General features: G+C 43.5%; 7 protein-coding genes and 1 long non-coding RNA gene across 20 annotated transcripts; 3 read left to right on the top strand and 5 right to left on the bottom strand.

Moving 5' to 3' along the window:
• Positions 1–1,285: 1,285 nt before the first annotated feature.
• On the bottom strand, positions 1,286–6,777 carry LOC139998767 (lysosomal dipeptide transporter MFSD1-like). The gene is given in 8 exon segments (XM_072024000.1): positions 1,286–1,402; positions 2,360–2,472; positions 2,638–2,715; positions 2,718–2,750; positions 3,314–3,470; positions 4,078–4,205; positions 6,122–6,227; positions 6,721–6,777. Coding segments are annotated over 8 exon segments (789 nt in total).
• A 3,436-nt stretch (positions 6,778–10,213) lies between these two features.
• On the top strand, positions 10,214–43,779 carry CARHSP1 (calcium regulated heat stable protein 1). 5 transcript variants are annotated; one of them, XM_027469499.3, is made up of 4 exons: positions 10,214–10,358; positions 26,946–27,138; positions 29,841–29,963; positions 42,911–43,779. In XM_027469499.3, the coding sequence occupies exons 1-4, from the start codon at positions 10,229–10,231 to the stop codon at positions 43,071–43,073; spliced, it is 609 nt and encodes a 202-aa protein (XP_027325300.1). In that variant the 5' UTR covers positions 10,214–10,228; the 3' UTR covers positions 43,074–43,779. The 5 variants fall into 5 exon arrangements, with proteins under 5 accessions (XP_027325300.1, XP_005009195.1, XP_012948078.1 ...); XM_005009138.6 differs by lacking the exon at positions 10,214–10,358 and adding an exon at positions 14,309–14,456; XM_013092624.5 differs by lacking the exon at positions 10,214–10,358 and adding an exon at positions 15,114–15,138.
• A 1,984-nt stretch (positions 43,780–45,763) lies between these two features.
• On the bottom strand, positions 45,764–54,668 carry PMM2 (phosphomannomutase 2). Of its 2 annotated transcripts, XM_027469497.3 has the most exons (8): positions 54,533–54,668; positions 54,137–54,248; positions 53,127–53,203; positions 52,154–52,245; positions 51,290–51,389; positions 50,175–50,250; positions 48,971–49,086; positions 45,764–47,318 (listed from the first exon to the last, which is right to left on the bottom strand). In XM_027469497.3, exons 1-8 carry the CDS (start codon positions 54,599–54,601, stop codon positions 47,214–47,216), a joined length of 747 nt encoding a protein of 248 aa, XP_027325298.1. In that variant the 5' UTR covers positions 54,602–54,668; the 3' UTR covers positions 45,764–47,213. The 2 variants fall into 2 exon arrangements, with proteins under 2 accessions (XP_027325298.1, XP_071879736.1); XM_072023635.1 differs by lacking the exons at positions 45,764–47,318; positions 48,971–49,086; positions 50,175–50,250 and adding an exon at positions 50,266–50,794.
• On the top strand, positions 54,627–55,903 carry TMEM186 (transmembrane protein 186). Its single transcript, XM_027469498.3, has 2 exons — positions 54,627–54,746; positions 54,984–55,903. The coding sequence occupies exons 1-2, from the start codon at positions 54,738–54,740 to the stop codon at positions 55,713–55,715; spliced, it is 741 nt and encodes a 246-aa protein (XP_027325299.3). The 5' UTR covers positions 54,627–54,737; the 3' UTR covers positions 55,716–55,903.
• A 2,391-nt stretch (positions 55,904–58,294) lies between these two features.
• Positions 58,295–116,693, bottom strand: ABAT (4-aminobutyrate aminotransferase). 3 transcript variants are annotated; one of them, XM_027469495.3, is made up of 16 exons: positions 116,589–116,693; positions 95,643–95,758; positions 83,495–83,592; positions 82,456–82,485; positions 81,536–81,653; positions 74,388–74,437; positions 69,430–69,510; positions 68,827–68,919; positions 68,123–68,185; positions 66,470–66,533; positions 65,840–65,988; positions 64,148–64,285; positions 62,568–62,735; positions 61,684–61,830; positions 61,291–61,402; positions 58,295–60,460 (listed from the first exon to the last, which is right to left on the bottom strand). In XM_027469495.3, the coding sequence occupies exons 2-16, from the start codon at positions 95,710–95,712 to the stop codon at positions 60,339–60,341; spliced, it is 1,503 nt and encodes a 500-aa protein (XP_027325296.1). In that variant the 5' UTR covers positions 95,713–95,758; positions 116,589–116,693; the 3' UTR covers positions 58,295–60,338. The 3 variants fall into 3 exon arrangements, with proteins under 3 accessions (XP_027325296.1, XP_027325297.1, XP_005009196.1); XM_027469496.3 differs by having other exon boundaries at positions 116,584–116,671; XM_005009139.6 differs by lacking the exon at positions 116,589–116,693 and adding an exon at positions 103,165–103,607.
• A 5,118-nt stretch (positions 116,694–121,811) lies between these two features.
• On the bottom strand, positions 121,812–134,798 carry METTL22 (methyltransferase 22, Kin17 lysine). Of its 5 annotated transcripts, none has more exons than XM_027469045.3 (11): positions 134,679–134,798; positions 133,764–134,109; positions 131,548–131,898; positions 131,118–131,158; positions 130,889–131,033; positions 130,344–130,415; positions 129,723–129,776; positions 128,490–128,570; positions 127,378–127,480; positions 126,425–126,593; positions 121,812–124,908 (listed from the first exon to the last, which is right to left on the bottom strand). In XM_027469045.3, the coding sequence occupies exons 2-11, from the start codon at positions 133,891–133,893 to the stop codon at positions 124,873–124,875; spliced, it is 1,182 nt and encodes a 393-aa protein (XP_027324846.3). In that variant the 5' UTR covers positions 133,894–134,109; positions 134,679–134,798; the 3' UTR covers positions 121,812–124,872. The 5 variants fall into 5 exon arrangements, with proteins under 5 accessions (XP_027324846.3, XP_071879766.1, XP_071879767.1 ...); XM_072023665.1 differs by having other exon boundaries at positions 134,327–134,738; XM_072023666.1 differs by having other exon boundaries at positions 134,353–134,738.
• Positions 134,799–145,875: 11,077 nt separating this feature from the next.
• On the top strand, positions 145,876–163,347 carry TMEM114 (transmembrane protein 114). 2 transcript variants are annotated; one of them, XM_027469337.3, is made up of 5 exons: positions 145,876–146,090; positions 146,715–146,795; positions 156,723–156,860; positions 160,173–160,412; positions 163,110–163,347. In XM_027469337.3, the coding sequence occupies exons 1-4, from the start codon at positions 145,907–145,909 to the stop codon at positions 160,403–160,405; spliced, it is 636 nt and encodes a 211-aa protein (XP_027325138.1). In that variant the 5' UTR covers positions 145,876–145,906; the 3' UTR covers positions 160,406–160,412; positions 163,110–163,347. The 2 variants fall into 2 exon arrangements, with proteins under 2 accessions (XP_027325138.1, XP_071879980.1); XM_072023879.1 differs by lacking the exon at positions 146,715–146,795.
• Positions 160,301–205,668, bottom strand: LOC119718454 (uncharacterized). The gene is made up of 3 exons (XR_005269589.2): positions 205,536–205,668; positions 181,360–181,408; positions 160,301–160,433 (listed from the first exon to the last, which is right to left on the bottom strand). It is a non-coding gene; the product is annotated as an uncharacterized lncRNA (long non-coding RNA).
• Between the last annotated feature and the right edge of the window lie 2,775 nt (positions 205,669–208,443).

Below are 208,443 nucleotides of genomic sequence, written 5' to 3'. Positions count from 1 at the left end.
CCCCCAGGCCTGTAGCGCTGCATGGGGTTGTTGTGGCCAAAGTGCAGGACCTGGCACTTAGCCATGTTTAGCCTCATCCTGTTGGTCTCTGCCAAACGACCCATCCTGTCCAGGTCCCTCTGTGGGGCCTTCCTACCCCCCTGCAGATGGACACTTCCCCCCAACTTGGTGTCATCTGCTAATTTACTGAGGGTTCACTCAATCATCAATAGTATATTGGTATAATATACATAAATACCTGCTGGGAGGCAGTGGAGAAGGAGGTGCCAGAGTCTTCTCAGGCCATGAGGCAGTTTGCAAAAAAAAAAATTCCATCTGAACACAAGGAAACTTTTTTTTTTTAAACTGTGAGGGTGCTCAAACATAGGAACACGTTGCTCAGCAGTAGTGGAGTCTGTCTGTGGGAATACCGTTTAAGAAAATTTTGCTTTAATGTGTGGATTTATCTGGTGACCACCACTTAAGACCGGATGTTGTCAGTGGCTAAAGTGCCTTCAGTCTACCAGTGTTTATATTAAATGCAACTTAGAGAAGTTCTTTTTCTCTTAAGAATTTGTAATTTATTTAAGGCATTCATTTCAACATTTCTTATATTTGGCTATGCGAAAGTTTACTTCATTCTTGAGGCATCCTTTGTGCTTTTGTAAACACTTTGCAAGTGTTAGTTTTGCCTGGTGAAAAGGGTAATTGGCTGAGTATGCCCTTAGCATTCATAAGAGCACCCTGGTTTAAAGGACAGGATTTTGGATCAAAACCTTTTATGTTGTTGTGGGCAAATGAATAGGCACTGCTTGTGGAAGCATGGCTGTAAGGTAAAATGCAATTAAAGCTATGCTTGTGTACAAAACCTAATCCCTTTGATTTACCTGGTCTTTTACCTCCTGCCTAAAGAATAATGATGGTGTTACCTGGGATATCTAATTTGTAAATGATGCATGCTAATGCAGAGCAGTAAATAAAACAGGCCTTTCAAGGTACCTGGTTTAGCAAGTTCTGATGTACAGAACCGAATGGCTCATGACCAAGCTCCAGCTGTTATTTACTCACTGCAGTGCAGCTCTTAAGGTGCCCGGTGGAGGTCTCTGTTCGCTGGCTGTGTGTCGGTGCCTCGGAACCACGTGGCAGCCGTTTCGTTTGTGTGCCGGGTACGAGAAAGTGGAAACGTTCTGTTTCTGTAGTTTCCTCCACGATTCCCTTTAAAGACAGGCAGACTAAAAGTCTACTTTAAAACTGAAGTGATCAGTGATGTGCCTGGCAGCTGTTATTGTCCTCGGACTGCTCAGGTTCAGTTGGCAGAGCCTTTGTTTCTCCTTCCATCATCAAGGAGCGCTGTGCTGTCTGCAGGGTCTCTGTCGTCCTGCTCCACAGGTGCTCCCTTTCTTGTTCTGTTCAGTGTCCCACCCTAGAAATTCAGAGAGGGAATTAGTGATGAAAAGTCTGTTGTTCTTCCTGTACACGCGTTGTGGTTTAACCTGGCAGGCAGGTAAGCAGCACACAGCTGTTTGCTTCACATGCACCCAGTCTCCCCCACTGCAGTGGGGTGAGGGAGAGAATTGGCGGGGGAGGGGAGTATAAAATCTCACGGGTTGAGATAAAGACAGTTTAATAGGACAGAAAAGGAAGGGGAATAATAATAGTAATGATAATAATAACACTGTACAAAGCAAGTGATGCACAATGCATCACCACCTGCTGACCCATGTCCTTCCCCTCCCCGAGTGATCATCACTTGCTGTGCACACTTGTACACCAAACGTACAAATTGTGCAAATAGTAATAATGATAATAACAATGTACAGAGAAAGTGATGCCCCTCCTCACCCTGGCCAGCCCCTTATGTAATAGTTCAGCACGATGCCAGCTGGTACGGAATGCCCCTTTGGCCAGTTGGGGGCAGCTGTCCTGGGTCTGTCCCCTCCCAGCTCCTGCTGCACCCCCAGCCTGCCCGCTGGCAGGGCGATGTGAGAACCTGAGAAGTGCTTGGCTTAGCGTAAGCACTGCTCTGCACCAACTGAAACATCGGTGTGTTATCAGTGCTCTTCTCATCTAAATCCCAAACACAGCACCACAGCAGGTACTAGGAGGAAAATTTATCCCAGCCACACCAGGCCAAGAAGTATCACAGCTAGGGTTAGGCCCTTACCCTTGCCTTCCAAAGAATCACAAAGAATCACAGCCACAACTAGCTTGATACTAGGTCAGGCTAATGTGCACTGCATCAATATCTTAGTAGATAATCCTTTTTATGCAGTCCCATTCTTGTGCAGGGGGAATTATTTATACACAAACATAACAGCTATGGCACCAATAAAAGCAAGCTGGCGATGCAAAGCTATTCGTTGCCTTTTATCATGCTTACTTGTTTCTTCTCCACAACTTTGAGGCTGATAGAAACAACAATACATGCAATAGTGTTTGCTAACATAAAGATCATCATCTGTTGCCAGTGCCACAGGGGGATCTTTAATTCACCAAAAAAGGCCAAACCAAGATGGAACAACGAGTCACTTGAAGACATTTAAGGCACCTCTACAGTTTCTTGCAACATCAGGTTGCAAAGACACGGGTTTATGTTTGTAGTACTCCACTAACATGCTGTTGATGCCCTTGCTTGCAGTTGGGGGAAGCATTCTCACCTGGACATTGTTCCCAGAATATGTCCAACAATAAGACTTGAAAAAACAATTCCAGTCATCTGAACAGAAGTTGCAAGCCTGTCCCTAAAGTTGCTTGAGGGACCACCAGAGGTACTAACCTGGTAGGAATAATGAAAGGAAGAATTAACTAAGTGTTACTGAAAGGTGTTAAATGGTCATCAGTTTTAAGAGGACTTATTCCTACTAAATAAACATCTATGCTTTATCTTAAAAAAAAATAAATAAATCTGGTATATATCCCTCCTAGCCAATGGCAGGTTCTAGGCTGCTATCCCTCCTTTTCAACCAGAGCTTGAGGCAGCATGGACAACGCATGGAGTTTGAAACTGGAATAATGCAACTGGATTTCTGAAGGGGAGTTAGACCTGATGACTTAGCTTGTAAGACTCTAAAAAGATTCAGGTGGTACATTCAGTTGAAAAACTACTAGGAAAAGTAAAAACAGTTTAATGCGTCATGCTACATCAAATGGTCCCTTACTGTGCTTCGAGTTTTGTTCCACACTGATTCACTGCTGGACATTTGTTACTAACTAAGGTCTCGGGAGCCAATGACTTCAAACTGTAGCTGTTAAACCTGCTCCTCAGCACACACAAGCCATGATATACGCCAGCTGGGATGTGGAAGGATCACAGCACGAAAGACTCAACTAAAGCAGTGGTGTTGTGAACTTACAGCAGCAAAGGAGTAAGTTATCCCCAACCAGGTGGTAGATACCAGTGGAGGAACAGATGTAAATGCTACAACAGCGAAGACTGGCAGGGTCAGTGCTGCACAGCTAACAGCAAAGATGCCTCTCAGACCAATGTAGTCCTGGTAAAGGAAACAAAGAGAAAGCCTCTTACAAGGGATCCTTACTTCCCACTGATCCTCGTGCTCTCCTTGGAACGAGCAGCTGAGCAAAGCGGGCTGGCATGAGCGGCAGTAGTGTGACTTCCTAGCTATTGAAAATAGCCCTAGCTATTTCCTAGCTCATGTGCTGGGACAAACCCTTACCAGAGAATCAGTGTTCAGTATTCACGTGAAATGGTAGGTTTTAATAAAGGGGCGAAGAAAAATACACCGTTCTACGGTTAGAGAAATAAGGAAGAGTTTGACAAAAGGTGGGCTGGCTATGTGCAGGTTGTCCTTCCCCATTGCAAATCTTATCCCGATCCTTGCTTTTCCAGTCTCACTTCTCAAAACGTGCAGCTATTTCCCAGTGTTTGGTGATACCACAGCGGAATTAAGGATCAGAGGGTTACATATACACCGGTTAACGTTATTTCTCACAATTTAATTCAGGCAGAAGCACATCTTGCAGGCTGCAAGGAATTAAAGGACTGCTTGTCTAGCAACAACAGGCTAAATTCTGGATGGGGGGATTATAATAGACATTTGAAAAAATTAGGAAAATGTACTTCTGTTTCTGGGTATTCGCAATTAATATGCCAACTGCTGCAGAGAGAACAAGGGAGCTGTCGTACGCTGCCCCAGCAATGTAACCAGCATCCTGCTGATTGCAACCAGAATATTTATCTTGGATAAACTTGCTAAAAAATAAAATGACTGGAAGAAAAAAGTTAAATAACTAGGATTCTTGATCTGGTTATTTTGATGGAAACTAAGTCTGAACACAAATACATGGACAGAAAGGGTTTTAATTAGGGGACTTGTAAGCAACTTTGATACAATCTGGGTAGTAGTTCCAAGCGTGAATTTGTTTCTATTGCCTTTTTAATTGGTGCACAGCACAGGGAAGTTGGTAGCTTAAAGCACTACTTTCAAGACTTTTCTGCAAGCAAAGAGTAAAACTGCAGGTGAAGGTTTTGCTTATGTTCAATTATGTCAACACAGCTCACAGGAAAACAGGACAAAATTTTGCAGTCACCTGTCCAAAACATGGCTTTTTTTTTTTTTTTAGCATTTCTCTTTGAAGAGACAGTAACGATTCTCAATCCACAAGTGAAAATGCTGAGGGGCAGGAAAATATTTTAAAATAATCTGTCAGCAAAGACCAGCATTTAAATTGAACATTTATGTTTTTGAAGAACCAAGACTTCCCCCATGGCCTCTTAGCATCTTTAAGATGATCTCTAGTTAAAGCAGAAATTATATAAACCAGGTTTTGTTTCATTTTTAGGAAGTCAGCCTTTCTCCTTCTCTAGGGACACATTAAGATGGCATAAAATCTTACTCAAATTCTTTACAGAATTTACAGTCACAACAGCTTTGAGAGCCTAGTTTATGTAGAGATCCTGTACCTCCTTAAACCTAGTCTGGCTTTGCGTTGTTACTTACTGTTAGTAATAATTAGCCTTTATAGCTTGTGCTGTCATCAAAGTATGAAACAACGCCATCCCCTGAAGTTTTACTGCAACAGAATTCACCAAGGAGTGGCCTTGAAACCATTATTTTCCAACAGAGAAGCAGCAGAGCGTATTTTGCCAGAAGAGGTGCTTGAAACATGACAGTGCCTTGACTTTTGCTGCACAACAGAATGCAAGGAGGCAGAATTGCAAAAATGGGGATTGTGTTTTCAGATGTAACTGTTTTCAGTTAAAATGAGAAGGCAACTCACAGAAAGTCCATCTCATCAAGGCCTTGATTATTCTTGCCCTCTTGAATTTCTTTGTTTTACTATTAATAACTTGATTTTACATTTGCTACAACAGCTGATAACATTTCTTCATTCCTCACCCATTCAGGGTGGCTTACGATACCTCACTAATGAAATACTACCAAAATAATTTTCATGTTTTTTACTACAGGCCTTTGTTAGTATAAAAGTTCACAATTATTATGTGATAGAAGCCGCATCATCCACATTTCAGAAGTAGGAATAAAGTTGCAAAATGACAGTCTGAAGCAGAACCCCAGGACAGAAATAGGAGGCCTCATTTAGTTGAATGGTTCGCTGTTTGTCTTAAGCAACTGAAGGTATGAAAAAGGAAGTCTGCAAGACTTGCATTCGGATGCAAAGGTTTCCTCGCTTCCAGACCTGGGCTGCTGAAAACTTCGCTTTGTTCCAAGCACTGCAGACAACGCGCTGGAAGTGCAGGACAGAACTGCCCGAGGCCTGTGAAGCCAAAGCCTCACCCATCTCTAAACGCAGTTTGCTACACTAGCACAAAGGTGAGATGTCTCTGAAGTGTTTTTTAATTAAAGTGTTTCTTCCCCTTCTCCCGAATCCTTCTGTTCCTCCTTTAGCAGTGTTCCAAGCTTTATATATTGAATGAATCATTTCCCTTTAAGTTATTTATACCTTGCTTCAGAAACCTCCCTCATCTCAGATTGTCTTTGAAGGGGAAAAAAGGTCAAAGAACCCTCATATTCTTTAACTAAGTGTTAAAAATATGTTAATCTGCATTTCAGGAGTGGAAGGAAAAACCATATTATCCCCATATTTCCCAGTCAACTAAAAATCAAGGGTCTGCAGGGCTCAGATAGGCTTGTGTCAGTCAGTGGGGATGTGGCCATAGAACAATTCCTGGCATCTGCCACAAAGGGGAAGATTCCTTTGTAGCAGAATGTGATGGTGAGAACCAGGAGCCAGTAGCGAAGGGGAAGTTGCCTGATGTCCTGAATCCTCTGCGAAGAAAAGATGTGCCCTCACTCAGCAGGAAATAGTCTTCTACTTCACACTAACGCCACTTTCTGTAAGCCATCTAAGGCATTCTGCTGCTCGTAACATAATCTTTCTTTAGAAGGAGAACCTGAAGACATGCTGGGCAACAGAAAAAATTTCCCAAAGTCAGAGAGTCGATGGATATGTCTGCCTACCAAGCTGCTCACTAATGACTTCTGCACTGGTACAGAGTCCCTCCCTTCCCAGTAAAGATGACTGAATTTCACCTACATGCAAATCATGGGCAGAGGAGCCTGGGAATGTTTTAGTTTAAGAAAAGGAAGAATGACCATAAGAAGATAAGTCTGTTAGAGGCCAGCTCATGCCATCTCTCGCTATTTACCACGTAAAGAGGTAAGTGATAGCTCTTTGGTAGGGTTTTGGCACACCTTCCCAGAGTATAAAATGGGAGAGGTGGTTACGACCCGGGGCCAACTTACTGGAAAGCCGACTTACTCCTTGTCCGTGGTATAGTGTCCCAAGTTTGGCTGTGAGGGTCGGTTTGGGACTCATCTCGCATCATGCTATTAAAAATGCTCAGGATACGATAACTAAATCTGGGGGCTAAATCCTCCACGTGAGGGAAAGGTGGAAAGATGTTAGGCTAAGTTCTTGTTGAGAAGGTTACGTTAGTGCTATTCTTGCTCTGCTGTGTTATTGATGATCAAATGACAATTTGGGCCTTTGTTTTCATCATTTCAAATATGTAAAGCGTTTGCAAGTTTATTTTTATCTGTAATTAGCATTACCTGCATTCTAAATCCTATCCATGGAAGGAGATTTATGTATCTTTAAGAACATTTTGTTTCCCTGATCCTGCTGCTATGATTTATCTGAGAATAGGAAAGATGTCCTCAATTCCTACGCTCTGCAAACTGAATAGAAGCAATCTAAAGCATGATTCAAAGTTACAGATGATTAAGATAGTGAGAGCATATAATAACTTGTCAGATACTGGCTATGAAAAAATGGATCTTATAAAATAGAATGACTCTATCCAGTTGTAGAGTAAACAGCTTTAAGTGAAAGCTGGATTGCATACTTTGAGTTTGGCACATTGCTGTTGCAATGCTCAATTTCCAGTTGGCATTGTGACTGGACATGAGACCATAAAGTGGAACAGAGCACTCTGAACACATCTGAATACTCATATCTCAAAGGAGTTAAGAGTATTTATCCTCCTATTATTCTCTGCTACAATCTAATCTAATCATTGAAAGCCTGCTTCTTATTTCCAGGCAGAATTCATTCATGTCCAGCCTACACTATTTGTGCTTGTGCCAACCATATCTTGTAGATGAAGTAGTGCCAAAAATTGGTCCAGAAGCAGGAACTGGGAATCAGGATTGCCTTTGTGGTGTGTGAGCTGTTCCAGACTAACTTATGCTGTTCTAATAGTGGTGGACAGCATGTTGAGCACCAGCACGCACCTAACCACTGAAGACCTGTTCAAGCCACCTCATCCTTGCTGCTGCGCAGGGACGTATTTCACCCACCGTTACTAATGAATCACATTAGCTGATACATTCCCCCCTACACACTCATTTCCTTGTCTCAAATTGTGTAAGTAATTGCATTAAATGAATGAAAAGTGGTATAATGATGCTATGCTATCAAGAAATCCTGTTTTTTTCCCTGTCAGGATTGCTGAGGGGAGTGCTCAGTCCCTGCAGGAGCCCAGAGCCATGTCTCAGTAAGCAGGGGACCAGGCAGCAGGGAAGGAGAGATGCAGGAGAACCCCGTGGCTCTGGACCACCACCTGCCCTCCTTCTAGCTGTGAGCTGTGCCTTGCTGGGCCACGCTGACAACAGTGGCCTTGGGCAGGGTTCCCAGTCCTGCCCGTGTCCTGGGAAAGGAGCCAACGCTGCCCTGCTGCCCACCCCACGCCAGCAACGGAGAGAACAAGGTAGGCATGTGAGCTGAAGATGATTAACTGGTCATGATTTAATTGTTCTGGGGGAAAGGAAAGGGAGAGGGAGGCAGGTCAGAGTTCAGGGGGATGCTGGAACCTCTCTGTTCGCAGCAGCTGGTGGAAAAAGCAGCAGGCAAAATTGCATTTCCTAACCGTGACGCATGTACACACACTCACGTGGAGTCCCCCAAACCCAGAATCCAATATAAAAAAACAGCCTCATGACTGTGGACGTACATTGTTGCATTATCTCCCACATATTGTGCACATATGCTTGGGAAGAGTAGAGAGGGAGGGGAAAGGAAGAGGGACAACTCAGAACTTTTGAGGAAAGCATGGGTTTAATCCCAGCCCATGTGCCTGGAGGAATTGCTCTGAACAGTGCTCACTTACGTAATGCTTTCCCTTCAACCTCCTCCACCTATAAAAAAAAGTCAGTCTGGCTACACAAAGCAAAACAGAAAAGATTTCCAGGAATACAATTAATATTTGAAGCAAGAGAAGTCATCAGTCCTATCCCTGTTTATCTTCCAGAGGGGTAAGAACACAGAGAGGTAAGATACTTTGAAAGAAGACCTTGTGGTTGACATAGAAAGCTGATTACTTCATGTTGCGCAGTTTCCCCTAGACCCCTAAGATAAAGCACTGACTACTCTGTTAGGGGACTTTTGCTTATTTCTCCCCCCGCCCAAAAAAAAAAAGGAAGCCCCGTGTCACTATTTGTTTATGGCAGTTTGCCACAAGTTGCACAGTGCTGTTTCTTATTTGATTATGGTTGGCTAAAAGTCTGTATACTTCTGCCTTCTGTAAACCTTACCTTTGTAATGATACAAGTACATGCTTTGTCTGGTATCTATAAATGGAAAACAACAACAACAATAATTCAGTGTCTAAGTGATCTTCTGGAAACCATGCTCTAAAGTATTGTGGCTTATTATCAGCTAGGAAAATTGTGCGCAAATAAAAGCACGGCTAAAACTTGTTCCAGGATTCTATCCCTTATGCCGGCCAGCCAAGAAAACAGATTGGATGGTGCTTTTGGCTTGGTTCAGATGGTGAGGTGACTGGTGAGAAATCATGTGTATAATAGCTCTGCATAATTTGCAGGTTCCATAAGGATCTATGTCAATTTGGGGCATAAGTGGATGCACCTTGCTTTGAAATGATCTTCTGAGGGTCATGAGTAGTACCTGTAGCCCAGCTTCTTGCACTCTGAAACTGGTGCTGGTCTCTGGTGACGACACTGGATGAAGACAGCCGCTTCTCTGATGCAGCATCATTCAGTCACCCTTGCTTTCCTAGGAGCGTCTGTGACGATTAACTGAGCATCTGTCCTTGTAACTATCCTGTGTTGTCTCATCAGTTGTCTTGCTGCAGCTCCACTTCAGGCCCTGCTGTGGCAGATTACACAGCTCTGGTTCATGCAGACCTCAAATGTATCCAAACGATTGCACTAAGTGCACGTGCAGGTGCTTTCTCATCAGCTGGCACCACAGCCAAGTTGCTCATCCTTCTTACTGCAAAATCGAGGAAGATTTACCAGGGTTATTCTGGAAAGTCATTGGGTTTGACCAACCTCTCTGCCCATATCAGCCTTTCTTTAGCACACTTTTCATAACGCCAGGGGATGGTTTGGGTTGGAAGGGGCCTTAAAGACCATCAGTTCGCAGCCCTGCCATGGGCAGGGACACCTCCCACCAGCTGAGGGTGCCCCAACCCCGTCCAGCCGTGGGCGCTGCCAGGGATGGGGCACCCGCAGCTCTGGGCAGCCTGGGCCAGGGCCTCGCCGCCCTCGGGGCCAAACATTTCTGCCTCGGGCAGTGCTACCGAGCCCCTCTCCAACTTCCTCACAGCCCCCTTTACACAACGAAGGGCTACAGTAAGGTTTCCCTGAGCGCTCTCCTCCAGCCGGGGCAGCTCTCAGCCTTTCTCCTCTCCACTGTTGCCTTTTCATTTTCCCCATCGTGCTTCTTTTCCCCAGCCGCAACCTCCGCCGGCGCGGTGCGGTGCGCGCCCTCCGGGCGGACAAAACCCGGTCCAAAACCCCACGAAATGGGCAAAAGCGAGGCCGCCCCGGAGCTCCCCGTCAGGAGCGGGGCGGGGCGGGGCGCGGGCCCTGCCCACCCGCCTCATAGCGCGGGGCCCGCCGCGGCCGTGCCGAGCCCGTCCTGCCCGAGGGGAGGTGAGGGGCGAACGGGGCCGCGGCCGCCTGAGGGAGGGAAGGGGGGAGAGGGGCCGGGGGCTCGGCGCCCCCCTGCTGCCCCTCGGAGAGGTGGTGCCCGGGTGGCTGCGGGGCGGGTGCTGAGGGGTCGGGTGCTGAGGGGACCCCGCGGAACTTCGGAGCCGGGTTTGGGGCGGGGAGAGCCCGGCCGCGTTTGGGTCGCTCCTGGTGCGGGTCCTGTCCCTGTCCCTGTCCCTGTCCCTGTCCCTGTCCCTCCCTGCTCTCGGGGAGAAGCCTCCCAGCTTCGTCGTTGGAGCCGTGCCTCCGAGCCCGGCGGTCAGGGCGGGGATGCGAAGTTCTGCGGGACGCTGTTTGTGCTGGAACTGCTGAGCCGCTGCTGAGAGGAGTTTGCAAAGCCCTCAGCGGTGCCAGCTGTGATTTCCCTGAGAGCCTGAGAACGTTTTAGAGCTGCTCTGACGTGCTGCTGATGATAATTTTTCGAGAGATTGAAAGGTTCCTTTTTTTTTTTGACTGGTGTTTTTAAGCCTCACCTTCTGTTTTCTTGTGCCTCATGACAAACGCCCCTTGTTCCTTCAGCTGGGTGCTCTGAGGCCGGCCGGTTCCATGTGCTGCCACTGGCGTGGCTGTGGCTTAGCACCGAGCGAACTTGAAGAGGCCGTGCTAAGATGTGGCAAGGATAACTGTCAAACAAACAAAAAAACCCACAGGTATTCACATTTGAAGACTTGACGCATTTACAAAAATTGAGTGTGCCAAAGGAAATGTTGGAAAGACGTCCCGGTCCTGTGGCGATGGGGGCATTTTCACGTGCTGCGTGAGGAGCAGGAGACAAAACGCGGCTCCCGCAGGAGCAGTGCCAGGGCTGGGGCTGGTCCTGCTGCCCCCGTGTGCGTTAGGGCACCCGTGTGTGACACGAGCACCCACACTGCTGTGTCACCTCTGTCCCTGCACGTCCTGTGCACCTGCTTCTGGCCGCAGCCACCCCCTCACCACCCCGGGCGTCACTCGCTGTAGCTTTGCCCCCGGGTGTATTTATTTCCAGCAGCAACATCCTCTCCTTTACTTGGGTGCACATACATGCAGAAATACGTGCATGCAAATAATTTGAAAGCAGCCTGATAAAGTGAGGTAATGCTGACTTTTGGCTGCTCGTCTCTGTGCTCAGCACGGGCCCCAGGCACACATCGCCGGTGGGTGAGTGCGGAGGGGTGAGGGGAACCTGGAGGGTAGAGGTGCGAGATGTTGGAAGAGCCGGTGGATGTAATTTCTAAGAGGGAATTAGAAAGGCTAAACCACAGCGGTCAAGTTACCGCTACAGTGTGATAACGTGTGTGTGAAGGTGGGGGTATGGCAGTAGTCTTGTTCAGGAATGTGAGAAAAGAGAAACCGGCCAGCAGGCTGGTCGTGGCTGGAGTGGCTTCAGGGCGAAAGTTGTTGCTGATTTCACTTTTCATCTGTATTTGACCTATATTTCTGCTAGGAAACATTTTTGGATTACTGCCCGTGGGATAGACTCAGCAGGGAGGGATGGCAGCTGCTTAAAACGTGAAGGAGGGAAGACTGCTGAGGACCCAACGTTAGCAAAATATGATGAGGCTGAACCAGTTCAAAGCTACATTGACAGATACTCTGGGTACTGGTGGCAAGAGTTGGTGACTGGTCTGCCCCGCATCTGGGGGGTTTCTGAGAGAGTCTGGGGACAGGTATTTAGTGTGGAAAAGTGCAAAATCTGTCACCTTCCTCCTGATGTAAGCGAGTCCTGTGTGTGGTGGTCACAGCCCTGCCCTGGGGCCAGGAGCTGCCTTCACCTGGGGCTGCTGGGCAGTGGGGCTGGGAGCAGGGCTCCGTGCTGCCGAGGGCTGGCAAGCTCTGGCGAGCAGAAAAGCAATGAAATGTTCTGCCTTTTTTTTTTTAATTTTATTTTTTTTTCTCCTCCCTGTGCAATTTAAAAACCAGAAAACAAAAACCCCAAAATAACAAACACACAACTCTTGATTCCAGCAACAGGTTGTAGTGGAGAACAAAATGGCTTGAAACATGGGAGAGAAATGAGAGATACAAAGTGGCGATAGGGGCTTGCATGATGTGTTACTCCACAGCATAGCTCAGATAAAATGGAAAATAGGAAGCATTCATCTGCCTGCTTTCTCTTTCTCTCGGAGCAGGGTAGACATAGTTGTTTTGCTTCCGTCTGTCTCAGTCTAGTATTGTCTTTCCACCGTGTACAAGGCAGCCCCCTCGACAGCTCAGTAATCTTAATTTCCTCTGCCTCCTGACCAGCTTGTTTCCGTTCTTGCTGTTTGGCCGGGCTGTCTCTGGGGGCTGCAGAGGGGAATTCGGAGCTGCGTGAAGCAGCTACGCCTCGCGCTGCTTTCTGCTCTTTCAGTTGTGTAATTCTGTTCCTCTGAGCCGCCCTCTGCTAGCGAGGAGGTGGGTTCAGGATTCTTCCCTTCTCATCGTTCCCAAGGGGCGTGCGGATGTACCTTGTGTCGTGTAGCCCAGGTTGGGAGGAAGAGCGCTGAGGGAGGCGCTGAGCAGTGCCTGTGCAGTAACAAAGACGGTGCTGCGCACAGCAGCGTTCAGCGCTCCCTGCTGCAGCGTGGCTCCTTGCACAGCCTCCCCTTCCTGAGAACAAACAGCTGCCTCTTACGTGGAGCAAGGTTTTCTGTAAACAAGCGTGAGCGAGCTCACTTGGAGGCAGACTTTGCTTTTTCCCCACTCAGCTGGATACTAAGAAAAAAAATGTGAAGGGCCAGGAGCTGGAGGCGCTCCGTCACGTGGTGGCACCTTGGAGCACCGGCCCAGCTTTGGTGTCAGCTGCGAGGTGCAGCTGGGAGAGGACCCGAGCCGATGCGTTCCCTCTCTGCGTGGTGCAGGAAGGCACTTACTTGGCTTTCATTTCTGGTATTTGTAGGCCATGTGGAATGCATTAAAATGATGCTTCTGTTTGCTCTGCCCCGGGGAAGCTGTAAAACACCATGCAAGTCAAGTCACATCGTCTCTGGTTTGGCCATAGGGCTTACGGGGAAATGGGGTGTGGGTTCTGCCTTGGGAGCCTGACCTCACGCTAATGGACAGGGTTTAAACAGCCTGAAATACCCCATCCCACTTCTGCTTTTATTTCAGTGGTTCTCCCGACGCTATAATCCGACTGATTTCAGAGGTTTGCTCGTTCTTTATTTGCGCTGGCCTGAGGCTGTTGCACTGCTGCTTTTCTCATTGGGTCAATTTAAGATAGAGATAAATAATAAAATAACCCAAGACATCCTTTCTGACAACTGATTGAGTTTCTGGGGAGTAATGACACTGGTGTTAAGAGGTTGCTGCATTATGGATGCAATTTGGAAACTGAGCAGCAGCCTCAGTAGGGAAATGGACATAAAATTTGTGACCCACAGCGTGTTAGGCTCCGTAGTCTCATCTAACGCTCGCCGTGAATTCTGCCTTTCTCCAGGGAGGAGCTGGAGAGAGGGTGAAGGTCTCGAGTGCTGTTTAAATACCAGGGTGATTCAAGGGCAGTAAATGTGAGTGTGGCCTTTGGGTTCCCGTGGGGTGGTTACGGGGATCGTTCTGCCTGCTGCCCTGTGGGCAGGCATTTCACGGAGCAGCTGGGGCTGAGGAGGTAAGCTTGGGACTGAGCTGCAGCCTGCCTTCGAAAGGTGACCAGATATTGGAGGTGAAAAGGCGCTGAGGAAACGAAATAACCTGCCGTTGTTTTGTGTACACCCCTGGGTGGCTTTCCACTGAGAGCGCTGCGGTGGAGGAGGGCTCCGTTACAGCGCTCTGGAAAAAGCAGGGACGGTGGCGTGCGCCGCGTTGCGTGACCCTGCTCCTTCCCACGATGGCTGTGTGCCCGATCTGATCACAGAACGCTCTGTGCAGGGCAGAGGAAAGCAGAGAGCCTTGACCCAGAGCTTTCCCTTGAATATTAAACCGCCCTGATCCTTTGCCACGCCTCATGGGCAGCAGCCGGCTGGAGGCGGCGAGGCGTTAAGAGCTAAGGCTGAGCCCAAGAAAAAAAGCCAAGTCCATGCTGCTGCTGCTTAGGGTGGGACCTCGTGGGCTGCCCACCCCATTGACTGCTGGCGTAAGGAGCAGGTAGGCTGCAGCACGGGGGGGCTGCCAGCATTGCTTTCCCCAGGCTTTCCAATTCTTTGCCCGTGCGGTTTCAAAGGCTGTCCGGGAAATAGCCATTAAATCTTGCCTTTCAGGCTGCGGGGAGGAGTCTTGTTTTGATGTTCGTGCACATGTAACGTCTGCTTTGCATTGCACAGCCAGTCAAGTTGACCAAGGCACTCTAGCAATAAGGACTAGATTGCTTTATGAGCTCCTGCCCTCCTGGTGGTTGTCTGGTGGCTTTCTCTGCGTGATACAATTTGAGAAAGCTGGTCAGGGGCATTTGTTTCTTTTTGGTTACATCAGCTGCTCGATTAGAATAAACCACAGTCGTGACTGCAACTTCTTGACAATTACTTGAAAGAGGAAATGTAACTGCTTAAAAAAAAAAAAAAAAGCCACAATGCAAGAGAATGTCCTGTTTACAGAGCTTATACCTGTTGCTGCAGAGTGAACAAATGATCTGGGCTCTTTTCCCCCGGCCCACAAGGCAGGGACGTGCCCAGCCCACCGGCTTGCTGCGGGTGGCAGCCGGGAGAGGCAAACTCTGCTGGGCTGTGTAGATCGTGACTTTGTTCCCTTCAGTAATTGAAGGAAATCTAACAACCAGGATTGTGAAATGTGGCGATTGCCTTTTCAAGGAGCCTCTTCCTGATGGAGACTGGTAGGAGTAGTTCTTAAAGTTTTTCATGTGTTGGGTTTTTCTTTTCACCAGTAGAGGAAAGAGTGAATAGAGCGAATATTTGTATTTGCTTTCTGCCCTGCGGTGTTATGGAAAGTATGTCTGCAAAGTGATCTTAGGTCTGAAAAGTTTCTGATAAATATGTATGTTTTTTCCATGCAGAGGGGCTGCCTCTGCAAGGTCCTTCCCTGTTCCAAGGACCTTGGCAGGGTCCTAAAAATTACTGTCCCGGACACATAGAACAAAGGTTCTAGATGATAAATATTAACTTCTTGTTAATGTTCCATGCAACTCTGTTGTCTTCTGCTTATTTTTTTTTCTCCCCCTTCTTTTATTTTCCCAGTGCAAAATTTAGGCCAGAAAGGTCCCTCCTGGGGACATGAGATGTGATGTGATGTCTTTTACCCACAGCAGCAGGACTTTGGGAGAGGCAGCTTGCTGCTGGAGCCAACCGGGGCTGCACCTGGCAGCATCCCGGTGTTACGGTGTTGTTGTACTGCTGCCTGCGTTTTCACATGCTGACCTCTCCCTCCCTTCTGTCCCTTTGTCTTTTCTGCAGCCAAACCTGTTCATGGGTAGTGCAGAGCTGACTTGGTGTTTACCGCAGCCCCGCTGGGAGAGAAGTTTTTTGCCGAACACTCATGAGCCTGATCCAACAGGGATCTGGGATCTAGTTAGATTTGTTCTTAAGCTTCTGGTGTGGCGGGGCTGCAGTGCTGCCTCCCTCACTGGCACAGATCCTGAGCATCAACTTTCTCCCTGCTGATGTGGACCCGTGCAGCCTGGGATCCCTTGGCCACCAAGACGAGGGTGAGGCCACCAGACGTGCGTGCTCACAGTTTCCCAGTGCCGTGATGTGACTTGTTCTGGGCTTGTGGCTTGCTCTCAAGGCAGGCAGATGTGCGAGCTTACCTGAGGTTTCCTATATTTGTAACATCAAGCTTCATGCAAAACGTTGGTCTGGACAAAATAACGCACTGCTTTGCACTTCCCCGCCTTTGTTTCCTCACTGCTCTCAAACATCTCTTGGATGCTGCTGGGTTCCAGGCCTGCTGCAGGCCTTCACGCACGGTGCCAAACACTCGTGGGCAGGAGGAGCTGCAGCCAGCACTGTGTGCACGGGGCTGCTGTAGAAAAGAGCACCCCAGCAGCCCTTTTCTGCTGGCTGCAAGTGTGGCTCCTGCCTGCTTGCCAAAGCGAAGCTGTGTGCGGGTCCCTGCCCTCAGGGCAGGGTGCGCTGGGCTGCAGGTCATGGGCGTCCAAAAAGATTTTCCCTGAGAGCCCTGTTGGCATGTCCCGTGCTGTGTATGCTGTAGGTGGCTTACTGCTGGGCTGCTCGCCCTGCACTCTGGGTGTGTGTGGAAGGCAGGAGCAAGGCTTGTTTCGGGGCTCAGCTGTCCCTGTGGGCAGCCAGCCTTCCGTCTGAGCCCCCTGCTGCTGCCCGCGCTACCCAAAGGACAAGGACAGGAGATCTTCCCATTGCAACCTGGTCTCAAGTGACCCCAAAGCAAGGAGTCAGCTCTCCTGCAGTAATCCGTGGGCTGTTCCCTGCTCAGTGCGTGTGGTTTTCTAGGTTTGGCTGCTTTATTGGCTTCTCCCACCCTGGCACCACGTTAGCAGGTCTGGTTCCTCCGCTGTCAGTGGCGTGTGGGGCTGCACGCGTGGGGAGATCGCTATCTGCTCCCAGTGAGCACATTGGGAACAACTGGCTTCTGAAGGGCACGTAACTGCTGGCATGTGGCCGGATGGGTGAGCTCAATCAAGAGAGTTTCATAAAGGCACTCCCAGCAATTGTCCTGTGCAGTGTTCACTCTGCTTGTCTGCCTGTTCCCTCTGTGCTTGCACTGAAGTCCGCTCGGCTCTTTGGGATAAGAACTGCTTCAATACGGGGGTTAGCACGATTTTCTATTAAATTTGTTCTTTTGTATGGATTTTTATTTTCCTACCTGAAGGACATACATGTCAGGATTTGTCTGCTTTTTCTCTGACTGTATCAGTTGATGGTTTTTAATCTTCTTTACTTTTTTTTTTTTACCTTCCCTGAAAAGCATGTGCTGCCTGTTCCCCAGCTTTGTCTCGTTAGCTTTTGAGCATTAGCTCAGTAGGCATAAATGACACTTCCAGCATCTGTGATTCTGGACAGCTCTGTCCTGTTCCGTACGTTTCCAGCACATCACTGGAGCCGTGGCTCTCAAAATCAGAGCGTGGTAAATAGTTTTGTTGATGCGTAAGTAGACATGAAATCCACATGCCTGTGCTGGCTCTGCGATTTTGCAGGCTGTAGAGCACAAAACCATTCCCTTTGTCATTGAACTGGCTCTGAATGCAGAGAGTGGATGTGCTGAGCAAGAAAAACTCGTTTTTGCACGCATGGTAATCCGAGTGAAAGCAATGAAACTTCTGCAGGTCCATTTTGTCATCAGTCAGATAACAGCGGCACACTACCTACAGGAGACCTACTGGACTCCGGGCTGCTAGTACTGCCAGGCAGTTCTGAGACTGAAGAGATTTCTTTTTTTTTTTCTCCCCCCTAGAAATCTACAGGGTGCTATCAGCTGTGTTTCCCAAACTGTTGGCCAAAGGGATGTGGCAGAGGATTTGTATAACACCTAGGTCCTGAAGGGCTCAAGGTGTTTATTGAAGTAGCTGCTGTTCCTGAAGCAGCCTGGGAGGCTGTGCGCAGTGGGTGTGTGCCGTGGCTATGTGACTACTCATGCAATCACAGATTTGATTACCCCACATAGGCACTACCTGTTTGGCAGCGCTGTGGACCACAAAGATCCATCGACAGCAGCAGCTCGCTGTGAGCCTGGTGGTGCTGCCCAGACAGAGCTGAGGAGAGGTCTAGCTAGACATAAGGTAAAATGAAAATGGTTTCTATTTTGCAAGTGGTTTGTTACGTATTTTTAAAGAAAAATAAGACCTGTGGAATGTGTGTATCTCTGTAGTGCTTGTCTTGTAAATTTTAAATGAGCTGAGACAATTTCAGCCTGAGAACCAAGAAGGAAGCATGAAGTGCTTCATCAGTGTTACCAAGTTACCTCCTGGTGGAGCATGAGCAGTATTCCCTGACCCAGAGCAGGAGGATCTGTGGCCTTGATCTACTTCTCAGCAAAGAGCGTGGGACTCCTGGCAGGGAGTTTTGTGGTCTTGCAGCAGGCACCTTGGCACCTTGCTGCACCTCGCTGTTGCTGCCCGGAGAGACAGTGGCCTGAGGACTGGAGGTCCTGGGAAGGGCTCAGGCTGCAGTGAGACCAGCTCCGGGCTCGAACTGGGTGCCACAGTTGGATGTCATCAGCTGGACGGAGCTCTTGGGCTCGTGCAGGTTTTTGTGTCCCAAGGTCTGTGGGGACGTGGCCAGTCCTAGCGCTGCTGCTGCAAAGCGCTGCTACAGGAGCTGAGGCAGCGAGGACACCGAGGTGTGCCTCAGGGTCACATCGCAAAGCTCTCTTGGACCCGGGGCAGGTTCACACCAGCCATTCCCCACTCCTGCTCCGAGCTGGATGCACCAGATCATCCCTTGCTCTTGCACGCTGAACTTTTTAAGCCTTTCCTGGTGTTTTCTGACCTTCTAATTTTCTTTTTACTTGTGCTCTGATTGTTCCATGTTCGCAGAGCTGTTAGCTGAGTGGGAACAAGCCACCATGAAGCGTGAGTGTTCTGGGGGGAGCAGGGTTCCTGTTCTGTTACCAGCCTGCTCCTCTTACCTGCTGTGTTTGCAATGAAGCGTAGGGTTGTGAGGCGCTGAGACTGGAGGGTGATAACAAAAAACAGAGCCAGGCCTGGCAAAAAGGAGTCTGGGGTCTGTGGGTGCCTTGAGGACTGACTCATTTGTGAGTGGTTTCTTACTCTGTGCCCTACAACGTGCCACTTGCTGTAATGCTGGCAGATGGAATATCCTCAGAGGGGTATTTTTTCCTTTGGCAATACTCGTGTGCCTCATAAACTTCCATGGTTATAGAGCTCTCTAATGTGATCTGTTTTTTTCCTGTTGAAAATGTTGATTAGGGAGAAAACAGTGAACTAATTGTTCTGAGAAACACTTGAGCTACATAAATATTTCAGGGGATTTCAGTAGCCTTAAAAGGCTCAAAGTTGCACATGAACAAACTTAGCCGTAATCGTGGTTGAAGTTTTGTGATGTGAGAAGGCTGAAAGGAGAACTTCTCAGAAGTATGGAAGGATTTACATATGTATAACCAGGCTACGACAGCGCGACACTGCGTAAGGCCATTTGCCTTGTAGATGAATGCTAAGTTGCTCAGACACTTTAAGGGAGATTACTCATGTTTTGGTATAAATATTTTCTGCTGAAATGAAATAAATCTTGGAATAAACTCGCATGGGACGTGCTGGATGGAAGTAATGGCAGGAACACAGCTTCAGGCTTGCAGAAGCCCTTCAGGAAGAGCTGAGCTGCAGAGCTCAAGAGCAAGCACTGGAAGGGACAGCTTGCTCCCCGTTCAGCCATGTGTTGTACTTCATCTGGGAAGGGCAGAAGCTCAGCACTCTTGATGCCGGTTTAGCTAGAATAGGATGAGATACATTAAATATTGCCTCTGCTATCCAAGAACAAAGTTCTCAGCCTTGGTTAACTGAGGTGTGATGGAGGGGGCAAGAGGCTAGTGTGTGAGCAGCACGGTGGCACTTTGCTGGAGACCCTGAAACACTGAATAGATAATATCTGGGTTTGGTCCACGCAAAACCAGCTAAATCATTGACGAGCAGATTCTTTGGAAGCATTTAATACCAGTAGGGTTTATTGCCTAAGGAAAAGTAATGGCAACCATTCAAGTGTCAAATCGGGGGTGATCTAGAAATCCTAAGGTGTTTTAAAAAGTCATAAGGTTTTTCTTTGGTAGTTGGAAATTTAAAAGCTGGGGAAAAGAACAGAAAGAAGCTTGTAGCCCCTTTTTCTGTCTGTCACCATTTGTGACACTTCTGGTTGAAAATTTAAGGCTTGATTTATGAATAAGCCTTCACCCTTCCCTGTGTGCTGCTCTGAGCTAATGCCTCTATTGTCTGTTGTGTATTATGCCTTTCCCTTCCCTTGCCTTTCCTTACCTTATTTGCTAATCTGTCTTCTGAGCTCTGTTCTTTCGTAACGTCTTTGTAAGAGGAGCTTTCCTTCACTGTCCTCTAAGCAGATGTTTATTTCATGTGATAGTTGAGCTGTGGAGCTCTTTGCCACAGGATACTGTGGGTGCTAAAAGACTGTGTGAGCTCTGGAGGGATCTGAAAAAATTGATAGGATGTTGTTAAATACCCCCGTGTCACCTTCAGTTTAGCATTTGTTTAAGCTGTACACCATGGGATGCTGGAAACATGTTGAGGGTAAATACCCGGTGTGCTCACCTTACGCTTTGACTTAGGCAGCCACAAGTGTCAGACTGAAAATCTTGCTGTTCCCTCTGTGACTGCAGTCTCTTTGTGATCTCTCTTCATGTTTGCCTTCCCTTTATTACAGCCTGCGTGAGACACCCGAAGACTAACTTCTGCCTGGATAAACCAGCTCATACTGTTGGTATACTCCTGTCGTGTCCTTGGCTCCAGGAGAAGAGTGGCTGGAGCAGAGCTTTGGGCGTTGATGCATGTGCTGCTGCTCTTGGCCTGGCAGTGATTTAGCAAGTATCTGGGCAGCTCTGTGACACGGCATCACTGCGCTGCTGCAGAAACCATTGGTTTGTAGGCTGGAAGTTCACACAAAACAGCTGGCAGGCTGAAGGGGAGGGAAGGTGCTGGATGTCACACCCTGGGCTTTTGCTGGCTCAGCGTCACGGTTTGGTAGTCCAGGAATGGTGATTTATGACCTGCCAGCAGTTGTGCCTTGGACTGGCTGAGGTCTGCTCCTTTGGCTTGCCCAGCAGCATGCAGGAGGGCATTATTGTTCCCTCTGTGGTGGCTCCCACCTGGTGCTACCGTGTTTGGCTGGTGAGAGGCTGCGGTGTCCTTCCCAGGTGCAGGCAGCCTGCAGGCAATGCAGGGCCAGTGCACACGTCTGCCCCCCAGACGTATTTCAGGCACAGCGCTCTGTAACCTGGGGATTTGCATGAATGGATTTGCATGAGCAAGGGAGTGAAGCTGCAGGCACAGCCTTCAGACTTACCATGGGTTTGGATGCCACCTCAGAAAAGGTTGCATCGCCACTGCATGATGCAGCTGAGCAATGGAGGTGCCTGTGTTCACCCCTCAGGAGTGGCTGTGTGCAGGACAGGCTCACACCATGCAGACAGCAGCTCAGCCCCTTCCAGCCTTAGCTTGGCAATGCCAGGGGCCTGCTCTTTGCAGCGCTGCAGCATTTTCCCCAGCTGATGAGGCAGGGACTCTCAGAGCTGCTGGGGCACTACCTGCTGCATTTGTGCTTTCCTTGTACTGTTCTCATGGCCTTGTACCTGCAGCTGTGACAGCACAGGTAAGATGAGTGTTTGTGAGATTCACCCTTCTTCCTGCTGTCCCTGCCTTGTCTTGGACAATTTGGTTGTACTACAGCACAGCAAAGTTATTAGCGTTGCAGGTAACAGTTATTTAAATACTTACCAGTAGCCAATGTGTGTGTGCAGGCACTGAAGTCAGTGGGCAGTGCTTGCTTCTGATCAGCATGCACCAATTAGCATGAATAGTAACAACCAGAAGGGAGTTGGAGCAGATTCCAACAAGAAGTGTATGTTACTGGGGGAAAAGCACGGCATAAAATGTCATCTTTGTCTTTGTCCTTGCCACTAGCTGTGCTGGGGAGAGTGCCCAGAGCAGGATGTTCATCCAGGACCAGTCGTTGCTCTTCCGAGCTGGCCATGAGCCAGGGAAAGTTTTCCATCCCCCCACTTCAATGTTAATTTGTGTGCTCTTCCTTCAGGCAAATCTTAGTGAGTGCTGTCACCTGTGGGAGCTGGCACACTCAGCTGGGTACAGCTCCCTGCGTGTGCTTGCAGGTGAAGAACCCTGGCTGTCGGTGTGCTGGGTGGTCGGGAGCAAGAAGCTTAAGCAGTACCAATCCCAGCAAGTACTGGCTTTCCAGCAAGAGAGGGTTTTGATTCCCCCGTATGTTCGACAGAATGACACACGGGGTATCACTGTATGGCCTTCTTTATAACCATAAACCAGTTGAAACGTGTACTTAATCCAACTGTCCACTCTGATCCTTAACCAAAATGCATTTTTTAAAAAGTAGATCTGGCTGCTTACACGAACAGTGCGAAGTGGTGACCTGTTGTGCTGCAGCTGACGTGGTTCCCCTGCCACCCCTTTCTGTGGCCTGGGCCGTGTGGGGCTGCTTTGTGCTGCCCCACCAGCGCTGCTCCAGGACTCGGCGAGTCCTGAGGAGCACGAGGGCAGCTGCGGCGTTTGGGGAAAGGGTGCCGGCTGTTGGGGCTGACTGTGAATAGCTTTTGCTGCTTAAACTCACCCCTGTTCTAATCCAAACTAATCTGCATGTGTAGATGAGCACTAGGAATTTTCCTAGTTGTATTTTGGTTACCTCATAATTAGGCTTTTATTGGACGTGGGGACAGTTGGGCAATGTCCTGGCTTCTCTGAACTGCCTGATCATCACTGTGCACGCTGTCCTGCAGCCTGCTGAAACCATAATGTTTATACCATACTCCTCTGTGTTGACACATCACACGTGTGTCGCAACTGCTCTGCGTTTGTGTTAATTGAAATGCCAGTATTAATTGTGGAAAGTTGGTCATAGGCAAGCTAAGCTGGAAAGGGAAGCTTTCTGACCCAGCTGTTTCATAATTGCGTGTTTTGGAAGTGCTGAACTCTGTGACGCAGGAGGATCGTGGTGATGCTCTGCGGCGGGGTGATCCTCCTGGGCTCTGGGGTCTGAGTTAGCCTCAGCTGCTTTGGCAAGGAACTGGTCTGGTGCTGCGGGGGGGTCGGGGTCAGGTGCCTGGGAGAGGTGCCAGAAGAACCGGGGGCACCACTGGGAGCTCAGCGCCCTCACATTCATCAGGTAAAGGGAGGAGCAGTGTCCGTGTGCCTCTGCTTTCAGTGCATGGAGGTGAGGGATGCGCTGCTTGGGAAGCGTGCTCTGGAGCAGGATGGGTCTCCAAAGTATTGCTTGTGTTGTGATGCCTGTTGCATGAAAAGGAAACTTTGTAGACAGGTTGCCCAGAGCCTGTCACCCTGTCCTATCCATTCTGGCTTTTTCTGAGGCGATTCCTTTAATCGAAAGTCAGTCTGGATTTTCTTGGTGGTGTTGGGGTGCCGTTCAGAACAGTTAACTTCCCCCATACAGCTATATTTGGGGTACTTTTAGTGGTATGGGGTAGATTTAAAGTAAAATTGAAGAACAATGTATAGATAAATAGAGAAATGACAGTGGCACTTACGTGCCACCAACCTTATTATTTTCATATCATTTTCATAGAAATATTTTATATTTTCATAGAAAATTTTCATATTATTTTCCTGCATGTACTGCAACTTGTGCTTTGTAGGTCACCAGTTACAGATGATATTCTGAGTTCTTTGTGTAAACATTGGCCACTTCTTCTGAAAAAAGTGTGGTTTAGAAAAAAAAAGCTTTGAAATGCTAAATTAGCCCATTACTTCCATGGTGCTTCCAGGGTGTATTTAATTTATATTTTAGAGTGGCGCATTCCTACAGCTTTTAAATAACAACAACAACAAATCTGTGTTGCTCAAAGATAAGCACCGCATGTTGAAATACGGGCAGACGTAAGGCTAGGGCGGCGTGTGGTCAGAGCTTCCTGAAGTAGGGAGCCTGAAAATATCACCGCCTTGCGTCACGTTGCTTTCATTCTGCAAGTACTGGAAGGTAAATATTTTGCTGGCTCGAGGAGAAGGCAGATACTGTCTTGAGTGTCCCTCATCTCTGCTGTAGCCTCAGCCTTGGGCAGCAATGAGGTGCTGCTGTAGAGCTCCGGCTGCTCGGGGGAGGCCAGCTGGGGTGCTCTGTTGGCTCTGCGTGGGGTTCGTGCCACACCCTCATCACCAGGGTGAGGTGGAGGGTCGTGGCTGGACCGGAGGGATGGAGGAAAGCCAAACGGGGTGGGAGATGCTGGGCAGGTGAACGATGTGTGGAAAATAGGTGTGCTCAGCTAGTGACGAAGAGGGGAAGCTGTGCTGCTGAGGCAGGGCTTGTAGCGAGCTTTCTGAGGGCGGTTCTTGCATTGCAGGGCTCAGTTCAGAGCCTAAGACAACATCAGAAAATCCTCTGTGAAAGCTCTTGGTAGCTGCATTTGAAAGGTGAGGCTTGCAGGAGAGGGGAAGGCCGGGAGGCCTGGGGATGCGGGTTTGGGTTTGGGCATTTGCTGGTGGCTTCCCGTGTCAATGCGGCCCAGGCCCGGCGTCTCCTCAGCAGCGCTCCTGCTCCTTCAGGAATGCCGTCAGGTGAATCCGTGCACGTACAACGTCATGGTAACAGATAAGCTAAAATAGCAGACCTTGGTTAAGCCACAGGCTTCCTACAGCCGCTCGCCAGCACCTGCCCTGTCCCTGAGCTGTGCCCCTCGCTGCGGTGTGCGGGCGGCCTCCAGCTGCGGCCTCCACGTGTCCGCCCCCACAGGGCTCCTGTCATGGTCAGGGGCTCATGGGGCCGAAGTTACGAGGCTGTTCATCTGCCAGGGCTGTGGGCAGAGAACAAAAGGCTATTTGTACAGCGAAACAGTGCTTCGTGTTCCACACCACGTTTTAGTTTGTGTCTACAGAGCAGAGGACGCACAAACTATCATAAATGGGAACAGTCGCCTAAGTTAGCGCTCTTCTAAATCCTTTTAGCCTGCTTTGTTTGTAAATATTTGTGGCTCATCTGTGTTGTAAAGAAAGGAGGGAAAATTCTGCCTCTCTGCCCTTATTTTAGGATGGGGACCGACAGCACTTTGTGGTTGGCTTGACTACCCTGCTGCAGACGGGGGAAGAGATCTGCACTTTGCTCATCACCTGACGAGCTGCTTTATATTTAGATGAGAGAAAGCGTGTGGTTCTGCGAAAGCTGCGTTCTCACTCATGCAAAAGCTCAGATCAGGTGCTGAGTTGTCAGAATGAGGTTTTAATTGTTCATTTTTTTTCCTGCAACTTCTTATAGTCCTGCAAATTCATAGCATGCTTTCATTGACAGCAAGATGCCCAGAGCAGAGGCCTTCTAAACTCTGATGAGACTTCCACGTACAGCCAGTGCAGCAAGCCTTTTTCCAGGAGGTTTGGAAAATCCCATCCCCTTGGTGTTATCCTCTTGGTCGCAGCTGAATGTTGGCCGTGATGCTGGGCAGGGCATTATTGAGTGGATTGCAAATGCCATCCGTATTTAAACAATTTAAAGCCGTGCTTTTGTTTCCAGCTGAGCTGTTGTGCTTGAGAGCAGGGTGGAAAGCTCAAGCTGGTACACGAGGGAACATGACTATCCACTTCCACCTTCTCAGCACCCTGAACAATTAAACATAAAAGCCTTTGTTCCCTGGTGACTTCATTCTTAAGAGGCCTTTTTAATTTTAGTTATTAGTTTCGGGAAGAAGTAATGGGAATTTGTCATTGACAAGAAGGCTTCATGTCAAATGTTGTGTGAGGGATCCACTCCATAATTCATGGGCTGGGGAGTGTGGGTGTGGAAAGGAGGGTGCAAAATGGTGATGAGAGATGGCAGTTCATTGAGACTATTGGCCCTAAAGACAGCTTTTCATGCCTTCATGCTATTTTCTTGACCCAGATCACTACATATTTTGCTAACTCATCCAGTTATTTTTAGATTTTCTTAAATAAGAATGTGGTGGGTTATAGGTTAATTTTGAGTTGCTTATTCCCCTTCCACATTGGAAGGGGCCTTGCCCAGTAATAGCAGAGCAGTGCTGATTTACTTCTCTTCTATCTGTCCCTGCTTACACCTGTAAGCGTATGCAGAAGTGCTGCTGTTTCTCATGGATTCTGGGTTTTGCTTGCTGTGCGATGAGCCACGTGTCGCTGTCGCTGTGCTGAGAAAGGGACCTTCCTCTCCTGCTGTAGGACGTGAATAAGAGGAAGTCTGGCTTGGGTAGTGGGGAGTCCAAATGCACTCGCAGAGTAGTTGTAGGAAGACCATAGCAGACGCAGGCCCCCAAAGCACCCTGTGGTGTCTGCCAGGTCTGCAGGCCGGCGTGTTCACCTCCGTGCAGTCAGCCACTGCCTTCCAGCTCTGCTGGCTTCACACGTTCCCCATCCTTGGCAGAGTAAACTAACTGTCTGACCCCAGCTGAAGTGAATTAAAGAGCACTTGTGTCATTTTCATCTTCCAGTCGAGCTGAAGGTGTTACAAGCTGTGCTGGAGGTGTGCTAATAGCTGGGCAGCAGCCACAGCGAATGAAGTTAGCACTGGTGATTGCACAGTGAAGATAACCTCCAGCAGTGGAGATGTAGCCTGTATTCCTGCATTTCTTCCTGTGCTGGTTCTTTCTTGTAGCACCTGTTTGTGTCCACTTACAGGAGGCTTTGCAGTGCTGTCAAACCTGGCCTGCCCGGGGCACGCTGATGCCTGATGTTGGGGCTGAGCTCTGCTTTGGGAGCCATTGCCTGCAAGGGAGGCAGGAGGAAACAAAACACAGTACCTCGGGTTAGCTGCAAAGTGATCTGTTTTCAGTGGAGCTGCCTTCTACAGTTTACAAAAGCCGTGAGCTCTCTAAAAAAATAAACAAATTGAACTTACTGACATAGAGCAGGAGATTTTGCTGCAACTATGTCTGCATGTATGTCTGCAGGAAATGAGTCATATTCTTACAAAATCCTAAGCTGAAGAATTTGTGACTCTATATGAAAAATTCCATTTTGGGCTAAGTCAGATCTCTTCCTCTCTCTAGGTTTTTCTCAGGCGTCAGGAATGTCTTCTGACACCACTTCACCCTCCTTGGAGCAGTCCTCCTCCTCTGTGCACTCGCCCAGTTCCCTTCATTTGCCTGAAAATCGCAGGACAAGAGATCGCTCTCCGTCTCCCATGAGAGGGTACCTCATTCCCAGTCCGCTGCCCACCCGGCGGACCAGGACATTTTCAGCGTGAGTATTGGGGAAACTGCATTTAGTCGGCACAGCCAAATGTTTGCTTTTGGGCAGATTGCTTTCACCAGCGTGAAGGGAGGGGGAGTTCGTTGTGTCTGGAAGATGCTTTGGCATTTTACTGCTATTTTTTCCCCCCCCAGTATTATAATCCTACTACGTTTGTTAGTCTAAATTGCCTGTAGTTCTTCTACACTCTGTTTGGGTAAAGAATATTGAAAGTATTTTCCCCTCTTTAAGACTAGAGATTTAGAGGGTGAGGAAAATATACTGAGGCTCTTCAAAACAGATTCCTCTTGTCTGAAGTTTTGCTCCACTTTGTGCATTGAGCTGAGGCTCTTGGTGGACCAGTTCCCATCATTCATCAGTGTTTCTTTATCAGCCCAACCTCCTCCTTTGACCTAATCTCTTCACCACCCCTGAAGGATTAGTTCTTTCACCCCTGACACCTGTGCTGCCATCAGTCAGGTCACGTTCGAGGGCTGGTTCATGACCATGGAACTTATCAGAGGGCTCATTTCTTTTTAATGCAGCTTTAACATCTGGGGTTTGTTCAAATAGACATGTAAAAGAATGTACTGGTTTTCAAAATATGAAGGCTGATCTCTTTGATTCTGTAAAATTACGTAGTTTCTCATAAAACGAGGTGCGTTGCTATTTGCAGTCATTAGAGATGGTGATCCTACAGCAGAGGTAAGCTTTCCCCAAGCTTTCCTGGCTGCAGGTACAGCGTGAAGCTCTGGTCAATCCTTTGTGTCTTTGGCACAGTCCTACAGTTACCTCTGTGTACGGGTGGTCTGGCAGTGCTCAGTGAAACATTAGAAACAAGATCTCAACCCAGCAACTAGCCTGTTCTGTGCTACATAACTTAGTTGGCATGTTTATTTGTTTTTCCCTCTTTTTTCTCCTTGCAGTTTTACCCAGCTTTTTTCTTCAAAAGCAGTATTTAAAAATGTGTGGATAAATCTCAGTGATGCTTTGTATTAGCAATGATGCTTTGTGTCAACTCTCTATTCAAAATGAGGTGAAAACACAGCAGCAGCAGAAGAGAATTTTACTTTGTTCTGAAAGGCTTCAGATGCCATAAACTTTGTAATGAAATTATATTGCTGGAAAGAACATAATGGACTTGATAATTGGGATTGACCTTAAAAACCAGTTCCAGACTAGCCTGTCTGAGTGGTGTTACTAATGAACTCTTTGTTATTCTTCTGAGTTGTTAATCTTAGTCTAGTTCCTACAAAATTAAAGAATTTGGTTATTTTGCTCCCATAGTTCTTTAATCATTAATTAGTGTAGGAATCTTGCTGTATTTGCTAGCCCTGAAAATCAAAATGCTTTTTTTTTTTTTTAATTTTTAGTCTAGTCTTGAAACAAGAGGCTTAAGTGAGCCCTAGCCTTACAGTTGTATGGAAAAGGCAAATGTGCCAGGCGGCGGTTTATTATTCAGTGGGATTATTTAATTTTGGTTCATTAGCAAGTGTGGGGTCTTATCCTTCACAGTGCTTTGTCTCCTTGAAAGATGAGATTGAGCTTTAATGGCTTATTTAGGGCAGTGAGTGCTTTTCTGTGTAATGAGCACTTGGGGGGGTCAGGTGTGTTGACAGCTTTATAGAACTGGAAATTAAATGATTTAATGGAAATTTAACCCTTTAATTTCTTGAATGTTAATATAACTTCTGCAGCAGAGCTGTTTTTTTTGTGGTTGTTTTTTAATTATTTAAGACTTCAGGAAACTTGAAACCTTATGGAAGTAATCTCAAAATGGTCTCAATGCATATAACCAATAACACCACAATCTCTTACTGAGGGTTTGGTTCAAAGAGTCCCACAGAAATCATCTTCTAACATGGAAGTAACTTACTGGATAATCGTGTCGCGAGAAGGTCCTGATTTAGTAACTCCTCCATGTAAGCTATGTAAGATGTCTAAGACAGTTGGCTTTGTTAATTATTGAATTTGGATCTCTGAAGATTCAGTGTATTTAATGGGGCGGGTGGGAAGGGATTTAATCACACAGTTGTCAGGATGGGTTCACGTAAGTTGTTTTTCTTGATGGTGGTAAGTCATCCAAAGGGTTTGTCTAAAATCAGTGTCATCTTAAACACAAACCTCATGACAGTGGATTAAGCTGAATATGGGTGTTGTCCATACCAGTCAGCCTGCTGGAGTCAGTAGGAGGTGAAATACTGACTTCACTGATCCCAGTTTGGCAGGATAGCAGTAGACATTGCCTGCAGAAGGGTGTGCGTGTACTTATGTACATCCATACAGAGACACTTACGTGTGCCTTCATGCACTGCATTCTCTCCATAGCACATGCACACGCTTATTTGTAAGTTTCTGAAGTGCACACAGCACCCAGATGCACACTGGACTGCCAGAACTCCTATCATGTATAAAATGCTTCCATTCAGATGCAGTGTCTGAGAAAAGGCAGGACGAGGCAGTAGATGGACTCAGGATGGCAACTGATGGATTATAATTTTAGCCAACATCTTCATCGCTTTTATCCCACTTTCAAAAGGCCACAGGCAGAACGTGTGCAGCCTGACACTAGTGAACAGTTGCTGCAGAGGAACATACTCACTGGGGAGCAAGCGGGGACTTGGATGGCTGTGCTGCCTTGCTAGACATGCTGCAGCTGAAGCTGTCACGTCCCCGCTCAGCAACAAACCGCTCTGTCTGCTATGTTTTTGCAGAACTGTGAGAGCATCGGAGGGCCCCATCTACAAAGGTGTCTGCAAATGCTTCTGTCGCTCCAAAGGCCATGGCTTCATTTCCCCTGCAGATGGAGGACCCGACATCTTCGTACACATTTCTGAGTAAGTTGTCCGGGTCACTGAGGAAGCTGGAGCTCCAGTTTGCCTCGATTATGGAAAGCTTGTGACACATCACGTGCCAAGAATGGTTTGTAATCTGTCACCCTTATCTTAGCACAGAGCAGTTCTGCGGATGTTACGGAAAAAGAACAGCATAATCTCTGACTGCCAGTACTATTATAAATCTGTTCAGCTGAGAACTTGTAGATGATCCTGTTAGATCTCTTAGAATAAGCTGTGTGATTTCACCCAAACAAAGAAGCTTGCATTTATGTGAAGCAAATCATCTAGGCCGTACCCTGCTTTAATTAAAAGTTTTCTGACATTGAAAATTCACTTTTTACTTTGCACTGCTTGTATCATTACTAAAGTAAAGGTTAATTACCTTCACTGTTAAGAAAAGTAATTTGCCTAGCTTCAGTCTCAAGCAGCTTATGGCTAAACTTTCTCTGTTAACAGGTTCATTAGTACCCCTGCTTTTTTTCCTTGAACACTGAGATTTATCACTTCTGAATATACCTTCTGAAAAATTGAACTTTTCAAGTTCCTAATTTTTTTTCTCCAGTCTAAAACAATCTTTTCTAACTGTGCTGCAGGATTTAAATATCACTTAAAAATAATGAATATAAATGTATGGATAGTTTCAGTATACAGAGATAAAAATCTCTTCCACGCTCCTGCTCTGTTTCTCTTTCTGTATGTCCCATAATAGCATTAGTCCTTCTAATCCCTAGTCTTCTGCTGAATTGCTTATCTGCTCTGACCTCTGCATCCTCTGCAGTGTGAGAGTTTGGTGCAGTCCCAGATGCAGTCTGTCATCCCCTGGCAGCAGGGTCTGCATTCCTGGCTCCCGGATACATGACTTCATATTTGGTTGCACTGCAGCACGTCTGACTGGAATAGGCCCTGCTTGCCAAGGCATCCAGATCGCTCTGTGACCACGCTGTCGTCTTTATTTGTTTGGCTCATCTGCAGCATTTAGTAGACAATTTTATATTTGTTCCCAGATTGAGATGTTGACCAGCATGGAGGCTGAAACTGTTTTCTGTGGGCCTGTATTAAGATCACCGAATGTTTATTTTCCAGTAACCTCTTTTAGATCTGTCACCATGTTTAATCTGCCTATTGCTTACTCTGTTGAAGCTGTATAATCCTCATTTTTTGTTTGGAGTGGTTGTCCGGTGGTAAGTCAATAGAAGCCTTACCAAATTATTCAGGTGGCCCCAGTTATCTTTCCTGCTCATGTGGTTAGCATGTGTCCTTTGAGCACGTTGGCCTTCTTCCAATTTTTCTGAAATGTTTACTGCATGATGGACCATTCTGGGTACACGTGCTGCTCCTGCTCTCAATCTCACTCCATTTCACTGTTTCTGTTTAAGACCCCAGCATGTCTCCTATGCTGAGGACCTATATGACTTTTATAAAGGTTATTTTTTGACTGCAGTGCTTTCAGTGGCCTGTGTGAGAGGCCCCATCTCACAGGTGGCCCCTCTTGTGGGCTCTGCTACTAACCGTATCAATCCTGGATGCTTTCAAAACGCTTTGACTCTGAGCCATCTCTATACTATATTTAAATGAATATGGCCTGGATGTGGCGTGCCATCTTTCCCCTTTCTTCCACCCAATCGATCTATCCTAAAAACAGTATCGAACAAGTCATTGTGGTTGTAAAAGTTCATGAGCAATCGCACTTCTTGATGTATTTTCAGCATGTTTATTTTGCTGACGTGTGTCATGTGCTCTGTTTACCCTCACTCGGCCATGCCCTCAGCCTACCCCTGCAACGAAAAGCTGGAGTAGATAAAGGATGAGGGGGGAGAGCTGATGCATGGGCAGGGCATGGCAAGCTCCAGCTTCAGCCTAAGCTCTGGCTTCCCAGGTCTCAATTTGGTGTCCTAGCCCTCAGGCCATGCTGCTTCTCTTCAGGTTTAATTGCTTCATTTCAGTGTAATTCTTGTGCTGGTGGAGAACAGCCCATCTCTGTGTCACGCTGTGCAGAGCAGTGCATGCTGCAGTTTTTCTGTAGCACAGCAGATCCCTTAAAACAGAGCAGGTGTCTTCTGTTTACCATAGATGAGAAGATTGGAGGGGACCTCCTCTGCCCTGCCTGCTGCTGGAGGGTGCGTGTGCCTTTCTGGCAGATGCATTTCCCAGCCTCCTCTTAACAATTCCAGTGATGGGGTCCACTGCCTCCCTGGTTGATCTCTTCCTATAATGAACAGACCTGGTTCTTAATTGTTTCTGATGTTCAACCTCCCTCTCCCTTGCTTTATGACCCTTCGCTCCTTCCATCTCCATAGCAGGTGAATGATGTCTTTCCTCTTTAAGCATATAATTAATGCATTCAAAGACTATTTTCCGTGCTCTTTCAGAGATGTTTTAGCAAGGTAAGTTCATATTAATTTTGTAAGATTGAAGGATGCACTTTATGCAAGTCTTCTAGGCTAAATTCTCCTCCTTTGAAGTCAACAGGATTTATTTATTTATTTGTTTGTTTGTTTATTTATAATGAACCAGGACTGGGCTATAATTTTTAGGGTTTTCTATATAGGAATAATTGCAGAGCTTAGACTCAAACATAGCTGATGTTTCTGCCTGAATATGTTATTACAAAGTGCTATCATCAAAGTACTGAAGTTTTCAGCACATTATTATTCTTTAATTACTCTGAGTGTGTCTGAATTAGTTGGAAACAGCTTTTAGTGCTAGAGGGTGATGGTATCACTGTCTTAGTTCTGGTGCAAGGTAGCACTGGAAAGATGAATTAATAATGTCTTTCATTTCAGTGGAGTTCACTGTGAGTTAGAAACGTTGCTCTTTACTAATGAGAATTGCTTTTTACAACAACATTCTGTAACCATCACCATGGTTTTTCTAGGTGTTTTCCTAGGTTAAACCTGGATGTGGGATAGACATCAACCTGTTCACTGTCTCAGTGTGTTATAGACATCTACTTGTGAAAAGACAGAGGATTGTTTCTGCTGAATCAGTTCTTCCTGAAAGATAGGATTTCAGGAACATGATTACAATGGTCTAAATTACAGTTCAGATCCAGTAAGATTGTGAAGAACACAGCAGAGCAGTCTATGTTGTGGTGATCAGTGAATGCTCTGAGCATCAGGAGCAGCTGCCAATCTTGCAGATTAATAAGATTTTAAACATAAAAATTTAATTTGAAAGAATAATTTTTTCCCCCTGAGCTTTGGAAAGCGAGGTTACACTTCAATGGAAATGCCTTCTGTGAAATGGAATCTCTCTTTCCCATATCTTACAAAAAAAAAAAAGGGAGGGGGGAAGCTAATTATACTTAACATGATGTTTACATTTCCATAAATGAATGAGTGTTGGCCTAAAAATAAGTACAAGCATGTGTGGCATTCGAACTCTCGCTCCTTCATTTGGCGTTGCAAAATTTTCAGTTTCAGTATCTGCTGGAGTTCGAGGTGAATGCTGTGCTTCTGTCATGCGGGTGTGGTTTATGAATGGAGTCTGCAGCAAAGCTGTGTTACTGGGGAGCTGGATTTATCGGGTATGGGGAAATACAGCCTAAAAAAGTCAGTTTGGAAAGCAATTATTGAAGGAGTTTTGTCAGTGTGGCTTTGTCTGTTTTAACAGATAGCTCTGAGGAGTGGAGAGAAGAATTGTGTTACTAAAACCCAACCCAAACGCTGTGTTGGGCTGGTTCTTCTTTGAACTGAGGAGGTGCAGCTACACAGAAGTGCACGGTGAGCCAGGGCAGCCTGCAGTTCTCTCGAAATGCCGGTGTCTGCTGGGGGCAGGTGGTGGCATTTCCTTCCAAGCCTTCCTCCTGTGGCAGATAGCGAGGGGTGGTGGCAGCTCTGGTGACAGTCACTGCAGGTGGTGGCACTTCCCTGACAGCACTCGTGGCACCTCTGCAGGCTGGTCTGGGGGTCAAGCATCTGTGGCTGGAAGTGCACCACAACGGCAGCACTGACAGTGCTCCGATGGGCCGATTGCAGCCAGCTCTCACGTACTGACCTGCATAGCTGCTCCTCTGCACGTCCTGGGGCTGGTGCCGTGCTGGCAGCGTCCTGCCCCTGCCAGCCAGCTGAAGGAGCAAGCCCCGGGCTCGTTGGTGCTCCCTGTGCTATGTGCATAGCGAGTCCTGCTTCCTTGCACTTGCTGGAAGAACTTCTCAAGTTGGTACAAAGGGTTGTTCTAGGGAAATGTGGGCTTTTTTTGGTTTTATTGTGCTCAGTTTAGTACTATGCCCATCTCCAGAACAGAAAACAAAGTGTGCCTGCTAGTAGTGAATGTAAAACCCCAGCTGGCAGCATGGGGATGCAGCAGTCACTGAGATTGTCGTTCGAGATAATGGCTCTGGAAGGCTGGAAGCAAAGGAAAATGAGTTCACCTGGAGTAAATATTTTTTGTAAACCCTTTAGTAAATTTGTAAATAATGACATGTACTGTTAATCTGAAGGGTCTTCTCCAGCCTCTCTGATTCTGTGCCCCACTGTCACCGAATGGTGGTATTGTAGTGCCAGTGCTGAGAACTGTACCGTCCTCAACACCTCGCCTCCTCTGCTGCTGTTTCATGGCTGCAGTAACTCAGCTCTCACAACTACTTCATGTTTTGACCATTACTGGAATGTAACCGCCCCTGTGGCTTCAGTTTCGCTCTTCATACACTTCCTGCAGAGGTGGCATGTTTCTGGAGAGCGGGCTGGGGAATCCCCTGGGTGGTGGCTCTCAAGGTTCCCCGCAGCTTGTGCACCTTGGGGTTGGGCTGCAGGTGGAGAGGGGCGAGCTGGAGGTGCCTGTCACAGTAGGTCAGATGATGTTCTTCTGGGCAGCACACAGGAACCCCACACATCTGCTTCCCCAGTGTGTTTGGGGGTGAGCACGTGCAGGAGTCTCGTTTACCCTCGGGGCCTTTGCATTAGGCTGGGATTTGGCCTGGAGCCTGCGTACCTGCAAAGGCAAGGCAAGGAGACAGCAGCAGAGAGCAGCGAGGAATTAATGACCACGCTTTTTAAAAAAGGAGTTTCATTTGAAAAAGTGGCTGACTTCTTGGAACAGGAGAAAAAAAAACACGTGCAGTGCTTGTGGGTTTTCTGCAGTTTGCTGGAGCTTGGCTCTGAAGGGGAAAATGCTGCATTGCAGAGAGGCCTTCAGGGTGCCCTTCAGGCCACTTTCCTGACCCCGTGTCTAATGATGGCTTTGTAGAATTGGCGCTGTACCTCCCCCAGGGCTTCGCTGCACAGCACCTCTGGGTCCCTGGGGAGAGGCAGAGTTTGCTGTGCTTTGCTCACACGTTGTGCAGTGACCTCGGGAGAATATGCTCCTAGGGCCCGCAACTCGGGAGTACTGGGGGAAAAAACAAGCACAGAAATGGTCTCCCAGCGGGATCCCAGATGGAGATACGGTCCTGTTCTGCTGCGTTTGGTTTCTGGCTGTGCTGGAGCCATGCTATCAGCAGCGTCTTCCTGTAGGGAGGAACCCAGCTGTGTCCTGGCCGCTGTCCCACCGCATCACAGAGCCTGGCTCTCGGAGCTGCCCACACCCATGGAGGCGTCTTATCACACTGCTTGCTTTCCTCTGACTTGCTGCCAGCTCGCTGTGTTTAATGCACAACATCAATGCTGACATCTTCATGCTGCTGCTCTCCTGGTGGGGTGTAACAATACAGATTGGAAATTAACCGGTAATTAGAAACAAACCCAGAATTGAATGTGAGCCGAGGGAGCGGACCTGTCCAGCCCCTGTTTCTTTCCTCCTGTAACGTCCCCCTGTACTCGGCTCTGGTGAGGCTGCACCTCGAGTACTGTGTTCAGTTTTGGGCCCCTCGCTACAAGAAGGACATCGAGGTGCTTGAGCGGGTCCAGAGAAGGGCGACGAAGCTGGTGAGGGGCCTGGAGAGCAAGTCCTACGAGGAGCGGCTGAGGGAGCTGGGCTTGTTCAGCCTGGAGAAGAGGAGGCTCAGGGGTGACCTTATTGCTCTCTACAGATACCTTAAAGGAGGCTGTAGTGAGGTGGGGGTTGGCCTGTTCTCCCACGTGCCTGGTGACAGGACGAGGGGGAATGGGCTTAAGTTGCGCCAGGGGAGTTTTAGGTTGGATGTTAGGAAGAACTTCTTTACTGAAAGGGTTGTTAGACACTGGAACAGGCTGCCCAGGGAAGTGGTGGAGTCACCATCCCTGGAGGTCTTCAAAAGACGTTTAGATGTAGAGCTTAGGGATATGGTTTAGTGGGGACTGTTAGCTGTGAGGTTGGACTCGATGATCTTGAGGTCTCTTCCAACCTAGAAATTCTGTGATTCTTTCCTGGGAACCAGCAGCGGCTTCTGCTGGCTGCAGGCAGCTGTTCTGGGGCTGCTGGGAAGCCGAACCTGAGCTTTCAGGTTTCCTTCCAAGTACTCAAGGCACTCGATGACTTGCCTGCTTTGAGCACGCTTCCTTCCTGATGCGCTCCCCTCCTGGTGCCGTGCTGCCACTGCTGAAGTGCCTGAAAGCAGTAACTTGTTTGCGGGGGGAGGAGAGGCTGCAGCACAGCAGCTCTTGCTTGGGAGGGGTTTGGATGTTAACAAAACACGGGCAACCTTTTCCTTAGGGTTCCTGTCCACCGCCAGGCTGGCTCAGGAAACTTGCATGCTGCAAGGAATGCCAGCTTGCTGCGGCCACAGTCGTAGCACAGCCTTTCCAGAACCTCCACCCGAGTGATGAAAGCCCTGGCAGGGAAAGCTGAGACTTACACTGCCTGCAGGCTGGGCAGTGCAGGAGGCCGTAGGTGCCCGAGGATGGAGCCTCTGGTTAGTGAGCACAGAAGACGACTGCATCCAGAAGCCAAAGCCCTGGTTAAACGGGAGGTATTGCTGTGACAGGATCCAAGCTGGATGCTTGTAGGAATGGGTGTTTTCTGTACATCTAACTGAGTCATGGTGGGCCTCTTTGGAAAGCTCTGCCTCTTGCGATCACCACTTACTTCTTAGTGCCTGGTGGGCTGCTTGGTGTTGAACTGGCTGCTGAGTGGGTACGGAGATGTAACTGTCCCCAAGCATGGATTCGAAAACCATGACTGGAGATCTCAGCAGGGAGATGTGGGAAGATCTGGGAAGACCTGGGAAGATCTCTGCAACGGGCCAGATCCCCCAGAGACCAGGGCAATCCTATAGGTGAGACCTTGGTTGTTTACAGCTGGGATTCCTTGGTGCTTGGACCTCTTTCACACTTGTCTGTCCCAGCTATGAGTGTGACTGGTGGGTGAGAGGCAGCCGTGCTCCTGGTTTGCCTGCCTGCTGCCTCCTTAAAGTCATTGCTGGCATCTTTGATACCTGCCGAGGCTGCACAGGAGGGCTTTCAGGATCAGTAACTCAGGATGGTTCACTTCTGTTTGGGTCTGCCGTTTAGTAAAAACACAAGAGGTCTGGGAGGCATGCTGAGGAGCAAAATGAGCTTTGAGAAGCCGCTGAAATAATGCAGCCTGTCGGTCCGTAGGAGCTGGCTGCGTGGTGTGAGCTGTGGCAGCCTTGTTGACCAACACAGCTCTGAATTCCCTGAAAACTTGTGCTCGAAAATGTTTCCATTTGACTTCGTCTTTGTCCCAGAGGGTTTAACTAGTGGCTTGGAATATGAATAACAGCTGTGAGGAGGAAGAGCTAGAACATTTCTTATTTAGGTAATTTCCTAATAACCTCCCAGCTCCCTAAAAATAGCGCAAGATAAAAATGCTCCACCGCACCAGACTGGCACTGAGCTGGGAAATGGGAGTTGCTGGATAATCTAAAGCTTGCTTTATTGTGTCTCTCTCTGACACAAACATCGGGAAAACATTTCACATTTTGAGCTTAATTTATCAAAGTGTCTTAAAGTTCCTGGATACATCAGTAGGCATTAGTTCGAATAGGAATATGCGTACAAGTCTCCTAATGCATTTGTCTTTAGATCAACATTAAATAGAGTAAAAATAATTACATGGATATAAAATATGTATTTGTAGAAAAGATATAAAATATTTCATCAACATATAACATCAAGAAGTCCATGTTTAATTTCTTCTAACTTGTCTGGGTAACTTACATTGTGGATAGAGCAGCTGCTGCAGGCAGAATCTGTTCCAAGATCTCTGTGTACGTTCTCCAATCTCCCCCAGTTCGTTTACCTCCCAGCACTTAAGGCAATTGCTTCCTGATGGAGGATCTTCCTGCAGCTCTGCCATCCAGTGTGGAGCTCTGCCATCTCATCAGCTTTCAAGTGCCATTACAGTGTTCTTTCTTGACACCACCAAAAACACTGCGTGATCTGGATGCTGTTTGTTCCTGCTCCTAAGCATCACTTAGCGATACTGCTGCTGGAGCCAGCCTGCATGTACCCAGTACCACTGTTCCAGAAGCAGCATTTGGTGGGCACTGTGCTCTTACACTGTTCACAAACAGGTGTAATCAGGCTGCAAATCGAGACTTTTGTCCTCTCGCTTTTCACATGCACTGGGGACAATGAGTTAATCGTGCATTTGGTAGGCACCAAGAGTAACAAGTAGCCAGAAGGCTGCAGGAATAAAAATGAATATCTGTTCTATGGGAGACAAGCTTAAAGGCTAAAAACAGTACGAAATTCAAGCTGCTTGTGTGGCCACAGCCTTCTCACATAGCTGTGCAAAGGACAGTCCTGGTCTTGATCAGGTCAAGCAAAAAAAGAGACAAACTAGGGGATGAGAAAAAGGAGTGTTGGGATGGAATGAGGGTTTTATCACAAGCTTCAGTCTCTTGTAGTGTCAGTTTGAATAAGGTAAAAAAACAAGAAAGGATCTGATGCTGTCAGAATAATGCTTGATCCTGTAAGAAGTGCTTTCTAGTGGAGAAAAGTGTATTTTTCAGGGGAATCCTTAGGGCTGTGCATTTTTCAGGGCTAATGTGACCTCACAGGTGAAAGGAACAGGAGTAATTAACCTCTTGATTCAAGCTTAAGAATCTTGGGTCAGAAACTTGCCTTTTTTTTTTTTTTTTTTTTAATGAGTTAATGCGCTTTTTATTTTCTGTGCAGACGAGGGACAGTAGATGATACTCCAGCCAGTGGTCTGTGGTCTAACAACTGCCACGGGATGCGGTGGCTCTCAGTGACAGCTGAGAGCACGTCCTGTAGTCTGGCTTGGTCCCGTTGCTTCTCCTCTCCCTGACTGCAGCCTGTTGTACGTCAGGCGTACCACTGCTGTGTGCCTACCAATTTGCTTCTTATTTTCATGGAAAAAACAGCACCACTTTGGTTACCAGTGCACCTGCAACCCCTTTCTTACCAGAGCCCATCCTGGTATATATTCATATTTCAATTTTAAGCCAAACACATCCCAACGAAAGCCACATCACTTTTAGCTCTTGAGCTGTACTCCTTCCTCACTTAGATATCACTTGAATAAGTGATATCTAATTGCTTTTTGTTTATTTTTTTTCAGGAGCTTAAAACACTGTCCTTATGTATGGGTATGTCTCTGGCACTTCAACAGACAGTGTGACTCCACTTTCCTTCTCGCTTAGCCCCACCTACTAATACCTTTTGCAGTTTTCAAATGTTTATATTGCTAACTGCATCTCATCCTGTTTTACAGGAGCTTTTAGAGAACATGTAAGGTTCCTGTTTGTGAAAAAGACTTTTCAGCCAAACTTCAGATCTTTTCCTGGGCAGGGCATCCGTTTTGTTTGGTTCCTGCAAAGCAGTGACTTCCGAGCTCGCTGCTTGCTCTGCGTGTTCATCTTCTGTGCAGGAATCAAAAGTGAGGCTTGGGGTTGTGGGGCGGGCAGCCATAAGGTCAGGACGAGACGCTGCTTTAGCTCCAGCTTCAAGTAACAGCTCTGCCTCTGCTCCCTGAAATCCTGTCTGCAGATGGTCCCGCTGCTCGAGGCCAGATGAAGAAACACGTTTCGTTACAATTTGTTCCAGTGGCTCAGCTGCACTTGAGTCAATGCAGACTTTCTGCACCGGCTCGTATTGTCTACACTCATTACATCTGAGCTGGGAGATGGTTCTGTTCACTGTTCTTTGCTAGTCCGGTGTTTTTTTGCGTAGATAATGCTTTTGTGTGGTAGTGTCTTCCACCAAAAAATGTTACCTTGCTCAGCTGGGACTGCTGCCCTGCATGGGGTTGTGTTGTGTGTTAGTGCTCGTGGCAGTGTGTTTTTAGCTCAGATAACAGCAGTCCTTTGGTTTGGGGGACTGAGGGTTCATTCATCTGTATGCATGAGCACTGCAGCAGCATGATGCACATGTAGCTGATGCTCATGAGTTACTGCACTCAGAACAATCAAGTGTTCAGTTGCACTTTATTTTTCTCTAGTGTTTGTGGTGGTGGTGTCCTGGTCCCTGCCTTTGATGCCAAATTTGTCTGTCACAGGGGTGCAGGATGGCTGGGCAGTTCTGCCTGCACTGGGTTGGCTCCTTGTCCCCAGGGTATTCCCATGCTACTTGCAGGGCTTCAGGCTGCTGCCATCAATGCTAGGCTCTCAGGTACCAATTAATACAACCTGTCAGGAACGTGCTCTCCCTCACCGAACTCTTAGTTTGTGTTTTAGCTGTGCTAACGCGGAGCAGCAGCAGGACGCTCAGCCTCTGACACAGGACAGTCCTTGACTTCATTTGTGGCAGAAACTCTCTCAAAGGTCCTGCCAGGACTTCAAGGCCAGCTGAGACACTGGGGCACGTTTCTGTCTTGCTCTGGAGTGCAGCCCATGGCTTTATTGCTTTTTTGCTGCTTTGCAGTGATCAGTACTTGAGAAAGCATAAAAGAACAGCATGGCAATGGGGCATTGCCTTACCAGGATCGAACCTACTGGTTCATTCAAGAGATCCAGGTGGGAGATATTGTCATTTCTCTACATGGAATTCCAGTTTTAGTCAGGGCTTGACCCTCTCCTGCATCTCTTCTTGAGGTTTCATGTCTACTTCTCCAGCTGTTAGACAGTACAAGTAACCTCTTCCCATCCTTGCATGAAATTCTTTCATTCAAAGTCAGGGCTAAGCATGGTGGCCAGAATCCTTTGGCAGTAAGAAAGGTTAATGAATCTCTGCTCCTAAAAGAGTAGTCAGTACTGGGTGTGCGAGTCCTTCACAGCTAAAAGAAATATCAGACCTGTTAGAAATGGGGTGAGGGTTATAGATAAAGGCAATAACTGATGGAGTCGGACACAGCAAGAATCTAGAGGTGGGAGCTCGACCATGGTGTGTGCAGTGTGACGCAGGGCTGGCCTGAAGGCTGGCCAGGGGACTTTGGAAGTAAATAAAGGTCAGCCAGATCAGCCTTTGTGGTAAGGAAAGGGCTGTCGGGACTGATGAAGGAGGATTTATCTTGGCTTTTGGGTAAATATTTTTTCTGCCTGCAATTTACTGCCATTTTCCCAGGCACCACTCTGAAGAGTTCAGCTTAGGACGTGCCCTCCTGGGTCTGATTCCTGCAATCTGGAGGTTAGTCCAGGGAGATAGGACCTGAGGAACATGTGTCAAAGCACAGGCCTTGGGAATGCCTTTACATGTAACTTCTGCCCCTGCAGTGACAGAAGCATTTGCAGGGTAAAATTCCTGGGTGCTGTGAACATGCCCCCAGTGAAGGCAAATAACAAACACAACTGTCCAGTCCTGACCTAGAAGACCTCTTTTTTCTTCTCCCTTTCTCTGGACTACCCCCCACCCCGCTCAAAAAAGTACACAAGCAAGTCATGTGCACGAGGCATCCAGATTTTATATTTAGCATGTGATCTATTCACCTGGCCTGTTCTAGCTGCAGATGGTGTGCGGTGCTGCTGTGAGATGCTGAAAAGCCTCTAAACAAAAAGAAATCAAGAGCCTGTGTTGTCAGAGAAGGGAATCCTGAGCACAGGCTTGTGTAGGTATATTTAAAGAAGGGTGAGGTAGCATCCTGTCAAAGAATTGTGAAAATGTGGTTTTGGAAGGCATCTCTCCATGTCTGCAGTGGCACATGCTGGGATTTTTATTAAAAAGCTCTGATCTTGAACAGGGAAGTGAGGAGGCTGTTACCCTTTGCGGTGCTATCTCCTCAGTACGTGACTCTAGGTAGAAGGTGCCAGCCTTTCTGTCACTTCCCACTGTTTCCAGATAAGATTCAAACACAGTGACAAATGTGGAGTGCGAGGTGTCCAGTACCCCACCTCTTCCAGTACCCCAGCTCCTCCAGTACCCCAGCTCCTCACACTGGGAGAGGATTGGTAGAAATGGGTGACTGGCTGCTGGAGGAGAGCTTTTTTGGTGGAACACATCAGGGCCACAGAACTAATTTAATTATTCATTTATTTCCCAGCAAGTGATTTTAAATCATTTGACGCTGTTGTACTTGGGCTTGCTTTATTTTTTTTTTTTAAACGCCCCAGGCAAACTGCATGTGATGGGGGAGTAACCTGAAGATAAAATCAGTGACTACAATTGAACAATCTTTCTTTAAAAAGGAGGAGGGGGGAAAAAACAAAACAAAGCGTCATAACCTTAAGAAAGGGTGGGGAACCAACTTCCTATAGGTTTAAAAAAAAAAAACAAAAAACAAACAAAAAAAACCAACAAAACACACACACACAAAAACAAACCACACAAAAAAAAAAAAAAAAAAAAAAAACACAGATCCCAAAACAAAACACTGAACAGTGTCAGCCCTGCCCCCTAGTGCTGCCAATGAGTAAGAGGTTATAGGAACGTGTGAAGGTCTGAGGTTCACAGTAGTATTGTCCAAAGTTGGGTCCAGTGGATTTTTTTTTTTTTAAGTCATATTAGAGGTTGTATGTAAAGTTGTTTATTATTTTCTAATCTGGTGTTGTTTGCAGAAATTTCATAGGATTTTACTGTGAGACAACCAAAATCAACCTCAGCTTTGATGACTGGTGGGTTCTATTAAAACAAACAGAAAAGCTGAAGTATCTTAAGCACATACAGCATTTGTGGTGATAAAACTTTAAGTAAGTGTGTGAGTTATGATTAACTGAAGCTTTCTTCCCACAGCATTGAAGGCGAGTATGTTCCCGTGGCAGGCGACGAGGTCACCTACAAGGTGTGCACCATTCCTCCGAAGAACGAGAAGCTTCAGGCCGTGGAGGTCGTGATTACCCACCTCGCCCCAGGAACCAAGCACGAGACCTGGTCGGGGCACGTCATCAGCTCCTGAAGGCGTCCCAGAGGCAGCGCCGCTGCTGCGGACACTGCCTGTGTGGGTCACTGCTCGACAACTGGCTGCAGGGAACCTGACCTAAGAATAGTCTAGGTACTGTGCGGGAGGAAATACTGCATTGTCAACAGCAGCAGAAGTAGGCCAAAATTACCATATTTACAGCAGGCCTGATTTTAAAATGAAAAAAAAAAAAAGGCAATCCAGATGGTAATGAAATGAAAAATATATATATTAATGTGTTCACAAAAATGTATTTTAAAGAGATTTAGTTTATGTGCTTTGAGGGGGGTGGATTTATTTTTTCCTTTATCTTGTGAACCAATTCTAGTGAATCCCCAGGGGAGTCAGGGAGAGGGTTGAAGGAGAGCTCTTGCAGCACACAGCCACAGCAGAGGTGCAGGTCCAAGGCCCCACGGGTGCATGAGCACCGTGATCCCTTGAGCTGCTCTTCTGCAAGTGTTAGAGCATGCTTACTGCTGCAGCAGAGCTCGAATGCCTTGGCTTTAGAGTGAGCAAGTTGTTCCTTGCTGTCAGTTGTTTTCCTGATGGAGGGAAGCTCACAAACAGAGCAGCTGCTGCATGGTGGAGAATCTCCATCTGGTGGTTATGTGCTCTTGGCCATGGCTGGGTGCCCTTCAGGTGCAGTGTTTGCAAATGACCTGTCTTCATAGGTGTGGAATTTTGTGTTTTGTTTTTTTTTTTTTTGAAAAGCCTGGATTGTTTGTGAATTTACTTTGGTGCCTTGATGGTTGATTAACCTGATTTTATAGGCCAGTATTAAAAAAAAATAAAAAAAAAAAAAAAAAATTGCTTTAAGGTAAGTGGTAGAAAGCTGTAGCGTAGCTTTGTAGCCTCTGGGTGTATCTGAATTTATACAAATCTGAAGCTTACCTTCTTGATTGCATATAGATGATGAATGTCTGCTAGGGTTTGTCACTCGACAGACAAAATAATTGTACTTCTGCAAAGCAAGTTATATGATTTTATGATACGCTGTTTAGCTCAGTGTATACTGTGCAAGTTACTTAACAGGCTCAGCTGCCTGGGCAACGTAGATTCTGCAGCCATGTTTCCTTGGAAGACTTGCTTGGTATGATGTGATAATGGTCACCCTTGCCCTGATGCTCTGCTCTGCCTGCAAGATTTCCTGTAGTTGATGTGCAACTATACTGCTCCCATTTGCCTTCCGTACCTTTTTCCAAATGAAGCATCTTTCCCTTTTGTTTCCTACCAGTGGATTTTTATTGACTTTGCAAATAATAATAAAAAAAAAAGAATAAAAATCGAAAAAGATGGCATGCTACTCTTCTGTCAGTTACATGACAGTGTCACTTCAGTTGCCTCTTTGCAGTTTTAACAATAGGCACTTGCTGTCATGAAATGTCTCAAGACTCTTTCCCAGCAGATGAGCTGTTCCAAGGGCTGACCTCGGAGCGCTCAGCTCCATGAGGGTTAGCAGCTGCTGTGATGGCTTGGGTTACTTTAAGCTGTGCCTTTATTACACTATAGTGTATATTAAGGCTGAGCCTGCAGTGCTGTTTTGTTTTTTTGTTGTTGTTTTGTTTTCTGACAACATGACTAACTAATGGTGGGTTTAACACTAACTTGTGGAATATCACACGTTGCTTTCTTTACAATAAATGCGACCATTATAATGCTTTAATTTATGTCTTCAGTCTGCTCTCTGCATAATCTGTATTGAGGACAATTAGCATTAAAGACAGAGGAGGTGCCAGCACATGCAGACTGGTATGATCAGGTGTTACCAGAAGCGTTAGGGAGGAAGTTAGCAAGTTTTCTGGCTGTGTAATCTGTTATCCTATAATATACACTACTATTTCTGCAAATACATCTTTATATAGTATTTAATATTAGCTATTATTTGTATTAGCATACATTAGAGGATAGCCTGGCTGCATTGACTGAACCCTGGGGGATCAATGCTAGAACACTGCAGAAGGTGCTCCCAAAACAAAGCAGTCAGCAGCCAAAAATGCTGCAGCAAAGCTTTAGACAGGTTTCTGGGGCTGGAACCCAAGGAGCTGCTGCCAAAAGTGGGAATAATTGTGCATTTCCTAGCGCTATAAGCTCACACTAGAGAAAGCACACTAGAAGCAAGGGACTATGGATTTTTTTTTTCTTTTTTCCTCCTCCTGAGTGATAGATTGGGTGCTTCTCAGCTGGCAGTACAAGAGGCTGACGGTAACCTTACCTACTGGCAATGGCTGCACAGGACTAGCAAGGTAACTGCTATGAAGGCATGTGCACAGACGATCATCATTGAGGTAGAAAACAAAGATGGTGTTGGTCTTGCACAGGTTTTTGCTACAATAAGGAACAACGGTGCAGTGACTCAATAATTAGTTGCACCACATTTGTGTACATACAAAGCAGCAAATAGACTCTGGTCCTCTTTAAAGTCTCTTCTTGCACTACAATTGGGTCTGGTCCAGGATCTGCTTCCATTAAAATGGTTGAGGCTGAATTACCCTAGGGAAGTGTGCATGTGAAAAGTGTGTTAGAAGGCTAGATGTTTTCTGAGAAGGGCATCACACATTCCCTTCCTCATCCCTGTGGGGATTTTATTTTGTACACTTTTTTTTTTAACTGTTCAGTATCATGCAAACCTGACATGCAAAGGATCCGATTTAGTCATTTAATTGTACAGACAAGCAATATACAACAGATCTGCTTAAAATATTTTATTTGCCAAAATGACAAATGGTTAATTTTTTTTCCATGATAAAAAGATTTTTATTCTCCTTTTCTAAATCAAACTGTTCACACAAGAGATTACTTTCCTAATTCCAGATGAGAAAAGTAGTATTAACAGTTACACTGATTGTCATACTTCAAATTGAATTTTAATTGAAACATCTTATGTCATTTATTTTATCGTAGCACTAAAAATCTTAACTACTCATAAAGTCTCCCAGGAAAATCAGAAATGTAATTAGTGAGAAAACTGTATTTTGCTACTGTGCTCAAGTTGCTTTAGTGACAATTGTTTTTTTTTTTTTCTCTACTGCAGAGTTAAAAACATCTGCAAAAAGTATAGGTACCGTTAACCATGCTGTGCCTTGGTACAGCAAGCTGCTGTCCTGAGGAGGTAACTAGCCCCGGCTAGTCCCATGGGAGTAGACTCAGCACGCCGTCTGACCAGAACATGTATGAGGTCAGGGACTTCTGGCTCAGTTCTGCCTTTCCAGCCCCAGAAAAAACCCCAAACCTATCTTTTACTCATCTTCCAGTTTTAAACAAGAAAATCCTAAGTGTCTTATAATTCATGTTTTCATAGCACAAGGAAATATTTAAAAATAAATCAAAATGTTTGTTTTCTTAAATAGCAGCTTCAAAGACAAAACTAGGTATAATGCCTTATGGGCCAATTTTAAGGCTATTAATCGACAGCAGACAGATTACTTTGGGAGAGAGGACGGAGTGAAAGTAATTAATTAGCTAAGGATTTTTAGTTTTTTCCCTTTTTTTTTTTTTTTTTAAACCCAAGTGATGAAAAATAGAACGCCACGGTTCTTCCTTTCCCCCTGCACAGATGTATAAAGTATTTTATACTACCAAGAGTATGTCAGACAATGCATTAACATAAAGGTTTATCACCTTTTCATGTCTTAGACTCCTGTAACATTAAGCACAAAAGCAGCAAAGAGTCAATTTCTGCTATTCCTAAGCATAGTGTCCTCGCTTGCAGTCCAAGCTAGTAGTTGGTCCATGCCTGTGGAGACTGTGCTGATGCTAGTGTAGGTGCAGGTTACTCTGACCAGAAACACCGAGTTGTTTAAGTGAAATTAGTTACTGTTCCCGAAGTAACACTTCACAGGAAAACACATGAGACACAATAAACCCTTTTGGCCTGACTGGAACAAAATCAAATAAGAAGAATAAAGTCACAACTAACCAAAAAGTATTTTTGCCAATGGAAACCATGAAAGGATGGTCCTAAATGAGCTGTACTGTACTGGTTGGAAAGGTTCGCTTCAGTTAAAACACTTCCCTTTGGACCTGCAAAGCACTTGTTATTTATGACCAGTTGTGAAAAATATATTATAAAATGAAGATGTTTTGAGTTATTAAGCTGTCTTAACTGTTTTGTAAACATGAAGTCTAAAAGAAAGTCTTTTACTTAAAAAATAGCTCTTCACAGATTCTTCTTGTATCCTGTGGGGATGTGACACTGTGGCCTTGGGTTCTGGAGTCTGTGAAAATTTCATAGTCATTCCCTCCCTGAAAAGAGAAAAGGAAAGAAGCAGAAGAGTTTTTAACATTATTTACTTAACATATACACAGCCTTAGGGTGGAACAGGAGCACATAAAGACAATGCTGAAAAGACTGAATCACACGCCGACTTAACAGCTTGCTAATGAATGACAACGAGGACAACTTTAAAATAGCTACCTTAAACAAACTGAAATGTTAAACTGAAATGTAGGTCTGATTTAACTAGTGCCTGGTACTAAAGCAGTCAGGTTACTGCTGCAGTGCTCTGATCCTGCTAGCTCTGCAGGGGCCGCTACATTTGGAACCGGTTACTGGGGAGAGGATGCTGAGGAAAGAATCAGTCTTTCCTCACTTAGCAAGCACTCAGCAGTAGCCCAATTTCTTTTTGGAAACATAAGAGCAAGTAGCATAACTAAACAATTTGCAGGAAAATTTTATTTGAGGTTTCAAACAACAACAAAGAAGATCCCTTCAGGTCAATTTCCAAAAGAGATGGCCATTCTTGTAAACTGAGGGCCAGAAGTCTTGCCTGAGATATCATCTACCAGAAAGCTTTAAAAACAAACTGCAAACCACTATTTTGTGTTTTTTTTTTGTTTGTTTTTTTTTTGCATAACATGTTTATACCACTCCTGTGCTGAAACTTCTGCAGAACATCTCAAACACCTGCATGAGAACTTCCTTACCCACACATTAGAGTTGGCAAGGAAAGAGTAGAACTCGCAGTCTAAGTTTAGCCAGGGTTTTAGTTTTGTATAGCAAACCAGTATCAACTTTTTAAAATTGTTTTAAAATTGTTTACTTATCCAGGTGTAAAGCTTGTTCCAGAACAGATATTTATAACTTACTTGCGTTATCCTCTTCCTTCCAGCTTGCTTTCCTTCCTTTTTAGCTACATGACTGTTAACATTGTTGATCCTTTGCTACTGCAGCACATTGGCCTTGCTAACTACTGCTCTGATGTGGCATTTGTAACTGGCTTCTAGTCACAGGAGAGTGACAAAAAGCTCTTTCACAGCTGGCTGAGGTGCTGCCAAAGGCGCTACCACCTGCGTGAGCAGAGATCCCCGAGAGCAGCAGCTTCATGCTACCAGAAGCGGTATCTAATTTTTGTACATTGCTTGCCACGCTGCTGCATAGTGAGAAAACAGCAACTCCTGCTACTTCACACCTGAAAATGCTGCACTGGCAACTATAGAGCTTAGGGACAGCTGATTTTAAACCCTACACCAGAGGGAAAGCTGATTACTTTTGCAGCTGGTGTCAAGTGGGGTGGGACGACTTAATACAAAGCCTGTATTTTTCTTATCAAAGCTTGGCTTTTCTAACTTTATAAAACTACAACATTCTTTGTAACTTATAAAATTGTAAGTTCGTACAGAACTAATCCTTTTCTTGTGCAATATTTTCTTGTGCATTCCAGTACTAACTCTGTTAAGCACACTCTGCTCACTTCAGAAAACAGGAAAAACCTATGCTCGTAGCTATCTCCCAGCATTATGCTGACCGGTACTGCGCAGCCAGTTAAGCACAGGCCCACGTTGACGTACAGATTCTGAATTCAGTTCTTGTCAGGTGTAAGGCAAGTGATTAGAACCTACAGTCCTTGCAGTTTAAAATAGCTTCTCGAAATGCATATACAAAACAATATACTCACTGGCATAGTCTTATCTCCAAAGAAATAAATTGTCTCGTATCCGTCTTTGGCGATGATTCCTAAGCAGTACCTCTTATCCCAGCCATCTGGGAACACATCGAAGCTTATCTGGCCTCCTAGGATAGACGTGAACCAAGCAATCTTTATTATAAGAACAGAGTTGTTAGGAGACAGTGAGGAAGAACAAAACTGAATAACATTTTTAGTAGAAGAAACTTTACAGAAATGCTACGAGACCCTGGAATTTTCACAAAGTATTTTATAGAAGTCTTGGCAACTTCTCAAACACCATTGACTTCTCTAGAACAAATTGAGTTTTTTTTATTTATTTATTTATTTTAAAGTTACATTTAATCTTTTGACTTTTGACTTACAGTGTCCGAATCAGAGAGATTGCTTCATACTGAGATTTTTCTGTCTCTACGCAAAAGCTTTTTAAGGCTTTCTAAATAGGAAAAGGAAGAACTCAACCTAACAGGTCACTGACTATCAGGGCAACATTTTTTACTTTACTACTACCAATGCTGCACTGAGATTAGATCTTAGATTTTTCTTTTTGCAATGTCAAGGACTAGGACAAAATGTCCCAGTTCCAAATCTATGGACTTTATCAATATATAAGTGTATTTCCCCATTGAAGTGAGTGTCAAAAAGGTATTTACAGCATGCTTTAGGAGAGCAGTTCACTTCTGCATTAGTGATTTAACACTATATCAATAACATAACCCATATGTCTTTTATTGATTTGAAAAAATGATTTAAAAAAGTGAAAGGCAAAATTTTTGTAATATAGTATGGGGGAAGGGAAAAAAGAAGAAATATAGGAAAATTAAGTCCACCTTATTATCACTTTTTTTTTTGTTTGCACTTGCTTTTGGATTTTTTTCCTCTCCTTCCTCCCACTCAACACAGCTATAGAACTAAAGAACCACGGACTACTGAAATAGTACTGATGTATTTCTGATCAAAATTGATGAGCAACACATTTTAAAATGAGGAGAATCTGCTCAACTAACACAACTAACATTGAAAGATAACAAATTGATGACAGGCAATGACATTCTTTGTTGATTTCACTTAAAATGCACCAAATGAAAACCTAAAAGTAAAAAAAAGCTGTACTGCATGCAGTGAGGGGATGTTATTTGTTTTACATGAAATTTAAATGAAATGGTTTTCAATGAAATTATTTCAAATGTGATACCTATAGAAAATGTGAGGCCTTTTCCTGCAAATTCTCTTCGTAAATCAGCTACAAATTTCTCTCTTATATGTTCCTTCTGTTTAAAAAAAAAGGGGGAGGGGAAAAAAACCATCAGCTATGTGTCGTGTTAACTCAGGAATAAAAAGACAATCAAAAAAAACCAAACCCACCCTCAAAATACCCAAAGCTCCGGGTATCAGGACTAGTGTGACAGAGCTGCATTCTGGTATTACTGAAAGCGTGCTGAGAGCATTTCCATTTTAATCTGTTACCAGCTTGTATAAAATAAGAGCAAAACTTGACATACATGCTGTGATATTTGCATTTTTATCTGAAAATCTTAGGATGCTAAGGAGGTATGCCTCATCTCCCAGCAGAATTCAGTTTTGCAGATGGGGTGACTGAGGCACAGGGAGAATGGTGCTAATCTTCTGACACCGTGTATTTCAAAAGGGTATTTTCAGAATGCCTCGGGCTCTGTTAACCCAGTCACAGGCAATCACTGCTTTTAAGGAGGTAGATTTCAGTTTTTGTATCATATCAGAAGCAGTTGTTACGGTGTAGCAGGGAACAGAACTCTGATACCATGGCTCAGATTCATTTTGACCTCCCACGTTTAGCTGTGTACAAAGGAAAATAAATGAGAGCAAATAGTTTGATCTTGATTTTTAAGTTCTGCTTTAAAAGGCTTGGAGAGTTGAGAAGAAAAGGAGAAAAGGAATAGTTTTATTGACTTGAGTGGATGGAGGCTGCATATACTACAGAGTGCTGCAGTTAAGTACAGTTTTGTCTATGACAGGGTTTTTCAGGAACACGTATGTGGAGGTAGGATATTCAGTACCCTGGACATAGGGTTAAAAGAAACATGAGCCAAGCCCACCTCTTCTGCAAGTCATCTCAGTTAACCATTGCAACATAAAACTAACTACTGTATATATTTTCTGAAGTCTGGAGAAGGAAATTAGTTAAAAACACACTGAAAAAATTAAAATGAAATACTGGACAAAGTATAGAAGGTTCTTTTTTTTTTTTTTTTTTTTTTTTTTTTAAATCATAACCTGGCTATAACTGCCTCTTCCAGAAGAGCTGGATATTTTTCAAGAGTTGTACCTCACCTTATCAAGTTCATAGAACTCAATTCGTTCTTCCTGGCTGCAGCTTCTTCCAATGGGGGACACGTTCAACATCCCGTTACGGAATTCAATAAAAGTGCCCCTGGAAAAAGAAGTGATTAACAAGATAGAAAATAGATGAAAAATTGTTCAAAACACTGAGTATCATGATGAGGTTTCATTTATTTCTAAGAACAGTGGGGCTCAGTGAGAGCCTGTCTCCTTCAGGCTCTCATTGTATGCATAAAATGAATATAGGACCCAGCATTACTGGCATGAGGGAATCTTTTGGACTTTTATTTGAATCTAGCAACCTCAACGTCATCACTACTAACTTTTAAAGGCATGATTTGTTTTAAAAATGTGACTGGAGCATCCTGCCAACCAGGCGCTCAGCCACTAGCACACCAGCCTGGCATCTTTTAGGTGAAACAGCAAAAAAGAATATTGGCAGAGTTTCTAGCTGGCCTCACATGTGGGAGACATTACTGACTCGAGCAGCTGCACCCTCACAAACACACAGAATTGATCTTAATTCATACTTCTCATCTCTGGAAAGCGTTATGCTGCTGAAGTCCAGACTTATCAAGGAATACTCCTACTCAAAAATTGAACTTCCTTCCCTCTCAAATGAGTGATCAATCGGTATTTCAAATTTTGTAGATTTTTTTCAGCCTTTTCAATCATTTTCACCTGCTCCACTTGGGAGCTTGTCTCTGTATGCATGAATTTATCTCTGTTTTGTATCTACAGTGTTCCTAAACCACAAATTACTCATTTTTTTTTTGAGAAGTCTGCTTTACATCCCGATGCTCAACACTATAACATGGAGAACATGGTGATCCCGCGATGCGTGTATGCACATACCTTTTCTTTGGCAGTTTTATCTTTGCAATATAACTCAGGCAGTAGTTGATTAGATCTTGAAGTATGTCCTCACCCAGGTGACCCTGAATGTTCTAACAAAATAAATACTATTTAACCGAAGGTCCAGAATATGAGATTCCAAAAATAAATCACACAGAAAACACAGATATTAGATAATCAGATATGGATAATACCATGAAGAAATATTCCTTCAATAAGTAAGTCTCAAGTGAGGCACTCATGGTACTAACTTAAGGATCCCATTTTTCTTTTTGCTTACTTTGTTTTGCTTTGTTTTTTAACCATAAAAACAAACACTCATTTAATATGCTCCCTACTAGTACCTGCTTTACAAGGAAACATTGCCAAAGAGAGCAAACCTAGAAAGCCAACTGCAGTTAATGGCTGCTGTAGCCATGCATGAAGAATGGAGATCGAGACTGCAATAAACTGGAAACCACCTCTCCAAGTCAGCAATTTCAGCTGGATCTCTTAAATGTTTCATCACTATTACTTGTTGAAACAAGGTATGTGACTAAAGGATCTAGGAACAGTTGTTTATTCCTTTAGAATGCCTTCTAGCATATACAGTGTATCAGAATGTATGCTCTGAATACTAAAAGGTATCTACATTAGAGTTAAAAGAAACTTTCTAAACCCTAAGGCCTAACAGCCTAGGCTAGGAAGTGCCAGCTTCCACAGGAACTCCAGGGGCAGAGGCCTGGCCATGTGTCCTATGGCTGAGCTGAGGGAAATGCTGTTCCAGGATTTTCACTGTTCTTATCCGATCGGATGTTCCAGGCTCCAGATGTGCTTTTGAGAATACCAGAGAGCGAACAGATCTGCTACAGAAGTAGCATACAGAAATAGCAGAAATTTTGGCTTAATGAGGGTGATTATAGAAGACTGCACTGTAGCAAGAAAGCAAAATCCTGTTTAGAAAATTTCCCCTTACTGGAAATTTCGCACTTACCTGCTTGCTGAAGAATTTCCCATCTTTGTATGCTACAAGACCATTTTCTGGAAACACGTAGTCAAATTTTTCAACCACTACAACCAAACAAAAGCATAGTAACTTATAATTTCCCCTATGTTCTTCACGTAGAATTGTCTTACATATTACGCAGGTTAAAATGCAGCAAACATTAGATTATAAAGAGTAAAGGACTCAGCAGCATAACATCAAGCACAAGATTAAAACCACTGATTTCTCTCCAAGATTAGCACGCGCCTCAAATCACATTTAAGTCTTTCAGTCAAGTTATTTCTATTTTTGCTTAAAGTCTCTTCTTCTCCTGCAAGTACGTTCATTTGCATTAAATGCAAGGGGCTGAATATGTCAAATACTGCAAAACCTTGGCACGCAGCCGGGACAGACAACAAATAAAATAGTACTGTTTTAGGTCTGTTTTCTCAGTGGTACCAACCTACAGGAGATGACAGAGTTGTGAGAATCCAGCTGCAATGCAAAAGGAGATGGCTTGCTGGGGACCACTCCTACACCAAACAAATTCTGACTTACACAGGCATCACAGGCATCAGTGGCATCAGTTAGGTAAAGACCATTCAGGAGTCTCTCAAAGACCAACGCAAGCATTGATCTCTGTGCAGTAACCCCACTGCTAACGACATCAGGTCCTCCAGGGACGAGCTAGGACGGAGGAGCCCACACACATGTGTGCAATGCGGAGTTACATCTCAAGGCACCAGCGAGGTGGGTGACTTCCAGGCACTGTCACGGGGTTGGGGTTTCACCGTTCCTAGCGATCCCTTAGGAAGATACGGGAATGCCTGCAGGACACAGACACTGCCTGCAGGCTGTAAATGCCTGTCAACAGCTGCTCATAAACCGCGTGCAGCGTGTGTTAAAGGCAAGGTTTACAGCCAGGAAGGAGGAAGACGAGCAGGGCTAACATTTAACCTTCAGGACTTCCTCCTGAGCAACCCCGGGCACCAGATTGCGTCAGCCCCATCCCTCCTCACCGTCCTCGCCGAGCTGCTCCTTGATCTTCTCGAAATCCGAGCCTCCCACGACCCCGACTTTCACCTTCTGGCGCAGCCTCTGCAGGAACTCGGCCATCTCAGCCGTGATTTTCTAGATGCCAAAACAAAGCGGTTCGGTCTGTCAGCGCCCTGCAGCGCCCGCTAAACCCCAGCACAGCGGCGCAGGGCTTTCAGCAGAAGCGAGGGCGCCTTTCGGGTGTTGCCTTTGGCTCTGGCACTGAACGCGGCCGGCAAGGAGCCGAGGCAGCCCGGCACAGCCCGGCACAGCCCGGCACAGCCCGGCACAGCCCGGCCCAGCCCGCCCTGCCCCAGGGGCCGCCGCCGGTACCGGGGCGGGTGCGGCCCCGCCAGCCCAGCCCGGCCCCGGGCACTCGCCTGCCGCGGCGCCGTGAGGGTCCCGTCCACATCGAAGAGGCAGAGCGCGGAGCGCTGCGACGGCGCCATAGCGGCACGGGAGGGACGGCAGGAAGCGAATCCGCCACGGGGCCGCCGGGAGCTCTCCGCCCGCCCCCCTCCGCCCCTTCCCTTCTCTTCCTTCCCCTTCCCCTCCCCGCCTCCTCTCCCGGCGGGCGGCGGTGCCATGGCGCTGGTGAGCGGGGAGGGGGCAGCGCTCGGCTCAGGGGGGAGCGGGGCGGCGGGGCCGAGCCGGGGGGGGGCCGCGTGGCCCCGGCCGTGTCACGGCAGCGTTTGTCCCCCCTCAGCCGCGGGAGGCGCGGGTGCGAGCCCCCCTCCTGCCCGCCCCGCGGGGGGCTGAGCTGCGCGGCCGGGGCGGGTGCGGGGCAGCCCGGGGGGGCTCTCGGTGACCCGCGGGGCCGTTTCCTTCCAGGCCGGGCTCTGCCGGGTTCGGAGCAGCGGCCGCGCAGCGCTGCCCCTGCGGAGCTGCCTCCAGGATGGGCTCCGGGCGAGCACGGGGGAAGCAGCGGCCGCTCGCCCTCCCCGCGTCGTTGGCTCCCGGCTGTGTGTGCGGAGCTGGCGGCTCGGGGGCGTCGCTGCCCGCCCGGAGCCGCGGCGAGTGGCAGCGGCCGGGCTGTGCGGGGCGGCTCCGGCCGCTGCGGTCCCACAAGCGGCGGTAGCGGAGGCAGCGGAAGAGTTCGCAGTGGTCTACAGGTTCCCGGGGATCAAATACTGCCGGGCGCTGTCGAGGCTGAAGCTGCTGCAGACCGCGACCACCCTGGCTGTGGTGCCCCCCGTCTGCTACCTCTACCTGCAGGGCCAGGCTTCCCAGACTGTGCTCCTGTATACAACCGGCGTGGCTTTCTTCGCTGGTGTGATGTTGTACGGTATGAGCTATTTTTTCAGACGAATTATTGGCTTCATCTACCTGAGTGAATCCGGCAGAACAGTCAAAGTGGCCCACTTGACATTTTGGGGAAAGCGGAATGACATTTACTGCCCCATAGAGACAGTGATGACTTCGGATGAAGCTGGAGATGTCCAAGGGGAGCTGCTGCTCCAGTTCAAACGATATAACAGCAAAGATACCTTGTACTTCACGACTAAATACGGCCAGGTTGTAGACAGACAGAAGTTCAGGGAAATATTTGGAGAACTTCAGTGATACAATAACAAATTCCTGATAATTCTGCTTGTTGCGTTGTTCCTTGTGCTTATTCTTCTGTGAAGTCTTTGATAACCTGACATCCTTGTGTCATTTTCCTGTGTGACGTCTGCTGGTGAGTGTGCTCAGCATGGGAAGTAGAAATGGTAGTGAACAATCCAATGGATTAAACGTCTTTGTAGCTCGTTTATGGTGTGAGCAGATCACTTCTGTTTCACAGTGTGCGTGGTATTGCTGTCACACTGCTGTTCTAGGAGTTATAAGCTCACGCGTTAACAAGCAGTAAATAATATGTATAATACTGCAAAAATTCTGTCGAATTTTGATGTCATTGTTAAAGAAATGATGCATTGACCAGCTTAGGAGTACACAGGGACAATGGCTGTGAGTCCATCCTCGGGGAAGTGAACAAAACTCGGCAGCACAGGGGTGCATTGTGCTAGACGAGCTGATGGTTCAGTCCTGATGTAAAATTAAAGACTGGGACAGCACTTCAGGAGCCTCTAACACACACTTATTTCCCAGTGAAATACAGGAAGAACGTCCCTAAGCTATGATGCTCTGAATTACAGGGACAGCGTATGATCAATCCCTTGTTTATTTATTTATTTTTTGATTTAGATCCTAATAACTGCAACCTTTATAATCTGGAAATCTGGAGCTACTTGTCCTTCTTTGCGTGTATTCATGTTTATGCTTGTTTTAGGTTGTATGTATAACATTTAATCACTACTGTCACCACTGCTGTTCATGTTAACGGAGTCAAGTCCAGTTGGAGGCCGGTCACTAGTGGTGTCCCCCAGGGCTCGGTACTGGGGCCGGTCCTCTTTAATATCGTTATCGATGATCTGGATGAGGGGATCGAGTGCACCCTCAGTAAGTTTGCAGATGACACCAAGCTAGGTGCGTGTGTCGATCTGCTCGAGGGTAGGAAAGCTCTGCAGGAGGATCTGGATAGGCTGCACCGATGGGCTGAGGTCAACTGCATGAAGTTCAACAAGGCCAAGTGCCGGGTCCTGCACCTGGGGCGCAATAACCCCAAGCAGAGCTACAGGCTGGGAGAGGAATGATTGGAGAGCTGCCAGGCAGAGAAGGACCTGGGAGTGATGGTGGACAGTCGGCTGAATATGAGCCAGCAGAGTGCTCAGGTGGCCGAGAAGGCCAACGGCATCCTGGCTTGCATAAGAAACAGTGTGACCAGCAGGGCTAGGGAAGTGATTGTTCCCCTGTACTCGGCTCTGGTGAGGCCGCACCTCGAGTACTGTGTTCAGTTTTGGGCCCCTCGCTACAAGAAGGACATCGAGGTGCTTGAGCGGGTCCAGAGAAGGGCGACGAAGCTGGTGAGGGGCCTGGAGAACAAGTCCTTCGAGGAGCGGCTGAGGGAGCTGGGCTTGTTCAGCCTGGAGAAGAGGAGGCTCAGGGGTGACCTTATTGCTCTCTACAGATACCTTAAAGGAGGCTGTAGTGAGGTGGGGGTTGGCCTGTTCTCCCATGTGCCTGGTGACAGGATGAGGGGGAATGGGCTTAAGTTGCACCAGGGGAGTTTTAGGTTGGATGTTAGGAAGAACTTCTTTACTGAAAGGGTTGTTAGACACTGGAACAGGCTGCCCAGTGAGGTGGTGGAGTCACCATCCCTGGAAGTCTTCAAAAGACGTTTAGATGTAGAGCTTAGGGATATGGTTTAGTGAAGGACTGGTTAGTGTTAGGTCAGAGGTTGGACTAGATTATCTTGGAGGTCTCTTCCAACCTAGATGATGGTGCGATTCTGTAACTCTTAAGTTCCAAAAACTGCAGTAAATGTTGCCAAAAATTATCTTAGACTACATGAATTCAACAACCTTCTGTTTACTACACCACTGATAACAGTTTAGCCTGGGAACTCAGTCCTCTAGAGCACCACTTGATTTGTTTGCTCACTTGGGAATGCTTTAACATGGACAGTGCCCTTGCCAAATACCCTTCCACTTACTGGATTTGCAGACCTCCTTCCCACCCCCAGGCTGATTTTACCTGACATGAAAACAGGTAAGACAACTAAAAGCTATGTTGAATTAAAGCTGAAGATGAAACATGTAGTTTGTGTTCTCTGTAACTTACAACTCTGTAACTGTTACAAGCAAGGTAACGCCTTACACCACTCTTCTAGCAATTACTTCATTCGGAATTATGGCAAATAAGCTAAACTTCACAAGAGCAAAGTCTGGAGAATTCTTTTCACTGTTTCTTCCTCAGGCCTATTGAAACCTCTCTCTTGGTGGATCAGCAGATGCAGGTAAGTAAAATTGGCATTATAACATACAGGCTAATCATCATTTACTATTTACTCAGGTTAAACTTCTCCTAATGGGGCCCTTATTATTTTAAATTTTGGCTAATACCAAGTGGTGCAGCAATATCAAAAGGAAAGTAATTTTTCCTTGGCTTAAACACTATGGCAGCAAAGTACAGGTTGACTCAAGTGGATTGCATGCATATAGCAAGTTTTCTGGAGGTTTGTCTATCTTTGTAATAATATATTTAATAAGCACTAGTGATTCAGTTTAGGCATATGCTAGGTTTAAAACAGAGTCTTGAAGAACTTCAATTATAAATATTTTATTTAAGAATATTGATTACACATGAGATGTCTTTTTTTTATGAATCTGTGTGCAGTTACTAGTTACACCATGAAGTGTAGTTAAGTATTTGTTTAAACATTTATTTGGCACTGTCCACAGTATGCTGTAAACAATATTAACGTTATATGCTTCAGCTGCAGTGCTCTCTATGTATTCTCTAACATGATTTCATCAATATGTTGTACACAATTATACAGTTACTGAGTGTCAGTAAAAATTATAAAAACACCTAGAGTATTCATAATAAAAGTGAAGATGTGGTAAGACTTCAAATTACTGGACCTTTGCTTCTGTAGAAGTACAAGACTTGCTAGAGACATTTACTAAAACTACTGCACTGATATGTTGAACGAACTAATTCCCAGAATGTGGTCAAACACAGTTCTTGTTTTGACTTTCCTCTTGATGATAATACTCTTATGAGGACAGTGATGACAGTGAGGTTTTGTTGAACACCAATCCACCAGTCCTTTCTCCAGATTTCAACAACCTCTGTTCAAAAACCTGCCTGGGTTCTGACCAGCTGGTACCAGAATTCTGGGTTCTGCAGAGAGGTTTATAGAAATCCCATTGTTTCTAAGCTAGCAGAAGTCAGCTTTCTTGAGTTGTCCAATACCAGTACTCAAAAATAGGAAAATGGGAAAACCATGATTAAAACTTACCGGAGCAGGTAAGAAACCTTTCACAGTTTGGCAGCTTTATTAAACATATATAAATCCTTCAACTGCTCTGTCTCTTATGTACTTAAAAATTGCTGATAGGGCAACTGTAAAGTCTAAAAGTGGTCCCTCTTTTTTGGTGCATAAATACAAAAGTTAAACTTGCTAAGGAAAAGTCAGATGCCTGCTAGCCAAAGAAAGAGAAGGGAAAAAAAAAAGCACCAGAACTTGTTCAAGTCAGCCTTAAGCAAATAGTAAAGAGATGTCCAGAACAATTCTCTGAAGAGGATAAAAGTAACAAAGTGTTGCAACTTTTTCATCTTGTGGCTTTCTAGAAGACCTCTGAAGCATCAATAACTTAAGAGTAACCTATTAGAACAACACAACTACTTTGCATTATAATGTGCAGTTAGGACTAGGCCTTCACTGTAGTGGCACTGATGTCAGGTAATGGCTAAGATCAAGCAATTCTGCTGTAGTTCTACAACAGCCTTATTAATGTAGAACTTGTAATAGCTAAATTAATGGCTCTTATGGCATATTATGGGCAAATGGTAAAATAAGCCCAAATAATTTGAGATTGCTGACAGAGATAGAAATAATGTGCTTCACACAATTCTTTAAGCTTTGTCAAATTACACACATCTCAGTATAGCTTTCTCTTCTCTAATTCTAAGAGAAGTCAAGAGTTTTAAAATCAGGACAAGGAGGGAAGGACGTCACTTCCACTCATGGCACCGCACATGTGGCTGCATGCATCAGTGCCTCTCAAGCAGTACGTTTAGGCTAACGGCTAGGTAGAGCAGTGTCATGATCCAGGTGGTATGGCAGACTTCAGGGGAGTAAAGCTTGAAATTATTCTGTAAAATATTGTACTTGGCAGTGGTGGAAAGCAAAGCTTTCCCTGAAACACCTCTTTTGTTCTATCTACCATTAGAGAATAGCACTTTCTGCATGGCAGGCATGTGGCTTTTAGTACTTGTTGCTGCTTCCGGACACAAGTAAAGCTACTGGGATTATCTGTGAAAACAGACTGTACCAGGTCGTATTTAGACAACTTAGTCAGGGCCATGGATGCATGGAGGACTCTGCAATTAATAGGACCCAAGGATGGAGGGCCACCGCTTCTGTGCACAGTGAAGGACAGCTGCGGGTACCTGCTGGTGACCAGTACCAATACTCTGCCTGGGTCGAGTTTGCATGGAGCAGCTTGCCTTGGGCAGCATTACAGACAGAACACAACCCTTAGTTTATGACTTTACACTTATCTTGTAAGTGGAGAAGACATGAATTAATGCAAACTAATCTCATAATCAGTTAGTTGTTCAGTGTAAGAGAACGGCTTTTTACTTGAAGTTTGCTAAGATGTCACTGAAAATGTTCAGAAAGAGGTGCGCGTGGTGATCCTTGAAGATCAGCGTTGGACGAAAACGAATTGATCTGTCACCACAGCCTCCCAGTACAACACCTAAGACAAGAAGAGTTTCTTTAGTCATTTCCACCATTGTGAGAACTGCATTTTCTGAATATTTGGCAATGTTTACATCACTGGGGAGGGGCAACAGAAGCTTCCCAAATCACTCCTAACCATACAATCACACAGAGCATCATCAGTTGGTGTACTGTGAAGCAAATGGCTCTAACTTTTCTCTCTGCTGGCTTAGTTCTCAAGAACAAAATGTTACTGATGTCTTAGACTAAAATCTCACTGCACAGTAGTTAGATGCATCACACCTGCTTCTTTCACGAGATGAAAGTAGCAAAAAACTGACAGCTGCAAACCCAGGACCCACAGTTAAATTCAAAGAGGATACTAGGCTTCAGAGCATGAGGTTCCCCTCCTGAAACACAGGCTTGTCTACAGCCTGTGTAGTAAAAGGGGCGGGCAGTTGTAGAGCCCCATTTTAGGCAACTCAATGTATTTTGTTATTAGGTATTACATAAAATTCCACATCTTCCCTGTTGTTTTCCTGTGTGACAGTTAACTTCATTTTTCTAGACATAAGCCATGCCTAGGTTCACTGCAGAGGAATATTAAAGTGACACCAGAAATATATGCCCTGCATAGGCCTCTTTAGTAATATCAGACCAAAAGATAAAGGTGCATGTACATGCAACTGACTGGTTTACATGTCCATGAAAATACATCTATTTCCAGAAAAGCCTAAACACAGTTTGTTTATAATTCACTTTTGTCCTTGGATAGTGTAGTACACACAGCATACAAAAACAGGACAATTTAAAGCATTACATATCCTGTTTGTCCTTTGAAGCTAAACTACACACAAATTGCCTTACCTTTGTTTCTGGCTATTGTAATTAACTTGTTTCTAGTTGCATCATTTGGAGTGTCAAATGAACAGAATGTTCCTCTTCCTCTAACTCTGCTGATAAGATGGGGGTAGCGAGCCTGCAAAGAGAGGTGAGGATGTATGCATGGCAGCTGCTGCAGTAGAGGGCACCAGGTGGCAAGCTCTGCCAGGCATTCTGCCACGTGAAGAACCTGCTGCCTCCTCCGTTTTGGGGGAGCGGAGCTATTGCGCACTGTCTGGACACCTGACACAACCTTGTGTTGTTTGCCCCTTTCTGACAACAGTTTGCGCAGCCACAGTGTTTAAAACTGCATGAGGTCGGATCCTAACTGATCAGCAAATTTCCCCTTATCTACAATAAGCCTTCCAAAATGTTTACCTGTAAATCCAGCAGCCCGGTCAGTAGTGCTTTCCCTGCATGGGCTGCATTGTTTAGGAGGTCTTCTCTTTTAATAACCTTAATGACTTCAGCAAGCATAAGGTTCTTGGATGGATCTCCAAGCCAGGTGTTAAAAATCCGATAAGGCTTGAAAAAGGATGGAAAGAGAGTTGCGGAACATGTTAACAGGAAAATCACTATAATAAAAAAAAGCAAGCCATCACACTGGTCATGCAACATCTGGTACAGCAAAAGCATGCACTAACCTCACCAAGTCCCCTTTTTTGTTCTAAGAGCAAAATACAGCTGCCCTGCTCAGCAGAAACAAAGGGCAAACAACTGCTTTATGCTATGAATTTAGTGCCTTCTATTTTGCTAATCTGACATCTCATTGAAACATGGCTGTAGATGGTGTTGAAACCAGTATCATCTATACTGGTTTTGCATTCAAGCTTTATCTTTTCCCATTTAGTTTCTTCATTTATTATATATAAAATGACATTACGATGAAGAGTAAGCCTTGATAACAATTCAAAATGCTTACATATAAGCTCTGAAGATACCAACTTATCATATGGAAAAGGTACGGTTTTAATCAAATTGTGGCTGGTTTCCTATTGAGGATTACTTCAGCAGGCTAAACCCAGCTCTCCACTCTCTCCCACCAGCTTTATGACCTTTGTGACTGAGAGCAATCAGAATAAACGTGAGGAAGTAAAGATGACTCTCATGTAAGCACAAAGCAAGTATCTAAGAAATAGCAGCTCCATCTAGCTGAACCTGCATTACTGAAAGCAAGCTTGCCTGTTCCATGGACATTACAGGTACCCAATGAAGGGGGCACCAACTAGCAGAAAGTTCAGATTTTCATTGAAAACTCTTACAGCATTTGGCCTGAACTCTTCTTTGTGGAAAAATCCTCCTGTCATCATCTTCTTACTAAATGTTACCACATCAGCTGGATCATCCAGGCCCCAATGTTCATGGGCCCAGAATTTTCCGGTGCAGCCACCTCCTGTCTGCACCTCATCCACCAAGAATGCACAGCCATGCTGTGGAGACAGATGGAAAAAGCAGGGGACATGAGTATACACTTCAAAAACAAAAATACCTCCCCTAGTGAAATAATGAATACAAGTCAATTACATGTAACATCCCTCCTTCCTCCACCTTCACTGCTCCAAATCTCCCCTCCTCAACCACAGACCAATGCTGCCATATTTATTGTGCATTAGATTGCACAATTAGGAACTCAGCTATTTTTTCAGAAAGGCAACAGAAACATATTTTTGACCTAAACTCAGAAGCAAAATACATGTTTTTTTGTATGTATGAATATGTGTGTGTGTGTATATATATATATATTTTATTTTTTTAACACAGAGATACCTAAAAACATCTAAGAGGAGTCTAAGTGGCATTGTCAAAGCCTCTGAGGGGAAGTAGAACCTCATTTCCAGGAGTTTTGTTTGTTTTAGATGAGAAGTCTGAGCTTCCAATCTAAGTCAGACATTTGTGGCGCAAAAGTACTACCAGCAGCATGATATGTTCAGCGTAGGGACCTAAAATGATACCGAGAGAACAGCATTTTCAGGTGAATCTGCTGAAGGAGCTACTCATTTTAACTGGCTTTTTTTTTTTTTTTTTTTTTTTTTAACGTGAAGGACAATTTTGTTGAAGCTGCGGGACAAGAAGATCAAACTACATCATGACACTGTCATTAAAAACAGTTGCCAAGTACTTTTTGCAGATTCACATTTTAGATAAGACAAACCTTTTCACTTCACCTTACTTATGATATCACCCTTGTATGAGCAGCTGTTAACAATGGGAAAAGTTGCACTTTTCCAAAGAGAGTTTTCAAAATATTACTTATTCTTTTCTCTGTAAACACACATTAAAGCTTTTGATACAGATGTTTGAGGGGAAAAAAGCAGTCTGTCTTACTGAAGGCCACTGCTTCTAAATAGGTAAGTTCACATTCTGAGTATCAAGGCATCTGCCCTTTTCATTGTTTTATTGACACATTGAAACTTACAGACAGACTCAATTTGTTTGTAATTGCAAAAAGATCTGAAAAACAAGTATGTCAACCAAAAATTACCCTTACCCAAACCTTCCTCTTCTAAAATTGTTTTAACCCACCTCTACAAATTGGCATTATCATTTAAAGAACACTACTATGAAATCCAGTGTAAATGAGTCAGAGCAATTTCTCTGTCATTTAGACAGTAAAAGAAAATTTAGTGGACTCAGGAAACCACTAACTGTGCACCGAATGTAAGAGAAACCACTGTGCTGACTCTAGGAGTGGCTAGTATCTCAGTACATGCACGTAACTATCCCAACTGCTAATGAGGAGGCTTGTGAAGCTCCAGAGTGGTGGTAGAGGAAGTATCTGGAGACAGGAACAAATAATTTCACGTTTAGCTACCAGTGAGTGAACAGTGAAATATTTGATTACCTTTCTGGCAATATCTCGTAACTTTCTGAAGAAGTCATCTGAGGCATGATTGTCCCCACCCTCTGACTGTATTGGTTCTATAATGATTCCAGCCACAATCTTCTTCTTTTTCCTGTACTTTACAATCAGATCTTCCACCTGTAAATCAAACATTTATGCTACATTCTCCTTTCTGACATTTCTTTTCCAGAATTATTAAACCTCAGCACCAGCACGTCAACTCTTCAAATTTATTTCTTGCTATAAAGGTGTCAGGAACCACAAGGAATCCAAAAATACTTCATCCAGGATTTAACATTACCCTCTTGTTCCTAAATAATGAAATTTAAACCATATCCTGAACCATATTGTAACTAGTTGCATAATTGTCTACGATGGTGTGAAAGGCCCAGCAAACTTCAGCTGAAAATACCATTGAAACCACTGCAGTTTGCTGTGCCACTGCTGTCATTCTACCTAACCTATATTAAAAAAAAAAAAAAAAAAAAAGTAGATTTTGTGTCAAAACAAAACTCATCTAATGTATTAATGAATGCTATGTGGGAAATTTGCCTTTTCTAATCACTCACTTAAGATACTTTAAAATTAATCAGATGAAGAGGTGAAGAAATCCTGTTGCTAATAAGGGGCTTTCAGAGAAGTTCTAATTAACCTTGTAGTGCCAGTTGCTGTGATTAGTAGTGTCATTTGTATTTGAAATACCACTTACAGCTTTCAAGGCCCACAACCTGTGTAGGCTGTGTAAAGTAATGATTTCCAAAGGGAGTCAGGAAGCAAATTTACAGACTTTCAAGAGAGTGTTCAGTTTTTTTTTTTTTTTTTTTTTTTTTTTTTAATAATGGCTTAGCATTTGTGGATTGGTTTTTACATCCCACTTTCCTTCCAGCCCAATAAGCTATTGTGGTGCGAACACAGGAAAGCAATTTGCTGTCCTTTCAGTTTTCCCTGAAGTTATGATGCAGGTTTGAATGAGAAGTCTCTCCAATCCAGCTTTGTGCAGGCATCCACGCAGTGCTGCTGAGCTCCATTCAGCACATCACAGCCCACTCCTCGGAGGTCAGAATATTCTAGATGGCACACTGTTTCTGTTCCAGCCACAGGGCACATCATACCTTGCTCCCCAAAGCCCTCTCTCGAGAACAACCCCTTGCAAATGACAGATCCTAGATCCCTGGAAGCCCAACAGGGAATCCCATGGTTCTGGTACTTGCAGAGAGTTTGCCTCCCTTGAACTCGGTTCTGCCCACCTTTCTCCTGTGCTAGGGAAGGCTCTGAATCTCTGCCCACTCACTCCCTGCAGCTGTAGGCAGGATCAGAGCTCTACACAAGAAAGCTAACACAGGAAACCTGAAAAAAATGAAATATTGGTACAGGTTCTCTTTGCAGAGTATTATATGCACTGAGCTCTTAGTCCATGTCCCTCTGCAAAATCTGGCAGGCTAATTCACTGTGATATAACAAGCAGGTGAAATTTCACTTTAGTATAATTCATGTAGACCTTAATTCACAGTAAACTGGCTGTTCTTCTGAAAAGCAAGGACAAACTTCTAACTGTAAACAACAGTGAATGCTGTTTTAATCACATGGTGTTCCAATCCCTGAAAACATTCTTTTAGTGAAAAGCAGCTAATCCTACTAACACTATTCATCATTTCAAAACAAAATAACAGAAAGCTGCCAGTGAATTTTTACCTCCTCTAAACAACGGGCTTCTTCCTGTTGATTCTCTTTCACAAAGTCTTCCAGAGGATACTTTAGTCTTGGAAATGGAGCAATAGGCCAGTCCAGCGATGGAATGTCCAGTTTGTGAATTGCTTTAGAGTGAGTTGTAGCTAAGCAACCTAAACCCAGAAACACAAGAATTAGAAAAACACCTGACTAGGAACAATACAGGAAAAAAGCTACCAAGAGGTGAAAAATTGCCTGACACCAGGACTTTCTTAACTGCTTTTCCTTTTAGAAAAAAAAAAAAAAAGTCTGTCTTAATTGTTCCAGGTTTTTCTTTTCTGAAATATTGACAAATAAGATTTAGTCGAACTTAAGTGGAGTGCTGTAACTTTTCAGCATCACTTTCCATATGTACTATTCCACAAGGACAAGGGAACCTTTATCAATCTGAACAGCAGTGCTTAGTCTAGAGGGTTTCACCTGTTTAAAGAAAACCAGGTGCACAGCTCTCAATTACACATGTTGGGTAACATGTTTGTAACAGGGACTGATCCAATACAAAATGGTACAAACGGGTGACATCACATTTTTATATTGTGGTAATTTTACCCCAGGAGTGAGGAGGGAAGGTGCTGCCGGCAGTGCTTTTCTTACCCATGGTCCTGCCGTGGAAGCCGCCCATGAAGGATAGCATAGCGTAGTCAGGGCAGCCAGGGGGCTGAAAGCAAAGCACAGTGAGTGGTCAGGACGCGGGGCCGCAGGTGAGCAGTAGGGCCGCTGCTGTACGCGGCCCCCTCAAACATGCTGCCCTGACAGGGCCGTGGCCCTGAACGGGGCATGGGGTCGGAGCCAAGCTGCTGCCCCTCACAGCCTGCCCACAGGTTGCCTCCTCAACGTCACCATCAAAAACTGTTACGCTGACACATTTAAACAACACATTTGTCATCCCTTAAGATCTTCCTGACCTCCTAAAGCATATCATTGGTATTAATGAATATTTGGCAATTTATATTGATTTGTAGTTTTATTTTGCACATGAACTGACACGTCAGCAGAACACGGAGTACAATGCACTTTTTGTACAGACTATGAGCACACATGTACTGCATGCCCGGGGCTTGGTGCTGGCGGTGGGGCCTGTGCGAGGGGAGGCCGGGGCTGCCCCATGCTGGACACAGCTGGGCCCAGCTGGCTCCAGGCCCCGTAGGGCACAGCGGAGCCCCTCGGTGCTGCCACAGGGCACAGGTTTCAGCCTAAGCAGAGCTCTCCTGACAGGGAGAGGAAAAAAGTGCCCCACAGAAACCATGCCTGAGACTCACACTGCAGCCTGCAGGGGACCCCAGCCAGCTACACACTGAAGGGTCCAAAATTTGCAATTGGGTTCTGGGGAATTGCTCCAAGAAAGGGGGATGAGAGGCCCTCTGAAAATTGCTCTTGCCCCTGCAATTATAAAGAAAACTCAGAGAATTAGCTCAAGTGGGAATGCTAATGTTTAGATAGCTAAACTTGGACAAAAAGTGATCATCAGTTTCACAAATCTTTAGTCATCTCACAAAATTCCTATTCCTTCGGGTCAAGATGTGCCATCCAGGCACAGCAACCTGTCTGACATGGCTGAGTAACAACTTTAAAAAGTAATTCTGAAGACAAGTAAAACCAAACCCTCTTCCTCCACATTTTTAAAGCCGAATGAGTTCCCTAACTCCATGCAAATGAATGGAATATGTTTCCCTACACAAGTGAAAGAGTCAAGCTAAGACCAGCAGGTTATCCGTTTCTAAGATATGTATCTCAAAAAGAAATTAAATTCACCATTTTCTGCTATTGCTGCATGTAAGATTTGTGACTGGCAGAAGCAAGACCACCTCAGTTGAAAGTTTATAGGATTTCAGATTTCTCAGCTGCATCTCAATTTCCTCATCCCACCCGTTGTTAACAGTTAGTCAAATTTTAACTGTCCCCCTGATGAATTTTAAGCCATAAAATTACAGCTTCTGGAAAAATAAAAAGGACTGTTAATACTTGTAAAAAGTTGCATGTAGTAATAATCTCTATGGACCCATCCATCACTTTATTCCCTTTCTAGTGTCATTTCATGAAATAAGGGAGATCTTCCCAAAATTCACAATTGGGAAGGATGCAGAAGAACACTAGCAGCTGGTCTTGAATATTTTGGAAACGGTCTGTCTTTCACCGTTTTCTGAATTTACAAACCTTCAGGATCAGAAAGCCAATTTTCTTCCCAATATTCTTTTATAAAACCACAACAATGTTACATGCATAGGTGTGGTAAAAAAACAATGTTACCTGGTTAATCATGCAAGATTCTAGTTCCTCTTTTGTGACGTTATTATGGCCCCTCTCCTTGCTCTGCAAAAAAAGCAAAAAAAAAAAACAAAAACAGTTATCCTTTAGTTGTAACCAATGAATCTTTAGCTGAGTGACAAACTAATAATTCTGGTATTCCAAACTAGAGCCAATGAAGACAATGAGAGTGGTTCCTATGACTGCAATATGCATTTCATAATACAAACTATTTCAGATAAATGACAGTTTAAGATGTCGCCTCGACTATAGGAGAAAGAAGACCATTTCAGGGAGGTAAGTCCCAAGGAATACATGAGAATTTATTTTAGTTTTTAAGTTAAACCATTGCTGGAAGAAGAGGAAACAGATCACACTGCACAGGTGATCACATGGTTAACCAAAGAAAGGATAAACAGTAATGCTACATACATTTTCTTTATTTTGTTTATTTTTTCATTTCTAAAGTTGTGTCAATAAGAATTGAAAGCTTAGATAAAAACTTTTAAATAGTTTCTATACTATATTGAATAAAAAACACATCACAACCTGGAGAGCCTCCAAGCCTTACTCTGTTTTATAATAGCAGTCATGATAAATTCTAATTTCTACATACATCCCCCCCAAAAACAAACAAACAAACACAACAAAACAAACAAAAACCCAAACCAACCAACCAAACAAACCACTTTTAATATTTTACTCACTCTGTACCACATAAATATTGCTTTAAATGCATTTTCATTTGAGCAGGATCCACAAGACATGGTGATCACCTGTGACAGACCCTTAGGAGCCACCTGTCAACAAAGAGAGCATATTACTCCAAAATACTAAGCACAGCTATAGTGTAAATTGAACATATCGTCAGTTTCAATATAATGGGAAACCAGTCATGCCTGGGATGAAGAAAACAGATTCTAACTACACCTGAGGAAGCTCATCTCAGTTTCAGCCCCCAAAGATCTTCCAGTTTACAACAGGAAAAACACACTCAACATATTCTGCTATCTCTTATGAAAGCACAGTGAACAGAAGTTAGTGAAAATGCAGTGTGTTATCAGTTCTTGAATCCACCCTGAAAGAGGCAGTATCTGTACAAAGCAGACACATCACCCTCTTACATCTGTCAAGTCAGAGAAAAAAGGTTCGATTTCATCACTTGCTGGTTCCAGTCTCTTGGAAGAGCGAAAGCAGGTGGGAAAATAGATAATCTGTAATGTTCCTTGTTAAAATCCATAACATCCTTTGATATACCCGTGTCCCTAAACACAAAATGTGGCACCTCATCACTGCTATCTCAAACTTACTGATAACAAAGATTCCTTCAGCCTTTCTGCAAAGTTCTCTGGAGGTAAAATCCCTAGGGCAGGTCTGTTGACAAAAGTGCTCTACAAAGACAAATGAAAAGATGTTATTTTTCAGTATTACATGAAAAATACTGTGTTGATATCAAGGCAGTTACACTGAATTGTAATTACAAATACCAACCAGAAATTTGTAGTCATGGCACAAAGGGTTTTAAAACCAGGTGATACTATAATGTCTTAGATCAAGTTTTTCCATCTAATCATTTCATATTTTATTCTTACAGGACACCTTATAAAAGGTGTATACTAACTGGTAATTACATTTCCTCTTCAATATTGCCGTTTTAGTCACCCAATCTCAATTTTCCTTATACACAGAAAATATACCTTAAAATCTTATTTAATTGCCTTCAGTTGGAGTAGTTAGATCTAAATTCAATTAAGGTAACAGCACTTTCTTCATTTTTAGGCTTCTAATAAGACTATTTCATAACACTGTGGTTATAAACATTCTCCAGATACTATTACAATGGTATTTGAGGGAACAAGACCAACATAGACGTAAAGGATAGGGACTACATCTGAGAGATAACACACATGCAACGATCAGCAACGCCAACAGTACAAGAAAATAGATTCCTGACAAAAAACTTGTATACAGCCATGCTGTCTCCCTTCTGGACTCCTCTGGTATGTGCAGTAGGGGGCAGGGTAGCAAGATCAGCAAGAAGCTACCTTGCATGCTGTTCTCTCACTAATCTGCAATGGGTGCTTAATCAAGCTCAAGAACATTGACCGTGATATATCCAGAAAAGTTGGTGAAGATTCTTTTCAACCATGTACTGCTTTCGTGAAGCTTGCTGATTTGCACTGGAAATTTTTCCAGTTAAATGTTTTCTGTTCTAGTGCCTTCAATTTGCACAGTCACCTTTCTTAGTGCCTCAGCCTGAATTTTAGGTACATTCATTATTATGGTGCGTTACAATAAAAGATTGCCAGCTTGTCGTTCAACAGCATTCATAAAATCAGAGAGTTGCAAAACACCTCTAAGATCACGAAGACCAACCATTAACCTAGCACTGCCAAGTCTACCACTAAAGCATGTCCCTAAGCACCACATCTACATGTCTTTTGAATACCTCCAGGGATGGTGACTCAACCACTTCCCTGGGCAGCCTGTTCCAATGCTCCACAACCCTTTCAGTGAATAATTTTTTTCCTAATAACCAACCTAAGCCTCCCCTAGTGCAACATGAGGCCATTTCCTCTCATCCTGTTGCTTGTTGCTTGGGAGAGGAGACTGATCCCCACCCCGCTACAACCTCTTTGAGGTAGCTGTAGAGAGTGGTAAGGTCTCCCCTGAGCCTCCTTTACTCTAGAATGAATAACCCCAGTTCCCTTGGCCACTCCCCATAAGACTTGATGTCCAGACCCTTCACCAGCTTCACTGCCCTTCACACACTCAAGCACCTCCATGTCCTTCTTGTAGTGAGGGGCCCAAAACTGAACACAGTACTCGAGGTGCGGCCTCACCAGAGCTGAGTACAGCAGGTCAATCACTTCTCTAGTCCTGCTGGCCATACTATTTCTGATACAAGCCAGGATCCTGTTGGCCTTGGCCACCTGAGCACACTGCTGGCTTCTTCAGTGGCTTATATGCTCACCTCTTCTTTTTTCCTTTCCATTTCCTGATTGAGGCCTGACCTAGTTCAGGTGCCACCACTACTGAAATAACCTCCATGGCTGCAATGTGACCCCTCCTAAAAGTGCATTCCCACAGCCTACCCAGCTGAACTCATGCCTGCTTCCCGGAATTCTTTTCTCCAAACTAATCAGTCAGCAAAACCGAATCTGTGCCACTGCGAGGGCCTTGGTAATCACAGAAGTGACTACAGGAACACAGACTTCCAATACCTATTTGAAGGTTATGGAGAAGATGTAGCCTGGCTAGAAGCCCTTCATGGGGAAGATGAGAGGCAATGGGCATAAGTCAAACCATGAGAGGTACTGATTGGGTGTAATGAAAAACTTTGTCAGGAAGAAGACAGTGCAGGTTGCCCAAAGAGACTGTGCTGTCTCCCTTGGAAGTTTTCAGGCCCCTGGGGTAAAGCCCTGAGCAACCCGGTCCATCTCCCAGCTGACACTCTCTGAGCAGAAGGTTGGGCCAGAGACCTCCTAAGTCCCTTCCGACTTGAACTGTCCCACTGATTATATGAACTGGTCACGTCAGGATTCACACCTTAGAGAAAGATAATTTTGGTGTTAGTGAACAGCAGTTGGTGGAAGGCTGAGCCTGCTGCCCACAAAAGTGGTTTTCAGGAAGCTCTGGAAAAGTTCCCCTTGGTCTCTCCTCGGTCCACTAATGGAAATGAATTTGCTGTGCATATGCATTTAATTTAAATGAGGTGTCATGGATTAAAATTGCTTTATCATTGCTTTGTAGGTAATCTAATTTGCTTCACAATCTGCTACTTTTTATTTGAAACTACATTTGCTCACAAAAGGACAAGCTCAATAAGTTTGACTATTGCAAAGCATTATTTGCCCTCTATTTTTTATTTTTAGCAAGTCAACATTGAAATTACAGGCTGAGCTTTGATGACTTAAGTCTTTATGGGTCTCCAGAGGGGACAGACCTCAACCCAAACTTTTACATATTTCATCATCCTTCCATCTTTTTCCTTACTAGAGGTACTCACTCAGAGCGCAGTAAGATCTGTCAGAGGTCATACTATACATGTATGTACACGTCATCAGAACTCTTAGACATAACCAAAAATCACACAAGCTACAATAAAGAGTGAGCTAGGACTTGGTAACTCATACAAGTGTGTTACTTCCAAAACAGTATTTGTTTCAACAGACTCAAGCTTAAAAAAAACACATGACGTTACTGGCAGATATCCACTCAGTTTTTAATACATATGAGAATTCTTACTTTTTACTTCAGTTTAGAAGGAAATTTTCATATAAAGTTAGAGATATGAGAACATAAATCTGTCATGAATTTGATTAAGGGTTGTCATGGTCAATTGACAACATTTGCCGTTAAGCAGAAGAGTGTATTTTTCCTTTGTTGTTTATGAGATGCTCAGTACTGAGAAAAACAGAACATTGACATCAAGCTGCTATGGTCTCAAATGAATAGATAAATATTCTGTTCTTTATAGCTGGCTATAAAGAGGGTACATGAAGCATTACAAATAAACACCCCCTCCCCCCAAATCTCTTCAAGAAAACACCAATCCCATTGCTAACAATAAACAAGAGCCCTACATCAGTGTGTATTGCTGGAGAAAAAAAAACAAAACAAAACAAGTTATTTTCACAGCAAAGCTGGTGCTTTGTCTGGACTAAAGGCTGCCGGAAATCATAAGCGTGCAATCAGGCACAGACAGTTTTAGCGCCACCTTCTCTGCATTAATGCAGGTTTCAGAAATTGGAATGGGGGGTACCAATGTTTTTGATCATTTTATGCAGGTGAGATGGGTTTTGGTTACACTGTGCATTTTGGACTTTGGAGGTAGCTGTTTTAAGGTAGGCTTCTAGCTACCAGCCTATTAATTTCCCTTTTCCAGCAGACAAATTAACAACTTTTTTTTTTTGTTAATTGTGTTTTAAATCTGACTTTGCCTACTGTTGCATTATAATGAAGGCATTGTTATCTCCTCAGTAATCATTTTTATGAGTTAATATTAAGCATTTAGAAATATTAGTGCTTCCGTGATATCCAGATCTGCCTTTGATAACTCTGGGATTTCCTGCCTCAGTGGTGGATTTTTTTATCTTTTATTCTTTAAAAGAAGTATTTTGGTTCTGGGAAAGGCAGAGTTTTTTCTCATCCTGAAGACCTGAGAACTCTCTGTTAAGCAAATCAGCTCAGGGAACTCAAGTGTCTGCACTTCTGTCATGTGTTGGCTCAAGCTTTGCACCCTTCTGGGGTGAGCCAGCAGACTCTTTAGGAAGGGAAATGAGAGGGAAGTGACCGATGAACAATGTGACTTGAGCAATGACTTGCAGGTAGCATGGACACCCATTCCTGGTTTGCAGGACCCGTGGATAACTCACTGAAAGACAGCACAACTACCAAGGATGTATTGAATTTTAGCCAAAAGCCAGTGCAGCTCAGTTTTGCATGGCTACATTCCAGGTTTTCAGTTAAATCTCATCTCTGTGCACAAATATCTAGGTACCTTATATATAAGTTATTGTGTAAAAAAGTTACAATAAAAAAAAAGCACAAGGTGACTATGGAACTTCTGTCCAAGAAGTGAAAAAATAAGGCCTGAATTAGAACGTAACTTTATTTCAACTACTTCTGTAATTCAATCTAGATTATTTCCAAACACTGTCAGTATAGCTTTCGTAAAACATGAAGATACTTTATTTTAGAAGCACTTCCTCAGCTCTGAAATCATCCTGTTGCTGTAGTCCAACTATTTTAACTTGTCAAGGACATGTCAGTGGTTTAGTCAATTTAGTACTGAGATGTGAACTAGCCACCAACTCCCCTGCTCCTCCCCAAATGAAAACAAAACAATACCAAAAGAAAACAGCAACAAAAAGAAATGAAGCATTCCAGATTTAAAGTGCCATTTTCATATTCAGAATACTGTATTCTCTCTCAAGGACTTGTGCTTGCTTTCAGCATCAAAAACCGTCAGTCAAGAGCATTGTTAATTAATTGGAAACACTACGCTCAAAGTATGACTTAAAGCTGTCTGCAAACGTATCAAGTGCTTGCATCACCCAAATGTTTACTTCTTATAAAGCTTCACATACTTTTTGACATCTTAAACACTACCAATCTCTTTTTGTCTAGTGACAAATAACAAAAACAGTTCCTACCAGTCTTTAAATTGAGTCATTAAGTGTTGATTATCAACTTAAGAAAAATTGAAGACTGCCACAAGGAGGGAGGGGACGCCTTCAGGTACTTAATGTCTTGATTCACTTACCAAGTTCTGTGGCTGCTGTAGAAGCTTTATCAGAGAGGGATGGCTGTAACCTAATTAAACAGAAAAAAGAGAAAACAGTTGTATCTGGTTTGTATAAACTAATGTAGAGAGTAACCTAGAGAATAACCTCATTCAGTTCTTAACTAAATTTCTGTTTGACTTGTGTGTGCTTTAGCTATCAATAATACAACTTCTTTTGAAGTAGGACAAACCTCGTATTTATCAAAATGTATTATCTACAACTTCAGAACAAATTTGGTGTCAGGCAATAACACAATGAAATTTTGTATTTACATTTAAAAACTGAACAAAAAAGAAATGAACATGATTTAGATTGTTGGACAACTGAAACATCAGTTTACACCAAATATTGCAGGTCTGGCATTACTAAGTTAGCTTGCTCTTGGACTCCTGTGTACATTTGGTTTCTCTACAGCACAACACCAAACCTCTCCTCTTCCTCAGCTGAGGAGAAGCCACTTCTGGCCAGTACAGCCTCTACAAGCTGTAGTTTCCGCTGGCTGTGGTACAGAGCCTTGCCTGTGCTCCCGCCTGAAGCAGGCTGCTTACCATGCCTGCTCACATCCCCCTGATCTCCTTCGCTGAGCTCTGCCCACCCAGCACGCATTTCAGAAACAGCTTCTGACAGCCGCCACAAGAGGGGAGCTCCCTATGCAGCTGTGTCTGTTTACAGTAGCCAGTACTAACTACATTTCCAGTCTCAAACCATTTTTTTCCCTTCTTGAATATCAGACTGATCAACCCTAGGTACAACAGCAGCTTTTTTTCCTTCCCCTCCACTGTGGGTTTTTTTTTTTTACTGATTGGATTTTTCTTCATTGTAAAACTTTTTTTTCCCTCTTTTAAATATTAACTAATTTCCCAAAGAAAGTTCATTTAATAATTCTAATTTCAATGCATTATAACATATCCAGACACAAAGTTAGTACCAAAATATCCGCCAGGGCTCTTTGTCCCTCAGCAGAGCTAGGTGGCCGCGCAGCAGTGCTGTGCTCAGGGATGGATTTCATCGCCGATGCGTGCAGTGAGCACATGTCAGGCAGAGCCAGCAGGGACAAGCACCGGACTCAAGCAGAATTTTGCCTATGGCCTGACAGCACTCCGGGACATTCATCGTTGCCATCCTCTGTAATGCTATCTGAATGGCCCCTCTATGCAAGATGCTGTCAGACTTGTTCTGAGACGTGCCCGTACTGGTCTTTAAGTTATCTGGGCTTACATACACACACATATATACACACTCACATCCATTTGCACCCATAGAGATGCATATTCCTCTCCTGCACACTGCAGATGTCTATGCACGACCATGAACAATCTGACCACAGCGAGATGTGGACAGCCACACACAGGCAACCCAGAAACTCGTATTTTAGTCACGGCTTTCATTACAGTTTATGTTGAAGTATCTTTTCAGCTGTAAACACCTAAAGTTCTACATCATTTCCCATAATGTGAGTTCCTCATGAGAACGTATTAAAATGTTAGGATCCAACTCTTATGACCTCAGTGAGAATGAGTTTAGGGTGCTCGTGCAGGCTCTGTTGGTCACCGAACGCCGAGCTGAGTGTAGGCCAGGCCCGGTGGCAAGCAGTGCTAACGCTGCAGTTCAGACCGTGGGTAACTCTCCCAGCTGACAGAGAAAACGTCTGCATTTTCCTTCCAGAGGAAAGAAAGGACCCTCCATTTAATAGCACTTGTCTTCTCTACACAAAGTCTTTAGTTTTCAGCACATCAAGACCTTGGAGGGATCAATTCTCATCTCTCAGCTTCTGCCAATGGCCAGGTGAGACACCGAGTTCAAAACTGCTGCAACTTCCTAACTGCATCTCTGCCAATGTGAAACCCCCTTGAACTGTCATTTGATACTTCCTTGTTGCCCTTTTCCTTTGGCTTCTCCTTTTTTTAAAAAAAAAATCTTTCTCCCTGTCTTATGTGACACAAATTCTCTAGTTCCTAATACATGAGTACCTCACCATCAACAATCAATACTTGCTCTATTTTCTTCAGCATGTGGCCAAATGTAAAGCAAGTCCACCGAAGGGATGGATTACAGCAGACTGAGACCAGTGTAAGCGAGGATCAGACCCTTTGTGGTGCTTGCAATTTTGAAATAACAAACATCAACCATCAACATATATTTTTTTTTCTTTTAACTTCTGATTACTTTCACTCATTTGTCTTTATTCATCCTGCACTGGCTGTTGTCAGTACATATTTCCAAAGAAAATATATCTGTCAATGTATTTATATGGAGGAAGAAACAAAAATCCACAACTTTATAATTTCTTTTTATATTTGCAGTACTTTACCCTGCATTTCAAAACGTTGAAATTATCACTATGTATTTTGAAATAAAAATAAATAAAATTAGCGACAGTAAAAGAGCACAAATGAATGAAAACCACCTACTGCACCTAGGTAGAACCAACAGCTTTTTTAATTGATTGAAAATAAAAATGCACTGTTTTTTATGGTAGCAGTTAGAGCTGTCTTCTAAAATATTAAGTGAGTTATTACATGAAAAATCTTAAATATGTTGCGAGGAGTTTTTATCTGTTAGCACTTCAGATTTAACAAGACAGAAGTGCTTAATTTATGCTCTGTGGGAAAACTTGCTTACTTAAAGGTAAACCAATGTACCTGATGCAAAAACAAACAAACAAAAAACAGCAATGGAACCCAGAAAAATTTATTATAGGCCTGATTTATGAAATGCCAAGGCCACTGACTAGCATCATCTTTTACTTTCCCTTGTAGGAACAGTTTGAAACCTCATCTTCCCTACTGCTCAAGAAGTCAGCTCTAATTTTATTACAAAAGCATATCACATTCCTGAATTCCTCACTCTAGTTGAATGACAACAGCCCTTACCATCCTGTCTGAGCAGCAGAGTATTTGGCTACTATGTTAACAAATAAATTTTACATTCCCTTCACATGTTTTAGTTCAAAATAAAGAAATATCCAGTATGTTTTTAATTGCATGTCATACTAAAAACAACAACAACAAAACAACCGTTAAAATTAGTAGGAAGATAATATAAGTGGTTATTTGGACACAGACAACTAAATCCACATTGCACCTGCTGTCACAGGAAGAATTATGCTTAAGCTAGAGGGAGTGATCCAGCTGAGAGCTGTGTCATTGAGAGCTGTCGCTGTGGCTACAGCTGAGAGCACCTTTGAGAGTGTGTATTAATGTTTCAGAAATCTCCAAATTAAACTTCAGTTTGTTATAAATAACTACCATTGCCTAGATAGCTTAACCATTAATTCTAAAACTGCTTGTAAAAATGTGAGATTCTGCTGGTGGTGGTGCGTTTGAATGAAGAACACAAGATTTTGGAGGAGATACCTTGGTATTCACAGAATCACAAAATCACAGGAGATACCTTGGTATTTCCTCTTATGCAACACAAATTCGAGGCTGCTACTACCCATAACTGTTTATTTCCATCCACACAAGATGCTTTTGCTTCCTTTCTCTTATCTCATGCCAAGTGGCTCAGTCTTCCTCCTCCTAACATTCCCTGTTCCACTGGAGCATCATTGTATAGGCCATGGTAAAATAAGAGAGAATCCTTGAACCTTGAGTATCTGAAAGAGTAGGTCAGTGTGTAGGAGGATGCTGAATTGGTATGTGGGCTTATATTCATAAAACTAACACCAGAAAGAACTAATTGGTTAAGTAACTATTCCGTTAACTATTGTGTAACTATTGTACACAAAGTCAAAAAGCTCTTGGGCTAAGACAGCAGTGGCTTGTAGCTTTATGACTCCAGTCCTAACTACTTTCCTATAAGAAGTGACAGAGCTGGCTCTGAGGGAAGGGCACCCACTTCATCAGTGTTGCTGTGTCTCTCAATCAATGTGGCAGGAAAGAACATATCCTCAGGCTCATGAGTGTCCCTGCCTGCAACAGGAAAAAAAAATGCAGCCTGCTAAATTAATGAGATGGAGGAAGCCCTAAGAATCCATTTGAACTGAACACCAGGCCGCTGCCAACAATACCAAACCACACCTCTCTGAATCTCCCCGAACAACAGACCTTGCCAACAATAAAAAAAAATAAAAATATTTCATTTGCTCTTCCAGGCAGTTTGCTAGTAAACATGCCTTGCATTTGGCTCCATGGGTTTTCTAACTCATACACAGATGAGATACAGATTGAAAGGACTATGTTGTATTACGATTTCCCAAAAAAACAAGTGGTAGAAAAAACAACAACAAAAAACAACTTTTGTTTGCTTTTCCAGCATGAAACAGTCCAGAACACCTTTGCCTAGAGTTTTTTTTTTTTATTTTATACTTTTTATCTCTCTGCACAGTCATGTATTACCTCTCACCCTCTACTGATAAGTATATTCTAGTGTACCAAATCATTATTAAATCTTGTGGAGTTCTGACAGATTCATAAAAGATTTTATTGGATTTACTTGTAGAGATAAGCACAGGCAACAAGCAAGCACCTTGATCTGAGAACGTCAGCTCACCCAGAATTCCCAACATGATTTTCTTTTGGTGTCCTAGTCTAGAACCTCTGTCACCAAGAGGGACATTATTAGTGGCCTCTGCAGCTTCACATAGCTTCTCATTCCATTCAACTTAAAAAAAAAATAAATTGTGTGTTCAGTCAGATTTAGGTCAGCCTGTGAGTATTACGCTTCCATTTACTTGTTGCTGCACATCACAGACCCACTACCTGAGAAGCTATATAAAGCATTGTATTATAGCTCTTAGGTGACTGAGGAACATGTCACCTGAAAAAAAAAAAAGCTCGTCTTCAAGGAGGAGGAACTAGATGGCTTCGTTGAAGATCAGCTATATGTACTGGAGTCTGTCATGTCCATGTCATAAATTTCAACCAACCAGAGAAAACTGCAGAAGCCTCAGCTGTCACAACACAGGACAAGTATACCTATCTCAAGAGAGTTAAGAGATCGCAGTTCAGTTCTGGTCACAGATTATATTAAGAGCAAATCTAATAATGCTACAGATGTTAAAAGTAATTTATTTAAAGATAATCTTAACCAAATCAGGCATTACTGCAGATTATTAATATTACATATTACAATGATGACTGTGGTCATAAAACAGATCCTATTAACAAACAATTGTTGCTAACTATAGTTTAGACAAGAGGAGAAAAAATAAAAAATAAAAAATAAAAAAATAAAATAAAGAAACAGAAATCATTAGCCATCGGCTGCTTTAACTTACCATTATGCTAAAACTGTCAGAAAAAGCTACATGGCATTTAGGATGCTTAAACACTGAGCTGTTCAGCTATTAATAAATAGCTGAATAACAAATAGCTGAACGTATTTTTAACAAGTTTTGCCCATTAGGAAAATATTTCTTTCCTCTTGTGGATGCAAGAAGATGAGCACTGCTGACCCAATTTCTAACCTCTTAAGAAGATATTTGTCCATGTGTAAGGACTACAGATCTCAACTATTTTTCATTATAAAAGTAAGGAGACCGAGAGCTTTTATGTGTACCCAGCACATTTTTATTTTTTAAATTTGTCTTCTCTCTTAGCTAATACCAGTGCTCCCAATACTCTGTGAGCTTTACTAAATAAGTAAAAATTGGACAACTGAAAGACCTGGGCTGGAGGGAGAAAGGGGTTCTAAAGCTACTGGCTCTAGACACTGTTTATCACAAGTTAGCTCCTTTTGGGGAACAGCCCACTGGACACCCTGATTGTCGCAAACCAACAGATACCATCACACATTAGTAATGAAGTTCACTTAAAATAATACTAGTGGTTAAATATTTTATACACAAAAACTGTATTAAAAGAGGCATGCTTGCACCATCATGAACTAATACATCAGAAAACCTCAGTGCGTTGTCTATACAACCTTCATTTCATTCTTTTGGTGTACGCACTGATTTGCCTTTGACTAGCTGATTACAGATGAGTTTTTCCAAAACAACTTTTCTTGTTTGAAGAATGGGAGGTCTTCAAAACTAAACACACTTCCTTTTCTGGATCCCTAAAATCCAATGCCAGTTAGATGAGGACTAGCATACAAGCATCATGCTTCTTGGTCTCATTCCTGTTTCTACGTTAGCACTGACAAAATTTTCTCAGTGTATTCTCTAAAGGGGAAAAATATCTAGAAACGGTGTTGATGAAAATTAGCTACAAACATTAAAGAGTTCTGAAATTATTGCATATTTCTTAGGGTGCTACAAGAGAGCAAACATATTAACTGTCTGCAGAGAAGATTGGGATAGTTGAAAACCTATTGCAATCTCAAGGTCTTAGATACCAAAAATGACCTAAACATCACTGAATTCTCTTTCCCAAAAGGGAAGTCCGCAGGGATGCTTTTGAATCATCATTGTTTCTATATATAGCATAACATCTACTTTTTAAACTAAAACCGTTCTGCTCTTTTTGCTTCTGCAGAAATACATTGTTAAGCAACTGAGAGGAACCATGGAACAGCAACAAACTAAACACCTACCAACACCTGTATTCCTTGCAGCTGGGACCTACATCTCTGCCCATGTTTTTTTTTATTCTTGAAATGCTCCACAAACATCAAGCAACTTTCCCAAATACTTGATAAGTCTCTTGTTTGGTCCTTGAGCCCAATTAGCCTGCCACCCCACCTTTGCTTGAACTCTGCAGCACAGGTTCAGTGTTTGGCCTTGTTTCACCTTATTGGATTTCACATAGCCAGCTTCTTTTTTCAGTTCTTTTGAGACAAGTATGTTAACTAAAGTGCAAAACATGTTTTCATGTTAAAATCATTAAGTTATGTTTGTTATATTAATGTTTAAAAAAAGTAACAAACTATTATAGAATCACAAGGTATACAAATGCAAGCACAGACAGCCTACACTGTGAAATTGCATATATAAATTAAAATTAGTATTAGAGCTTCTTCCAGATACCACTCTGTGCTCCAAGTGAATTTTAACCTCATCTCCCCAGCTACTAAAAAGCACCACTGCATATTACATAGCAGTGTTGTACTGATTACAACAAGACATAAATTATGTCAGCTTTGTGTTTTGTTGTTCATCAACCAAGTTCTTTGGTAGTGGCTGAGAGAAGAAAACAATAGCTTGAGGACAAAGCAAAGCATTGATATAGCTGTTTCCTACCTATCGGGATGGATGAAATCTGAGAGTAGAGATCCAGCATGCGATTGCCATCTACATCTACTAGGTAGTTCCCTCGGCTCTCTTCATAATTGCAAAAAAAGTGTACAGCTTCTGCATTCTTAAAGAAAAAACAAACAATGAAAGCTTTAAGTAGCAGCAGTGTGGAGGAAGCAACAGCAAAATCTGATAAAAATATCTAGCGATAAAATGTAAAGACACATTATATCCATTCCATGGAATTAACTGTACAGCTATTTTTATAGAGACTGTTAAGAATCATCTGTTCTAATGAAAAAAAGGAGGCAGAAAAATGCACATTTCTAACATCTATCAGCTAAATAATATATAATGACTGAACAACTCGGAGTGAACAAAATAATTCTGCCAATCCTCAATAACTAGGTAGTTTCAGATCTGAGAATATAACTTAGTCTTTATCCAGTGAACCTCCACATGATGTTTGCAGTTATATAAAAATACAGGCTGACAGCCTTTTTTTGTTATGAAATCTTATTTTCAGTAGTTTGTGAAGGAAGTTAAGGGCAAGCACGCACTTTGAGGAACTGCTTGTCTTGGGAAGGCAATATGCACTTAGGTTGGCATACTTTTAAGACCAAATATACTTGTGTTCTCACTAGCTACTACATAACGACTCAAAATGCACATAAACTGTTTAAGAAATTACAGAGAAATCACTGATTCTAGCAAAACCATTCTGCTGTATTCAAAATGGACTAGATTTTATTCAAATGCACACATATAACATGTCCCCAATATACCATGTCTAAGCATTCAAACCCAATCTCAGTCCTCCACCTTATTTTTTTGAATTGAATTAAACGTACAAAACAGGATTTTAAAGCAAGTTCTGAAATCACCGGATGGATACCTGCCCAAACTCAGAAAATTTGACAAATTACCTGAATTCCATTCAGCTGTTTCATTAATTCCTGCAGATAAAAAATAAAAATAAAAAATCAGCCCTGGGTATGTAATTACCAAACACTGAAGAAAAACATGTTTCTTTTACATGACCACAAAAATTGTGTGCAAAACTTGCCATCTTAGATGCTTCCCAGGCAACTGCACTTGCCACGTGAACTTTCATAGCATATCTTGCACTTATGACAGTTAAATTGTTACAGTGGCATGTTGAGCTGCATGAGCTGCACACACTGTTCAATTATAAATCTTCAGAAAGGAAAAGCTGCCTGTCCTATACTGATCAACCAAACTGAGAAGAAAAGAGACAAATGGCATATGTACAAAACATACGCAGATGTGATGCTGGCACACTGGTTCTAGAAATACAGCTTTAAAAAATTATAAAATCAGTTTCTTAACATCAAGACTAGCTATGCCAATTGTATTTGTGTTCCATCCAAATTCCTGTGTTTTGCAGAGAGCTTGCAAAGGAGGCAATATGGAAATTACTGAAGAGCGATTATTTTGACACTGAAAGCATTTTAAGTGCTTTAGCTCTAAAGCTTATTAGCTTTCCTGTGCTAACTGAACAGCTTCCGTATAAATACTGACTCTGTCAGAGTAAAATTGTCCAGCAAACTGAAACTTTTGATTCATTTCAAAACCAAAGCATTATTTTACATCATAAAGTCAACCACGTTGCTCTTTCTCAGCAGGAGGACAAGTAGCCACATCTCTGCACCAGGCAGATGAGAAGTTTCAGCAACTTGATGTTCTTTTGTTCTCAGTAACTTCGAATAGGAAGTTGGCAGTTGAAATTCAGGAGAAATTTAGATGTCTCTTTGAGAGAGGGGCAAGACAGGCTTCCCCCCTTCCTAGCTTTTCACTCTCAGCATCTTGATAAAAGCGGGCATAGACTGTTGTAAAATGACATTTATTCATATTGGATTTAAAGTTTGGAATTAAAATTGTTCTCTAGGAAGTTAAACACAGCTAAAGAAAAAATATACAAGCCATTATACTTTGAGAACTTACTCTAGATCGTGGTCCAGGAACTTCTGTCTTCATTAGAGGTCCATCATAATCAAAATCCACATCAATTTTAGCTGCAGCTTGACTGATGTATCTGTGTCCTGTAGGAAATAATGAAAACCTGAGTACAGACCATATTTTTTGTGTTCTCTTTCAGAATAAATATCCATACCTTATCTGACTGAGAACACTTGACAGATGAGACCAATTACATTGTGCTGTCTGAAGTGAACCAAATACCTCATCTTTGACAAGTGTGAAATAAAACTAATACTAGTGAGGTAGCTTTAAAAAAAAAGAAGTGAAACGACAATGCAAGCCTAGAAAAACAGGCAAACCCTACTGTAAAAGACACAAGGACTAAGAGCACGTCTGTTTCCATCTCCACTGGTAAGTCTGCTGATACACCTTTTTTTGCTGGGAATGCCCCGTTGCTACGCAGTGAAGGCTCACCACCAGTAACAACCAAAAAGCTTCATGGAGTCCACTGGTAAACAGCACTGCAATGTTCTGCAATAGCTCAAAGAACACTGCCTGGAAAATATTAGTGCCTCAGAAAGGAAAATAGATATGTTTAAAATAAACTGAAAATCTCACGTGAATCCAGTATCTTGCACTGCAGCTCTGAAACCCGGGTCAAAAATAGCAACACAACTTTTGCTCTGTCCTATGCCTGGGTTGCTGTTCTTTATCCATGTATGTAATGGGGATATTGCAATAAACTTTATATCTGTAACAAAGCTAAAAGGCAAAACCTCCTGAACTTCATCAGTAACATGCTCGGTTCCCATTTCTGAAGCAACTGTACCACAATGCAGTGTTTAGGCATAGCTCGTAAGAGAGAAAGCAGCTTTACAAATTATCTTTACCAACACTTCAGGATACAGCCTTTTGAATAACGCAGAAATGTTACACGATATCGGTGGGGTTCAGCCAGCAGAGCTGGAAAAGCAGAGCTGGAAAAGCAGCTCTCTCAACCTTGGTCATCTGAAATCTACATGTACAAAGCTCTAACCTCTGACCCCGTCAAGTGTCAGTGCCCAGCCACAAAGTCATGGCAGCACCTTTCAGTTCTCCAGGCTTGTTCTCTCCACCCAGATTGGGGTGTGTGAGAAGGCCAGAAAGGAGCACTCTACATCGATTAGAAACAGATAGGGCACAAATAGCCCCTTAGCTCAGAGGAGTGCTGGATGTACAAAACAGAGACAGGCCTATATCCCAGTACCTGGTTAGCTGTGCTAGCATGTGCACACAGCAGTCCCCACAAACCAGCACCAACCCAGTGCTGGAGGCCGGAGTGACAGAGAGACCCTGCTGAGTGCATCTGGTCTCTCCCAGCCCTGGGCTCCCTACACGCCTGAGTGGCAGAAAAAAGGGAAGTGAAGGACGTGCTTTGGACAAGCGGAGCAGAACAGAACAGAACAGAACATGCTTTGCTTACCGCCATGCAAAAGGGAAGCTGGGGACACGGCCCACCCACACCACCACGCTGATGTGATTGGGAAGTGTCAGGAAGCACCATTTCAGTAATGCTAAGCATCCATTTGGAATATGTGTATGTTCCATTCAGGGGTTTAGGGGATAATTGTACGTTTGCAACAGAGGAAGTACAGACTTGATGGCTTTACTGAGGCGCCCAGCAAGAGACCATGAGCTAGCTCTGCAGACTGTGACTATGTGCTGGACTGAACTAACTGCCTGACAGTCCTGGGACTTTTATCATCAAGCACCTGCAAGGCCTCGCACAGCACGGTATCAATGACAAAATGGTCTTAATAAACTCAACTTAGGGGCATTGCTCCTGCAGCAGCTTAACACCTGAAAGATAAGTGCATCACCTGTTCTGGGCTGCAACGGGCATTTTAAGATGGTGCAATTTGCAAAACCTCAAGTGAAGATCCTCAGCTCCCTTTCTCTCAGAGGAAGGCCGAGTTGCAGGTCAGAGGGGTGGCGGGTGGCTGAAGTAAGGTGACAGAAGCACCTCTGGCAGTGCAGTGCTGGTACAGCACACCCCGTGTCACCATCACCCCTGAAAGGCAGGCACCCAGTGAGGCAGGCAGCGCCCAAGCGCACAAAGGGCAGTGGGACATCCACAACCGCCCCTCACAGCCACAACTTCATTTAAGAAAATCACCAGAAGCATTTTTGTTTTCAAATGACGGTTGTCAAATAAGTATTTATCAAGGAAAGAGAGGCTATGCTTTGAGAGTGCTCAGCACTGCTTTGAACATCGCTGTTTGGCCGAGGTTTGTAACTGTGATTAGAGGCGTTGTCTTTGGATTTGGTAAGCCCAGGCTGAGATGGGCACAAGAGGCAGTGGGCACAAACCAGAGCACAGGAGGCACTTCTGTGCTCTCTGGGTGCTGGAGCCCTGGCCCAGGTTGCCCTCAGAAGCTGTGGAGTCTCCTCCTTGGAGGTCTCCCAAAGCTGCCTGGACACGGGCCTGGGCCCCCTGCTCGGGGTGGCCCTGCTGGGGCAGGGGGAGCAGATGGGCCCGGGGGGCTACGACAGAGATGTGTCAAGCAAGGCTGGTTTTGAGAAAGTTTATCTGCAAAATCACAGCCCGTTGGAAGTATCTCTAGCTGAGCACTTAAACTCACTGCTCATTTTGGGAAAACTTGGTCTGCAAAGAGAAATCTTCTCCCCAGCTTTAATTCCAAGTGTTATATCTGAGATGCGTCACTGCCTCTCCGCGAAGCTATTAATAGGTTTTGTTACAGCAACACCACTTCATTTTTGTGTCATTCTGTTTAGCATTCATGTAAATTGCAGACTGCATGGCAACTGTTCCGCCAGAAAAAAAAAAAAAAAAGCTACTGCAGATAAAAGATCAGCAGAAGCTACATAATACAGAGCTGATAAAGCTGCGGATCCAGTAGGCAGCTTGCGAAGTCTACAAGGGGAAAAAAGAGACCCCACCAACCCCTCCATGCCCCCAGCTCCTTCCCCGATGGGAGATCACAGCAAGCCAGCAGGAACATTTCAATTTCTTCTGCATCACCCAAGCCCCCGTGCTCTTCATCTCCATCCCTCCCCTCAACAAGCCCTGCTCTCTCCCTCCTGTGGAAGAATTTACTGTCCCCCTGCATGTCACAGGGCACTACAATATCCCCCTCCTTTCCTTTTAACCTTCTTTTCTGCAGAGCTGGGCTGGGCCCACAACTATTCTGGGCATCCCTGTATTGTATGGTACAGAAGGAGGGCAGGAGATTCACTTCCCTGCCCTGTCCTCTCCTCTCCCTTACCAGGCTCCATGTGCTGCTGTGTGGTACAGGGGAGAGCACCAAGAGAGGCACAGAAAACCCAGGGCGTTTTGGAAGTCAGCAGTAGCATAAAAGATATGGAAAAAAAAATGGATCTGATGCATTTAGAAATATAAGCATGAAAAAAAAAAATGACTATTTCAGGTCTTTAATCTACCATGAAATAATTAAATCTAATCTGCTTCACTGAATAACAGAAAAACAGCATTTAGTTTGTAAACCTCATAAAGTAATAAATAAATAAAAATCTAATGAGCTTTCAAGAAGTACCACCAATAACCCTTCTGTTGGTGTTCTGTGCAGGTATTTTCTGCTCCAAGTACTCTGAAATACCTGCGCAAAGATTTACTAAGGTTTATAATGTTGCCCAGTAACATGACAAATAGAACAGGGGTGAGAGGGAAATACCTTTACAGTAAGCCACAAATGTTTTATTGTACTCTGGTATTACTTTGCTGGTATTTTTTGTTAAAGGTGTGGAAGCACGTTCACTTATCTCGCACTTGATGGTTTTGAACTATGGTTGCAGGGTGTGTACAAAGCAAAAGGAACACAAGCCTGGAACCCTCTTTCTAGTCATAGCCCAAGCTGCCATTTACCGTAACAGATGCAGGGAACTTTTACATTTTGTCAGGTTTAAAGCTTTACCACTATTTTTGAAAGTTTGACTTAAACATACTTGTAAAATGAGTTTTCCTCCAGATGTAAAGGAAAAAGTGAACTTCTTTTAGTTGTTTTAATAAGCTGAAGTCTTTATTGTTATTTCATTATTACGAATTCTGTGGCCCCAAACTGTTTTCTGAGTCATTTAAAAGAAAAGACTTGCTTATATTATAGTCATGCTCCACTGCAGGTCACTTCATTCCTCTGCTGAAAAGGAGCTAATAGGAACATGTAATTCAGGGCGTTTCTGCTGGAGAGCTCTAGACCCTGTTCTCTGCAGTGACAGCCTCAGCAGGGAGTTTTGAAAAGCCAAAACACGCAGCACGTATGAGCCTTACTGGGAGGAACCTTTTTGACTTGTTCTGCAAACAGCAAATGTTGCCTTCTTCTCCAGAACTTTCTCCAACAAGAACTTTTCTCCAACTTCCTCTCTCCTGAAAACATATGGCAAGTACACTTTTGACAAGTTTGACAAAGCTGCACATCCAAGACAGGTGAACTAGGACCCACTTGCACTTTCCTCCTCTTCCACCATCGCCAACGTTCCTCCCATGTGGAGCAGCAGCTGCCCATCTCTGGAAATCAGGCCACATTCCCTGGGCACTAACACCTATCTCAGCGTAACAAAGCGAGTGGGCATCAGGAAACCCTTCCAAGACTCACAGCCTGTAAACAAGTCTATCAGTAACGTGCACGTGCAATCTTCCTGTTAGGGGAAACATTTAGCACGCTGTATTTCCGTGATTTTTAAAGAAAGACTACTTTGGGGAGGAGGCAACCAGCCTCCCAGAAATGCTCAGTAGAGCAGCAAAGACCACAGAAGCTAGCAGCATCATCTTTTTGCTGCTATTTATGCAACAGCCTCTTCTGCACTGATATTTGAACTAGATATGTGCTAAAGGCACACATGAGCGATTAAAAATGAGCAGAGCTTTGCTGTGTGGTGCTGCATCAATTCACACTGGCACAGCTTGTACCTGTCAACAGACGGGTTTTATACACAGCAAAGGTTGCTCAAGTGAAACTAAAGCATGCCAGTCTTCCCAAAGAAGAGCTGCTTTAAAGATCATTTTTATTATATTAGTGATGTTGGTCAATTTATGAGACAGATTACTTTGTTTTAAACAGCTTTCAGGAGCAGCTTAGCCAAACCTCAGTTACTTTCAAGATGTCAGTGAACCAGAGTCACCTAAAAAAGGAGCAACACAAGTGACAGGTTTCCCTTCATTTGCTTGTTAGCTCCTAAAGCATGCTAGACGTCATCATGCTCTACGAGCAAGTGATCTTTCGGCTGATTCACTGATACAAATTTGATTTATACATTTGCTTTCAAGAGCCCACGGTGCGTCTCATTTTATCAACACCAGTATAAGGACAGCTTTACCAATTTACTGGTCCTTGTGCTTGCCAAAGGGTCATTCCACCTCCTAGCTCAGGCAAATGCTATGGTTTGAATCTGAAGGAACAGCCTGCCACGAAGAAAATTAAAATGGCTTGTGTTACCTCATCCTGCCAACACATTGGGAAGGAAGGGATTGCTATGGACAGGCTCTCTAGGCCTACCTGCACCCAGAAGTACTGCTGACAGCACATTAACTGGTGGGCCTGGGCCCAATCCTACACCTGAAATAGGATTTTTCATTTGAAGGAAAAAAAAAGTTGTGATCACACGTATGGCAGATGGCCCAGTCCGTCACGATAAGCAGCAATTGTGTGCATAACCAACACACCAGCATGTTTCATGGGCACAGAGAGACACACATCATATCTGAGTGCATGACCAGCACCATGGTGCACAAGCACATCCATCGTTATAACAACAGCAGAACTAGGTAGGTAGCGTTCCTGGGAAATCAGGTGTCCTGATGTAACACAACTCAGCTTAGCAGGTAGAGAAGACTAAAGTGCGCAAGTAATTGCAGAATAGACTCCAAAAACTGCACAAGTCCGTAATGCCCTGTCCAACAAATGGAGCCCAAGTACTCTGCGAGCCCTGCAAGTAAATCAGTAGACCAAGTAAATCAGACCACTCACTGCAATGCATCCCTAGTTAACTGTACCACGTCTGCTCAGCCAGAATTTCTCTCTCTCAAAGGTACTGAATGTATATTACAGCTTGGATCGAATTACTCCTGTTTGACTTTTTAATGTCAAGTTACTCTGCAACAGAAACTCTGCAAATGAAGCTACTCCATTTTGGGACTGATGAATTCAGGTCTTGGTTTTGAATGCTCCACTTCGCATCTCCAGAATATAGAAGTGACAGATTCTTACCAGGTCCAAGCAAATATATTTTTTTTTTTTTTTTTTCCTAGATGTATCAATATTTATGCTCTTGAGCCAATGGACCAACTCAACCTACTGACTTTCTGTTGAGGTCTGTGATCAAACAGCAATGAAAAAGGAGTTTCTCATGGTATATTAACTTAGCATAAGAGCAGAACCAAATACTATGACTCTTCCTAAAAAAGCATTATGAAGGCTTTTAAATTACATGTAGCTAATAAGACTGAACAGAGTATCTCTTAACATCAAATCAAAAGTCAGAAAACAAATGATGCGTGATTAATGAACCTAATTATCAGAGACCACATCAGCTAAATGACTTGCAGAGAACTTTTGACCCCTCTCATTTGAAGATGGTGGGTACAACAAATTAAATTCCACTTTCCTTGCTTCTGGCAGACTCTTCAAAGCTCTATACAACATACAGCATCCTTCTAAACACTTGAGTGTTTAACATCAGCAAATTATCATTCTTCCTTTTCATGTAACAGGATGTCATCATTTGCCAGCAGACAGAAAAGCTCGTATTTCAACTCCTGTTTTCTAAGCTATCCTCATCACTCACCAGGTGTCTCACTCAGCAATTTTTAATAAAGAACCACATTGCTATAGCAACATAATTAATGTAATTACACCCTTCTAACATTTGGTGATGTTAGCAGTCACAAAGAGCTCTACTGTTAGCAGGTCTCTGGTGTAAGCAGTGATCTCTGACAGGTAGGTTTACCAGAGGCCTAGGAAGTACTTAGACCTCTGATACGCTTGACCAAAACCACTCTCTATAAATACAGTTCCTGAATGTACAACAACTGGATATTACCTGAGAGAAACTCCATAGGAGGCATTGTAATTATATCAGTGTAATTAAGAGGAGGAACTATCCTCAGGCAAAAAAGAAAAGATAGAAAAAATAAATTCTGGCACATTTCTCAAATTCAAGTGTTTTGCTGTGAAAGCGTGTAGAGTGAAAGATCCCCAGTCCCAAAGGAGGCACGTTACACGTGCCATGCACTGCTGCCCTGTACAAGTGCAGAAAGGCAATTTCCCATGTGTGTCTGTAACTTCTACTCCATGGTGTCTCCCAAACCTCCTTCCAGATTGAATTTTTGGAGCATGGAGGCCCTGACAGCCTAATGTAGGAGGACTGTGATTTCCCCCAAATACTATTTTAGGTGTTGCAAGTATAATCTGTTACTAACAGCTCTTGAAATGCAATGGCAGAAGCCCAGGCTAACTAGAGGTGTTTGGAAAGCGAACATTGCTGTTGCATAATATTATGAAAACTGAGACTGCTATTTACAGAGTGCTTATGCTGCAAGATCAGAAGCTGCTCCACATGAGACTGACTGGGTTTCAGGACTCCCATATACACACTGGAGATTTTATGGGAAAAGGATTCTCCAAAGACCAAGACAAAACCTGAAAACAAAGAGGGTGAAGAGGAGTGGAGGCTCCCAAAAGAAAGCGCAAGAACAGCTCCCTCCCCCCAAACGCACCATAATCCCAAATCAACTCTTCAGCACTAATGGGAGCACCGAGCTGCTGGTTTTCCTGCAGAACTTGTGATGTGAATCAGCCATAACATTGTGCCTCATTTGCAGCCCAGCAGACCACAGTAAGTGAAAGTTCATCAGGACCCCTCTAGAGATTAACAACCACAAGGGAAAACAGCCATCATTACCATGGCTGCCCCGTGTGGGACAGAAGGAACGGGAAATTAGATGGGGATGTCATGGGCCTTACTTGTCCTCCTTCGCCTTAAGGAGCTAAGAACTGCTGCCCAAACTTGGCCTTGCAGCACAGCCTCCTGGCCAGTAGTTGTCCAGCCACCATTTTTTATCCGAGCATTGCCATGTGTCTCGGCTTTCGGCAGAACGTCTGATCAGGCTGGGAAGGAAAGGTTCCTCAGGCTAGCAGGAGAGGTTGCACTCCAGGTCATCAGCGGCTGGTTCTCAGGGCAGCAGCTGAAGGTGACCTCAAGTTTGTGCCCTCTATCACCCAGAGAAGGGATATGATCTTTGCTTCTCCCACATATCCCTCAAACATATCCAGTTTATTCTCTCTACTGAAAGAGAGAAATATTATCTGGATGTTAATATGGTTTGCGTTAGGCAGAGCAAGACCTCAGACCACTTCACTTCTTGTCCTGATTTTCTAGGGAAACTTCTAATGTATAAACAGAATAAAAAAAATGCAATAGGTCATAGCAAGGATTAATACTGGAGACAAAAGAAGGATTAGGGTAAAGCGTTCTCATGGTTTTCCACCCTCTTCCAGATAACTGTGATGGGGACAAATCAAGAATGAACACGAACGTCTCTCAGTCTTCACTGCAGCACGCCGGTGGGATAAAGTGGTATTATTCTCTGAAGAGAGCAAGGAAACAGGCTGAGATATGTGAGGTATGGCCTCAGCCAGAGTTAGTTCACGTAGGGCACTGCAATAAAAGTGCTGAGAAACTGGAGGAGAACAACTGGATCTATGAAGAAAGATTGAAATATTATTTAAATCATTTGAGACAGAAGTACAAGGTTTTGGGAGAGGTAATAGGTTTCAAATATGTAGAAGGCTGCTGCTAAGAAGAAATAAACATTCCAGCTTCCAGGTCCACTGAGGATAGGACAAATAGTAAGGATTTGACTTTTCCTGTTTTTGAAACTTTGGTTAAACATTAGGAAAAAAGCTCTAAAGATAAGGGCAATTCAGCAACAGAGCAGATTGCCCGGGGAGGCTGCAGAAGCCGCACCGCTGGGGGCTTTTAAGAGCAGGTCAGCATCCTGGAGGAGCATGTGCAAGCACTAATGGGAACTGATGCCTCCTTAAGGCAGAAGACTGGCCTTTTGGCATGCTTTCCAGTTCAAGAATCAAAGAAGAATTCAACCCCTCAGGGTAATCAGCAGGAAACTGAACCGAGATCTCTAGAGTCCTCATAACTGTGCTGCTGCTCTACCATCTAACAACAAACTATGATTTGGCCCACCTCTGAAGCACAGAAATGGAATAGTTTTCCCATCAGACACAGATGATCAAACCAGAGGTAGCACGAAGTGGGGCTAGTGCGTGATTCTGACTGTCAGCCCTAATTAACCTGCAGCACGGAGACTGCTGATGGCAACGCAGCTGTGACTGCAGCGCTCAGCTGACGATGTACACTGAGAAATGCCAGTATTTCTTCAGCATCAGCTGCCTCTCCTGGGCTTGTCTTGATGTTGCTGTACTGAGAGCACTATGCAGGACTATTTGTTAAAAATATATATATATACACTACAATTATGCTAGCTACTCTGTCTACCGATGTTCTTCTGCCACCTCTCAAATTCTATTAAACTGTACCTTAGATAGCAAACTATCAAGTACAAGAAATATATACAGACAACAAATTGATACCTGATTACAGCTTATTATTATTTTTCAGGAAAGCATAAGGACTCCAAGTTACTACAGGCTTTACATGTACGGGGAAGATTTAACTTGTATGTTACATCGATACATTTCACTTAGCTTTTACATTTTAATCAGCTTAATTTTCAGTTTTCATTTTGTAGTTATCTGGCCATGGACTAGCACTGTGTTAGGAATTAGAACACCACAAGCAATGGTCAAGTAAAGAAGATTCTCCTCCCAGATGCTTAACTCTTGTTCCACATTCGTTAAAAGATTTGAGGACTTGAAATCTATCTCGATTAGAATTAAACACCATCTCCCACATACAACCAGAGAAAAAATTCCTAGAAATATTTTGATTAATATTGAGTTTAGTTTCCTTTGCTCCCATGTGTTTTACAACAGTGAATGTGGGTACAATTCTCTGCCACAGTGAATGCAAACTTGCCAACATCCTTCCTTTTCACATGCCCCTTTTTTTTGTCAGAAACCAGCATAGTTCATGCTCAGGGCCAGCACAACGCTACCACCCACATTTGCTTTAAAAATCAGAAATAATCAAGGAGGAAGACTCTCTTTCTCTAAATAAATTTATAATAGATTCAAGCTGTGTGAATTATTGCACTCAATGCAGACAGGCAACTGAAACATCACAGCCCACAGACAGAGAGACTTCTACCAAGAGGCAAGCTATTCTACTCTCCACCTCCCCTTTGCAAACCCTGCCATTTCAGTATCTCACTGAAAAAAACAGCAGACCAAATGGCACTGCAGGAATTTTGTGGGAGTAACGTATGAGGAGTCTTTCTCAGTCTGTACAGCTCGGAGTTTGCATGCTCAAAAACATGTCGGAGGAGAGCACCCTGAGGCAGAAATTGGACATCACCCTCTGCATCTCCCTAAAAACAAGCAGAGACCAGCAGTGTGACCAGCAGTGCTGCAGCCTTGGCGGGTACTCAGCAGGAAAATGACCCGAAGCTCACATTTTTTCTACAGCTGTCAGTCTCCTGCCTATTGTGTCAGCCAGGAACGTAGCAGGCTAAAAAATTACCAGGAGACAGTTCCTTCTGGTAGGGACTTCTGCTTTTGCTCCATGTTTTATCTCTGGAGACATGCACCCAAAGCAGCATGCCTGCTACACAACCTGCCAACAAGGCCCTCCACCCTTTGCTATAAGCCTGCTTTTAGCAGCCTTTCCACTTACAAGTTTCCAAAAAGGATGGCCTGATGGGGCCCAGAGTTGCATTTCTTTTGTACTGCCGCCCTTCATTGCAATGGTGAGAACAGAAGAGCTAGCCCAGCTGCACTTCAGGGACCTCAGGTGCACTGCACAGCTGTAGTGATTTGTCTTCCTGGGCAGGGAGCATCAGGAAGTGTGCAAGATGCTGGGAGAGACAGGGAGTGTTAAGTAATAGCGAGACAACAGATGAGCTCAGAGGACTGGCAGCTGCTGAGGGCCTACTTGCTGCAAGCACTTTCCATTGGCCACTATTGACCAAACGATCACTGCTCTTGCACAGCTCGGGTAATCAGTGCATCACTCCCATAAATAAAGGGCATCCAGTCCTGAAACACTGACCTAATACTTTTCCAATAGCTACAAGACCAAACGTTCTGTTCTTTAGCCAAAGGTCAGTTGCTCCCCACAGTTTATTGTTTAAAAGGAAATCAGATTTATTTATTTATTTTAATTTCTAAGCAAATGGAGGGGTTCTGTGTTTGCATGGCAGTGGCACAAGGAGCACATTGGCTCAGCAGAAGGCCTAGAAGAAAAGAAACATTAATATTTACTTGGTCACAGAAAAAGCCATTGAGCCATACTGTATTCAGTGTAACAGCACATAAAGTGAACGCTAGATCTTAAGTTCAACACTTTGTCCAAAAAGACCAAAAGAAATTTGCACTTTTAAAGCACGAGACTGAAGTTTGTGCATGTATTTCATGAGACTGGAGGCTCAATGTACATGTGCTAACCTAGGAGCAGGGGTCTAGCAAGAACTTGTCATCATACACTTAGGAGAAAACAGCCTGAAGCTGTGGGTTAGGCCTTTATTTTACATTAGAGCTAAGTGCAGGCAGAAAAATACCCCCAGCAAAGGCCACCTCTTGGTGTCAGCCACACAAAACCTCCCCACAAAGAAAGACAGGCAGGGGCATCCTATGATGGCAAAAGGTGATTTTGATGGATGACTTTTTCACCTCTGCACGACGTAGCATGAGAAAGTAGCCCTGTTAGAGCAGAGTTCCAAGGGCTGATGAGCTTTGTTTCGTTTAATAATTTGCACTGTAAACATGCTGAGTCCTTCAATTTGCCAAATTAAAAAACAAACAACCAACAAAACAAAAAAAATCACATAAAAAAAAACCCACAGCATCCCTGTATGCCACTTCTGTACTACAACTGCATCACTATCCGAGATGCAGAATGCAGTATCGTTCAAGTTTTGAAAGATGCAGCACTAGATAAACCCCAGCAACTTTTAAACTGGAATTTTCTTCACTAGCATAACATGAATGCTACCAAATACAAACCAAATAGTACAAAAACCACTTACCAAATACAAGCAGCCTGGAGTTCTGCTGCAGACAACAGCTCAGCTGTCGACTAAGCAACATTGACGCCATTTTATGTTTTCTTTACTCAAAAAGACTCTATCTTGAGGCTGATGATCTGGAAGAGAAAAAAAAAAAGAAAAACATTTATTCATGTCCCTGTGGACGTAGCTACTGTGCCATTCATTTCAATTTCTCCTTTCGGTATCAGGACTGAGACCTGAGTCTGACACTAGGTCCTGTTAAGGCAAATGACTACCAGAGTAAATTTGTAACTCCCAACTTCAGTGGGGCCAAGACATAAAAGATCATCATTTAGCTTCCCTTCTTTGCTTGCTCATCGACTTTCTGTATGCATGTTAGACTAAGTTAATCATTTAATATTTTTTTTTCTTGTCAGTCTCTCAAGACAATGTGTTACTTAAGACCGAACCTATGTTCATGATAAAAACTTCATCTAAACCAAAAAGACAGCATGAGAAACACTAGAAAATAAAAGAAAAACAATTATTTGAAAACACAGTTTCTACCAAGCAATCTCATCTCTCCAAAGACAGCTTGTGAGAGCCGGGGTTGTTCAGCCTGGTGAAGGCAAGGCATGTACCTGATGGAGGGCGCAAAGAGAGTCAGGCTCCTCCCAGTGCTGTCCAGTGAGAGGACAAGGCAATGGGTGAAAAATGAAATACAGTAAGTTCCACCTAAACCATAGAAGAGGTTGTGGAGTCTCCCTGCTTGGTAGTATTCAAAACTCAGCTGGACACTGCCTTCGGCCATCTGCTTTGGGTGGCCCTGCGTGTGCAGGCCTCGGAGCAGCAGGCCTCCAGAGCTCCCTTCCAGCCTCAGCCAGCTGAATCGGAATGACTTTGTCTAGTCCAGTATCATGGATGCTAATATGACTCCTTTTTCATTCTGGATTACCTGCACAGAAAGCCTGTCTGGAAGGCACAAGTAGATAGAAGAGGTTATTAAATTATTATCTACGATACAGGTTAAATTCAAACCTTACGCTTCAAAATCTGGCGTGTTCTACCTAGGACTTCACAGGCCCTGCTTGTCTGTGCAGAGACCGTGCTGACATTTTCCTCCTCACTGGGTGCCCCTGTGCCCCCAGTAGGGACAGGCCATCTGCTGGCAACGAATCCAGGCTTGCAGTCCAAAGGGGACTGCGGCCACCACCCGTACACCTCCCGGGAAGAGCTCCACGGAAAGGCGCTGCTCCTCCCACAGAGTGAGACCACAGCTCCCTGCCGGCATCCTTCTTGTGCCCTTGGTACAGCACGCAAACACTCCTTGGGCACTGGATGAAGGGAACACACCGAGCTGCCATGACAGGAAGCATCTCTTATCCCACAGTAATATAACAGAAGTTTTATTTCTGTATCATCTTTAGTCAACACACCGTTTGCTTTCCTTCACACTTCAGATTTTTCAGAATTGGCAAAATAAAGCAAAAAAAAACCATCCTCACCTGCAGAGATCTATTAATTCACAGACAACATTAATACTTTGGTACAAGGAAAATTCCCTATGCCTTCCCAGACCACTGACGCAGCACTTGGTTTCTTGCAGTTTGCTCTGAGTTCAATTTAAAAACTGATGTATTTTGTAATCTGCCAAGGTGAGCAAACACTTGCACAACGTTTGTGCGCAGTCTACAAAAAGCTTGCTCAGCTTTGTGAGGTTTGGAATGGAACTAGAAGGAACTAGACTTATGAAAATCCCAATACCATGCATTTCTTATCTCAGTCATTCTCCGGCAAAAAAACAAAGGTGAGTCTGAGTCAGTGAAATCACCACAGTGGAAAAAAAAGCTGCTAAAGGGCCAATCAGCCCAGCATCTCTCACAATGATTAACTACTTTGACGTCCTCTGCTCAGAGCTACTCAACTCCTCTGTACTCCTGCAACCTTCAATTTCCTCCTTAACTTTGCTCTGCAAGATTTAGAAGTCTCCAGGAGCCTGTTAAAAGCTAACTTGAGCACAGCTTTGCAGGAGCCAACAACTGGAGCAGTGCAAACGTTCCTATGAGAAAGCTAAAACGTAACCCACCGTGACTCACTTTGGTGTTCCGCTTCCCTTTAGAGTCATTTCCTGTGGGTGTTTTGCTACAAATTGACTAGTCTACCTTGTCCTTAATGAGATGTCTCTTCACATCCAAATCAAACCTACCTTCCAGTCACACCACACCATCCTATCTGTCAGTGACCAGGTCTCCTTCAGCGACACCCCCTTTCCCTTTCCTAGGCGAGTCATCTCCTACGTGTTTGCTCCTAGGATGCTACTTTACCTTTCACTTCTATTTACAGTTTATCTAAAGTCCTTTAACGTTTGAAATACAATATTCATAAAAGGCTCAAAATTACATTTTGAAAAGGTATTGGCTTTCTGAAGAAGTCATAGAAAATATTATTGCAAGAGGTTTAAAAATAAAGCAGCTTACCCCTAATTTTCCTTGGCAGCTGTTATATAAAAAGTTTTACCATTTTCCAGTCCAGAGTCAGAATAAATCATGTAATATCACATATGAGCATAACTAAATTCAGCTTCTTTTCCATCTCCGTTAAGCACACAAATTCTCACTGTAGATTAGCTGATATGACTGGGACATTTGTCTAAGCACGTGTTATTTGGTTGCCATAATAACCAATTGAATTTTGCCTTCGTAATCCATCTCTTGATCAATTCCCACTGGCCTTGCTTGTTCTAGTGCTGCAAGCAGCAGGGGCAGAATTTGGAAGCCAGCAGAAATCAGTGCTCGTGCACGTGCCAAAGCTGCAGCAAAGCGATGCTCCGCAGCAGCTGCTTACAGCTTCAGATGTGTTAAAATCTAGGCAAAATACGCCTGCCAATTTCAGATATCAGATTGTACATGGGATGTGACGAACAATTTTTTTGATTAGCTTTACAATTAAATGCTAGCTACCTTAGATTTCAAAGAAGTGAGACTTTTCCAGAAAAAAGATTCACAACAGTCATCTTTAAATATTTTTCCTCTAATGGCAACTGACTGAGCTGGAGGTTAGAGCTCACTATACACAGCAGCTATTCTGAAGTGAATGGTAAATATATCAATTTTGCAGATATTCTGGGTGTTACGTATAAACTGTGTTTGCCAATGCATGTGTAAGTCACAAAGTCGCATTCTTTTAGTAAGAAAATATATTTTCGAAGAAGCAGCTCCATTAAGTCTACAGAGCACATGAAACAGGGATACATGAATTTTTTTATGCATACAATGTAAAATTGGATGTATTGTTTTTAAAACAGCATCTGCTAAAATTATGTACTAAGTGATTATTTCTGACAGGCAAAATTAGTTACCAGGAATGACAAACAGTCATTCAGCAATAGTAACAGCAGCTAATTCAAGCATATAAAAGACAAATTGTTTCTGTGAACTCAAGATGTGGGGAGAACCCCTGGAAAAAATAAAACAAGTTAGGGAGGGACCCCAACATTTAAGGCGCTTGATCCAGACGCTTTTTACAAGAGCCAAAAACCACAAACGAGGACTTTGTATGACCCGTTCTCTCTTGCTAGCAGAGAAGCTAATGCAGCATGACATCTGCGTTTCAGACTGCAGCTTGCAAAACCTGCCCCGAAAGCATCCTCGGGATAGATTCAAAGGTAAGAGGGTAAGCAGAAACATTGTAAGATGTGTATTAGAAGTCAGCACTGCAGATTTTTATCTCCTTCTTCCAGTTCATGTCAAAGACATGGAAACCCGTTTTAAATTCATGGGAGCATCTATCTCTCAGCTGTTCCAAACCCATTTACCAGGAACAATTAGGTGCTTTAGAAACAGCAGCAAAAGCTGCACACTGCAATTACTCCACAAAGTCTTCCCAGTATGTATTTGGCGGAGGTAAAGGCAAATTAATTACATCTTTGCTGTTTTCCTTCACTTGGCTTTTCTATAAGTTTGACGTGAAAACCAAGCAAAGTTTGCTTTCTTTTGAATTAAAAGTGTATTTCCTTGGCTTTGCAGGACAGCAAGTCCAACTAATGATACAAAGACCCACCACATGCTAAAGCATTCATGGTCCAGTCTTTTGTAGTGTTTTATCTCCTGTGAGCTCTTACTTCTTTTCTAACCTCCACAATGTTTCCTCAACTGCACATGGGGGCTCTTCAGACTGCTTTTCTGGAAGAAAATCAGACTTGAATGATTAGAAGCAAGTTGGAAAGAGTTTAGATAATGGGGCCAGAACAAGGAGGCTACTAAGGAGGCATCACAGACCCCACCATGCAAGCAGGGACTGTCGTATGGTCAGAGATGGGATAAGTGGTTCTGAAACAACAGGAGGAAGGTTGGAAGGCTGAGAAAAAGGAGCTGGATGGGATTGCAGCTTCTGACATGAACAGCTAAAAAAAAATAAAAAATAATCCAAGGCCATTTGTTAAACAGTGACAATTCTCCAGGCATTTAGTGCTCATGAGCAAGCATCTTTCATGGCTTAAGTGATGCTGCTCAAGCATTTTGCTCATATAAACAGCTCAAGGACATCCCAGAGTCTGGAATATCCTTGAAATTTCATGAAGATGTAAGTATGGGTGAGGTGGAAGAGAATAACATTATCGAGTCCTTCCTTAGCCTGCATTTGAGAAAGAATAGGCCAACTTGATGGCATCATTGTATCCACAAAAAAAGAATAATCAACATACACAGCATTTGCTGTTTGAAAACTGCACTGCAGTTATGTCCCACCCCACACTCCTCTGGGGAGAACAGGAACGTCCCCTTCCATAGATTACAGCAGGAAAAAGCTGATGGACTTCTTAACCACTTACCAGTGTTACTGACAGAATGCCAGGTAATGTCAGAAATCCTGACTGAACTGCTTGAGCCACTTAAACCGAATAACCAACAAAGCAATAAATAAATAAATAAAATAAAAAGCCTGCCAGCATGTCAATGTATTGAACTGCATTTCACTTGGTCCCAGAAGCAGAGTTAAGAGTTCAATAAAGCCTGGGTAGTTAGGAAAGCCTGACTGCACACAGTGAAATACAACAGGTCCTCCTACTTCAACAGGTGTTTTTTCAGGACATGTTTCATTGAAAAAAAAATAATTAGCTTACAACAGCATTTGCAAGAAAAGTTTGTTAGAGCATCACCAAGAATTTCTAATGATAGCTAGAGCTAAGGCTATCTGAAACCTTCATGGGAACAGGAAAGGCTCGTTAAGAGGTATTTTCATGAAAATGCACATTTAGTTTCACACAAGGCCAGCACCGCATTTTCTATCCAGTGCTTATCTAAGAAGCCCAGCACAGAAACGGGCTGAACCCCTCAGCTTCAGGGGTGGCTCACCCAGCTGGCTCCTCACCCGCTGTGCTCAGCCGGGGGCCACCAAAGCAGGGTGGTCACAAAGCACCCTGGCCCCAAATGCCTCACGCGGGCCTGCTGCAGCCGCTGGGCCCCGCTCCGCAGCAGAGGCCAGCGGGACAGCCCCCACCTCACAGCAGAGCCCCCCAGCTGCTCAGGAGCTCATCCCTACAGTTTCACAGACAGCAGTCCAGAAAGTGGGCACCTGTACTGGCAAGTCTGTCCCTGGGGGGCACGCTCGCCAAGGCGTGTACCACCGAGCAGCACTGACAGCGAAACAAGCGGCGGGTGTCTGCAAGGGGGAGCGCGCGTCTGCCACCGAGCTGGATTTTGGCAGGCAACAGTTCACGAGCTGACAGTTGCTTTTGACATTTCTTCCTCTAATAACCTTAGAGGCTTTGTGTAGAACAGGATGTAATTGGAAACTCCATGATTGTACTTAAGTCACCAAGGACACAGTTGTCATAGTTACAAGTAAAGCTCAAGTGTCTGTTATTCATGGTTGCTTATTTATTTATTGACACCCACAGGATCAAACGCTCCCACCACCGTTCAGAAGAACAGAAATGGGGAGTCTGGTTTTGACTTTCACGTCTTGACAAAACAGTAAATATTGCACACGGCAGCGTAAGCCTTCCCTAATAAACTAGGTTTTTGCACAGCTACCTTCTCTCCCTCTACATTCAGCTGGCATTTCAGTCAGTCTGTTTTGAAAACAGCAGCAAAAGCACGAAGCAAGATGCAACACGCAAGACAAAACCTCGTGCTTATAGCTTGAAAGTACCATGCACAATCCATCGTGACATAGCAACACTGACCTGCCGAATCACACCAACAATCAGGTCACGGCTGAGGCATTAAAGAAGCTAGGACAGGAGCCTTCAGATCTGCCGTCACACTCACCCACAGGCAGAATTGTTATTATTCTGTCCCTATTCCCATGTGCCCAGGTTCTCCTCTTCAGATGTCTTCTAAGCACACTTGGTGGTTGGATACAGATATGCCTTACTTATTTACTTGTTTAATCTTTCTGCCCTTGTCTCTCCTTGTTTTCCCTCTCTTCCATAAATATTGGCCTGACAAATGATCCCTGGTCCAAAATCCAACGTGTAAAACCAGGTGGAAATGTTGCAATTATGACACACCAGAATTCAGGTGACCCACCAAACCTTTCAGCAGCTCATCTTTGATTCAAGAACTATTGGAGCAGCTAAACTATGATATGTGCGTGAATGAAATGCATTGTCTCAGGAAAGGAAAAATGGGGGGCCTAGAAAGCATCTGGTAGGAATTAAGCAAATTCTAGAGCCACAGGTAAAAATACCTATAAAACTGGCATAGATTGTATATTAGAAGTTGCGTATAAATATATGTTGGTAAAAGTAAGCATGGCAATTAATATTAGCTGAAATGTTACTTCTAGTGTTAGTTTTTCATTCTTTAATAGTTCCCACAGCAAGAACTGCACTTGGATATTTCACGGTACCATCTTTATTAGTGAGCTACCCATCAGAACCTTTCTTCTAGCTCACATATTTTGAATGCGTTATTTTCAATGAAGATAACAAGATACCCAAACCTTGCGTGTTATCTCCTGACATTTCCCCACCAAAACAGGCAGGCCAGTTCTCAAAGGGTTACACAGCTGAAATTATGACACAGCCATGCTTTTCAGATCAGCTGCTCCAGAAACATTCTGCAGTTGTGAGAAATTATAGTATTCCAAAATAACCTCAAGCAAAGCTTCCTTCTAAGATTTTATTCTTCATTATCCCATCACAGTCTCCTCAAGGTCACGAAAACAGCATGCAGTAAACCATACTTTCAAAGCACTATTTATTTCCTGAGGTCATAAAATCGCTCGCTTGGAGATAGCCTGCACCAAAGCAAGGGAAACGTCTCAAATGGGAGCAAGCGCTCCGGCTTCTCAAGGTGACCCCTGCTTTAGCCAAAGACACAGAAAAGCAGATGCACGCGGGGGATTTCTTTCACAAGGGGTCCAGCGAGCCAGCTGCATAACAGCCAAGCATGCATATTCATGGGGGCACATTTTCACATCACACATGCCTGCTTGCAGAGACAAACCCTCCCCTGGGGAACCAGGGCCCCTGCGTGTGGTGGTACCAAAGCCCGAACGCGGGCTCAGCACAGTCTGCACTAAGCCCTACCGCGCGGCACACGCCAAAGGCACTTACATGGCTTGGATGAAAATGTGCAGCAGCCAGCTTGCCAGCTTCAAAACCCGCTCTCCCCTTCACCTTAAAGCGGGCCACATCCAGGAGCAGTGCAGGAGCAGCACCGCTGCCGTCACTCCCTTCAGCACCAGCCTGCGACTGCTGGCAGCAGGACTGGGCATCCGTCGCCCGGAGGAACCCCCAGCCTGAGCTGAGCTGAGCCGGGGGGACACCGCTAGTTAACGAAACCGAACTGAGATCATCTGACTGCCAGCCACCACTCCACTGCCTCTGACGTGTAGGTGTAGCCCATCAGCTCCTACCGGCCGAGTTCATCTGCACGCCTTCTCTGTGGGTTTCTGAAAACAGACAGCTGAGACGCAGGGCCAGGCTATTACAGCTCGAAATGCCCCCCGCTCGTTTTCAAGAACTGTGTGAACTTAAGAACAAGGTTTTGTCTTTAAAACCCCTCACTTGACTCAAGTTTGCAAATATCCCCAGGGTACCACCCAGGGAGTACCACAAAACCACCTCGGCTTGTTTCCTTCAGGTCCTGCGCAGACGCAGAGAGCACAAGAGCCAGTGGGCACTGTAACGCCACCTCCCGCGGAGTGCTGCTCGGGCAGAAAACAAAACCCCTGCTGCTGCTCTCAGGGACTGAAAGCAGCCCTGGTGCCACTGCACCCCTGCAGGCTGGGGGCCCAATGGGTTGCCATGACACTGGGGGGGCACAAGGGAAGATGCGGGGCCTGATGGGTTGCCATGGTGCCACGGGGGCCGGGAAGATGTGCCCGAGCCGCCTCAGTTTTAAATCCGCATGACAGCGTTTCAGCTGAGCTGCTGCACTGTTGCCATGGCAACCAATGGGTGAAAATCACGGCGGAAATCTGTAATTATTACAAGCGAGGCAGTGACTTACCCACACTCAGGGCATCAGAACGACTCAGGCCACGGTCTGAGCTGCGGCACCCATGTCACACTGCGTGCCCTGCGGGTGCAGATGGGCGACACCACATCTCTGCGTGGTGCCTTCTGAGGCAGAGGCCCGGGACAGAGGCCCAGGCCTGTGGCCGTGCCCACCGAGGGAGCAGCCCAATGCCCCCACAGCTGCACTCAGGTTGCGGTGCCGCGAAGGGGCTGAGGCACAGAGGGGGTACCAGCAGCAGGCCACAGAGGATGCAATGTGTATGGGAAGCAGCTGAGATCCCTGGTGATTCACAGACCCTACAACTGACGCTAGTTCATGCTGCAGATACAGCAACATACCTTGTTCTGTCACCTTCTCTCAGCAGTGCTTGTTTGGCTGGGATGGATGCTGTGGTAGTTAGCGTGCTCAAACACAAGTACAACAAGGGACAAAGTCATTCAGGCAGAGCAGACACACCTTGCAGTCTCCCTCCACTGACATATCATCCGGATACAGGCAGTTTACACACTGACAGAAGTGATGCCAGCGTCCACACACCCCATTTGCACCCACTGCAGGAGAAGGTGGCTTGGAGTCACTGCGGGGTTCTCCGGAGCTCTGCTGCGCTCAGAAGGCCATTGGCCACCACGCCAGCACACCACTACCGAAGCCACCGAGAGCCCACTGACACAGTGCTATTCCTAAGTAACAGGCTGGGGATTCATAACCTGAAATCTGGTATCATTTACCTACGCAGACTGTTTTTTCAAACCTGGTGGTTATCACAGAATCACAGAATTTCTAGGTTGGAAGAGACCTCAAGATCATCGAGTCCAACCTCTGACCTAACACTAACAGTCCCCACTAAACCATATCCCTAAGCTCTACATCTAAACGTCTTTTAAAGACTTCCAGGGATGGTGACTCCACCACTTCCCTGGGCAGCCTGTTCCAGTGCCTAACAACCCTTTCGGTAAAGAAGTTCTTCCTAACATCCAGCCTAAAACTCCGCTGGTACAACTTTAGCCCATTCCCCCTCGTCCTGTCACCAGGCACATGGGAGAACAGGCCAACCCCCACCTCACTACAGCCTCCTTTAAGGTATCTGTAGAGAGCAATAAGGTCGCCCCTGAGCCTCCTTTTCTCCAGGCTGAACAAGCCCAGCTCCCTCAGCTGCTCCTCGTAGGACTTGTTCTCCAGGCCCCTCACCAGCTTCGTCGCCCTTCTCTGGACTCGCTCAAGCACCTCGATGTCCTTCTTGTAGCGAGGGGCCCAAAACTGAACACAGTACTCGAGGTGCGGCCTCACCAGAGCCGAGTACAGGGGGACGATCACCTCCCTAGCCCTGCTGGTCACCCTGTTTCTTATGCAAGCCAGGATGCTGTTGGCCTTCTTGGCCATGCTCCAGAACCGTGCCTCAAAACAACCCCCTGAAACTGGCCTGCACTGGCTGCCAGGCAGTAAAAAAATCCAGCTTTGAAGTCAACTTGCCAACGCTCACCTGCCGCAGAAAGTTCAGCAACCTCATGCAGGCGGGGACGTATCACAAGGCACGGGGTAAGGACTGAGAGAACTTGTAGGTGTTCACAGTCACACATACAGAAAGTTGGATGTGAAGGAAATGCACATTAGCAATTTCTTACTACCTCTAAGGTGAATAATCAGGATTGCAGCTCCTGAACGTGCACTCTGGAGAGAGAAGGAAATTGCTGTGCCTCTGCTAGGGGCTACCATGCAGGATGAGGCTATATGCATTAAACAAAGCTGTCCGGGATGAAACAGTCCTTGTGGTGAAGCACTACAGTGGTGCTAACCATTTACGTGACATGACTTAGGGCCTCCAGCCCGCGCAGTGCCCATCAGGCTAAGACACGTCATGTCCAGTTGCTTGGAAACTCACCTCCAGAGAAGGCATTATTCAGCAGTGAACTTTTATTTCTAGTGGCTTTTTGTGTTTTAATCCTTGGGTTAAATGCTGCTACAGGTGGCTGCTTTCAGCCCATTTATTACCTACAACCACCCTGAAAGGCTGGCTGCACGAGGGGGTGACAATGACTTGTGCCAGCCAGCTACAGGGTGAAGACCACCGAGTCCCAGCCACTGCTAGATCAGTGATTTGAAGTGACTGTAACTGCTCAACACTTCACTGTTGAAAGTGTGCAGCTCACTAAATTGTGAATTTCAACAAGAAAGCCACACACCTCCATGTGGTTTAAGAGAACATTAGTTACAAGATTTATTCAAATCAGTTGTCATTGGAAGGGACATTGCTGACAGCCCACAATAACTCTACAATCTGCATTGATAAGCACTTTTCCAAGGACGACACGTTATACAGCCCTCTATTGTTAGAAAATAATCTCCTGCTTTAGCAGAATTCTTGCTCAAAAATATGTATTTCCACTGTTATACATATTTTCATGCATAAAGGCTACGCACATCCTGCTGAAAAGCATTACAATGATGCAAAGCCAAGTGGGGATCAGATTCTGGCCAGATTGGTCCACAAGACAAAGTAAAAGCACAAGGTTAGTATAAAGGATATTTGGATTTTATTCAAAATATCGGAAGGTTTAACTTTGTTATCAACTGCTAACTTTCACTGCAAATGATGGCAAATTCCCCCAGAGGCAACTGCACAACCTCCCTTAATCACTGCCTCATGCTCTAGAAAGCCTCTATGTTCTAGCGAGAACAAAGCTTTTCAGCTAACACACAGCTACAGTGCTCGAGAAAAAATCAGTACCCAGAAACAACAGCTCAAGGGTAGAAACGGTGTCAAAATCCTACATGTCACATATGCCTGCATGAAACAGGAACCAAGCACACCAGCCTTACAATGCAGAGGGCAAGGCAAATCAGAAGAGACAGCATCAGGTCCCAGTCCTCCTGCAAAAGCCAAGGTCATCACAAGGTCTGTGACCCCCCAAACTTGCATGGGGAAGGAAAGTAACAGCCATCTCAAGGGCCTGGTGCTCTCAGAGAAGGACTAACGCATCCATTGCAGAGCTAGCTCCGCTTTTAGGGTGCTGTGAGTGGCAGCCTGGCTTCAGCTAAACAAAGACACGCTGAATCCAGAGGTCTTGTAGGAAGAGGCACCCACAAAAGCACAAAGCAGTAGGTAAACACTCGCGTCCATCAGCACGGGTGTCATAAATTACTTTAGAAAAGCCAATTGGTTTAGCATTGGAAAAGCAAAATTGTGCTGTTCTAAAGCATTTCTGACTTTGTCACCTTCACGTTAGTCACCTATGGTAACTACAACTGATGGAACCACTAGCTTCAATTTCAAATATTTTTAAAAATCTTTCAATACATTTGGAAGAAACCCCACATTGAGACTATAGAAATGTCAACCACAAGCTAGTTATAAAAATCTGAGCAGGTGATTTACAGAGACAAGAATAAAAACCTTATTTGGACGAAGGGGGTGACCACGAAAGGCATAACTGCTAATAAAGGGAAGGACCAGGATAGCTCAGATCAGTGGGAAACCCAACACCCTACAGCTTTCCCAGCCTGTGGCTGGTCCTAGGACTGCTTCCTACCCCAGCACCTCCAATAAAATCACATTAAGCTTGCGGAGGCAGGTTTTCCCCTTTAAAAGAAACAAAAACCAGCAGTGAACAGCGTGGAATTTGCCACGAGCAATACCACTGAACTCCAGGCATCTCTTTTGGTGGGCACATCTTAAAAATAAAATCACCTGAGCTGGGATGTGTGCAAGGACACGGCTGAGCTGCAGCACCCGCACTACTGACAAGTCAGTAACAGCAATACCTCGTACTGACACAGGGAGAGGGGAGCCACCCTCTCTTCAGATGCCTTCTACTTTAATTTGCATTAAACGGAAGAACGCCACAGCTGGGAGGAGAGGAAAGAAAAGGGAAACAGGAATTAAGCACAATTCTGATGAATTTCTGCTGCTGAAAAGTCCTGTCATTGCCTGATGCTCAGGATTCAGTTAAACAACATCACTTGGGCAGTTTCCAAAGCAGTTTAGGGAAGAGAAAGACACACACAGCATCAGTTTCAATAGACTGCATGGCTCAGTTCCCTAGTATATTTTGACAATTATTTTTGGGCTCCAGATGGAGAAAAAAAAAAAAAAAAAAGAGTGCCAACCTGATTCAGCAAGATACGGACTTGTCAAGTGAAGTCCTTTGGTTTCACTGGGCCCATTCATAAACCTGAAGCTGTGAATGAGCCAAAGGGCCTTGCTGAACCGAAAATATGGTAGGAAAAATCATTAATGAAGTCCTATTTGATGTTTGCCAAAATCCGAAAGTTACCCACTAGAGAAAAAAAACACAGGGCTACTGCTCTAACTGGGCTTACTTGATCCTTATATACTTGACCAAAATAATAAAGCTGCTGCATTACAACACCTGACCCAAGCAGCAAATGCCTGGACACCAATTTGAGGAGGGAAATTGAGCTGCGCTGAGTCTGCTGATGTGTGCATGGCCAAACTTGGGGGTTAAGTCTCATGGAGGCACAGCTGTGCTGCAGCCTCTCCTCCAGTGGCAGCACTGACACCCGCATAGGAGACCAACTTAGCTAAGTATTTGGGAAATAACCTTTTCTGGAATATCTACTCACTGCAAGGAAATATTCTGCTAATATAGGCTGCAACTATGAATGCTAAGCAACAAATCAATCAGCTGGCAACAGCACTAAGTTTGGGTGATAGGACAGGTAGGAGACAGTGCTGTCTGTCAAAAAAAAACACATAAAAATGCTGTGGCAAGGCCTGAGAAAGGCATGGCAAAGTAGAACTTCCAGCGGCACGGGGCAGCAGCTACCCTTCCTTTCTGTACGTCTCAGCCTGCCTCTGTGACTGCAGTGCTGCCAGAGGCACTAATGAACGCCAGGAAGGGCGGTCCTACCAAAACGATATCAAGGTGAGTCCCCTGCATGGGTAATTTGAAGCAGCTGCCCCAGGTTACACCAGGAATAGTTAGGTCAAACAGCTTATTTAATAAAAAGGGAGCTGTTGACCTTTCCGAGGGCAGTTCACACAAGCAAGCAGCCCCACACAACGTGGGCAGAGCACGCCAGAGCGTGGCCCCCAGCCTGCACAGCCACCAACAGGGCCCTGCCATAGCAGCTCCAAAATGAAAGAAAAAAGGCAAAAATTATCTTCTGCACAAAATCAGGGCTTCACGAAATGGATGCAGCCACAGGATTTAGCAGTAATCAGACAGATCTTTGTAGAAGTTCCCAACTCACGTGCTTTGTTAGCTTCAGAAGCACTGTCCCTTCCCTCTTTGCTGATAACTACTGACAGTAGCTGAAAGAGATAACAGAGGTTGGAGTTTCGCAACAGAGGAAGAATGCAGCTGCGAGCCTCCACAGCTTGCTTACCAGCCAGAACAGAGCTCAGTTATGCAAGGCTGCCTATGGATTTTGACCAGGTGTAACAAACTGTTCCCTTTTTTTTCAGAAAAGTAAAATCGGACCCGTGAGCCATTTCTCACCATTTATCAGATCATTCTGGAACACAATTTCCCCTGCATATTTTCTGCACATTACTTCGTGCTGCAAGATCAGAAGTAAAAGTTAGGGGTGAAAGCACGACTACTGCAATGCAAATACACTTTATGTAAGTGCTGCCTCTAGAAATTACGTGCGGTGTCACCCAACCAACCCTGGGTTTGCTTAAAAAAAATCTCTTCCTTTTAACATCAGCTGGATTAATTTCTCAGCATACAGCAAGGACAAGTGTTAAGAAAAGAAATCTAAAAAGGAAATCTCTAGGGACCTCTAAGCTAACAGAAGTTCATTGGGTCGTTATACTTTTTACACAATTACCCCAGGAATTTCAGAAATACACAACTACCCAAATGGAAGGAGAACAGTTAAGGACAGGCCTTTTTTCTGATGATTTAATGCGTGCAGGACCTGGAAGACATTCATTTTCCCATCTTTCCTCCTTCCTCGTTATTTGTTTTTCAGCCTTCTGTGTTTCCAGTTCTTTTCCTAGTAGGGTTTTCCTTTCTTCTACTCTCCTCTGCCTCCACAGGATCCACCCTGGCTTCCAAGGACTTACAGAGTTGCACAGGCGATTATTTCTTTTTCTTTTGGTCTATCTGACTGCGGGATACCACTGCAGTGAAAAGGTAATTAAGGCAGCATTCAGGAAAATGATTTTTTTTTTCTCCCCCCTCTTTCTTCACCATTGTTCTGCTATGCTGAAGCTGCTGTCCTGGTGAAGATCTGCCTCCCTGCTACAGGATCAGTCACTCTGCAGCTGCTCGGTGTGTCAGGAAACCTGCCCTGCCCTATGCTTTGCAAGGATAGCTGCATCTCCTTAGCTTCTGTTCTACGGGAAGCTCCACTTTCACCTCGCTCTTCTGTCACCTGCACAGTTGCAGTCTCCCATCCCCACCAAAGAACGTCCCAGTTTGGAGAGGAGTCACCACCAAACCCTCAGCAGCATCCAGCTGTTCCTCCCAGGAGACGAGGAGGCACCTGAGAGACAGGAGCAGCCGAGCAGCGCGGGCACCACGACGTCCGAGCAGGAGAGCCACCACCCTACACGCCAGGTTGGAATACCAGCTAGCCATGAAACCACGCTTGTACTGTTTTAACAGAGTCACACTATGCCAAAGTCTAGAGAAAAGCAAAGAACAAACTCTAAGCTCATCCACAGGCACACAATGGTCAGATGAGCAAACGGACATACTGCAGGCCACGTCAGCAGGGGCAGCTTCCAACCACAGCCTTGGCCAAGTGGAAACAAACTTTAGGCAGGATTTAAGCAGGTGGTCACTGCTATTGCTAAAAGGCTCTTCTAAAAGACCTGGTGTTTTAGACTCTACAATTGGAAGGAAGAAGCACAATGAGATTTGTCAGCTATAGCTCCTGCAACGCCCGGGTGGCTGCCGGCATCTTCCCAGCTGCAGGTCCTACAGCATCACGATCCAAGCCCCCAGCACCGCTCGTTGTCATCTCCATGTGCCACCACTGCCTCCCCCAGCGGCAGAAGCTGGCCCTTCTCAGGGTTTTCTTCAGCTGCCGAGGTACAAGCCCCACGTTAGGGCAGCTACGCCAGCCCCTTCCACGAGGTGCAGCCCAAGCCCTGGAACCAATCGCTGTCTGGTCACCCAAGAGCAGCCTGGGTTTCTAAATGGCTTTTTAACCTGTAGTACTCTCTAATCCCCACCGAGGTTTAGCATCAGATTTATATAGTGAGATGGTCAAAATGTGTCAGTACAAACTTCCTCCGTTATTATTATTAAGTGCACATCACAACAGTAGCCTCAGCCAAGCACCTGGCAAAAAAAAACACGTATCATCCATGCATGAGGCAGAGAGAGATGACAGGCAGGACGGCTGGTTGTTCAGCACCTAACATGAGGAAAGCTGGACAGACGGATATGGAGGAAACACGACACAAAAAAAATCACTGTTAATAAACAACACCAAATTGCAGATACTTAACGTTGGTTATTCACATTCACATTTCTCTGAATTCTGAATTTGGATTTCAGTTGTGTTTGCTGTCAAGAGATGCTGCCAAGAGTCTCCGCATGCTCTACCCTTTGCTAAAAGAGGAACCCAAAACTGGCACGCTGCTGTGATGTTCAAAGTCATTAATCAAGACTGAGCTTGATGACATACAAATACAAACGAGTGATATTATTCTTTCCTTTCCCCACAAACTACTGTGTTTTTTTTTTCCTGCTCTCTCCAGGGCTTCTGCAAGCCTCTATGATTGCATTATTTCATTTACAAAGCAAAGAACTAGAAGGGCAAAAGGTGACAGCCTTTGCAAAAATATCTGCAGGGCTGTTCATGTGCTGGGTAGGGAAGAGGAAGGGATGATTTAATACCAGGATTGCAGGCAAAAACGTTAGCATGGAAGCCTCCAGCACCAGGGCACAGACTTTCTCTGCCACTGTTCTTTGCCTGTTAGGAGGCTTACAGGTGGAAGCTGGATACTTGAGAACTGAGCCAAGCATCAAAAACAGATGATGAAAACATCGGCACTAATTGAGGTCTTCTTCCAACACCCACTGCTTTGCTCTGTGAGGAACCAGAGATGAAACCAAGGTTACGAGGGGAGGAAAAGAATAGAAACCCTTAAAGAAAGAAGAAAAAAAAGGTGACAACCAGAAAGAAAACCGTGTGGTAGAAATCTGCCCCCCGTTAACACTCTTCCATGCCTGTGCATACAGCAGCTGTGTGCTGTGGGCTGACGCCAGCCAGCAGCACGGGCAGGACAGTGCCTCTCCTCGGCGCTTCTCACACAGCCACCCGTCCTGCTGCCTTTCCACAGGAGCAGCTCCACCTCCTGCAGTGCTCTTCTAGTCAAAGGCACCTAGTTACAGAACTGACAGGTAGGGCTGAGAGTTCTTAGAACAGATCTAAGACACAGAAAATTAAAAACCAGTGACTGCTACCATACTGTTGATGCTAGTGTAGTAACCAGTACTACTGAACCAGTTGCTTTTAAGACAAGAAGTCTTAAAAGAAAGATGCTGCTGGGGACAGCAGCACCCACGGTCACAAACAGCAGACAGAGCTACAAAACCTGCACTGGCAGTGCAGAAGGGAGAGCAGGTCTGAAACCAGGAAGCCGAATCCAAACCTCTCTGGGGACTCCGAGAAGCAGCTCACGAGGGAAGCAGCACCAACCAGGGATGCTCTGTAAGCCAGGGGAAGCCCGTGCGGGTTCTCTCCTGCAACAGCAGCATCAGCAGCCCCCTGGGGCTAGGGAACCACCACGTCCCAGTGATGCTCGGCCAGGGCTTGGTTGGCCTCTGCCAGAGTCCCTCAGCAGGTGCCAGACAAGAATTGCTTAAAGAATGATCGCTCAGTCTCCTCACTATCCTCGCCAGTCTCCTGCCCCAGATCTAGCTAGGGATGTATTCCAAAAAAAGGGTACTTGAGACGTGCCAGGTTTCAAAGTTGAGGCATTTTGAGGACATTCTTAAACCACGCCAACATAAAACAAAACTACATACAGGTACGACATTGCGAAGCAATGTATTTTCACTTGTAAAAATTACACTGAATTTTGCTTGGGTCTGATGAGGAATGCTCCATCAGAAAGAAGGCTTAAAAATAATCCTCCAAGATAAAGGAAACTGGAGACAGGTTTAGAAGTGGTTTTACTCTCAGAGTTACAGCTGGACAGCCAGCAGAACAGCTTGGCATTTCATCCTGCCACCCAAAGAGTACTTGAGACAGGCTGACTTCTTACAAGAAATCCCTAGCAAGCTGCATTACCCTAACGCACCCCCAGAACCAAGAGAAGAATTAAAATTTAATTTTTAAATGGCAACGCTTCCCAAGAGTCATAAGATGAACACATCTGAAAGAGCTCTGCTCCCTGCCAATGCTGAATTGTTTCAGTGATATCACAAAATCTGGATGAGAAACTCCGCAAGCTGTAGCTTTGTCTGTGAAGTGCCTTGTGCCTTGCCGCACTGCCTTTTAGCCAGAGACTCAAATGAAATGTTGAGGTAGTACAATAAGCACTCATCTATACAAATGCTTTTTTCTTGCACGAAAACTGAGAGCGTCTCTCAAGGAATTGCAGCAGGCATCATAAAGCAGAATCACCTGAGTCTGAATAAGGGAGCTCACACTCCCAGCCCTTTTTTTTGAGGCTGGAAGCATCTGCTCACTGAAGGCTGCACTTCAGCTGAGTGTTTTAGTGCTTTCCCACGTTGACTAGCACAGTGCAGCTCTACTATTTTTTAAAAAGCAAGTTCATCACTAGGGCAGGACTGTGTCCCTAACACCACAGGTGTGCAGCTTTCAGAACCAACTCCACCATGCCATCACAAAGGCACCTAAGTGAGATCAGCTGTCAAATAGGGAAATGACTGCTCAGCCTGAGCTAGAACATGCATTCTTCTCCTCATCAGGGTTTACAACTGAGAAGCTGCCAAGCACAAAATAGAAAAATACTCCAAATCCACAAACTAAGACAGAAGGACATAAACTCCATGCTGCAAGAGGTGTGATTTTTTCAACCGAGGTACGAAAGGCTGACAACACACAACCGAGGTTCCTCCCTCGTTCTTCTACTGAATTTCTAGCAGAAAATTTCTAAGAGACAGGGAAGGAACGGTAAAATATTTGCAAAAGGAAAGATAAGCAAAGTAATTTGAGGACACAGCACAGAACTCCACTCCCACCGATCAGACAGGAGTCTGACAGCCACAGAAGCCGCTTAGGACAATATTCCCCATTTTGCACGCTTTGCATGCTCTGGAAAACCCCCAGAATACTGTTATTTTTGCACAAACACCATCTGGCTAAGAAAACATCACTTTCCCTGTTTTCCTGGCCCACAGCCGTCATTTCAGAAAACAGGCCTGGGATTTGACAAAACAGATCACAAAATACAGAAACAAAGAGGGGACGGGGACGTAACGCATGGCTTTCAAGCCACGCAGCAGCTGCTGGCAGAATTATCTCTTTTAAGCTGGTTGCAGCTCCCGCCTAAGGCAACCTCTTCTTCATTGATAAAAGGAACTCAAACGGAGATCAGCTGGGAACAGGAACCAGGTGTTTGCAGCCTCTTGGAAGACAAATCCATTACACCAGCTTTAAAGAATATTCATCCTTCCATACTTGGTGCCAGTGGGTCACTCTTTGTGCCTTGCGCTAGCGGCCTTTAAGCTGCTGTGCTCCTGATGTGGCTTTTGGCCCTGCTTACCAGTAGTTTCACACCTTTCTGCATGCCAGTGCCAGCTGCCCTGCTTCTGATGGAAGACACAAGCCAGCTCTTTTCTATTATTTACTCTTTCCAAGCGGATAAGGTACTTCGGTTCTGGATTCAGACTCAGCATTGCACCTGGAAAACTCCTCAGCACTTGCAGAGAACTTCAAGGAAGAGCAGGCACTACTGCAAAGCTTGCTCGAGCAAAAATGATGCACAGACTGGAAGTTTGCAACACACATGAACAAATCAAATGGTATCTGAAAACAATAAAGAGCAGAAATGTCTTACATGAAATCTGAGAATTACGGCAGAATTACCCCATCGAGACATACTCCTTTCTTCCCCATGTTCCCCCCTGCACACAAAGGCAAAGACAAGAACAAGAGAGATTCATTCAAGTTCAAAGAACCATCACTTCAAAAAAAATTTTCTGATATACAGCCAGTACATTAAGACTTTAAGATACAACCGTTTTTGCTGTTGTTGTTGTAAATAAACAATGAATGCCGAACGTGCAGTATGGCCATAATCACTATCAAACAGCACTTCTGTTCCTGAGATATCCACAAGCTGGTACCATTTTGTTAAGAAAAGAAGGGAATTTTAGTTTGTACTTGAAAACAGCTAATCATTTTTTCAGCGTTGCTGAAATAGACCGTCAGTCCTAGAAGACACAGAGCAGAGTTGAGAGGCCAAGAGCCAGCCCAATTTGTCTTACGCCAGCTGCGAGCTCTTCCTAACCCTACAAACCCTCACGCTACAGCCTCCCAAGGCACAGGGCAAAGGCCGTAGAGCCGCGTGCCGTGATGCCACCTGAGCTGCTTTCATCCCAGCCCAAGCAGCTGGGGCACAAACCAGGAGCTGCTGGAGCACTGCACAAAGTCAGCAGGAGTCAGCCCAACCGGCACTGCTGTTGGCACATCTGCTGCCTACGTGCACAGGTCGCTATTGCTGAGCATGCTGACACAGGGCAGCCCCACGTGCCAACTGCTCCGACACCTCATTGCCGAGCACCGCGCCAACCACGGGGCCGTCGGGTCCAGCCAGAGCCAGCGTGGATGCACCAACACGTGGATGCCCTCTGAGCATCCCCATTCCCCTCCGCTTCCGACACAGGCCCTGCCTGGACACCTTCCTCTCCTGAGGGCAGCACAGCTGCCAGCAGGGCACCCACGGAAGCTCACCGCCCCCTGTGTGCCCACCTCCACCCTCTGGTCCAGTTCCGTGCCCCCGGACATGCAGACCCCGGCTGTACAGCGCGTCCCCAACGTGCCTCATCCCCACAACCTGCACAAGCCGTCAGCCCGTGCATTGACCCGGCACAGCTCCAGCTGGGGTTTCTGGTGCCTCCAGCACAGTGTTGCGCACCCCCCGTTTTCCAGGGGTGCAGACTATCGCGCTGTTAGCGGCATTCCAGAGCTGCCCCGCTCCGTGCGGCGCTGGGAACCCTTCTGGAACCTTCTCCCGCACCGCCGGGCTTCGTCCGTGCTCCCGAGCACGCTGCCGGCGGCTGCTGCTGCCCGCGCCCCGCAGCCCCGCCTTTGGACCGCGGGGCACAGTCCGCTCCCCGCCGGGCTCGGCGACCACGGCAGCGCCCGGAGACCGGGAGCACGGCCGGGGGGAGCCGCCTCGCCCCCCGCCTCGCCCCCGGGGCCGCAGGGAGCCGCCGGCCCCGCCGCTGCCGCAGGCTCCGGGTTCCCAGCGCGGCCACCCGGGGCAGCGCCCCCAGCCCTGAGCCCCGCAGCCCGGCGCGGCTCCCCCCGGCCCCGCAGCCCTCACCCCCCCCCCGCCCGGCCGCCGAGCAGGGGCCGCCCCGCTCCGCTCCCGCCGCGCCCCCCCTGGGTCTCACCGCACCCGCGGGGCTCCGCAGCTCCCGCCCGCACCGGGCCCCGCGCTCGCTCCCCGCCGCCGCGTCCCGCCCCTCCCCGCCTCCGCGCGCCGCAGCCAATCGCTGCCGCCGCCGCCGCCCCCCTCGGCCAATGGGGGCGCGCGGCCCGGGCTCGCCCCCGGCGGCGCGCAGGGGCCGTGAGGGAGGAGCGGGAGCGCGCCCCCCGCAGCCCCCTGAGCCGCCCCGGCCCCTTCGCCTCCTGCAGCTGCCGGGCCCTGCGGGCACAGCTCTCACCGCCCTCACAGCCCGGCACGGCGAGGACCTGCCGGCAGCACAAGGCTGCGAGGAAGCCGGCGGCTGGGCCGCTGCTGCTCCTCACAGCACCCCTCACGCTGCCTCTGCCCAGCTCACCCTTCGCCTGCTTGCCAACCTCGCGTTACTGCCCTCAGCTTGGAGGCAGGAGTTAATGTCAATAATTATCAACTGCCATCCCGCTAGTCCCCATCCGACCCACTGCAATTCCCCCCCAAACGGGAAAACGAACGGCGTTTCTCGAGGAGCAGAGGAGAGCTGATCCGCCTGAACCAAAGCTCCCAAGGGAGCACCTGGCACAGGCTCTTGTGCCAGCAACACACTGCACTTGGAGACTGGGAAGGCATCTTTGGGCCATACGCTGCTAAACTGTCTTCTTTTTCCAAAGAACACGCTTTCTTTATGGCTGGTGCTGTTATTATTTGCACTGCCTGATCCGCTCAAGCCCTTGGAACAAATTCATAAAACAAGACTCACGCTCTTTCAGAATTATTACTAATAATAAGAAACCAGTGAAAAAGACCATCCATCAAACGAAAATAACTTTTACACAGTACAACTTACTGCCATTACCTGTACCTCAGAAAACCCCTCCTACAAAGGAAGCAGGAGCTGACAGAGCACGCTCAGCTTGCTGAAGGTCCCTTTACATCTCCTCCTCCAGACACTTCTCAGACCGGCCTAGGCAAGCAATCCGTAATCACACACACATGTAGATGTTGTGACTTACTTGGGTGATGGTATTGTTAAAGGGAACTCCATGTGCCATCTGCTGGAAGAAGCCACCTCTGAGGCAACACACTGTACCCACACACCTGACTGACCTCTGTTGGCCACAGAGTTCTGGCCCCCTCTTGGCAGGACCTTCAGGATGAACCTTCACCCAGCCAGTGCACCAGCTTTCAGTGTGGTATAAGCTAGGGACTTTTCTTTATTTTCTTTTAGCTATGCACATCACAATGTGCTCACCTGGTCAGGCTTTAGGTAACAGCACATTAAATCAACAAATTATATTTTGTCCCATGAAAACCACTAAATAATCTTCTCTCTAGAAGGTAAGAAAAAGTGAGGAAGGAACAGGACTTGAACTAGACATGGAAGAAGCAGAAAAGAAGCAGCTTCTTTGCAGCAGCTTTCACAAATCCCATTCAAGACTTGAGCCTGATTGTTTTTGCTAAACCATAATTAGCTTCTCACTGACCGTGTCATCAAATGAACAAAATCACGTTTCAAAATGCAGGGAGAAATGGACAAGTATTACTTCCTACCTTCATTCCTTCCCAATTTTCTATGTCACATCACATGGGTATTAACACATTTTCAGTCCCTTCCCTTTGGGATTAATATACAGAAAAGCTTTTTTTTTTTTTTTTTTTGGCCAGCTGTGTTTTCCAGGTTACCAACACCACCACCACACTCACAAGTTGGACTGCATCTTAAAGACATAAGCACAAAGAGAATAATTCTCAATTTACTTTTATATTCAAAGAAATCTCTTGAAGTTTATGACAGGCGACTGTTCTTAACATTTCACAACAAGCAGATACAGAGGAATTCAATATCCATCTTTCAGAAGCAATCTTTAGTTTTCTAGACCCAACACTCAGCACCAAAAACTGCCTCTAAAAGCAACAGCAGCATCTGGCATCAGCACTTCTAGCAATCTGACTACAAGTAATACAGCTCCTAAAATGCCACGTGCTGGTGCATTCATCCACACCTGTTAGGAGAATGGTTTCGTGGAACTCCAAAGCCAACCCAGCGATCCATTGTCTTCAAAACAGGTGGTCTGCTTGCTCCTTGTAACCTCAGCAACAAAGTTCTACTGATGACCTTGTACAGGAACACAGGAGTCAGCTGGATTAGTTCATTGAGCTAATAGAGAAATACACCTGCAATTAGATGCCCTTGGATTCGAAAACTGACTCAGATTGCAAAACTGCTATAACCAAAATTATGGAAGTGGAAAATACACAAGTAAAATAATAATTTAAAAAAAAAAAAAAAGCCCAAGGGGGTTGAAAGCAGGTCTGCTTCTACTGCAGCTGCCTATTCTTATATCAAAATAAAGCATGATTTAAGACTATACCTGTGACCTGTAGCTAACAAAGCAAAACACGATGCATACCCTACAGTGATCACAGTTCAGACAGGCACAGGCTGTGTGTGGCTCAGCTACAGCCCCATAGCCCATCAGCTGAACTAGGGATCTTCAAAGGCAAGCAAGCCACAGCTCAGCACATGTGGAAATCGGCTTCCAAAAGTGCCTTGCTCACTGCACGGAATGAGGCAACTGCACAGATGGAATAAAACCAAGGACTTGCTTCCTCATGTTGTCCCCAGCAACCTACCCTCTTTTCTCTCAAAAAAGACATTTACTTACATCTTCATCTTTTAGCAGGCTGCTACCTCTACATAAAAGGACGTTAAAGAAAAAAAAAATCATACATTGTTTACTTGTATGCATAATCTAGAAATTTGGTCTTCTAAATTTCCCCTACTGTTTTCAGAAGTTCCCCATCCCATTCCTTCCTAGGAGTTTCCTGTGCTGCTTCCTGACAAACCCCACTTTGCTGTGTAGGACTGCACCCCCCACCCTGATCCCCCAACTCCTGGCTTTCCACGGAAAGCCCAATGCTACTTTCTAAGATTTCCCTCAGTTCTGTAGGATTGCTCCTACCCCTCCAAGTCCCACTGGCTTTCCAAGAATTAATTGCCTGTGCTGGTTTCTAGGATTTTCTTTGATTCTTTCTGTGAATCTCCCCCTCATTTCAGGGAATCTCATTTTCTCACCAGGACTCCTCTCATTTCTATTTGTATAATTAACTTGATTTATTTGTAAAGCACCATGAAAAATACAATAATTACTATTGTATTATATTGTATTATTAAATATTATTATGTTATATACGTATTATATTATTGTATATATATTGTATTATCCACTTTGCTATTTCCCCTCTCTTTATTCTATTTAAGATCTCTAGCAAGAGGTAGGTCTGTGCTTCAGAAGCAGCAAGATGGATGTTTATAACGTCATTTAATACTGCAAGGTCGCTGCTAACGTACACTTAAGGTTTTCCAAAACCAACTCCAGTCATTTTTATTGTTGCGAAACAATCGATTTCACAATTTACTCCGAGCACATTGTGCTACCCCACTGGAGACAGTCCAGCATTACGTTGGCTCTCTAAGGAAAGATGCTGGAGTCCGCTGGCTTATTGATCTTTACATGAAACAGAGTACAAATCTCCAGCTCACAAAATTTTGTTCAGTTTTCATGAAGATGTCCACCACAATGGAAAAAAAAAAACACTGCAAAACAGAAATGCAACCATAAGAATGGAGGAAAAAAAATTAAAATAACAGGCAGCCGTGAGGGATAGACCCTCAAGTCTCTGGTGAAAACACAAACCAAGTGGAACCAGTGGTGCACGTGAAAGTTCACCAGAACAGTCAAGTTAAAACAACAAAGAGCTGATCTCATGAAATTTAGCTGCTATAACTTGGAGCTCCACTTTAAGCTCTGATTTTCTAACCAATGACAAGTTCCTAGCACAGACAAGACCTTATGTCCGCTACTTCCTAAAATGTTGCCTGAGAATCCCAAACTGCTGGAGGCAGCATCCTAAAAGTACTGTTAAAAAGTTAGTAATTACACACTGCCTTTCTTGTGATTATTTCCACAGTCATTTCATCTCTAACACACATACATCTGCAAGTCAGCAGAAGTGCAGAACTGTTACACAAACCCACAATACTGTTAAAACAGAAAAGAACAGAGTGTTTAACAACAAGGGTGTTTAACAAGCTGCAAAATGTTTTGACTCAAAGTGTTGCACAGCAGATGGAGCTGCAAGTATGATGTATGAATAGCCACCTACACGTGAGAACTGAGTTAATAAACATCTACATGTATAATGCCTCTAATAAAGTGATTATCTCACATAACTTTTCTTTCTAATACAAAAAGACACACTGAAGTTTACTTTTCCAAACAGAAGTTCACAACAGAGCTGCTGAGTTTCATGTTGACAAAGAATGAAAAGAAACACTACCAACTTGCAGGGCTCATTCAAACGTCACATCAAAGTTCTTCTTTTGACCAGTATCTAGAATTGTCATCTGCATTCCTCCTAAGAGAGAAGGACAGGGATGCTAGGCATCTTCATTCAAGGATGGGGACCAAGGACAGGCGTATTATTTCAAAACAGATGAGGGACAGAAGAAAAATCAGTTTGTTTCCAACCAAAATCCTACCAGAAGATCGTATCTACCACTACGCTGCTTCCCAACAGAAGCAGGACACTGCTCCCTCACCAGAAGCACTGCCCTGCAGGGGTTGTGCAGGCTGCCCTCCACCCTCACCATGTGTTTGGCTGACCAGCCAGAAGCGGAGGTGTCCCAGGAGCAGACCACCTTTACTTAGCTGAGGAGTAAGGCGGTTTTCTGTGTGAAACCTTTCCAATCTCAACTCCACAGAAGAGTAGAAACATTTGGTGCTGAAATGGGTGACACAGACTAGGAACATTTACTGGTTTGCAAATAAAAAAAGAAACCTTTCTATTTTCCTACTCATTACAAGGTGTTTAAAAAGAAATGTATGAGTAAGCCAGCAGAGCTTTTAAGTGTTTGACAATAAAATGTGCAAACTCTTTCCTTGTAGCTCTCAAGTCCAAGACAATCCAAACTGATGCTGAATACTTTTGACTTTTCTGTAGGACCTGAAAGCCACATGCAATTTATACTGGAGTGCTGTCCACACACCAGTACACTCTCCTGCCCCCAGCGTATTTTCTCTTTTATGATTTTAGAATCATGGCAAACTGCGTCTAACACACAGCAAAAAATCACTTATAAGACAGGACTGGCAAAAATCAAAGAACATTACCTGTTGGAATTTTTCAGAATTCAGATGCACCAACCCACAAGCACACCATTTTTAAGAAAATCATGCTTTATTAGGAGAAAAACACAACACCATCTTGATCATATACATACAGGTAACATGCCAGAAGTATTATCATTTTAGGCACTAACTTGATTTCCAGTCATGATCTGTATGCTTAACACCAAGCAATTTTCCACTTTTAATCATCCTAACAATCAAGGTGTAAATTCATGTGATGAATTCAAAAAAAATATGACCATGTCTGACCTATTTAAAGAGCAATTAAGAACAAAATTGAAAAGGTCCTCACTAAGTATCCTTAAGTAGCAGCAGCCAGTTCCCTGGCAGGTCAGCCTATACTTCTCTCTCATTTATATTGCAAAGCCAAGGCATTCTAACACTCTTTGCAATTCTTGTGTTCTTAGAATTACTGCCTGTTTTTGACTATTCCTTATCATTAGTGATGTGTCACATCCAAATTTGCAAGCTGACCGGAGACCTCAGTCACTGATCCCCCAAAGAAGTTGTTTCCCTTCAACAGAAAGATTAGTTTTATGTCTTTAGGAGGAAATTCTATTCCAGCTTGCTTCCCAAGCAGCAGTGATGTTCGTATTTACTCAAACAAAGACACAGGTGTATGTGTGTGTGTCTGTGTGTATATATATATATATATGTATTTATTTATTTATTTTCAGATGCTAATTTAAGCCAGTTGTGGTAAAGTGACTGAATTCTATGTTGAACAGATTTCGAGTACCCCCCTACCTGGATGAATTTCCGTTGATAATTCCAAAGGAGTTCAGAATTCCCATGCAAGTAAAACTCTTCTTTAACTACATACAACATTTCACATCAGTTCACACTCATCTCTTGCTATAACCTTCAGAAAATCACTAGTTAAATGAGCAGCTACATTAAAAACAGTTTTCTTCAGTTAATTTGTCACAGTTAATATCACTGCAAAACAAACTTCGGTTTAACCCCAGTAGGCAGCTCAGCACCACACAGCTGCTCTCTCCCTCCCCCACGTGGATGGGTGACGGAACTGGAAACGTTAACATGAAAAAATCCATGGTTCGACACAAATACTGTTTAATAGGTAAAGCAAAAGCTGCGTGCACAAGCAAAGCAAAACAAGGACTCCTTCACTGCTTCCCCCTGGTGTTCAGCCATTTCCAGGACAGCTGGGATTCACCACGTGTAACGGCAACTCGGGAAGACAAACACGGTACCTCCAAACATCCCTCCCACCTCCTTCTTTCCCCTAGCTTTTATTCCTGTGCACACCACCATGCGGTATGGAGCATGGCTTTGGTTAGCTGCACTCAGCAGTCCCGGCTGCGTCCCCTTCCCTTCCTACTCACCAGCAGGGCAGCATGAGAAACAGAGATGACCTTGATGCTGTGTAATCACTGCACAGCCACGTCTAGAACATCAGTGTGCTATCAATACTGTTTTCATCACAAATCCAAAACATAGCACAAGCTACTATGAAGAAAATTACCTCTACCCCAGACAAAACAGGTAAAATATCCACCCCTCATTCCACACCATTTACATTATGCTCAGGTCCCACCTTATCCAGTATGTGCTCACTGATCACTATCCTTCAACTCATACCCACGTATCGTTCCCTTAGTCTATGAACCACCCCTGTGAAATGTCCATAAACTGCCCACAGAGTTCATTTAGTCTATGGCTTAGGTTCTAACTGTTCAGATGCTCATTTAGGACAGTGGAGGTGGCATGCTGCCAAAACCACTATGCACCAAAACCCAGAACTCTGGTTTCGGAATCTTTGGATTAAAATAGAGGGTTTTGTTTGTTTGTTTTATCATTCAGCTTTAAATGAGGGTTCTGAGAGAGTTCTACAATAATCTAGGCAGGTATACGCCAACATAACGTATTTTTTACTTTGGCTATACTCAAAGGAAAGGGCCATCTTCATCTAATGACCTTTCACCTCGTTAAACAATATGAAAAATAGAACAGGTATGTCTTCATGTAGATGAGCATTAAGGTTATGAAATAATTGACCTAAACCAACCAAACTAAACCAAATGTAGAACAGACTTCCAAGAAGACAACCAGATGCTTCTAATGTAATGTATGCACACTCCCACGAGTCATGGGCTGCGACAGCTTTATCATAACATTTAGCATTCTTGTAATGCTAAAGAATCCAGTAGGCACAAGAATTTGAGTGACAGTGTACATATGGCAAGTGATATAAACACGATAGGACACGTAACATTTACAGTAAGTACAAATACTGTGAACTTTGGTTTCATTAGTAACTCAGGAGAGATCCAGTAAGTATGTTGTACTTCAATCCAAAAGCTAAGGCACTGATAGCCCCTCATGGGCAAGACATTGTGGGTCACCTCCTTCTCCCCTGCCTCACGTGTATACATTCTGAATTCTGGCTTTTAAAGAGGGGGAGGTCACATCACATGGCACCTTCCTATCCTCAACCTGGCGAGCACGGAATAGCTTAAAATGCCAGCAGGACAATATGGCTCCGAGACCCATGTGGAACATTTTTAGAGGCTCAGACTAAATGCATCTTGTCTCTTTTCAGTTGAGACAGTTGCCCTAACTAGCATGATTTATGCAAACCAAAACCAAAGAACTACGTTTCATAAACAGACTGTTTAAAGAAAAGTTCATGACAGAGGACTGTTTCACAAGTGTCCATAAATACATATAATAACGTGCAACTCAGGATAAGACTGAGAACAGTGTCCAAGTTCAGAAAACCCAAGGGGAATATGCATGACATCTGCAAATCAGCCACACAAAACAAGGTTAAATACCTCTTTGTCAGAATCTAAAACCTAAGCCATCAGTCCCGGAGAGCTGACAGTACCGTGTCACAGCCAGCTTCTCATCCAGCACGTACTCGGAAGATCAACATTAACCAGCTTCATAACGGAAGCAAAGAAACCATGTCCTAAGTGCCAAAACAAAAACTTATTGAGGTAACGCAAATCTGCGTGGAATTACTTTCTGAGAACTCAGTTCCAGCAGGATTTTTTCTTTAATAAACATTGAAAAAAAAAGGTCATTGTCCTTAGATAAATATCTTCTATTTTCTTATGTCCCTGTCACGTTAGCTGGTCAGCAGTAATCTTCCACAATTCCTATAGGAGAAAAAATATTTATAGTTAATTTCTCAGGCCAGCAGACTGTTATATGATAATGTTAAACATGCACACTTTAACACAACTTTTAAGACACACTCTACAGTCAATCCAACTCTCTAGTCTCTTAGAATGACCACCAAATTGTCCTTGAGACAGCAACAGAACTGAGTCCTTTATTCCTGCAGCATGGATTTTATTATTATTATTATTTTATAATAATAAATAGTATAATTCATGTAGTTTCTTAAAATTTTTTCATTGGTCTACATAATTTTCTGCAGCATTTTGACTGAGAATCTTGCTCTTTTTCTTAGCCTGCGTTTACAAATGCTTCCAATAATGCCAATAAAGATACAACTGAAAAAGTACTTGATGTACTGAGGAATCAAGGTCCCACAAGTGCATGTTTTATCCACACACACACATTTCTCAATCCACTGTACAACAAAGATGAAAAACAGAGCACTTCATTTTTGTAGAACAAATCAGTATAAGCTTTGCCTGTCATATAAAGATTAGTAATCAGACTATCATATACTCATCACCATGACATCTTGAATTGTGGCAGTGTACTTCACAATATAAAAACATGCATGTGTTTTAAAAAATGCATTTATTTCAAAGACCAGTAGCAACCTTCCATAGAAAGTGTGCAGGGAACGAGTTTACACATTTAGATATAACCTGTATTATATTTTTACACTTGTAAAAGTTGTTATAAATCATATGTGCAAAACTTGGTACCTGAAGGTGTCAGCACCAACTAGAAAAATAAATCAATCTCACAAAACAACTCTGGTCCCCAGAATCTTACTATGCACACATACTGTAGTAGACAAAGCAATAGCAGGTTGACTACATGGTAATAGATTTGCAATCCACTATAAGACTTGCAAATTCTCCCAAAAGGTCAGTTAATTTGTATCACTATAGAAGCTAGCAAGCTACTAGCTAGCCTGCACAATATTCATAAGAGAAGACAACTGAGGAAAAAAAAATAGAGAGAGAGAACCATGAATGCTTGGAATGTAATTAGAAAACCAGAAATAACGTATCTGATACATTTCTGAATACCAGAAGTTTACTACTAATCAACTTCTTCATAGGTATTAGAATATTATTACCTTAACCCTGAGCTGAGAAAGGAATTATGAAAACTATAAAATGAAAGCTCTTTTACAAGCAAATAAATGAAAGGAGATATTGGTCCATTTTCTAGTCAATCGCAACACATGTATTTTACAAAGTAATGGAAATTGCACTCATTTCCTCAGAAGTTAAGACACAATCTAAGCCATTGTATTGCTCCATAATAGCAAAGGGCACGTTATGTCAATTTAGTATAGATTATGTAAGCACGGACAAGAATTATTTTAAAATAATAAACAGATAAATGGAAATAAGAAGGTAATATTTATTCTCCTGTTCTTACTTCATATTAAGTAAACAGCTAAAATCTAATTTGAGATTATTAGCCCAACACATTACATTTATTTTAATGAATGCCACTTACCAACTGCTCGATCCGTTCATAACTGAGAAACTGGCAGAAATCAGGCTTAATGGGCTCCACAATATATTTCATTTTTCCATCCTGAAGATTCTCCAGATCATTTAGAGTATTTCTAAAGTGGCTGTAGGCTTCGCATGTAATATCCATATGTCTTAAAGTGAAGTTCAGTCTGGCAAAAAAATATTTAATTTAAAACCTTTCTCCTATACTGGTTTCTTAAAGAGTTATGTGACTTTCCTCAGCTAATGGCAAATGTGGGTCTTCTCAGTGTAATTAACTCTCACAGTCAAAGAAGTAACCCCTGCTGCCCCCAAAAAGCTGATGAGACATGCTATCAATAAGCCAGGAAGTTTTGGATGAAGCTCTCCATTGATTTTAGTGCATTTTGCCTCAAAATCACTAATTTAGCTTCTGGGAGAAACGCTTTGCAACACATCATATGAATAGCTACTGCTTACACATCTTTACACATGGACTATGTATACATTACTTCATGAACAGACTACAACATGTGAGTACTCAAAAACATACAAAGATTCCTTCAAAGAAAACACAAGAGAAATTGTTATGGAGGGACGGAGGCTGGGAGATTATGTCCTCATTCTAAGCTCCTTCACTCTACTCGACACTTCAGTCCATGACCTCCTAAATACACAGCACACTTTACACACAGTACACACCAAGTACTGCAGATCACACTAGCCAACTATTTACCTGTATTTGCACAGAGGTTATCTATCTGATGCAAGACACAAGTAAGATCACAAAAGCCAAACTGTTCTGGAAGTAAAATTCTGAACTGATAAAAATTAAGTAAGTATAAAACCAAATGCATTTACTGCAGCCTTTGATCAACCAATTCAATAATCATAAAACAACCTTCAAGTAAATCAGGGGTTTCTTCCAAATAAAGGTAAGCATGTAAAATTTTAGTGCTTCTTGGTAATACTTGCCTCTTTTCTATTGCTAGGAAAACTGTGCAAGATTTTTTCAAGTTGTGTGTGATTCTATACAGCGTTCTGAACAAGGCATCTGTCAGGTCATCATCATAGAACACTACAGGAAAAAGAGCACAGAGTATGTACATTTAAGAGTAGTACTTACTTGAATCTCAGGCATGAAACAACAACAAACCTTAATTAGATCATTCTAATCAAATAAGTGATTATTTGAGCTTTTTATAAGTCATTATTTTAGCTAAATCCTAAAGTATTATATTTTTAATGGCAACAACTGACCCTATATCGATATCCACTGCTGCTCTTTATGTCAGACCTTAAAGATTTCTCTTCTGTCTATGGCAATCCCTTCCGTCAGACAACTTACAAAACTTTAACAAAAACTCCCTCATCCTGGAAATATCTTACTGCAAAGCTAAAAAAGGCATGATATCACAGTGTATAGGGCCACCTTTAGTTAATAATAAGAATAAAAAAAAGCAGTAAATTATACCACTATGAGCGTATCTTTTTGGAAGGCAGTTTTCCAATATCTTTCAATATCATAACTACAAATAATCCTCCTTTACTTAAATATTAAAAGAAGTTTTTCTATACAGATAAGCTAGCTCATCTTTTTTCTTTCCATTAAGCAAGAATGGAAAATAAGTGAAAAATGTCAGAAGGGACACACTCTCAGGGTAAGTACAATGCTTGAGACTTCTTTTCCACATTACAGTATACGTGATTTTGGCCATCAATCTTTATTTGTATAGAGGTTATCTGAAGAAAGACAAAGGTAGGACAACAACACTTTACTCTTTTTTTTCTGAAAGTCAATTTCATCACTTATGTGTGATTATGTTCTCTGAGTAATTTATTTAGTTACAGAAAATTACCACATAAAACGAAAGAAAAGGTTAGTGGATGTTTTCAGTGTCTCTTCTCCTATTGATAATTCAGATTGTAAATATAATTGTTTAAAAAAAAATAAAGAAAAGAACATGTGGCAGAGGTTTGACAAATTATGTAGGGATCTGATCTGTTAGATTTCAAAAGCAAAATAGGCATGGTTATGTTATTTACTCGTGTTTGATGTAAAAAGCTTACTGTTCACATTTCCATACCATCAGCTGCCATTATCACAGTGCAGTGGTCATGCAAATCAGCAATCTCTTCTTCAGACCAGCTAAAAAGAGCTTCCGGATCTGTAACAACAAAGATGACTTTGGTGTACAGGGTTAACTGGCTCAAGTGTTTGATAGACTTAAAAAACAAACAATCAAACATTTTAACTCCTCTGCTCATCTGCTACTCAGCAAGCAGAGCATCCCACTACAGGGAAATCACAGCCTCCGTTTGTTCCCTAAGTTCCCTGCAGTCCTTTGCTTTCTGTGCCATATGTCCAGTCCTCTCAGGATCGATTGGCACGAGTAAGTTTTCCTTGACATAAGAATTTACAACCAATTACTACCCTGTAGGAAGATCACAGATTTAACTAGAAAACAAATGCATTTTCATGCAAAATTTGATTAGGATTCCTGCTTAGTTATGCTTTCTAGAATTTAGACCTGGTTAAAATTTAGATGTTCTCTCTGATGGTCTGAAGATCACACAGCCTTTTCAACTAGCGGTATTAAATGCTGTCATTTCATGAAAATTTCTAAGGTCCTAGAGAGGCTTTTGAAAGTGTAAAGGATGATTTTTACTTCCCTACTTAGTTGTTCTATTTTTCTAATCATTACATCGAACTACTACAGTTAAGTGATACCAAAACCTAAAAAGCAAGGCAGGATTCATACACCTAAGTGCTATAATTTTGTGTTGACCTTAAATCTCTTTTACAAAAGGTCGATATTTGTTACTACTAGACAGCTTTACTGATCTGCTTTACTACTGTTAATTGCACTTTTAAAAATACTCACATTAACTGCCTTTTTTATTAAAAGTAGCAAACTGTATTCTCTTTCCAAATATGTAAAATATAACACATTCATCCCTACATTTGGAGAAAAGATTTACACACCTTCAAGAGATCTTCTGTCCTCCCCCCCACCTTTCATTGTTTTGTATGCAAGCCATCATAAGCAACACAATACCATCACATCACAATCTGGATTATACAAATCCACGTCATTGTACTTGGATTTTGTTATCACCACATAATGACACACTGTATTTGCACTTCTGAATTTTGATCTCACTAAGCAAAGGACAACCACTATTCACCTATCCTCGACCTATCAGTAATCCTTTTCTTACTCATTAGCTAGCTGACTACATAAACAGTGCAGTGAACTTTTCTTGATGGATTTGAGAGGAAAAAAAATCATCACAAAGGACCCGTTACAACTACCTACCAGTGCAGAATTCGTCTTTCAGCCAGTCAAGTTCCTTTACTTTAATTTCTCCTCCTGTGGGTGAAGAAAGACCACAACAGTCACAAACAGCCCTTCAGCCAGTGCTGCAACAAGTGATAAAGACATATTATGAGGACACATGAAACAAATAAGGTTGAACATCAAATCATTTACTTTACAAAACCAGTTACCCCTGACAAAAGGAATGTAAGAAGAACTTAAAGATCAGAAACACCCCACTTTCTCTTCTACATATCTCAGCTGCAAAATATTTCTCAGAGTTCCACCTCTGTCATTTACACTCTGTTTACATGACCCTTGGCACCTAGACATCTGTGATCCTCCAAGTACCTCAGTGAAACTAACACAATGACTACAACCACAGCTTGTCTTAACTGCTGACCAAAGAAAGATCAAGTATTTTGCTCTTTTCCAAAGGAAGCTGTCCCATTATGGACCACATATAGATTTCTTCCATCTTTCTAAATGAGTGACTTTTAACTAAGACAGAAGTTTAATTTTACATGTAAACACGCCACATTGCCAATGACTTAAATTGTTTAATCCCAAAGGAATTCCACAGATAGGCAATAGTACAAGTATTGACTGCACAGCACTTACCTCCTGGCTCCATCAAATGTTTGTTTAATGCAACATTTTGTTCACACATGGCCAGGAGATCGTCACCAACATCTGGAAAGAAGCAATGACAATATTCAAAATAAGATTATTTTACATGTGCTGTGTGTGTCCCTAACCTCTCAGACTAACTCTCTAAATTTCTGTCAAGCTGATGAGATTACGGAAAATTCAGAGCAACTCTCTCCCTTGCTAACTGCTTCCCTAGCATTCTTCTTGCTTGTGTCTTTCAGTACTAAGCTCTGAGTCATCCTTGAATAATGACATTAGGTTGCTGTACTTTAACAGGCAAACTATCCTGAACTCACAGCAACATACTGTTTTTTTAAATGCTTGCACCTAGAAATATTACTGCTTTTTCATCCTGTTGTGAAAGTTATTGCTACTTTTCAATGAACACAATTTTATACACATTGATAACAAATTATTAATTAAAAAAAAAGAATAGATGAGGATGAAAATCCCAGGATGAAAATACTGCTTTGTGGAGTTTCATGAAAATATTTCATTAAAAGCAAGTGCCTTACCTGTGCAATAAACTCTGCTGGCAACTGTTCCCATGATAATGCTTGTAACTCCAGTGCCAGCTCCAAGCTCTAGTACTGTGCAACACCTGAACATGTCCCGTTTAAACAGAACGTAGTCAGCAAGAAGAAAAGCTGCACGCCAGACCTTCAGATAAGAGATGCAGTTACACTGGGCACATTCTGAAGCACAATCCATGAACAGCAAGATAATACAAGGTACAATACCTACTTGTTTTCCAACATCTTCTAAGGGGGTTGCCATAGTATGCTCTGAGAAAATGGAGAAGGAGCAGAAATAATTGTTTTAAAACATTGTTCAAATCAAGCTCCATATGAAGTAGCAAATTTGAAAAGTCAGTTCATGCTTCCCTTTTAAATCTAGAACTAACCACTGTTCATTTTAAATAGTAATGCTAGATAATGCAGAAGACCCCACTCTAGTGAAGTAGGACCATTCCCCTATGGTATGCTACTGCCCAAATCACTTCTGGAGAAAAGCAGTTTGTTTTTAAAATACTTACAATATCACAGTATTATGTTTGGTTTATTATCTCCTTTCACTTAACTACTTTTGTTTAATTTATAAGAGCTATTTTTCTTTTGTTTTACCCAAACAGATACTTATCCCATTTCTCCTTGAACATAAGCTTGCTATTTACCTATTTTAACAACATCAGTGCAAGTGCATTCTTGTTCTTCGTCTTCAAAATCATCTTCTTTCCCTTTCATCAGAATTACAGGATATACCCTATCCCTTGAAAGATCCTCTGCCTCTAAATCAGAAGTGCTTCGAGGTCTTCTGACCACTTCCAAGTCTCCATCATCATCCAGCAGAGCTTCTAGTCCTTCAGTATTCGATTCCCTTTCATTTTTTAGATTATTCCTGTCCTTGTCACACAGTTCATCTCCACTGCTGTACTGGTGTTCTCTTTCAGCTGTAGATTCTCTTCCAGATTTCTCAGATGCCGAATTGTCTGTGTTCCAAAGGAGTTTGAAATGCGACAGGAATACTGCAAGAACACAGAGCAGGAGGAAGAAGAATATGAAGATTAGCACTAGGTAAGAACAGAATCTGTAGGCCAATTTCCAGATGCATGACATTTTGATATGCATTTCATGTATTATAAAAATATAGAAGATTGCAAATCATACAGGTATATTGAAATATAGTTCTATTTGCTAGGAAGAAGTATTTCTGCTACTAAGTTCTGTCACGGTAGGAATAAATGAAGCACTTCCACAGTCTACTGGTTGACTCAACATCTACTCTGTCAAGTTTATGTTTTCACCTGATATAATAACACCTCTTTTAGCAACTGGGAAAAGGAATGTTTTTTTTACATTCTTCAAGAGAACTTCTGCTGAGACAAGCTTAAACCAAGTTGAAAGAAGAATTAATATCATAAATTACGATTTGTATCTTTATGTTGATTTAATTCCTGTTTTAAAAGAAACTAACATGTTCTAGTAAAAAGTAAACAGAATTACTTTTACTATTTAAAAAGTCTTTTGAGATTCACCTAACTTTTTACCTTGAAATCAGCTTAAAGCAGAATGAGACAACACAAATAGGCAATCTATCTCGTATCAGCTTAGGCTGAACATACTGACATGCTACCACTTTTTTTTTTTTTTTTTTAAGCAAGAACATGACCAGTGAAAAAGGTCAATACCAGCAGGATTCTAAGAATTTCTTACAATTGTTTTTATTCTTATCAAAGGGAAACCAATTGCCACTATTGCTTTCAACAGCTCCACAGTGTATGAAGTTCTATTGTCACATTTGTTAAGTTAAAGCTGTCACACTACAATCCAGTTCTGACCTGGAAAATTCCTTTATTTCAGAGTACACAGCACTGACTCTCATTTTGTTGTGTTGAAAGGATCTTCACATCACAGCAAATGAATGCTAGTCATTGTGACAACACATCACAGCATTAACTACCTGATTTTGAGCTGATCAAGGTCATAATTAGTTTCTACTTCCTTGGAAAGCCTTTTGACCCTCTTGTCTCTTATATATATATTTTTTTTACATTAGCATGCACTAGAATAACTGCAAGATTTTTTTATTTGTAAAGTCTCAACTAGGTTTGAAAAACAATTAACACTTTTGTCACAGCACAAGAGATACTTTTCTGCAGAACATTTTAGTAACAGCTTCAAAGTCATTTTCCCTGACAACCTTACAGAAGCCCACAAACTGGCAGAGGCATTCATTTGTCGATTCATTTCCACTATGGCCTTGACTCTTCAAATTATACAAGCCATTGCTAATGTGAGTCCATTGCTATACTGAGTTTTGTCATTGCTTTTTTTTTTTAAACAAACATATAAACAAACAAACAAATAAATAAATAAGCTGTTAGGTTGCTCTGGAACAAATGGTAAATCATCACTTAAAAATTTTATAGAAATCATGAATAATTATCTTTTTATTTTAAGCGATAATATTTAAAACCAATAGCTTCTCAGCTTTAGTCTACATGCAAGAAACATCCTAACTTTTTAACATGATTCCCAAGGTGCTGTCCTGAGATTACAGATAAATAAAATTAAGCCATCATGAAGGTTAATGGGGTTACTTCTCAGAAAGTAACTTGTGTTTTTTTTTTTTGTTTGTTTTTTTTTTGTTTTTTTTTTTTTAACATGGGTTGTCTACAAATTCCACATTAATAGTTTTAATTTATGTATTTAATTTCACAAGGACAATCCAGTTAGCCCTCTTCCTAAAGACTGAGCAGGAAGCAATTCTGCTTCTAGCCGGAGCAAAATATGTACTGATTACTATCAACCATTCAAAAGAGGATTCAGCCGTTACAAAGATATTCAAATATACTTAAAATACAGTTCCATCAGTCTAAATACACATTACCTGGTTGTCCAACTGCATTCAACCGTACCATGAGATGTCTCTTGTTTGGACAGTGTATGTGAACGTCAGAAAGCACAGTGTCACTTTTGAACGTGAGGTTATCCATCTCCTTCTCTGTCACATCTCCCATGATACGCTGGTGAGAGGCACATTTACAGTAACCAGTTTCCTGTGCAGTGCTGTCACGAAGAGACCCAATAGTTTCTGTCAGTGGGCATCAGGCAGCAGCTCTGCTCGGCGAGACAACCTCACGGCGCAGGTGCTGAGAAGAGCTCATGCAAGCTGCAGTCGTGCAAGCTCCCCCATGCTCCAATACGACAGCAAGTTGTGAATCTGGATATTCAACCTAAAACCAAATACAGACAGCTTTTAGTTATATAGCGTTGTTCCAGCAGCATTTTAGAAGATTAAAATACGGTTTCACTGGACTATAAAGTTGCAACGCTTCAATGCTCTCATTAGCAATGCTCCGCTCTACCAACTGTCACCTGCAGCTTGCCGGCAGACACCACGTACTTTAGGTAGTAGAGCTGCTAATTAGCTAGTCTTAAAAACTAACACACCCATGAAAAAGCAAGTGTTAATGTACAGTTTGACAAAGCCAAGTCTTCACTGAAATGACTTTGAGCACACAGCTTGCCGATCAGGGCAGGTAAGGCACCGTGCCTGCCATCCCGGCGCTCTGTATTTCCCCTCGTTCCCTCACACCCACAGCTCCGCTGGGGCACGAGCGGGTGCCTGACCCCCCGGGCACACGGGGCGAGAGGCGCCGTTTCTTTCCCCACACGCCCCAAACCGGGCGTTTGGCGGGGGGCTCGCGAAGCGCCGCCGAGCCGCAGACGCCACCCCAGAACCGCGTCTCACGCCCTGAGGCTGCAGGCTCGGCCCTCACGGCCCCCTCCCGCCCCCCGCTACCTCCCGCAGCGCGGGCCCCGCCGCCATGGCGGAGCCGCCGGCCCCTTCCGGCGCGCAGCTGACGCGAGGCCGCGGCGGCGCTGAGGAAATGCCGGGGCCGTTCGTGCCCGCTCCCGAGCCCTGCCCGGCTCCTCACAGCAAACGCTGAGGTGGCTTCGCGCTGCGGTGTAGGCGCTGGCCCCTCGCAGGCACGCAGAGGTTCCGTAATTAGCGCTAAGCCCGAGGTGGGGTGCGGCACGCTGGCAAAAGGAGACGCCAGCAAAGTTCTGTCAGTCCCTAAAGCAGCCGCAGTGCTTAGGCAGTGAACCCACGCTCCCCACTGCCGTTAGTTACTTGGCTCAGAGCTACGCTGCCTCGCTTCATACCCAGCTCCATGCAAAACTTCACAGAACAAAACCAAAGGGGCAAGCGGGCAGAGCGCTTTGTAGCCGGAGGGTGTCAGAGCTGCTGCTGCAGTGGGGTTAGATGGAGCAACAGCCGCAGCCGTGCACTGACTGGAGGCAGGAGCTTTGCTTAACCCCAAAGTTTTCACCAGGTGTAATAAGCCGGGTAAAATAAAGAAGCCCGAGTCAGGTGTTGAGCAGGAACACTGTGCCAGAGCACTTGGGGAAACTAGTAAGAGATTTAGGCAACTTGCAGTGTTAGGCACCTGCTGACTAGCAGCTTCTATTACCCACACCTCGGGTCTAAGGGTCTGGGGCAGGCACAGCAGGGCCCAGGACAGGCTGCTCTCACCTGGCAGCCTGTGGGTGCCACATGCTGTGGTGGCCGGGCTGCCCACACCTCTGGTTCCCAGTCTCTGTGCAGCATCAGGCATAGCTATGCTCTAACTCCTATCTGGATTCTAGCTCAGTTCCTCTTCAAGGGCTTGTCAAGCTGTTCCTATCTTAACTGCTGGAGGACCTGGCTCAAAAGCAGGCATTTACATATTAATTACTTGCTATATGATACTATATACTATGATAGAGTTGCTACGCATGATCCTTGTATTTTTCTTGAGTGGGTGCTCGTAACAAAGAAAGATTTTAAAAAATCAATACTCTTAGAAAAAACTTGGAATGTAATGCAAAGTCTGTATTTTTAGACGTCTTTCTGTTTCTTGTTATTTGCATCTATTTATAAAGACTAAGAATTATTAGGAGAGTGTAGCAATCTTTCCCTGTATTTACAGTCTAAGTGGTAATGAAATGGAAAACACTGTGAGCCATTCAGACCTCTCCTTGGAGTGTCTGTGGGTGAATATCTGACAAAATGCTTCAGAGATTTGTTTTCCTTTTGTCTGGCTCCTGTGAAAGACCAGAATATTATTTGCTTCCTGTGGTGATACTCTGCCAGTTAAGTTATTACTGCAGTCTCTCTCTGCTGGCATATTCTCCACTGCTATAAAGCACTAACAACATGCAGACAAGGCAGATATTTGTCACAAAATCTTACCAGTTTGTAGTAAGAGATACTTTACTGGTGTGCAGACAAAGTTTGTAGTTTGCAGTTAAACAGTTAGGCGATTTGCTCCATTACAGAGGTGTTTTAAACACAAGAGCATATTGTATGACAAATGGAGCTGTTATAATTTATTTTCTAAAAAATGCAATTACCTTGTTTCACATAGATAATATCATTAGGCAAAGCAGGAATAGCTCATGGCTGCAGAAGGTCTTAAAGGAGCCAGTGTGGTTGCAGACATTCTAATGCAGTTGACAGCTAGCTGACAATCCAGCTGTGCAGATGCAGTTTCTGGACTACACACAAGAGGGCTTTAGCAACAAGGCAGTCCATGGATGAGTAGGAGCTGTGGGCTGGTAACAGCTGCAGGGATACACCTAAAAAAGAGGAAAGCTTCAGACCAAGAAATGCCTGTGAAGCTCTGAAGGGATGCCCCACAGCAGAAGGCAGATGGGTTCAACACTCATCCTCCCTCTCCAATGCAGCATAAAGGTTATGAGGACACGCCCCGAAGTGAGATTTTGGCTGTGTGCACTTCTGTAAGCAAAGCAGATGTGTAGTAATAACTTAGCAACCTCAACAACTCCTTGAAGTTGGTAAAGGTATTTAGTTTATAAAAACTTTACCTTTTCTGAGAGGTGTGGGAGGGAAAGCAAAGTCTGGGCTGGCCACATCTGGTGACAGAAAAATTAAAGTCATGTTTCTTCTTACATTTTCCCTGCTCTGGCTCATAATTTCTACTCCCAGCAGGACAGCTACAGTCGCTGAACTCACTACAGTTATCACTCAGAATGGCCCAACCAAAATGACCTCATCTGCATCCACTCGAAACTTCTGGCTCCCACTTCCTCCCAGTGCTGTACTTTGCCCCCGACCAGGCTACCCCTGCCAGAAGCAAAATGAAAACTAGCTGCCTTTAATTTCAATTGCCATTCTCTGCTCTTAGTCATGAACTGCTGGTGTGGAACAGCAGCATGAGTGACAATGAAACGCTCGTGAAGACAGTGCATGAAGTTCACAGGCCAAAGATGCACTGTTCCTTTCATAGGGATTATACTTGTTTTTCCCGTGTCTTAAAAATAAAAACCTTCTCTCTTTAGTAACATTGTTTGCATCTTCCCTCACCATTTTCATGGCAGTGTCTAACAATGAATCTCTTCAATTTTCAGTTGCTACAAGGCACATGAATTTGATTCTAGCTTCATTATTTGATCCTTGTAGGCAAGGATCGTCATGTTCAGTACAGCTTACAGTCTTGCTAATGTAGCTCTACTTGGTTTCTAACATAGTTACACATATTAAAAGCTCTATTTTTCCACTGCAAGTCTTGGAAATGTTTATTGCTACTCCTGCTCACAACACATATTGTGATTAGAAGAACACCAGGAATTGCCACAAGAATTTCACTCTCAAAATTCAAGCTGCCAAATTGGTTTGTTTTACAGTCACGAGGATCTCAAGAACCTGAACTGTATTTCAAATTCCTGAGATCTACTTATTTTGTAAAAGACTAAGATGCACTTCAATTTTATGTCTTCCTCGCAGCCCCATGAACTAGGAGTTTGCTTACAGAAGGCAACCCCAGAGCATCCCATTTTTGCCCAAACCTTTCATGGCCCATAGGACTGATAGGACAATGTCCTTGCAGGATGCCTTCTGAAACACCAGCACTGCTGCACGAGGTACAGAGAAGAGGAAAACCAGAGACAGCCCTGAAAAATATGTATCACGGGACAAATCTAATTGCTTAGCAATGTGTAAGAGAACAGAGCTGATTCTAAGACAGAAATAACCAGACGAATTATCACTACAAATAAATCTATCTGATCTTGTACTGTTCAGTAGTTTATCCCTGATGGCTGATGATATCTTTCCAGTACTTACTGTACTGTCTCTTTGCTTGTCTTCTTTTCTTTCATTACATGCTTAGCAGACAGAAACACATTCAGTGCTTTCATCGGGTCAGTAAAAACAAAAAATAAAACCAAAACCAAACTGAAGGCTGTCAGGAAGAAGAAATACATCGGCCCCCATCCTTTCAATCCTACTATACCAGTGCTGTTGAAAGGAGATATGTGGAATTAGTTTTCACTACTTGTTTACATCAAACGCAGCCAACTTAAACGTGCACCATAGAATGCACAGCAAAGAGAGGATAAATTATTCAGCATGTAAGAGCTATACACAAAAAAAGCACTCAAAGTAGCTGTATCTTATCTGTGCCTAAGCTTTTACTAGATCCCTAACAAATATCTGCTTAGACAAACATGGCTTGAAAAATCATCAGTCCAGTGGAAAGAGAAAAGAAGTAACAAATGGATCAGAGAATACTGTGATGCTCATCATGTGTAGTCTTTATTGTCTCTGCCTCCTACCCACTACGCATCCAACTGAGATGCAAACCTTCCCTGACCAAAGGCTTAGTGTTTGGTTTCCATAATCTTGTATGTATTAATCAGTTTAATTCAGATGTCTCCAGGCCTAGCCCCGAAGCAGGTAACGCTACGTGTCACAGCACATACCACCTGCTTTCTATCTGCCCCATTGTTCCTGCTGCAGTGCAGCCAAGACTCTCAGTTTAGCCTATATGAATTTTTTCATCATAAGATAATGTCACCTTGATACCCATTTCATTCTACCAGATTTATCAATTCTGAACTTTCTCTTTATGAACATTGCATGTCCATCTCTCTCTAGCAGCTGTTAGCTTATCTGTTTGAACTAGTAGTATAAACAAGTGCAAAGGCATATTTCATTTCAAATACAAATTACAGTGCAAATGAATGGAAAATGCATTTGTATTTTTTACTGGGGAAGCTGAAGGAATAACAAAGCCAAAGCAATAAATAAGTGAAGCTGTCCATAAACTTAACAATATGCCTATGATAAAGCATTTGCACAAAACAAAACTATCCCAACACCAAAAATAAAATCAGAACAAAGAAGAATCAAATTAATTCTGTCTAGTTTGGCCTGATGCGGAGCTCAAGGACAACTATGAACCTGCTAATGGCCTGTCTAATGGACTTGATTCTAAGCCTAAAGACATCATAAAAGGAAACAGAGGCATTTATGCTTTCAGAAATAAAAAGTCATCTTCCAGCTGCTTTCTCAATTTAAGTTAATCATGTATGAAAAATATTTAAAAACAAATTCAACTGAAACACATCAATTTACAAAGCAAAACAGTACTTCTTCATTAGAAATGTAAAAGCAAGATTCTTACTTTGATATTCCTGGTTGAAAAGATTCTTGAAATACCATCACACAAAAAGAAAGGATTTTGCTAGCACGCCTGTCAGATGAAGAATAGCTGAAGTGACACACTGTGATTTTGCAGTACTGCGACTATGGCTGGTAGAAAAGCCTGCAATGGGAGGAATAATAGAAAATTCCAAGTTCTGCGGATTCAGGGAAAGTGAAACTTCAGCTAATACACTGTTTGTGAACGCTGTTGTTATGGAGCTGAAGCAGAACCAGCAGATAGAGAAGCGATCCTTCCCTCAGCTCAGTGAGTGCTGCACCCAGTGCTGGGACCCCAGTATGAGAGAGACCTGGGCACACTGGACAGAGTCCAGGGAAGGGCCACACAGACGATGGAGGGACGGGAACCTCTCCTGTGAGGAGAGGCTGACTGAGCTGGGCCTGCTCGGCCTGCAGAAGTGGAGGCTCGGGGATCTCTCACAGGGTGCACAGAGCCAGGCTCTGCTCAGCAGTGCCCAGGGCCAGGCCCAGAGGCAGCGGGCACAGACCGGAGCACAGGAGGCTCCCTCTGAGCACCAGCACCACTTCTGTACCAGGCAGATGATAGAGCCCTGGCACAGGCTGCCCACAGAGACTGCAATTGAAACTCCTTCTGTTGGGACAGATGGGCTCTTTCTGTTTAGCATGCCATGCTTTTGTGTTGTGCCCTGATACCCAGTCTTCCAGAACTTACTTGTCCATGCCAGGCCTGTCCCTGTTCAGTGTTTCGGGTTATCAGCACCTGTTGTACTATCTCAATACACTTAAAAGCTACACAACTTCTGCTTCGCATGCTAAATAAATCCTTGATTGATTAAGTAACACAAACTTCCTTTTTTACTTTGTGTTTTCTACAATTTCCAGTAGATCAAATTGTGTTTCTCAGGGTTTTATGCAGCACTTTGTGTGTGGTCACATCAGCGTTCAACTCAGTGCTCCATAAATTCATCTCCAGAGCACACAATTTGCAAGAGGAGAGAAATGAGGAAGGCTGTTGGTTTTATTATCAATACTCGTATCTTTTTTGTCTGGCATCTTTCATGAGTAACTGAGTGATTTGAGGCTCAAGACTACTTTTTTTTTTTTTTAATATGTTTAAATACAGCATTTAAGCTGGGATGCACCATGGGGGAACAGTGCTGCTATCTCTGGGGACTGAGGTGAATTGGAGGCCTTACTACAAACTGGGAGAAGTGACATATAAAAACAGCATTGAGGTTTGGGTCCTTTACAGTGCTGGAGATCAAAAATGAAAGAAGAAAATGTTGGAAAAATTTATATTCAATACAACAACAAGGAGATCATTTTCAGATATTGTTATGGTTAGGTAGGATTAGAAGTAGAGTGCCTAAACCAGGAGCTTTTCTTTCACATACTTGAGCTAACGCTTTGTACGTTCAGAGCAATGGATTAACTGTCCTGCATGCTTACAGTTACCATCTGTCTATTCAAAGAAAGGCTAGATAAAAAAGGTATTTTTGGGGGGCTTTAAGGACTTTAAAAAGGATGAGATGTGACTAATCTCTTTATTGAGCATTTTGTACTGCCTGAAAACAGAGAAGTATTTGGAAAATCTTAACTACAAAGCTTACCTAAACCAGCCTCTTGAGATTCTTTAGTTCAGTCTTTTTCATGGCATCACCAAGTGTAAGCATGGATAGCCAAAGCCTTCCCACGTTCCATTCTCACACAGTGAAAGCAGGAAGGCTTGAGACTCAAGTTCACCCCAGTCCAAAGGAAGATGCCTAAGCATGATGTGACTAAATTCCAAAACATACAGGTTTCTCCTTTGGGAAACCACTGTGATGTAAACTAACATGGCACACTTCTTCAAGGTCCTGGCAGACCTATCGTCTTAGGGCATTGCGCAAATAAAAGCATATATCCTGTTGGGATCAAAGTGCTGCTCCCTGCAATGGGAAGCCTTGAACAGCATAACTTGACTTCTACCTTCACAGTGTACTTCCAGCAAATAATTCCACAGTCACGCTTCTGGAAGACTTTAGTCTCATTTGGGTTTTGATCATGGAATTACTATCAGTGTACACATATTTGAAGTTATATGCTTTTTTTTGGAATGTTTTATTGACCCAGAGCCTATGGGATATGTTAATCAGTAACTAGAAAGATGATGTTCCCCCACACCCCCCTCCCCCCCAAAAAAAAAGTTTAGAAACCTATATTCTTGCTTGGTAAGAGATCTCTGTAGAGATACTATTAATCTACCTCCATTTAGACATGGATGATGCTGTCTCTGCATAGACAGAAGATTCTTCCCTAGCAGACAGTAAGCAAAATGATAGGTGATGCTACAGAATTTTTTGTTGCTGCAATTTTCAGAATAAAATTGCTAGAATCTGTTGCAGATGAGATCACGGGATACAATCTGTGCAGCACTACAGAATTTTCAAGCAGATGAGGATGCCACGGTCAGCTGGCTCAGAACGAGTTACCTACCCTTCCTACTGTAACCTCAGTAACTAGTTTTTCAACAGAACAATTTGCAGCAAGACTTGAAAAAAGATTAATTGGTTGCAATAATCTGTGCTGGGTACTTCAGCCATGTCCCTCATATAATTACCCTTTTAATTCAATACCACATAACTACACTATGGGTTCTTTGGCAGACCAGGTAATACTGAGTAGGCGTGAGGACGTTGCGACGTACGCCCTGTATTCTCTTGTTAAAGATACAATTCTGACTGGCCTGCCCTCTAAATTCACTGCAGCCTGAGGCTGTTCAAACAAATGAATGTGTACAACTGCATGAAAAAGATTAAATCTGAGAAGTAATGGTCAAACCTCAGATCAATCAGACAAAAGCTAGTAATTTCAAAGGACACTAACTCTAAAAATTGTAATACCATACATTGCCTTTAGCTTTTCTCTTTTTAATCACAGAGGAAGTAATTGCTGAAACCTTTTAATAGCTTAAAACAAGAATAAATTTCAGAATTCAATTAGCTTTACTGGAATGCTGAATAATAAACTCTTTTTCTATTAAATTCCTCAGCCAAGAAAAAAAATAGATAGCAGACAAAATAGGACATTTCCTGGTGATGGCAGCAGTTATGAAGACAACCCAACCATGAGAAAATAGTGACTTAAAACAGCTGCTGAACACCGACAGGAGATACATCTGCCAGGCTGGGAACCAGGCCTAGGAATTCAGCCTTCGGCTTGGGAAGCTGGGACATCCTGAGAACTGGAGACATCCTACAGATACCATCGATAAGGGCAAAGCAAGAAACTGAGCAACAGCTTATTGTCTGAGAAAGGATGGATCAGTTTGGGAAAATATAATTTTTACTTAAGAAAATGAAAGAAAATAAGAAATATCATCATTTACTAGCTGTCTCAGGAGGAAGATGGAAAGTAACAAGATCTGTTAGTCATCAGAAGTGGTGGTATGCTGCATCCTCTCAAGTCTCAATGAAATGACTATGTCCTTAGGAACCACAGATCAGGTTCCTGGTTTGAATACAGGGAGGAGAAGCAATGGAGATGGACCAATGTTTTCTCCCAAGAACAGGCATAGGGTTTTTCAAAGAAGCCATATAACACCTGTGCAACTGGTTCTTGCTCATAACGTCAATACTGTGAAGTCTCTTTCCATTTTTTGCTCTAATATATTATGGAGTTAAACATGTAGTGAGTGAAATGAAAAACATGATTTAAGTTTTAACTTTGTCTTCTAGTTTGTAAATGCTTCAAAATCTTTCTGAGCTTGGGTCCTGTTGTGTGGTTCTGAAATAAAAAGAGCCTGAGACTGACTCCCAGCTCTCTGATGCTCTACACAACGTGGCATGGTTCAGCTTCGAAGTGAGACTGTGAACGCTACTGTGGTCCCATGTCTGGGCCCATTTCTGGGGGTGGTCAGTCTCCTCTGAGACTGTTTTTTAAATCACACCCTTTGAGGTCAGTATGACCTTGCCCCCGCTTCTGGGGTCAGTCTGCTGCATTTGGTTCTGGTGAATATGTAGATGGATACGTATATACACGTACATAGCCTGTCATAAGTACAGTACTGAGAAGCATGACCTACTGCATGTGTAGTCTTGGTAACTATAACCCACCACAAGCATATTCGCTGCTACAGCATTGGTAAGTTCATAATCTTTAAGTCTATTCACTGCCATAGTGTTACTGATGTTTGTTGAACCTGAATATCAATCCCGATTTGCTGCTATACACTACTTGTTTTTACAACCTCTGATTGCCTTTCTGCTCCCTCTCATGTGAGCACACAGCTGTGATCTCCGTATACCTGCAGGGCAGGGAACCCTGCAGCTCATGACTTGGGGCAATGATTCTGAATGATGCCGGATGAGTTGGCATTACTCGTTTTGGTGGAATTACTTAAATTCATTGGTGCACATTTATGGTGTCTGGCTTTTACCTTTTTTGCAGTCATATGGGTAAACATTGTGAGAAACAGATTTTCATATAATTTACTGTAAGTATATCAAACATCTCTTTCACAAATACAGAGTAGAGGAAATACAATAAACATTAGGGAAAACTGAGAAATTTATTGTCTAAGAGCCTTTTTTAAAAAATAAAGGTTTTTATAAATGTCCTAAAAAGCCATTATTGAACTTACATGGATAGTTTATACGGTTTGAAAAGATAAACACTGACCCTATGAGAGGAATAGCTCTTTTAAGACCAGATAGAATTTAAGTCCAGACACAAGGTGGATGTTTCGCCGACAGCAAACATGTTTATAATGGAATTAATAACATGCTGCTTCCTACTCAAAATGCTCATACTCAGTAAACCATTTAGAAGTTCCAGAATGACTGGCCACAGGGTGCCAAATCAATGTCTCTGCCTTTCTTTCATCACTCGTTTCCAGCAGTAACACAGTGAGTTAGCACAGCACTTCCTCAGCAGCTTTACCTCAAATAACTTTTTGGATTTAGCTGTTAATCTATGAAAATAACTGGGTTGGGGCCTCTGCTGCACCAGTACAATATAGAATCAGAGCATCTGAGAAGGAACTGCAATCTAGATGCATTTTGCCCAATAAGGGCCCTGGGAAGCCATGCTGAGGGTTTCAGAGCAGAACACACCCTGAATCCTTCAGCAGTGTCATCTTGCAAGCAGAAAGGGTGAGGTAGAAGTTACTTAGAGAAGCTCTGGTATATTCAGGCCAGAGGACTGCTAATTTTGGTACATTGCACTCCATGGCCTATTAATTGACTGCAAATTTGGCAGCATTTTCTGAATGATCTCTGGTATTTTGCATAGCAGGTTGATGTCAGCAGATCTAATCAATAGCTAGTCTGTGTAAACAAAGCGTGTCCCTCCTTTTCCACAAAGGTAAGTCTATATTAAAATCTGAGCTCTTACCCTATATTGAAAATCCTAGCATAACTTCAGGAATTTGTGTTATTTTTAGAGATCTCGGTAAATTGGAAATTGTATCTCTGGTGAAGCCAAACTGTACTACTGTCTTTTTCCTTTCATTATGAACCTTTCCTGGCAAATACAAGAAGATTATTTTGATGAACTGTACTTTTTTACTTTTCTGACTTTCTTCATTTTTCCTCAGCACAAGGATGACTGCCTAATCTGATTATGCTGACGTGGAAATTAAATCTCTGCATAGAGTTGACTTATTCTGGACATAAGCTTTTCTATTATCACAGTCTGGGCACAAAAGGATCAGGAGTTAGCAGGCTTTGGCTTTTGTTTACTGTAAAGTGAATCTAGACAGATTTGACAAGGGCTTCCGCATATTTTGATGACTAAAACAACTTGTTTCTACAAATAAGCATACAGCTAGAACTTTGTGGCACCAAAATTAGGAAAAGAACTGCCCAGGACACAGACGATCACTTTATAAAATCCTCAATTTGCAGCTTGGACCTAAGTGGACTGCACGTTCCTGCCGCTTTGCTCTGTAACACCCTTTGCCTCCCCCTGATTTTAACATGAGGGTGGCAATGGCTGATCATCACAACGGCGTGACGGTTCAGATACGAACGGCTCTGATGCAGGTTTATGAGAAGAGCGCTGATAAAACACCCGCTCAGCACATGATGCTTGCAGGGCCAAGTAAATCTTTCAAGTAAACTGCAAATAGGGTTAGAGGAAACAGATGAGCTTGAGGTCCCAACTAAGACATCCCAAAGCTCGTTTGTTTCTCCTTACTGGATCAGTTGGTCTAACAAAACTTATTTTACCCTCCTCCGCAAACTCTGTACCGCTTCTGTCCCCCACCCTTCTCAATGCTACTTGGTGGCAACAGCTGCTCAGTTTGCAGCTCTCGGCGGGCTCTTACCCATAATACGAATACGTCCCGGGGATGCAGGAGACAGTGAAGGCGCAGAATGAAGCTGTGCCTGCTTGCAGCGCCCCGCTCCCGGCGCCGACGGCCGCTGCCCCGCGCCACCACGTGCGCGGCGCCGCGCGGGAACGGCCGGCACGGCGGGGGCGTGGCCTCGGCGGGGGGCGTGGCCTGGCGGAGGGGGCGTGTCCCGGGCGGGGCGGGGGGCGGGGCGGGGCGTGCCGGGCTGGCCGCGCGCCGCGGCGCGATGCGGGGCGGGCTGGGCGCGCTGCCGCTGGTGCTGGCGCTGGCGGGGGCCTCGAGCTTCGTGCTGCTGGCAGTGGCCATGGCCACCGACTTCTGGTACATCATCGACGCCTCGCGCCTGGAGGCGGCCGCCAACGGCACCGCAGCGCTCAGCTCCCACTCGGGGCTCTGGCGGACCTGCCGGCGTGAGTGGGGCGGGGCCGGAGGGAGGGGGCGGGGCCTGAACAAAGGGGGCGGGGCTTGGACAAAGGGGGCGGGGTTTGAAGGGGGCGGGGCACCCACAGGCCCCGCCCCTCTCCCCCCAGCATCGCCAGGGGGTGCCGGGTGCAGGGGCTCCGGGCGCTGCCCTGGGTGTCCCGGGTACCGCAGTGCTTGGTGCGTGCTGCAGTAACCCCAACCCCAGCCCCAACCCCAGCCCCAACCCCATCGCTGCAGCCCCGTCCAGCAGAAGGGCAGGTGGCTGCCCGGGACGGGACCCCGATGGTCGGCACTGTAACGAGGGACCCCCCAGCCACGCGTGGGTGTTGCAGGGTTTTGCCCATTTAGCTTCACTGCATGCGGGGCGTGTTGCTGTGGCACTGGAGTTAATCTGGGGTTTGACTCCAGCGTTAGGAGCGTGGAGTAACCGATGGGCATCGTAGACGAGAAGGACGCTGAAAATCCCCTCCTCTGCTTCCCTGCTAGGAACAACTGTTTTCAAAGGAGATGATAGCGTGTTTATTGCATGCACACACACACACAAGGAAGAGAATATATTGCTATATTTCATTTTCGTCCTTTGCTTTTTTCTTTTTCCCCTTCTTTATCAGTTAGGAACAAATGCTACCCTTTGATCAACCCCTTCTGGCATGGGAATGCAAACATCACCGCCTCGCACAGGCAGCTCTTATGTGAGTAACGCCGCGTTATTTCTGTGCTTCCATCCACCCTTCCCTCCCTTCTGAGCCACTTACACGGTCCTGGTTCTGATTCGGAGGGGAACTCTTCAGGCAGGTGCTTTGGCTGCTTCAGTGCTGGAGCTGTCACTGCATGGCGTCCTTAAGTGTGACTTCTGTTGATGGAACCATTTATTTCAGGTCAAGTTCAGCTAGTTTCTTCCAGGGAAGCAAGATGTTTCTGCCTGGCATGGCTCAGGAAGGTACCTGATTGCTTAAGCTAAACAGCGAGAGTGTTCAAAATACCCCTCCCAAATAGTTTAATCCCTTAAGCAGACAGTTAAATTGCTGTTTAAGACAGATACTTGTCTACCCTGTCATTGGGATCCTTTGCACTGAAAAAATAATGAGTATGCAGGAACTTAAGAAAACAAACCGGTAACTAAAAGTGTTCAAACTCAGTGAAGAACATCGTGTTCAAAATTTCTAATTACACACGCTGGTATTCCTCGCCTTTAGATTCACTTGTCAGTATCAGCATGTTTTCCGACAGTCCATACTAAACACTTCCCAATGCTTTTGGGCTTCTCATAAAAGACGAATTAGCTTATTTGCATCATCTTTAGCATGATACTGTCCATACAAGAGCTTGTATGTGGGCCCTTTTATTTTATTTACCTCTCCTCTCTGACCCTGTTTTCCCCATACAAGCAGAATATATGCTTTTGTCCTGTGCCTTAAAGCTGTATTCTCTCCCCCAAATCCATCCATCTCCCTGAGCAGCCCTTCCGAGAGGCTCAGAGTGTCTTTAGTCTCTCGGAGCAGCATCTCCAGACAGAGCTAAACATGGCAAAGAAAGGCTACGGTGCTAACGCAGCTGTGCTGCAGCAGTGGCTGCGAAGTTAAAGCAGCAGCACGACCCCCGTGGGCTGCTGGAACTGTGGGACTGGCGGATCAACAGGCTCAAGCCTACCAGCACAGGTTGTTCTCTGTGCTTCCCAGTGTAAAAGTCCCATTGCTGTCATCTTCCTTGCATAGGAAGACACAGGACCTCCGCTGCTTGATGTTGGTGAAAACTGTGCAGGTAACTGAGAACGACTGTCTGCTGGATCATGTAATCCTCTCGGGCTAATTTACCCCAACGTAATATAATTTTTACTATTATTTAATAGTTCACTGAACCTAACCACACTGATCACATTTTAAGTGTGGGTACCTCAACTAGCAAGTTGGAGGTTGTCTAAAATTTTAGGACAAAATTATTGGCACTTCAAAAATCGTGTTCATATTTGCAAATGCTACATCTGTAATTCTTCTCAGACAAGGAAATTTTAGATTACAGCTCTTTGATGCAAGCTGAATTCTGCCAAAACAGAATCAAAGACTATTATGGAGCTCTTTTTGTTACAAAAATGATGTTGACTTGGAAACAAAGGACATCTTTGGTAGTCATGAAGTGTAAAAAAATAATGAATGGGAAAAGAATGGATTCATAACTGTGTTTACAGACTCTTCAAAGCCTCAGAGAAATTTTGTCTCTCACATTAAATACTATTCTTAGGTTCTTGGGCAAAGACCGCAGGCTGCGAAGACACTCGTGTATTTTCTTATAAGCAGGTGTAATATGCCTAAAAATCAGGAGGTAAGGAATTAAGGACACTTTAGTTAGAAGAACCTGTGAGGTTTGATTAGAATGTGTTACAGAATGAAGTTTTTGATATTTTAGATGGGCAGTTTCAATGCAGTTAGGCTACAGACCACAGCAATAGCAGCTGTACTTCTAGGAACAAGGTATTTCTAAGGGTCATCTAGACTTGTTAAGTACCGAGCTTTGTATTTCTTCCTTAGGTATTTTCTGCTGGTGGTCACTGAATCATATTTCGGCAGATCAGTGCTAACCTTCACCTAGAGTAAATTTTAACTAGAATTTCAGAGGACAATTCCCACGTTCTTGATTCCAGTGTAGTTAAGGTAATTTCTTCATGTGTTGCTACAAGGGGCAAACAGGCTAACTACGCAGCTTTAAATGCATTTTTTTCCTTTGTGTGCCTGTGCCGGTGTCAGCATGAGTCACATTCACACAGAATTAGTCTCATCCTGTCTTGCTGTACACCCGTATCTCTCCCTGTTTGACTGGCAGACTGCCTTTCAGCAGCTCTGGTAACATCAGGCAATTTCTTGCCTTTTATTACTTAAAAATCTGTAAAGGGCTGTCTCTTAGTGCGGGCACTTAAGTCACATCAGGAATCCCATTCTGCTTTCTTCGGTGTTCCCGTGCTCTTCCTGGCACATCTTAACTAGACACAAGAGCCAAAAAGACGAGGGAAGGTCTGTGCCCGTGCGCAAAGAGCTGAGTCTAAGTGGCAGCCGAGGTGCTGGTCACTGCCCAAAGATGAACCCTTTGTTAGGGAATGAAAAGCCTGCACATTGCCTCCCTCCACATTTCCAATCCCTCCCCTATTCATTCCCAGCAGTTTCCTTTGAGGCTTACTGCATGCTTCAGAGGGAGCTCCTGACAAATTAGAACAATTGGGCGTACAAATTAAAGTTCTGTGCTACCAGCAGCATCGCTCAGGCAGTCAGCCTCAGTCTTGTTAACCCCGAGAGTATGATGGATTTTCACATCACTAGAGCACCCCCGGGCAATTTCTCTAACAGATTAGCCACAAGCATGCCTTCCCCTGGACATTACCCTTCTGCTGCTTTTCCTACCACTCCCTCCAGCTGAACATATGACGTACACCCCCCCCTCCCCAAACCTACAATGTATTAAATGTTTTCCCACTACAGATTACATTATGGGATGAGTCTGTATTTGTTTAAAACATCAGCCACCATCCAAAGAAAGATATGACTTGACTACCTGCCAGGAGCTTTTCTGAATTTTCTGCATTTATAAAATGCATTTTTGCCAGAGGTGTTTATTTTCCTCTGCTCCATATGGGACTTTATGAAATACCACGAAGAGGTATCTTTCTGAGGGAAATTCCTCTATGCTTTCATAACAAAAAATTATCATTATTTCTTTCTTCTGGATCTGCTCTGCTAATTTGGTGTAATGGAAGCCCATCAATTTTGTACAGAAACTGAAAAACCTCTTTATTGCATTTCCGGGCACTTTCTAACACGGATTTTCACAACAGCAGCTCAGGCTGCAGCAGGTTCTGCATGTCTGAAAGACCTGAACCATGCCTGTGTTTCGCAGAACTGCTCGAATCTTCCTAGTGCTTTCCCTCTCCAAATGATGCTGAGCCAGGATGACTGTTACCCCATCCCAGATGTCAGAGGTAATCCCTTCAGCAAAACCTGACAGAAGCCAAAGCTTCCACTGTTACCAGCAGGTAACATTCAAAATCACATCTAAGATGTTGAGGATCACATACAGAGAGAGGGAAGGAGTGGCAGGATTTAATCAACTGAAAAGTTTTCCCCAAGAGTTGCTGTAAAATTATTTTATAAAAAAAAAAAAAAAGGAAAAAAAAAGCTTTCAGTGGGAAAAAGTTACTCTTGGGAGTTTTTGTAATACAAATATTTTTAACTTACCAAACTCGGTATTGTCATTTAAGTAGTAATTGCCAGTATAAATTTAAATAAAGGTGCACCAGTGTAATCTGAGCAAAATGGACAATTTTGTAAATATATATATATTTTTAAATCAGAATTAACCAGTACTCCAGGCTGGGTTTGAGTACTTCTTGTAGGACAGATAAGCTGTCAAAAGAAAAACAGTAATGTGTCAGCTAGGTACTGAGGTGTCTTGGCAAGACCCTTCTGTGAACTTGACTTTTTGGAAGCTCAGGAAACCTGTTCCTATGTGTCTCAGTTGTGGTTGGAGAGTGACCCCTGCCTGGTAGCATACCAATTACTTCCAGCTACATTCTGAACCACATGCAATATGATTTGCTGACCCCAGAAAGCTGTCGCAAATGTTATTCCAGAGCATGGTGGAATTTGTTAAATCGTGGTGATTTATGTGTGTTGACTCCCCCTGCCTTGTTGAAAACCAAAGTGTCACAGAACCTTTCTTTCTTTCTTTCCTTCCTTTTTTTTTTTTTCCTTTTTTTCTTTTTTTCTTTTTTTCTTTTTTTCTTTTGGCACATCAAAGCAATATCCATAATGTGTTACTTGGCCAAAACTTAAAAGAGGCCATTTTGGTCCAAAGATGGAAGCAGATGCAAAATTACCAAATGCTTAATTCCTCTTAAGATCTCTTAACTTTGTACCAATAGCTGGTGTTGGGGCCCATTTACACTGCAGAGCTGGGGCCAATGGTACAAAAATAACGTGACAGGAACTGTTGGCTACCTGGTTTGCCCCTTTATTTAGTACTATTTTCTTCCTGAGCCATCCTGGGATGGTCAGGTAGTATCTGTGGCTTCCACTTATACGCAACTGAAAGAAAATGCTTGTACAACCAAGATGGGAGTGTGCAGCTGCCCATCCACAACTGCTGAAATTATTCTCCCCAGTGTATTATTATTATTTTTTAAAGTCATTAATTTACTTGGACCCATGAGGCTGCAGACAAGTTAGTGCTTCCTGCAGGGAACTGGCGCTTCCTGGAGAGAAACAAGCTCCGCAGTAGAGTCAGTTCCTAAAGACCTCCGTTGTAATGTAACAGTTGCCTCAGTTTCTTCCTCAACAGAATTACTTTAATAAGACTGGATTTCCTCCCAGCATGCAGACCCTGTAACAGTCACTAACCAACTGCTTTCACTCTTCTCCCCCCTCTTAATAGTCCTGCTTCATTTGTACTGAGTTAAATGATTGTACTCGTGGTGCTATCCTGGAATGACCATTTGTTTGGCTGCCGTTGCATATTACCTGGGGAATTTACAGTTCTCTGCAATTTTTCTTTTTGGTTTCAACTTATCAAAAAGAACAGCTATGGTTGGACTACCCATCAAGAGCCAGTGCAGGGGCCATGTGAAATAAGCCCCAAGTGCAGTACCCAGAATTTCTGTCTTCACTGATATGATAGATGTATACCCAAACAGATCGTTGTTTCTGAGCACCAGTGCAGTGGTTCTTCAGAGGGGCTCCAGTCCTCACAGTCCTCATATTTATTATAGTAAATATGTACAGAAATCTGAAATAACAGAGAGTGACAATTTCAGATGAATGTTCTCATTTTCATATATCATTGCTATCACAGCAATAGAATTTGAACCGTGTTGCACTGCTTATGCTTACAATTCCATCCAGTCCTGGCACTGAAGCTTCCCATCAGGTCAGTATCATTATATTTCTACTGTCTTCACTTTGTCTTCCAGTTCAGCTCAAAGATTTATTAGCAGAGAAGAGCACAGAGCAGACACCGCCAACCCAAAGTCCAGAGCCTAGCCAATTATCCTGGGTCACCCTAAGCCTGTCAGCTCTCCTCCACCACCACCTTTTCTCTGCTGAACAGGAGGGAATCCAGGCCCTTGAGTCCCTGGGGTTCTAGCCCAGAAGCCTTACATCCAGCCACAGACAGCAGTTCTTTTCTATTGCTTGTTTCTTCAGGTCATTTCCTTCCTTCCTTTTGAGCAGGTCAAGCTTTCTGAGTGCACCACTTCATCCCCCCTGCCACACCTTTCCAAGGCAGCCCTGCTGGCTCTTGCTCCTGCCAGCGTTCTGCTGGAGCTGCAGGCTTCTGTGCAGCTCCTTCTGAGGGGCTGGTTAGTTACTGCTGGGGAAGGCAAACAGGTCCCTAATTAGGCTCTTCTGAGCTGCTGCCATTTGGATTATTTCTGATGAGATGACTGTTGCAGATTTCTAGAGGCTCCTTGCTATATTATAAGCTGTGCAAACAAATCCAAAGTTAGTTTGCAGCAACAAAGCTCCATCAGGTTAACAGGAGACGATTAACAAAGCTGCTAGACCTGCTGTTGGTTAGCTCCGATACCGTTCAATTCCTGTACCTCATCCCAGAGATATCTGTTACAAACTGCTCATCACCAGCCGTGTCAGATGGTAATTTAGAAATGTCTGCCAAGCACAGATCTAGATGCATGCTGCATGTGGACAGCACTCTTAGAGGCATTTGGTCACAGCTCGAGTAAAGCAGCTTTGGCTAGCTGATGTAAAACCCCATGAAGACACAGCAAGCAAAGTACTTTTTATACGTTAGTTTGTTTCAGGATTGGATCTCCTGGGCTAGACTGACAGGGAACTCGGGCATTATTGAGAAATCAATGTGGAAAACAGATCTACTTTATGGGAAGTACACGTACCTGTTGTGCAAAATAATTGTTTTTTCAATACCGATCTTACCAAAATAAAGAGTTATATGCATAATACATAACAGAAATGTGTATTTCAACACAACCTAAACAGAAAAGTTTGCAAAGTTTGTGTTTGAACTTCTCTCCCAGGAAATTATTGAAGGCAGAAATACAGTAAAGATATTTTAAGTCATGTCCCTCTATAAACTAATTCTGTCCCTCTAATCAAGGCATATAATGGCATAATATCATATGCCAGATGGCATGAATTCAAATTCCTGAGTGGTTTCCATGGCAGCATCTTAGAATAAGTTTTCCAGGCAGTTGCAGATTGCACAGAAGAAGCACAAATGGGTATTAGGTATTGAACTAGAACACTCAAGGTGATAGAAGTCCTGTTTAGCCAAATGCAGCCCATTAAATATTTGATTTTAAAACAGCCACAGGTGATTCATGAGAAACAATGATCCCAGCTGTATGTAGGAAAAGGCTGTTAAGTGTGATGTGTGGGGTTTCACCTGATATATCCCTAAAACATACATACCTTCACTGCAGAGGGCCTACAAGTCATTATTCTGATGTTGCACGCAGTTGTCACAGATCAGTAATGCAGTTAATGACACTCCCCAGGATAACAGTCTGGGGTATGGGTTTGTTCTCCCTTTGGTTCAAAAGAAGACACTCGGGGCCTGATCACCTGCACTTGTCCTAGCTAAGGTTACAGTCCCAGCTGCAGAAGCTGCAATCACACCATGGAAAGGAAAGTCAAAGAACGAGCAGTTGTCAGTACTTCTGTCCTGAGGAGTGGTTTGGTAGCGGTGAGGGACTGGTGAGGGACTGGTGAGGGACATGACAAAGCACAGGCCCTGTGGTGAGCGTGTTGTCATGGCTACCCTCCCACCAAAGCCAGGCCTAGGGACAGTTGCACTGTTCATACTTTTTAATGTTAATTGCATCAGCTTTCATTCCTCCAACCCCTTCTCACCTCTTACCCACAAGACTAGTATTACTACAGCCAAGAGGACACATAGATATCAGGAAGGTGAAAGATCAAAATCAGGCCTAATACCCTCAGGAAGCACACCCAGGGCAGAAGACGAGCCTGTTCCTGCTGCCTCGGTAGCAAATGAGAACTCAATTGTGTACCAAACCTCTGTTCTGTCATGTCACATTGCATCGTGTGCCTGACAACTACTCTGACTATGTAAAACTTCTGGGCCAAGTTCTGTGCCTATTCCTCCTTTTGCCAACAGCTTTGACATTCTGATTTATACGCAGTGAGCTGAATGCTGATTTGAAACTTAGCACCTGAGAACTCCTGCAGGTTTGTGTTTCCACGTCATCAACATCAGCCATGGGCCAGTTTTGCTGAAGGAAAGCCCAGGCAGTATCCCCAGAGTTAGAAGCAAAGAGAGAAAGAGCTCCCTTCTGCACAGAATGCTGAATTCCTGCTTCCTGGACATCAACTGATACCAATGTAGGGCTGCGTCGGGCTCATTTAATACCAGAAACTAATTCCAGCATAAATGAAAGGAAATGGAGGAACAAAAGGGTGACCTCCCAAAACTGTCATGTGCAACATTTTTCCTTGGGAGCATGTCACGTACGACACAAAATGACTAGTTATGTCTTGAGACCACATTCCACTCAAGTGAAGAAATGAGGTGTCTGCCCTGTTCCCATGCTGGCTCTTCCGAGCCTTCCAAGGTCTCCCTGAGCATAACTTGGGGTCTCCAGAACACCAGAGTAACCAGAACTCACATCATGCTTTCCAAAGAGAATCTAAGCTTTCTAGTAGGTCACAATATTTCATTGCCAGTTCATTGTAAAACTGAATGCTATCTTTCTTGCTTTTGTTACAGTTTTATTTCTGGCTTCCCTTGAGCCATCTTTTCATTTATCTCTAGTGCTTGGTGCATCTTCTAGCTGAGGCAGATTGCTCTTTTTTCATCACATTTGCTTGAGATTTTTCCTTTTCTCCACTCATCAGGACAAAGAAAGTCCAAGCTACAACAAATAATGACCAAAACTACCAGGACTTTCTTACACAAAACAACAACAACCACCAACCAACCAACAACAAAAAAAAAACACCTTGCTATGTTTGATCAGAGTAATCTAGTACTTTGCCTCAATATGTTTCGTTAACTCACTGGGAATATTTGAGAGGATGCTTCAACCATTAAGAGATAAACAGCTAAGTCCTTGACACATTACAAGGCACCATCAAGATGACTGAAAGAGCAGCTTTGTTCTAGAACTGAACCAAGTTACATTTTTTAATTAGTCTTAGAGCAGATTCAGTTTTGTTTACACAGACATTCTCCAACTCGCTTCAGTGACTTTACAGTAGTACAAATGAGGAATAAGATGAATAAGTTACTCCCATTCAAATTTGCAATTTGCAGATTTTTCTTCTTTATACAGAAGGTAAGGAGGAACAAATACCTATATTAATGAGGTAATAACAAATCCTTACCTAATTATCAAAGTCAAGTGGGTGTTGCAGTTCTGAGCATCACTCACGAGTCACAGCTCCAAAGACACAGACTGAACTAACTAATTGAAAGAACAAACACAGAAGCAACACAAGTTGATCCCTGACTGTGTGCAATCATTACAATTATACTGAAGAGGATAAGCTGGCTTCTTACCCAGTGACAAGTGGTGTACCTCCACTTAAGCAGGAATTACAGACACTTAAAAAAAATGATCTGATTACACACAACCTCTGATCTTCTGACTCATTTTCCTTGGGAACTAGCTAATGTTGTATTGTTATTTATCTGTGAAATTAAGTAAGTCACTGAAGCCCAGAACCCCTCAGAAAATGGAATGTAGGTTTCCTTTCTCAGTAAATCTTCTCTATTCAGGTATAAAGTAAGTGGATGCTGGAAACTGCATTTACTTGATTTTTTGTTATTATTCTAGGAAAGGTAGGGTTGAACACTGTGAATAGATTGCATGAGAGAGAATGAGACAAAGATGGTTTATAATGGAAAAACAGCATGATATGAAAAATACATAGCAACCCTCTGTTTACACAGCTATTCAAACGTTATAGGGATCAATAAGGACTAATGTAAAACATTTAGCATAGGAGGAAATAAACCAGCAGAGGCTAATGTCCTTAGTGAAGCTGCTGAAGAAAACAACGACAGACAGAATGAGAGCTGGGTAGGGAAATTTGCCTCTACTTCTTGTTCTGCTGCAACAGAGGAAAAGGTCAACAGTTTGGTAGATCAGCAGATGGTGTGACAGAAAAGAAAGCATTTAAGCAAAGCATCTGCTAGACTTCACCAGCCAAACAGAACAATGCCACTCACTATGATAGGTATGATTTAGATAACCTGACTGCTTTTTATTAAGGTTGCTAGTGACTACCAGATGCAATGCATCACCTGCTAGCCAGCTAGGTTTAATACCTGGGAACAGATTTATTGCTTAAACATGTCCACGTAGACGTATCCTTTAACGTCACAGTCTCTGAAGCACAGTCTGTAAAGGGCTCCCTCTGAGTGATGCCTTTTTCTCCATATCGTGTATGTGTCCTGCCTACTTAAACCGAGAACCCCAGAGATAGGTCAGCTCCTTGTTCGTGCTGCACAGAAAAAGGCTTTGATCCTGATTAGGGGCCCTGCTCTCAATAATGATTGATTACAAGTTATTAATTATTAATTATCCAGTGACACCACAGTAAAACATTATGATACTAACATTCTCCATTTTTCTTCAGACATGCATGGGACATTTGTCATCCTGATGCCCCTCAGCCTGATATTGATGATTTTTGGAGGAATGACTGGATTCATCAGTATTCTTGCCAGGGCCTACCTACTGCTTCTAATGACGGGTCTGCTTTTTCTTTTTGGAGGTACTATATCAAACTCCTGGCTTAATGTTTTTAGATAATAAGAGATTATATCTGGGAAACATCACTTTACCTTCCAGAGGAAAAGGTGAAACAAGACTTCGCTTTCAGAATAATGCTGCTGCTGCTCATTCACTTGGTGTCTGTGCAGCTCCTGACAGGGCTCTGGAGTAGAAAAGCTGCCCCACAGAGCCAGGAGTGGCTGTGAGCACACACAACCATACATCCACATGGAGCAAGTCACACCCTGAACATATGACTGCTCTGTTCATTAACACAAAAGATTAAATACCTTCACAGCACAGTGCTCGGACTCTTCACAGGTGAGGTCTGAAATCTGAAGTTATGGAGATGTGATTTTGGTATTAGTAGAGCACAGGGTTTGATAGGCTGGCACACACCTTATACCTACAAATTAGATGATGTATTTTCAAAGGAGTTTGAGTAGAGTTCCTGAAGAGGGTTTTGCTTGGTATTCCTGGGTTGGCTTTACTGCTAGTTCTGAGCTGGAGTGTTGTCTCCTAACTGCTGGGGCACAAAGCCTTCAGCTTGTTGCACCACCCCAGCACAGCCTGCCACAGGCAGCTTCAGGTCACAGCAGCAGGTTCTAGGACTTCAGTGGCTTGTGAGAAGGCCAAACACTGTATAGGGAAGACGCTGAGGGTTATTTGCCCATCAGTCACATGCTCACAGTGCAACACTGACTGAAGAGGTTTGTGCTCCTCAAGGAAGGTGCTGTACGGAGCATGTCACAGAAGAATTTTCCGATTTGTCATAATCGCCAGTTGTATAGCATATTGTTTGAAAAATCTGATGATTTTATATATATTCCATTATTTTTGCTCTATGGTAACACCAGAGTTCCTCTTTAATCCTCGTGGACCAGGGCTGTGTCTGCACCAGTGCAGAGCTGGGTTCTGATCCCCAGTCCAAATGTGAGTGAGACCAGAGTCTGCCTCAGCCCGCATTGGGCCGACAAGGATCCCGAACAGTGCTGCTCATTGAAGTCACCCCTAAATAAACCCGTTCCTCCTTTCCTGTTGGTAGCTGGACTGAGAACAGCAGCACTGTTCACATGAAAGATGAGTGCAATTACCGCAGTTCACCCAAAATCCAGTGAAATGCACCCAAACACTGCTGCCACCTGAACCACCTGTTTGTTACTCACCTGTTCCTGGACCTTCTGCCCATGTCTTCATGTGGTAGTGGCCTGGTTACCAACTTCTTTACAACCAGACTTTTGCAGGGGATGAAAGCTCCATTGTTTTTATTGCCCCCGTTCAGATTACTAAACTGAAATCCCATGTTTTGAAATTCTTATGGAAGGAACCCCCAAAGAGCTGTTTTAGTTGGTGTAATGTTTCCATTTGAAGCTCATCAAATTCTTTTAAGTTTTGTGGGGTTCATTTCATCATTATTTTTGCTGTAACCACAACCTCTGCATTGTAAAAAGTCATTTATGAATTAAAACAAAAAACATTCTGTCAAAGTAGGATAACTGGGTTTAAATTCATCTCCATTTTCCTCCCCCAAAGATATATTCAGTAGTGTCTTGTGGGGTACTTGCAATAGAAATTTTCTCCCACAGAAAAGGGGATCGTCAGTATTGGTCCACATCACCTGCTCCTATAGTCCTGTTTTTAAGAAGAGAGTGAGAAGAGATTGTTGGAAATAAATGTGCTGCTGTCTCAAAGTCTTGATTGAACCTTTTAGTCTGAAGTTCTTACAAAGACCAGCCACCACCCATTATGCTTTTATTCTGAAAAACAAACAAACAAACAAACAAAAAAAAACCAACAACCCTGTAAGTCCTATTTCCTTAGAACATCAGAAAGCTGAACTCACTAAAAAGGCTTAGGCTATTTGAAAACTACCCTAAATAGTAAGTGAAAGATGAAAAGCTGTGAAGTGCAAAGCACGATTATCCTATTGAGGAGTGGAGTACTCTGCCTTTCTAAGACACACAGGGTTGCAGAGAGGGAAAGGAAACACGAAGACATTACTGGGGAAGGGTGGCTACAATTTGTTCTGAACCTGCAGCTAGTGTTGTTTCCGAGGTCAGCATGTACAGACTGACATGAGACCAGAGCCTCCTACTCAGGCAGTACTGTTTGGCTGTTTCAGCTGCACTGAGGCTTGATGCATGTAACAGGTCTATACGATATTCCAGTTCATGAAGCTTGATATTGATTAGATAGTTCTGTCCTGCCAGAAGGAAGTATTTTAGGTTGTAATTCTAGAAACGTGATTATTTGGGAAAATAGCAGAACTGATATGTTCCATATCCCAAGACATACTATTTGGTTCCACTTTTTTTTTTTTTTTTAAATGCAGTTACATGTGAGGAGGAACACAACTCAACAAACCCTCAAACTTCAATGAAGCAGTCACTATTTCCATTTCAGCTCACAAGAAGTATAGAAAAGGTTTTTGTTTGTTTGTTTGTTTGTTTTTTTCCCCTTGCAGAGGCCTAGAACAAGGCACAGACATAAAAGCATGGCTAAAATCAAGAACATGAGTATGAATTTTGACTGTTGGATAATCCAATTATCTTCTGTCTTAGTCTGCGTCTACTAAAACTTGTCCTTCTGGCAAAACCATAATCACATCTAGACTTACACTGTGATAAAAGCCCAACTGATTTTTGTATCCCTCAGAATCAGATACGACACTGTCTTTTCCAACAAATGTTCCAGTGACTCCCACTTCTCCTAGACCACAGTCCTCAAATTCTGGGCCTTCCTCTGTCTTCTTTCTTGCCACTGAATGAAGTCTGAAGTTTGTACATGTCCTTTGAGTGAACAGATGATAATCCCAGGATTTAGCACGTGCTTGTGCTAGATGTACAGTTCCCCAAGTTTGCTAGATTCAGTACAATCCTTTAATTCTGGAAACATCTGGCTTCTTGCTTGAGAGTCAACATTCAAAACCAGCCTAAATTCAGGTCACTGACCTGAAATGCAAGAACCTCTTGCCATGGGCTTTCTTGCATAAACAACTGTACATGATGCACAGCAATGAGAAATTAGGATGTGTTATAACGTACAATGAAGTCGGAGATGCACAAGGTACCCGTAAAAGACATGACTAGATTTCTATTGCAGAAGGCTTCTTGCTACACATTTTGATTCGGTATTGAACACGAGAAACTCAATATATAGAAAAATAATACTTTTTCTCTCACCCTTCCCTAAAAAACAGCTTTGACACAACTGGCCTAGGTAGATAGGAAGGAATGGCAAGGAAGCCCGAAGTGCAGGTATTTTTACTTTCTGCAGTGGATCCTGATTAACTGAATGTGTTTTTCTTTCCCAGCTCTTGTTACGCTTACAGGGATCTGTGTCTACATCGCATATTCAGCTGCTGCCTTTGAAGAAGCTGTCTGCCTCCTGAGGAGTAAGGATGTCCTGGTAGAAATTGACATCAGGTTTGGCTGGTCTCTGGCCCTAGTATGGATCTCGTTTGTCGCAGAAGTGCTCACTGGGGCTGTGTTCCTCCTGGCAGCGAGAGTCGTGGGCCTGAAACGGCGGCGTGAACAGGCGCTATGAACAGCAGGTATCACTGCAACAACAGAACCTGGCAGAGCATAGAAATGTGGATTGCTTGGTCTGTGTGGTCACTGGGGGTAATAAAAATGGCAAGGCTGTAAGTATCTTGCCAGCTGCCATAAACTCTCCTCAAAATTATCTACAAAATACAAAAATTCTGATAAATCGTAACACATTTTTAGTGTTGTCAATAAGGAAACCTTTGTAGCTTTAGAAGAAAGTATGCTTCATTGTTAGTGTTTTTAAAATAATTTCAGCTGGTAGCTCATACGACATCAACATTCATTGCTTAGAACAAGACAAATTTCTGGCTTTCTGTTGTCTTTCTGCTTCCCCATCTGTTGTCCCTCAGAGTACCCTGCAGGCCAGGCTGCACGGTCCACTTAGCTTCTGATTTCTCCTCTGAGACTCCTAATGGGTATGCCCAGAATTCCAGGCACATTGGCAGCCTCTACCATATACGAAATATGATGTCTGTATACCTGAAGCCAGGCAGAGAGTGTGGGGGCTAAGAATCCTCCATTCATACTGCACACTCCATTCGGCTTTGTTGCACAAAGCAAAATCAAATGTAAAGGTCCAGAATAAGAACTTCAGAGAACCTGGAGAAATACAGTGATAATCTCCAACACCATGGCATGGCTAGGATATCTTGTCTAGTGTCCACCTCCCACATTTATAGGATCTTTCTTTTCCATAGCATCTCCCCAAAGAGGCCCTCCTGGCTCCTCTACCACAACCACACTAGTGCTGTGACAACATGCAAAAATGATCATTTGAGAGATCAGAGAACCCCAGAAGCCTACTCTATGTCAGCTATGTCTAGTGACTAAGGAGAAACACATCATCATGTCATCTTTTTAAAAATCATTACTCTTATGGTAAAAATCCCCCAATGCTTGTGGCATAATGCCACTGGATAACCCTGGGGGAAAGGGGCCACGGGAACAGAAAGTCCTAACAACTCCAGCCTTTAATAAATAGTTAAATGGAGGACAGCAGTATAAAAGTGATGCTGGGTGGACATTCAGGCTTTGACACTTGCCAGGCAGAAAGCTCCATGTCATCCTCACATTCTTTGAAGTGTGGAAAAGATTGATTAGGGTTAGTATAGGAATAATGCATGAGAATAATTGTTGTAGAAATGGCTTAATGATGGGACTCTGTAAGTCAGGTTGACAGTTGGACTTGATGATCTTGAAGGTCTTTTCCAACTGAAATTATTCTATGATTTTCTAGAAATGAGCTTTGGTGCTGTGAAGAAGTGAAAGGATGTAAGGCCTAGATACTGTGAATGCCTCAATACTCGTTACCCTTCAGACAGCCCTGACTATGGCAGTGAAGTTCTCAAGGGCAATATAACGGGGTGTGTACTACTCTCAGAGAAGCTACAGCTGCTTTTCTGGATGTTTTAATTAACTACTGCAGCCAGCCCCAATCTATCATATGCTTTGGGCTATGTACTTACCCCCTTCAGCTCATTACAAGCTGCTTTTCCAATCTGGTAACGCAGAAGACATACCTGATAGATTTCCCAATTGTTACTTCGCAAATTTGATGCTTCTTTCTCCTGAAAACACTAACATGCTGCTTTGTGCTACAGTATGTTTAACCTGTGCCCAAAACTGCTGAGTAAAACTGAGCACACAGGATGCCTGAATTTTATCTGAAGGGCCAAGCAATCTAGTTTTCATTTATTTTACCTCTGGGCAATTGCACTTAAGTGAAAATTTACTTTCATGCCCTCTGAAGTTATTCAGGAAATTTTTCCTGACTGCTGTGGCCTGACATAAAGACCTGAAAGTGTAAAACTGCCCCGCTACCTTTCTGTTCTGTTACGGACAACTTCAGCATATTAGAGCAGCTCCAGACCGTGACTCAGGAAGGCACGCTGCCATTGGGCAAGTCCCTTGTGCTTCCTCCAGCAGCGCAAAGGGCATCATCTACCTACCTCTGTTAAACATCAGAACGATTTGATCGTTGTCTTTTTTTAAAGATTGCACATTTACTGAGCTTAGTCCCACAGTACCAAGCACTTCACGAAAAACAGCAGCAGTGAGCTTTGCAGGTAAAAGGAAAGGAAAACATTACAATGCTGCTGTGAATGGGGAACTGAGGCACAAACACTGCCCATGCTCAAGCAGAACCAGAGGTTTCCAAACCCCAGCCTAAGACCTTGGGTGGCAGACGTGTCATCAGAATGAAGTGAGATTAGAAGTCCTGAACGGAGCAAGAGGTAGAAGTCCTGTTAACAGCCAGTACAGTTTGTAATTCTCGGTTGCTCCCACATGGGTTTTCACGTATTTTCCATGTTGCCTTGCGTTGGGGCAGTGTAATGGGGTCATTTGACAAGTTAAAGCATACCAAATCAACACTATAAGGAGGATAAGAAAAAATCCTTTGTAGCCAAAATTCCACCTGAATTGCTCTTTAAGTGAATTATGTAAAGTGTAACACTTCCATATTTTGGTGCTGGTGAAGTTATCTAACATAGTACGATTATATGATGTTAGTCAGACCTTACAGTAAGCTGTAATAGTAACATACCATCTGAGTTATTTTTCAGTGTTTATTACAGATGTTATATAACAGTGGTTTTGAATGGTGTAAAATTAAATAAAATGACAACCCAGAGCTGGGAATTATTTATGAAGACATGGAATAACTAAGATGTACATATATTTTTCTTTATCTTTTTCTGCAGATCTATTCTACAGTTTATGTGATGCTTTTGAAGTACCTGTGTCACATGTGGTAGGTATTTATAAGATACTTACGCAGCTACGATATACAGTACTCAAGTGATCAAACCTAATTAGAAAGCCAATGAATCTGTTATTCAATTAGAGCAATTCACATTTCCATGGCTTTCCTGAATTTCTCATTCTGACTTCCTGCAATATCTGGCACAATGGTAATAAAGAGTAATTTTGGCTCCTGAATACTTGTATAGCCCCTGATTTTTTTTTTGAAATTTCTTCTGAATACAAAGATTGTTTTGAAAAGTCAACAAAACTAGATAGAATATCTAGTTTTTAGATAGAATAGAAAACAATAGCTTTAAACAATTTGAAATATTATACTAGAAAGAGAAAAACATCCTTGAAAAGACTTTATGTAATTCAATCCAAGTGATCTTATCAGCCTCCTACTTATAATGAAACTAATATTTACATGATACCCAGTTCTTTGCTGTATTTTTCCAAAATGCAGTAGTGAAACGAAGAGACTTGACTGCTCCCAGTACCTCCTGGTGAACTGCAAACTCATAGGTAATTGGCTACATTTAAAGTGAAGAAAAATAAACATTATACTGAGCAGAGCAGAGCAGTAATTTGAACTGATAGAGTGCACAGAGCTACTGGCCAATGCTAGCCACTCACAGGCTCCCTCAAAGGATGGCAGATTAGGATAGGAAAGGTCACAGAAATCCATGGGGGTAGAAAAACTTAAGACTTGTAAGAGCTTTAGAGGAAAGGCCGGTGAATATAATGCAGACATGCAACCACAGGGAGTCTGGGTCTGTTCCTGAGCTGGGTGCCATAGAGCAGCGTTTCTACTTTTCTCTGCTTCAGTTTACAAATTTCTCTGAGTGAACCAGTGTCCCAGTATATACCAGTAAAAAACATGTCTCCTATTAACAGATGAAGTTGCCTCAACTCTCCCTGGAACTGGCATAGCCGTGCTCCAGAGTCTCCCCTGTGCCCCAGTGCTCCCCGTTTGTTTGCTCAGCAGGCACAGTCATTAGCTCCGCAACCGCAGGCCTGCAGGAGCTGGCCAGATGTTCTTGGAGGCCAGGCAACACCACCCCGAAGGCCAGTTCAACCCACAGGCTTTAGCCATCCCTCTTTTAGGTTATAGGTCTTTAGCTACTAAAATACGTTATAGTTAGGTTAAAAACAAAACAAAACCAAACCAAAACAAAACCAAAACATAATCTTTTTACTTTTACTGAAACATTATGGAGCTGTCTTACTGTAGTAACTTTCTTGTACTTTTTACAAGTCAGTTTTAACCCTAACTGGGCCTTCAAATGTTTCCCCCTTTTTGCCAGCACTTTCAGCAGTCACGCTACTGTCACATTCAGTCTCTGGATGGACATCAGCAGTGGCAGTATCCACCGCTGGGTCACATCCCACGTTGGTGACACGTATGTAATGCTAGCAAGCAGACTTTGAATGCTGAGTCGAGACCTTTTAGTGTTTTACCCGTATTTGCACAGAAGCAGCAGTCTCTGCTGACATCTTGTGACAACACTGAGCAGTTGGCTGTATTTGGAAAGAAATGGTTCATTTCCATACATGCTACTTTTGGTATGGTTTGAAGAGAAGAGGAGACTGCCACATTCACTAGGCTGTAGCTGCTCTATTTTAAAGCCTACAGAATCGCACCTAGGAACTCCTGTATCCAAGACAGTAACTCACTGCATCTGGACACATATCCCAGCTGCTGGCCACCTAAAGTTAAAATGTCAGGGGATGGAAAATGTACTTTTAACCTTCCTTTTTTTAAAAAAAAATATAAATATTTAAATTAAAAAGCAAACAATTTTAACTGTTTTTACTCTTAGGAAATAGAGCAATGGTATTGGGTTTAGTTTATTTGTCACAAATGTTGAAATTATTAAACTCAATCAAAATGAATACCTGGGAATATAAATTGTAAGAGAAAAATAAATACCTTTGTGTCATGGCTTATTTCCTGAATATGACAGACTGACTAAGGATTGAACAACTGAACCAGACAGATTTCAGGACTGGTATAGGAAATGTAAATGAGGTTGTTCAGGAAACAGAATGCTACAGTTTTCTGTATCTCTTCAGTTCTTAACCCTCTCTCAATGACAACAGTTCCCCCCCCAAAAAAAAAAAAACACAAATCAGTCAATTCCATTCTGAGCACAAGATGAGCAACTTCAGTGAGATTCACCAAAGCATCGAACTTTGTGCAACAACAAAGTAGAAGAGATGAACTCTAACTTCCCACCTGTATTAGATTAGATCAGATCTTCCTTTCCTGGGGACTGTGGTGGCATTGTCCACTCCTGATCTACGAACGTATTTCCTCGTAGACTACTTGGAAACACCTGTAACTTTTCCAGGCCAAAGTACAAAGGCAGAACATCTGTTCTTAACAGTGGTGCAGGATCAGGTTGGTAGACTTATATGTGGGATGAACACTATTTTGGGATGGCTCCTCCATGGAAAGCAGTTAGCTAGCGGTCTGCAGGTTATATGGACTCAGGTACTCAATGGAAAGGAAGAGAAATGCAATGTCACACCACACTGAAACTGAAGCAGCATTGACAGACTGAAATCTCCTGTGACATGCAACCTAGTTTCCCAATCTATCACCTAAGAAAAAACATCTATCTGATCTTACAGGAAGCCTTCAGGTGCCATCACCAGTGAGGACAAGGCGCTGAAGCTGCTACTTGTAAAACCATCAGAGAAGAGGGAATATGAGACTGTAAACACACAAGTTTTCATCAGTTAATGAGTATCAGTGTATCTCTGTGTGTCAGCCAAGCTGTCACAGCTGTATTTATATTCTCAAGTCATCTCACAACAGTCTTGAGAATTAAAACGCATTTATTTCAGCACACCACCTCTACAGCCTGATCCTATTCCCATGTTGGTTTAAGTTAATGGGTTTAATCTGGAGCTGACCAGAGCTGATGAACAGTGAAGTGTTAAAAAGCAGCGTCTTAGTCCTTGCGGGAATTTGCTTCTACCACTCATTTCAAAGCTAGCTGGAAGACTCCTTGCTTGGGGTTGGAAGGATGGCAGGCAGCTCCCTGAAGAGCTTTTGGCTCATTATTTTACTGTTTTCATTTTTGCCAGGGACAAGGCAAACACTTGTCATGGAAGGCTGGGACTCTCCCAGTGTAGTGCTCCCTAGGTGTCGAAATGGATTTGTCTGCCAATAGCCGAACAGCACTTGCTAATGGCTGATGCTTCTGGACAACGCATCTGGCTGCTGGAGGAGCTGGCATATTTCTCCATCCAACCTGGGCTCCTCAAATATTTATAAGCTAACGTTGCCTGTAATGCCTGCAGCATACAGAGAGACTGAACTGAACTGCACTGTGGAGGAGTCTCTTTTCTACAGCCTGTTGGAGTTGGCTGCATCATCGCTGTGAAAGCCCTTTGGCATCATAAACCTTTTATTGCCACAGCTCCCACTTGACTAGTATTATGCAGTGAAGCATTTAATTATGCAAGAAAACACACAAAAATAATTTTATAACTGTCAGGCAAGAATCCACAGAAACAACAAACTTTGCTGGACTTGCAATAACAAGTCTTCTGAGCTACCTGCCTTTCTGTTTAGCAAGGCAATACATTACAGGTGAGGCAACAGCTGGAGCCAGCAGACTTGGAAGCTTCCTGTCCGTGACATCCCATGTGACAGGACCTTGATTTGGTCCTCAGTACTTCTGATAAAATGGAATATTTCTCTGTAAGATGGAACTGAGAGGACTAGGCCTGTTTCATTCAATGAAGAGACAAAAAAGAAATTGTTTCAATACAGCGTGCAGCATAAAAATTTTCCTTCTCAAACTCACAAATAATGCAGTATTTCATGAAAACAAAGGAAGGAAGAAAGCGCCTCAGGGTGCTCTCAGCCAACACAAATTAAGACGTTCACAAGCCTCTCTTCTAGATTCAAACCGCACCTACAGGACCACCTCACGTCCCGACATTCATTGCTTAGGTTGCCACTGGAATTTATGCAAACACCCAGGTGGCAGGACTCATAACTGTGAGTTGATTTTTGCTGAACAAGGCACAATATAAAAAAAACAACTCACATCAGTCAGCCCCCAATCACACGCTGGTCTGGAGGCATGCAGTAGCAGAGGGGTTGAACTGGCTGTCACTGAGGTAATGAGTAGGAGAACCACCACCACTGCCCGTGTCTTACAGGGAACTGCTCTGCCTGCCTTCTGTGGCTTGCCACAGATGAACCTGTTAGCAGCACTTGGTGTCAATAAAGCAGCTGAGGAGCAACGGCCTTTCTGAATGGGCTGATTAACAAAAAAAGGCCAGCATGATGTCTTTATTGTCCTACTGTTGTGAACACTTGCTTGCCACATGAGTGTACAAAGACACGATTGCTTCTTGAAACTAGGATTTGTTTGGGGTAGTTAGCCAGGTGGCTGTTACACCAGTTACTGTGTCCAGTACAGCTAACCAAAAGAAAAATCAAGCACCGCTCCCAAGCCCCTCCTGAGCACAAATCTAACCTTCGGAGTCTGCCCGGGGCTCCCTGTCCTGCTCTGCTCTTCACTGAAGTCCTTTCCTCTCCCTGGCAGCAGGACCCTGGCGGTACAGCTCTGTCACCATAACAACTGGATGGCTGTCTTATAATTCAAATGTCCCTCTCTAACTTCAAGGGCCTCCTCCTACACACGGTCTAGAGCTCATCAATCCTTCCCCCAGCACTTCTCCATTCTTTATTGGAGCAGTAACTCCCACACCCGCTCTTTCTGAAGCTGCCTCTCTGCCATTTTATTTCCAAGAAGCCTGATGAACCGTGTACTCGCCCATTTGGGAAAAGAATTGAATTCAATACAGGTAAGCCTTCGTCTTTTCAAAGACCAGCTAACCCTGTGATTAACCCCAGTGTCTTGGGTTTGCCTGTGGGAACGGCTGCCCCAAAGAGTTCAGAAAATAATCCCACGGAGAGCAAGCTGCTCACACAGCAAATCCCCTTGTAACTCCTAGTTCCTTTGGAATTTAGACAACATGGCAATAATACAACACTGGAGGCTTGTGGAAAGCAGCATGTCCCCCCAAAATGACAAATGCCACCCCCAAAATCTTACTTAGCCACTAATTAATTCTGTGACCTCAGACTAACTGATAGCCATTTCTGTACTTCACCACCTCCAATGGCAGCGTTCCTATTCAACTGCCTCAGGTTGAATAAATGATTTAACTAAACCTCCTCAATAGCTCATTTAGAGATTGAATAATTTTCATCACATTTTCTTTCATTATATGCAGAGATTTCAGCCTGCGCTGTCAGCTACAACCTGCACAAGCACTGCAAGTCAATACAAATATTTTCAACTAATTTGGAAATTAGGTTAAAATGTGATTACCCTGTAAATAGCACTGCTACATAAGAAATGAAGATACGATATAAATTAATGCTTGAAAAGCATTCTGCAGTGCACATCATCATAAATGGGAATTTCACCAAACTCACTGATTAACTGCTATCACGACATGGCCACCCAACAGCTATATGCCCAGATGTAATTTTGCCCTGTTAACTTCTCTAGTGCTGTGCTTTCCCTGAGCAGCCACTGCACGTCACTGTTGTTCCATTGAGAAGACTGAAAAGAGCCTCGTTAATAAGAGCAGCTTGCAGGACTCAGGGAGTCTCTCTGCATTTTCAATCAAGGGAAGAAAATATCCTACAAACCAAGGGATGGAGCTGACTGAAGTCAAGAGCAATTTTTTTTTTTTTTTTTTTTTTTCCCCCAGGACTGAAAGGAGGCCATACCTGTTGCTGTTTTGCTTTCTCGTTTGCATGTGCAAATAGACTTTCTCCATCTCTGCTCTTTAGAGGTGTAAAAAGAGACTGGCTGTTAGCCAGGGATGTGGAACTGGTTGCTCTCTGTAGGCTCTGAGGGTGAATTGCCACAAACAACAAAACCCCTGGAACCTGAGTTCTGCATCATGAAGACAGAAAGGAAAAGATACGAGATGCTCAGATGGCACCGTAAAAGCCACAGCATGTATACCCACTTAGATTTCTTTTGTTCAAGTGAAGGGGAAATTCTGGACCATTGCATAGCAACTTTAGAAATAAAGAGCTTGAGAACTTGACATGATTTTTAGGTATAAAAAAGCAGCTGCAACCAGGGAGCTGAATGATATTTTAGAAGCATGACGTTCCCAAAGAAGCTGTGTGAACACCTCTGTCAAGCCACATCAGCAGACTAACACTAAGCTCCTCCTTCTTGTCCTAGCCACAGAAAATGCAGAAATATTCCCAGCTCCTCACAAGACTTTTTCCCAACCTTTCAGCAATTGCCACATCATCAGGTTGCAATGGGGAGTTTTAATTCTTTTTTCAATAAAGTTTCATACAAAATCAGTTGGAAGAGAAATGAAACAGCCAACAAAGACAATTCCTTTAGAAGGCAGAAAGGAAAAGGCTAAAGGATAAAACTGAAAATAAAACATGAGAAGACTTTAAGGGGAATTAACATTAGAAGAGAGATATAAACTGAACAGAAAACGATTTAGCAAGTAGGGCCCGTGTGGGATCTTCTGTAACACTCAGCCCATTAAAAGCAAATAGTTCCCTATCCATGGGCTTTCATATTGTGCTTGCAACCTGCCAGTGGCAGCCGTGCTTACTGAACCTGCTGCTGCAGCCAGCCTGGTTGCCCCTGGCCCACGAGCTCGCCTCACGGCAGGCAGTCCCTGTAGGGTCGTGAGGAGGGGGCTGCCCTTCGAGTGGTGGTGACACTGAGGTGCCCCGTCAGCAGGCTCCTGCCAGGTTTACTCGTCTCACTCCAGCTTCAGTGTGGAGGAGCCGTGCTGCTGCAGCCCACGGCGAGTCCCATGGTGCTGGGTTTTTCCTGATGCTACTCCCCTGAGTGAGCACGATTACAGGTGCTTCACAAAGGCTTTCCCACACCTTCAGTCTACAGAAGAGGTACAACCTGAGAAAAGCATTCCTGTCATTTTCCCTAGTGCCCTGCTAAGGATGGCAGGAATCAGGTGCTTACTTTGTAAGGCTGAGGCCTGGCATTCCCTGCGCTGGGACCACGTGCACGGACACCCAAATTCCTGCATCTCTCTGGCAGTGTTAAGTGGCTAATCCTCTACGTGCTGGACTGGGGTGCTGCCGTTGATCCTCTGCCACAGAAAGGAAGAAAATTCCAAAAAGAAATTATCCTGAGGCCTCCAGCCATGATCTTAATCCTTTGAGAAGCCTAAAATCAGGCCAGAATTCTTCATGCAGCAAAAGAACAAGGAGGTTTTGTTTCTGAGGTTGCTAAAGCAATGTTTATTTCATAAGCCCAGATCCACAAACATGAGAGGAGAAGAGATCATACTGCCAGAGGGAAGGAAACCCTTTCCTGAAGCAAATGACTGGGCTGTAACACTGCATCCTACAGAGACAGGGATGATTTATAAAAGAGAAAATATACACAGCTTGGCGATCAAAATAGTTGCCTCAAGATTGCTGAGCTGAGTGAAGAAGTGAAGGGACACAGAAGTGAATCAAAGTCCAGAAATGAAGGCAGAAGACTGCAAATATCCATCCTTCTTCAGACTCTGAGAGAAAATAATATTACCTTTGCCTGCAACTTTTGTTCTCGGGTTTGTGTGTTACTCCTGGGCTGCTAAGGGATGTGTTGTTTCAGGTGCCTGGGTCTCTGCTTTGTGGTAGCACGCGTTGGTCAAGACACTGCCTGCTGCTGTACTGCCCTAAGTACACTTGACCTGCGGCTGTTTTCTCTCCTACAAATAACAGATGAAAGAAATCTAACCCAAACGACAGGCCGGGTTCTCCTCTCAGGCAGAAGCCTCGGCAGAGCAGGTGGGGCCCTGGGGAGTCAGCACGGCTGTGTAGTGGTGTCCTGGTGCCCGTAGGCCCCTGAGCCTGATTGTCTGCAGGTCCCTGCCCCAAGCAGGGAATTACCATCTAAACCAGAAACACCCGTTTTTACCAGACAAAAAGATGTAGTGGATGCTCTGTGAGTGCACTTTTTAGCCAGGCAGCTCTGAGCAGATCCTGTTTCCTTGCAAATACCACACTGCAGAAGGACTGGAACCAGGGAAGCCAAGCCTGGCTCTGACCCGCCACCATCAACTGTTGTCTCATTAATTGCAAGATTTGCTTTTATTTTATTTACCACATGAGCCCAAATGGAAGCCTGAGGATCTATTTGCAGATCCAGCTATCTAAAGCTCTTCAGCATACATGCTTGTAGGTCCAGCCTTGTATTATTTAGAGCTTTTGCTTGTTGTTTTAGGTTTAATGTGTTTGCTCTCTTGATGGCTCCGTCAATATACATTCTGCACTGAAAAAGTTAAATGTCAATATATATATAAAAAAAGACAGGGCCAAAAATACCCATCCAGAGTGTGGAGATTGAAAGCAAATTGTAGCTTTGTCAATAGTGTGTTTGGAAGCATTTTAAGTAGTGAATCACTTGATGCTAGCTATTGTAAATATTGGTTTAAAGGCGCTATAAAATAGATGGTGCATAGTTAAACCTTCCTCCAAATCCTGATCTATTTACACTACATCACTTAGTTACCTCAGACCCAAAGGACCACTGAAGGTAACAGGAGTCTTTACCAAGTCCTCTTCCAGCTTGCTGTAGATTCAGAATATGGACATAATCTTGTGGTAGGGGTGCAGGATGTTTCTTACAGTTTTCATGACATTAAGCATACAGCACTCCAGAACATGCCGTTCATTTTTATTTAGTGCCAGCAGAGAAAAATTGTATGGAGTGACTACATTCAAAAAAGAGTATCGCTCCATACCCTACCTGCCCAGCCTTTCATGTATGGTTAGACACTGAAAATGGTATTCATCTCCCATTACAAAGCATAGCATGGGACACGGTGACTGAGGTCTGAATCCTGAGCAGACTTGGACCGAGTATGACTTTGAGCAGCAATCAGGTGAGTCTGTTTGTGCAGAGTCCTTCACTGAATGCTGGATTCAATCAGTAAAGCATTTGAGCTGTGATGCCAAAACAGTGAACCTGAAAAATGATTAATGTAACTTCTGCCCAAGTCTAGCCCTCACGCTGAAATCTGAAGGAATTCTTTATCACGTTGGCACTAGTCTCTACAAAATCTGTTCTTATTACGTCTTCTCAGTGACATGTAACTGTCCCAATATCTGTACCTTAGATTAAATCCTGATTTAGATTCCAAGGCTCACTTCTGAGGGCAAGATTTCACAAAAGGTTTCACCACAGCCCAGCCAGAATTTCTAAGGATTTACCCTTAAGGATGCATTTGGAAAAGGCTGTCCAGCACTGCCTAGCACTGTCCACTGCTCTTTATTTTATTTTTTAAATGTAGATAACCTAAATAGGAGAAAAGGTTTTAGTTATGGCCAGTGCCTTAAAGTCTGGCTGAAGAAGTTCCTAAAGAATAAAAAGGAAAGGGAAATCAGAGTTTTGATGTTGTTGACCTGAGTGGGCCTACATGTATGCAGGTAGGTTTGGAGAGCTTTGCATGAAAATCCATTCTTCAGTTTTACAGCACGAACCTGATCCAGCCCAAACCTTATGACACCTTGATCTTTGCCTGGAGTACTAGTACATGTATGCTTTCTCCACATGGGGAAAGGAATTTAAGAGGAAAAAAATCCAACAGGAGCATCATTCATGCTCATTTGCTTTTCCTGTAGCTGTCTATTTTACTGTGTCTGCATTTTTACCCCGTCTTCCTGTTTTCCCCCCATCTTTTTCCCAATGAATAAATTGAAAACAATTCTGCCGTGGGCAAGTCTGGAACCTGTCTGGTTCTTAACCTGTGGTTTCCATCACAAGGAAAACTGTGATTAAGGGTGACAGGGCCCTTCGGAGACTGGAAGGTGAGATGGCAGCTGGAGAAGGAAATGACAGGCCTCTAGAATTATCTGCTCCCATAGAACAGGTGTCGGCAATCGCAGAGAAGGCAATGCCTGAAAGTTTCAGTGCTCCAGGCGGCACTCAGAGGGGAAGATGTGTCTGCAAAAGGGCATGTTCACTCAGTTACAGAGTGCATGTGTTGTGCTAAATGTCCTTAAATCCCTCTGGTAATGCAGCCGTCTGTAACAATAAATAGCAAATAACTATTGTCTCCTCTGGGACTACAGCTATCATGCTTCCAAATAGGAGTCATCCTGCTCTGTGTGGAGGTGTAAGAGATCATATATTTACCGTAAGTTCTAAGGAAAAATGCACATAATTTAACCTGCAATCTTAGATTGCTTCTGTTTACACAATTTTGTTTAAAATCAACACTTAAAAATCCCATACAACGGACTCCTCCCAATTGCTCTAAGTTTTAAACACCTGAGAGGTAAGAAATGCTTTTGTGTTAGAAGTGAATGGTGTTATTATTCATCTCCTTCCATTTGCCGTCCTGCCCTCTTGTTTCCAGGGTCCTTTAATCCCCCCCCAAGCAGAGATACAATTTAAAATCCTTCAGTGTGCAATTTTTGTGATTGGTAGGAATATAAGACCATGGATAGAGCTAAGAACTGAGGAATCAAGCAGTTTATGTACATACATAATCTTTTAAGGGTGAACAGCAGCTCACCTACTTTGTTTTAAAATATTCGTGAATATCTCTGGAAATGAGAACATCTAATAATAGCAAATGGTTTTATAAGCTAAGCCAAGACACTCAGTGTCTTGAAAGTATTTTACAACCATGAACATAACTATTCTTCATGATTCACCTGTAAGGTAGCTATCATTATGTCTCTTGTTCAGATGTGGAAAATGGTACCCAGAGAGACTGCAAAACTCAAATAAGTAACATACGGTAACAGACTGGCAGGATTAAAGCAAAAAAAAAAAAAAAAGGCCTAATAAATGACAATTATTACCTTCAGCTCACTGCCTGAAATTATCTGAATACTAACATCCCCCCAAAAAACCCCAGACCACCCTTCACCCCAAAACAGAGAGGCAGAACACCCCTAAGAAAGATACCAGTAGTTCAGAGGCTGTACTGAGGTTTTCTAAGCTGGTCACAAGTCTCAAACCAGTCTCAAGCCAGAATAAAAGAATCAGAAGCTCTCCAAAATCTCACATTGTCCCCCATTCCCAGTTATCTGACAGTTTCTTTTACATGTAAACCAGTATTTCTATCCCAGATCTGGGAACAGAATTGAGCAACATAGATGCCTGTTACTTGATTGCTGTTTCCCAATTAGGTGTTTGAACTCTCCAAAGGTTGCAGGGATTTAGAATCTGAATGGTAATGTACAATGGTTTCCATGGTTTTGAAGCAGTCTTTTAGAGACACAAAACCTATTAGATGTGTTGCTAGTAAAGAATGTCTTACTGATCACTGAGCAATGGTGTACTACCAAAGGTCCTCAAGAAGCATGTCACACACACAGTTAAAAGCTGAATTTTGCAGGACATCTGGTGAAGGACAAAACTAGTCTTCCCAGAAGCTGGTAAAAGCCTTCTAAGGTTACTGAAGAGGCCTCAGATTAAGTTACTCATTTAAACCCTTCTTCCAAAAAAATGTTTTTCCTCTTAAGAGCCTTGTATTCTAGAATCACAAACTAGGGAACAGTCCTAGATAACAATCACAAGTTGTGTGGAGTGTAACTTAGAATTCCTGTGCACTTCATCGATGTAATGCATTCGGTCCTTACAGTTCCAAAATCAGCGTTTCATTAGAAACGCTGTCATTAGAAAGATGAAGGCCTACTCGGTGTCTTTTCCCGTGCCTCTGTAACAGAAGTGAAAAATGGTTTCCTTCTGGCTAGAAGTCTCTCATGTCCACTGTCATGCTCGTCTCAGACATCCAAACAACCAATAACTCCTTCCTTTCCATGGGATGAGGATATCCTTTCCACTCAAGTCTGCCTTCAGGAATGGATCTCCCAAATTATGCCTTTACCTTACATGAAAGTGCTTCTGTCTGTAGTTGTATGGAAGCACTGAGCATTTGTTTCTTCATCACACTTTCTAACAGCTTGTGATCAGCCAGCACACCCACTTGGTGCCAAAAGCCAGTCACAGAACTGTTCTGTTCCAGACACCACAGCCAAAACCTCCTCTTCTATCTGTCCCCTTTCTGTTTCTGTCAAGGCATTTGGAGCAAATACTTTTGGCTCTGGATCTGAATCACTGTGACTCCTTGTCTGCCCTGAGATACATCATACCGCACCTCCAACCACACTGTACTTAACCAGAAGCGAGCTGCGGTGTTGCCTCTCTGCAGACTCAGGTCATCGCTCATCATAACCCGATGAGGATGATTTACTGCATTTCTTATGGTTTCGTGGGGGCTCTGCTTCAAATTTCTAGAAAACCTGCTCTACTGATAGGAAACAGCTAGTTGATGATGCTTGGTGCCCAGCTTGACTTTCCCCTTCTTCACTCCAAAGAAGTCCCACCAGAAGTTAACAACCACACACCAAACACCTTTTCGTGACGGTCCCTTTCTTTGCTGACTCACAGCTCGTTGGAACAGCTTCCACCGTTTTTCAGGAAGAACTCCTGACATCAGCATCTTCTGTCTTGTCCCTGTAAATATATATTTGCTTTTTTATCTGTATATGTCATGTTCAGCTGCACACACAGAATCAATACTTGCTTCAACTGCTTCCATGCTTGCATCGTTTTATTTCTCTGGAAACTCAGTGCTTCTTATGCCCTCCTCCCCCCCCCAGTCTGTAGTCCTCTTGTTCTCTCCAGACATTTGCTTCCTCTTAAGCTCACTATATCGCTGCTGTAGCTGAGATTAGACGGTTTCTGTCAGTTTTATTTCCATGTACTGCATTCCACATAGTGGAGAGGGTCCCGTGTTTTTCAGAGCAAAGTGTCTTGCTATTAAGAGAACTATTTGCTCAAAGGTCACCATGTGCACACAGGCCAGCCTGTGCTTCTTTCAGAGACTTCCTTTCTGCATTTTCTTTTCTCTTGAAGTTTTTCATAGTTCCTATATCTAGGTACACTGAAAAAGCTTGAGAGGACTGTGCCTTCTTGGGAGATTCAGAGAGCCACAGGAGGCAGAGAGGGGACATGGACTATATCCAGCCTTTTTTTTGACCACATAGGCTGTCATCTCAGCCTGATTCTTCTCAGGCTTCTGAAAACATCTCATTTACAAGGGGTGGGCTGCAAGGCTTAGAAGGGGTATTAGCACAGGCAGTTCCACTACAAGAACATGACGTGTCTTTCCCTCCCATGCCCTCCTTGCCTTCCTGCTGATTGCTCCTAACCCCCACAGAATCACTTCCTATTTTCAGCTTTTTCCAGTAATTTAGCACATACCTTCCACCGCCTTCCCTGTTCCCACACCAGTCTCTTTCCTACGCACTTTCTGTGGCATCCTCCTCCACTCCCCTTCACTGTTACATCTCGCTGTTTATTTTATCTTTCTTTTTTTTTTCCTTCTATAATTTTAATGCTCCCTGTGTTTCACTTTAGCTCTTCTTTACTTCTATTATTGCTTATCAGGTTTTGAACTACATAGGTCTTAAAAATCTTAAAGTGATTAAATTATATCCATATATTGTATATTATGATTAAACTCAGATGAAAACTGAATATTGTAATGTTTCAATGTAAATGCCTTGTCAATGGTATCAAAAAGATCAACTTTATCTTAAAGTACTTTAATCAGTACTACAGTTGGGAAGAAGAGTAATCATTTAACAAGACTCACAGGTGCGTGTGTGTATATATGTACATACACACAGATCCATATGCACATACACTCAGAAATAAAACACATGAGGCAGACATAATTGAGTGAACTGTTAAACTCATGGGAGCAAGACGCTTTCCTAGATGTTTACAGTACATTGAATTGTCCACAAAGACAAATATTCACATCCACGTGCTGGCTGGAAACTGCACTTGTGCTGTTTAATGTCTTATTGGAATAGGCAAGAATGTTTCTGTCCTTTTAAAACACAGGGACAGAGGCAACCACCCAAAATCTCCTCTCACTGTGCACCGAGGCGTAATTTTATTAGTCTGCAAGGAAGGTATCTTTCACATGGTCAGATAGCTCTCTAAATCCCTCTCTTCCCTCCCCCCCTGCTTTTTTTTTTTCTTTTCTGATCCACCACATTTAAGACCAAAACCAAAGAAAAGCATCCAATCTAATTCTGTAAGGCTCCCAAACCATGGAGACCAACAATACTGGGATGAGATGTGGCCCCAGAGAGCAAATCATTATACGTGTATGTAAGAAAAAGTAAACCCCACTGATTCTTGTTTACTTTGGCTAGATACCAGTATCCTGAAACAGTGTCAGGGAGATAACGGGGAGAGATCCTCACATATTTTGCCTCAAAGAGCTTTTCCAAATATTTTGTGTTGATTTTCCCTTGTGCGTAAGCAGTTATACAGTTGACTTGCCTAATGTCTATATTAATTTTGGTACGTTTTTAATTAGCAGATAGCTAATTAACGTAATATAAGGTTATCTTGTTAAATGTTAATTGGATATGTAAACATTCTTTACAAGTTAATATTCGGAGGAAAAACATGTAATATGCATTTGCTGCCTGTGTCATTCTGAATTAATTACATGACAGCCAGATTTATCCCTTCCCAACTTGAGAACCCTCAATAAGTACTCTTTAAAGAATCAATTGATACTTAATTAATATGTACTGGCTGTCCTATTTAATTTAAATGAGTTCTTTCAACAAGTTACAGTGTTGCAGAAAGACACAGCATTCCCCCGGTGACACGGAGCATTTTCTGCTGAGAGCACACGAGGGTGCTGTGAGAAAAGGCTCGGTGCCGCCGGCCCATATTTCATCAGTGGGCACACAGCCTCCTCCTTTCTTCCTATCAAAAACAAAAGCTACCCACACAGAAATCTTTATGAAAGTTGCATGTACTGTGCTGTATCTCATTCCGTGGGGCTTCATATTGCTCGGGGCTCTGTGATAGCTCCCTACCTGGATGGTGTTTATTACATTAGATGATGAGGTCAGTAACCTTCTCCCCCGATCAGGTAGGGAGCGAGGTCCACATTCCTTCACTCCCCTTTTATGTTATCTTCATAACATCCACTGATGAGATACGTGTAGATTTAGCTCATTGTTTCGGTGCATTGATATTCCTAGCTACAGGAGAACAGCATGATTGAGTCCCTGAGGGGCTGAATTCTGGGATGGATGCATGGCAACGATGTTCACGTATAATTTATTATGTGTATGAAATCCTTAACATCAGCAAAATGGTCGCAGAGTTTGCCTTCCCTTTCATCATGCAATAAGGGTGTTAATGAATAAGAAACATCTCTGCATGCTGCAGTTTAACACATTCCGTGCCCAAGCAGCGGCAACAGGGATCTGAACAGCTAGTCTGTCTGCCCAGCTACTGATTTCTTCTGCTATCTGGCTGCTGCAAATGACTATGGTTTTAATTTCTAGAGGGCTTTATCTCCAGCAATCCCTAAGCACTTTATAAATAACAATTAACTACCACCATGCTTGTGTGGTAGAGGTATTACAGGCAGGTTAACTGAAAAACTAAGGTGAATTTTCCTGCCAGAAGTCACAGTGTGATACAACAGCAGCTCCCAAGAACTCTGACTCAGTTTCTCTAAACACAAGACAACTCTTCCTTGTACAGGTAGGTGCACTCACAGTCCTCTCTCAATGACAGGTGACCTGTCATGACAGAAAAAATAAAACCCTATGAATTCATACTGGACCCTGTAAGTGAGGGCCTGGTCTGACTCTCTGAGGTCAATACAAAAGATCCTTTTACCCTCATCTGGTTTCAGAGAGAAATGCTGAAGATTAAGGGCCAGATTTTCCTAAGCACACAGACCCTGGGCCTGCAGGAACTTCAGGGGGAGTTTTAAGTGCTCAGCCTTTCCAAAACCTCATCCAAAGGCTTGCCCACAGTCACACAGGCCATCTTCAGTGTTACGGCAGCAGTAAATCTCTCCGATTGTCTTGTCTCCAAGCTTGCTAGTGTTACTAAATTTTTCTCTAAGGAGCTTTGCTCCAGTTGTTGTAGCTGAGGAAGCTGTTCTTTCAGCTTGAAGCAGCTGAAAGAATCTGAATACCTTGTATTGTAATCACTAAATACCACTTTTCTACTGGATGTAAGCAGAACACCTATTTTTAGTTAAAAAGCTGCTGTTAGGTTACACAATATCTTTTATGGCTAAGTAATGCAGCAAGCTGGCACAAACCAAATGGTACTTGACTGTTTGCAAATTGAACAGCAACACAAGCAGCAGGTGGTCACTCATCTCCAGGCTTTCATGACGATCACCACAATAACAGCTACAATAATAATACTAAACAAATAACATTCAGCAATCTATTTTTTTTCTTTTATTTTCTTTCCTTTTTTATTTTTTATTTTTTTAAGAGGGTTTTTAATACTGAAGACTCACTTTTACAATCCATTTTCAGACAGTTACTACCTGTAGCTTTAAATTTATTATCACTTTTTCTATTTTCCTATTGTGGAAAGTTAGAATTAGTATCCCTGTTGTCAAGGCCTTTAGATCAGCTACATACCTGGAGCTCCAGGGTGCCTCTTTATTGTACATCACTACTGCACCAAGTTTTGTCTAGAGAGAATTTTTTAGTCTTGTAAGCCCTGAAAGTAGGAAGGCACGGCCTACTTTAAAACATCCAGGAATCATGACTAAGAATTGCTAAAATAGGCATATATGACAGCACTATTCTTACTGAATTTCTCCCAGCTTCACTAAGTATTTAACTTATCTATTTAACTTTCCGATGTCTATAACTCTAGGCAGGGGAAGAACTGAATATTCACTTACTTTGGGACATTTTATAGACTGTCTCTGTGTAGATATCTGTGAAGAAATCAGATTATCATGGAGCAGCCAGGAATTTTAAACTGGAAACTGGAAGTTAGGCTGCGAAAATCTCGATGCCCAGAAATGCTGAAAATGTGCCTACCTCCATTAATACTGGCCTATCTTTTATTATTGTTATATTATTATGACTACTTTTATTATGATTACTTTTATTATTATTACATACAGCCAGACTGCTATTTCTTTGTCCCCGCTAAAGAGCACCAGTGACCATGAGGACTCCTCAGGGCGGAAGGTGCTGGTCAACGCAGAGATGGCCCAGCCTGCCCCTGAATCAGGCTGAATGCAGTTTTCGTAGTTCTTACCATTAGGCACTTCAAATGTCTGCCGTTAGATTTACTGTGGGGAGAGATTGCCTCTACAGTCATTTATTCTAACAGGACACTGAGAGCATATCAGTTACAGACCAACAGACATTGGTCCCTATGTGACAGTTCCCACGTGCTTGTCAGACTCCCGTCCCTGCTGATGCTGATGTGCACTAACAGCCCAGTACAGGAGGATCCAGCACTGTAATAGCATTAACTGCTTGGTTAAGTCCACCCATGTGGTGAGGATGACACTGGTGCAGAATGAAAGGTCTGAGATAAATGGCAGCTCAGGTGGAGAAGGAATAAAAAGAAGCTGATAAAGGGAAATTCTAAAAGAATCTTCTGGGTCTGGAGGAAAAGGGTGAAAGCAAACATTAAGAAAGCAAAGCCAACGGAGGATGTTTCTCAACAAAATTTAGTTTTATGTGCACAGTAGTATTTATATTGTGCATAAAAGCCTTCCCAGGGGTGCTACAAGGCTTACCCTAGAGTAATGCAACACCTAATTATCACTATTAGAAAACAATGAAAGATGATATTAATGCCAAACATATAAAGCAGTTACAAAGTTTAATTTTTAATCATTCTCACTGCATTCCCATGAAATTTCAGATCCCCAGAAGCAAACAGCATACAAATGCATCCTAACAAGTGTAACATAGCAGTTTACTTCTGTTAGAAACAAGCTACTCCTTCATCTGAATATTGTTTGCCCCAAAATATGCTTCCAGGAGTCCTATGACTATGAATTCATGCCAAGTATCTTTTGTTGAACAAAAGAGAAAAGACTATATTGAAAAATATTCAAATGTTGTTTGAACTGTTTGAAACTGGATTTCCCTGATCCACTAAAAATTAAAATCTGTACAAAACAGGTTAATATAGGATTTTCGGTCTGAGGCTCTGAAGTAAGAGCGAGCAATCAGAGATGCAGTTCCGGAGCACACAGATGGGACACATCCACATGTAACACAACTGCTGCTTTTGCACACACCTGGTTGGTGTAACGAGCACTTGGTACCAACAAAAACTAGCCATTATTATAAAGCAGGGAAAAGAATTAAAAAGATTTACTGACCGCCCTTGAAAGCAGATGCCATGGGATTGCAGATTACCAGCAGGCCAGCCTGAAAAAGAAACAGATATTGTACTCTTCCCTGTGTAACATACACGGAGATTGCCGAAACTGCTCTCAAAGAACTGTAATTCCCAGAACTGACAACCCCAAAGATCATACAAATACTTAAAGTGAAGCATTAAACAGGGTCTTGTCGGCTGAGTGGCATGTCTGTTAAACCTTCTAAAGCAACACAATCAACTACTGTCAGAAAATTCAGATTCATATTTGTGTCAACATTTGTGCTCTCCAGTGTCAGCTGAGATATCCTCTTCTATGCTTGTCTCCTGAAATGATTAGTAGACCTTGGGAGAGTGAAAGCTATTTTTTGTGAGCAGCTGGTTCTGATATTGTAAAATGAATCCACTACGCATTCCTCTCAAATCTAGTGACAGGTGGGATTTAAATCAAACATGTCTGGCATTTCATGGAGAAGGGAAGAAAGTAGGGACTTCTACACCAAAGGCTGTGTTTTTCAAAAGCTCTTCCATCTCCGAGGCAGAGAGGGATCCAAAGCGCCCACATAACCCCCTTCCTGGAGTCTAGCACTTCGCTTCAGGAGGTAGGAGTTGTGTCGCTTGCCCCAGCCTTGCTGTACACCACTGAGTTTGGTCCCTGCCTCCAGAAGGGGATAACACAGAGGTGGGTTAGCAGATGGGCTGGAGCCATGCTTATGCCTGCCTGTGTAGGGCTGAGGGAGCACATTTGCTGAGGAGGCTTTGCAGACCTACCACCGCCTACTGAACACAGTCTTCACGACACAACGCCAGCTTGGGGACACTTCCAGGACTAAAGCAGGGAGAGGGCAAGAGTGAACAGGGTGCAGGCAGGACATAGCCCTGAACCAGAGCAGATGCTGCCCCTCTTCAGGAAGGGCGGCTGCGTGGCCATGTGGGTGCTCCTTGGGCTTCACTGGCTGCCATGACACAGAAGCTCCTTAAGTGGAATTAAAAGCCCTCTCTGCCCTTAACATACATGAGAACAAAATTAATTTCTTAAGCAATATGCTCTCATTTTGTGGAACTTCAAAGAAAGCTCAAACTCCTTGTTCCTACACGAATAACCCAGTTTGACTATTATAATATTAATAAATGCATTAGAACTATTTTTAAGTAAGCAAAGACTGAATGGTAGTCATCCAAATTAATGAAGGGTATGAACTTAAAATTGATTATGTAAACCACACTAAATCCCTGCACAGATTTAATGATTTAAATTCAAATTTAATTTAGATTTAACTCAAACACCAACTTGAATTAAAGCCACTTTAGTTCTGAATGAGAGTGCCCAGAATGGGCTTTAGTATAGGTTAACAAATCTGCTCTGTGCAAAGATTTTCTTGAACTGTGTTATTTTTCCTTAATGCCATTAAGTCAGTAGTCAGAAGATTGAATGCATTGGGCTCTGAAAGGCAGCCTGTGTTTGGAAGTAGAGGCTGACTCACCAAAATGCATAAGCAGCCCCTAGCTGTATGCGTAGAAGACTTACTGATGTTTTTAAGCTACTTAAATCCCTCAAACAGACCTAGGACTTGCACCTCTTGAATGAAGAGGTGCAGTGTGCTCTGAAGGACAGCGGGCTGACGCCCTTTTACCACAGCATGCTTCCCCACCATAGAATCATGGAATGGTGACAGAGATAAAGGCTTTAGGCTAAAGGACCTGAAGAGAGTGTTGCAAAGGAAAGAAAGTTCCCACGTCACTGATTTCCCTTTTTGGAGTCCACAGAAACACCACACATAAAAACCACAATAATAATAATAATAAAAGGCAACAAAGGGAAACTTGACTGAGGTACAAAGGAGACAAGCCCCAGATCTTTCTCTGCTGCAAGAGCTTTGCTTCCCTCACTTAAATATCTTAATATATATATTTATTTATTTATTATTATTTATTTATTTATTTTTCTGAAAATTTTATCTTACATGTTTAATTCACTGACCAGGAAAGCCATCAGTATATTTCTAGTAAGTTCCTCACAGACTATGACCTGGTAAGACAGCAGAAGGTGCACACAAGCCGTAGCTTCAATGGTAGCCAGAGCTTATTTCTTAGCTGCACTCTGCAGTTGCAATCATCCATCGGGATTTAGTTGCAAGCCTGTTTCACATTAGCAATGCAGCATTGTACTGGTCCTACTGTGTGCCTTGGGGTGCAGTGTCCATGGCGGAGCCTGTGTGAGGAGGCCTGAGGCTGCCCGCTGCTGGTCCCAGCCTGCTCCAGGCCCCGCAGGGCACAGCAGAGCCCCTCGGTGCCAAGGGGACAGAGATGTCAGCCGGGGCAGGGCAGGAGGGGCTCCAGGCACAGAGATTCCCCTGCAGGCTGAGCAGGCCCATGGGGGAGCAGCGCAAGGAGCAGCCGGGAGGTGCAGGCACAGCCCCATGTCCAGCCCTGCAGGGGAGGTAAGGTCAGGAGGGAAGGCATGAGGCTGAGCCTGGGGAGAAGGATGGTTAGAGGAAACGTGTTTTTGTTGTTTCTGCTTTGTTTTTAACTGACAATAAATTAATTCTTTAATTTCTTGAGTCTTTGTTGCTTCAGATGGTAATTTGTAAGTGACCTTCCTGCCTTTATCCTGACCAGCATCTCCACCTTACTCTCTCCCCTGTCCTGCTGAGAGGCAAGGGAGAGCCCGGCCGGGAGGAGACCAGCAGCTGGCCATGGCCACCCAGCCCCGGGATGCATCATGGCCAACTCAACACAGGTGTGCAGGGATGCTCAGGAAGCTGTGACAGACACGCACGCCTCTGTCTCATAGCAAAGATATTGGACAGTGCTCTGGCAGACACCTGGAACGACCTCCCGAGGCAGCAGGAGGGATGGGTACGTCCTCTGTTCTTTCTGGCTTTCTTTTGTGTAATCAAAACAGGAATGGGAGGAAGAGATGGATCAGGGCCATGTAAGCCATAAGCTGACACTTCCTGAGAAGCTGAGGGCAAGACAGCTTCCACTCTTTCATGGAGAGGGTTTTGCTTGAATAAGTTTCTGGCTCAAGTTTCTGGGGACAGAACGCAGGCTGGCAAGGGAGCCTTTCCAAGCTGCCTACCCTGAGCAGGCTGGATTTCTCTTTAAGAAAGCACACACTGTACTCCGGGTTAATGGTACGTGTTAAGCTAGAACATCTGCTTATGAAGAGATAGATATGCTGAAACATTTACTGATGTTTTGCTTCCTCCCCTTGTGTCACCTGAAATCTATCATCTCACTACGGTATCCCAGTGCAGTCCTGCTTGCAAATCTAGGGAAGCGGGGCAGTGGTGCACAGCTTTTAGAAAATGATTAGTGATCTGTCAGGGTAATGTCTAAACATGGGCACTGACTCAGATGTGTTACCTATAAATCTGTTCATCAGCAGCTGAGGAACATATGTGCCTCTTCTTCCTTAAACATAAAAACATTAATTACATTATATTGTACCACAGTAATGGGCAATGTGGTGACAGAAGCTTGCCAAAACTTTAATTTTAACCATAAATCTGGAGGGTCTGAAATGGCAATTCAAGCTGCTTTAAAAGATGAAGATAAAGCTTACGTCTGGTGTGTAGGAGAAGTTGATGGGGGGAGGGAGAAAGGCATGGAGAATTAGTGCAGAGGCTGAAACATTGGAGAGTACCATGGTAATACTACAGTCTTCCCTGGGCAAAGGATAGGAAAGAACAAATTGCAGTTCACTAACAGCTACTCTTCTGACTTTCTCCACTTGTCTTGGTGTAAAGAGGTTTATTCTCTCCTACTATTTAGTCGTGTTTTCATACTGCTTGTTTTTGCTGCCCCTCCTTTTCTCCTCCTCAGCGTAATCACAGAGGGAATACTGGACAAGCAGCTCTTGGTGTCATTTCTGTGGCTAAATTTTTATTTTGGACAGAGCTGTTGTGGAGAAAAGCTGAGGCACAGCATGGAACTCACTCTGTCCTTTGTACCTGGATAAGGAGTATCCAGATTATTTATCAACAGAAAGAGAAGAAATATGGAAATGTGTGTATACTATTGAATATGAAAGGCACCACAAATACATGCTGCTGCATTACGTACTGTTCAAAGGGTTTATAAGATGAAGCAGTCCAAGCTGGGAAAGACGATGTAGAAGGCAGCAGCTGCCAGTGCCCCACACCACTGCTTTTCCCACGTGTACTCATTCCAGCACTGAACCAATCCTGCCTGGCTGCAGGTGTTGTAAATCAGCTGGTGCCTCTGACATCAGCGTGAAAACGGACGGGCTAGAGATATCTGCTGCAGTGACCCCAGTCTGCCCCATTATGCCACGGGTAAAAGGGCAATCACTTCTCTGTCTGAACTGACCTTCATTTTAGGATTTGCCTGCAGTGTTTCAGAGCCATGTGGCTTCTTAGGTTACAAATCTAAAATGTGGCAGCAGCCTGTATCAAACAGAGGGCTGGTTTTGGTACTGGGTCTCTAAAACCTTGTCTCCCTGTCCCTTGTGTCCACCCTTTAAGGAGGGGTAAAATACACTGGAGATGGGCTCTACTGACGGGAAACCTATACCCTTGTCATTTATTTTTTCCCTAATTCTTCTCTCTCATACCAATGTCACCTCTGCAAGAGCGACAAAGATGATGCCACTTGTCTGCATAAGAAAACAAGCACAACTAAAGCAGAACAAACTGTTCAGTGTAATGCCTCTTGTGGGCACAATTCCAGAAGGACATTTTCCCTTTGGAAAGGCAGCTATGTAGTCACTATTGCTCTACAGTCCTATTCCTCTTTACTTTACCTTTCCTGGTCATTTTGCTTGGGTAAGAAGCCCTGCAGCAGATTACCTTTTTGGCAGTTTGTGAAAGGGAAGGAACTATTTCAAACAGAGCATCACATGTTTTTAAAACAACAGAAACCTACAGACAGCTTGTATTCACTCAGAGGCTGTTTCCCTGCTCTTTGCTCCAGGATATGTCTCTCATAAGTAAGTATGTGCCTTCCATCTTCTGTAAGTAGTAACTCAACCCCTTCCATGCTGCTGCTTCCTTCTGACAGAAAAAACTTTCAGAAACTCAGCAAGCATTTGAACTACAAATGCACTGGCCCCGACCAAGCAGTGCTTTAATCCGTCTGCATTCAGCTTCAACTAGTAATGTTTCCTCAGGTATTAAAGGGCAAAAAGCTGTAGTTCCATGTACAAATAATCCAGGCCCAGGCTGCACAGGTCCCAGATAAAATATGTAGCTATTAAGAAATTCCATAAGGTCGATGATTTTTTTTTCACCCCAAAGCAAGAACCATGACATGGAAAATGCTTTCTATTTGCCTCTTGGCTAAAGCAACTTCACTGGCTGCCAGCTCCATTAGCCTAGAGAAGAGTGTGCTGCGGCCGACGACAGCAACCCATCTGACACCAAGCACGGAGCGGGGTGCGGGGCAGAGCTTGCAGCTGCTGTGTGGGGCGTTCCTCCCCTGTCAGATCAGCACGGGATGTATCTATCATAAAGCAGAACACCGAACAGTCACTGTGCACCGGACAGCAATATTTCATTTCATGCATCATTAAGAACCTGCATTGATTCCAACTAGTCATATAACCTCATAGTGCACTCACTTTAAAGCAAAAAGGAAAAAAAAAATCTCTCCTTCCCAAGTCACTAGATAACTTTAAAACTTGTGTACCTGAAGAAATTGGCTTTCTTAGCATCATCTGTCTTGGGGACCACAACGCTGAGTGTGGTACACTATGACTTGGAAAACAGCAGGGACCCCAGGCACGTTCTGTGTTTCAGTGTAGCCTGGGTTTGTTTACCACATTCACTTTGCTGTCATGTGTTTGCAGGAGGTCTTATCTACTCACCAGTCTGATTTGGAATAAAGCTCAGTTCAAATGTAATAAAAAGAGAAGGAAAATATCACAAGAGAATAAAATATCAGCTTAACTAGTGCTGGTGTCCCCAGCCAGCTGAGCTGGCTATGAAACACGTGCCACTGGGCAGCCTTCTTTGGCCCACTTGTCCAGTACCACCAGGTGACAGCACTGAGGACAGCAGTAAGAGAACTATCAGCTTAAAAAGTAACACCACTTCCCAGGAGAAGGCAGAGTGCCCTTGTGCTAGAAGTGTAGAGGTTACAGAGCACCCCCTCTCTTTCCAGCCTCCAGGAGAATGGTTGGACCACGTACAATGGCCTTCCCCAAGGTCTTCTCTGGCCTGAGATGGCATTTTCGAGTCCACTGGGAACTCAGTTTGAGGTGAAAATGTGCCAGTGTGATCTGGGAAGACAGCTGGCTTCAAAAAAATACCTTCCTGTCTCTTTTCAGCGGTCATTGCTCACTTCTAACCATGGTCTTTGGCACATTACTGACCTTTCTTACTCAACTTTCCCCACACACCTGTTACTATCAAAAGGAACCTGCAAATGTTCATCAGTTAAATAAAGGAAGTCTGAAGACTGAAAGTGCCATACATTTGCTAACCTCAAGCTATCTAGGAGGAATGTTCCTGCTTGTTTACACGAACAGTCCCTCCTCCTCAACTTGAGAAATGGGGCAAAAAGATGAAAGTCTCACCTGCTTCATTACATCAGCTGCTCTTATGGCATCCGTCATCCCAGCAAGAAACAATCTTTGAAGGCTTATTAGCTGTCTTCAAAAGGAGAGACTGCCTCTTATCTGTACATCACCCTGTCCCAGCATGTGGGGCAGTGCGCTACAATGAACAGTTTCACTTTAATATATTCTTTGCTACTTGAATGAGGCATGATATTCTTTATAAGGTACGTGGCAAAGACTGACAGAGGTGCTAACTCAGTGATTGAACAGGCTGTGTTTACTGTATGTAACATAGTCCAGGGTAGAATAAGAGCCTTGCGTCTGTTTGTCTATAATTTCACAACAAAACTTGCCTTTTCCCTCTATTTTATTCTCATTGCCACTGTTTGACTTTTTTTTTTTCTTTTTTTTTTCTCCTATCTCTTCAGGTCCCAAAGCATCTGGTGGCAAATCAAACATGGTAAAATGTTGGTTTTGAGCTTAATAATATTTTCCAAGTCATTTATTTACCAAATGCTCTTGGTGGAAGTGTTTTGTTCTGTATGTTAACAGGTGGTGTATACTCAATCTGAATGTATGGGCAATCAAATCATAGCAACAGGGGAGTCCCTCTGGGTGCTAAAGTTGGACAAGTCCTCATAAATTCAGAGGCTGAATATTTTGAGTATCTGAGCCTCCTGGCCACTCCTGCTCCCAAGCACACGCATGGATTTCGTTATCACATTCCTTTAACTGTTCTGGCTTTGCTTTGCGGTGCCTACTTCATTTATATTGCAGACCTCAACAATCTCCAGAAACAGTCTTCAACACTGAAGTTGCTGCTACAGAAACAGCAAGAGCAGGAATTGACAGCCTCTATCAAAGAGAACAGCTAATGGTCTCATCCGATACAAAACTTCAGCTAAAAATTCAGCTAGGATTCAGCTAGAAAGATGCCTGCTCATCTTTCTTCAGCAGATCCAAGACTTTTTGTGCTGTCTCCTTGGAAAGCTGAGGTTATTTTTAGAGCTTGCCAGATGCGTCTCAGTCTTCAGAGGAATTCCTTCACATTCTCCTATTTTAATAAGTACAGATCTCAAAAGAAACAGAAATAACAAAAATGTTTAATTGCTATTCTATCTACTACAGCCTTTGGATGAGTTCACAGCTGAGTACAAGCTTCAGCTAAATTCTATACAACAAAGAAGATGAACAGAAAAATATTACAAGCAAAGTAGCATTTTTTTTTAATGGGAAAACCACATCTTTCTTAGAGTATTTTGCCTGATTTCTTATTCTTAAGAGTACCTGCAGAAATGTGGAGTTGCCCATCATAACACCTCTAACACCAAAACATAAAGGGTCTTTGCAATGTTCTACTCTTTATAAAAAAACACTAGAAAAGTTGTTATGCCCTTGTTATTCAACAAAAGAGAAATTCATTACACAGGTATCAGAGGGCTTGTCATGACCCTTCTAACTTCAGAAGGCTGGAAAAAAATCAAACTCTAAGCTTAGACATGGAGTTTTTTTTTTTTTTTTTTCCTTCAATCCACCAAACAACAGGAGCAGATGCAGATTATTTTTTGGATAAGACATCCCTGTTTTGGAACGATTTCACATGCTAACTTTGCTTGGGAACTGCTCCTGTTGGTGACCATGTGTTCAGCACATCTGCTTTGGCTTGTTGTTTTCTCTGAGACTGACAATATTGTGGCAAGACGTCAGAGTGAATTGAGGTGAAGAAAAAGGAAAAGGAAAATTAACATGAAAGAGCTGCATTGCAAATCCAAATGAACCCTGAGAGACTTTCCATCCCTTGATCCTCCATGTGTATATTAGGCTATGTGTAGAGGGATTTGAAGAGGTGGGAGGAATTGACAGGCTTGAAGTAATATCTGGGCTTGTCTTGTCACAGTCAAAAACTCAGCTCGAGCAGACATGCTGGGAGGACATTTCTGACTTCTTGCCCATGGGAAAGGATGCCTTCAAAAAGTTGGGAAAATCCTGCCAATGACTCATCAAGGCTAGTTTCACTGTTCACTGCATAATGCACTCATTCATCAAACTGAAAGGATTTCAATCAATATTGTCAAACTAAAAAGTTATGTATTATATACACATGCACACACAAGTGTACTCAGTTATGCATAACATATGTGATGGCCATCATCAAATAAATTACAAAGCTGGGTGCCAAACTGAATTTACCCAAAATCACTATCTCTACCTGTCCCTTATTTGCACTGAAATTCCCATATAAAATTCAGTAATTCTCATCTATTTCAAAGAATCATCAATTAATAAAAACATTTGAAAACTAAAACAAACCAGGAACTTTGTATTTCTTTCTTTAGCCTATAGGTCCTTTACCAAAATCACACCTCCAAAGATGTTTACCAGGCAGCAGTCAGTCCCACTATGGAGCACGTCAGAAGCCAAGTCAGCAAAAGCTCAGTTTGGGTGACAACATGATACTCTGAATAACACGAACATTTACCCAAAATCCAAGGCTACCTCTCGCCTAATAATAGTTTCAGAAAACAACCAACAGTAGGTAACTGCTGCCTGAAATATAGCATTACATGATCCTTACTTGTGGAAACGTGGGTGTAAGCAGGGACTGAGTGACATGAGCAGGAGGATACAGGAGCCCTGGGTTCTGCTCCTCATTCAGTCTCTATCCCAATGTCTGTAAAGAGGGAAGTGATAAGAATAAATATTGATTCTCGTAACACTTGCCTCCTTTGGACCATAGATAAAGCTGGTTGGAAAGAGAAAAAGGGATAAAAGAAGGATTTTCTGTGGCCATTACCAATTCAAGAAAATTTAAACAGTGCTTGAAAAATAACCTGATTTTCCAAAATAAAGGCCACACTTTTAAATCCTTCCCCTGATTCCTGACACCTCAGCAGCTCTGCTTCATGGCAACATACCTGATAAGTAAGAGCCTGAAGACCTTGTTTTAACCATTTGTGGCTCCTCAGACACCCAGATGTCCAGGTCCTGTGGGTGCCAGCAACCCTCAAAGGCCCCGAAGCGCCTCAGCAGCAGCCTCCACGCACACCCATGGCGCCCAGAACCTGCTGAAGCTTGGGCCCTAGAGCCCAGTCAGGGCCTGAGCTATGCTGTAGGGCACCAGCTCCTGTGGGCTGCTGCTCCTGACTCCCCACATGGACGCAAGGCCTGGCTCAGCCCCTCACCTGGCCAGGGACTGCTCGCGGGCCCTGCTACCAGCCCTCGGTTCTCCCAGTTGTGCTCAGGCAGAGCTGCGCTGCCTCAACTTCCTGGCTGCTTCTCTCACGGAGCTGCCCTGCTCTTGCTGCTCCCTGACACTAGGGTTTGAGGTCTGATGCAGCCAGCTAGGCAGTTATTCGGGGTTTCAGTCAAGAAGCTTGAAGCTTGGGGTGTTAATTGTGACTGGAATCAAACCCTGGTTTATTGCTGCTGCTCATGAAACAGAATTGCAGACCTTCTGTGATCTAATCAAACATCAGGCAAACATGGTCCTAGATAGCAACGTGCCTTCCTGTGTAATCATCAAACGTCTATGAAAAATTGTAAGAGCTGGTTGGCCTAACAGCACAGTTCTGCTGGATTCTGCCCACACAGCAGCCCCCAGCGCTGCCAGTGGGCAGGGAGCTCCTTGCTGACTTGTTGGTGTCTGCTGGCAGCTCCTGCCCTTTGGGGAGATGCCATACGTGCCCGCAAGACATTGCTCCCTGGAGAAAGCAGCAGCACGGGAGGCTGATGGTTGGCTGGTAAGGGTGACCGCTGATACAGGCAAGGATTGAGTAAAGAATTTGACCACCAGGCTGAAATCTCACTCATACGAAACATTTTATATGGGGATCTCAGAGCATCTTACAGGGTAGATATAGAAAAACATAAAAAGACATGAGAATTGAAGTTGTTTTTTTTTTTAATATGCACAAAATGGAGGGGCAAATTGTATAGTAAAAAATTGATTTGACATGGGATGTGCACTACAGTGTTCAGTCTAGAACAATGCTTATGTACAGACTTAAATTTAAGCATGTGAATAGACTCATTGGAGTTAATGTTGAGCAAGTGCATAAGAACTTTATTTGTCTGGGGATGGGTGCACTGAGCATCCTTCAGGAAAAATACCTTCCATTTGCCTGCCTGTGCGCTCAGACTGAACAAGGCAAGCTAAGTTGTGCTTCCTCGTGCTTTCTGTGGAGGGCACTACCCTGACATCAGTGTCTGCAGACTTCCAAATTGCTCACCCAGGTATCTCAAACAGTTAGGACAAGATCTGGCATTATGAAAGAAATGTCAGAGTATTGAAAACCCTACGAAAGTAGAATCAGGCAGGTTATAACATGATTGCCTAGCTATTCTGTTGTGGCCACCATCAGTGTTTATTAATTCGGGTCTTTCTAGAGGCAGTTTCTCTCTTCTTATCCCCTGCAGCTCTTCTGTTTTCAGAGCTTGCTCCCCATCTCTATTCATGTTCTTTCTCTTTAGCTTTGCACCTCCTGAGCCCTATCACCTTCGTGTCTTGCTCCCTGTAACACCTGTGAGGCTCCTGTTGGGATGCTCCCAACAGGACTGCATCCCTCCCTGCCAGATGGAGCCATGCACTCGCTTCCAGGGGAAGCAACATTCACTCCAGCAGTACTGGGGTCCCTCCAGCCCTGGGGCAGCTGTGAGTGCTGGGGGATAGAGATGTAATCTCAGCATGATTCTAGCTCAGTAACTGATGTATTTAACAATAGAAGTGAACAACGCTGTCTTTTCTCTGTATCTCCTATTGCTCTGTGTTGTCACACAGCTCAGCTCTGAGTTGACTGAATGAATCTGATGGCTGGATTCCCAGCTAGGCTGGTGGCATAAGTATGATCCCAAGCCCTCCTTCCAAGCTTGTGAACAAGACCACTAGCTTTCTCTCTCTGAAGTTAAATACAGTTCTCCCAACACTTCATGAACAGCTGCCGAGTCAGACTGCATTAGTAACACTCCCCTCCATCCTTCAGCACATCCAGTATAAACACTGCATCTTTCAATCTTCCCTTAAAAGCAATCAAGTACCAAACACAGAGACAAAGCATCTTTCAGATGAAAGAAAAAATAAAGTGCATTGCCACCCACAGGCTAAGAAGTTCTTACTTTCTGGAGTAATTAGTTCCTAAAAAGATTAATACTAGCCTGTGCATTCTACATTTGAGAGACAGAATCAGCAGTTTTCCTGCTGAATGGATTGAGTACTTTATAATACCAAAGTGTTTGCACCAGGGTCAATCTTAATTGTGAGTTCCCTCCTTGGAGAAAGTTGAAGGGCTGTATCGACAGGTGCAGATGGGAGAGGTTTATTGCACATATGGGAACCCGTATGATGAACTGCAGTGCTAGGTGATGTATTTGCTTTAAAATTTAGCTTTGCCTCACATGTCTGTGGGCTATGAATTCATTCCCAGCAGAGCTATTTTAGTTTTCCAGGCACCTGAAAATTTGCAGGCAGATGTCACTTTAAACAAGACCAAAAAACTCAGAGAGGTACCTGCTGGTTCTTACTGGTGTCTGAAAGCGCTAATTTCTATTCTAAAAATTCTCTTTCTTAGAGAGGGATGGGCTCCAATATCTGACCACTACCAACATTTTTTTTTTTACATTGCAAGACACAAATGTGGAAAAGGGAGGTTTATTATATTGCAGGAAAAGAAGTTGGAAGTGAGCACTTGGTTTTACTCCTGGAATAGTCAGCTTCAAACTGGGATGTGTCTAGATATGAGAAGCCTTCACATAGCTCCTTCTTTACACCTCACTCTGGCAGTGAATGAAATTATCTAGAAGGTGAATAGAGAAACACCAATGCCAGAAACACTGCTAACAGTTTAAGAATTTAAGCAGGGAGCTTAGCAGATGGTTAGCATATGAAGACTTTCAAAGCCCTTTTGTCAAAACATGGTTATAACCTCCCCCTTGACCAACTCCATATTACAAAGTTTGAAACTGAAGGGTCAGTGTATCTAGCTCCCTTGCAATCTAATAAATTTCCACTCCTCACCCAGCTTCCCAAACCAGTTGAGAACAACTAAAGAGCTAACAGCATCCAGGTGTGTATGCCTTTTGTTCCCTGTACACACAGGTGACATCCTGGCTGTTGCTACAGGAAGGTTCAGGTGATCACTTGGTGTGGTGACGGCTGCGGTGCAGCCTGGCAGGTCGCTCTGTCCTCCTGCACAGCCTCAGGTCACTTGAAGGTGGGCAGAACAAGAAGTTGGGAAGGCTGACAGCTCTGTAAGCAGTGTTCAAACCGCATGCTATCAGGCCTGCTCCTTCATCCCTACCACTACAACAAAAGGAGAGCATAAGCACCACTTTTTCCATCTTGTTCATTAAACAGTTAAGAAAGAAAAACACATTTACAAACTAGATTCCTGCATCTCTCCCTGGATGTCAAGGTGGTGAAATATTAAGAACTTTGCTGGCTCAGTCAGGTCATTCCTTGAGCATCAGGAAATCAGGCAGCGGACTGTGCTGCCCATCTGTCAAGAAAGTTATGAAACAGCTTCCAATTAGTGATTTTGAGGAGGTATGCAAGGGTCAAATTGTCTGCGCTCAGGACAGCTACACTGCAGGCCAGAGTCTGTGCTCCATAAAGCCATGTTGTTCCAGTGAAATCAATGCAACCGTGTAACAGCTGAGGATCTGGCCTACACCATTTTTTGTTTAAATCATTATACAATAAAACACTTCAGTACATGATGAACATTAGGTACATTGGCAGTTCCAGTGAAGTGCTGATATTCTGATTGCTTAGATTAACTCCTCAGTGTCTGAGTCTGCATCAGCAAACTATTAACACTCCAATGAAATGAGCTGTGTATTTTATGCCTTCTCCACTTAGATGGAGAAAATGGTTTGCAATAGATACAGAAACACAAAAGAACTATGTAATAGGGTTAATATATAAAATCAAACCCTGTATCTATGAGTACATGAGAAGATTTTGAGTTGAGAGGAAATACTCATACAGAGCACTGCACATGCATGAAAAACTCACAAAATGTGACGCTATTTATGACAGAAACTTCCCCAGACATGATTTTTTCAAGGCTCTCTTCCTTGCACTGTCATTCTCAACCTCTCCCTCCCTCATAGGCAGGCCAATTACTGGGATAGCTCAGAAGTTTCTGTCACAACTTGAGCAGTTTCTGAAAACAAGTATCAGCTTAAAAAAGAATAGACGTAGGAAAGCAAAAAACTATAGGGATATAGCTGGAGGGGGAAAAGGGAGGGAAAACCAGTCCTCTACTTCCAAAGCAATTGTGGATATGGATTGCATGGAAGTCTTCTCATCAGCAGGGAGTCTGACAGGTCTATCAGAGGAGAGTTCATCTACTTCTATAATAGTAGTTATTTGAACCACTCCAGATCAATATAGTTTCTAGGGGAGATGCTGCTATTTATTGGGAAATAAGAGAGAAGCATTGGTAAAAGTTTCCTTTCTGTTTCTACAGTAACCACCATAGGGAGGGTTGTACACGTTTGCTTAGCTGGGGTTCTCATTTAGGTTCAAACTCACATGGCTGCAGCACCAAAGCACTCTGTGGACATCACATATGGAGTGTTGCTTGCTTTGCTTTTGTTTCAGAGCTCAGAGTGGTCAGATTTGGGGCAGTAAAGTGATGACTTAGCATCTGGAGGAGATCGCTTGTGAAATAAGAAGTGGTTCTGAATTCACACTGGCCTCTTGGTGTTGCACTGGCCTCATTCCAAGGTTTCTGTGCACAGCTTGGTGTGCAGAAAGCAGCATGGTACAAACCCAGGAATCCTATAGTGCTCAAGGTCAGCAGCTTATTTCTATGTAGAAAGCAGAAACATCCTGATAGATGCTAGGCCAAAAAGAGTGGTAGCTCTGAGCTTCCTTGAGAAATGAGGTCTATCATCTCATTCATTGCATGATTTCGGTCTGTCATCCCAAATGAAGGGGGATTTCAAGGTGCCCTCCAGCCCCTCAGACTCCTTTCAAAGAAATTTCTGCAAGCACCCATCACAAAAAAAGCAACACATTTATGATGGGAGCACTTAAGGACTGAGATCTGGCTAAGTAATGACTTGGGAGATAATGAATAGTACTGCGTGATGCATCATCACAGCCAAGCAGGAGCACTTCTCTGTTAGCAAACATACCTGCAATATCTTTACCTTAAATAAGCTATAAAGTTGTCTACATCTCCTTCACTGTTTGCTTTGTGTTACCATTTTCTGCACATGCTGCAGTATTTTGCTCCTAAGAGGTGCGTGTGATAAGCTCATGAATAACAAATGAGGATTTATGTTTGTGGATTGTAAAATAATATTAACGTGACTATTACTTTTAATCTTTGCTTTTGAATGATGTATTGAGCTGCAGGTAATCCCAGGGGGATGTTATTAGGGTATGAGTATTGAAAATGTCTCCTTTTGTCTTCCCTGCTATCAAGTGTGGAATTGAATGTAGAAAAGTGAAGAAAGTAGGACAAACACAGGCTCTCTGCTTTAATGTCTTATTTTATAGCCAAAGAGCCCCATCAGCTGCATAATCTAATGGGGGAGGGGGGAATCAGGAGAAAAATGAGAAATTCTGAAAATCTTAACACAAGCTACCTTTTTTGTGAGGAATTATGAACATCTCTCCATGCTAAAGCTTGATTGCCAGTAACGAAGACTGAAATTAGCTGTTTTCAGGAAACTTTCATCCATTTTAAAAGCCATCTTCCTTGCTGTTTGGAAATAAACACATATGTTTTCTTCTCTTTACAGCCTCTAAGTACCAGTACTGGAAGCTGGACTAAATTTTGCAGCCCAACACTTGAAATAGTAGGACAAAATGAAATGCTTGCAATTCTATTGGAACAAAATTAAATAAACTGTCTCTTCAAATTTACCCTTCTTTATCTAACTGATAGGATTATGCTTCTTTAAGAGGATGGATCTTTGAAACATTCTCTAGTACTGTAAATATGAGAGGAAAAATATGTCTGTGACAGTTTCATGCAAATATCCCCCCCCAATATTTGGGGGTAAACAGCAAACCTTGCTACCATTCATTTCAAGACAAACAAATATCGTTCATTTCCTTTGCATATCAGTAATACTGCTGCAGCACAATATTGTTGTGTTGCTGTTGATGGAGCTGCCTGGACAAAGAGGACCTTTGGGGACACAAAGAGAAAGACTTGATAATACTTTCATTTTCATTCCTTTTTCATCCAGAACATTCTCCTGAATGTTTTTCTAAGCTACCCATCAAAACCAGCTCTGGCCAGCCCACCAGGGTAGTTCAGACTTGCTAGCGCTAGCAGCCAGGCCTGGGTTTGTACTGGAGCACAGGCAGCAGCAGTGCTGAGCACCCAGCTGCTGTCCTACGCACACCCTGATGGTGCTGGGCAGAGCAAGCAGGAGGGTGAAGGCAGAGCAGCAGGCACAGGTGGGCTTCAGGGACTCAGAAGGGCCAGCCCCTCTGTTCCAGAGGTGGAGGCAGCTGCTGTCCCAGTGTGTCATGGCAGCAGCCTGTGGGCAGGAGGAAAACACTCCGCTCCTGGGCCAAGATCTCTTAAGCCACTAGGGGAAACATGGGGGGACTGCAGAGAAGCCTTCTGCAGCCTTGATCTAACTGGTGGGCCACTAAGCCACACCACAATGGTTTCACTTCCTAACAGCGTACAAAGAGAAGGCTCTGGAGTGACGTCATTGCGGCCTTTCAGTTATTAAAGATCTATAAAATAGATGGAGAATAACTCTTTGCTCAATCAGATAATGACAGGACAAGGGGGAATGGTTTTAAACTAAAAGAGGGAGATTTAGACTAGAGATTAGGAGGAAAGTCTTCACTTAGAGGGTGGTGAGGCACTGGACCAGGCTGCCCAGAGGTTGTGGATGCCCCATCCCTGGAGATGTTCAAGGCCAGGTTAGATGAGGCCCTGAGCAACCTGATCTGGTGAGTGGCATCCCTGTGTAGGCGGGGGTTGGAGCTAGATGATTTCTGAGGTCCCTTCCAACCCAAAGCCATTCTATGTTTCTAACAGATGTGGCATCACTGCTTTTAACCCCACTAACGACAGAAACGCAGCCCTCCCAAGACATGGTTAAGTACAAGACCAGCTGCCAGCTTGCTGTGCTGTGCCTTGTCATGATGCAAATTCCACTAAACACTGCAGAAGAGGAGAGCACAGAGTCCTGCCTCCTCTTCCTGAGGGATCTCCCCCCCCCACCCCCAAAAAAAAAAGAAAAAAAAAGCTTACAGCAGTTAAGAAGCTTGAAGTATAGAAAATAAAACGTGGCCCCTACTGTATGCCAGGGGACATCCAAACTGAAGGAAGCTGTGGTGCAAGGCTGGCTGGGAAGAAGCGGTGACCCTTTTCCAGGAGCAAAGTGCCCTCAGGTCTGTAGTACTTGTGTACTCACAAATCTCAGACCAGTAAAAACAATGGGTGGACAAGTGGTGAAGATCAGGTCCCTTTGTCCTTTCTAAGTTTACTCTGAGAAACAGTTTAAATTTCAGTGGGAGTTTTTATTCTTCAAGATAAGAGTCCTGTCCTTGAAAGTGGGTAGACCTAATTACGAGAGGCTTATAGGGATGGTGAATAGATCATCTTTGCTTCTTGACTTAATCTTGATATATAATGTATGGCAAATATTGTCTTGTTTCTTTTAAAAACCATCAGTGAAAGGAAATCCAGAGACGGGAAATGCAATCTTTCAAAGGATTAAGAGAGAACTAACTAACATGAACCAGATCATTAGCTTTGTATTTTCTGTTCCACCTTCTGATGCCCATATTTCACTCGTGAGGATGAGTTGGAACAACTCCAAAAACTAAGTGGAAATTAATTTCTCAAAGGCTGATCTGGAAGTTAAGATGCATTTCAAAATCTCTTGCTGTACAGATCCCATCCATTTGCCCTGAAGAAAGGAAAAATAATGCTTTATGTAGCAACACGAAGTACAAGTTAAACTGATTATGGGGGAGCCACTACAGGAGGCTCGGGAGGGAGCAGCCAGCAACCCAGTGCTGCAGTGAAATGTTTCATCAGCTCCTGCGAGCGTGTATTTAGCGAGTTTAAAACAGATCTTACAAAGAGGATTTTTAGGGAAGTTGGAAGGACTGCGCAAGGAAGACTGTACACAATGATTTCCCAGCAGATTTTAAGATATCAAAATTAGGTTTTTGAAAAGACCCCAATATTATGAAAACCTACATCATAAAGAGAAAAGCAAAGGCTTGATTTTGCATTTAATATTGTGTTCTCTAACTAGTCAAGAGTCTATTTTCAAAATGAAAGAAACATTGACAAAATGTTAAAGCTCTTTTCCTCCAATGCATAATTTTTATGGTATATAAATTGTGATTTTTCTAAAATATCAAACTTACAGAATACTTCATTAGTATTAGAACAATATTTTGTGACAGAAAACTGCTTTGAAGAAGGTTTGGTAAAGCTGTTTTGCAACTAGCTTTAACATAAATTTCAATTGCAAACAAAAAAGAGAGGAATCTAACCAGGAGTTCTTAATGATTAGAAAGATTTTCTTCTGATCATGCTCAAGCTCCAGATAACCATGGCAGAATCTGGGAAAAGCAGGACTTTGTTGTGAGATCAGATTCTAGGCCCAGCCTCAAATAATGTGTTGAGAAATAAAGGGTAAAACATTGGTGCTCTGAGTTATGAATACACTTAAAGTCTTTGCTAAACTATAATATAAGACTAATGATGACAAACATTGTGAAAGTGATTAAAGCATGATTGCTTAGAAATGCATTTGTATTGTTAATATCAGGTAATTAAGATCCTTAACATTATTCTTAGCTATGCTTACAGGTAGGTAATAGGAATCACAGTGGCACTGATGACTTCATTTTCACAACTGCTGAAAAACCTTCTTCTGCCACTCCTTTCTGTGTGTAGTCATTACATTTAGCACCTCCAAATACCTTGCTCGAAGTCTCTGGGCAGCCGAACACTGGCATAAATCATCTGGATTCACACCTAATCCGCAGATCATTTTGGTAAGAATTTCTCCTGGCATGGGATGGGGAAGGAAGGATGAAAGACTGCAAAGATAGTACAGATCATTTAATCACAGCACTTTGTACCTTGATTCACATGTCAAATGAAAGTGTGCCTTAGGGAGGTAAGGAAAATGCTGACTCTGCAAGAGGAAGTGTCAAAATCAATGTGGATTTTAACAACACTGGATGTTAGCACAGACATTTCAGTGTGACAGGCTTGTGAGATGAGCTGGCACATGCTTGTCTAATTAAAAACTAAAGACTGAAGGGGAGTAACTTGCTCCTTTCCGCTTTAGGGAAACACCACTAAGAACAAGAAGGCAAGCTGCCCAAACACTATGGAGAAGTTTTGTATAAATACAGAGATGAGGTTTCCAAAGCTGCTGTTGAAATACCTTTCCTAAGGTTTAAATTAATTTAAGACAGAAAATGCAGTATCCATGAAAAAGCTTCCCTTGATTCCAGTCTTAAAGTGTGCCTTTTCATCCTGTTGAACCCATCTGTACTGCCTTAAAGCAGTAATTACTAATGATTCCTTTGGTTCAATGTTATCCTGGACAAATTATGGCAATTATCTAGATCACAAATATATGTAACAGTCTTTGATACTTTCTCTAATTGCACTTGAAATTCAGATGCCTGATATTTAACATGACTTGTTCCATTAAGGTTTCTTCCAAGTAAAGTCAATGGCAGAAGTCCCAGTGACTTCAGTGGTGAAGGTTCACACCTTACATATAGTTCATCCTACTGTGGAGGAAGATCTTGTTTTCTTTTAATTCACTAGATGGTAGCAGTGTACAAATTGTCTTTTTTTTTTTTTTTTAAATTTAGTTTCTTTAAATTCTAATCAGTCGCATTTGGAACCCTCCTTCATTTTCTAACTCATTTTTTCTGAGTCTTGCACTGAGGCTTTGAGGAGAAAAAAACCAGCAGTTTTCTCTGTTATTTGGGATCTTCTGAAGTTTATGGATTATTCCTATTACCGCAGTGCTACCTTTAGCCAAAGTCAATTCCAGAGAAGGGGCTGTGTTGTCAGAGCCTACCTCTAGCTTGGTATTGCATCTTATCAGCCGCTGAGGGGGCTCCTGCCCGAGGCTGCCTGTTCCATCTCCAACACTCACAGTCAAGCAAGCCGACTAGCTGACTCTGCTGATGCAGAAACTTGAAACTAGCTCAGTATGTTTAAGTACACAGCAGCCCTAGCTCCCAATTTCATTCCTAATATTGGTTCTACTATAACATATCAGACATGAACTATGGAAATTTGAAGCAGTCTATTGGAGAGCCTTTTTTTAAGCCTAAAAATACATAATGCTAATAAAGATGAAGATATTTATGTACTGACAGACAATGGCCAGAAGTAACAGAGATATGATTAATGCAATCCTCCAGTGAGTAGCTTGAACTAAGTGCAGTTACTCAATATCCCCATCTGAACCTGGTGGGATGCAGGTAGGAGCCTTATCGCTAGCTAGAACAGTACTGACTGAATCAGACAGACTGATGCCAAGATGGCTTTGCACAAGTTGCTCTATATAAGGCTTATAGCAAACACTATTTTCTGGCAGTACAATGAGATAAATCCAAAGGACATTTGCAGGAGAATTTTCAGAATTCCTCCAGGCAATAGATGTGAGACTGTAATGTAAGTATACTTTTGCTTTGTGCAAAGCAGGATGACATAGGCAGAATTAACATTGACAGGAGAAAGCACCTTCAGTTTTCATGAAGATGTTTAAACATCTGATATTATTTTGCTAATTTGAAGGATTGAGTTGCAGGGATAGCTACTGGGTTTTATGCTTTATTTTTGGCAGATCCAACCAATTGAGATACTAAATTTTAAGATGCACATGCAGAGGAAAAAAGTTACGAGCACCATACTTTAACAGCGTGCCCACTCTGTAAGTCTCTACAAAATGCCATGGAGAATAGAAAAAATCCCAGTTAGGGCCACAAAAAATCATCCTAAAATATATGATAGAAATGATGATAACACAAGACAATCAAGATCAAATTTCCATTTTCTTTTGGTTCTCAGTATTTCACAATTGCTAACTATGCTTAAAATGGGGGGTCCTAATCTAGAATTTCAGCAAGGAACTGATTCACACCTGGAAAATAGAAGGCTATGCTAAAAGCATTGAACAGAAGGTATCAATCTATCTTGCATGTATGTGAATGAGAGGGAAGGGGGATATATGCCGATTCTCTGTCATACTAATTCTACAGCTATCACTTAGGAATTAATAAAACATTTAACTCAACTCTCTCTTGCAGCTATATTCCTGCTGGCTGCTGCGGTGATACATTGCAATAATATGCCAGTGATGATATTCTAGTAATAAATGATGGTAATATACCATCAGATCGTCATCACTCCAGTGATGTACTATCGCAATACATCATCAGGCAATGGAGTTTAAGCATTAGTGGAAGAGGCAGACTTCAATATACATTGACTGAACATGGTGTGCGACGAGGTACCCTATGCACTGTGTATGGTTTTTCAGCAGTAACTGTATATGAATTGTATGCCACATATACAGGTTTTTCTTACCTAAATACTTCAAATAAAAAGAGAATGTGAGTGTTCAAACAATGTAATCATACATGTAAAGATGCATGTTGCTGACTTTATGCAGTGTGCTTTTATGTATGCACGGAGACGTAAAAAGGCATACACGTACTTCCATGCAGATTTAGAGACTCAGATCCCTTTGCTACCAGCACAATGATATGAAAACTACCCAAAAATATTAAAGAACTTTACAGACATCAGTAAGTCAGTCACTACATCCAACAGAGGCAAACAAACAAGACTTGCTCCCACCTCCAGAAAACCAGTGATGGGGCCTGCTTGGCAATCAGCTTTCCAGATTTTCACTGTCCTGTTTTCAATAAACATTGCAACACAAGTGTGTTGTATAATTGCCTCTCATAGTATTTACCCACCAATATGATATGTAGTGCCTTGGCATGACAGGTCATGGTCAGCAGTTTTTTGATTTCATTTGCAACTGCTTCTCAGCTTGTTCCTCAGACAGTGATCACTGCTGGAGGACCCTCAAACTACTTTGTGAGTACCAACCAACTCTTTGCAATAATGGTACAACACTATACACCACATATGCATGCAAATGGCCAAGTAATTGAAGGAAAAAAGTATAGATCTTTCTCACTCCTTATTCCGTCTTTAAGCATCTACCTTCACTGGAAGCCAATGCAGATCGCACATAACATAAGAGAGGTTGGACTCGATGATCTTGAGGTCTCTTCCAACCTAGAAATTCTGTGATTCTGTGATAATTCATAGCTTAATCTCCAGTGAAGTTTCCTGAAGAATTGGTGCATCCTAGTTACCTAAAAGTGATATGAGTTTGGGGAGTCACATTGAGTCACCCGCCCACCTATAGGTTTAAAATGAAGGGAAGTTTTACCTTTGAAGCCAGATCAGCAGTACCAGGACATTACAGTCAAGGGAAGAAACTCGTTTTAAGTCAGCAAAGTGCAGTTTGAGAGGTTCACTTTTGATGACAACAGACCACAGAATGAAGCTATGCACTTTAAAGATTTTTCATAGCTTTTTGGATACTGAATTTCTCTAGAAGAATTCAGTACCAGCCAGCTCTGTAATCAATAAATATGCTATTGATGGAAAATGAGGAAAGGACTTAAAGAATCATTAAAGGTCAGTTGATTTGTCCCTAAAGCTCATATGCTCAGCATCTGTTTACTACTTATGAGTCACAGACTGAGACTGTGAAATTCATCTGGGAAAGAAGTTTGATTTTATATGGCTGGCTGAAGTTTTTATCTCCTAGCATTGAAGAATATTAATTTCTAGGAGCTGGTATGAGGAGCTTCTGCATGAGTTGTGAAATTAGTCATTTCTGCTTCTACTGTTCTTTGAAGTAAAGCAAGCAAGATCTATTTGAGTTCAAATAAAAACACTCAAGCCAAGTGAAGCATCACTCACAAAGCTCGGAACACTCTAGTTACATTAGGTTGCCCATGACACCCAACATACTGCTACTGTAAATTTGGTTCAGCTAAAAGACTGAATCTTTTAGTACATAATAAACTTTTCAGGATACTATTGCAAGAGTCAATGCCACATGCTAAAAAAAAAAAAAATCAATTAGAAGAATAGAAAGCAAGGGGAGGGTGAGGATCCTCAAGTGCCATATACATGTATCCCAGCTGAGAAACTGGAGTCACAGGGGCAAACTGCAGTTCCTGCTGGACTTGAAACATTTTGTCTGCTTTATTACCTTCCAGTGGTGATAGTGGAACTACAGCCTCAGTTAGAAAAATAACCATCTTTAATATAAAGATTTCTAGTGATGAAAACTATCCCAACCATCATTACATTATTCCTCTGCTTAGGAAGATTCCCTGTTAGCAACTTGAAATACCAAACTGGAATGTATGCAACTTGGGTTCTACTATAGATTTCCTTGTTCAACGGAGATTCTTCCCTTTTTCTAGATACTTCCTCTATAGCCAAGGTATAATTTATCCTGTTAGACCTATTACTACACCTAATATTTTCTTTTAATCTTTTGAAGGTCATAGTTTTATTTTGTCATTTATATTTACTAAATGCTTTTCTTATGTCAATTACACTTAAAATCAAAGAATTTTCAAGTTAGTTCGAGAATTATTTTCCATAAAGTCTTTGCTGATTAGCATTAACTATAGAATGCAGCCTCCAGTCTATTTTAATTAAATTAAATAAGTTTTTCTATGGTTTTCCCATATTGAAGTCAGTTTGACAACCTCTGTTGTCTCAGCCATCTTTCCCAAACTTTTTAATAAGATAACAAGGAACTAGCAGTCTTTCAACTTTCTGGAATTCTCCCTTATCTATGGGTTACTGAAAAATCAATATTAGCTGCCAAAAAAGCTCCTCGGCCAGCTGCTTTAAAATTCCTCAATGCAAATTACCCAGAACTTCTGATTTAAGTATGTCTAACTACAGTAGCTGTTGATTAATATCCTCTTTAGTTACAGTAGGAATAGAAAGTATATTACCATCATTATACAACAAATACATCATCCTTTACCGCCACTACAGAACAGACATCTTTACTAGATTCTTCTGCATTGAAAAAAAGAAGTATCTACTGTTTCTATTTGTGAACAGACCTTGTGGTCTCTTTCTAGATTTTTTTTTTTTAACTCCAGAAATATTTTGCTAAAACCTTTCAATTATTAATATATATATATTTTTTTCTGTTGGTTTTCTACAATTTCTGTTCTCTCTTAATATCAAGCTTTGTCATTTTCATCCTTATCTGCAGGACTTATTTTTATAACTCCATTCACTTCCTTCCTGCTTCCAAGGTTTTTGATTTATTGTGCTGAGCTTATTCTGTTGTGTTTCTACACTGATACAGCCTTCTTTCTCGTGTTAAAATATGGTATTCTTAAGGAGTTTTTATAAAGCTCTCATGTTTTCTGCCTTATTTGCTTCTTCCAATTGATATTGCTCGAGATGGTTTTTGGCCTTATAAAGCCAACCTTCTAAAAGCCCAGTATATCCTGTACTGGTTCAGATTTCACTTTGCTTACATAGAGCAATATTAATTGAATTATTACCACTCATACATCAAAAAACAAGACAAGACTGGTTGAAAGAACTTACCCTTTAGCCAAGGGCAGAACAAAGATGAACAAAAACCACTCATAAAACAAAATCATTCACTCTTGACACTGAAGCCTTCTTTTCCCGTAAAGGTTCATCATCTTTCTCAGAGAAAAGCTCTGGCTGCAGAGCTAAACCAGGAGAAGTGCCAGCCTCACCAGAGGAGCTTTATAGCTCCCTTGGGGCACAGCAACTCACTCCAGCTGGGCCAAGGCACAGCCTCCCCTTCCTCCTCCTTCCCCTGTGGCTGGGTTCCCTGGCAATCTCTGAAATGAGGGCAGGCAGCTGTGAGGTGCTCTCTGCCAAGAGAAGAGGAGCATTAACCCTCTTCTTGTTGCCTGCCTGATGGGGTCTGTAGGACTTAGAAAGTTATCTCTTCCTTGAGACTTAAGGAAGGAATGTTTCACAGCGAGGGCTGTGAGGCCCTGGCCCAGACTGCCCAGAGGAGCTGTGGGTGCCCCAACCCAGGCAGTGCCCAAGGTCAGGCTAGATGGGGTTTGGGCAACCTGATCTAGTAGCAGGGAGGCTGGAACTGGAGACCTTTGAATGTCCTTCCAATCTGAACCATTCTATGGTTGTATGATTCTACGGATCCTTCAGAAACCATGGCCCCTGCTCCAAAGCTGCCTGGCATCCAGGGCAGCCTATCCCCACTGAACTCTGTGGTGGGCTGACTGCAGACCTTTGCTAATGCTGGAGGTGAAGGATCAAACTCGGCTTCTTAGCAGACTGCATTTTGCAAGTTTCTCTGCAGCACTCCTGTTGGGATGCTGTTGGTTGAGAGAGTGTGCTGCTCGAAATATTTGTCTGTGTGGAGCAGATTCAGGCTTCCTGTTGTTTCAGCCAAGGAAGAGAACAAGCCGATATTCCCCACTGCTCCCTCTCCTTAGAGCCCAATGTGATGTTCTCAGAACAATAACCCAATTTAGTTTGGTTCCCTGGACTAAAATGTCTGCACACTGTTTTACTCACTTGCATTTGTATGTGGATCTTTTCTCATAGCTGTCGTAATTGAAAACGGTTAATGTGCAATGGCTTCACTAGGTGGTTAACAGAAGCAATTAGAGCTGAGTTCAATATCTGTTAGGCTGCTTTGCAGAGGCCCCAAACTAGCTTACATCTTAACTTCAAATGATTCTGGAAAAAAAAAAAAAAAAGACTTTCAGAAGCTCTCTCCCAGTGTATCTCCCCTGCCTCTGAACATGCTTGGGTTTCTGTACACATCTTTACCTGTCAACAGCAACAAAACTGAGCAAAGGCAAGGTGCTCAAGTGATGCAACCAACCACGAAGCAGTGCTGCTGTGCTCAAATCCCAGTGTGCTGTGGCTCCAGGCATCTTTAAACCTGCCCCGACCCAGAGCATGGCCCAGCTTCGTGAGCAACCTCTGTGCTCACAGGACGTGGCAGCTGTTGGAGCTGAGCATGCACTAGCAGCCTGCTCGCTTCTCTCAGCTGAGCTTCCCGGCCCTCATCAGGGCTGAAGTTGGGCTGCTCATCCAAATATGACAGCATGGTATGCCAAACACATTAACAAAGTGTCCTAATAGCAGATCTTTCCCCTCTTCATCCACAAATGGAACAAAAAATTTGTACTATTTTGAAGCTTTAGACCGTGGGCCTAAATACTATATATACATTAGCCTTCAAGGTGCAGTATGTATTTTATAAAACCATGGCAAAGAAAATACATTGAACGCTTGCCAGATTCCTCCCCCTAGTCCTGCTTCTCACACAAGACATCTACTGCGGAGCTAGGAATACTCCCTCCCGATACACAGGTTTTAACTATAGTTTGCTTTTGTGATTGCAAGTGAGCCATAAAATGAAGAAAGGAAAGAAGGAGAGAGAGAAAGAAAAGAGTTACAGAAAATTAGTAAGTCTCCTCTGCTGAATATGTTATTTCTATTAAAATTTTAGAAGAGTTTGAAGTGACAGTAAATGTGGTCTTATTTTAGAATGGTTTCCATAACACTACACAACAGTTGCCAGTGGCACTTACGCCTTTTCGTACATACACACACAGCTATTTAGCTGACAACAGTGTTTAAGCCATTAAACAAGATAATATTGCAACTGTTATGCAATGGTAAAGCTTGCTCCTAAAAGAAGTATTTGGTGTTTTAAGCTGAAAGTCGACATTTGTTCCATATTCATTTATATTTTCTTTATTAGAAATGTATAATTTAATGTAATATTTAAGGCCCTTAGGGTATATGCTCTGTTACCTATAAAACATTCATGCACATTGAACACTTTTTTGGTGCCAGTTCTTGGATTTGTACATCTGCTATACAATACTGAGTACTCTAACTAACAACAAGCCTTAATTGAGTTTAGGTGTTTGAGTCATTTATTTAAATTTAGTAGTGTGAATAATTTATTTCAATTTACATTTTAATTATTTTACCCACTTTTTTGGGAGTAACCTCATTTTCTAGCTTCTAAAAAAATTATCGGCATATGTTTACTGCAGCAACATTCACACTTACTAAATTCTCTGAGAAGTTTAGCTCCAAACTGAGAAATAATAATGAATTATTCATGCATCAGGCATTAGCCAGAATTAAATTAGGATGTCCAGATCTAAAAGAAACCTGACCTTCTGATACCCAATAGTCTCTGAGGATCGTTCATCTGCCATGGCAGGTTGGGCTGAGCTCCATTTGGGTATGGCCAAATACAAAACCTTCTGCAGTCAGTGTGGGTTTACACGTTCTTATTTATCATCTCTAGTTGAGCAGTGTGCTGAGACATCGTGTGTGGCACGGACTTCCTTGTTGCTGGTATGCTTCTGTAGGAATATTTTTAACCCATAGGGAAGCCAAAATGTTTTTGTGATATATTAGTTTACTTTGCAAATGTTGACTAAATAAGGTGTTCCCCATGTAATTAACAGAGATGGAAGTT

The sequence above is a fragment of the Anas platyrhynchos genome, chromosome 15, assembly GCF_047663525.1.
Source record: "Anas platyrhynchos isolate ZD024472 breed Pekin duck chromosome 15, IASCAAS_PekinDuck_T2T, whole genome shotgun sequence".
Lineage (NCBI taxonomy): Eukaryota > Metazoa > Chordata > Aves > Anseriformes > Anatidae > Anas > Anas platyrhynchos.
Note: the sequence above shows the minus strand (reverse complement) of the source record. Positions and strands in the feature narration are given on the sequence as shown.

What these genes read in the sequence shown, in the direction of transcription:
- CARHSP1 (XM_027469499.3), top strand. Translation starts at nt 10,229, where the DNA reads ATGGGCAAAAGCGAGGCCGCCCCGGAGCTCCCCGTCAGGAGCGGGGCG. An exon ending in CCCGTCCTGCCCGAGGGGAG is followed by an intron (nt 10,359 to 26,945) that starts GTGAGGGGCGAA and finishes TCCTCTCTCTAG; the next exon opens with GTTTTTCTCAGGCGTCAGGA. An exon ending in ATCTTCGTACACATTTCTGA is followed by an intron (nt 29,964 to 42,910) that starts GTAAGTTGTCCG and finishes TTCTTCCCACAG; the next exon opens with CATTGAAGGCGAGTATGTTC.
- PMM2 (XM_027469497.3), bottom strand. Translation starts at nt 54,601, where the DNA reads ATGGCGCCGTCGCAGCGCTCCGCGCTCTGCCTCTTCGATGTGGACGGG. An exon ending in AGTTCTATGAACTTGATAAG is followed by an intron (nt 50,251 to 51,289) that starts GTGAGGTACAAC and finishes TTTTTTAAACAG; the next exon opens with AAGGAACATATAAGAGAGAA. An exon ending in AGGCCTCACATTTTCTATAG is followed by an intron (nt 49,087 to 50,174) that starts GTATCACATTTG and finishes CGTCTATCCTAG; the next exon opens with GAGGCCAGATAAGCTTCGAT.
- ABAT (XM_027469495.3), bottom strand. Translation starts at nt 95,712, where the DNA reads ATGGCGTCAATGTTGCTTAGTCGACAGCTGAGCTGTTGTCTGCAGCAG. An exon ending in TGAAGGAATCTTTGTTATCA is followed by an intron (nt 68,920 to 69,429) that starts GTAAGTTTGAGA and finishes CTTTGTTGACAG; the next exon opens with GTGGCTCCTAAGGGTCTGTC. An exon ending in AATCTTGCATGATTAACCAG is followed by an intron (nt 66,534 to 68,122) that starts GTAACATTGTTT and finishes CTTTGCTTTCAG; the next exon opens with CCCCCTGGCTGCCCTGACTA.
- METTL22 (XM_027469045.3), bottom strand. Translation starts at nt 133,893, where the DNA reads ATGGGAGATGTGACAGAGAAGGAGATGGATAACCTCACGTTCAAAAGT. An exon ending in ACATTTGATGGAGCCAGGAG is followed by an intron (nt 129,777 to 130,343) that starts GTAAGTGCTGTG and finishes CTTCACCCACAG; the next exon opens with GAGGAGAAATTAAAGTAAAG. An exon ending in TGTGATAATGGCAGCTGATG is followed by an intron (nt 127,481 to 128,489) that starts GTATGGAAATGT and finishes TTTTTCCTGTAG; the next exon opens with TGTTCTATGATGATGACCTG.
- TMEM114 (XM_027469337.3), top strand. Translation starts at nt 145,907, where the DNA reads ATGCGGGGCGGGCTGGGCGCGCTGCCGCTGGTGCTGGCGCTGGCGGGG. An exon ending in GCTCTGGCGGACCTGCCGGC is followed by an intron (nt 146,091 to 146,714) that starts GTGAGTGGGGCG and finishes CTTCTTTATCAG; the next exon opens with TTAGGAACAAATGCTACCCT. An exon ending in CTCGCACAGGCAGCTCTTAT is followed by an intron (nt 146,796 to 156,722) that starts GTGAGTAACGCC and finishes ATTTTTCTTCAG; the next exon opens with ACATGCATGGGACATTTGTC.